Source organism: Serinus canaria, chromosome 2 (assembly GCF_022539315.1).
Source record: "Serinus canaria isolate serCan28SL12 chromosome 2, serCan2020, whole genome shotgun sequence".
NCBI lineage: Eukaryota > Metazoa > Chordata > Aves > Passeriformes > Fringillidae > Serinus > Serinus canaria.
In genome coordinates, this window is record NC_066315.1 from 27026464 (window position 1) to 27289882 (window position 263419).

Genomic DNA, 263419 nt, shown 5'->3' on the forward strand with positions numbered 1-263419 from the left:
CAGGAAATACCCAGGTAATTTTCTTTCCCTTAACAGCTTTTAATGTGAAACTTTTCTTGGTACTGCCTGATAAAAATTTACCTAATTGCATGCATGCATGCATTGGTCTGTGTTTTGATGGGAACTTATGATTTCAGGAAGCTAGAATCAGTTTGGAGACTTATCTGTCATAGTATCCCCTCATCCAGTAGAGAATGGAAGAAAGACTTGTCCTCCTTTTACATTGGATGCCTCCTGCAGTTCAGCCTCTTAATGGACAACTCTAGAGCCTTGAAATGCAGATTCACTGCACTGGACTGTGCTTTCATCAGCTGCACCTGTAACTGTTTAACGTGTCAAAATAATTTTGTACATGTTGAATTTTAAGTTTATCTATCATTGGCGCTAAACACAGATAAGACAATTCAGTGAAGACTTGAATAAAGTAGGTCTAAACATGCAAGGGACTTTTATTGGGTTTTTTTAATTTGGATTTGGTTGTTCAGCATTCAAATGAAAGTTTGAATTTCTTATCCTCTGCTTGGTACAATGCATCTTTCTGTCTCAGGGAAGTTTGGATTAACTTAATTAGACAAAAAAAAAAAAAAACCTGTATTCTCATGAACCTCAAAGTAATGTTGTCACATAGTTCCATATAAAGAAAAAGTCTGCCTAATATTGCAGGTTTTACCAGGTATAGTATTAGTACAGTCAGATAAATGCAGTTATGACTCTAGAACAAGGGATGACCATACAGCTTAACCAAAATCTAGCTTTTTTGCCCTAAAAAATGACTAAAATAACTGTATCCAGTCCTTTATGAGTTGTTTTCACTTCCATTTTCCCAATGTAGGATTATCACCTTTTGTGTGTGAGCAGAAGAGACATGCTCCATGAGTGTCTGCACACACAGACACACAGACACATGGACACACAGACAGACACACAGACAGGCACAAGCACACACATGTGCACACACCCCTCACATCAACAAGAATGTGGAAGCAGAGAGACACCATGGGACTCCACGGTCATTCCCCAGCTCCTCTCCCTGGCTGGAGCTGAAGCCCTCTTGAAGCACTTTTTGTCCTCTCATCTTCCTTCTTTCTCACTTACAAGTTTATCTATCTGTTTATCTATTTGAGGTTGATTGCTTATAAGACATTTTAGGAAATTAATTTTATTTTCTCTTTCAAAAACCTCCTGTGGGATGTTCCTCTGCTCCAACATGGTAAAAAAAAGTAGATATTGTTTCCCACCTGGTTTTAACCCTGTGACTCTCTTTTAGGGGCCCAGATGTTTCTCTGCATGAAAATAGTCTGGGAAAGACATTGATTTCCTAATTACTCTGTGCATTTTGTTTCAAACTTCTGAACTGGACATGACAATACTAAAGAATCAGCATGGAGCTGAATTCATTAGAGATATGCTGATATATACTGACTAGGACTACAAGTTGCTACATTAGAACTGAGCAGACATTTTAGCCAAAAATCTACTGAGAAGGTGCTTTAAAGACCTTTTTTTTTTTTTTAATATTTTCTTTATTAACAGAACGGATTGTGCTTTAGTAGCAAAAGGAAGATAATTCTAAGGTTCTTAGATATGAGTTTTAAGGTATGGTTAGGAGGGGAGAAAACACAAAGGACTAATTCAAGGTGAAAAAACCCAGGCATATGGAGCCATATAGAGGATGGCCTAGATAAGAATAAGAGGAAAAATTCAAAGCAATTAGTTGTGAAGCTCTGAGAGAACAGCATGGGTATGAATTTCTGAATGTTGCTTGTCTCAATCTCAATTTGAATTCAATTTATCCTTTATCCCCTTCTCTTCCTACTTGCTTCAGTAGTGCAGAATAATAAAAAGAAGTAAATCTTCCTCCTCTTTTTCTATTTTGAATAGGAATTAATCAAATTGACCGGTTGTTCTGCATAATACATTTTGTTGTGACTACTTTTGCCAACACATGCAGATTTGATGCATTGTGTGATTACTGTTTCTGCAAATCTCAGACACCTAATCATTTCTTTCCTTATATATAGTGAGAAGAGATAAGATTCAACTAGTGTCCTAAGAAAAGTATGTGAACTTGAGCATGTTTGGTGCAATCCTTCAATATTATGCATACACATCCGATAGATATGTGACATGCTTCACTGGAAAGGGGGCCTGAATCTTCTTCTACTGTTAAATTGATGTCAGGGAAAGCTTTTGTTGAGCTGAATTTGAAAGAAGTTCCAAAATTTGCTTACAAGTTATCAAAATATTGTAGTTAAATTATTTGTATCCTAAGATTGAAATTTTCATATTGGCTTAACAAATTCGATTTTGTTTAAAAAAAACCTGAGAAAGTCTATACAGAAATGCATTAAAACAATTAAATCAGTTTAAATTCACGATCTTTGCAATTTCCATCATGAGTTTGACAGGCTCTAAATGTAAACACTACAAAAGCTCAGATAAAGGAAGTGGAATACTGCCAGGAAGTGTACAAGTTCATTTTCCAGTTATCTTAAAAACTAACTGTGTGCTCTCAAAAATATGCATAACTATATGGAACTTTCTCAGTCAGCCCTCTGTTACCCCAGGCAATTGTGTAATTTGGTGCCTATGACAGACTAGGTGATCAATTTTGCCTCTAATTTTATCTACATATAAACCTAAATAACTCTGTCTACAAACATGTCAAAAGGTTTAAATAATATGTGAAAATGTTTTGAGCTCTAAGATTACGTGTACTAAGGAAGTCCAGAACATTTAGGAGTTGTAATAGTGTTGTATTTATCAGTGTTTTTCTCTTGTACTTTGATCTTCATAGTCACTTTCCATTTCAAAGCAAAAAAATATACTGAACAATTGCCTCAGAGGGAGGTTTCTGCATAAGAATTCTCAGTTCTTTCTGAGACATCCTGCATTGACAAGCCAGCCAGCACTGGGATAAGAAATGGCAGATGGCTGAATCGTGAACAATCAGAATTGTATAAATGAAATTAAAAATATGACAACTGATTTCCATATTTGCTCTGTGTAAAGTCACAGTTAAGAAAATAGCTTGCATTTCTCTTTACCCAAAATGGGATTTGACCAGGGGTATAAAGCTAAAGAGCTTCTTAATTGCTTGGCTAAGCAAGACATTAGGTATATAGCACAATAAATGACAAGAAAGCTGTGCAACAACATGCTTACATTTCCCTTTGTATTTACCAGCCTCTATATAAACTTGCAGTTTACCAAAGACCTCTTGTTTTTGATTCCCAGACAATGGTTGTGAGGAATTCACTAAAAGAGCAAATGTCACTCATTGTTATTACCTGCATGGCTCCATTAATTTAAATGGACATGCTTACATATATAAGGTAAGAAGCATTTGGCCCATAAACTGCTTACATTCAGTACTATAAATCTTTAATTTTCCAGGAATGGCTCTACACAGATAAAAGAGAGTTGTATTCAGATCTAATATTTGCATTCTATGTAATATATTTGTGTATGTTCATTTTTAGCTGCACAGATAGCGAAAATGAAGATGCATGTTGCCATAACAGTGGCAATATTGGAATATTTCTCCAGCTCACTCCAATGTCTATATTAAAATGCAGAGGAGAAATATCATAAATACACTTCTTGAAATAGAATGGCACATCAGTAACAATGTTTAAAGAGCCTCTGTTCCAAAAATGAAATGTTCATTTCATTTACACTAAACCTGAGGTGGTTTTTTGGTTTTGTTTTGTTAGGAGGGAGGGGGAGAGAAGAGGGAATGTTGCCAAGTGAGGGAAGATGGGGATGGTTGCAAAGAAACATTTAGTCAGTAAAACACCATGCATTCTCATAATGTCATGCATCTCACTCACAATAATTCTTTCTTATTAACTGCTTGGGAACAATTTATTTTCCTCTCAGGCTATGAAGGCAAGTGCAAGTGTAGCAGACTCTGGTTGGAGCTGATAAGCCACCCTATAGAAGCAACACTGCTGGCATGATGAGATTTGTTAAGAGGACAATATCCCATTGGCTCAGACAAACCATGCTGTATATCAAACCTATCAACAATAATATCTGCAGAATAATGCCTTTATGTGTCTGCCAATTGCCACAGAAAGCTCTCCAGCATTCCTTTGGAAACGTGGTTTGATTTTTTAATTTTTGTTCTATTTGTGCCACTGACGTATACAACAGCTGAAGGCTCACCTAGTCTCACCTAAATTTTACAGTATTTTAAAACCCATCCTCTAAAGACACTAAGCAGAAAACTGCACTAAGTAAACCAGAAAGTGATCAGTCACTGATGCAAAAAATAATCAGTCTTTATGATAAAATCAAAAACAAAAAAACCCAACACATTTGCATTGTTAAATTATTGCTATGTCACTGTTTAGAATGTTCTAACTGAACTGCATGATCTTAAAAGAGCATAAATAAAACAAATAACTTTTAACCTCGTGATTAAAACTTTATCTCCTTTATCATCATCATTGGTTTTGAAATATTAATTTTTTCTTTTCAAGTGATTCTGTTGGCTATTCATAAAACTGTTTCAGATGTCATATATTCAAACACTGTCCTTCTTAGATTTTTTCTGTATTAAAAGAGCATCCTCAACGGTTTCTAATGAAAATTTGTGTTGGTCAAGGTCAGTGGGGAAATGTAGTTTTATTTTGGGAAAACTACTATCAAAAACAGTAGAGGTTTGATCATAGGAAGTAAATTTGCATCTCAAAGAGTTATAAAAGACAAAAAAAATAAAACTTAAAGTTATCTAAAACTACAGGCGGAAGATTACTTTTATGTACTCAGTATTCACATTCTGGCAGGAAGAATAAAGATCTCATAAAATTTCTGGGAGATTTTTTCCTGTTAAATCTGTTGGTAAGTCTCAAACTGAACAGTTCAATAATTGTTTGAGTGGCAATGTCATGAGCAATGCAGACAGAAATTCTATTTCTCTCCCCACTCATTTCATAACAAATATTTCTGGGAGATCAGTACTTTGCTGAGTGGACTGCTCAGCTTAGATCATAAATGCTGGACTCCCTGTAGAGATTAAATTGTGCAAAAATAAAATCCTTACTGCAAATTTTGCTTTCCAGTGTGAAGGGCAGCTTTCATATCTATGAAAGGGGAATAGGAGTATTTTTGCACAGGAGAATAGAGAGGGTGGATAGAGAGAATTCAAGTATTGGATATGCAAAGAATTTGTCTCGCTGTTCACCAGGACAGTGTAAGAGCAACCTGCAGGTAGGTGGACAAGCAGACAGGTACCTCCTCTTGCAATGAAAATTATTCTTTCATTCTTCTTCAGACACAGGTTTCCTGGGGTGGGCTGAAGGTGCCTCTCATGACAATACCTGAATTCTTATTACAGTATTGCAGCCTCTCTCCAATTCCCAGATTTGTCCCCTGACAAAACTCATCAATCAGAGTGAAGCTGCAACTACTTGGATCTATGTAAACAGGAGATGAGGAATCAAGTATTACTGAAGAAGTAGGACTAAACCCATTCCTCAGCTGAAATCCTACACTGCTGGCACAGCTATATCATGTCACTATTTACATATGGAACTATCTGTGCTCCTGTTCTTCAGTGATCACTGTGGAAGTCAGCCACACTGACAAGGGCTCAACTAAACAAGGGCTCAGAGACTGTGTATGCAAGCTGCTCTTGCACCAAGTATGGAGAATACATGAATGCATACATGCACAGGAGAGGAAGATGGATTAGTTCCAATAGACAGTCACTGCAGCAATTTTCCTAAAAGAGAAATACTTCTTTTTTTCTTTTTAAATTTAAAAACTGGTAGGTAGCTCCATGGTTACAGTTCACTGCCAGTCATCTACATTAAACCTTTTGATGCAAATCCATTTAAACGCTGGAAGCTCCTGTCTTTTATTGCTCCTCCAGTTCCAGTTCCAACAGTATGCAAGGCTGTTTTATGCATGGAAGAGCATGCATACCATAGTCTCAGCCTTGCAGAACATGCTGATAGCTGCTTCCATGGAGCTTACATGCCCACAGACCCAAGCAAAATAAAGTCTGCTCTTTCCAGTGGTCCCACACAACAGGTTTTGACCATCGGCTCAAATGGATATGATCCATTTAATCATGATGCACAAGGACTGGGGCACTCAGCTCATAGTGTTTCACACAAGCCCACAGTGTGAAAAAGAAAAAAAAAAAAAAGAAGAAACAGTGCTCTGTGAAGTTCAACATTTATGCTGCTGGTTCAAAAGCTGGTTTTTCCCTGCTACTCCCCAGTTCCAACACTCAACACATAATGGAGCATTAGGCAGCTCCATCTCTTCCTAGTGAGATCTACTTGTTGGAAACAATTATTAAGAAGCTTTTAGCTCCCCTCAGTATTTGGGCTGTGACCTGCAACCCTCTTTACATGGGCCACTGAGAGGGAAGAGGTTTTTTATTTCACTTAATAAATAAAGGCAGTCTTTTCCAAAAATGAAGCTTAGCTACTAATTAGCACTTTTTGATTAATGCAAGCAATTTATGAAGATTGTACTCACTGCCGTCAGTTCAACAAAACACTTAAACTCATGCCAAACTTCAAATTCATCTCCAGTAAAACATCTTAGGAATGTTTCCTTCCTGTAGCAGAGCTGATACCAAGAAGCAAAAGCAAAACTCCCTCTTTTAAAGGACACTCCACACCACAGGAATACTATTGATAGCAAGCAGTTATGAGCAAATTGAAATGTATCTGTATAAAGAAATTTTAAAAAGTTAACTGGCAAAATATTTTTTTAACAATTACAGCTTGATATGACTCAATGCACTGCAGCCAAATTCTCAGCTGCCCAAAATAGCATTAGGAGATGGTGTGGAATACATGTAGCTGAAATCATGTATTGAATTCCTTTCATAAAAGTACAGCCTGTGCAATTAGCTGCTGAAGAAAACATTATGAATATTCCCAGACCCCAAAGCTTGTGTTTTGCATTTCTTGTAAAATGTTTCACACTGTCCACATCACACAAACTGTCCTTCCTACTGCTCCTAAAATCTTTTTTAGTTTTGACTACTTGTCTATAACATCTTTGGCATTTATGTCAGTAAGTAAAAATCCCAAGAGGCAGGATTGACATCTTCATGACATCATCCAAGCAATGACCCCTGCAGAAGAGAATGCATTTTGGTGTCATGCTCAAGCTGCCCACCTAAATGTATCTCCCGTTTATCCCAAGACCCAAAGAATTGGCATACAGCACTGCTAACAGGCATACTGCCATACTGACAGATGTGTATGAGCTTAAGCAGCCAAAAGATGGGGTATGATCTCTAATGTTCATTTCAATTGCTGCTTTCCCAGCCAGGAATATCATATCTGCAGCTTGTTCACAGGGTTTATGCCTATGGCTAAGGGCATAAACCAGCACCAGCTCAGCTCAGAGGTATATTCATTCAGAAAACTAATGTCTGTTGTCCCTGGCATGAGACACAGTTTCAGAGATATAGAATTGGCTTTGTCTTTGAGTCTCTATCAATGGGTTCCATTGAATTGCCTGGTAAAACCCATAGTACGTCTGCCCAGAAGGTGAAGAAAGGTGTCCAGAAATATTAACATCAAATTGAGTTTTGAAGCAAATGTTGTTATTGGTCCAAAGCTCTGAATGAATGGTGTGATACAATATCCTTATGCCATCAAATCACAAGGAATCACAGTGAGCCTGTTAGGATTGGATGGACCTCTGGAGATCATTTAGTTCAACCCTCCTGGTTAAGCAGAGTTAAGTAAAGAAGGTAGGCCAGAACCATGTCCAGACAGCTTCTGACTGTCTCCACATTGTGTCTGGGCAAACTGCTTCAGTGTTTGACCAGCCTCACTCATTTCTTGTGTTCAAATTTCTTCTTAGTTTTGTCCATTGCTTCTCATCCTGTTACTGAGAAGAGCCTGGATTTCTCTTCTAAATTGTCTTATATCAGTTATTTTGCACATTGATAATATCCTTGAGCCTTCTTTTCTCTAGGCTAAACAGTTCCAGCTTCCTCAGCTTTTTCTTACAGTAGAGATGCTCCAGTCCTGTCATCATCTCTGTGGCACTTTGCTGGATTCTCTCCAGCATATCCATGTCTCTCTTATACCAAGGAGGCCAGAACAGGAGCCAGAGCTTGGCATGTTTCCTCACAGGGCTGAGTAGCAGGGAAGGATCACCTCCATTGACCAGCTGACAACATTCCTACTGATGCAACCCAGGATGCTGCTGTTTTTCTTTGCCATGACTATGCAGTGCTGGCTCACAGACAGCTTGTCATCCACCATGATCCCAAATTTCTTCTCTGCAGAGCTGCTCTCGAGCTGGTGGCCCCAGCACCCAATGGCACACATTCTTCTGCAGATGCAGAAGTTTGGAGTTCTCTCTGTTGAACTTCAAAAGGTTCCTGTCAGCCCAGCTCTCCAGCCTGCTGAGGCTCCTCCAGATCACAGCACAACTCTCTGCTGTATCACCAACCTGTGGCAGCAGCTCTCTGGCCACAGAGAGCAATGCACAACTTTTCCAGGTGTTGTCCTTGGGAATGCTGTGAGAAGATCAGAGAAAAGAATGAGAAACTGTTATGAGTAGAAAAGTTGTCCATTTTTTTAAAAGGTTGCAGAGTTCACAAGTTACACCAATTGCTGCCAGGGTGGAGTTCTAACTGTTTGCTGTTGATGGTTTCATGTTGTAATCACCTGTTGTTAACAGTTTTTCGTTAACTACCTGATGGTTGGAAATCCCCTTTGTCAAGTACCACCCTGCTGTTTCCTGGAGGATGGCAGTCCCCAGGACGGTGAGGAGAAGGGGGCAACAGGGTTGGCATGCAAATGAGGAAACCCCTCACCAAACCTAGCAAAACCCCCTAAAAACAACAAGCCAACATGGAATTAAGAGATCAAAGTGATGTCTAGACGTGAGGAACAGAATCCAGTGTCCGCTGAAACCCTTTTAACCTTTACCATAACCTAAAAGACATCGGCTAGAAAGAGGAGCCCGAATGTCAAAGCAAAAAAGCAGGAATCTCCTGGTGCTCTCGTGAGGACAGAAGCCCCAGCTCTGACTGCAGACCTGCAGACAAAGCTGCACTTTTCCTGTTCCTCCGAGCCACTTCTGGAAGCAGCGGCGGCGTGAGTGCAGACCCGTCGATTCTTCCAACCTGAGCTGATATTTAATAAAGGCATAAAAAAGGAGAAAGGTCTCCTGCCCTATTTATTTCAGAAACAATTCTTATCTTCACTTGCTGCACCCGTTGTTGTGCACATGTGGAATGTGTAACAGAGATTTGTTTACCAAAGGGTGGTTTCTTCATTGGCCAATGGTGACGGTGTTTAGATTGAAGGACCAATTGGGTCCACCTGTGTTGTGACTATCTGTAAGGGCAATGGGTTTCTTAACAAGTGTAATATAATAAGGGGATTGATCAGCCTTCTGAGAATCATGGAGTCAATCCTAATTAATACCCACCTGGGGGCCTGTAGTGACATCCACCCATCCCAGATTTGTTTATATACTAACTTGCTGAGGGTTCATGCTGTTCCATCCTCCACATCACTGATGATGATGGATGAAGATATCATACAGCACTGGTCCCAGTCCTGAACCCTGTGGTACACCACTGGTACCTGGCCTCCCTAGGCCTGACCTTGTTCAGCCAGGTTTCATATCTAACATCTGCATGTTTCCAGTGAAGGCTTTTAGAAGCAGGGTCCTACACTCTACACAGAAATGTGTAGAGTTGGGGGTTTTTCTGGCTGCAGTATATGCATCTTCAGAATTTAAGCCTTACTGAGTCCAAGCAATGCATAATAACATGATTGTGCCAAGATGTATCTTTATAAAAATAATTCATTTAATTCCTAGTTTGTAGTTATTCTAATTCTGTTTTTTTCTTCTTATAAAATTGTGCCAAAGTAGGTGGAACTGGGTGTGATTTGACTTTCCACCCATACATGAGAGTAAATTAGAGCAAACAGTTTCATCCCAGAGAATTTGGATTCAGCTGCCAAACACAAGTGGAAAATTGTGAAATGTGATTTGCTAAAAACAATTTCAGTAGAAAAAGTTTAATTATTGCAAAATGAAATTTCTGATGGCTCCTATTAATTAAGTCTCAACCAAAGGATTATTGTAGGTCCAATGAAATTATCTGTCTCTTTCAAATTTAAACTGAAGTACATAATTTAGGTGAAATTTAAGAAAATAAAATTTTTTCACCAAATGAATAACAGTAGAATTACAAGGATACTATGCACTCAGTGATGCTGCCATACATATTACTAATTTTTAACTTACCCATCAAAACCTTAAATTTAATACTGCTCTTCTATGCTTTGGCCATGGGTTGGTTTTGGGGTATTTTTTTCCTGAAGTTGAATTCATGAATGCTTTCTGAAACAGCACTGTTTGTTTTCAACTGTCTGCAGCTCTGGATCACTAGTTTAATACTCTGCACTGCTTTAATAGGAATCCACATCAAAGTGGTGAGCTTCCTTCTGCTGCACCAGACAATAGAGTTGCTAAACGTTAACAATGCCCCCTGGGAAGGAAGGGAAAACACATTCCTAAACTCTTGTAAGTCAGACCAAAATTGTAACATTCTCTGTAGTTGAAGGCAGAATAACATCAAGAAAAACTGTTGGAAAGGGACTTGTCAGATACCAAACAAAAAATTCAAGGTATCAGGATAAGAAAAAGTTTTATTTCTATTTGTTACAATTTCAAAGCAAAAGCTCACAGGGTTAAGAAAAACAGTAACTTTTAAATGGGAGAAGAAAACCCTGTATCTGGTGAGTGAGTGTATTTCTTTTTTACATTATACTTGGTAACCCATTTGAATACACAGTGGTATAAACAGATCAATTTGTCAAATTGTGTATATCAAAGTCGAAATAGTCCTCCACAAAGGTTTTTAAAATGATAGCACATTGTATAGTATAGTATTTCTTAAATGTAGCAAAAGCGACTTTCCAGTATTTTTTTCTGCTATACTGAATCAACAGCTCTTAATTCTTGAGGAAAACCTTACAAAAGACAAAGCTGCAAGAGAAGACATAGATTCCCATAACCCTTTGTCCATCTTTAAGCTTTCAACCTTCTATTTCTTTTTTATTTTTCTCAGATGAAGTGAAATGTGTCAAATCCAGTTCACTTTCTGCCTTTCAAAATACCAAAGGTGAAAAACAGGGAATCTGTGGATAACGTGGTAGGCAAAAAAAAAAACTCTCAGTGAGAAGGGAATCTTTGTTCTGTATCAGCCATTGCCAGAATAGAGAAGAAGCTGCTCAAAAAGAGAAATGAGAGGCTACATTTTCCTTTTAAATATAAGGGACAATAAGGTCTACAAAGATTTATGTGTGATGTGTACATCTGCAGTGAAAAAGGTATTGTAACAGAGGCAGAGAACCGGGATGGGGTGGTGTCGTGGTTTGAAAGGAAATGAAGTTTTTTGTGATGGTGTGGGCAATCCAATCAGTGTTCAGATTTAATATTGGCACCTGGTTTGTCCACTGAGGGCAGGATACGCCTCTGAGAACACAGGGGTTAAAAGCTGTGATCTCCCAGGGGAACTTCCTCTTTGAGTTCCGCTTGAGAGTGAGCAGACCCCCCCCACCCAGATCTGGCTGGGCAGGGGGGGAGGGGAGCCATGTGGCCGGAGAGAGAGGTAGGCCAGGCCTGGGCCCAAGGGTGGAGGAGAACATTGCAAGGGCTTCGGGCAGCCATCCTCCATTCCCCCCCCCCCCCGCCCGGAGAGGGAGAGAGAGAGACAGAGCCGGTGCCTGTGGTGTCTGTGATAATGGCCCGGCGTGAAGGAGAAGGGGGGGGGTGCCCAGCAGGGCAGACAGGCGTGGGAGTTGACGAAGTAAACCGGCAGAGAGAGAGAGCTCGGGACTTTTAACCCCTCTGAGGAAGATGAGAACCTTGCAAAAGCTGAGTCCTCCTGAAGTTGATGAGATTGAGAAGCTGTTGAAATTGAGAAGATGTTAAGAAAATTCTAGGTGGGAGGAGATGATGGAGTGGCTTTGGGCTGGACTTTTCTTGTGTAGCCACGGCAGAACCACTGGTGTTTCTGTGCCACAGAGACTGCGTTCTAGGGGGAGGCGATGGCTCAGAGCCAAGAGAGTGCAGTGATGTGGAGGAGTGAACAGAGACGACGGGTGAGGAGGGTGTGGTGGTGCCCTCCACTTCGAAGAAGAGAAGAAGAAGAAGACGATCTCTGTTCAAGAGACCCCTCGGCCCCAGGGGGTGAAATTTGGGGGGGACAAGTGTCCCAGAAGGAGAAGGACTGTGCTCCCTTTGGAACTGGTCAAAGTATCCTTAAAATGAAAAACCCCAGAAGCAGCTCTGATCCATGTGCAGTGGTGAGAGCACTGGACATGGAAGGCGTGTGGCGCAAGAGGGACTTCTCTCTCCTCGAGAGACTGAGAATCGATTGTCTGAAGGGTGGCAATGAAATTGGAAATTTGGTGGGGGGAGGAGGAAGAATTTTGGAAGGTTTTCATCTTATGTTCTATTGTGTTTTGTGTGTCTTCCTTTGTAGTTGTAGGTTAATAAATGCTTTTTTTTTCCTTTTAACCTTAAGTTGGAGCCTGCTTTGCTCTGTCTCTGATCATATCTCACAGTAGGTGCCAGGGAAGTAGGTGTTCTCGTGGGGGCACTGGTATTGTGCCAGGCTTAAACCATGACATTTTTGGTTCCCTGACCGGGAAATCGATTTTTGGATGAGTGATAAGGTGAACTGTGAGATGTGATCAAGAAGAATAAGAGCAAAGCATGTAATGTATTAGGTTAAGATGATAGATTAATAGAGGTTTTATTGTTTAAGTAGAGTTTGTCTATTGTGATTTGGATGATAATTTTAGAAAATGTGTTCTCAGAGGCGAAGGGTGGAATGTCGTGGTTTGAAAGGAAATGAAGTTTTTTGTGATGGTGTGGGCAATCCAATCAGTGTTCAGATTTAATATTGGCACCTGGTTTGTCCACTGAGGGCAGGATACACCTCTGAGAACACAGGGGTTAAAAGCTGTGATCTCCCAGGGGAACTTCCTCTTGGAGTCCCGCTTGAGAGTGAGCAGACCCCCCTGCCCAGATCTGGCTGGGCAGGGGGGGAGGGGAGCCATGTGGCCGGAGAGAGAGGTAGGCCAGGCTGGGCCCAAGGGTGGAGGAGAACATTGCAAGGGCTTCGGGCAGCCATCCTCCATTCCCCCCCCCCGCCCGGAGAGGGAGAGAGAGAGACAGAGCCGGTGCCTGTGGTGCCTGTGATAGTGGCCCGGCGTGAAGGAGAAGGGGGGGGGTGCCCAGCAGGGCAGCCAGGCGTGGGAGTTGACGAAGTAAACCGGCAGAGAGAGAGAGCTCGGGACTTTTAACCCCTCTGAGGAAGATGAGAACCTTGCAAAAGCTGAGTCCTCCTGAAGTTGATGAGATTGAGAAGCTGTTGAAATTGAGAAGATGTTAAGAAAATTCTAGGTGGGAGGAGATGATGGAGTGGCTTTGGGCTGGACTTTTCTTGTGTAGCCACGGCAGAACCACTGGTGTTTCTGTGCCACAGAGACTGCGTTCTAGGGGGAGGCGATGGCTCAGAGCCAAGAGAGTGCAGTGATGTGGAGGAGTGAACAGAGACGACGGGTGAGGAGGGTGTGGTGGTGCCCTCCACTTCGAAGAAGAGAAGAAGAAGAAGACGATCTCTGTTCAAGAGACCCCTCGGCCCCAGGGGGTGAAATTTGGGGGGGACAAGTGTCCCAGAAGGAGAAGGACTGTGCTCCCTTTGGAACTGGTCAAAGTATCCTTAAAATGAAAAACCCCAGAAGCAGCTCTGATCCATGTGCAGTGGTGAGAGCACTGGACATGGAAGGCGTGTGGCGCAAGAGGGACTTCTCTCTCCTCGAGAGACTGAGAATCGATTGTCTGAAGGGTGGCAATGAAATTGGAAATTTGGTGGGGGGAGGAGGAAGAATTTTGGAAGGTTTTCATCTTATGTTCTATTGTGTTTTGTGTGTCTTCCTTTGTAGTTGTAGGTTAATAAATGCTTTTTTTTTCCTTTTAACCTTAAGTTGGAGCCTGCTTTGCTCTGTCTCTGATCATATCTCACAGTAGGTGCCAGGGAAGTAGGTGTTCTCGTGGGGGCACTGGTATTGTGCCAGGCTTAAACCATGACAGGTGGTTATGGTGATAGAACAAAGGCGGAATATTACTCACAGATACACACATCAGTGTTGGTTGATTAGACAGCACCAAAAAAAAATACTTAGAAATTACATCTGAGGATAAAACATCATGGATATTTTGCTAACCAGTTAGCAATAATTAAGGCATTTAGTGGCTAAATTCTTGCTAAGATCAACACTTCTGTGTTTGGCTCTACACCCACATTTATTTCCAGTCTCAAGGAAGGTCCCTTACTAGAGAAGACTCCCCATATGAATCTGAGCATTTGCTGCAGCCCTCTCCCTCATCAGCCTGACCTTTCTTGTTAGTCATTCACATTCACTGCTTTTAGATATTGTCCTGTTCTCCATCCTGCTCTTTAATAAACAATCAGTTCAATTAGTTCAATTACCATCAGAAAACCCTATCTAATGGCACTTATCTTAACTCTCTTCAATATTCCAGCTAAGCTGGGTTCTGGTTTTTTTGTCTATGTGTGGATTTGCACAGATTTCCTATCACTTCTTATAAGAACTGTGTCTTCCCATATTGACTAACAAAAAAATCAAGTCCCTTTGATTTTCACGTACTTGCCTGTATTTCTTTTCCTTTGTAAAATGACTAAGTCCTGTTCATATGAAATACCTAGGCCAGCATAATTGAAACAGTGCCCTTTTTAGTATTTAAATAGAGGTATAATTCTCCATTAGCAGAAGAATTCTATGCCTTTATCCTTAAACTTCCTTTCTCACTAATTTTTAGAAGTAATTAAAAGTAATTGGTAACAAACTATCTCAGTTTGGGGGGTATGATCGCGTATTTAGGCTTGTCCATAATTTGAAAACCAGACATCAAAAAAAAGAGAAATGTTTTTCTTTGCTTTTGCGGCCTTTTTTTTGAGCCAAAAATATACAATTCTGGCAATTTAATCACTTTATTACTAAATTTTGTATAATGCTTTTAATTTTTTTTTGTATGTCACAAGTTACTGCGCAGAACCTCACTACCTGTTCCTGAAAATGACATAATACTATGTGCATATTCTGGTTATAATTACTGTTTTCAAGTAGCTACTGAATTTGAACATCTTCTGCTGGATTTCAGATTAATTTTACAGTGATATGACGTTTTCTAGGATGATCCACTCCTTGCAAAAGAACCTCAGTGAATGGCTGCTATTGAGCATCAACAGGAATGGAATACCTTCCCACTTCTTTACTTTTATCTCCCCTTTTTCAATACTAAGCACTTCTTTTTGAAGGGTACTCATGTTTCTTTTCAAACCTCCAAAAGGCATAAAATCAATGTGTAGAGATTTTGTTTGAATTCTCCCTTTGTGTGTTTAATACTTTAGTGGAATTCAGTGGATTGATACCAGAAGCTTTTTTGTTTGAACATCCCTGATGCCTCTTGGAATTTGTCAAAATTCGGTTCCTCAACACAGAGCTCACCCAATGGTTGTTCACCCTTGCTGAGCTCTTCATTGCAGCACTTGTCAAAATGCCACACCACCCATCCACTCTGTGTAAACGTGTGTTCTATTCATGTGATAATTATTTTTCTGCCCTTTATCAAGCTTTTTAATTTTAGATAGTCTTGCCTCCATTCAGTGACTTCCTTGTAGAATGACCTTACCTAATTGGGGTTTCTGCTCCACCTGCTTCACCGAGCTGGGCAAGTGCTGCCGTTTGCATTGTTCTATCAGTCTCCTGGCATTTGTTTTATCTTGATCATATTCCTCAGCAGGAGTCTGACTCCTGTCATGAGCACATGCTGTTCTTACACTGTTGGCAGACTGTGTACATAATTAACCTTTTTGCCATTCAGTTTTGCCCACAAAAGCGGCTTCAGAAAGCATTTACTCTCCTTCCATTGACACTTGCCCAGAGCACAGAAATCACAGCCTGGATCTCTCTGCTAACCTTCTCACAACAGGATACTAGTCACACTGGAATAAACCAAAGTTTCATCCATCAGGCTGATCACAGAGCAAAGGTTACATGGGCTTCATGAGGCACCCAGAATCCAGGCAATGCAAAATGTGAGTTTTATCTCTCTTTCTATTTTCAATTTTTAAGCAGAGAAGCAGCTGAGTAATTTTTGACCAACTGTACCTTACACAGGTATTTTTCTGTTTAACTACAGTACAGTTTAGAGCAGACAATAAACCCTTCATCTGCTCAGACACAGACCTATTAGGTAACATGCTTTTCTGCTCTTCCCCCATATTTCTACCTAAATAGATTCTGGAACTAAGGATGCAATGTGCCTTTCCCTAAATAGAGTGTGATCATCACATGGGATATTAAAGCAACACAGTTCTGCTGATACCACTTGTGTCAGCTGAGAATCTGGCCTTTGATTCTTTATTGAGACATGAGTGTAATCAGTGCCATTAATATCTTGCCAGAAGGCATTAAACCTTCTTTTACAGTTTATTGTTCTTGTAATTTTTTTTCAATTGTCTTTGCTGCTGATTGGAGGAGGATGTTTGCATTACTGATTTCAATAAGGCTTGAAGGAATAAGGATGCAATAAAACAGGCTCACATGTGGACATGCTTCTGAATTTATAGTATATTTGTTGGTTCATCTCAACTACATTTGGGAGGGTGAATTGGTCTGTAATTTGGGGTAATTCTGTGAGCCATTTGTGCCATGCATAATTTTACCATCAGATAGAATAGTTCTTTACAAAGTTAGACAGCCTCACACTCTTCTCCACTCATTTAACAGGCAAAGGTAAGCAAATGGAGAAAAAAGCCAATTGAAATAAGTTTTTTTAAAAAAACAGGTGATTATTCAACAAAGAAGTTAACAGATAAACATTATCTAAGCACAAGTATTGAAGAGAAACAGAAAGATGCTGCTGGGTAAAAAATAGTTGGTTTATGGATAGGGCTGTATTCTGTGTTGTTCTGCAGCACCCTGACCTTAATTCTTCCCTTATGTCTTTCTGCCTCTAATCTGACTTTCCCTCTGTAAAGAGTGGATAAACCCCATGCTGCTATTTTTGTTTTTTCCCCTACTGTTCCTTTTCTTCCATCAATGCTGAGTATATAGCTCGATTTATCTGTATTACATGAGCAGTTTTCAGGTGTAAGCACTTTTTTAATGCCTGCTTTGTATCTGTATAGTGGCATTTTTACTTGAACAAATGAGGCTGCACTTGCACTACCTGGTTATAGTGTGAAGAAGGAAACTGAAGATGACAAGTCCTGAGAGGAAGACAGGAAATCCTGCAGGCTTTCACAGGATCTGTTGCCCTCAGAAGAGGTTAAATAGCTGAATTTACTCAGCTGGTATGAAAACAAGGTCCTGAGCATGCAAATTTCCCTCCTCAAAACCTACAGCACCTATGTTAAGAGAATGTGGGACACATTTGTCATGGAGAAATGCATAATGTTCCTACTAAAAAGGTCACCAGTTTCAATCAGTTTGAGCTCTGGATCTCCCAGATTTCATCCATGACATGCAGAATCAGAAAACATTTTTTGCTACTGTGGACTATATCCAGTAATATCCAGCACAAAGCACTGGGTCACTGGGTACCTTGTTAAAGTACTAGGGAAAGCACCATGTTACCTGGTCCACATTTTTTAGGAATGCTGTGAATTCCTCTGGAAGCCCGTGAGGACTTTCACTGGTATTTAATTAATTTCTCATTTTGGTGAAATGGGGCAAAAGTTCAACAACTCAGCTGTAATTCAGCTGTTTAAAATACAAAATTGTGAAGGATTTTTCTAAAAATCACATGCACAAATATATACAACACAGTAAATGACACCTGCCTAATTCATGTTCTATGTTCTCTGCTAGGAGCACTGTGCCTTTCCCCTTTGATTTAATGGAAATTAGTTTCAGTGACGTACAGTGAAGTGGAGACACCAGGTTCTTTCTTAAATTGGGGAAAATATGAGCCCTGTTACCTTTACATTTTATGAGCTGGTTGCTCTTTAGGGTTTGGCAAGACAAATAGAGTTACATACTGTGAGTGACTCGGAACAGAACTTCACTATCAATCACCTGCCTGACTCTGCACAAATTCTGTAGGGCATTCAGGACATTTTGCTGCCTATGAATATTTCAGACAAGATGAATCCCTAACAGGTTCCTTGATGGATTAATACAGGAAAGCAGGACTTTTTCTTGTTTTATAGCAGTTTGTCAAAATACTATTGCCACTAAAGCTCTGCAGCAGCATGTCTCTTTAAACGAATAAACTAACCCAGAGCAGGGAGTATCACTGACTGCCTTTATCACAAGTCATTTGAGGAAATTATATTTAATATATTAAAATTGTATGAACTGCAACAGCAGAAAATGGAGAGTTATGGAGTTTGTTTTAGCTTCTAACTCTTTAATTTGGCACTAATGAAAGAGAATTAGAGTGGATGCTTTAATAAAGCCAGCTCCTAGGCAGAGTCATCCAAAGGTGCAGGCTATGGGGCTGGATCTCTTGTAAACCTCCAAAGGTTCCCCAGTGCTATAGGGGAGGGCCTCTAACACTGAGAAAATTGTGAAAGCTCACATTTTGCATTTTTCACAGTCTTTTCATAATGACAAGCCATCTTTCACTGCCAGAAACTCTGGAAAGGGACTATTCTAAATAGAGAGATGATTCTGATAGCTCCTACACACATGCTCATTCCAAATTGCACATTATGGAGAATTGTTCTGTGAACACATTTACCTGCCCAAAGACCTCCAGTCACTACTTCAAACAAAGCCTCCAAAATGTTTAAGATATCCCTATCAATAGTGATCTTATCATGGGAAATTACCTTATCTTCTTTATTGACATCTTCTTTTTTGAGCACTAAAATGACAGCTTTATTTTAAATACATATTTATTCTGCTCCTCCACGCATCCTTAAGAGACTTTTTGCAAAACTAATGGAACAGATTTCTTCTGATTTGTGATTCTTTTCTCACATTAGGGAAATCAGAAATACTTGTTAAGTGCACAATTTTTATAAAAATAAAATTTTATTTGCATTTGATTAATTTAATTATATGTCCATCTAAGTAGTTAGAAGGCATCTATTAGTTGTCTGTTTTTCTAATCAATCTACAACAAAATAGAGTTATTATAAGCCATACATATGAAATCATGACACAGTCAAGAGAGGATTCGACCTAATGTCCACCTTCAACTAACGTTCAAGTCTATACTTTTATTACAGAAATTTCCTCTTGATTTTAGCTCATCTTCAGCCTTAATCTGTGCTTCCACCTCCTGTTAAGCAGCTGCTACATGCCAGTCCAAGGACATATGAATTTCAATTCATGTGAAAAAATCCTTTTATCTCCCATGACTACTTCTCCAGGTTGTTGTATTAATTAAATTTTGCAGAGGACTTTGAGGTATTTGGATGCCTGCACAGTGTCATTAATTACAACCTCATGCTATAGGCAAGTATCTTCAGACTTACACAAGTCCCAGGTAAAGCCATATGTGCCTAAGCATTCTTTAACTTTGCAGTATTCACAAAAATATATGAAATTTGGAGGTCAGGCTTACCTTCAGTCAGAATCTGAGCCTTTGCAGAACAGAAAGAAAATGCACCAACTTTTCTCATTTCAGACTTTGTCAAATGACAGAATATTTTTCTTTATTAGCACAAATATTAAACATGATCTGACTAATATCACTGCAGTACATCTGTTGTTGTAATGGCTATGAGTTTGCCAAGCTATTCTCTCATTTTGTTGTAGCAAGAATAAAAAGCCCAGCCCATTAACAAGAATGGGGTAAATGATCTCACTTCATCATTTTCAGAGGGACTGATGGAATATGAAATGAGTTTCATGGTAGTAAAGCATCACAGTATTACAGGATTGTTTGAAATTATATAGATAAATGGACAGATAGCTGCAAATCACTCTCTTGAATATTTGTATGTGTACATATTTATATATGTCTGCATGTCTATACAAATGCACATTTATATTTACATTTTGATAGAGAAATAGAAGAGTATTGTTTAACTTTTATTATTTATACTCATGACCCTGTTTATGTCCTTATCAGACACATACTCATCCTGTGACAAATCAGGTTGGTACAACTGCTGTTTTCATCTGCCAAGGATCTGGCACTGGCACTGCATGTGTGCATATATGTATGTCTATAGATATCTATATGACATAGACATCTATAGATGTCTATATCTATTTAATCTATAGATTAAATAGATATAGGTGCATCTACTGCTACATGTATGGAAACATATAAGGAAACTTGGAGCAAGAGCACCTTTGGTTGTCTTTTTCCATTATAAAATATTCTATGGCTTTTTTATATCTTCTACCTCCTTTGATGCAACATGAAAATACCAAGAAAGCAAAGAGAAAATCCTTGGGAAAAAAAAAAAAAAAAAAGGAGATTGCTTTGAAATAAGAATCTTAGCTGGATTTATTTATTTATTTATTGAACATGGTTAAAATCGGGATTTGTCTTGCAATGGATGGATTCCTCATAAAACTTTAGGTTATCTTCCCAGAAAATGTTCCAGAACTGGTCTCCTCATGATATGTCATACCAGAGATGCCATGAACTGATGGAAGTTCTACAGCAATTCTGGACACAAACCCAGGCTTGTTATCCCTTCAGAAAAATTCAGGTTTCTTAGATTTAAAGTGATAAAAAGTGCCAATTAATGTTCTGGGCATCCTAACATATTTCCTGCAAAAATACAGTGAAATACTGTAGATTTCCCTTGGCACATGGTTGAAACACTGAAACTCAGCCCAAATGGGTCACAGCTTTCAAGCTCACAGCCAGATGAGGAAAAATAGGATTTTGTAGTGGTTTGAAGTCTTTCTTTTTAAAGAAACTAAAAAAATAATGCTTTAAGTTCTGCTGTAAACAATGGTGGGTTAGTTTTGAAAATCACTGTTCCGTGTTTAAAAAGTGCTGAATGTGCATTTTCTGCTTCTTTATGTAAAAATCTAATGATGGCTTAATCAATTTTACATTATTTTTACATAACACTTTATCTTTCTTCCATGCCCAACTTGTTCACACAGGCAAGGGGAATGAGGCTCACAGAGGCAGCTAAAGTATCTTAGTGCACCCCAATTTCCATGAATGGGATTTTGCAACCTAACTAATTTAAAATAGTTTTCCCCACAGTCTTACATGTTCCACAGCATAAATGCCTCTCACATCATGACTTGCTGCTGGCTCCCTGTACCTCAGGGAGCAGCTGGCCCTTGCTGTGCCCTGGCAAAAGGTATTGATAGCTGCGAAACTGGGATGGATGCCTCTGGCAAAAAACCATGCTGGGCTTTAAAGGTCACCAAAGAAGAATTACATTGAGATTCTCTCTTTTGATAATCAAGCAAAATTACTTGTATTTGAGTAATAAAAGTATTTTTCAGTTAAATCTGTTACTTTTGTTCAACTCGGATTCCCATGGAACTCAATGAAAAATATAGAGACTTTCAGGAAATATGGCCAAAAAAAGGAAAGAAAAAAATTGTTATTAATAACAAATTATAATCAACACTTTAATGTTAAGATAAGAGAGTAAACACCTTCAAGCTAATAGAAAATAATGTCAATATTTTAGACAGGTATGCATCAATTTTCCAGATGCAGACTAAAATCTACCAGGTGTAAATATCCCCTATTTCCTAAAAATTATAGCTATTCATTGCAGCATACTTCATGCCAAATAATTTATTTTCTAATATTTTACAAAGTAAATGTATGAATACACATCCTTAGTGGTAGTGTTGAAGGTGTGAAATTATTCCTCTATTTGCACGTGGTTTTGATTGTTGAGGATTTAGAATATCCTAAAATTTGCTGGCAAAAAATTGCTACAGTTGAATATATTACTGTTGAAGTAATTATTCAACTGAAGTTGAAGTAATCCACACAAAACAAGAATAAAATTAAATAGATTTTTTACAAAATTTACTATGCAAAAATAAACAATGATTTTTTTAAAAAAGATGTTCTGTTTTGGGAATTCAGTGGATTTTTCAGAAACCTTTGTTTCAGACACTAAACATGGTAGTGTGTTTCAGTTCTCATAGCGTCTGAGCCTCCTTCACATTGCAAATTCTCCATAATAACAAGATTATTTTGTTTACAAAACCACAGTATTGCAAAACATTTGCATCACTAATGTAATTAAGTACTTGTGCACATGCTAATGTGTTCTACCTAATCTTAGGTTTGCAAATTTTCAATTCCGTGTAAGAGATAGAATTACAATTTTTTTCCTTTCAGTAAAAGCTTCAGGGTTTAATGACAAAAATTAACTGGATAGCATTAGTATATTCCAAGAGACAAAGAAAACTATGCTGCAGGAAATTACCCTGCCACAAACAAACAAAAAATTTTCCCATGTAAATTTTATGACTAATGTTAAGCATGTATTGTGCTTTTAAGCAATTAAAATGTTGTGCTATGTTCAACCATCATTTTATGCCCTAAACACAGACAAAGAGAATAACTGCTGATCCAATAGTCCTAATCCAAAGCTGATTGGTGTCACTGGAAACATTGTAGTTATCTGCCATCCTATGAAAGTGTAAGGAGCTCTCTAAATGCATAGGCTAAAATGTAATTCCATTTGAAATGTTTTTATTGAGACTAGGTGCTGTCTGTTAAAGCAAATTAATTTTAGTCATCTGTGCTACACCCTAAGGTGGAATACCTACTCATTGTTTTATTAAAAGCTCATGAGTCCTAAATAGATCTTTCATTAATTACTGCCTAAGAAAACAATTGGCCTGAGCCAGAGAAAATGCAGATTAATTATCACTGCTCAGTCACTCGTAGGACTGGAGCCTCAATCTCAGTGTGGCTAAATAATACACTGCTAATGAGGCTTCATTAGACAACACCCTGTCCCAGTCTAAATAATTTCTTTTATCACATTTATTATAAAATAAACTCTGTTTCTTTAGTTTTCAGACTAAGTTCTTCCCATATTTTTACCTATGAAAATCCTAAGCCTCCCATTTATTTCTGCACATTTATGTACATGTAACACTTAAAATAGCTGTCATTTACCACACAGGGTCATTAAGAAGAAATTGATTACTTGTCCATATCTTCTTTTTCTTATAATAAAGAATTTCCAGAGTAGGGATAGCAGTTATATAACTAAAACATGATAAATGTAGTAGCAGAAAGAAAAAGTCTCAACTCTTCCATTATTGCCAAGCTCTAATCCATGCAAGAAGTGAAGGAACAGGATTTAAAGAATAAGCACAACTACAGGCCACCTCCAGCATTTCTTGTTTAACAAACCAATCACAAATATGTCCCTTGTAGAGTCCTTCCCCAGTGCTTAGCCTGCCTGGGCTGAAGATCACATAACTGGATTTACATCTTTTCAAGATGTTCACAGTATCTGAGTAGCCAGAAGACAACCTAGAAATTCTATTTTGTCATGGACTTACAGACTTTTATTAATGAAGTTGCAGTGACAATTATTGCCACACTAACTGTTCCTGAAGAATTTTAGTGCCAGGTCCTGGCGAGGGAGCTCCTAATGATTTAATGCTTCTGGAGATGAAAAGGTTATCTAATGGTTAAATTTAGAGACTAAATATTAAAAATCCATACTCATAAGAATTTTTGAACACTCTCAATGTCCTGAGCATAACATTGATCTTTCATTAGCTGCTAGAAGTGAACACTTTGTGAACAGTTTTTTTCCTTGGGTGTTTGCTTGCTCTTGGTACAAAGCCCCAAATCCACATTCAGATGTCAACCACGAACCAGGATAGTCTCCTGATTACTGAATACTCCTTAACTGAATCTATTTTCTTTCTTGTGGTTAAAATGGTACCTAATTCAGGTGCAAAACCACTGTCACAAAACCACTTTAGTTGAACAATTAACTAAATTTCTAGAATTAATCTTAGCAGTGTACATGACTGAACTGCGTTCCATTTATTACTAATTATTTTAATTTCCAGAGACTGCTAAAGCAGCATATCATAACATCACTAATGACTGTTAGAAAAGGTGACTACTCAATTGCTTAATAAGTGACTAACAGCTGAAAGGGGATAAATCCCACTGCACACTGGAGTGTCTACTTGCAAACACTTGGTTGCTTTATAATCTCAGCATTGTTGTCTTAGCATCTTTTATTCTTCTGTAGAGTTTTATAATAAAGATTCTTATTGAATATTTAGAGCTTGTCATATCCACTTAGAGCATACTTAGGTATACTTCAGGCCACAGCTATATTCATCACCCTCTAGAAGTGGAAGACAAGTACTTAAGGTTCAGTAAAGGCAAAGCATTATAAAACTGGCACTTTTAAGAAGCCCATAGGAAAGAAAAAAATTTCAATATAATTTATCTATTAGTTAAAGCTGCTCTCATAAGATATATACCTGTTCTCATGAGCTTAATTTAAATAAAAATAAATTATATACTAAATTTATTTATTACTGAAGTAGAAAAATAACCCTCCAGTAAGACACCAAAAATATACATCAACATCAGCATTTCACTGTTCTACTTCACCATGCAGTGATGTTAATAAAGAGTAGATTTTTGTTCATGAAATGAAGTTCAATATTTCTTTAGTTTCTCTGGTGCATGCAGTTAACAATCAGTGCCAAATTAAGATAAGCTTCCAGACTGTTTTTTCTCCATTGATTTCTGGAAACCAAGTCCCACCGTCTCCTTTCACTGCTTTGCACTATTCACCACAGCAGCAATTTTCCTATTTGTATCTTCACAAAAGACATATTAAAAAAAAAGTCATGAAAATTTATGATGCTTCCAAAGTGAAACTCCAGTGCCCAGTTCATATTTGCTGTCCTCCCTCCTGTTGTTCTCCCTTGCAGTCTTCTCCATCACCCATGACTTTGGCAATCTGGTGAATGGGCTCACCCCTCTTCAGGTTTCTGCCATGGCCCTTGGAGAGGAAAAGACCTGTATCTACAGCAGAGAGAGAAAACCAGCATGTTCACACTGGATCTTGGGCAAGGAGAGAGGAAAACAGAGGAAATGAAAGGCAATGCAGGAAGGCACTTGCACAAGTTTAGAGCAGGAGACGTGCACACACACCAAGCACAGCAGCTGTGGGCCAACCCTACACCGAGCTGGGCTTCTACATGAGCACCAACACCATGGTGTTAAAAAGGAAAATCTTCCTAATTCATGTTGTTTGCTTTGTAGTGCTTGAGAACAGAAAAATGTTAAGGAAACTTAGAGCACTTGCTTTATGCCTCATCTGTTATATATGGTTTTCATTATTTACTGCAGCTTGAAATTCCTGTGTCAGACTCTTCAGGATTGTCTCTGCTTTTTAGAGCAAAGAAAAAGCAATGCGACTTGTAAAAAACTTTGGTTATTCAGACATCCATGCAGAAGTTGATTTATTTTTAATAGAACTGCTGTACTTTAGGTTTAAATCATATTAATGTAAAAGCATGTTTCCTAGCCCATTAAAGCTTAAATTGTGCAGATTAATATACTACATCTACTGCTGCTCTATTTTGGAAAGCAGCTAAATTGAAAATGCTTCTCAGTCTGAAGCAAACATATTTTTATTATTATCTTTGATATAACTGCCCTTGCTACAAACAGTATATATTGCCAGTGTAATTTGAGGCAATTGAAACAAATGAGGGTATAGTAATGCCAGATAAAATACAAGACCATTTCATTTCCTCTGTGAAATGTCAAAGTTTATGATTCTGATGTCTAGAATAGAATGGAATTGAGATAACCACAACCCACACACCAGTTTCATTTGTGGATTGCAGACACTTCTTGATCTGTGCCAACAGATTACAGTAGTATGTTTTTAAAGAGCTCATCATTTATATAAGAAGACAAGAGTTGAAATGAAAATGTGTAGATGAAAACAGCCTTCATAAAGTGAAAGAAGTCCAAGATAGCTGTAAGGTGACATAACATCTATCAGTGAAATGGAACAGCTGTCTCAGGCAAGACAGATAAAAGTAAATGGCTTCAAAGCAGAGGAGGAAAGCCAGGACCAGCCCTGGATTCCTCAATCCAAAGAGATATCCATAATGGAGAAGAAGGTTTGAGTATTAAACATAGAATTTTAAAACCACTCCACTTCTGGAATTGCAGGACATGTATTGAATTGGATTGTGTATTACAGGGATTCAATATGGTAATTTTTGTCATTCTTTATGGGTTTGGTATCCATATGACAAATCAGATTTATTAGAGAGAATTTTCAAATTTTTAAAAGTATCACTTAATCACAACAAATGCTTCAAAAATTTCAAACATTTCTGAAAGTATGTTTTCACCTAAAAAGCCCCTCTGTTAAAGAAAGTACAATATGAAAAAATATTCTATATCTGCCTTAAACAACATAAGTCATTATGAAAATTTGAAAATTACTGCTAAATTTGAAATATTTAAATAGTACAGAGTTGTAAATTTGGCATTCCAATTAAATGAAAATTAGTACCTGTTTCCTTAGAGTTTCCCTTAAAATTCAGCTAGTGAACAAGAACCAATGCAGTCTATCATAGCAGGAAATATAATTTTTAATACCCTGTAGCTGATCAAGGAAAATATTCTTATTTCAAACATAATGTCATTAGAGTTGATTGGGATGATTATTTTTGATTGGGCAAAAAATTGCCTAACACCAAAGTTAATTATCTGTTCAGAAGGAATAATGGAACAAGGTTTAAAACTGTTATAGGGTGTTGGGTACTATTTTTATGTAAAGTGAAAACTGCACTTACAGCCATGTTTTACATTTCTCACTGTGTGAAGTCTTGATTCCCTACATTTGCATGTGAACTTAAATTTCTAACTAAGTTCTGAACACCCACAGATGAACAAGTTCATCATAGCTTTTATAAATAAAAATGAAGGTGCTTGAACTCCCCATAATGGTCAGAGAGATACAATTAGACCTGGAGTGTAATGCCCCAGGAAGAGTCTGATTGACTGTGAGGTAATAGCACAAGTATTTTTCCTGTAAACAGGCCACCAGATCACTGGAAACAGTAGTTAAAGGTGAAAGACTTTGTTTGCTTTATTCTATTCTTGAATTTGTGCTGGAGGTGCATTTTGCCAATTAATTTGCTCATCAGCTATTCATCAATACAAATGTAATCTGCAATGTTCATGCAGTGTGATATATTCATAAAAAGGAAATTTAATAAAATAACTCCAAGAAAAAATACTTTAAAGGCAAGCTGCTGCAGTAGCATAGCCCATTTTTCTAAATACTGTCTTGCATATGAAGAAATTATTATTTAAGACAAGACAACTGACATAGGAGTAGAAAATTTGGTCTCCAAACCAAAGGCCCTGTGCTTATGGACATGCTAGTGCTGTGCCATTGCCAGGGAGGTTCAAAGGGATTCATCTGTGAGACTGGCACCAGAAAATTACTGATTTTTTTCAAACCTCCACCCTTGGCTGACTTGATTGGACCTTTACTCTTCTGAGGAAGATAGTGAGGATGATGATTATCATTAAAACACAACTGTTCAAAAAAAGGCAGCAAGAGAGCTCACTGTGAAAGGCTTTCTTCAGGCAGTATGTTTCATAGACCGAGCAGCTGCTCTGCCTCCATGCAGCCAGATTCCAAAAATCCTGCTGGTGCTCCTCCAGCCTCAGCATCTTCTGAGAGCAATACTGTCTCCATCAGATAAAAGACAGCATATTTGCCATCATGTTGTTTGCTAATGTCTTTGATATCCTGAAGGACAATTCATTGTTTTAATGCATGATGTAGTGCAATTCATCATGCAGCAAGAACAATGCTAATCCCCTTTCCTGTTTGCATCAGCCATCACTCTCCAGCCCCTATTGTATCTGAATCAATCTGAGCTCATTTATATTAATCATGAGTTGTTTGTGTAGAAATAAGCCAGTTGTGAATTGTATGCATAGGTACCATATAAATGAGAAATAGAGAGAGAGTATTACAGAAGACAAAAAGAGGAAATGAAAAGTGTGTTTTATTTTTTTATGTTTATAAAGCAAATAAAAAGGTTAAGCAAACAGCATATAAACAGATATTACAGAGAAATAATATTCAGGAAATAGAATGTGAAAATGCAGATAAGCTCATTTAAAGGAGACTAAAGAAGAACTTTTAAACTGCCAGAACACTTAAAATTCCCTTACAATTTGCACTCTTGAGGAACAGCAACACCAGCATTGTGATGTTGCAGACACCTTCTCAAAGGTATAGTCTCTCTGGTACAGTACCAAGTTGAATGCTTTTGCACTGAGATTTCTCAATCTCCTCTCCTAATTATGCAAGCTGATATTTATTGTCATTTCCATTATTAAGGGTTTATTGTCATTTCCATTATTAAGGGTTTCTTAGGTTGTGCATCAGCTGCTAGGATGAATGCAGCATGCTACTGCTTGTAAAAAAAGATTGGTTTTCACTCTTCAGTTTAGAATTAAGCCTAAATAGAAATTATTCTTGCATTTATTTGTTATGAAATGCATGTGTTTGTTACAAAACAGTGCCTTTTTAAAAGTAATTTTTATAAAATAATTTTACATCCAAAATAGTGACATTGAAGCTAGGTGTACCATCATAATCAATCTATATTCTTAAGTAATTCTCTGATTTATAGAGATCATACTTTTCCATGGACATAATATGTGTAACAAACCATTCTATTTTAAAATTGACAATACAAAATAACCCTATCTAATATGTCACATTAGTACTTCTCAAGCCACAGGACAAAACACGGGTGTAAAGATGTTATGCCATTTTAGAATTTATTATATCAGAATTGTTATTTTTTTATTTAGCTGTAATATTTATTAACCTGTCAACTTGGATGCAAGTCAAAGGTGATTTCCATATTTTTACTAATAACTAAAGAATTTTCTTTTCTAGTCTTAAATCTTAGAATTCAATAGCTCATACAAAGCAGTTTCAGACAAATACAGGAGTATTTGTCCAAAAGTACAGTTAAACTACAACCATACTTTTTACTTCATCAGTCCTGCTCCAAAGGATCAGTTCCCCCAGAGTATTCATTAAATTCCATGTAAGGTTGATGTCCATTAGATAATAGGAAACTGAAGGGAGTATACAAGCAATCTTGATATCCAGGCAATATTTATCCAAAATCTAGACTAATTTATAGCAGAATATTAGCGTTAAAATCATTTCAAGGAACAAAAGAAGGAAAATGCTCTATTTAAGTTCATTGGCTGACATTTTGGTAACCAGGTCTGCTCATGGTGTCACTTTGAGTGCTGTGAAGATACCTTGATTATTTTGGGTGATTTCTTTTTTACTAAATGGTCACAAGACACAGCTACTTCAAAGATATTCAAATCTTAATTTTTTTACCTACAAGTGCTCAAATATGTGATGCAAGTAAGCTAAGGACTCAGACTAGGTAAACAACCAGAACCCATCCATACTGAAAAAGTCCTGGTACTGCAAGGATTGTGTTTTTGTGTAAACTACTTCATGAATTTTTCATTATTTGTTTGTTTGCTTCTGGTGGTTTTCAATGCAGAAAGAAAAGAAGAGGTTGTTTCATTACTGTGGTATGTGTGAGGCTGAAGAAATAACATTGGCAACTGCCCTCAAAATGAGGTAAATGAGAGTGATATCTCCAACAGTGTGGTTACACTGGACTTCATCTTAGGCTGAAAATGTCAAGAAAACAGTAATAAAGGCATTTAAGATGCAGCTATGGTCTCATAGGTTTTCTGGCATGACTAATGGTAGGTAGCAGACAGTTAAGACATGCCCTGGACTTTTTCATAAAAACAAAATATCATAAATGTTCAGGCAAAAAAGACCTGGTCTGAGTGGTGAGTATTGATAGGAATTATTGAACATGCCGGCAAACCATTAGATTATTACAAGATATGAGAAAGTCTTTAAAGGATTCATCCATCTGAAACAGGATCAGAAAAATATTGCTGAAGACATACTTTTTGAGCTGGATATATGTTCTGCAGTATGATTTATGGAATAGGAATTCCATCATCCTCTTTATTGTTCTGCTAGCTAAAAAAATACTTTGAAATGGCAGTTTTCTTCTAAAATTAAGATTTATTGAAGAGATAATCAGAAAGATTAGACTTGTCAATGTCTGCTGGATATATGGTCTAAGCAACTCATTTTTCATTTTGCTAAACAATGCTTTAAGCTTATAAAAAGTTTTCTAAAAAACACCCTTCCTAGCATGAAGCCTTATTTCAGCAACTTTTTCTTAAGAGAATAATGAGGCAACCACCAGCTTTCTAAGCCATCAGAAGCAATCCAAGACTCCTAAGTGTTCTTATGTTGCTTCCAGAATTATAACATGAAACATAACATTGCCCTTATTCACTTTTACTTCTAGTAATTCCTTTATTCAATTGCATTATGTAAATATATATATATATATATATATATATATATATATATAAAAGAAGCCTTGATAAAATTACATGTTGTATTTCTCAAGTAGGACAAAATTCTACTGGTATCCCCACTGTTTGATGCATTGTATTAATTAATAAGTCTTGTCACACAGTAGCAGCCCTGAAACACGACAGGAAAGTAAATTCCTCATTTTAATTAGTGGCAGGGTATTTACATATTTATCCAATATCTTTTCCTCTCTTCTATAAATATATTAGCGCTTTACATGATCTTTTTTGTTTATAACTTGCACATAGTGCTTCTGCCTGAATATCAGATAAAAGCTGAAAGGAAGGCTTGGTCTTTTAAAGAAAATCTCTTTTCTCACTTAGCAACCATTCATCATCTAAGCCTAGGGCCTCCTGAAAGCTGCTGCAAAGAAAAGGGTGGATGTTCTGTTTTTTACTTGCTTTTTGGCTGTCATGTTTTTATTAGCAACACTACAGGGGACCAATTATACTGAGAATAAACAAGATATCTACTTGGGTTTTTCATTATTTGAATGCTGAAGCTCCTTTTCCTCCATTAGAGATTTTCAGCAGAAAACACCACATGGTTTTGCCTATAAACAGGATTTTGGGAGCATATTTAGAGTATTCACTTGTGCAGAATAAACACAATCATAATGTTAAAATTATAGAAATTTCTCTGGGTTTGTGTCTGCACAACTGCAAGCTTCAGCTTGAATTTCAGTCTGGCTGCACCTTACACTACCCTTAAAAGAATAACAGCAATGCTGCCTCATTTCAAACACTCTGCCAGAAAAGAACAGCTTTATCCAGTGTTCCCCTGCAGAGCATTCAGGAGATGTACTTGAGTTAAATAATAGCTGTGCCCATTTGTGTAGGTCAATGCTGTCAAATTTACAACCTCTGACAAAGCAAGGCCAAGTCTTGGCTTTCTTGGCCCATATGACTTATGACTTACCTTGGATATCCTTATGGCTTTTCAGTATTTGTCCTACTATCACAACCTTGGCAAAGAGGAAAATCACACAATGCACTCAGACAAAGAAAGGAGTTTATACCTCATTAAGTCACAGGCTAGTGATTGGACATGAATGTTTGGAGAATGGACCACAAAAATGAATTAACTTGCTCCTTTGACACTCAAAACACACACTGGATGCAATCCCAAGGTCTGCGCTTGCCAGATATATTTTTGATGATAGTGATTTCAAACCCAATTTTCTGTTAAAGCTCAAATATGTGATACCACATGGACAAGAACTGAAAATAAGGGCAACTACTCACACATCTATTCACACTAATTAACACTTAGAAGATATGTGAGAGCTTTTGAGTTAAACTCTTCATTCTTACTTTCATCTTTATTTTTTTTTCTATTAAGTTTTCCTGCTTTTAATGCTTATAGGCTTGCTGAGTTAGTTTGTCTCAGAGCCGCCCTATGTTTCTCTAAGTCTGTTTCTTATGTTTCTCTAAGTCTGTGAAATACCTTCCTTGCCTGTATATGTAGAATTATTTCTTCTAGAAGACCAAAAAACACTAGCCTACTTATCATCTGAGTATTAAAAAACAATGACAACATTCATATTAAACGTCAATAATAATGTGAGCAGTAGGATAAATGACTGTCCTTGTTAAATGTAATTTCTTATCCCTCACATGTATTTTATATAGATTATAAATCTTCTGGGCACGAACCCTTCCTCTGTCTGAAAAAGAGTGAAGAGTTGTAGCTGCATATTTGGATAAATGTAGGGCAAAGATAACAGTGAGAATGGTCCTGTGGATGTGGTCTGCTCATCACAGTTTTTGAGTATAACTTGAGAGCTGATGGTTTTGTTATGGTGTGTGTGTCAGACTGGACATGCACACACAGTGTAGGATGCCAGAATCTGAGCTAAAAATTGTGCAGGGAATGATGAAGGCCTTGAGGAATTTCAGCATATTTAGCTGCTATTGAGCTCTGCACTTGCTTGAAAATACCTGTTTCTTTCCAACTTATTATGGACTATTAAAATAATATTTTTATAGAAGTTTAAATACAAATAAGCATTTCTATATTATTTATTTTTTGTCAAGTAGACTTCACATTTATATTGCACAATCTCTACAAGCTCTATGCTTGATGAAAACCACGAAAGAGTACAATGATTCTGTTTCAGATCCATTTGAAATTCAATCCAGCATTGAATTTCACCCAATAGCATGTACTAAGTTTATGAGAGAGCTTAGGGAGTTAAAAACCACCTGATCATGGTATTACCACACATGTTTGTTAAGTCCTCTCTCTGACTACTTGAAAGGAGGTTGTACCAAGGTGGGTGTCTAATTCCAGATCTAAATTGCAGTTTTCCCTGATGTTTCTCACTATTTCTATAAAGAAGAAGGAGTTTAGAAGGATCAAAATCTCTGAGCTGCTTTGAGAATGACCTTCTGGAGTCCTTCATGCTGAAAGATGGGTATTTTATATTGTACTTAGAGATCAGACTATTTTACAAAAAATTAATCAGTAAATTCCCTGACCGATGACAACAAAAAATGTCTGTTTCTAGTTAGGGCACAGACTAAACATTGATATTTTGCTAAAGGAATCAAAATAATCAAAAGATCAACTATTTCAGTACTATTTTGACATGAAATAGAACACTTGGTAGCAATGATCCATCAGAATACGATAAAGAACATTTTGCTGATGTAGGAACTCTTTTTCTCTGACAAAACACTTCAAATTATATTGGTCTGATGCCTCATGGATGGCATCATGATTCAATTAGAACCAGGGGTCTCCAGGACAACAGCTAAGAGATTATGAGCAGTGTGATGCTGCACCAGTTCCTGAAAGCTGAATGAATGACAAATGACTCCAGGTAAAGGTCCATTGGGACAGAAACTCTGTGAAAAATCCAGCTATCCTCCAGTGCAGCAAATTTCACACAGCAATATGTTCTTATTACCATTCCTACTTTGAAATCCAAATCGATTAGACTCTCCCCACTGCTGAGAAGCATTATTTTATTCTTCCAGTGCTTAAGAAGAACTATCCTGCTTGATTCAGCTTGAACTGTGCCTAAATAAATAAAATCTGTCTAGTAATCAATTGTGCTTTTTTTTTCTAATCAACTTCTGAAATAAAATTAAAGTTTCTCATACAAGAAAAATTAAGACTTTGTTTCTATATCTGCCCATCTCTTCTTCTCTACTAACATGTAGATCTGTTGATCCACTTTCACAAGACTGAAAACTGGTTTAAGTTTCTACAATTATTAGATTACTACAAACTTCATGAAACGTCTGCTAGAAGGAGGAGACCCAGCCAACACCTCTGATGTGAGGGAGACAGGAATTCAGGCAGAAGGAGACAGTTCTTGACTGTGGCTGGAATCTGACAGATGGCTGCACAAACACACATCTAGGACCCTGGCTAGCCACAGCATGTGCTCCTGGTGCATGTCATGAGATGATGGAAAACTTAGGCTCATTTTTCTTGGAAGAGTTAGGGGATAGCATTAAAATCTTTACAAAATTACTTATTAATAATTCCACAATCCACAAAATAACTTGCTTTTATTGTGTTTATTCATGCACTTGAAAGTTCAAAAATGTTAGGGAGTTTTTTTTATTTAAATGTGAATATTTGCTACAAGTGTAGAGCAAATAAATAAAATGTTCCTTGAATAAGTGGATTTCAATGGGGTACTTTCAGATTCACAGGAAAAGTAATTTCTAACAGCAAGTAGAGGATTTTATTAGAGAAAAGAAGATGTTATTTTCCCAAAAAGAGAATTCTCCATCTCCTTTCCTCACTGCAGAGCTTCTGACTGTAACCTTTCCCACACCTCCTTCTCCCTAGTTCATTACAACAATCTTAACAGAGGCAGGCTGATCCTTTTATTTGACTTGAAAATCTTGAGATAAATACTGACTTAAAGAAAAAAAGGAGAAAACTTTTGAGTGACAAGATTGCTTGACTATTACTAATATTACTATTACTATTACTATTACTACTCTTATAGCTGTTTCATGCTTTCTAAGAGCCAAAAAGATAGTAAAGCAATTTCTGGGAAGAAAGCCCTATTAAACAGGATTTTTTTTTAAATCATTACACCATTTTTTATGTGTAATATAAGAAAGGTTTTAATTTCACTATATATGGAACATTTATCTACTCATATAGGACTAAGAAATTAATCTATATGCTGCAGCTCTGACTTATTTCCTTTCTCCCTTCCAAATGCTGAGATTGGTGATGAAGCTACCACTGTCTCCCTAATGTGTTCCAGTATGATCATTCTCATGATGAGGCTATCTAGCATAATTCCTAAACTTCCAAGGAATAGCTTGGGATTTAGGAACACTGCTCTCATTGCTTTTAACAAGATTACTGAGACTACCGCATGCAAAGCTTTGAAAACCTAATTAATGACATTAATGACTACAATGGTTAGACTCAAATATACCAAAACAATTGAAATAATATTATCATAGAGTGTCACCAGAATTCTATGGCAGATTTCAAAAAATAAAAAATAATTCCTCACGGAATTTAACTTTGTAACTTTGTCTTTCCTTCAAATATTGTTTTTTGTTATCACCTGTCAGCCATGACAAATATTTCCCACAGTAGTATTGTTTACTCCATTGGTGCTGTAGAAATGGGTGTTATTTTGTTTCATGTTCTTCATAGAGAATTGCAAGTATTTTAGAGCTCTAATAAGCTATTGCTTAAGTGTTTGTTACTGTGGTATTACAGTTAGTGGTCAGTTCTAAAATATACACACACACACACATACATGTATATGTGTATATATATATTTATATATATATATACATACATGTCTATGTATATATATATATATATACACATATATCTTGAACTTTGAAGAAATAGAAAAATAATGAAAAAAATGAAAATTGCTGAATTAGTTCTAAGAATATTTGTCTCCATGTTACAATGGATTATAAGGATGGGATTGGGAAAAATGGTGGGGAAAGAGTACTAATTTTTTTGATAAAAGGAATTAATGATAGAAAGAACAAACTGAGGTGAAGAGCCACAGTGTAAAAATCTTGAAAAATAAATGACAGCCTTTACTGTGATAACTGAGAGGAGACAGAACCATGACCACCAGGAAATCTGAAATCTGAGATGTTGTATGCAGGGCAATGGGAATTCTGCAGCAAGATGCACACATCTGACTGCAACGTGGAATGAAGTAATGCTGATCCCAGTACAGAGCTAGAAAGGGAAGCATAAAAACAGCCTGAGTGTCCATCTTCTGTTCTGCTCATCTTTGCCTGCTGTTGTCCCTAACACCTCTCTCTAATAGCCCATCTGTGGATACTTCCTGAGAAATCTGTAGCTATCAGCTGGAAATCTCCAGAAGCAGAGAACAGGAAGCCTGTTGTGATTCCTCAGTGGAAGAGGGGTATGTATGGCCCTGAGGAAAATGCAAACACAGAAAAGACAATGGCTGCTATGCTGTTGTTTGCTCAGATGCTCTGCTCTCTGATGAAAGCATCATGAGCTCCAATGCTCCTATGACAACTTGCACAGAAGAGGACTGACTTTTCTGGGATAACAAAGCAATCCAAGCCAGCAGAGTTTCCTGTGCCACTAAATGACTGCACTGCAAATTTCACATGTAAAATATTTGGAAGAGATTGCAGTCAGACTAAATTCTCTTGTTTGACTGCTCAGACATGTGGAAGCAGAAAAAACCCCAAACATTACATTATTACCCAAATATATCCTTCACCCTTCATTTTCTGTGCTTTCCTAGGAAGACATTTTATTAACACCAGTTTTTAAAATTGCTGTAATGTGTGACACAGATAAAGTGCTAAAAGTCTCTTGTGGAGGGTGCAATGATAGGCAGTTAGACAAGACAGTTTTGGGTGAACAGCACGAATGAGTTTCAACCATTTCAATGTTTCCATACTCAATAACCCTGTTCCCTAATCTGTAATTCACCACAAACCTCTACAAATACTTGGGGCACTGCTGATTTGCTGCTGGGATTCATGTACTGAATGATGGGCCTCACAAACTACATTCTGCTTCGTGGCAAAAGACATTCTTTGTCAAACAGTTACATGAAATTTGTAGCTGGAGCTAGCTCAACAGTAGCTGCACTTCAAGGGTTTGATCCTGTGGAAACATACCCCAATTGTCTATTGATTTAAGGGTGCATGTGTTGGTTACAGAGAGGCTAGTCACATAAGCAAAGCCGTGCATGTTGTTTTGCATATATTAACTTGGATCTCGTGTCTCAGTCATTTCTCTCCTCATGCAATATACTTAATATTCTTGAACAGTGTTACTGGTTATACAAACCAAAGAAAAAGCCACCTTACAAATTAAAGTTCCCCACATATATTTCTATAACTCAGCTAAATTTCAAGTAGCTGGCTTCCCTTCCCCACTTCTGTATTTGTCATTTAAATAAGGAAACAAACTAACAAACAGAAAGCATTGCTTCTCGACTTCAGTTTTCTGCAATTTTTCATCTTCTAACAAGGGTGCTTATGTAGTTTGGTAAAAGCTTTGGTAAAAAGATGCTTTAATTGGTGCAGATGGATAGCCACAAAACCATCAGTTTATCTCCACAGCCGTCACTAAACAAAGAGTTTATCATATAAACTCAGAGTCAGTTTCATTCTGACATTTATTTCCATTTTTACTTATTTTGCTTCTCACTGACTAACTTATTTCCCAAATCACCTTATTTTTTTCCTCATTACTCTTTATAGTTAAGCACTTCTACAAAACTGGTTTGGCTCAATTTACATACTAAATGCAGTAAAATGTGTTACCCCAGAAGTACATGGCTCAGAATGTGACAACCTGAAAACATGTAATTTTCTATGGTAACGTGGGTTCAAAAACTATGAAGTGTTTATTTTTTTTTATTTTTGCTAGGCAGATAAATTTGTTCTATTTCTATTCCACCATAGTCAGTTCTTAAAGTAATTTTGAAGCATTTATCTCACAGCAAGAGAAAGGTTTCATTTTGTATACGTCAGACTTTTAAGCTAAAAGTTGTCCATCTTGGCCTAATTATGTGGTTATTCAAAATATTCTCAGAACAAGTCAAAGTGGTGAAATTGCACTGAAAAAAAGCAACTATGCTTTAGCTTGGTCAAAAAATTAAGTGAACTAAGTGAAAACTGACTTCACAATTGATTTTAATACAGTCTGCTCAGTAAAATTCCCAATGTTTCAGTGCAAGTCATCTGAGTCAAGGAAATCCATTTAGAATATATCATTATTAAATTTCTTCTGATAATGTGAATACATCTAAGATGCTGGTGATCATTGGGCTCATCCCCCCATTTTTAGGCTACTCATTCTCAGTCTACTTCATGTCAGAAGGATGTGCCTGCTCCTATTTGGTTTTAAACTACAAGACAGAAGCCATTTAGGGCTTTAAAGCACCTCCAAACCTTTAATGCTGACCCTTCAGAGCATTCTTATTCCTTTAGATTGGTGTTAGGCTTATCAACAGAAAGCTCTGAGTGTACCTGGGCATTTGGTGTGGTTGGCAGGGAAAGGAAATTGTGCTGAGACAAAATCAAGATGCAGTAGGATGGAAAGTTTTGTTATCCCAAGTATGAAAGATAAAAAAGAAAAAAAGATATTTCTTATAAAGGAGTTAGCAACTTGTTTTATTTAATGTCATCCTATTCCTTCAGACAGAATTCTACTTGCTCTATCCATTTCTAGAAGCAAGGCTCACCTGGACCTGAGCTACCAGCACACATCCAGGGCCCCAAATGTTGTATACACAATGTATTCATTGATGGCAATATGTGTGTATATATTTTTAGTGCTCTAAAGAGACCATTAACAAAATCCATTTGCCATTTTCACAAATGCAATTCCTAATACCAGACATTAAATTAATCAAGTGAATTCCTTTCACTGATTGGACTGACCTTGTAGGTATTTAGTAGATCCACAAGTTTCAAAATTTTAAGCTGTGTAATGTTTTATTGAGCCACATTAAACTGTGTAAACATAAAGTGAACTCAATGGTGCTAAGGCATACACCCAAAAACTGACCCAGACAGATACAGCTCACAGGATACTCATATAAACAAGTAATAAATATCAATAAGTTCTGGAAACAAAAAAGCCCCAAAATTAGTGAGTTACTTAATAAATTGACTTCCATTAATTGGTTACATTTTAGTGCGACTACTATTAAAAAAGAGCACTCTTATTTTTATTATCTAAGTATTTTGGTTTGAATCACAGCTAAAACAACACATTTCTAACAATTTTGTAAGTTTGTGCACTAATACTACCTTATTTCCTGTTTTGCCTTTTGCATGGTATATAGTGGAGTGCTTTAAAACACTTCAATAAATAATCAGAAGTTGAAGTTTTAAATTGCCTAAAGGTTACCAGGAAGAAGTATACCTAAAATCACTGCTTAATTAGAATTCAATAGATGATTCCTTGGGATTTCATTTAAAGGAGCAAAAGCTCATTTTGAAGCTTTCAGATTTTCCATTTCTCTCACAAAGAGAAAGAGTCATTGAACAGAAATTTATTGCACTTTTCCCCACCTTGACAGCCCCTGGAAATGGAAAGCAAGCCCTTGAGCCTGGCCAGGTGTCCAACAGCTCTGCTTATTGTGCAGTTTTCTCCTCAGCCCCCCCTTCCAACAGTGGATAAGGGCAAAGACTATCTGCATGCAATTACAATTTTTGAGATGTCTTACAGTGACTTTGGTTTTATGTACCTTGTTTAAAGTGCATAAGGCTGGTGGAAAAATAGTCAACTTCCTATGTCTGTTGGACCCTTGACAAATAATTCTCAGCTTTACCCACAGTTTATTAGCTTCTCCAGTTTATACTTTGTAAATGGTGCAGAAGAAATGTTTTGAACATTTTCTTAAACAGCAGACTTTTTTCAACTTCATATTCAAGGTCTAGGAGTTTTTTCTGTTTCTGCAATAGTAACTGTAACATAACAATGCAGCTCTGGTTATTGCCTGAACATTTTGTACTCAATTAGATATAATACCTTAGTTTTTCCTCACAGAATGAGTTGCTTGAGATAAATAATGCAGCACTAGAAAAGGAAATCTATATGAGCTTTGTACAGGACTCAGCACTGTGTAGGAATGGTGCTGAGCATAACCTTCATGCAAAAGGGCTCTTCACAGTCCCAGTTTCTTAAATAGAATCTTTTTTTATTCCTCTGCAGGTCTAGAAACCCTTTTCAACACCTATGCTGTCAGCTGGATTTTTGCTGTCTGGTAATTAAGAAATTGCTTAAAATCAAGTACAAAGTAATAAAATACTCATTTCTTCCTTCCCCCCCCAACCCCTTCCCCTCAGTACACTTGCCTCTGTATATAATCTATTTCATTTGCTTTTCCAATTCTTTTTATTCACACTTTGTCCACAAAACTGAGTTTAGGGTTGAGGTAATTTTACAATGTTTATCAGTTCTGATGTTAAAATGAATTGGACCAACTTGGTGTTTTCAGCTGTCAGAGTTCAAAAGTGAGAATTATAACCATCCATGCTGGGAACCAGAGATTTGGTGAATTCTAAGCTTTTCTTCAGGCAGAGGAAGCTGCACTCGTGCTTGTCAAGGAGATTAAGGAGAAATCTGATTGAGTCTGGAAGACTATTGCTGCAGTGGATTACAAGTTTGATCTTCTCTTTTTTCAGGGATAAACAACCTCAAGGGCTAGGACACTGGCACAGAAAAGCAGATTGTATCACTGGCTGTGAAGAAAAAGTGTGGCCATATGGCAGGCCCAATAAATGAAAGCAAATGAAAGTGAAGCAATCAATTCAATAAAAGAATGGTTGTGTGCTGTTGTACAAAATTGACACTTTTATTTTTGTATTTGTAGATTAACGTGCGCTCTTTCTCCAGCTCCTTTCTATCTTATTTATTCAGACTGTATACTCTTTTGGAAAGGTCAATCTAGTATTAGGACTATGCATTGGATCCTGGAGCTGCCATAGTGCAAATGTTTAACATTGAGTCTTTGAACAATAAATTGAATAAACAGAGGGATAAAGATTTATAGCTGCTGGTGGAGTGTGGAATTTCTAAAACTGCATAGAGCACTACATAAAAAGGAGGGAAATTGAGGAGAATTTAGCAGCTGACCAAAACCACATGTCCTCTAACTCTTTGATCTCAAGGACCACAAGCGTACTCAAACAACAATTAACAACTAAAAAAAATCCAACAAAAATTGAGATTGAGATTATCAGAACTGGACATTTCCCTCTAGACTACATGTGTTATTTTTCCTTAAACAAGTCTTATTTGTGAATATAAAAACAAACAAAATCCCCACCAAGCAGGCAACAACAACAAAAAGATAATGACAAAAAAGCATTATTTCAAAATTTTCCTTTGTAATATTTATTTGTAATATTCAAAAGCTATTGCAAGATAAAACATCACATATACATGGATATATACTATATAGATACTTATTTGCAAAAAAATAGGGCTATCCTAGAGCAACCAGTAAGTAAAGTGAACCACAGTAACACCCAACAGCATTAATTTCAGTGATAGCACATCTGCACTAAAAGCAGCTTTCTCCCTTCTCAGTGTTTGCTTTCTGAGTAAGATCAAGGAAGGATTCTGATGGTTTTAACTCTATCCTAAAGCAAGATGATCACTAAATCAGATAAACTATTAATCTGTTTAAAGCTTGTTACTCCTGTTTTGCCAAGGCTGAGATGCTTTGCAGAAAAAAAAAAAAACAGCCAGGACTCTTCCTGCCAAGAATCAAAAATCTCATGCATGTTTCATAAATGTTTCGCCACTGAAAACTCAACGATTAAGCAAACACTAGTTCAGTTTGCAAAAGCTTCCACTAATGATTTTCAAATAACTCAGAAAGGAATCTTGGCCCCATTTAAAGCAGCAGTAAATTTTACCTCTATCCTTTAGTCACAATACAAACCCTTTCAAGTTTATGTCATCCCAGTGCACTGAACATGCTGATAACTATCTTTTCTACTGTTATACTCCTAAATAACTAGATATATGGTTTTTTACTATTAAGTAAAATCTCCTTAAAGTTTGTATAGATTAATCCATGCTTATGCCTGCATTGACTGTTCATAGAAAATATTCACTTCAAGAAACTAAGGTTTCACAATAAAGCTTTGAATTTATAACATCACCACACCCTAAAATTTTGTGTGAAATAGATCAGCTCTCAAGTAAGCACCTTTTATAGCAAGATGAAAAACACTTCCACAGAATAGCAAAATTGTGTCTAAAAGAATGTTGATAAAGAGTCCTCCTTTACTTAGAAAATCATGAACTTCATGCAAGAATGGAGAAAGATTAATAAACACCACCAAGATTTACTCTTCAAGTATGCTGGAATCCCAGCATGGAATATTAAAACACGCTAAGAAATAGGCTCATCACCTGTAATGCATTATGAGCATAATCACTGTCATTGCACCTCACACACCTCACACAACTGGGAGCTCAGTGGAGAGAGGATAAAGAGAAATTTTCCTTTCCAGGCCATAAAATGGCAAGAGAGCTGCTCACAAACAGCCACTGGGTGAGTGCAGTAGCCTCTGCTGCTGTAATGATGCACAGATGTAGGTGCAGCTGGAAGGGCTTGAAGGGCTGGCGCAGCACAGCGCTCGGTGGACCACTTCCAGCCCCGGCAACACAGGGCTCAGCTGAGAAATCCTGCCTTCTGCTTCCCCAACATGAGAGACTCTCCTTTAAGGACTGATGACCCTGTAGAGATTCAGCTGCAAAAGGACACACCATGCTTATGAAGTAGAGAAGACCATATGCCATTTAATTATCACAGGGTATGTAAGTTCTGTAGTAGCTGCGTGAATGTCATTATATTAATTAATGTGGAGCATATCACCTGAAGGGCAAATATTAAAAAATATTTCATGTGTGTGTACTATAGCTATATATAAAGCATGCACTGTGTGCCTATATGTGCACACTTTGATAGAAAGTATTTCTATTCACAGCTGTACCAAAAAAAAAATCACTTGTTATGAATGTTCTTTGTCCTGTTGGCATTTTGTAGTTTGCAAGCATAAAAGCACAGAATTCCCATGGTCCTTTTTTTATGAAATAGTCAAAATCCCTCAGTCTTGCCCTTTAAAATCATAAAGTGTATTCCAGACCACATAAATTCCCAAGACAGAGGGCAGTGCTGCACTGCAGTAATTGAGATGGCTCTCAGAAAGTCTGGACACCAGCAGCCGTGGCCTTACGGCAGTGCGAGGTACCTCTGCTGGCTTGAACAGGTGCTGTGTGCTGTGGTCATGGCTGGACTGCTACTAGTATGAAAAAGAGGCTTGTTTGCCCAAAGTCACACTGCTGTGGGGCACAGGACTTTGCTGAACAAGTTTCCTTAAGGCTTAGGGTGTACTTGAAAGCAAGCTGTGTGGTCCTTTAATTGACAGCATTAGCCAGAACATCCAAGTACACCTCTCACTAGAAATCCCAAGTTAATTTTTCTTCTCTGTTGGAAGTTGCATGCATTAATTAGTCTAAGAAAATTAATATAGTCAGGATTGCTTAAAAAATGCAAGGTTTATTTGGCTTAGGAAACAGAGATAAAATGCAAAATAGTATGCATTCTACAGATTTAAAATCACTGAATCAAAAAATTCTGTGATAACTGAACTTGCTAACGTTAAATGTATTTGTGTGCATGTACAAAATAGTAAATATATGAAGTAGCTCTAAGAATCCTCTCTGACACCTTGGATTTGTAAAGCAGCTTTTATAAATAATCTCTACCTTTCATGGGTTTAACCTCAGCTGGCAACCAAGTCCCACACATCTCTCATTTTCCCTTGGAGGAATGGGAGAGAGAATCAGAAGAGTAAAAACAAAAAAACTCATGGGTTGGGATACAGACAGCTTAATAGGTAGAACGGAAGTCACAAAGAAGGAATTCATTCACTGCTTCCTTGGGCAGGAAGATATTCAACCATGCCATGAGAGCAGGGTTCCAGCACACCTAACCATTACTTGGGAAGATAAGCACTATCACTCCAAACATTCCACTCTTTCTGCTTCTTCCCAAGCTTTGCATGCTGGGTATAATGCCACACAGTGTGGAATCCCCCTCTGGTCAGTTCAGATCAGCTGTCCCAGCTCCGTCCCCTCCCAGTTCCCTGTGCACCCCCAGCTCGCTGGTGGGATCAGGAGCAGGAAAACTTGATTGAGCAAGCCCTGCTGAGCCACAGCTAAAACATCCTTATCAACATTGTTTTCAGCACAGATACAACACACAGATTTATACTAGCTACTATGAAGAAAACTGACTGCATCACCACCAAATTGTACCAAAAACCCAGTCCTAAAGGGAAATACTGATCTCATTGTACTACAGTGACATATAAAAATGTCATCATGGACATTCTTTCCTTCCTCACAGAACCTAAAATAGTCAACAAGCTCTTAATACAAAGTCTCCTGTAGCTGATGGGGAACTCTCTTTTAATTTCAATAGGCACCTCAAACAATAATACAAAATCTGGTTTGAGACAAATAACACCGTGTGTGTTCCTTCTGGATCTACAAAGATTTTTACTTGGTATTAACAGTCTTTCTGTAGAAAACAAAACAATACAGAATGCAGATACCTTTGTGTCCTTTACCCTTACATTTTTATGTTGAATATTTACTATATTCTTTCTGTATATGGCACTAAATTTATTTGGTTTTATGCTACCAAATAGTACACTCGTACAATCTTGAAAGAGGTGACAATGTTTTATCTGCTTATCAATGTAAGTGATACTGTTTTGCCCATAATATGAGATCTTTTCTTTTTCACAGAGATTGGGCTTCCATCACATCATCCATTTGTTGGTAAATATTTTGGTGAGGTTTCAATTGCAAATTCTAAAAAGTTTTGCTTGAATCACTTAACTTTTCTGCTTACTCAGAAATCCGTGACACAGCTGTAATGAGATGTTGATGGGGAAATGTGCTATTTCTTTTTAACACAAAAGTAGCCAGTGATTCCAGCATGTCAGGAAGTAGCATAGCTTCACAGAAGGAAAGCTCCTGACAAGAGGAAGATATATGAGTGAAGTGGATTTCTCAGGGTAGTAAGCAGAAATCCGGGCTATCTAGCTGAGGAGAAGATGAGAGAATAAAGACTGAAGACAAGAAAAATGGAGACCTTAAGCAATATACCTATACGCATTCATATACTGCTGTCGCTGAGCTTTTCTCATTTTCAATAAATGCAACATACAAACAAAAAAATCCATCCAATTTTCTATGTCAGAATTCATGTACAAAAACATTTCCCTGTGACAATAATTTGTAATGGAGAAATTCATTATGCTTCCACTGCACATTTTACATCCTCTGCTTTCCTATGCCTGAGTGAGTAGGCTGCTTGTTTCTGTCTCTCCATTCTCCTTGCTTTGGATGTAACAAATCTCTCTTTCTAGGGTCTCCAAAAGCTCATTCTTTTTTCACATAAAAGCTCTCTGTAATGACTGAGAAACAGTAAAACACATCCAAATAGAATTTCAGATACACTACTGGACTGTTTATTTTGTATTTGATGGGCACACAGGTAGATAATGGAATGTTAAGCTTCATTCAGAAGAGCTCCACTGTTCCTGAAGCAGACTGTTGAAGCTCCATGAGGCAGTAAATGCAGCTACATGACTCATTCGACTGCTGGGGCAAGCACCTACACCTCAGGATTAGGAGGTCTGCTGCCAGGTACAATATAAATCATGTCTATTGCCTGACCACTGCATACTGTGCTCTGTGGTCAAAATGGTTATTTGGCAAAATGCTCTAAATTTGAGGATCTCATTGTATATTTGTCCATGGTTCTCTATGCATTATCAGCCCAACTCAGGTTAATAAATTGCAGAATTTGTAAAAATTCAACTCTTTTCTCCAGCTACCAGGCCAGCTGTGAAAGATTTGCTTTGATATGGGAAACAGGAATGGTTTGAGTCACCTTTTTTATCCTCACTCTGTAAACACTGCTTGTCAGTCTAGATCACTTTTAAGTACCCAGCTGTTGTAGTCTGTGCCATTAGTCAACTCCTGACCTTATCCCCCTCTGCCAGGGATTGACAAAAGCAAACAATTGCCAGGGACCTGGATAAAAAGGAGGTCAGGTAGTTGTTCTTCAGAATCCATCCATCCATCCGTGAAAAAAAGAGTACTTTCATATTTAGGTGTTGTGCCACCAGCATAAAACAGCTCCTGGAAATTTCATCTCTCCTTATTTTGGGGAGAGTCATACCCCACTGCCTACTTTGCTACACTTCATTACAGAAAATGTGAGAGGGTACCTGCTCCAATGCTTTGAGTAACAATCTGCTGAAAAACTCTTTCTGGTGATGCAGGATTTCATTTTCATACATAAAAATAAAATTAGATTTAAGATGAAAGATCTTCTGAAATCTTTTTCCATTTGAAAGCGTAAGACAAGTTTTGTTCAGAAACAATAACATAGGTTGAGACATAAAATACTATGAGCTTAAACTAATATAAATTGTTACTGAGAATTAAGTCATTATGAGAAAGCAAAAACTAAAATACCTACAGTTCAGACAGTTCACATATTTATTTTACATTGTTGGTACATTTTAGAAACTGTGCTTCTATGAGGCAATGCAGAAAGAAAGACTGCTACTTTCAAAATTACCCATAAAATTGGTTTTTATTTTTATTTCACACTATGGCACTAATACAAACTTGCCATTAGTAATCTAAATTCAGAAGACAGTGCACCAGACCTTCTTCTGCAGTTATTCTGCTACTGCTTTATTATTTTGTGCAGTAATTTAAACCCATTGGAATATCATGCTTTTGTCTTTACTCTCAGCCTAATTCTCACTGCATCCTAATAGGCCAAGCAGTCATGGCTGGTGTAATAAACAACTTCTGCATTGCCAAATGTATGCAGAAATTGAAGGACATAAACTAAGAAAACTCCTGCACTAAATCCAAGAACTTATTGTAATTGATGTAAAACTTGATGCAGCTCCATCTGTGCATTCCATCACACGTCTGTTGCATTTTTTTTCCTCCTGGAATACTTCCTGAACTTACCTGGGCTTTTATAAAGGGGTAGGAGAGAGATGATTTTCACATGAAAATTTAAAAATAAAAGCTTCAATGATCCTTGGTCATTTTAAGCACATTATCTTTATTGATGGGCTGGAATTTTCTCCCTTAATCTTCAAAAAAATGCTAGGAAGTTAAATATGTTTGACCTAACGTGAAGAACATCTGAAATAAATCATCATGGAACTAGACCAGTAAGTTTGAAACTGGGATGAAATTCCACTTTCTTTGTGTTAATAACGAGTTCTATCTCCCTGCTCTCAGTGTAGGGAGAAAAAAAAAGCTATCAGTACGGAGGAAATCTTATTAGATTCAACCCTATTTTTAAACAGCTGGGATCAAAATCTTCATTCTGACACACTGGTGCCACTCCATTAAATTCCAGCAGTGGCACCACTGGTAGAAAAGAATGGCACTCAAATTTTTCACCATTAAGTAATCTGTTTTCATTACCTTCTCAGCAGTTTGTTTCATTTGCCTGCAGTAGAGAAACTAAAATTAGAAAACATTTCATGTTCATAGTTAGTTTGCTTCCAATGTGAAAAAAACAAGTCTATAAATTTGTCTATTGGATTATGGCTTGTGCAGTTCTCTTGTAAAGTTGTCTTTACATTATAGTGATGAACTGTAAATGGTGTAGCGAATTATTTTGTCCAAAGTAATTCAAATTAATGACCCTAGAAATATTATTTTAGGTGACTGTTATAAAGCATTGACAATACCCATGAATATTACCAGCAGAATTTCTTTTCTTCTTTGTAATGTATGCATTGCCATGTGTTAATAAACTATTTTCTGATCATCTTCGGAACTTGCTGTCTCTTGCAGGAGTTCCACTTGCCAGTCTTGTGTCAATTCTAGTAGCAAATGAATGTCAGGTAAATGCTGATGGTAAACTATCAAAAGTTTCAATACATTTTTCTTGCCTTTACTTGCATTCTCATGTTCACATTTCACATTATATAAAGCATCACTGATTCTTGCTGAAAATAGAAAATTGAAGTGTGGTGATCTCCTAGCTTCTTCACCTTGTAACTGATAGAATTTTTAGCTTAGAAAGTCTAAACATTACTTTAGTTTTTCATTTAAATGAAAGTTTCAAAAAGGAGAAAAACAAAAAAAAAAAGCAAATTATTTTTCTGGTTCAGACAAACATTATTCTGGATGCTAAAAATGGATTTGCTTCTCAAGAATGGAAGAGGTTTCTTTCTTGTATTGTACTGGTTCATGTCATCCTTACTTAGAAAGTGTTAAGCCTTACCAATCACAGATAGTAGCACTTTGAAATTATTAAAAAAAAAAAAAAACGAAAACAAAACCCAACAATTTTCTTCCAAACTGCACAGCACCAGAATCAACACACATTTGGGAAATATGCCATCATAGCAGTGTTCAGAGACTCTCTTAGGAAGCTTAAAGATCAGAGAAGGATATGAAATGATTTGAGCTTCACAGAAAATGAAATTATTCAGAGGAGGATATGAAATGATTTGAGCTTCTCATGGCTAAATACTGATGTCAAGACCACTTCTAAGTGGTCTTGACAAAGTCCAAAAGTGAATGGATCACAAGAGCAGCAAGTCAACCAACTTCTGGATTTCCAAAGAGAGGACTGAAGAGTAAGTTTTCTATTAAGTAATAGTAAAAAAACCCTTCTGTGGCACTGATGCTAATGAACACTTGTTTTCTGTAGTTGTCACAGACCTGTTGGGCTTCGCTTTGTACTGAAGAAATGGTTCTACAGCTCATGCAGCTGCATCCATAGCAAGGCTGGCCAGCCAGTAGAAACAATAACTTTGTCTGCACTTGCACATCTCTATTTTTAAAATTAGCTCATTCAAAATACATTTCTAAAATTCCTGTAATAACTTCTCAATCTTTCTTCCTGACAAAGAAAGATTTCTTCTTACAAGCGAATCAGCATTAAACATACATTTCTTTATTTTAAAGGTCATTTAATAGTCATGCTCCAAACTAACTTTAAAGGTAAAGCAGAGGTTGAAAACAGATCAGAAATGTATTCCTCAGATGACATTTGCCTATAAATCCCACAAAAAATTAAATTTTTCTTTTAATATCAGGCACACCCTTCTAATTTCTTAGAGGCAGCTAGATATTTTATACTTACAAGGAGCTTTCCTTACTGCAGGGAAATAAAAAAAATTTGAAGATGCTGTATAAAATATGTGTTCATAAAATATGTGTACAGAAACCTGTAAATCTCTCTATCCTAGATGGGCAGAATTAATTTCAGATTTAATCACCCTGCTGCATAATCAGGATCACTGATAAGGAGGCACAGAATAACTCTGTTAACAGAAATCTGATGCAAGTGCAATGCTGTAGCATGCACAATGCTTTAATGCAAAAATAAGAGATGACTCTCCTGTATGTGGCTCATGAAAAGGACACAAAGACCAGGTCTACACTCACCATTCCAAAAAAATGTGCCACAAACGAAATCAAGTGGCTATCCATCTGGTATCCATCTCAGTTGAAATCTAAGACAGCACAACATCAGCCTCTTTCAGATAACACAACATCTGCTCAAACAAAATTACAAGCCATGGCATTAATGAAGGATTTCACTTTTTCTACTGCTGATGGGAATTTCATTGTTTCATAAAATAGCCAAAGGTAAATATAAGATGTAAGCCTAAGAATCCAAACTTCAGTCACTTCTTCATGCTGTCTTCAGGGAATTCCATCTTTGGCTTCATGAAGAAAGAGGTAGGTGATGGTTTTAAAGAAGCAGCTCTAAAGATCCTTGAATATTTTAATACAGATAAAATATTGCCAAGTTGGCTCTCTTTCAACAGTACCCTACAAAGGAAAGTAGGGAGGGAAGGGAAGGGAAGGGAAGGGAAGGGAAGGGAAGGGAAGGGAAGGGAAGGGAAGGGAAGGGAAGGGAAGGGAAGGGAAGGGAAGGGAAGGGAAGGGAAGGGAAGGGAAGGGAAGGGAAGGGAAGGGAAGGGAAGGGAAGGGAAGGGAAGGGAAGGGAAGGGAAGGGAAGGGAAGGGAAGGGAAGGAAGGGAAGGGAAGGGAAGGGAAGGGAAGGGAAGGGAAGGGAAGGGAAGGGAAGGAAGGGAAGGGAAGGGAAGGGAAGGGAAGGGAAGGGAAGGGAAGGGAAGGGAAGGGAAGGGAAGGGAAGGGAAGGGAAGGGAAGGGAAGGGAAGGGAAGGGAAGGGAAGGGAAGGGAAGGGAAGGGAAGGGAAGGGAAGGGAAGGGAAGGGAAGGGAAGTTCTTATGATATTTATTACTTCTAAATTTGGCCAATAATGGCAACTACTGTCCACTATATTTAACATAGGACAGAAGCATATCCCTAAAATAAAAAGGAGGAAGTATCTCCTCAGGATAAAAACTTCTGGAATAATTAAACTTAGAAGACATTAAGTTTTGTGTATTTTTAGGAGCAAGTATGCTGCAATGGGCAATGACAATTAACATTGAATTAATTGCCTTTTGTTTTCTAGTCTATCTGTATTTAAATATTTAAATAGCTTAAGCACTTGTTAAAATATATTTGAAATATGCATTGAAGTGCCTTTATTAAGAAGGACACAAGCCTATGCTTTCATCAGCTGTGCACAAAAGGAATAACCTTGTCTCACCTAAGAATCAGGTTTACTGCCTGATTAGTCTTTCTTTATGTCCAGAGAATCTGTATTTGAAGAGATAAAATTCAAATGAACTGCCAGCTATCAAGTTATAAAACACATTTCCTGTTTTTACAGAACATACTTTTAAAATTGAACAAAAGTGTTGCAAGTTTTATTTGGATTCAGAGAGGAACCATTACCCAAAGACACCTACAGGCTTTGCCCACCACTGTAATCATGCCTCGTGTCTTAACACATTTTCTTATTCAGACTTCATGAGAGCCTTTCAAGCAAATAAAAACTGTGAGTGAATCCAGCGGTTCAGTTTGTAATAAAAGGATAATCTGAACCTCTACCAAATAAACATCATTTTACCTACTAGGTTGTTCCATACAAAATACGAAGTCTTTGCAAATATCTGATATTTTGCAATTACCACAGAATAATCTTGCTTCCCCAAGTTCTTGCTTCTTGATTTGACTTTATTACTTGCAATAGTTGCTACAGCTATCTACATTCTTGGAGCCAACTTTAAGCTGAGTATCAAGAACAGCTGTACTCTGTCAGATAGTCCAGAATTAATACCCCTCATCCAAGGAAGTGCCAGATGTTCACAGTAAAGCACAAAGAAACTACCATAAGTTACAGACTTGCAAAGATATTTTTCTTTTAATCTTTCCATAGCAAGACTTGGCCAAGTACTAAAGTGTAAGATTTTGCCCTTTCTAAAAGGTTTTTTTGTTCTTACAAAAATAGCTAATCATTTCCCAAAACCTGCACCCTCTTCTGCTACATGCTTCCCTTCCTCAAATCTGTGATCCACAGGAAATCTTGAGAATGTTAATAGAATTTTACTTTTCAAATATTGAAAGTTGTCTTTCTGTTTATAAAAAAAACCTGCTTAACTTGAAGAGAAAAAAGAAAGAAAAGAAACAAAACTTTTTGGAGAGCTCAGTCTGTTTTTTTCCTTCCTTCCAGCAACATATGGCAACATCTGTTCCCTCCCTGATGGATAATGACTTGCTGGCATTGGCTTTTCTGCAATCAAAACTTCTTAAAGTGGCAAGCAGATAAATTCAGGTGTACTAGAAATATATATATGCATATATATAAATACATGCTTTCAAATTCTTGAAGTGCAGTATAACTGCATGAGCATGCAGTTTTTTTTCTGAGATCAACACACTGAGCATAAGGCCCATCACAACAACAACTTTGCTTTCTTATCGAGGAAACATGAATTGGCTTTTGCTTATTGACAAACCATACAGCAGAAACTGTAAACAGGAGGATAGTGTCATTTTACAAAATGAAAGAGCAGACATTTCAAGTTTTAAACATTTATTAAGCCTCGTCAAAACAGTTTCAAACACATAACCTGGTGCTGTGTGAGGCAAATTTAATTATTTCCTGGATGATGAAGCATGACACTTGTGCGAACAGCTTCCGGAAGACCTTTCTGTGCAGCTCATGGACGTTGTTGTGTTTTTAGAAGTCAGGACGGTCCTTTTTGAGTCTACTGTAGTCCATATTAACCGAGAACAACTAGAAAAGAGAAGGGAAAGAATGTTAATTAAGAAGCTTAACTACACTTTTTCCCTGGTATTTACTAAAAATATGTATCATTGAACTTACGCCAGGAAACCGAAATCATATTTTGAGTCTGTGAACTGGGCACTAATAAATAAATGACAACCTCTGATAAACAGTAACTTTATAATATTAATTCTACACCCACTATTAGAAGCTCTGCATTTAAAATGAGTAGTCATGTCTTCCACTAGAGAAAACAGTGTCTCCTCTTAACCCCCAGAATTAGAAGTCCATTCAGAGGAATTTTTTACAGTACTGATAAGTTTATCCATTTTGCTCAAAATCTATGGCTCCTGTATACTGAAGGCAAAAGCTAGCTTGCCATGTGGCACAAAGCACAGTGTCTGTGAACAGACAGTAGCACAAAGGAACATTCAGAGCAGCGCTACAAAAGCCAAGTCTGGTTTAGGTAGCTGCATCTAGAACTGCGAAGGATGACAAGGAGGAATTTAAGTCCGAACAGATCCTCTCACATGCTATTACAGTTTATACTATTACAATTGGATCCTGTTACAAGCAATCCAGAACAATCCAAAAAGTGATGGAGGACAATGAGTTTACTAACTCATATGCATGAGAGACCAACTGCCGACTAACTGCATATTTTGGCATCCCAGCCTGACTTGACAGCAAGCATGTGATAGTACACTTTTTCTTAAAGAACAAAAAATATGAAAAGCATGTAACTTTGATTATTTTTAGTTACACGAAATTTTAATTTTTTAAATATTTTCTTAAAAAAAACACAACAGCCTACAGTTCGTTCAAATTACATCTTTCTCTGCAACTCCTACAGTAACGCTCAGGTCATTAAACCTTTTCTTTGGAAAAAAAGTGAGGAGGTTAATATGACAAAGAGAAGTTTACAACAGAAAAAAAAAACCATCAAAAGCTAAGACTTGTACAACAAGAACTTTTTACTAAAGAGTCATCCTCAAATTAGAATATATGTTGTTTTCATTTCCCACAAGGCAAATTTGGAAAAAATGTCCCCAATGATTCTCACACCCAAATATGGCAAACACTGAGGCTGTGTTTGCATGTTAAGGCAGAAGGGGAATGCTACCCAAGTCATGCACTCTTTATAAGAATTTGTGCTGTGCGCTATACAGGATTTGCCAAGTTTAGATATTTACAAACCAGCAACATTCCAGAACTGGCAATGAAAACAAAGAATGAAATTTTATTTTTGGACTTTTAAGGGAACTGCAATCTGTTTTATTTTGGAAGTGTGGGATTTTTTTACTTATTTCAATGATTGGCATAGTAGTATATGGTACCAAACAAGACACTAGCTAGAAAACAAAGTAGATTTGCTTTTTTGAAGCTTGAAAATAATCTTAAAATATTCTTAACAGCAATATACTAACATAGCATTTCTGTAAAGCATGATTAAAACATAATTCATGTCCAGAGGCCAATGAAGCTGGTGAAGGGTATGGAGAGTAAGTTATATGAGGAGTATCTGAGAGTGCTGTTGTTGTTCCTGGAGAACAGGAAGCTCGGGGGAAGCTGTCACTCTCTACAACTCCCTGAAAAGAGCATGTAGCCAGGTAGGGGTTGGCCTCTACTCCCAGGCAACCAGCAACAGGACAAGAGGACACAACCTCAAGCTGCACAACCTCCTGCATCAGAGGAGGTTCACATTGGACCTCAGGAAGAATTTCTTCACTGGAAGGCTTGTCATACATTGAAACAGATTGCCCTGGGTGAGGGTAGAGTAACCGTCTCTGGAAGTGTGGAAGAAATGACTGGACATGGCACTCAGTGCTATGCTCTAGTTGACAATGTGGTGTTCAGTCAAAGGTTGAACTCAATAATCTTGGAGCTCTTTTCCAACAAAAATGAGTCAATGTTTTCAGGACACCTGTAAACTACCAAATGTTTTAGACATCTTTGTATGCTTCCTCCTTAGTTCAATTAAATTAGCTGAATATCAGCTAAGGAACATTTCTATTGCATCCAGTTACTTACTGGATATTAATTTTGTTAATATTGTTTTGTTTTCAAAAAATAAGACCTGCAGACCTGAACTCATGGTTACGTTAAACACTGACATTTTCCTGCAGTGCTTCTCATGAGTAATGGCCAAGAGCTTAGAGCTTAGAAAACTCTAGTTCAGTTCTTCTGGGGTTTTGTCCTTCTGCCTGTAGTTTATTTCTGAGTATTATGAGCCAGTAAATTCTTCCTCTCACTTATAGTTGCTCTTTTTCTTACAGTGCAATAAATATGACTGCTTTCATACAGACTCCTTTCACCCCATTATCAACCACCATCAGGAGAGTTTTAAACCTCAAACTCAGCCATCTCTGCTCAGAATTCTAGAGACAAACAAATGCTGCACAAAAGGAATACATCACACATCCAACTACTTTCTCATATAATCAAACATCCTATAGCAGTAGGCTACACCTCTAATATGATGCTTCCTGAAAATCTGTACTTCTCATTTTACCTTGTACTGGTCATTGGGAGCCATTTTGTTCCAAGGTTCTGGGTTATTTTTCTTGTCCCAGCTATTGAGAGAAATGCAAGATAAGAGAGAATATTAACACAAAATTGGAAAAAAAAAACCGAAATATGTGCTGTGGTTATTAGGTCATCGAATCACCCATCCAAGCAAGTTTCCACAGAAAAAGGCACTGTCCTTTGTTAGCAGACTCTAAGTATCACGGTAAACAAAGAGATCTCCAAATCAAGGAAAGCTCCACACACCTAATGTCAGGTGATACTGGACCAAGACATTAAAGCATCCAGAATCATAAAAACCAAGGCAGTGCAGTGTAACATAGGCAGCAAGAGGACTGGCACAGGGGATTACTGTATACATACCTAACATCAGGGTTGAACATCGCCAAACGCATGAGATACAGGCTTGCGCCAACACCTCCAGATCCAATGATCACAAACAGAGGGATCAACTGGAATAACAACACAAAAAAAATGAAATATCATCCCACAATATCGCAAAATAGTCTTGATACACAGCACTCCTGACATCAGCTATGGTAGGCCAAAATACAATCTTATGGACTTTACAAACGCCTGGCCCTCTAAACCCCTGGCATAAGTTCCCTGTTCGCAGGGTATCCCTGGGGTCACGGAGGAACTAGCAGCTAAGAAGAGGCAGGTATGAGAAAAACAGTCCTACACCAGAAAGACCAAAACCAAACCAAAAATTCCGTTACGTCGCGTTTCTGCGACAGACAACCGTCCCTTCACCGCCAAAACAGCCCCTACCGTCTGTTCTCGGATAACAAAGCCAGAAACATGGGAGGGCTAGACTGGGGGCAAATTGGGAGGCAAGAAGAACGGAAGGGCCACCTCAAGCCTTGCAGTACGAGCAAGGCCGCAGAACCGTGGAAAAAAAGGGACCTGGCCGTGTCTGCTCGACCAGCTCCGGGCGGCCCAGGGGGTCGGCATGCACAGGAATGCCAGGAGACGGATGGGCGAGGAGGAGGCGGCGACCGGCGCCGCCGGGGACACCGAGCGATGGCAGAGAAGGGCGGGCGCGGGGCCGGGTACGCGGGGCCGGGTACGCGGGCTCAGGTACTCACGGCCGGGTGCTTCTTCGCGTGGGTGAGGATGGTGCTGAGCACCATGGCGGCGGTGCCGGGGTGGTGGTGGTTCGGTAGGTGCGGGCGAAGATCTCGCTCTCTGCAGGCTCCGCAGCACTGCCTCCCCCTTCAGCCGCCGAGCCCCAATGTCACCGAGGCCCCCGCCGCGGCAGGTGCCGCCAACGCAGCCCGGATGTAGCAGCTCTGGCGTTCGCCTGCTCGCCCTCCGCCAATTCGCGCCGACTGCCGCCCGCAGCGCCGCCCCGCACCGGCTCCGGCACGTTTCCCGGCCTGCGTGACCCCCGCGTTAGCGCGGCCCCGTCTCTACGGCAGCGCGGGCACGGCGGGCGGCGGCAGGCACCGGCCTGGGCACCCCTGGGCAACCGGGCAGCACCGCCCCACGCCGGCCTCTGCCGCACGGGCAGCGCCTGCGCCCGGGCAGCGCCTGCGCCCGGGCTGCCCGCGGCGGGCAGGGCCCGGGAGCCTGGGCCGCCCGGCATGGAGGGTCGCCCGCCTGCGGCCACTCTCACAGAACGGGCCCGGTTGGAGACCCGGGTCAGTGGGTCATCTGGTCCTCCCAGCCCGGGCAGGGTCATCCTAGAGCACATGGCACAAGAGTGCATCTCGACGGTTCTGCAATATCTCTCGTGAAAGAGACTCCGCAACTGCTCTGGATCGTCTGTTCCAGTGTGTGGTCAATTGCACAGTAAAGAAGTTTTTCCTCGTATTCAGGTGTAACTTCCTGTGCATCAGTTTCTTCCCGTTGCTTTACACTACCAAGGAGAGCCTGGCTACATCCTCTTAATATCTCTTATAGATATAAATTAAGTTCCCTTTCACTCATTCCATTTTGAGGCTAAACAGGCCCAGCTCTCCCAACCTTTCCTCTTAAGAGAGATGCTCCCCTAATTGTCCTCAATAACCTTCCACAGGACTCGTTCCAGGAGTGACCTATCTTCTAGTGAGGAGCCCAGAACTGGACACAGCATTCCAAGTTCAGCCCTCACCAGGGCTGAATAGAGGGGCAGGATCATCTTCCTCAACCTGCTGGCAATGCTTTTCCTAATGCACCCCAGGATACCGCAGGTCTCCTTGGCCGCATGGCCACGCTACTGCCTCATGGACAGCTCGTTGTCCACCAAGACTTTCTTGGCTCTGCCCTCACACCGCCCAAGAGCCGCTGCCTCAGGGACGTGGGGCAGAGCCCCGCCACGGCCTGTGCGGCGCCTCTGCCTGCTGCCTGTGGCATCGGGACGCGCGTGGAAGGCGATTGTGGCAGCCGTGGGTTGGTACCCCTCCTCAGCTGGGCTCCCCTCACAGGCAAAGGCAGGCCCTGAGCACTTACCACTCGCAAGGGCGGGTGGTTTTTAAAGGTTGAGGCAAAAATCAGTGAGTTTTATTGTCCCTGAAACGGATTACAGAGGGTAGGAAGAAATTCCTTACTTAGAGGGTGGTGAGGCACTGGAACAGGTTGTCCAGAGAAGCTGTAGATGCCCCATCCCTGCAAGTGTTCAAGGCCAGATTGGAGGGGCTTTGAGCAACCTGGTCCAGTGGAAGAGCTTGGATCTTAATGACTTTTGAGGTCCCTTCCATCCTGATCCATTCTATGATTCCATTATATTTTGGCTAAGGTTGCTTTAATTATTTTAATGTGGCTTGAATTTAATTACTTTTTCTTGCTGTATAATTTTAAATGAGCAACATAGCTATTTTTTTAAATTTATTTTTGTATAGTACTGTGTCCAAGTGCTGTCCTATTTTTTTCTCCATTACTATGTATCTTATACAAAACAGGGAATCTAAAGCATATCTTTGGATAGTATCACCAGCCATTCTGGGGTATGATTTCTTTCACAAAAGGTAGCCCAAAAGGTAAATTTGTGCCCAGGCAATAAAAAAGTCATTATTAGTTAAAGAGAATATCATCATGCTACTAACCTAAGACAGAAATCGTAATTTTTGTAGGTTAGAAGCCAAAGAACTTTGCAGGAATGCTCTTAGTTTCTGTGGCTGTGTAACAAAGTAAAATTCTGAAGTAAAAGATAACAAAGTTGCAGAGAAAAAATGTATTGAAGCAAATGGATGTCTTCTGTTTCACTCCCTAGTTCCACAGACTGGCTTCTGCTTATTTTCAAACATTATCTCAAATTGTCTCTGTTACAATAAATTCTACCAAAAAAAAAAAATCATATTCCTTGCATATCATTCAAAAATCCTTTTTTTTTTTTATTCAGATTGCCAGAGCCAGTTTAACCTGGATAACAGCTAAGTTCAGGAACTTGTAAAGATGGATTTGATGAGTCATTGGGTGACACAAGAAAAAATAGTTATAGTAATGTTATCTTTGGAGCAATGCAATTCTTTGGCTTGTCTCCTTCATTTGTTTCAGAGTTGATAAACAGAAAAAATACATAGTATGCTCCAGGAGTCTGTTAACTGTTCCAATATTCATTATGTCATGTCAACAGTACTTTCCATTTTTTTTTAAATGGAAAGAACAATTTGCCTATGTTAAAACTATGGAAATAATACTATTGCTGCCATTCTTCTATAAATGAAAGTACAGGAAACCTCTAAGGGTAACTTGGAAGGTTACAGTGCTCCACTTCTAGCAGAGTAGTTGAACTTTTCACCATCTAGCTGGATTGCAGGAGATGAGAGTTGGTGCAGGAAAACCAGGGAGCAACCAAAGGGTAGATGGATAGCCAGAAACTGTGGAACTGCTCAGACTGAAAGAGTTTGCTTCCTTAACACAGCCAACATATGGCTAAGTGAGAAAATTTGAAGACTACAAGTACCCTGTTTCTACACTACTAAGGGAAGAGCATCAGAGGTACATTATTTCCACTAGGCTATGTCTTGGGCACATATTTTTAGGGAAGACATCATGATTTTTATATGCTTTTCAGTATGATTTTTTTCACAGTGATTTATAGTTCTTGCTGTCTTACGCTTTTATGAATTTAAGTGGCATAGTACCTGATCAATTTGCAACATTTGTCACTCATTTCATGGGCTTTCATAAATTTTTGTAATTTTGTATGTCAACTTTTATTGCCTAGACCTGTATGGCTCAGCTGTTTTGTTGTTTCATATACATGCCTTATTATTTATAACACTGTATGGGAATGAATTTTGCAGACATAAAAAAATTAAAGTTTGAAAACAATCAGAAATTAGAAATTTTCATTCTAATTTTGAAAATTGCAAGTTAATATTTTTAAATTTCACACAATGCAGCATTGCTAAAAATGCAACCCCTCACATGCATCACTTGGCAAAATACAGAGTATAAACTCAAAGTACCTCGTGTCATCTTGATAATGGATCCATGGTTCTGAGAAATACCTACTCAGCTGCCAAGTTTGAGTGCTTATACTATGCTATAGTTGTATAAATTGTATGGGTTAATTTATAGTAATGCTGTCAATAGATTAGCCATACTTGAAGACTAGCAATTTTCTGTAACTTATCAACCCATTCCCAAAAAGACAGTCATAATAAAATCAGGTTATTTGAAGAATTGCACTCTTAAGGTTTGACAAAGTCAGTTCATTAAAAAAAAAAAAAACAACCAAAATTATAGTCAATTTGAAGTTACTTATTTTACTTGGAGGAAAATAGGAAAGAAAGATTAATAGATTTGGAGATGTTCCAGCTGGTTACTGCTCTAAGAAACTAAATTCATTGTGAATTGTCCTATAGCATCAGGACATTTCTCTGTTAATCTGGACAATGTATAAACTGAGGTTTTCTATGGGTGTCACCAGATTTTGTAAAAAGGCAAGGACTTTTAATTTTCTTAGCAGAGAAAAGGAATTATAGGAGAACAAAATATATTAAAAAACCTCAAAAAATATGTAAAAATGTAAAGTGTAGCTTACTTGTGACAAATATACAGCGATTTTTGTGATTTTATTTTATTTTACTGTTTCTATTTTGTTTTTACTGTCTGTTCCCTCTGTTGTAAGTCCTTGTATTCCTTTCTCTGCACTTAGCAGGGGGCAGCAGCAGAACAGTATCTATGTGTGCAGACCTCTGCCAAGCCCATTGGGGTAGTTCACTTAGATCTTCCTAGCATCTGATTTATATTTGGTTCTAACTCTGTAAAATTGAGTGACTGCTTGTTCTATTATGTTAGTGCCCTTATTCTATTAATGTTAGTGCCCTTATCCATGTCCATGGGGGACATGGATAAGGGCACTAACATTTCAGTATAGCAGCTTGTGATAAAATCTTCCAATAAGTGTAAGCACTGCAATTGTTCTGAAAAAAAAAAACAACCCAAAAAAACAACCCCACCACCTTAATAATTTCATAATGTTAGTTAAGTGAAATGCTATGGTTAAAGAGAAAAAAAAGAAGAAAGAAAAAAAATTAAGATTAGAGACAAGATTTTTTTTTTAACTGCAACAAAAAATATATCTAGCATTTATGAAACTATGGTAGAAGGAAGTAAGCTACTGGAAATTTGAAAAGTAACAGCACAAGGGATATAACAAAGAAGAAATTAAAAATTAATGGTACTGAGACGTATAGTATGGAAATATTCTTTATGACTGTCAAAAATATGTTTTGATAAAGGTTCCATATAACCATTAAAAGTACACAATGAAGGACAGGGCAAACACATAACAGCCAAGAATCAAATACTTAAAATGAAATTAATTGTGGTCCCTGTTCCTGCTTACTTTCTAGGTTCAAAACAGCAAATGAAACCAGCTGGTGTTTATATTTAAAATATAGTTTGTTTTAAGTTATATAATCTGCCAAAACTTAGGATGCAGAAATACAGGCCCCACACATCTTTCACCCAAGTGGATGGCTTGAATGTGACCAGAAGACAGCAAGAAATTACTGGAATGGTCCCCCTAAAAACTACATTGATCCAGTGCCCTTTTACAGATATTCTCTTTAATGGAATTGCATTCATAAATGGTACTTCCCTGTAAGCTGCTCTTGTGTTTGATTTAAAAAACTATCTGGACTGCATAAATAAAATATGAGTTTAATGGATCAATAGAATCTCAAAATCTTCACTAAAAATGTTAGCAGGTCTGGTATCTGAAACTGTTTTTAACTAGATGCTGCTTCAACTATTCAGCAACAAATTACTAGAGATAAGTTAAATGTGCTTCTGTTTCTAATTCCTGTAATAGTCTCAAGGCTTTTGATCTTTCATCTTAATACAGGACGTTTAAGTATGCTTTTTAGTTTCTGCTATGGAGTAAGGAGAAATACGCCTGAATAATAGTTCAGGACCATTCTGGGTAATTTCTTTTACATATAATGGAAAAGTAATAGACAGTTGTTATGAGTCCTCTGCTCTGATGTTCAAAACTTAAGCTAGCCTTTGGTTCACCTTTTGTTTGCACATAGTTTTAGCAAAATGTACTCACATCTCAGCTGGTGGATTTTGTGGTTTTTTGGGGGTTTTTCAGTGGTTTTTTTGGTTTTGTTTTGTTAAATGCTGGGAATCTATACCAACTGAGACAAGTCATGGATTTCCAGGTCTGGCGTGACAATTAGAATGACACTAATAAAAACTCATATTTCATCAGCTATTGGCTAATGATTTATAAAAATTTGATCAGGGTTTGCTCTTTGATTAATGCTCTTCTCCTTTGCCAGAAAATAATAATAGTTTGGTCTTAACAGCCCTTTGAAGGATGTTTTGCTGCTTAGGAGAAACTGCTGCAGCTGCCACAGGATTGACTCAAGCAGACAATCTGGGAACAGAGCAAACTGCTTACAGGCAGCTTCTGAAATGTAGAAATACACACACACACACACACACACACACACAAAGTATAACTGACTGTGCAACAGGAATGATACATGAGGTCACACCTTCACTATACATTCCAAATATTAAAAAGAATGATATAGTAATAACAAAGAAACATGAAAACTGTGCATGTTTGTAAAGTATAGTCTTATTGATGTGGGACTATCTGAAAAAGCTGTGCCAACAAAGGATTATGCAGTTAGAAAATAATAAATAGATTTTGTATTCTGATTTATTTTTCTGTATTTTTTAATGCCATGAAGAAAGCCAGTATTTTAATGGAACCACCATTGGTAGAAAGAATAGGCTTCCAAATCTAACGGTTTCAAGAAGCTAAAACTTGTTCTCATTTACGACAGTGATAGAGCCTTTAGAGGACAGGATGAGACATAATTCTGATCAAGCTATTTTCCACAAACCTAGGCTGGAGAAAAATCTCATCTGTCTTCCACTAACAAGAGCTGCATGCTTTTGTTTTCTCTCTGGACAGGGTAACAAAGGACTCTTGCAATTTATGAACAGGACAGATACTGCTATTTTGGAAGTAAGGATGTTATTCATGTACATTATTCGCCACTCTTTTCTGCTGTAGTGTTTTGAAGAAGGTTAGTATTTGCAAACTAGAAAGGATTACTGTACAGAACATGGAAAAGAATATTTTTCAGGTAGTTGAGAAATCCAGTATGTTTTATACAGTGCAGCAAAAAGAGATACATCATTCCAGCTGTTAATACCAGAATTATTATTGATTACTTTAGGAGTCTTTGGTTCATGTTGCAGATCCTGGCACTGTTGGGTAGCACAGAGCCATCTGAAAAGGATGGGTGTGGAGTGTGTTTTGCATGTGTTTCAGTGAATGACGAAGCACTGGGGGTAATACATTCCATCAGAAATGCAAAATAGTTTAAGCAAATCTTGCTTCTGAAATCAGTAAAAAGATATGGGTGGTTCCCAGAGGCAATCTAAGGTAGAATTAGGATAAATCACTCTTTCAGGAAGTCACATTTGGCCTTTGCCAAAATCACTGGAGATAAAAGCTGATGCATAGGGATAGACTTCAGTTGCATTTGAGAAGATGTTTCTGGGTAAATATCATGCTTACATTACCCTTCAGAGCAAACCCAAGACATCTGCAGTATTCTGATATGAACCTGGGGAGACTTGGAGTGCTTGTGCAGAATATCTAATAATATCTGTTTCTTGCTATTTTCACATGGTTCATGCTGTGCAAAAATATTGGTTTTGGGGTTCCTCCTATGAGGGCTATGACATCAGACACTGCAACAGCTGATGAGTTTTGTAAGTGGCCTGATTTTACAGACATGGCATATAACTGGGGATAAGCAATTGGTATGTTAGCAATGGTTTAAACCTTTTTATGGCTTTGCCACATGAAATATAATTCGGACATAAACAAAATTAGCATAGGAGGGCAGTGACAAGTTTTTGTAAAGAAACTCTAAGCCATTGTCCTTTTTCAAGATCTCAAATTATCACATTTGTTTGAATGATTAGTACTTTATGCATATAATTTCTTGCAAAGTGGAATATGAAATCCAACTTGTCTCCTTTCTGGGTAAATAACAAATAAATATGCTGTACTCTCTCTGGGAGAAGAGAGATAGACCATGTTTCAGCCTGGACGCAAACTAAAGTGCTGCATCCACACATTTTGAAAAATGACATTTTTTGTCTTTGCTTTTGTCTAGATTAGTATAAAACTCAATGTTCTGATCTTAAGAATACAAAGTATCCCAATATCTCTCCTTAATAAATCACAAAAGCTTTATCAAAAAGTGCATGAAAGTAATTGTTCTAGTTATTCTTGAGTTTTATTTACTCTTTTTTGAAACTCCTATTTGATTAAAAATTGTGTACCACTTATAGAGAAGTAGTATTCCCATGCTATCCTTTCTTTAAATACAGCTTCATTTCAATGTAGGAAATTGTGTTATTATATTTATGGGGAAAGGATAATAATGTGCTTTGATGTTGGACTGAGCTCATCCTTCTCCTTTGAATAATGTATACAGCATATCTGTAAGATTCACATTGTGTGATTGCATGAAATATATAACTGTAATCAGACTTCTGAGCAGGAATTTATTTTATTTGAACAGCAGACTGCTGACTGAAATGAAAATTATGTGAAGGGGAAAACTACAGCATGTCTTGATATTTCTTATATGTACTAAGCCTTCAAAATTTTTCTTTGGGAACTGGCAGAACATAAGAGTTAGCATATTTAACTAAAAAGGAGTTTCATAGCATGCTTTCTTTTTTTTTTTTTTCCTGTAAAAGGCTGTTTTCTCCTTACATTACACAAGAAATCAGATTAAAGACAACAGAATATTTTGTTTACTTGTTTGATTCAGAACATATGTGGTCCAAAACACTTGACTCCTCTCTTTCACTAACCTATTTAATTGTAACCTGACAAACTTACAAGCTTGTATACTTTGAGATGTTACTCCATTGATGATGTCTTTGCCCATCTGTTTTTCCACTTTGGGACTTGCCCTGAAGAAACACCTCTTTCAGGCTGCCATTCTATTTAAGGGGACATAAGCAGAACAGCAGCATTTATGTGAAAGAGCTGTCTTAACAAACACATGTAGTACTCCTGAAGTATTCAGGCACCCAATACTCTTGTCTTTTCTCTGTGGAATGCAGAACAGATGCAGATGAAATGAATAAATTTTAAAACTGATATCTTCTGCAAGCATAATTTAAAATGCTGGAGCTCTAAAAAGTAATAACCTTGTCAAAAATATAGGGATATATTTACACAACCTCTTCACAGCAGAATCATTAACTAATTAAAAAAAAAAAAAAAGCCTGCAAGAGGCCAGTCTGGAGATGAACAATTTTTTTTTTAACTAAAATAAATAAGTCCTTACAAGAATAATTTGTCTAATCAAACTTGAATTCAGTATATTTGTTTGTTGTGCAAAACAAGCTTTCATTAAAAGTTGGCCAAATTGAAATAACTTGTGATTTTAAAATCAGGACATTCCAGTGCAACGAGTCTTAAAAGAAGTAATCCACACTGCATTTTTAAAGAAACAAATCAGTACATGAGGAATTTTTGTTCCATGTTTCCTGTCTGTTCTCCTATTTGATTTGGAAGGGGGGGGTAGAATGATTTTCAAGGTTGTATTTTTTCAGATTGATTTGCTGGTATACAGTTTCATGATTGCAGAATCTGGAAGAGAAAGAAGAGTCATTTGAGGAGCAGCAGAAAAGACTCTGCATTGTGCACTCCACAAATCATTTTTCTTTAGAGCCACCTTGAGTCACAGAATACAAATAAATAATAGTGAGAACATGGACAGGTATGCTTTTATTAAATGGAACAGTAAAGGATGTAATGAATTGTTTAGGCCAAAGTAACACAGTTATTTTAATTCACAGTAAGCTGAAAGTGCTACTTGGAGATAGTTTTATCAATCCTTTGACCTTGGATGCTCATGTTTCAGCACCAGCTCACATAAGGCTGTGCAAAAGAGATGAACAAAAAGGTTTTATCTGGACCAATTCCAGGTCAGTGCTAATTGCAAGTGTAAAGGATGTAATTGCAGGAAACATGCAGGAGAAGTGAATGCGGGGGTGATGGGGGTGTGTTGTCTCACTGCAGGCTCGACTGGTCTGTCCATGGAGCTGCCAGCAGCTGTGTCACCTGATCTGACATGGGCTGCTCTCGAGCTGGGCACTCATGGCTGCTTCCCTCTCTCCCTCATGTTCCTGAACCTGTATCCCTGCCCCTGGCTTGCACTGGATCCCTTGGTTTTAGAACCACAGGGCTCCTTGGTAGGGTCAGATCTGAAAGTGGCTCAGTATATGGTTTGATAATTGCAAAATTTGGTACAAGTGAATGGGAGGGGGCCGTGGGGTCGTGTTGTGAGAATGGCAGACTTCATATGAAACTGCACCCTGCCATCATTGGGACTAAGAAGACATCTTTGTGGCTGGACATTCTCATTTAAAAAAAAAAAAAAGTATTAATCATGCCTGTGTAATTGAAAAGAACCTTTCTATTTTTAATTTTTACAGCATTTCTCAAGTCTGAAAAATAATTAAAGCAATCTGGAGATCAATTCCGTTCCCTATAATTGTCATGGTTACTAAATCTGTATAAGCATAAAAATTATCTTTGCTATAGGATGATATTTAGCAGAAAAGTATCTTCATGGAAGAATGGAGTAGATTCTTACTGCTTAAAGTCTTGTCCAAGTTTGGGACTGGAGATGTTCAAGTCTCTTCAGGATTTCTGCTAAATAAACATCACAATTACAGTAGATTCCCTGTCCATTCAATACCACTAAACCCTTCAAAACTGCTTATTACCAAGCTAATTTCAAATAAGAAAAAAATAAGTATATTTTTTACATCAAATGGATCATCACTCTTAATGTCTGGTTCAAGCAATATGACAGTATGAAAGAAAATTAGGAGTTCTTTTCAGAAGTTCTGTAGCTTCAGGATTTCATCACAGTTCTCAATAAAAACTTGAGAGCAACCTGTAAAAATATTATTATAATATTATTTATAATAAAATTGTTGCTATTATAATTATTAGAGTATTATTTCTTAAACATTTTTATGCATTTAAATGCTATTATTTCTTAAAGATTTACACCTTGAGAGTTTTATTTTACAGTAGTACATAAACCAGAATTACATCAAGACCTCTGAAGGTCCTGCTCTGGCATGGACTGTTCTGGAGGCTTGGCCATCACTTAGGAGGGTAAAATCTCTTTCTCTTTCACCTTCCCAGATCTGTTTTCAGGAACTTGTGCTTCTTGCCAAGCAACTGATGGTCACAGGCTGTAAGAGTGGCCTTCACGGTAATCTGTTTTCTCCCCAGCCCCAGAATGAGATCAGATCTATCAGTTCTTGCTGCGTTTTCCAGGCAAGGTGCCAGTAACTTTGCCATATGCCGCCAGCAGGGAACCTTAACAAAGACATGTCTTGGCGATTGCTTTTCCTTTTTAAAAGACAAAGGAAACTGTGTATTTGTCTAGATGAAGGGGAGCTCTAGCATAACTGATTGTCTTTTCTTCTGCAATAAATTGGATCTTAAATCAGCTCAAATTCTTAAAATAACAAATTTTCAAGAAAAAAACCTACACAATTTGGCAAAACCAGATTAAAAAGAGATTAGATGCTATAAAATGTTATAGTAAAGGACATCTTCTGTGTTTGCTAAGCATTGTGCTAATGAGTGATATAATGAATATTAGAAAAAGCAGCAAATTGATTCCTAAATGTCACAATTACATTTTAACAGAGGACATTAAAAGCAGTTATTTCCTTTCTTGATTGCTTAGAGGTTTTATTATTTCATTATAATTTATCATACAAATCCAAGCCAATCAGCTTCTTTGTTTACAGATAATAAGTGAATAGAATTTAAAAGGAAGCTATAGAAACCCCTTCAGTAGAGTTTATTTTACAGCTATTCACAAAGATTTTTGTCAGAACAACTGAACCTTTTTTTTGTCCTCAGCAAGACCAAAACAAGATTATATTGGAAAAGCTTTATGTGAGAAGGGCCATTGGCACTCACATTCAAAGTAATTATTCTTGTAAAATTAATTAACTTTTTTTTTTAATCCAAGCCCTTAGAATACTTCCCATTAGTAACAGCAGGTCTGTGCTTTTTATGTTCATTATGGCAGATGTTCTTTACATCCCAGATTTCCTCAGAACAACAGAATGGTTTGATGGATGAAAGACTACATCTGGAAAAAGTGTATCCGTCAGCGTCATTAAAAGCCTGAGCCAGAGCCCACTGAAATCAGTGGGAATCGCTGGCTTATGTTCACATTTTTCATATCTTGTTAAGAGGGAGTAAGTCTTGATTATTAAAAAATAATGGAATGACATTCTTTACTTGTATTGCATGTAAGTTCTTTCTCCAACAGTGAGGAAGAGAAAGGTTGTATTGACAGAAGAATCTGTCATGGCACTTATGGATAGCTAGGCTTGGGATCCCATGAGACTTTCAAGTTTGCACAGTGACTACTAGCTGGCAAATACCCATGGGGAATCTGCAAAGGCTGCTAAGACCTGATGGGAAGGTGTACCAGTACTACTGACAAAAGGGAAGAATATTTAAGCAAACAAGGAAGCTAAAGACTCAGGTTTCTATGACAGCATTTTGGCCAGGCCAGGGTTAGTTTTGGAAGTAGCCAGGAGGAGGTACGGCTAGCACTCTCACATCGTTTTCTGGAGACTGAGGGTCTCACAGGTTGGGAGAGTAGGGTGTGGTCAGCTTGGGCTCCATGGTGAATGTTTTGCATGTGAATCACTAATCTCTCTCTTGTGCATTTTTTGATTAATATTGTTGCTGTTACTGTTTATTTTCTTGTTTCACTGTTTCCAGTAAATTGTTCTTATATCAACCCATGATCTCTACTTCTTGTGCCTCCAATTCCCTTTTCCAAGATTAGTCCAAGGAATAAAATTCTCATGGGCATGTAAGCTACTGGATGACACTATACTGGAATCACAGCATTAGTGTTTACCACCTATGGAAATGAAAGAGGAAATATAAAAGGAAGCTGAAATCAATTTTCAGCAAAGTTAGGGAGACTACTGTGAACAGGAAGTAATCTTTCAAGTTGTATTTAAAACAAGAAAATTAAAAGAATCATAAGCTTAAATTTATTAAATGCCAAAATATGATTAATTTGCCAGAATGGAAAAAGAATTTGAGACTCAACAAGATAAAAGCATCAAAATTAGTCATAAGATATATTTGAAACAGAAAAGAAAAAAAGCCAGCATTCATTGCCCCAGTAGATAGTTTGTATGAAATGTACTCAGAGAGATTAATTTTCTCCATGAGTATTTTTTATGAAAAAGGAATGAAGATGTTCCCATGCTAAAGTGCAGTCCTCTGGGTGGAGAGGGCTCAGTGGACAATCTGTCTGAATTTGAAGTTTTTGTGGAAGCAGCTATAGATAAAATATTTAAAAAAAAAAAAAAAAAAGATAAAATACATAGAAACCAGCACTATCACAAAAACTCGAAAAGAGTCCAGGTATAAAGTGGTTCATCTACTAGTGGTGTGAATTCTTACTTGACTGGACAGTAAATAAAATAGCAGATGAAATTCAATAGAGAGAAAGGAAATAAAGCGCAACATAGATAAAGAAACCTATGCTTCTGAAGACAAGAAATCCTAGCTTTGCACATAAAATGATGATCTCTAAATTGACTGCTTTGACTTAGGAACAACAAGACCTTGGGATCATGACAGTTTTATGGAAGTGTCATTTCCATGCAGTCAAAGTTCCTTCATGCCCCAAGAAAAAAGAATCTTAAAAATCACATGGAAGAAAACAAAAAAAAAAACAGAGAACAAAAGAGAAAACATTATTATTAAACTGAATAAATGCACTATTAGCCTGCATTCCAGTGCTCTTCTCTCACTAATAAAAGGCTATCTATATAGATGGGAAAAGTTCATTGAAGGAACTTCAAGGCATTGGAGGAACTGAAGTCTATCTCAGACACAGAACTAACTGTGGGATTCTTTAGCTTGGGAAAAGGATGACTTGAGAAGTATAGCAGAACATAATCCAGGTTCAAAGCAAACAAAAAAAAAGTTTTCATACAGAAACTAGCAGATTCTGTGTAATAATACTGAGGCATTAAAGAACTCTACATGGGTTGCAAGGGAGAATGGAAAAGCTCTTAGAAGAAAGACCCATTACAGGCCACTAAATGGAGAAACTACAAAAGAATCAAGAAACAACATAGAAAATAACTAGAAGTTGAGGAGTGTACAATATCATATATTCTTGCTCTGTTCCTACTTCCCTCTGGCTGTCCACTTAGGATAAATATACCTTAATCTGAAAAGAAAAACACCGGGATAATTTAAAATTTTCATAATACTTTGTTGTTGTTATTCAGTATTCTAGGTTTTTTATACACTGTCCCAAATTAGAAGAGCATGGCTTACTGGATGAGCTCTTTGTCTGAAAGTCACATGATAAAATTATTAATATTCCTCTTGCAGCTTTTCTGTTTGGGAACTTTAATCATGACTCAAAATTCTGCCACATCTGATATAAATCATAGACAGAAAAACTATACATTAATTGAAGTATGAAGTCTGTCCTGTAGGGGGATACAATATAAGAAATTCAAGGTAGTATAGCAAATAATCTTACCCCTAAAGAGTTGCAGCTGAGCCAATTATTAGAGATTAGGAACAGGCCTGACTTTAACAGGCCTCAGCTGTAGCCAATAAGAAGAAGAGTGCTATAAAAGAGTGGATTGGTGGCTTAAAGAGGAACTGGAGTTAGCTGGCTACTGCAAGGAGAAGGAAGAGTCGGTGCTTAGAGCAGCTGCCTACAAGAAACATCTAGAAGGAACAAAACTCTAGCACTACGGAACCTTTGCAATGTAATAACAGCACTGCCCCAGATGGTTTGGTAATACAACATAGAACAAGAACCAGAAACTGAGACAGCTATAGCAGCATATACTTGCTATATTGCTACACTTGCATAACAGCTGTACAAATAAACTTTGGGACAACTTGAGACACAATACTCATTTGGTTGTACAAAATTCTTAGGGAGCATGGTGGTAGAAGGGTATTTGTGAGGAAAAATGAAGCCAGATTGCAGGTATTTACACACTGAATACATTTTAAGTAGGAAGAATGACTGAAAAAAGCCCACAAATTTCAACAGTGAAGTAGAGACCAATATATTGTGTTAAACAAATTTGTATGGCAAATTTCATCTGCTGTAAAGAAATGGCAGATGAAAGAAGGAGTAATCTGTGAAATGTAGTGAAATCAAACTCAAAAAATTTGACTGTTGTAGCAAAGGCAAATTCACCAGAAATATAAAAATGGAAAAAGAACATGGTAGAAGCTGAGGAGAATCATTACAATAGATATGGCAACATCAGAGCTGCATTTTTGAAAACCAGAGAAAGAGAAGATTGATGGAAACAAGAAGGGAGATGAGCCTAGACCAGAATTTTAGCTAAATGGGCAGTTGGGAAAGCTGCATGTGAGGTATGTTTTATATTGAATGTTTCAGGCATGACTTCAGTGGCAGAATCTGTAGTGAGGTTTAAGTTAAGGATGATGTCCTCTGTATGGGTATAAGTGACAGGGTGGTCTCATAGTGGCTGAATAGGAAGGCACATACATCCAGGGTAATGGCAGGAATATGTATGCAAATTATCTATATAGTTCAGACAGCTCTCCTACTGAAGATACATACTGTTGGTTTTTACTGGGTTTTTTTTCACTTTTCCTGGACTCTTTTACAACATGTGTACCATGTAATCAAAACCCCCTCCATAATTAATTGACAGAGGCTGAGCATTTCTTAGCAATGCGAGAAATCTCTCAGTGTCTGCTGGGAACTTTACCTGGTCGTGTTTGACTGAAGTAGACCTTGTCTGCACTTTATTTCAAAGTCTTATTGTTCAGAGACTGTTCATGCTGAATTTTCTCCCCTTTGTAATTTAAAAAGCAAGAACATCTGATTCAGTCTTTTTCTCTTTATATTTTACCATATAATACTAGACAAAAGAGATCACTGAAAGAGTTTGTAATGACACAGTTAAACTGTAAAAGCTGTAAGATTTCTCTTTGGAAAGATATTTGAAGAGGTCAGTCTCCATACTAAGCATGGTGATGTTTGGATAGACAAGAAAAAGAGTCTGCCATTTGGATTCAGACAGGTAGGTCATGGCTTTAACTGTCCGCTCACAAAAAGGAAAAAAAGTAGATACAGGATTTCATACTATTATTCTCCATTTACAGTTGGTGGATAAGTTAAAAACAGACTTACTCTTGAGCTTATCCCCTACTTGAGGAAATATTTCACTTTTTCTTTTGAAAACTCACCAATTTCATTAAACTAAGAATAATTTATTCAAGTGTGACTGTATTTTCTGCTGGCTTGCAATTTTGTAAGTCCTTCTAAAATGGTCTTTATTGAGTCACAACAAAGATTCCTTTTTTCTTAAGGCAAAAGTACATGCAGAAGATGTTTTCTCTCCTTTTCCAGCAGCTGAACAGCAGCACTGAAATGAAGAGTCAGACACCTACTCTTGCAACAAGCTGCACACTGAAGGCTCAGCCTGAAGAAAACCACTGGAATGCTGAGATAATTCAAAGATGTGATGTGTTTGACATGACCTGAAATACTGAAATATTCCTAGGCATTTTTTAGGTATTATGTTAGTGAAGGAGCTCCCATGACATTTTCATACTAGATATACTATTTCAGCTCTTTACAATTTTCCACTAAAAGTTATCTTTTGAGATGAATTTTTGTATGTGCATGAAGGCAGTACTTGAAGGTGCTAAACTGACAACACTTAAAATCTATTTAATGGATATAGCAACATTACTAAAATGCCCAGCTCCCAGCAGTGTGCCAGTAATGCCACATTTCTTCTACCAAAAAGGCAACTGAACATTTCAACATCTGTGGTTTTCTGCTGAGGCTGGCAAAGGCCTTGCAGAAATAAGAACAGACATTCTGAATGTTTCTTTCATTTGGAGCATGAATTCTCCCTTCTTTTTAACTTATTTGGAATAATCTGACTCTACTAGCATCTACAAAGGGGGAATTACCTTTTAGTAGTTGTTTTAATAGCCAGAAACTTCCAAAGAATGATGAACAAAATATAAACTTAATTTCTGTGCTGTATGTTTTATTTACTTCTAATTACTACATTTGGATGATTTGTTGGTAAGCCCTATCTTTGCAGTGCCCAGAAGGTTAGAGAAACAGTGAGTAAATTTTAGGCACTTGACAGTTCTTTTCATTTTATTGATGTGGGGTTTTTTATGTTGAGGAATGAGGGCAAGTGTGCAAGCTGACTACAGAAGATGTTATTTTCAGAAATGAAAGTGTGAATATGCCTTTGGAGAGGGAAAAAAGGAGGGGGAAAAATATTTGGGACAAGAAAAAGTAAGACAGAAAGGCTAAGAGGGCTTGAGTCATGGGACAGAGTACAAAAGAGAAAAGGAGGAAGGAGCAGTTGAGGAATGTGAGGTGCTAATGAGGAGTAGGGGCAGGCAGCTATTAATTAACTTCTGTTTGATCACCTATTCCAGCCAGAACTCTATCTGTAGAGACTGCAATAATCCTAGCATTGCAGCCTGTCCCAGAGGGCTGAACTGAAAGTCCATACATCTGCTTTGACATTCTTATTTAAAGGATTCATAAATTCCTTCACTGTTCTACAGGGTGCTCCTCTCCCACTGTCTGTGCTGAAAGCTCTCATTCGTTGAAGCTGTCTGCACTGCTCAGCCTGAGCTTCTCTCTGGGACAAATCGGGAGGCAGTTCTTTTTACTGTTCCTTCCTGTTATATGTGATTTGGGCTGTCCTGCCAGTCACTGTGTATGGGACAAAAGCAGAGGCTTGTCCATTGGCAGGGAGGAGGTTCAGCAGAACGTGCTGCTGCACAGTATGTTTCATTATCATGGATCTGAAGAGTCTCAAAGGAAGGATCTGAGCCCTGCTACTTGTCTTTTAAGACTGAAATAGTGTGGGAAGGGAAATAGTAGGACAGGGATTGCCAGTCAAAAGGCAAAAAAAAATACCCAAGGACTGAAAAGCTGACAACTCCTTATTGAACAGGAAGCTGATCAGAGTTTGGAAGAAAATAGTAGAGTTCATGGGCCAATAGCATATTTGGGTAGGGCTGGCAAAACCAGATTAAGGAAAAAAATTCACTTTGCAGCCACACCTCCTATGTAGCCAAAGAATTGATGGAGGAAACAGGAGCAGTGTGAACACATCAGCTATGGATGTTGTAAGATGCTACAAAACCCCCAAGAAATTCAAACACAGAATTAAAACAGAATTCACACTTACCTTTGGAATTTTCTGTCCTTCCAAAATACTCAAAATCAGAAACACAGAAAATTGTTGTTAAAAGCATTTCAGCTGCATAATTATATCATATACTGATCAGCCATCTCTATGCTATATTTAAAAACTAATATGCCACCAACAAGCTACCATCTTTGCAATGCCAGGAGGAGTTTTGGCTCTGGTACATGCAGCAAGCACTATGCTAAATGTAGCCCAGGCTCTGGCCACAGAACATATACTTGCTAAACATCATGTCCTTTCCACTTTTCACCATGATAGGGAAGATGCATGCTAATGTCTTTGCAAACAATTCTGTGGGTGAAAGTATAGGTGTTAACATCTTTGAAATAGGTCTTAATGTCTCTACTAACTTCAAGCACAGGTTTGTTACAGAGCCCAGCCAGCTTGGCTTCTGGAATAAGTGGGAGTTTCTGAATTTTGGGCAGCAGGTCTGTTACAGAGGCCAGTTTGACTCCTAAAACAGAGAAGTGGGTCTGCACAAACCTGAACTTCTGAACTTTGGGGTAACCCAAATGACAGGTTCAAGAGGGGAATATGTGGTAGGCAGTTGTACCTCCCTAGTACCTCAGCCAACGGGGAAAGCAACACGGCAGCACATGGCCAGGAGTTTAGGATAAAAGGAGGCTGTGCCCTCTGAAACCACGAGAGAGAAAATCCTGTGGGCTTGTGTGCCCCCGTGGACTCTCTCCCTTTATTTGAATAAAGTTACAGGACTCCTGTGTCTCCTTCATGGACACTGGCTTTTCATAGTGTGATTTTCTGTACAACCACAGGATGAGTTTGGCCCTACATTTATCCATCATTAAACATGTTATAGATGAGTAATGAGGTAGGTGGCTCTCACAATTAAGGGGTGAACATTTTATGTATGTTAAGAGAAGTTCTGTAGATGTATATGTTAAAGTAATATGTCTTTCCCCCATTGCATTGTTATCACGGGATGGCTTTGGTAGAAGGGCATTTTGGGAGGGTCGGCTTGTTACTATAGTACTATAATATTACTATATATATCTGACCTCCAATCAAGATGTAAGAAAGTGATATCCACAACTAGACAGCAAGGAAGGAGTCAACTGACAAGACTTTAGGAGGGGCTAGAGGTATAGAAGGCGGAACATCCATTTTCAAGCGCATGTGTGTGAGTCACAGGACACCCCCCCCCCAGGGCTGTAATTTTTCCTTAGTCTTTTTGTTGTATTTTTCGTTGAGGTTTAATGAACCTTTAAAATTTTAAAAAGTGAGCAGTTGTTTCTGACACACATTTTCCAATTTCTAAGCCCTTACAATCCTGTTGGAAGGTTTTCTGTTTAGTATTATTCTCGATCCTCAAGCTCTTAAAATATCTGTGAGCCAGAGCATCAGTTCTTTTAAAACTTTTGTACAGGTGGCTCATTTTGGTGGTGTGGTGGGGAGAGGCGAAGGGAACTCTGCAAAGCCTGTACACAGGGCGCAGGGACAGCCCTGGCAACCAAGGCAAAGCTGGGAGTCCTGCAAAGGCAATGGCCCAGCATTGCTGTCTTTGCTGTCCATCTCTCACCATGAGAGTTTTGTGCTTTTGAGCTCCCAGACTCATGTGATGTGGTCAAACAATAATCCCTGTATTGTCATAGAATCACAGAATGGTTTGGGGTTAAAGGTACATTGAAGGTCACCTAGCTCCAACCGTGGGCTAGGACACCTTCAAAAAGACCAGGTTGCTCAGTGCCCCATCCAACCCGGCCTTGAACATCTCTTCCCATTTTTTTTTTATTCCCAATGCAATGGATTGCTGTTCTTCAAAAGTTCAGGAATGAGCCTGATAATGCAACAGAGCCCATGAGAAACTCAGCTCTTCGAGCAGGGGATAAATGAGAACATCTTTGTACCGCTTTCTCGTTTCCACACGGGAAAATAGAAAAGCGCCGGAGTGCTTTTTAGAGCTGTTTTCTACAGGCAGTACCCTGAGAATGAGCGGTTCTGCGCTGAGCGTGTGCGACCAGCGCCGGTCCCGGCGGCCCCGCCGCAGCCTCCCCGCGAGGCCGCGCAGGGCCGCGGCCAGCGCCGCTCCCCGGCTTCCCTTCGCCGTGCGCACGCGCCCGGGCGGCGCCTGCGCGGCGGGGCGGGCGGCGGGGCGGGCGCGGGTCTGCATCCGGGTCGCCGCCGTGCCCATTGTCTGGGGAAGGGGCCCGGGGCTCGGCGGCGCTGCACCCGAGGGCCCCTGCCCGCCCGTCGTCCACCCGCGCAGGCTTTAGTAAGTGATCCGCAGCGGTTCTGCCGGCCGTGCCCCGCGGTGGTGCCGCTATGCCCGCGGAGCGCCCCCGCCCCCGGGGGAGCGGGCGCATCGCCGTCCCTTGGGCGTCCCACGGTCCCGGCTGCGCGTCCCCCTGCGTCTGGTCCCCGGCGGATCACGCCGAGGCTTGTCCTCGGGGGATGTTGCCTGCTCCGGGGGCGTGTGGCGGCCCCAGCGCCCGCGCAGCCCTGCCGGTGCTGCGGGCAGCCCGCGGTGCGCGGTGCCGGGCGGTCCGGGGCGCCTGCAGGGAGCACCAGCGCTCCGCCGGGAGGGCGGACCCTGCCCGGCCTCACCTGTGGCAGCTGGTGTCCCCGGGACCCCGGCGCGGCTGCATCTGCCGGCTGCTCTCGGGACTGCCCCTGCCTGTCACGCCCGTGCTGCCTTTAATTTAAATGCCCTTAGCGATGCTGAGTGCTCTTTTTGCCCGCCAGTAACAACACTGTTTTTTTCCCCTGCAGTGGACCGCAGTTCGAAGAGGAGACAGGTGAAGCCTTTGGCAGCTTCACTGCTGGAAGCTTTAGATTATGATAGCTCTGATGACAGTGATTTTAAAGTTGGAGATGCTTCAGGTAAATATGCTTTCTCATCTCCTCTCTTCAAAATTATATCATTTTTGGTTTATGGTTGCTCATTTAATATCATATAGGAGGCAGATTGCTTGTAGTTAGTCTGCTGGGACTTGGAACCCCTTGAAGGGAGTGACTTAATTGCATAACTGGGAATCGATACTTCAGTTGTGATTATTTTTTTACAACAGAAGCCTCATGATTGTCAAGCAAGTTTTGGTAGAAACATTTGAGTAGCTTTTGTGCAGACTGCCTTAACTGTATTTGTTGCTTTTGAGTTCTTCAGTGTAGGGATAATTTTTGGAATAGTCACTGCATTTAGTATTGAAATAAGAATCTAAAGCCATTTTGTTCTGAACAAGTCTGGATAATAGTTTGTTTTGGACTTACGAACTTGACTTTTTCTCAAGGTTAATTCTGCTCGGTGAGTAAGAACCTAAAGCAAAAAGATAATCTGTTCTGGCTTTTATTATTTTTTACAATAGACAAACTTATGGTGTCTCTTCAGAAAGAAATATGCAGAAAAGAGCACACATTTTATACTAGAAGGAAGTCCTTACTACAGAGAGTTATTGCTTTGCAGTCTTTTCTATATGTGCAGATTCCTATATCTGCAGTGAACAGTCACAGAAACTGAAAATAGACAACATGGCCAAAATGAAATTAGTAAACTCAAGTATATTGGAGGAAAGGGAAGAAGGGATAGGACCACGGCACATTAGATCTTCTGTGGTGTATGCTGAGGGAAATTAACAAGAAGATGCAGGATGTATAAGATGTGAGGGAAGCGTTATGACAGCTTATCAAATAACTTGACTTTGTTATTTCTCCCCTGGGCATGCTGGTGTATGTTTTGTGTGAATGTATAGTGCAAAAATATTCCCATTTAAAGGCTTATTCTTTAGCATTTGGCAAGTTCCTCTGCTTTGATGAACTCTAAAAATTCTTGATAATAATTCACCCAATGTCAGGTTTAAAGTATGCCCTAGGGCTCCTTGTTTGTTTTGGTTTGGGTGGTTGGTTTTGTTCTTCTCAGCACATCTTCCCCTAGACTTAGACATATTTCCCTTGGTTGTTCTGGTAGAGCAGGCTGCAGTGGCTTAAGAGAGTAAAACTGATGTCATCATACCAATTTCATTTTAAGACTTTTGGGGGCTTGTTTCGTCTCCTCTTTTAATTCTGTTCTGAGACTTTTTGATCCTTTCTTTTGAATAAGGATATAATTTGCCATAAAAGAAAATTATTCTTAATTGCTAAAGAAAATCTCTGTGTCTTGGAACAATAATGTAGGCAGGATTTAAGGGAAGATGAGGCTTGGAAAGGGAGTATGGGTGATGAACACATGATTCAGAGCAGTATATTAGTTGGTCAAAACACAGTAATCTATTAAAAGTAATGAATACAGCTTTCTGACTCAACATTTTGTGAGTGCAGAAGATTCATTTGTAATTGCTATCCTTTTTGACTTTAGGACATTGTATATATACAAGAGGGGGCTGGTCAGTATCTAGCCTTGAGTGTATTTCAAAATCAGTTTCATTTTGAGGAAGTAGAATGGATTTGCCTTTAAATATGCAACACCGAATTGCAACAAGCATATGAAGAAAAAACCAAGTTCTACTAAAAATGTTTTTTTCTAATTGCTGTTTTATGTTGCTATATCTCATGCAGTGTTGTTTTAGCATTTCAAACTTATATCTGTTATTTGTAGGAGAAATTAATGTTCTGTTTAATAACACTTTGAAACAGCAAGATCATTTGACATCTTATACTTTATATGAAGATTATCAGTGTGGAAAAAGAAACTTGTGAGAGTTTGGAGAAGTTGGGGGATAGAAAGTTACTACAAATAAGAGTTTCTTGCATGTAATAAGTTTAAATGAATAGTTGCAGGAAATCTGAATCAGAGCATCTGTACTGGTTTAAAATGAAGCTGGTATAACATACTTTTAAATTTGTTTACACTTAGTCCATTTCAATTTGGCTGTAAGAAGTGGTTAAATAAAGGGATTTTCTTACACACACACACATACATATATACACACACATATACATATGTAGTGCTCCCCATGAGCAGTCTGTTGCAAATCAGTATTTAGTAATTGCTTGAATTCAAAATGACATTGTATAGTTTGCTTGCAAAAGGAAGTAAGTGTGTCAGAAGTAAGAACAAGTCTGCATTGAGTATGAGCATAAATTATACTATGGTAATTCCATGGGTCCATGACATACATTTAGGTTTGTTTTATACACAAATGCACATATAGGTGCTTAAAATAACATAAAAAATTTGAAAATTAGGTTAAAGGATTATTTAAATATGGAGTTAAAAGAATTCTGAAGTTGTTTTCTCCCTGATGACTCCATTGTGTCCATATGTGTGAGCTTTAGGCTCTCCAGTGATATGTACTAGTGGATGAAACTATGCAAATAAATGGGGACTGAACCCAAAACGCCTAAACTTCTACACACCTTCATTGTTCTGCCAGATTTCTGGGAATATGCAATGCAGTAAGGATTTGAGAAATTGCTATTAAGTGCTTTTAGGAAGCAGCTGGCATTTCTGATTTTTTGTTTTCAGAGTCTTGGCACCTTGGTACATTTTTTCATTATAAAAATATTTCAAATCACCTAACCTGTATTTCCACCAAAAAACCTACAGGCAGCATGGACTCTTATTTTCAGTGTAATTAATTTCTTTTCTTTTGGATTTAAGTCATACTAGCAATCAGTTGGTCTTTTCTGCTTAAAATATCTCAACATTTTAACATCTCTTTAGAAAAATTGATTTTAGAACTGTTAAATTCTTGTAAATTTTCCTAATGTAAATAGTTTTCAAGCCTCTGGGATTTTTATTATGTTTATATTGAGCAAAGTAACTTTTAATGGCTTCTCTGTTTCCATTAGTGATGCCATATTCTAAAGTACTGTATTCTTCTTGTTTCTGTAAACATCTTGAAAAAATTGTTCCATGAGAAAAAGTGTCATGTGTAATCTTAATGTGGGATCAATCAAAAGAACTGTCCATTTGGAGTCAATGTACAAACATGTGACTTGAAATGATGGTGCTGAAATATACTCAACTTAAAGCTTTTAATATTATCTTTTACAATACGTGTCAGTTATTTGAAGTTTTTCTTGAAAGTTAACTAAAGCATGCTTTGGGGAGTCCTTTTTTCTTTTTTTTTTTCCTGCATTGGGAGCAGCTGGAGATACACTGATGTCAGAAATCAGAGTACCGGTTTAGAGTAATTCCCAGCAGGATTCCAAAGCAAGAATTTACCACTTTTCTTTTCTCTCATCGGTGAATTGAGTCAGTTTTGTCAGCACATATACTGAAATTGAAATCATACAGAGGAATGTAGTGGTCCCTGAGCATCAATCATGTGTGAATTCAAGGACTGGTTCCTATTGCAGTGTAGCTGAGAAGAAAATAACTGAATGTTGCCTGTGAAGAACTCAATCCTGTCACTACTTCTGCTACTAGTCTTGTTCACTCAAAATTTTACATACTTTTTTTTTTTTTTTTTGGTGTTGAGTGTGAAGTCTGACATGCATATTTATTATGTACTTTTCTTGCAGTTTAAGTCAGTAGAAGATCTGTTTTTAAAAGAAGAAATGATCTACATAAATGCATATGTTATCTATTTTAAAAAACCTGTGCCTCAACGTAGAAATAAAAAGTTGGAAATATCATTAACTTTATGTAACTTGTTGACTCTTAGCACAATGGAGATTACATTTTTGCTTTCCTATACAGAATATTGTAATATAAAGAAATGACTGTGAAGGATTGAAATACTGTAGTGTTTAACAGTACTGAAATCTTGATGAAGAAACAAATATATTTGGTTTTTTAGACTAAATTTAAATGTTAGGCAAGAGTAAAGTTGCAAGGTGTTTCAGTAGACAGGGAAGGTAAAAGAAAATATTGGCTAGTTAATCACTAGTAAATGATGATGTATTTCTATATTAATGTGTAGTTCCTGAGACTGGAATTCACAAGAGTTTTTTCTAATTGAGAAAATGGACAATATCAGCAGTATGTTCTTTTGGAGTATCTTCATCCCAAGTAAAACTTTTGTCTGTACCGATGTCTGCCACTCTAAGTAAAACTTTGGAGTCGCTGGCAAGATTTTCAGCTTCCATTTTCATTGTAAACACTGGGATTTCTATTATTCCTATTCTTGCTTGCTGGCAAGCAATTAGTAGAACACCCAGTTTCATCAGTGTTCTAACCTTGTAAATGAGGCGCTTCCTAATGACTTAAGTGAAAATCGGCAATCTTTAGTTTTGAGTGGTTTTGCAACTTGCATAGACATCTTCTGACATGCCATATGACATAATTATTGGTACTGTAAAAGTGAGGAAGCTGCTTACTAAATCACTTTCCTTTGTTCCCTTTCCATCATGTTTTCTATAAAACTAAGCACTTGTTTTCTGAGATGTGTTATTGTGGATTAGTGGTCAGTTTCATCTCCTGCTCTGCCCAGTCTCCATCTGCAGTTAATACATATTAGATACTTCTTTTCAAAACATTATTTGAGTAGAAAGTTTCTCTCTGTAACATCTTAATCTATATTGGTTTGGTTTTGTGTGTTTTCAATCATGTTATTTTGGACAGTTCAATTTTTTTAACTGCCAGCACCGATGATGTTGTATTGCTGGTAGTCTAGCAGTGTTTAATCATCACATGCAGCAAAATAGCATAGAAAGCCAGGGGTATATATCTAACTGGTGTGTTAGATTCTCTTTCTTGGAATTATGTTGCAAGTGAGGTGTTAAGCCTTTAGTTCTTGTTTATAGTTTTATTGATTGTAGCATAATGAACCTCTGTGTTTAATAGTCAAATGTAGTCACAATTTTACCAGTTTATACAACTCTGCCTTTGGCAATTTAAAAATTCTTATTTTCCATACATGACCTAGTTTTTCCTGCCTCTTTTTTTACATTCAGTTATTAATATTGTAGCTTTCTAGTTAGTTTAAGCATTTTCTTAAGGTATTATGGAGTCTTTATTTGTGATATCTAGATCAGATATGTAGGAAGTACAGCTGCTTTTGCATGGTTGGTATAGCACCTGTGCCAAGGATATTTTGTGGTACTGGAGCTGTTTTTCTGTAAGGAAATTTATGGCCAGAGGCTGTTGACAAACACTTTCAGTAGTGCTCTCCACATTTCCTGTCCATCAGGATGCAGGTATCCTGGGTGAGGGATTGTACCTCGTGCTTGACATGGTGTTTTAGCAGAGACCACTAGGTAATTTCACATAATCTTGTGAAAGGGTAGTAGTTGCCTTGTGGTGGGGGGTAAAGGACCAGTAGATAGGATGGTGGTGTGACATTAACCTCACCTGCATCTTGGTTTTTGTTATTGCTCTCAGAAAGAGGGTATAAGGCCACTATAGGCTATTTGTCACATGATAGCTAGATTATTATTGAATAATATTATTTAGCAGTGATAACTTGATAGTTGCTTTCTGTGTTGCATGCTCAGCTTTTCAGTGTTCCAGGATCCTTGATTATATTTGTTGTAGGTAGCTTTGAGCACTTCGGAAAGACTCAACCAGATAGGATTTGGTGCCACTAAAGGAACTTTCTAAAGTGATTTCAAATGCCTCTTGTCTACTATTTGGAATTTGTTAAGCTTTGTTAGTGGAAGAGCCAAGTCCAGAATTGAGTCCATGGTTGCCTTTAACCAGCTTATTCTTTAGAGTTCACTTAAAACAATCAATAAAGCTGTTTTTCAAAGAGCTGCTTGTTAAGCTGAATACTGCATTGAAGAACCAGACTGTCTCCTGTGAGTACCAGGTACTTTTGGAATGCAGCATTTGCTCTCTCTGTATACATTAATTTTCTCAGAATGTTGAAAAAATGCCTGGAAATTGTGGGGTGTCATATTTAAAATTGTAAAAAGGTCCTGCAAAAAAACCCTGGGAGGATTTTTTTGTTGTTGTTGATTCATGTAATGATTTCAATAGGTTTACCCTGAAGTCCAGTGCCTCATTCATCTTATATACAAGACTCCACAGCTGAGTGGAGTGTTTCTTTATTTCACTTTTTTTTTTGTATGTTAATTCTGTAGCATAATGTTCTGTTCTTTTCAGAATTATCCTCTTTAGATTTGAGTGCCACCTGCTGTTGTGCTTAGTAGAGCCAAAGATGCAAGGTATAGAGGAATAAATGATGTCTTTCTCCCAACTGTTATCTCTCCTATTTGTCCTCAGTGGAACTCTGTATTCTTCACTATTTGATGGTATATCTAGCCCCATCTTTCACTTAGAGTAGCTTTACTTCTCTCCTATAGGGAATGACATGATATGGTTGCCAATTTGAAAGAGCAATTCTTTAAGCATTTCTTTCAAGGAGAAAATTGTATACTGCAGCCTCTTCCTCAGTAAAAGTGCAGCTGACAGAAGAAGACCTGCAAAAATTGCTGTTATCACAGAATAGCTCTTTCTAGAAAAGCACCTATCACAGTGGATGCATTCAGATCAAGGAGAGATATCTCTTACTATAGATATCTCTGGTGTGTATATGAATGTATAAAGGAGAGGAGAAAGCAAAATGTGCAGGCAGAAGGCAAGAGAAATTGAAGGAGAGAAGTGAGTGAAAATAGTGCTTATTTGCTCTCTGCTTTAAATTTTTGCATTGTGTATTGTTGATGTACATGAATCAAGGTTAGTAAATTAGAGGTCAAAATATACAAAGACTATTCCCTCCAAAACAAAATGAAAGCTTAAATTGGCAAGAAGTCTAAGACTATTTAGAAATGCATCAGCACAGTTAAAACATCAAAAAAAATGTCTGTCATAGATTTACAATGGGGAAATAATGAAAACTAAGTTAAAAATTTCAGTTAATTTTAACGTGAAAAAACCTTGTATTACCTTATTTACAGTAAGACAGTGCACGTAGGCACTTGGCACCTGTGAAATGAGATACAAACATGAAATTGTTTGCTTTGAGCATACAAACTGTGATATGTCCAGTATGAGAGTATAGCTTTAGGAGTTACTTGTAAAATGTGTATGGGGACTGGCGAGTATCATAGAATTTTAGAAATGTGTACTCTGGAAAAGACCTTTTAAGGTAGAGTCCAATCATTATCCTAGCACTGCCAAGCCCAGAACTAAATCATGTCCCTAAATGCCATATCTACACATCTTCTAAATATTTCCAGGGTAGTGACTCAGCTGCTTAACTGAGGAGCAGCCTTTTCTGTGAAGTTTTTCCTAATACCCAACCTAATCCATCCCGTTGCAACTTGAAGCTGTTTCATCTTGTTCCATCATTTGTTTGGACAACATGGGAGGAGAGACTGACCCACGCCTTGCTATGCCCTCCATTCAGGTGGTTGTAGAGCATGATAAGGTCTTTCAAAAAGCCTCCTTTTTGCCAGACTTCTGCTCTAGACCTTTCACCAGCTCCACTGTCCTTCTCTGGACACACTCCAGCATGTCAGTGTCTTTCTTGAAGTGAGGAGCTCAGAACTGGACACAGGATTTGAGGTGTGGCCTCGCCAGTCTGAGTAAAATGGGACAGCAGCTGCCCTGGTCCAACTGGCTTCACTATTCCTGCTACAGACTTGGTTGCCACTGGCCTTCTTGGCCACTTGGGCATGTGCTGGGTCTTGTTCAGCCAAATGTCAGCCAGCACCACCCTCCCCCCCACCCTTTCCCACTGAGCAGCTTTCCAGCCCCTCTGCCCCAGTCTGTTGTGCTCTATCATTTTGATGGCATTCAAAATGATCTGCTTCTATGACCTTCCAGAGTCAGGCTGGCAGGACTGGCAGGAGTTCCCTGGATACTCCTGACCCTCCTTGCAGATGGGTATCTCTTTTTTCTTTTTTTAAACTTCCAGTCATGTGGCACCTCCCTGGTTAGCCAGGATTGCTGGTAAATGATTGAATGTTGCTCTTTTGAGCCCACAGATGTGTGTGCATCTGAGAGATGTAGCAGATCACTTACCATTTCCCCTTGGATTATGTGCTTCATTGTGCTCCCTGTGTCTGTCTTCTAGTTTAGGGGGATGGATATGCAGAGAACAATGCGTATTGCTGTTAAAGACTGAGGCAAAGAAGGCATTAAGTACCTCAGCCTTTTCCTCATCCTTTGGCATTGTTTCCTTCCTTTCTTCCTTCCTTCCTCATTCAGTAAAGGGTAGAGATTGTCTTCAGCCTTCATTTTGTTGATTATGTATTTATTATCTTTTATGGCAGTAGTCAGATTAAGTTCTAATTGGTCTTTGGCCCTTCTAATTTTTTCCCTGAAAAAAATTGTCTCTCTCGCATCATTCCTGTAGTCCTATTGAGTTGCCTGCCCCTTCTTCCAAAGGAGCCAAACTCTTGTTCTTCTGAGTTCCAGTCAAAGCTTTCAGCTCTGTGTTCAGACACATCAGTCTTCCTCACTGCTGGCTTGGCTTTCAGCGCATAGGGATGGCTTGCTCCTGTGCTTTTAAGATGTCCTTGAAGAATGTCCAGCCTTCCTGGACTGCCTCCCAAGAGACTTTGCTGACCAAGCCTCTCAACAGGGCATCATTTCTCTGAAAGTCCAGGATAGAAATTCTGCTTTTCTGAGAATTGAAAATTATCATCTCAAGTTTGCTCTGCCCAGAACACCCTCCAGTCATCACATCCCCCACAAGGCCTTCTCTGATCACAAGAAACAGGTCCAGTAGGCTCCTTCATTGTCTGTGTCAGGCATTACCTTCCACATGCTCCAGGAACATTCTGGACCAGTTCCTGTCTGCTGTATTGTGTTTTCAGCAGACATCTGGTGAAGTCCACTGTGAGAATGAGGGCTAGTGGTTGTAAGACTATGGACTGTTTATAGACTATTTCACTTTCCTCTTCATCCTGGTTGGGTGGTCTTTAACAGACTCCCACCAGTGTTGCCTTGTCGGACTCTTCTGAGTCTTACCCTTAAACAACCATATTGTCCTTACACCCTAGACAATCAAAACACTCCCTAGCAGATGGGGCTACCACCTCTTCTTCCTTGCCTGTTCCTTCTGAAGGGTTTCTAGCCATCCAGTGCAGCACTCTGGCTGTCCATGTTATCTCATGTCTACATGCATGGCAGCTATGTCATAGTTTTACTGCTGCTCAGTGGCTTCCTGCTCCTCCTGTTTGTTGCTTGTGCTGAGTATGTTGGTGTAGAGGCAGTTCAGCTGGGCTATTGATCTCTCCAGCTTTTTGGGGGAACAAGCCCTAAGTCTTACCGTGACCATTTTCAGTCACATCTATGTTTTCTAAAACATCATAACCCTTGAGTCTTTACTGCTGGAGAGATCTCCATTCCCTACCTCCACTGAGGTGACAGACCATGCTAGACTTTTATAGCATGTTGTCCCCCAAACAGTGTTGTGCTGTCCCCAGTCATAGCTTGAGGGAACTTGGGTTTATTCCTTTCCCCCTTCAAATCTAATGTAGTCTTTCAGTGAGCCCTGCTAACTTCTATGCAAGGATCCTTTTCCCCCTGTTTGTATCTGGTGTGCCCTGTCTGTTGCCAACAGGCCTGGTGTCCTATAAACTAACCCATGATCAAAAAAACATTAAAGATGATCTGTGTCAACCCCCTGCCTTGATCAGAAACTTATTTCACTGACCAGATTGTTTAAAGCCCCATCCCACCTGGCCTTGAATCTTTTCAATGATGGGGCACCTACAGCTTCCCTGGACAACCTGTTCCAGTGTCTCACCATGCTCATTGAAAAGTTTCTTGTGTCCAATCTAAACCCTACCCTCTATCAGTTTAAAACTGGTTCCCCTTTTACTGTTACCACAGGCCTTAGTAAAAAATCTCTCTTATAAGCTCTGTTCTCCCTGGAGCCTTCTCTTCTCCAAGCTGACCCACCCCAACTCTTTGAGCCGGTCTTCATGGAGTGTTGTAGTCTTCTCAACATTTTTGAGGTCTTTCTGTGGAGGTACTCCCTCTTAACGAGGAAAGGCTGAGAGAACTAGGCCGGTTCATCCTTGAGAAGAGATGACTGAGAGAGGACCTCATCCATGTCTATCAGTGTCTGAAAGGAGGGTGTTGAGGGTTGACCAGGCTCTTTTCAGTGCCAAGCAATAGGACAAGAGGCAATGGGCAGAAACTGATCCACAGCAAGTTTCACTTGAATCTGAAGAAAAACTTCTTTAGTGGGCAGGTGGCTGAGCACTGGGCAGATGGTCCAGAGATGTGCAGTCTTCCTCAGTGGAGATACTCAGGAACTGTCTGGATGCAATTCTGGGCAGTGTGCTCTGGGATGACCCACTGTGGTCCCTTCCAGCCTTACTCATCCTCTGATTCTGTAGCCAAACAAATTATTGTAACTTGAAAGCAATTATTTTGGATTGCCTGTTAGTTAATACTGGTTTTATTTCTTGTGTATGCCTGATTCATGTTCTACTCTTTCAAAACTTCAGTTAATTATCTTGTACTTTGATTACTACAATTAAGGCTAATAGGTATGGAGAAATGACTGAACTATGTTTTTCTCAAAGACTGTAAAAAAACCTTGTGTTTAAGAGTGAACTTAGCTTCGTTTCTGGATCTCTAAATGTTAAAACATATGTTGGAAACTTCAAGTTTTTATTAGCTTGTAAGGTGATGGCTTGTAGTTTTGATGTTCTAATCAGTAATAGTAGCACTCAGGGCTTTTTTTTTTTTTGTCAATAGTTATATAATGTCCTCACTGAACACTTCCACGTGCTGGTATATGCAGAAGAAGGCAAAACTGACCATTATATTGAAGTAACAACTGGCTAATCAAACATTGACAATGTTCTTTGGGGTGGAAAAAAATGCCATAGGAAATGGCACACTGTGCATACCTACCTCAGTGTCTGTTTATTTGGTTTTATACAGAGCTGAGTGTACAGAGAAATTCTCTGTGTAAGGTGATACTGAGTGGTGGAGATTTTTGGGTTGTAACTAAAGAAATTAAGTTGTTTTTTTTCTTTTTGAATTTGTGATCATCAACGTTTTCCATCTATGCCTCTGTATGACAGTGGATCAAGAACTTGGTGCTGGCTTTGAGCAAACTGAAAACTGTAGCCACTCCCTAATTGATCTCTGCATTGGATCAAGAAACTATATTTTCTTTTTAAAATTAAAAAAAATATTTTCTGAGTTTTCCTTCATTAAAACAATACTATGAATAAAAAGCAGTAGATTCATATAAGATGAGAGCTAGCAAGGTGGATGCTGTTTATAAAGTTCAGCAAGTTCACTTGTAATTTTTCAATATTTTGTACATGTGCTTTATAGTAAACATATCTCTTTTTTATATAAAAGTTTTTCTCTATTGTTTTCTGTTGTTCATGTTGGCATGTGTTAGTTAATGAAATGGTGAGTACATGCAGAATAGTACTGTATGAGTAGTGTAAGGTTAATGCATTGTAGTGCAGCTGCAATCCTGAGTGAGGCATAGTTTATGTGGGATTAATAAGTGAACTAACCTTAAAAATTAAAAGAGCCCTCAAACCCAGAAAAACAAAGATGAATTAAAAATGAAGGTGTGGGATTATCCATATTATTATTAGAACTAGCTATGTAAATGCTTCATTTTGTAATTTCAAACCTCTTCTGTTGGATAGCTATTTTATTTTGAAGATGTAGAAAACATCTCCAGAAGTTAAAAACTGGAATGCTCTTTCTTTAAGATGTGACTTCACATGGAAATTACTGTGCTACTGCTTTTTGTTAATATGAGCTACAGTTCAAAGGAACATACAATGCTCATTTAATAAGTTCTACCATCTTTTTTTTTTTGGCATCTTAAAATGCACACATGTTTAACAGATTCTCAACATAGCACTCGAAATAGCAATATTTGGACATCAGCTGAAAAAATAGGTGGAATACCTTATGAGGGAGGAACATGCATCATTCTTTTGTTTAACAACTTGCTTCAAGAGATTTTATTTTTGGGGGTTCATTTGTGTCGGAACTTTTTTTAAATTTTCATATGCTCAACAGATTCTGAAGGAAGTGGTCATGGGAGTGAAGATGCATCTAAGGACAGTGGTGAAGGTTCCTGTACTGAATCAGAAGAAAATATCTTGGAGGAGGAACCGGCAGAACAGAAAGTAGAAGAGCAACAGCCGAAAGCCTCCACTGAAGAAGTGCCAACAACAGACAAAGAGGTAATTAAAACTGAAAAGAAAGAGCAGGAAGATGAAGAAGAAAAGCCAAAAAAGAAGAAAGAGAAGGAGAAAGCAGCTGAACCTGATGCTGTGGCTGATGAGCAAACAAATGAACCAAAAAAATGGAATTTGCGCAGGAACCGACCCCTGCTGGATTTTGTATCGATGGAAGAGCTGAATGACATGGATGACTACGACAGTGAAGATGACAATGACTGGCGGCCTACTGCTGAGAAAAGGAAAGGAAAGAATGCACTGAAAAAAGAGGGGAGTGATGGAGATAATGAAGATGATGAAGATGACGGGAGTGGAAGTGATGAGGATGACAATGATGAGGAAGCTAATGAGGAAGATAATAGCAGCACGGCTAGCGATGGAGGATCCAAGAAGAAGAAGAGTAAAGTTCTTAACAGGAATAATGCAGATGATGAGGAATTGACAAATGATAGCCTGGCTCTTTCACAAAGCAAGAGTAATGAGGTAGTGCAACCAACTTTCTCTAATATATCTGTTGACAAATGGAAACTACTCCCCAGTAGCTATTCTGTTAATATTAAAAGTTTAACTGATTAGCTGGACTTGTGTTCACACAATAATAAGTGACTAATAAGTGAAGCAGGAAAGATTATGCTAAATAGGCACTTCATATTAAATAACCTTGCTTGGACCATTTGACCAATCTAATGCCACTAAAGTCAATAGTGGGACTTCTCTTGGCTTTACAGAGATTGGATTAGTACTAAAACAAATGGGAGGTCCAGTATGCAAACCAACATATGTTAGCAAGAATTCTAGTTCTGTTTTAGTATAAATGTTGTATATGAAAGTTAAAAGCATCTGTGACATAATCATAAAATAGATGAATGAGGCATTATTCTTTGAGACAAACATCAAAGTCTGAACAAAGTTCACTTATGGAAGAATGCACACTAGGTTTAAAATCAAATAGAATAATTATGATAATTTATGTTGGATTTGCTTATAATAGTCACAAATAAACTAATTTCTTACCAAAAGCATTTGGATACTAAGATTATTATATTAAATGTCTTCTGATTGCAGAATATGAATATTATATATATAAGTGTTTAGTAAAGTAACCTTTTTTCCCCTATGCACAATTACAGTTGCCTTGAGGATTGTGCCTGTGGAAAAATTAAGATACCAGGTTGCCACTGTGGCTGACTTCATGTTCTGCAATAGCAAAATTCTGAACAAAATAAAAAGAATTGCTGTAAAATCTATATTCTTTTTTTGGGATATAATCACAATGTCAACATAACATTTTAGAAATGGTAGTGATATGATATCATTATAAGTTCTGCTGTTCCCTTTAAACTTTGTTTTAATGTGTAAAATGACAGGGAACTAAACAGTATTTGGATTTGGTCCATTTTAGATAATTTGATAGGTATTATATATATATTTATATTTATATATTATTGCAAGTGAGCTGTGCTGTTTTAGCTACTAGTAATAATTGGGATTGAAAAAAAAAAGCATGATTTGTTTGATTTTTTTTTTTTTCTTTTTTAAACTTTTTGTATAGGCATCTTCTTTCCTTACCAGGCTCTGTGATTCTAGTACTATTACCTGCATTTTCTTGGCTCAGGAGCTGAAAGTACTCTACCAATACTAATGATCAGAACTTGTAACAGAGAGAGGCAGTTTTCTTTCAGAGTTGCTTCCCATATCAAAATGGAGATGTGCAGCTGCATTCTTAGTGATATATTCTTCAGTTTTATTTCCATTGGCTTGGAAAAACAGACCTGTTGCAGAAACCAGAGCTTTGTCTGATGTATCTTCTTTGAAGCTTCTTATTATGCATGAATATCATATTCTGTTCATGCCTTAGATTTAGAACAGTGATCAGAACGTAAAATCAAAATTGAAAATTTGAAGTTCAGATTATAATTTTGTAACCGATAATTTATCTTTTATGCATGTAAAGTGCTGTACTGTGTATGACAAGGTCTTTATCAAGAAGTTTTGCAAAGGTATCTGTAGACTGAATTATAGACTGTAAGGTTCAGATTTCTGATACTCAATATACTGTATTGTAACAGTATGCTCTCCACTGCTACAGTATTTTAAATTAGTAAAAAACGGAAAAAGAGTAAAAAAAAATCTTGTTTAGCAGATACATCTGTCAAAATCTCCTCACACTGCAGAAGTTGAGTTCTTAGAAAACTGAGTACTTAGATGTTCAAATCCATAATTTAGGAAAGAATGTCCTGAGGTAATTAGTTCTGAACATATTGTAGTGTCCTTTATATGCATTCTTCCTTTCTTTGCTTATTTTTGGAGGATGGAAACTGGGGAGGGTATTGGGGAGGGGTTTTTCAGTTCTTGTTTTCCTGATGTTTTTATTTGTTTATATATTACAAAAGTATTTTGAGATCTGCATATGCATTATTTTAACGTGTGCTGTAATTAAATACTACACACTTTTCTATTGTATTATGCACAGAATACAAACTTAGCTTTCTTTCCTGAGGTCAAGCATCATTAGTAGGTAAATGGTGCTTTTCTGTTTTTATAATTATTACCACTTCATAGGACTCTTCTATTCTCAATGAGGTGGTGCTTGTGTTTTTCATTTTTTCCCTTTAAAGTTAAAAGTCTGTGGGCATATAGCTTGAAATGCTTACTTTCTTCATTAATACCACAGAAATGGGAGTTACATAGTGATCCAGCTGAAATAATTTCTCCCACTTCAGTAGGGAACAGGAGTTGCTCTGAAGTTGCAGCAGTTACTGTTATATCTAAAAGTTTCCATGTTTTGGATGAGTCTCTCAGGTGTTTACATATGTAGACTAAAAGCAGTGGAGAGCAGCACTCTTTCCAGATCACTCCCTCCCCGTGCCTGCATAAAAATATAAGTTGCTCAGCTGCTTTGTTTGACCTGGTAGCTGTCTTCACATGAGGTGAAGCTTAATGGTTGGGGATCCTAACATTAGAACAAAAATTTGATGCCCTTTCATCATTGCTTGTTTGTTTGGGTTTTTTGGTCCATGTTTGCATATGTTCTCACTGCCTATACAGCTAGTGTTATTTCAGTATTTATACAATGCATTACTGTTTCTTAATTTAAAGTAATACTTTGGTTTTCTTTTTTTTTTTTCTAATTACCAGACCTTGGGCTTCTATAGTGGTAGAGATTATCAGTGTCTCTTTAACTTCTCTCAGTGAAGCCAAATAACTGTTTAAATCAAATGTACTGTCAGAAAAAGCTGATCTGAGTTGTGACACACATCTGAGAAATCTGTGCCATAGCACAGTTAATCTGCCAAAGTTAGGGAGCATCCATTGCCATTTTCCCATCTGTAATGTGAATGGTAAGCTAAGCATGGGTATTTTGAGTAATGATGGGCTGCAGTAATGTCCAGGTTTATGGACCTTTATTTCTTTTCTCAAAATGCTTTGTCCTACAAGGAGGATATTGGAAGAGATGCTCAGTCAGTCTGAGCTCAATGTCAGAGAATCTTCTGTTTTTCACAATTAGTTGCCTTTCTGCAACATGGCTGCAACTAAGCAATGTGACTCTGTGAATGTTCTTTTCTACTTATACATGAGCTCCTGTTTCCTTAGGCATAGTATTGGTGCTGTATTTTATAAATTAAGAGTTGGAAATAGAAAAAAATGTTTGAGAGGGCATTTTCACCCTGGTTTTTTTTTTTGTTTGGTTTTTTTTTGTTTTTTTTTTTTTTTTTGGGTTTTTTTTTTTTTTTTTTTTGGATTTTTTTTTTGTTTTGTTTTTTTTTTTGGTTTTTTTTTTTTGGATGCCATAGCAGTTTTGGAATATTTTTATTTTCACACATTTTGAATGGTACTATTAAACTCTCAGCCTCTGCTTTGAAACTATTGCTGTTTCGTTGTACCTCAGTGGTTATTTTTTTACTATTGTGCTTATTTTCATACTTCCTCATATGTCATCATATTAACAATAAAGGTAGTTCAAGCTCAAGTATAAAAATAAATGAATATATATGGAGGCCATGAAACTGCAGAAGAGACAATGTCCCTGTCTCACTATGGTAATAGTAAGAAGAAAATACTTATTAAAAAAACTAAATTTACATGTAACTTTGGTTTATGAAGCACTTCTCTGTGTTTTCTTAGAAAAATTCCCCATGAAAACCCACAATCTGTGTAAGAACTGTGGTTCATATTGTAGGTTGCTAGAACAGGGCAAATCCTTACTCCTGTATATAATTGGAAGAACATATAGTTTTAATGAATTGTATGGTTTTGCACAGATGTGCATAAATTTGCATTAGAACAAAACCATACAGAGTTAATAATTTCTTCTATTTTTGTAAGTGAAAACTTGGCAGGCTTGCATTAGCTGTGTATTCTTGGATTTTTCAGAGCCATGTTTTTTTTTTAATTTTAAAAAGATGAAGCAAGTTTTTTGAATGTTGGAACATTTGAAAGTCATCTTTGGCCTTTTTTTAAATTTTGATTTTAAATGGCTTCTTAGGTATTCCATTTTGTAGACTATAAATGGTTCAAAGACATACATTTCTGTCTTGAGGATTCTGTCTTGATGATTCTGTATTAAGGTTTCTGTCTTGACTCTTCTCTGACCTCTGGATCTTAACAGGTCTATAGGTTGATTGACATCCATACATCCTAGCTCTTGTATTCATGGAGGCAGTGTTTGAACATTTTGACAACAAAGAAGCTTCTAGCCTTTTAAAAATAATGTTCTGTGGTTTTTTGATTGTTGTTCAAAAATTGAGCAAATAACAGATCTTCTGCTTGCTTTAAATAAAATTGAAATTCCTGGCATAACCCATGTGTCTCCATTTTTCAATATCAGGACTCATTGATCCTTGAGAAGTCTCAAAATTGGAGTTCCCAGAAAATGGACCATATTTTGATTTGTTGCGTTTGTCTTGGAGATAACAGTGAAGATGCTGATGAAATAATCCAGTGTGACAACTGTGGAATAACAGTGCATGAAGGTAATCCACCCCTTCATTCTTGTTGCAGGAGGAAAGTATATGCTTTGCTTTTAATAAAATTTTGACTTACTTTTTTCAGACAACATCTTTCAATGCTGAGGGGTATTTTTTTGAAATATTGCTTTGATTTTTTTAGTGGTATAACACCTGTCTTCTACTTGGCAGTGCAAATATAAGAACCTGTGGGATGTGACGAAGTCTACAGATACTGGCACAATGAATGACAGTGTGCAAATATTGGAGCTATACACTGTATTTTCACTTTAGGATTTTCTATGGATGTGTTTTGTCTTATCTATTTCAGTGTATGAATTTGATTGCATAATTGGGATATATGGTAATGAGAATAGAAGGGCTCCTAAAAAGAATGGTTATTTCAACTGTATTTTTGCTGTACCAAAATGGCAGAGAGAAGGGAAAGAGGAAAGGTATTCTCCATGGCATTTATTTATTAGTGAAAACAGCTAGTCTTGAACTTCCCCTCATAATTTTCACTAAGATTATAAACAGGAGAATTTTGAAGTTAGAACACATCATGTTGTTTCACTAATTCCTTCAAAATCTGGACTATGTGTGTGTAATAAAGGTAGGTGATCTGGGTTGACAGAGGTGATCTGGTTTTATTCCAGAATAATAATTTAGGTGAATGTACAGAATTTTAACAGCTTTTTGTGGAAGATCAGACTGTATTGTGTGTTTTTGCTCTTTCTCTTGAGGTTGGAAGGTAGGGGAGATATTAACACAGAGAGGCACACCTCTTTTGTTAAAAAACAAAACCTTTTTTTCTCCATTAATCAGGTTGGGGCTTTTTTCCTCATATCCTGTACATTTTAGGCCTCTTATTTTAAGTTTTCTCAGGAAAATGAGATTAAACCAGTTCTTGAAATAAAAAGAAAACAGGCTTTTATTTTTCAGAAGTATACAAGGCATTTATTTAAAGTGACTCCCTTAATTTATTTTTTTTTTAAAAACTGTTTAGAATATCTTTTTAGGTAGGAAGTGGTTTTATAAATCCCATACTCACACTTCAGTTTTCTCATACAAGATAGAAAACTGTTTCAGAACAGTAGTTTTCATGCATTGGGATGTAGTTCAGTTCTTTGCTTGATGTCACTTAGGAAACCAAGGCTGGAATTTCTGTCCTGTTGTTCGCATGCCCTACATTGTATGTCCATGTGTGCTTCTAACTCTTGAACCTCTTGTGGTCTTTTGAAGAGCTAATCCATACTGTCAGTGTTACGTAGGGAGCAGTTGGCCTAATTTATGATGAGATGGATCACACTCCAAGTGCCTTTGAGGGCGTTAGTCAGGCCTTATTGCCTTCTAGAAGTGTTAGGCTCCTAAATTTATTTGTCTTGCAGAATTCCTTCTTCTGTATCCATGTAGATTTTTGGAAAGTAATGTGTAGAATATATTTGATTTGAGATACAGTAACTATCTAAAAGTTAGTTTTACAGAATCTTGGTAGATTTTCTTCTTCCCCTAGCACAGTCTAATATTAACTCACAAGGAACAAAAAAAGTATCTTTTGCTGATAGTTATAAATGCATGCTTGAGAATTCCCCAAACATTGCATCCAGTCAATACATCCAAACTCTAAAGCTGTGGAGCTCCCTGAAAATTTTTCCATAAGATTTATTTAATGATTGTAATGATTACTAAAGTAAAGAATAATTGTGATAGAAAAATGATCCTTTGCCACTTTAGAATGAAATGATGGCAATTTTTTTTTTATTCAAGAGGAGTACTTCAAAAATCTGCAAAAGATCATGTCCTAATTTTACTTAGTTTACTAAACTTCAGTTCTTACAAAAGTAAGATTATAGCTGGCTTTCCTCTAGAGTAAAGTAGTTCCATAGTTCAAAAGTCACGCAAATTTTAGTAGTTCAAAATCTGTTTAAAAGTAATTACTGCTATTCTTTTTACAGTGTTCCAGGCAAAGATTGCCTGTAGTCCCACTGATACAAAGAGTGCAATGTGAGTGTTTCTTTTGTTGTCATTGCAACAAAGTAAAATCCATTAATTAAAAATGTTTAAGTTTAGTTTGTTCTGATAAGTTCTACAGTGTGTACCAGGTAATTGACTATACATGTTGGTTAATTTTTCACATTTGTGTTTGAATGTTTAGTTAGCTCTTTGCAATTCATTTTAATAATGAATACTTGAAAGTGTATATGAAGCAGTTGTGAAGTTCTGTTTGAATAGGTGAAGTCTTAGAGAAGAATAAGCAAGCTGTCTATGTGAAAGTAATCTGACTGTGATATAAATGTAAATTTCCACAGCAACAATTTGAAGCTGAACAGTTTGGAGTTTTACTTGACACTTTATGTGTATGTTTTATTGCTAGATATGTATGAATATAGTTTCAATAGAAATGGACAGTTATTTTGCTGTGTTTTTCTGTACTTGAATATTTTATAATGATAAGTAAGTGCTATTTTAAATCTGAGCTTTTTTCAGTAATTTTTTAAATAATTGCTTGCAGCAAATGAAAATATTGCTGTTGTGTTTAAACCCCTGTTGACCTCCAAGCCCAACACAGCCACTCTCTCACTTCCCAGCTGGCAGGATCAGAAGAGAATGTGAAGGGTAAAAGCTGGAAAATTTGTGAGTTGAGTTAAAGACAGTTTAATAGTGAAAGCAAAAACCATGCACATGAACAAAGCAAAACAAGGAATTAATTCACTGTATCCCATGGGCAGGCAGGTGTTCAGCCATCTCCAGGAGAGCAGGGCTCCATCACATGTAACGATTACTTGGGAAGACGAACTCCATCACCCTAAACATCCCCCCTTTCCTCCTTTTTCCCCTCACTTTGTATACTGAGCATGATGTCACATGGTCTGGAGTATCTCTGTGATCATTTGGGGTCACCTGTCTTGGCTGTGTTTCCTCCTAACCTGCCATGCACCCCCAACTTGTTTGCTGGTGTGGCAGTAGGGGAAATAGAAGAAGCTCTGTGGACATCCTGCTCAGCAATAACAAAAACTTCTCTGTATTATTATCACTGTATTCAGTGCAAATCCAAAACATAGCCACATGTTTGCTGCTGTGAAGAATATTAATTCCACCCCAGCCAAAAACAGAACAGTTATTAAAAAAAATGGAACTTTTGAGGTTTTAGTTTGATCCAGTGATCTTGTATATACACATACGTTCAATGACTTGGAGATTTCTGCACTCCTGCCCAGTGGTCACTGACTGACTATTTACTTCTGAATGCACAAGTAATACATGCAGACAGCCTATCATTAAGATGTTGCAGTCAAAAGCAAAATGTAATGCAACAGTTACTTTTTGGTTCTATTTGCCTATAATTCAATTCAGCTGATTTCCAAAATAAATTGAAAAGTAGTTGGAAAGGTAATTACTATCTAATCGTATAAACAAGGCTTGCAACTTTGAGAATTATTTTTTTTAATGTTAATAGAAGCAAGATTTACTCTTAATAGCATTGGCTTTGATCTCTACTTTGGAAATGTATACCCAGATCACAGACATAGACTGTATTTATAGTCCTTTGTATTCTCATATACAGCTACTTGGTAATTTGAATAATAAGTGTTTTGTAAACACATTGAAATCCAAGAATTTGGTTTTATTTTTTCAGTTTTCCTTTAGTAGATATATTTCTGTGGCTGCAGGTATCATGCTGTGTTCAGAAATTTGTTAAAATATTTGAGCTTTTGAGTTTTTCAGAGCACAGTACTGAAGGAAGAGTCTCCTATTTATGAGTTGGATAGAAATCAATGCAGTGGTGTTTTACCTGTATGTAGGAAGAGAAATACGGCCATTTCCTGCAATCTGATTTATTCCAAAATGCCCAAAGCAAGCTGGTGGAATACCACGGGGTTTTTCTTCATAGTTTTTATGTGCAATTTGAAGTGGTATTATGAATGAGCCCGTTTTCTCTTCTTCTCTATAGCATGGTAAATAATTATGTGCACTCTTTTCACACCCTACTGGAATCCTACCCAGGGTCCCACATAGTGATGATATTGACAATTTGATTGTTCTTCCCCTGAAGACCTTATTTTCTCCTTCTCCTTGTTGACCGCTGTTTTTTTCACTGGGAAAGGGTCCTACATGCTTGACTTAGGCCTTGGTACTCTATTCAAGTGGAAGTTTTATTTACAGAACCTTTCTGGTGACTGAGAGACGTTCTTCTATGACAGCCACTTCAGTTTTAATGTGAAGTTATTCTTTAGCTGAGAAAATACTCCTCTGAGTCAAACCTACTTCTTCTGGACACCAGGGCTCCTTCCTGGATATTTGATGCTACCACCTTTTCCTTTTGAGGACGTGGTGCGGCAGCTGCCTGTTCAGTTGTGACTTGTATTCCCGTTGGATTGCTTGCTTGAATTAATGAGCTGTTAAGGAAAAAGAGGGATGATAACTCATCTGGGAACAACTGTGTCAGAGCTCACATGGAGGAAGCAAGATGGCCAAGAGTTAGAGGGGAGTTTTCATTCAGAAATAAAGTCATGGACCTTTAATAAATACCTTTACTTGACTTGCTGATGCATTCTGAGATTGTGAGATATTCAGTTTACTTTCTAATACAACTGTTTACTGTGTGAGGTTCATATCACTTGCATGGTCTCCCTTACTTGTCCAAAAGCTGTCTTTGCACTGCAGACATGTGTCCAAAAAATCTATGGTTAGTGAAGTAAATAACTGGTTTGAATTGTAACTGCCTTTAAAACTGCATAAATAGCATACGTGTAATGCTAATTTCACACTCACTCTTACACAATGCATTCATCTTTTAGTTTGAAAAGCCTGTAATTAATTAATAAGTCCATCAATTAAAAATGTGTTCTCATTTCACATATCAGCCTATCCCTGTCACATCCTCTCTCTCCCCCTACAAAAAAGAGGGGGAAAAAAAAAAAATCTTTCTTACTGAATTTGTACAGTTGCTTTTCTGAATTTTTACTTCTGCATGAAGATAATTGTCATTTCTTTTTATAAAAGTCTTCTTTAGACACCAATCTGTCATTTTGGATAAACGCATTTGTGCTAAGATCTTGTAATAACAGGACACCTCCAACTGTGTTGTCAGTTTTTTGACATCTTGATTGCAGTGTGTCTGAAGATGTCTGGCACACATGGTAGCATGTGCTGCAAATGTAGGTAGCATGCTTGCCAGTTGTTGTCCTTGGGTTAGTTGCTGTGAGTTAAGTGAGAAAAGTTCTACATTTTTTGAGCAGTTTCTTTTCCATCTCCTATCTTTGTTTCTTACTGTACTTTGATGTGTAAGTCAGAGAGTAAAAATTCTCTTGCTAAAAGTGATAGTGTAGTTGCCATATGCTCTACAGTGTAGTAAAACATTTTTGCATTTTCATTTTGCCCCTTACTGTGGTCTGCTGCTGTCTGGTATAAAAATCCATTTTTCAAAATCACATACTTTAGTTCTCTCCATTTATTAAATAAAAATATTCTTCTGAATTTATGGTGCATGAGATTATTAATGTATTTATTTTATATTGTTGGTCCAATTAAAATGGAACAAAATATGTTTTGAATACTGTGATCTATTTTGCAAACATAGGGTTTACCATATAGTTTGTGTTTCAGAGTATATCTAGTTGGTGTATGCAGATACCCTCTTTGGCAAAAAATTACCTTCCCAGAGAAACAGAGGACCAGCTGCAGCCACAAAAAGAATTAGGTCTCTATTTCTGTTTCTCTCAGTGGTATAAATTTTAGAACAATTGTCTTAATGATATTATTTTAAAGTGTGTGCAGTTTCTTTTTATTGACAATCACTTGAAAATATAAGCTATTGGCGGAGTAAAATGACATCAAAATCAGGGAATAAAAAGGTCTGTTTTCTGTATCTAATGACATGCATTCAACAGACAACTTGACTGTAATTGTAATATGTAGATGGGATTTACGGAACAGTAAGTGGTGTGAAAATTTTACCTTCTTGAATTTCATGTGTTTAAATTCATAGGATAATATTACACTAAAGTGGTTTTATTGTTTTGTGTTAATGGTGTTCAAAGCGGTGTCAGAGATGGATTTATGATACAGAAGTCCAGGAGTATACAAACATGAATATTTATTGAAGTTAAGTTCAAAAGGAGCTCTTAGGGATGTTCTGAAGTCCCAGACTTCAGAATTTTTGTGAATGTTAAGGAAAAGCAGTATGCATTTTAAGCAAAGTGTTTACAAGGTACTTGATTTTCTTCAGCATATTTTCCAGTCAGAGGGGCAGCTGGGTGACTTAATGCCAAATAGGTCATGGGTGCAGTGATAGTACTTGGACCTAAAAATGTCCTTTACAGGTTCTGTATCCCTCTTCCTGTTGTCCTTTCAGGCCTGTAGTAGTCATACTGTCTGTACAATTGGGGTACTTTTAGAGGGAACCTAAAGATTACCTTCCGATTCTTTTACTAAGTGAGCCCATAGGTTGCTTTCTGTTCCAACACCAGCAATTGCCAATAATTCATTCAGAATCGTTGGATTGATCAACTTTAAATTGATCTTCAGTATAGGATGGAATGATTTACCAAGTAGCAGCTTTGTATTTTGCGTATCTATGCATTCTGAAGTCATGAAAATAATACTTTTTAAAATTTTTGTCAATTGGAACAAAATAATTTTTTCAGCATAGCAAAATAAGGCAGGCAGTAGTAAGTTGAACCTTTATTGTACTCAGCATTTTTAAGGGTTCTAAAATGATATATTTAATTTGTATTTATATTCATGATTTATTTAGACTTTGGAGTATACTAAAATTAACTCTTACCAGAAGTCACTCAAGAACAATTACAAAGTATCTTCTGTGAAACCTAGCTTCAGAGCCAACAAGGTTTTGTATTGCAGCTTTGTTTCAGCAGTTTTATTTGGCAATCTACACCAAGTCAGCAACAGTCTTAAGGGGAGATTTCCTTTTCTTCAGGTTTGTGGTGGACCAGATTGTTTTTATCAGCAGTGATTAATGGGAATCTAGTCTGTTTTCTCCAGCTAAAGACCACCCCTTTTAGTTGTAGCAGTGTGGTGTTTAGCTTTTACTAACTGCCAGGTAGGTAAAAAAGTAAATGTCTCCTTATCTGTCAGAGATCTTAAACTCTTTAAAGCTGTCACTAAGATTTATATACAAACTGGGGCAAAAAAATTGGGTTAAAAAGATGGACTTTTCTTCCCCCCCCCGACTTTGGAAAATGACATATATTTGTATTGTTCTAGAAATAATGTATAATGGCAACACATGTGATAAGGATCTAAATAATTGCAGCACATTTGTGTCATTTTTTAGGAGGAAGGATAAAAAACGATCAGGTATAAATGACTGATAAGTACTGTAAAGCAGCTATTTCAGAATGAAGGTAAGACAGTTTGGGGAGGTCATCATTCTAATTTTAGTAGACTGATGGCACTTAGACTAGAAAAGCAAATCTAATTACTTTCAATTGGTGAAGAAGCATCAGTGTTTGAAAGAAACTGATTTTATTTTGCTGTGTGGATTGTAGAATTATTGAGGAACAGTATTACTGCATCTGTAATGTTAAGAAATTTTTAGTAAGTACTTTTAAGAAGATGTTAATATGTTTTGAATTCTAAAGGAATCACTGAAAGGTTAATCAGCTCTATGGTATCAATGGGCCATGTGTTTGTACATCAGTGTTATTGCTGAAAAGGGGATTTGCTGGCATCTATTCAAAATTGTGTTATTAGAATTGAAAAAATTACTTTGTGGAATGTTGCTTTAAGCTGATACCACATTATAAGGAAGATGGAGTGACTCTATGCATGAGCTATAATTTGTCTGTGAATGCACTTCTGCACATGACTTTTCCTTTCATTCTAGGACACTTTTTATTATGAAAAGAAACATTCTGTCATCTTATTTTAATTCTTATTGATGAGTCTCTTCCTGTGATGGAAGACGAGGTTTCTTAAGAGGTTCCTGCAGTGTTGCTTATGTCCTGAGTGTAGTTTCAGTATGTTATGCAGACCTCCGTTTCTGTTGCAAGGGGAGTTGGAGCACTGTTGCTATTTTACTATTTTATTACAGCCAGTGGATAATGAAACAAAGTAAAAAATCATGTTGCTATTTATTTGCAGAATTGAGTGATTTTACTGCTTTGAAAGCACGAATTTTGACTCGGTTGCTGCATTTGATAAATAGCTGAATTTAATTTTTTAGTAGAATCTTTGCTGTGTTTTAAGTGTTGACAAGTAGATATTTTTTCTCTTATTGAATAGCAGCTAAATGTTCAAAATGTGGTATATGAAAAAAACTGTTTTGTGGTGATTAGTATTTTTCTTTTTGTCATTTGTAGTAGTACTAATATAACTCTTGCTCTTGTGCAAAATTTAAATAACAAATCACTTTAAAGACACTGATTTCCTTAATTTGTGGTAACTAAACATGCATAGGTGCCTTAGCAATCATAAAGAATGCCCTAGTTGTACTGAGGAATGGAGAAACTGAATGATTGAGCCTAGCTATAATTTAAAACCAGGTACAAATGAGAGTGCTTAAAAAAAATATATATATTTCATCAATCACCAATATGTGTTTCAGAATTGTCAGTTTGTACTCCATAAACTATACTGTGGTTTTGAAGTTGTACAAGGGTTCTTAAGGTCAGTTCTACAACTCATAAAGTAGGTAAATAGTTTTTTTTATTCCATGTATATATTCCTCTGTAGTTGATTTGCGTGCTGAATGCAAAATGGAAAAGTGGAGTGCATATTTGTTGACTGGATTCTACTGACATAATGAACCTCTTGAAGAAAATCCAAACACTCTTTCCTTCTCTCCAAAAAATGTTCATTTTCAGGGAGAAGAGCTTCTTGTTTTTATCTTGAAATAGATTTCTTTACTCAAAAAAAAATGCCTTGAGTTTTTTTTAATGTTTGATTGCTTCAAGTCTTGTTTTCTTACTTTTCTTCCTAATGGATAGTCTGTAAGAACACCAAGTGTAGCTAGAAGAATAAAGTGAAATAGTCTTCTTGTTCTTTAGTTGTCATCTAATACAATCACATAAAATGGGTGACTTTTTAGAATTAAACTCACTTTAAAATGTAAATTTTGCGCTAACCATAATAATTTCAAAAGTAATTGTAAACTTTCTTGAGTATCTCAGTATTTCTCTTGAACTGTTCCCCCAAATCTGTATATATGTATGTTTCCTTGTGAAGTCAGAACTGTCAAGTGGCTGCTTCTACAGTTGTCTCTTGTATTGATCTTCCATTTGTCCTGTGTGTAGGTTGCTATGGTGTTGATGGAGAGAGTGACTCTATCATGAGTTCAGCTTCAGAAAATTCCACAGAGCCATGGTTTTGTGATGCATGCAAATGTGGTGTCACACCTAGCTGTGAATTGTGTCCCAACCAAGATGGGATCTTCAAGGAGACTGATGCAGGCAGGTAAGACTGAATTAGTGATGTTTTGAATTTGGTGTCATCTTACCTTTAAAAGATTGGGGTTTTTCCTGTACCTTGTAGAGACTCTGCTCAGGTCTATTGACTTTCAAGTAGGATGAAAGTGGGAGGAAAACTGCACATTTTTATTTTAGTAGAGCAAAGGACTGGATCAATATGCCAGGTAATGGGAAAAGTAGCATAACAAAATTATACTGAAGATGTGCTAAAGGTATGCAGACAGACCTTGTATATTATTATTATTTAGAATTATGAAGATTATATTCTTGATTTTTGAGAATATTCTTTACTTCTTTTTAGGATTGAATTAATCTCTAATTTGAGAATAAGCAGATTAATTCTCATGATGTCTTCAATTCCTGTCACAATTGAAAATAAATTAAGATATACATATTAATGATAACTATTATCTGTACTAAAGCCAAAAGTTGCAGTTAGCAGTGCTGGCTGATTTATTCTTAGTGTTGCTGGATTTTGCTGCATGGTTTCATGGGTTTTTTTGTTTTTTTTTTAAATACACCATGAAAATTAAGGTTTTTTCCATACACTTTATGGTTGTATAAATTGTGTGTGTGGTAAAAAGCAAAGTTTTCCGGTGCTGGGCTTTTCATAAGCTTTAAAAAAAAAGTTACACAAATTAGAGTTTGTAGTAAATAATTTTGAACCTTGGTAGTAATTAGTGCTTTTTTAATACTTTTAGGGTTCAGATCCTTGTTTCTGGTCTGTAGTAGGTTTAAGAGTGTATGTGCATCTTCCTTATAAAGCCTTTACACAACTAAGCAAATTGTGCTTTTCCAGTTGTTTTCTGTTTTGATAATCATGCTTCTATTGGCAAGAAAATAACTCTGAAAGACTGTAAGTCAATTGTGTAATGGGAAATGTGAGACTTGATATTACCTGGCAAATTTTATTTCTACCTTTTTATTCCTGTGTTTTGCAAACAATTTAAGCCCTATAAATATAACTTTCCATGCTATCCTAGTAGAAATTATAAGTCAGCATTTTAATAATTGCTTAATTTTTTTCTTGTGAAGGGGTGTTGTGCTTTTAGTTAACCTGGAAGTTATTTTCTTTGTTACATTGGTTGTCTGTGCAGAAACATACACCTGCCTTGGTGACAGTGGGCATTATCACCATATTTTATTATTGTATCTTAATTTGCTGGATAATATGATATTTCTATCCTGGAAGTTTATTCTTCCAGATGAAGAGGTTAAATGCTAGAAAAAAACACATACCAATTGCAATTTACTAGTTGACATTATTAATATGTGAAAATTCATGTGCTCTCTTTTTATTGTTTATTTATAAATTTGAGTTCTCAAGGGTAGGGGGGCACTATAGACTAGGAGTGGGGTCTTGTGGCAGTGTCTGTTAGGTTTCCATTGTAATCAGTTAACTGTAATCCAATTCTGTGCTTTTCTTGATGTATTAGCTGGAAGGGACTACTGAGTAACAGATTTCTTTTCCTCACCATTGCTCTTCATCCCCTTACCACCTTTTAAAAATAAATTCTCCATATGCATCAATGCTCAAAATTACATAAACCAAACCTGGTCAATTTCTCTTCATAATCAAATCGGAATAATTTCTCTCTTTTTACATGAAAGGTGAATCATTAGAATAATGAGGTGGTTAATTTCTCAGCAGAAGCCTTTTCACATTAATCTCTCATTTTCTCAAGTATAAATGTGAATTTATGAAATTTTACTCCTCGGAATGCTATTATCCAAAAATATAAATTCTGTTCTTGTTTCAGTATGGAGTTTTTCTTCCTTCCTAATCAACATCTGTCATCATTGCTCCAAGCTAAAGTAACAAGGAAGATTATTCTTGTTTGATTACCCAATTTGTCTTAATTACAAGCTTCTAAAACATGTGCAGCTAAATAAATGAGCAGGAAAATATTTAGAACTGGTATTAAAAGCAGCTGAAGCTGCTTCAGCTGTGAACTTGACTGACTTGTGTATGTTTTTTAATAAAGATTCAGGTCTGAGTTCTGAGTTCTTGTGTGATTGGCACACAGCTGCCTCATTTCTTTAACCACATATAGGTGGTTAAAGAAATGAGGCAGTTGTGTGCCAATCACACAGAAATGGCAGTTTGAATCTGTAGTACTGCAATACTTGGGTGACATGTACTAAAACATTTTGAGAAGGTCAGTATGAAGCAAGCAGCCAGCTGTTGGGTTTATCATAGATAAACTCCTACAGAGTGCAGCAGCATTAAATACACCAGTGGAGCATGAAAAAACTGTGCAAATTAAATTGAGAAAGCAGCTGCTTGTAGATGTGTATCTTTATATTGAACTTTGGAGAGTATGTTTAGTAGGCTGTATTAAAACTTACTATCAAAAATCCCCAACCAGAACCTTGGATTTTTGTTAAGAATAATAATTGTGGAGATATGTAACTTCTGTGTATAAAGATTTGTTCTGTGTTACACATCTTAATTTAAAGGAAGAGTATAGAAAAGAAGCCGTACAGAATTCAGATGTTTTTGTTTACAACCAAGAAGTCTGTTTATCTCAAGGTTACAGGTCTCATTCTGTGTGTTGTATTTTGCCTTTTTTTTTTAATTTCCTTTTAAAAACAAGTACAATATGCTTATATCAATGAGGTATTTATTTTAGTTAATCATAATGTTTACCAAAATGCACATTTAAGCACGTACATGTGCTTTTTTTAGTAGAGGATCATTTCATGAAAGTATAGTAGGGATTTAGGCCAAGCTATTGCCACTCCTGGATACAGCATGGAAGGGCAGAGGTGGTACCTGGTGCTCCACTGCTCCCCTACAGGGATAGGTTTTGCCTCCACTGGTTTTCTGCAGAGTCAGACAGAAGATGTACTTTTCATATACTAATGAGAAGAATCTGATTTTTTGCATGCAACATCCTATTAAGTTAGAGATTTTTGGTGGCATGCTGGAGTGTTTCTGCTGTAATAAAACCACTGATGAGGTTTTCTCCCTTTCTAAGCAGCAAGAAGTTTGGCAGAACACTTGAGTGTCTCAGCTTGTTCTCTGGCAGCTAGCAGGCTCCCATATTTGTACTACATTGTTTAAACACAAGGTTGTGTGTCATGTTTAAATTTTCTTTGCTTCTTCCTATAGTAACAGTGCTGTGACCAAATAATTTTGTGGATGTAAAGAACACTAGTAATATTTGTGGAGGCAAAACAATGCAGTTCTTGCGTATAAATGTGTATTTGGGTTATACATCATGCTAATTGTTTTAAGTTTTTATGTTTTAAAAGGAATTTACTACTTAGCATCCCAAATCTGAGTGATTTAACTACAGGATAAGTACTTGTATTTAAATACACAAGTGAAAAGAATGTTGTCAGATATGGCACAATGGATCAGTCAATGTTGTGGCTTGTTAGATTTACTGGGAAATTTCTTACAGAGTGAAGCAATTTAATAGCTTTTAAGTAGTTTCTTCCTGTTACTGGGATTTTTCTGTTATCCAGTTAATATCTTGGACTGTTTTGGGGAAAATGGTAAGTAAGTAGTCTGTTCACCAGTTTTGTGCATTGAAGGATCATTGTTTTCTTTTGTAAAGACTGAAATATAGATGTATTTCTGAGCTTGCTACTGAACCTTTCATATTTTGCGCTTTTTTTTCAATTTATGTTGAGATATATGATTCAAAAATAACATGAAATGTAATAAATCTGAGTGTGATAAATTCCAGCATTGTAGGTCTTAAGGACAATTGATGAGAAGTGTGTTCCTGTGTTCCTTTGGGAAACCAGGGCTACATGGAGCTCCTGAATAGTGTAAAAACTTCAGTATTTCTTTCATCTGTAAGCAGCTAGTTAATAACAGTAGCTGGTTTAAGTGCACTTGAACCCAGGATGTTATTGCTCTGGTATGACTGAATTTTTTAAATTGACATACAGAGGAAAGAGGAGGGAGAAGAGATAGGCTAAACAGTGGTAGAAGATTCAGAAAAAAGAGCACAGCAGCATGGGTGCAGATTTTAGCAAGTGGTAACAGGTCTGTACTGAATCCCTGTAAGGGAGACAAGGGAAGAAGTGTTTCTCACATCATGAGTCTTCTTGAATACAGGGAGTAGATTCTATTATTTGATTAGAAAAGAAGAGAGTTTTAGTCTTCACTAGTGTTACATTTACTGTTAAACAGTAATGACTGGGAAGATTGTAAAGTGCTGAATTAACACACTTGCTGAGGCTCAAACAGGCTATTTCAGCTCAGTTATGTCTGAAGTCTCTAGTTGTATTATATATCATGTGGGATCTTATTGGTAGTGTTAGCTACAATCTCTGCAATTGAAAGGCCATTTTCTTGAATATCTTAAAATAAAAAAATAGCAATCTTGACCCTCTGTCTATCACAGTTTTTTCCCACCTGATGCAAGGAGTAGCAAACACTTCCTGAATTTTGATAAAACAGTAAGATTATTTGCAGTAGTTTGTCTCAGTTAATTTGAGTCATGCATGCTGTGCAGAACAGATTTTGAGTTTGTCTCTAACTGATGGTTTGTGACAGTGGGAGCTGGATCTTTTAGAAAGTGTTCATTACGAGAACAATGGAAAAAGAAGACTAAGAGGAAAATCTGTCTTCTGCTGCAAGGCTATTTTTGGGTAGCTGAGAGCTTCAGGAGGTTAAGAAGATGCCTGTCAAGAGCAGTCTGGAGGCTGAAGTCTTTACCATTGTGTGGCATTTGATTACTATACTCTGAGGTCCAGATTCATTTTCTGCCCCTCAGGGCTGAAGATTTAGACCTCCTACTATCTAGTTTTTTTATGGCCAGTGCAGAAGGGAACAACTAAGTAAACTAAGTCTGTTTGTCTGAGTTTCAGATAGGACTTTCTGTTATACTATTCAGATGTGTTTATTCCTGAATGCAAGTCCTCTCAATGTTGCTTAAAACTAGTTAGTTTTGGTGATACTAACAAGTGCAACTGTGACTGATGCTGGGTTGTAAGTGCTTCATAGCTATATGCTCAGAGCTCAGTGTTGCTGTGACACCTGTATAATTTTGTTTGTTCCCTTCCTACCCCTGCCACATTGTGAAAATACCTGTCTGCCTTAGCTTTATAAGTAATATCAAAATCCTCATACACCTTTCATGTTCCTTGAAAAGTGTATGGAGCCCTTGGGAGAACCATTAGAACATAAAGGTGGTGGTAGCCCAGCCCAGGCAGATCCAGACAGGCAGAGCAATCCCAGTGCCTTTGAAAGGCCTTCCTCTATGGTTCAGTGTCTGAGCTCCTGAATTCCAAATAGACACTCCATCCCTGCTTTTAATGTACTTTCCTTCAAGTGTTTCAGCTAGCATCTGCAACATTTACAAGGCACTTTGAAATCTGAAAATGGTGAGTATAATATAGGATCAAAATGTTGGTAACAGTAACCTAATTTTGTCCATTGTTTTAGGTGGGTCCACATTGTTTGTGCCCTCTATGTTCCAGGAGTGGCATTTGGAGATATTGACAAGCTACGGCCAGTAACACTAACAGAAATGAATTATTCCAAGTATGGTGCAAAGGTAAGTTTAGAAGACATTAGCTGTATTTTATGTTTTTACATGTAATAGAATAAAATACATCTTCCCAACTTTAATTTTATTTTTATAGCAATTTTGTAGTGAGGTGAAGACTAAAAATGAGATAAAGTTTATTAAATGGTTGTTATATCTACAGCCTACCTTCTCTTCCCTCCGTCTTTCTATCTGTTCCCTTAGAACCATTCTCCATAATTTCTGTCACTGTTTTTGCCCAGTTTCCCTGATTTTTTACAGAGGTGTTAATATCTTTTGAAGTCAGTGGCAGATTGACAAAATGTGAATGGAAAGCGAGAAGGATTCATAAGATGAGAAATGGGAGGTAAAGTTGATTAAGAAGGGCAGATGTAGTAAGTAAGAATGACTTCAGAGTTTATGTGTAAGCTAGTATGCATACAACAGGCTGTTCCAAAGCAGTGTTTACCAAAATCCACAGCAACACAGGACCCTCATCTTGAACTGATGCATAATTCTAAAGTTCAAATTGTTTTACATATAAATGTTTTCAGTCCAGATCAAAAGTAATCATGAACAAACCATACAGAAAACTATTGTAGTAGGCTGAGGACAGCAGTCATTAGTTTGCTAAATACTATTTGTTTGGCTAATGGAGGCAGTGTGGAGAAGCCATGTCTGTCAGACCAGTGTGAGGGAATGTAGTTGGTTTTAAGTCTGCAGCTCTAAAGCTTCATTTATGCCAAGTCACTTTTTTCTTGAATTTTTTCTGTTTGTTAAATAGAATACTAAATGAAAATGTGTAGGGCAGTTTTAAAAATGCATGCAATATATAAAACAGACTAAAACACTCTTGATTGCCCATGTACAACATGGTTGTATCAGGAGCCTGGGCCTTCTGAGGCATTTAGCTTTGTTTAGAAATGTTTGTAAAAGGTTGGGGCAAGCACCCCAGAGCCTGCAAACTGTTGTTGAAATGAATCATACTCTTTTTTTTTGAATAACATGAGTGATGTGTAGGATCAAGGCATCAGGGCAAAGAATTTGGACATCTTGTGCTGCTGTGAGTAAGGTGAAAGTGACCTGTACAGGTGAAGACTCATTACTGAAAAACTGTAAATGTTGTTTGCTATATTAAGTATGGAAGTTACAGCTTCTTTTGCTACATTCCCCCTTTAAAAACCAGCTTAATATAATAGGTTTTTTTAATTAATTTCTTACACAGCTAAAGGGTGCCCTTCAAGTGTAGCACATGTGATGTTTTGAGATTCTTCAGTCACTGAGTGTTCCTTACCATTCTGTTGTTTAACTTTCTGCATGGAGATATTTTCTCTAGGTGATAGAGAGCTTTGCTCTCTATTCAGCAAGTAGGAGTCTAGGAAATGCATGTCTGTGTAATTATAGATCATCTTTATGCGCTGGATAGCAGCACTGCTCAAGCAGGGCGTGTTCCCATTTCCTGCTTATCTGCTCATTTCTCTAGATTGCTGGCACAGAGATTTGGTCTGAAATTGTGGAGAAAGAGACTGAATTGATCTGACTGAAAAATAAGTTAATTGTTTTTTTCCAGATCATATTTGGGGATGTCAGTTGGTTGTTTTTCAGGAGACTGTGTCTAGAATGCACCTATCTGAAGCCACAGTTACCTAATTAAGTGAATCACAACCTTCCTTACAGATATTTATGATTTTTGAGTATTTGTTTCTGCACTGTCACATGTTTACTCCTCAGTCATTGCTTATCAAAGGACATGTACATAATTATGTATGGTTTCCATTCAGAGCACTGAATGGAAACCATAGATAATTTATTTATTATTATTATTGCTCTTTTATTGTTGTTTGTCCACTGAACTCGTTGAACATTTGCTGAGGAGTGGTGGTTTTTTATACCGTGGTTATACAACTAATTGTGCTTGAATTGCTCTGATGGGATTTAGTTGTTTTGTTGAAGGGGAATGTAATGCATGGAGGTTCATGTGAAAATTCATCCAATATGCTGTTTAGATTATTTAAGCACTTTACCAGTGTTGAAATTGAAATTAGTAGTGGGAGTTGAGAAAGCAGGAAGCTTTAAGTAGTGTCAGCTGTTGGGAGCATACTTGGTTTCTGTACCACATAGGAGTCACCTACCAGTTTGGTTTTTATATATGTGACATAAATTATCAAATATTAGGCAAAATGCACCTGAAATATTTACTGTGGCCTTTTCCATTCTTCTTTATGAAGGAGTGCAGCTTTTGTGAAGATCCTCGTTTTGCCAGAACTGGTGTATGCATTAGTTGTGATGCTGGGATGTGCAGAGCTTATTTCCATGTGACCTGTGCTCAGAAGGAAGGTCTCCTCTCAGAAGCAGCAGCAGAAGAGGTAGGTATGGAAAGGTTAGAATAAAAGACCTCTATGGAAAGCTTTCAGGAGATGACCTGAAATGGTAGCTGTTTTGTTCACAGGGCCTGGACAGAGTTTTTAAGTAGGTAATAAGTAAGGGAGTAAGGGAACTGTGCAGGGAGAGCCTTCACCAAATCGTCCAACTCTGAGCATCTTTTGAAACTGACTGGAAAAAAGGATAGAGAAAATTAATGCAGAGGTTGGCTTAACACTGTCAGTCAGTACAGACAGGAATTCTATTTCCTGAACTTCACATAGGGTGATATACTTACCTAGCTGTTTGTGTAGTATAGTAATCTCTGTTTCATACCAAATAGGAAACTTGAAAAATTAAAAACATTTCTGATGCCACTTTTTCATGCAGGTTTTCCAGTATTTACTTCAAATTGTAGTACATAGATATGACTTTCCTCATCATAACATTAATCTTTGGAATCAGAATAAAAAGCAAGTATTTATAACCTCCTGATAACTTCCTAATGTCTTTTCTTAACAGTTTTTTCCCTGTAATATGATCTAAAGCAATTCAGATTTGAAGTTCCTACTTCCTGATTCATTTTTATGGTATAAGTACTTTTAGGTTGTCCAATTTCATCCTGATACGCATCATTTGGATTAAGCCTGTCATGTTCATAGCTTCACAGTTTAGGTTTTTGCCTTAGAAAGTGGCACAGGTAACACAAAAACAAGCATTACATTCACTGTTGAAACTGACACTTTTGTTTCTGAAAACAGTGGACCACTAAGGGATTCATGAAGAAATCACAAAATATTTTCTTCTGCTGGACCGATAAATAGGAAGATAAGAGATTGCCTCGTTGTTGTTGCCCTTAATAGATTATGTGCAAGGTTGAGCCTTTAAATGCCCTCTGTGAATTCCCTCTGGATATATGTATCTGCTTGCCTTTCCACCTTAAAATTGTGTTACATGTTGTCTGCAGTCAAATTTTTAATCAAGGTCTCACACAATCTCTTTTTAGGGCACAGCTAATTTTTGAAGTAAGCTGTCTTATGCTGTGAAAATCTAAATTAAAATAAAATGTGCTTGTAAGGAAAGTCAGAGTAAATTTTATTAGTCTATGTTTTATAAGTGGAATAAAGGAAAATTTGATGGGCAGGTAATTTATTAATATTTGTATTACTTTATGAAGGAAGACTGCTTTAAGTCTTTCTTAGTCTGTAGATTTATGATGTTGTTTGTACACTTTTGAAAGTACAAAGGCAATTAAATGTGTTTCTCAAACCATGTCTCTTCATGGCTCAGATATTTGTAGTCTGCTTGCAGGGTTTGCAGATGCTGAAAGTTGCTATACACCAAGCCATGATAGTATGCAGATATGATGGACTGAAAAATGGGGAAAAAAAATCATCTGAGAGATGATAAATCATGTGAGGGTATAGCCACCAGAATGGTTGGAAAAACATTAGAGAAACCAAATATATTGCCTTTGACAGTATTCAGAATTATTAAGCACTTGTAGGATTTAATTTAAAAGGCACAATGAATGAACAGGAAGTTAATACGTGTTATATGTTAAAGGTATTTGTATTTAGGAATTTATTTTGCTGGGATTTTTTTCCTGGGAATGCAAATATAGTACAGAGATTGACTAGGAGAGAGTGAAATCATTAATGCATTTAGAGACGTTTAGGATCATGCAATAAAAGTAGTGGAAAAACACCTTATGTTATAAATTACATCAACATGACAAAATTGATTTAGAAACATACTTTTTAGTTGTTTTAAAAACATGCCCATTTGAACATGTGAACTGATTGCCAGAATGTTTGTGCTGTTCAGAGCCCTTTGGCCTTACTTTGTCTCACTCTATTTTCATTCCTTCCCCTTTGTTTTTTCTGAAACAGGATATAGCTGACCCTTTTTTTGCTTATTGTAAACAGCATGCGGACAGGTTAGACAGAAAATGGAAGCGGAAGAACTACTTGGCTTTACAATCTTACTGTAAAATGTCCTTGCAGGAAAGAGAAAAGCAGCTTTCACCAGAAGCTCAGGTATTGTATTGGTGTATTAATAATCCATGTTAAACAAGACAGAAATTAAGAGAAGGTAAAAGTGTTATTACAGTAGAAAATTAAATGTGGAATATATTGGTAGTGTGTAGTCATTTAACAGCACACTGAACTGTTTGTTGGGTTTGGTTTCTAAGAACAATTATCTCTATATATGGCATAGTTATACCTCATATATATGATATATCTATTTCAATAAGTATCAAATATCTGTGCTTGTCTGAATTGAAAAATATTACTTTGCTTTTGAGGTAAAAAGTTGGTAGTTACTTTTTCATTGTAATTCATAGATTTTCTTTAATATTTTCTTCGAGACTCTGAAGAAAAAAGGCCAGGAAAAATTAGGCATTTCTATTTCTATCTAAATTTCCAATTTTGTAGGTCTGAGTGGAATTCTCTGTGCCAGGTGTTTTCATAGTAGACTTCCTAGGAAAAGAAATAATGTATGCAAAGAAGTGAGTCTGTGCTACTGCGTGGGAGTTGTCTGAAAGCCTTAGGCAAGTCTATATCCCTGTCTAGTGACAGATCCATTTAAAACTGTTTAGTTACTGCAGAAGCTCAACTGATAAAAGTCATGTTGATCCAAAGGTTTCAATTCCTCTGAGGGAATCTGCATGCTTTCATGTTTCAATGTGTGTCTTATATTTATTTTTTCTGATTCTGAGGAATTTCTAGCATAGTTTGCTTCACTGCTTAGACTGAACTGCATTCCATGGAAAAATCACACCTGTGTAGAAAAGCAGCTTGTTACCTAAACAAAACCTGCCTGATTTATTTGTGGAAAGTAGCAGATGCTGTAAATAATGGAAATAATTAATTGGAGAGGACTATCTGCTCTTTTTCTGAAGTGAGAATTATAGTGTAATGAAAAGAAAATATTGTTTCATAATATCAAACTTTTTATTTTAAAAAATCTTGCCTTTCCAGTTCTTCAGAGATTTTTGAATAGGAGAATATTAGTTTAAAATTACCTATGCTGTTGAGAATGAGCATGAGCAAATTTGTACTGTAGAAGAATTGTGAATAAAATATTTTTTGGGGTACTGAACTTCATGTAGCTTGATTTAAAACTGGTTTCATAGTGCTTGCTGAATATATTTGGCTCTCAGTTATATGAAATGCACCTGTGTAGTGGAGACATTACAATAATATCAACACTGCCCAATATGATGTTAAGTGCTGGTTGTACAATACTGGTTTGGATCCAGCAGGGCACATTAGCTCTGTTTTCAGGCATGTATTAAGTAGTGCTGATAATGCTGATAAGTTCCCAGCATTTCCCTTTCTCTCTCCTCTTTTGCCCAAAACAAGACTGTGCAATTTTTGAATCTAAATTATTTAGATTAAATTTTTTGAAACTGAAGAATGACTGCTGAAAACTGCAGGTACAGTTACTTTACATGGTGGCACCTTGATCCAAGTATGACGACTTGCATATGTTTTGTACAACCACATGTTTTCACTCTTGGTGGCTTTGGTATTGTCCAGCAGTGGCTGTAGGTGGACCTGTTGTCTGCTGCTGTGGGTCCAAGAAAGAAGCCAGTGGGGTCAGAGCTGGCCTGTAAGCTGGTTTTGCTTTGTTTCTTGGTCATTAATATTCAAGACTTAGTAAGGTAATGTGTTAAACTGTCTGCAGTACTACCTTCAGTGATTCTGTTTGGAATCAGAGATGTTCCTTAACCATAGTGTGTATGTATATGCACACCTTTTGCTTTTGTCTCAGGAGTATCTTACACCATATGGTGGGGCAGTCACATTAGTTTAGTTTCTTCTTTGTGCAGGCAAGTAAACAGCTTCTAACTGATAGTCAGCTGGAGTTTTGCCTCTGAAGGTTTGTATGTTGATGTGAGTTTTTGCCAGAATTGCCACTTCATAGAGTTCCCTCAAGACAGCATTTTCCAACTGTCAGTAACAGCTTGATCTTCTGGGATAGATCTCCCAGATGGTCACAAATATACAGATGTCATCAACAATATCTATTGTCAGCTTCTCTTGTCCGCTTCACTTCTGTTTGGGTTGTGTTCTTGACAAATTATAATCAGCATGTTTAACATTTATAAAGAGAAGTGGCATTGAGAAAGGAATTCCTACAAAAGTATGTCAAATATGGTACAAATGCTCTTCATCAACTTTTGTTGCTCACATAAATATCAATTTAATGTGTATCTAAATGCATATGTGGTAGGTCAACCAAAGCTTCTACCAGTAGTGAGTTTTCACAATCCCATCAAATTATCATTATTAGAAGGGGTTGTCTCAAAGCCAGCAGACATCTGTTGCTTTCATCAATGGGGAAATCTCATCAAGAAATGTGTACATAGCTCCAAAACCTAGTGAAAGGATGATGTCATTTGTGTGTGCACTTTGAAGTAAAATGGGATGTCTGTATCAGCATCTGTTTCTTGAGTTGTAGAGCTCCGGAGTGAAAATGGCATTGATTAGATTGTGCAGCTTTTAGAATGAAAATATAATGGGGATGTGTTCCAAATGATAACTCAAAACTAATTTTGAATCGTTCCTTGATGTTTTTAATTGGTGGAATTCTTGATTGCAGGCTCGAATCAATGCCAGGCTCCAGCAGTATCGTGCTAAGGCGGAGCTGGCGCGCACCACCCGGCCCCAGGCCTGGGTTCCCAGGGAGAAGCTGCCGCGGCCGCTCACCAGCAGCGCTTCGGCCATACGGAAGCTCATGCGCAAAGCTGAGCTGATGGGAATTAGCACAGACATTTTCCCAGTGGATACTTCAGATACAAGTTCCAGTGTTGATGGAAGAAGAAAACATAAACAACCAGCTCTCACTGCTGACTTTGTGAATTATTACCTTGGTAAGGGTGAAAATAGCTTATTTTTCTCAATGAAAAGGCGCCACTTTGCTGCGTTGTGCTATGCTATTCCATTGGCTTTTTTATTTTCATTGTATTTACTTGTTTATAGTAGATAAATAGGGATTATGACTTCATTTTAGGTCAGGTATGTTATTGCTTGGAGTCTGTGTTTACACAGAAAGTTTTTTTTTTAAGACACTTCAGAAAAGAATAAAATCTTTCAAATATGAACAGAAGACTAAACTGTCTTTAAGAAGGGTGTAGGTAACTTTTGGTATAATATTTTTTTCCTTAAATTCTCCTCCATTTCTATGTGGAATAGCATGACTTTTTGACTGTTTGCTAGATGCTGATCAAAGTTCATCATTTAAACAACTACAATATTTATGCAGGAAAATACAAATATTAGGATTGTTCATTCTACTCAGTCTGTGTATTAAACCTCTAGGCCATAGCTTTGTGTCTTAGTATTGTTATAGTTTTTTACTTTAGATTGCACCACTCTTTTTTAGTGCATAAAACTTGAAAATGTATATTCAAGAGCAGGACATAATGCTGTTTTCTTTTAAATAGAGAGAAATATGCGCATGATTCAAATCCAGGAGAATATGGCTGAACAGAAGAACATCAAAGATAAGTTAGAAAATGAGCAAGAAAAGCTTCATGTGGAGTATAATAAGGTAAAGAAAAAGGGATGATAAACCCTTGTACCATTTTAGTATTGCTGCTATTGATAGAAATGTTCTTTCCATGGAAAAAAAATCAGAGAAAAATGTAAGATGCAAAATATTGATCTTTTAAAAGTAATATTTAAAAACTTTTCTTTTAAAAATATTTAGATGTCTGTCTTCTCCCATACAAATAATATCAATTTCTAAAATGTGATATGTTGACTGGACACAAGTTCTTTAACTGACCCTACTGAGAGCTCCAGTAACAAATTGCACATGGACCTGTTTGAACCTGCACGATTCTCTGCTTGTAGCCCCGCTTGATAAGTGGCAATCTGTGATACACAAGAGTGCTATTTATTTATTTATTTATTTATTTAATTATTTGTGTCAACTACAACTCCAGTTGGGCTTAGGTTTAATGACTTAGCTAATTTTTCAGACAGAAATAATCAATATTCACACCTCCACAGTGTCCTCTGCATGCTTTTTAGGGTATAACAAATTTGATGCCCATAAATTAGGCTTTGCTCCCCCAAAATGTTGCTAATGTGTTTTTTTAATTAACTCATCATTATGATTAAAAAAAGAACTTTTTGCATTTTTACCAAATAATTATTTATTTTAATATTAAGTTATTTTGAAACTTAGATATACTGTAGCTTTTGTGACAGATGACATGCTGCAGTTCTTGCTGAATTCAGCCAATTAAGTGATAGTTAATGATGTTACTATGGTGTTACTATTAATTCCTGAACTGTTTGGTGTATGTTTTAAGTGAGAACATATGGAAAATGTGATGGCAGATCCTTGTGAACTGCCCAGAGGTGATAAAGGGAAAGGAAATTGTGCCTGGGGTTTTTAACCAAATTAACAGTTACCTCCCAAAATACACAACAGTTACTGCCAGAAGAAAAAGAAACCCTTTCTTTTGCTTACAGCCTTCACTTTTAAATTTTCTCTTTCTGTAAGTATGAGTGTGGCAAAAGAGAGCTTTGATTCATTTATATGTTCACTTGTTACAATCTTGCTGTCTTAAGTAGGGTGGACGTCACATATAAGATGTTCCTGTATTTTAGTTTTGCTTTCCATTTGACTTTATGAAACCTTATTTCCATGCTGAAATACTTCAGGTCTTTACAAAACAAGTAAATATTGCTCTGGATTCTTGTTTTACTTCTGTTAAATTAATGAATGGTTCTACTGATCTCAGCTATATTGATATGAGTTTCATTGTTTTTATAATCCCACAATAAATTAATGCACCCTTGGTAAGTAAGAGGCTGAGTAAATTTTATTTAATAACTCTTAATGGATTTTCATTCCTGTTGCCTATTGTTTTTTATCCTTTAATTTTTCAGCTGTGTGAGTCCTTGGAAGAGCTACAAAATATGAATGGAAAACTGCGAAATGAAGGGCAAGGAATTTGGGCTCTGCTGGGTAGAATCATCGGACAGGTTGGTCGGTTCTTTGCCTCCCTTTACAGAAAAAAACAGCAGAACAGGTTTTCCAAGAAAAGGCCTTCTAGTTTCTGCCACTTCTATGGCTGAATAAATTTATTTGATTTGATCAGCCCCAGGCTTTACTCAGGGGATAATGCTTCCTGATTGAAGTACCTAGATTCTGCAAACCACCTACTGGGAACATGCAGCTTAATTTTGTTGATGTAATAGTGTGCTTGTTTGCAAAATTCTTTCATTTGGTATCAGTGATTGACCTGTCATTTGTGATGAACCTTAGCATGAAGCATGAGTTAATGCTGTTTTTGTCTCCAGTTTTCTTTAGTTACTGTAGGCTTCAAATGATAAGTTAACTCTTTGTGGCTTTTATGAGATAAAAATCCTTGTAAGTGCAGTATGTATGTAATGGTGTGTAACTAGGCAGAGGAGAATATTTTGATCAAATGAATATAAATATCTAGGACAACAGAAGATTTGGGTTGCTTCCTGTTGACAGCAATTATCTTTGTTCCCATTGATACGGGAACAAGAGAAGATTTTTGCAGTGTTTTCATATATGTTTGTCAGAGATATTAAATGTCAATGGACATTTTGGATGTGAGAGGAAGATTGCAATGATTTCCAGTTATGATTTAAGATTGAAGAAGCTGTTCACTGTGGAAGTGCAGACATATAATTATTCACAATTTTCGTATGCCCTTTGTTGCTGTTGAGTTTGTGCTGCTGCTCTGGAAACGAGCCTTACACTTTCTTTATGCAGTAGTAGTTCCTAAGATATGCAACCTTTTACTAGTTCCATTTGTCTGCCTACCTCTCCTACTTGCAAAGACGAATTCTTGCATAACATATCTTTTAAACCAAGATTATTTTTCCTTCCTTTGAGTAAGTATTCACAAATATATTTCCTGATGCAAATGTTACTCAATTTGAAAAAAAAAAAAAAGAAAGAAAAGCTGAGCAGAATTCATTTACACAGCTTGCATGACATTTTTTTCCAGTTGGTTGAACAGATGCAGACCCATGGGGCTGCTGAGAAATGACTTTGATAGATGGTTGCTGTCTGAGAAGCCAGCACACTGCAGATAGTAGAAACCCAACGAGAGTCTCATCTGCTTTGTGAAGGGCTTGGTCCAATAAGATAATTTTTCTAATTAACCTGTCGAGCACCAGTGTAGCTGCAATGCTGGGAAAAATAAACTGCCTCAGTATTCTGCCACTTTCATGAATCTTCCATTGCTTGTTTCAGCTTCCTAGAGAAATGCATCCTTGTCCATTCCTATATTGGAAGCTTGAAGAAAAATTCTAAAAGCTAGTCTTTCTGTATAATTCTTACTGACTTGAAAAAATTACTGTAAGACTACTTTATATTACAGAAACATAGTGGGATAAATGTGTAGTCTGTAAAACAGTTAACTAAGCAATCTCCCACTCGTTACGTGTCTTGTTTTTCATGCATTGAGATGAGAGGAATATTCTTTAAAAGTGTCCAGACTCATGTGTATTGCATTTCTTCAAATCCAATAGAAATTGAACATACCAGCAATTTTACGGGCCCCGAAGGAGAGGAAACCAAGTAAAAAGGAAGGAGGAGCACAAAAGGCATCTACACTTCCGGCAGTACTTTATAGGCAAGTAATTAAATTTTGACAGCATAGATACAGTATCTAGTAATTTATAGTTTCAGAAAAGTGTTCTGAAGAAATTGTTTACTTCAGTTTTTAATTTAAAAATGCCTTCAAGTTCTCTATACATTTTTACTTATTTTTGAAGGCTAAGTTGAATAGTGGTCAATTCTTCTCCCTACCACACATGAGTAAAATTTGGGTGTTTTCGTTAATTTGACAGTAGTGCTTTAAGGAAAAAAACCTGCCTCCTTGCATCTGAAGTAGAAGAGTGTTTTGTTTTTTGATGTGAAACCTACCTGCACTTTGTTCTTTAAATGCAGTCATCTGAGTGGATGATTTTGGGAACAGTGATGATGCTGTTCAGTCACGATTCCTGGATGCACAAAACACTTGTCATATAAGAATTCTCACTTTTTGCTCGTGCTAAATTTCCCTACTTCTATTTTTTTATTAATTCCTAAGGTTATAGAATGTATTTGCTTTGTTATAGCTTTCACTTACTCTGTTGTAGCTTTTCTTCTCTTCCATAAGCTGTGAAGCTACTGACTGGGTTTTTATTAAATGTAATAGTGGGATGCAAACTAGGATCCCAGACTATGACATGCATGTCATCTAGGATCTTCTTTTCTCACCACAGCTGAGGAGCGACATGCTCTTTTACTTATCCAGAGAGCAGCAGCCAAACATCCAGCCACAGCAAGTAGTGTCTTACCCAGCTAGAAGGCTAAGGGAAGAGGATGATTTTTACACAAGCAGAAGTTAATTTTAGTGCTGCAAGAGGTAGAAATCTTGAAAACGTGGCAGTGGGCTGATGATTTGGCAATTTCGATGTACACAAATAATTGAAATCATGCTTCACCAATTCTGTTTCATTCAGATGCACTCAGTTCCTCCCATGTTATAGTGCAATCAGTGAACACCTATCTTTTCAAAAAAACTAAAATTTCAATTACACTAAAATAAAAATAAAAAGGAAGTCTAATTTCTAATGAGTAACATTGCCCAGCATAGCAGCAGCATAGACCTGTTTCAAGGTGGTTACCTGCATAAGTGTGTGATTGATGATCAAGATTGGTACTAGCAGCATAATTTTCTGTTTAAGCATTTATTGGTTTTTTTTTTTTTTTCACTTGCCACTGGTATATTTTGCTGAAGTATTGAGTGATTAGTAACTTATTGGAAGTCCTCAAAATTTAATTGAAAGCCATTTTTTACTAACTCTGTCTAGTAGCCTTTTATGCTTTTACTGTGCATTGGTAGAAGCTCCTTAAGAAAAAAAAACTCCTCCAAAATTAGTCCAAAAAGTAATTATTTACTTAAATTATACATTCAAGTTGAAGGTGGCACTTGTTTGTATTGAAACTGGGCAATGTGCTAGGGTGTATAATTTGTTCTTTATGAGTGTGTAATTATAATGTTTTTCTGCTGCGTGCATGAAAAGTTGTGGAATTTGCAAGAAGAACCATGATCAACACCTACTGCTACTATGTGACACTTGCAAACTTCATTATCATCTTGGTTGCCTGGATCCACCTCTTACAAGGATGCCAAGGAAGACCAAGAACAGTTACTGGTAAGAACACAGTCAATGTGCTGTCCTGTGCTTTCTCTCTACTTAAAATTGGATGTAAATGTGAACACACTTTAAAATTCTGAGTGGATTAAACATTGCTTTAATGGAGTTTGAGCAGTCTTTTTTTATTTTCAGTTTATTATCAGTGATGTTTCAAAGTTAAAAAAAAAGAAATTACAAAGATTTTCTCATTATTAGCCACTGTGTTAAAATAGGTTATAGCTGTAATTTTCTTGGGTTTTGAATTCATCTGTGATTGCTATTACTGCGGTATAATAGCAGTAGGAAATTATAGGCTAATACTTTTGGGAAATGAAAGACTTGTTTTTCTGTTTATGGTAGGACTCAGGCAACTCTTTGTTCAGATCTTCAGGCAAATACTTGTAATATTTTTAAATAAACTTGTAGCTCTGTTTATTGCACTATGGGAAGTATTGGGTTTACTGCTGTCTTAGGACTCAAATGTACAATGACAGATGTTCATAACTGCACTTACTGCAGTTACAGTTCCATGAATTAAAGTTCTTTCATGCTTGTGGAGCAGAACAGAAGCTAAGTTGTGCAGTGGAGAAATTATAAGGTGGCAGAGATTCTGATTTCCAAACTGTCATAAAATTAGCTTGCTCTGCTCTGTATTGTTAGTAGTCTGCATGTTTAAACAGCTCTGAAATGTGTTACAGCAAACTCAAACAGTTTGTAGCTGGGAAGAAGTTAGAGTACAGCATCTCAAGGAGTCATTCACCACCTTCTCTGAATGTTAAGGTACAAAGAATAGTACAAGAATTTCTTCTAAAACAGTAAAACTATTTTAACAGAAAAAGATTAGTTTCTGGGTTTCTTCATATATCTCTAATTTTCCTTTTAAAGAACTTGCATAAAATATTTACTTCAGCCATCTTTTTGTCTAGTTTTGAAGATTCTGTGCCGAACAAGATGGCCAGTACATGAAATGGGAGGCCTCTCTTTTTTGTATCTTATTGTTACAAAACCTGGATTTACCTCAGTAAATTTGCTTAGCAAATTAATAGAGATTTTATTTAAAAGATGAAAATCTCGGAAACGTTTTCACCATCACTAATACTTTCCTGAACCTAATTTTCTTTTAATTATTTAATGTAGTGTTGTTAGACTTTTGATCTCTTTAGTCAAATTTGCCAAGTAGTTATTTTATGTGGAAGCTTTTTTTTTTTTTTAATTTTTAGATAGCTTCTTCATTTACACAGGAGATTTGAGTTTTATTCTGCTTTTTAACAAAGTTGAAAAAGCTCACTAAGAGCTATCAGTCCAAAAGATGTAAGACTAATTCTCAGTAGGTGTTAAAGGAAGGATAGGTCAGGTTAGGTAGTAAAGCTCTTTCATTTCAAAGCTGTAACTTAGCTTTGTTGTAAATTTCATGCTTCAGTTATATCTCAGATCACAAACTTGGCTTTTACTCCTAATTAGCTCAGGCATATTCTGGAGTGTGAGATGATAGCAGATGAATTGAGCTGTATTGATTACATTCTTTTCATCACTGAACATTCCTTTATGTATTCTTTTCAGGATCAGTAGAGAGCATATAGAACAGACCCTTAATCCAAGTTTGAGTTCAGCAGGTTTTTCCTCCCCTGCTGTTTTGAATGCAATTTTTATCTTTTGATTAAGATATGAAGAAAAGTACATATTTTTTTTTAGATGGGGGCCATGTACTTTTCAGATATTTGTATAGGATATAATAGGAACATACCAGAAAAATAAAATTGGTGTAGTGGGAAATTCCATTAAACACTAGGCAGGTTGAAAGACTTTATTTAAGAGTGGTTAAAAACATTGAGTTTAGTTCTTTTTTAAAATAGTAATCAAGAAACAATTGTTTCTTTGTTTTTTTCTTTCTGTTCCATTATCACTGTTAGTAATTACTCAGAATAGCTAACTTGAGCCCTTGCAAAAGTTTTTATGATTACACTCATGTACTTTACCAATTTATGTTTATTTAAACAGTGAGTACTTTAACATGAGTTTATTCCATCAGCTTCATCTTTTATATTGTGTTTGAGTATGTCAGGTGATACAGGTTATGTGTGTGATGTTACATAGACTAATTTGTAGTTGTACTTTCTATCCATTTCATGCTCAGTATTTAATCGTTGAAATTACAGTTTACCAAAAAGGGTTTTGAAATTGTTAAATTAAATCCAATGCTAGGTGTTTATAGTAAGAGAAAAAACTTAAACATTTTATGTATTTAAAAGCTTATTTGTTGAAGAAAGCACAAATTATATTTTGTTATCTCAGTGTAAAATTTAAAATGAGTTAACAGTTTTAGTCTTAGTAAAATCATAGTAAGGATTTAGACCTGGTGAGCACCAGTGTTTCATGGCTTACTAGTTTAACTGACTTAAAACACTTAACACTAAGAATTTCCCATGTTTGGAGGTGTAACAGTTTTCTTCAAGGTAACAGTTATAACATCCTTCACATGGTTTCTACCATAGTAAGTGCAAAGCCTGTCCTCATTTCAGATGGATTTGAGATGAAGAACATAGAAACTATTTTATATAATAATACATTAAAGCATTAATTTATGCCTGTTTTGATGCTGTGCTTTCAAAGTAGAGTCATATAATATCCTGAGTTGGAAGGATCAAGTCCAACTCCCAGATCAGAAGTTTTAACCATACAATGAAAGGCTGTGGTTTACTTCCATTTAAAAATTTGTGATTTTCAGTTTCTTAGAGATTCTATTCCTTAAACAATTGAATATTTTTTTTTTATTAGCATGTTATCATAATGCTAAGTCTTATCATTCCTGCTCACAACTTGTGTGTTTTTATACTCCTGGCCATTCTGGATGTATTTTCCTGGTAGAGAATGATCTTAACTGGTACTAAAGCAATGCACAAGTGTTGGCAGACAATATAATGAATCAAAATCTAATTGTAAAATATTGGCATTTTCATTAAGAAAATACTTAACAGCTACCATCAAGATTAGCTTCTTCTATTGGAATGATATTGCTGAAAAACAGTGATAACTTCTGATAGCATACGAAATACTGGGGACTGAGATGGACAAAACAAGGACTAATGGTTGTATTAAGTTTGTTTGGTTTTATTTTTGCTCTAGAAGGCCAAGTTATTTTAGTGGTGACTGCTGTGGGAGATATTGGCCACAGGACAGAATGAGCTGTACTGTCCTGATGAGTAGTTCCATGAACCTTCATGCAGTATCTGGGCATTCATTCATATTCCTGACCTCGTTCATTCAGTACTGATCCAGCACCTCTGTATCCTGAGTCACTGGATAATGATATAAAATTATTAACTTGTATAAACATGAGTGGAATATGACATTTTTATATGTATTTAATATAATATGCATTTTTATGTTTTGTCACTTGTCCTAATTGAAGGATGTCTGGATTGTTGCAAGTGGCAAGTTTTTTCTTTTTTTTTTTTTTTTTTAACTCTGTGACTTAACACTCTGTAAGTTGCTCTTTGAAGCTTTTTTAAGAACTGTATTAGGTTCATATATACTGTCTTTTATCTCCAGAATAAAAGCAGCCCTGTTTTTTTTCCACCTCCATGACATCATTTGCATGTGTAGTTTATAGAGCCTAGGTGTCATCTTGAAGCTGTGGTCCATATTTTTCAAGTTCAAAGTGGCTTAATTCTTTGTAAACATTGTGAGAGATGATTTGTCAGAGAGTGTGTCTGTGAGACCTGTGTCTTCCTTTTGAAAACAATCCCTGCTTGTTTTCCTTTTTAAACACCAAGGACAGAACTGTTTTCTGGAAGGACTGTAGTGGTATTTGCTAAGCAATCTGAATACACTTTTTCCCAACTCACTGCTGCTGAGTTAACTTCCCACTTCACAAACATCTTGTTATCTCTGATTCTTGTACCAAGTTAAATTGAAAACACAACAAAATCACACAATTTCTTTTTTCTTCTGTAGGTTGTTAGTGCTTAATTAAAGACCTTCTGTATGATTAAGAGATTTCAAATCAGTACTGAGAGTTCTTGATGGAGCAAACTTTCAGTAATTTTAGTGGTTGGCACATTTTAGCAGTAGGCATATTATTGCCTGCTACTGATTTTCCCTGTGGGTCTAGATTAGGCAAGTCTAGACTAAATGCAAAACAAAACCTGTGTACTGAAAGTTGAATCTTTGGCACCATTTCTCCTGCTGTTTTGTTTATGCTGCATAGCAATGCTTGCTAATTGGGAGGTAGTCAAAGATTGTTGCAGTAGTTCTAAAGGTGACCTGCTGTGACAGGTTCTCTGTTCACTGCTTGTCCTTGAAGAGCTGAAATTAAGTGAGCATGACTGTGGCACAGCCAAAAAGAAGTCGTGTCTGTTTTCTATGACTATATTGGGATTAAACAGCAGAATGGGAAGAGTACTTTAAATTCAAGAACCGTGTTGAAATAAACTATAAGAAGAGCTGAAAAGAGATTGTTTCCAAGTCAGAGGAGTGTGTATCTGTAATAGTTTTTCTGTGGCTCTATGGGAGCTAACAGACAAATGGCTTTGTAGTTGAAGCTTGTCTGTTTTGTGATAGGGATGATGAGACATGGTTGACTATAACAGTAGAGCTTGTTCTGATAAATCAAGAGGTTGCTTGTAAGTTTGTGTTTATAACTCCTTTCCCCTTTTACCCTTGCTATATTTGTGAGTATATTTTTTAATGTGATTCACACAACACCCTCACCCCCATCATAGTATGATTTTGCTTTTCTTTTCTAGATCTAGGCTTTTTGTAATTTTGGTTGCTTTTCATTTTTGACCACTTTCACACTTGTACAACCTGTTTCAGAGCAAGCTTGTTCATAAAACCAGAATTTAAGTAACTTGAATGCAGTACTTCATCTTTTGGTCAAGATGTTTCATGTCTTCCTCAGTAACATAAAAGTTACAATGCTTCACATATATATTTAAATTGGGTAATTGTGAAACTTCAGAACTTTTAGTGATCTGCATGGGTATTTTCTATAGAACTGTCTGGACCTAGATAGCAGGAAAATGGTGCCTTTTCCTTGTAATAACAGAGATAAAGAAGAGGAATTATTTAAATCATAACAGGCAGAGTGGTAGATCCAAGAAACTGGATTCCCCACTCCAAATACTGTTGTAAAACCCTATGACTATTTGTTTCTCTTACAACATTGTCATTTTTAGTGCAGCTCTTAAGTTATGGAGGCTTTTTCTATAATTTATATATGGCACATATTTTTATCACAATAATGGGGAAAATAAATGCTTTTTAAGAACAGCTCATAGAATTTTTGAACATTTTCGTAGATATTGCTTACATCTGTATAAGCAGATCATAGTAATTACTTTCAATTGTGCTTTCCAGTACATAAATTATTGACATGACTGATGCTGCAGTGTTATGGAGGGCCATGCTCTCTGATGCTTACTAAATAGAAATTCACCTTAAAGCTGTGGTTGGACAGCTTTAAGAAAAATGCATCTTATGAAAATAAAGAAATTCAAAGTAACTTATAGCTAAGCAGACATGAAAGATTTGGAGAGAATATTGTTACTTAAAGCTTCTCTCTCCTTCTCTCTCTTGGAGTGCCTTTCTCCATAAAATCTTAAAATAATAGGAGTTTGGTCTATGTCCCTTATTTACTTAAGTGCATGTGGGTACATATTTGTGTGTGTGTATATTCCCACAAATTTATGTAAACATATAATTTATGTAAACATATAACTGCAAAAAGTGGCATTGTGAAAGCTATTGTACCTTATATTTTTCTATATTCTAGTGTCTTAAGGCCTAGAGGTGTTCACAAGTACTGTGTGTGTAGCAAGCTGAGCCTCGTAAAGAGAAGTGTGCTCATTTTATCAAGCACAGAGAACAAAGCTCCAAGTAAGCTACTCTGTTTTCCCCCACCCCTTCTGATAATGGAGGAGCAATGGGGAGTGATTTACTAAGGAAATAATAACCATAGGAGTATAAAATACAAAAGGTATATGAGAGAGAGAGGTTTTTGCACAAAAGGGTATTCACCTCTGGGAGCAAAAATAATGTTTCCCTAAAACAGTGCTGCTGGACAAAGGCCGAGGAGAGCCCTTGCAGCTTAGCCTTCCCCTGCCCCAGTGTGAAGAAAGCAGCAAAGAGCTAGGCTGAAACTCAGAAGCCAGATCCCTGGCATTGTGCTTCCTGCTGGTTTTCCCAGAACACTGTGCTGGGCTGTGTTGGGCAGTGTTTGCCCAGCTTGACTCGGTCCCACGTGCCCGGCACTGGCACCACACCGCTGGCTCTGGACGGGGTTTTGGACTCTGTCCAGCTGCTTCTGCAGCACCTGCTCAGGTGGGGGTTTGGAATGGAAAAGGGGACCAGCAATGGCAGAGAGGGGGCTGGGGCCAGCTCAGCCTAGCTCCTTCTCTCTGGAAAGATCCAAGCAAGATGGCAAATTTTCAGTTTTTGGTGCTCTGCTCTTCCTGCCGAACCCACACCCCCATTGATGATGTGCATGATATGGAATTAAACAGTGCTGGAAACTCCATCACCCTTTTCTCTGTAACCAGAGCAAGGAGGAAGACTAAGGGCTATATTCTCATATGCTGGCCCCAAACTGTTTGAAAAGTATATAAACTGTTTTCCTTGTGCTTTGGCTTTTCATAAAGACTCCATACTTACATGAGAGAGGGGAGAAACTGTTATCTTTCCTGCAATCTATGCTGTTCTGCTTTTTTAGATCAGCAAATATTCCAGGTACTTTCATGTGTCTTATTCACCCTGTCTTAAATTCTTTTGAGATAAGAGGTGATGAATGTTTTTAACATTACAATGTAGCCACAATTATCTAAAATTTACATATGGAAAAGTTAAAGGAGAAAGGTCTTGAGTTAGTCGGGTTGCACTGATCTGTTACCCAGACTAGATTCTGACTTAGTAGCCATTGGTCTGTGTAGCAAACCATGATGACTCCTGGTGTCTTTTGGTATCGCTAGGAGAGATCTGAGATTATACTGCTTGGATTACTTTGAAAGAACTAAAAGACATTTCAGAAAAGTTGGACATGATACTGTGTTAGCCCTCACTGAAGTTCACAGAACTATTCCTGTTGAATGTGTAAATTGCAACAAATAGGCTCAAACACAACATGTATATGTGACTTTGTGCTTTTGTTTATACAGGATGGATATGCCTTCTTGTTGCAAATGTGTATTAAAATTTAACTTCAAATAATTAAATATATGGAGTTTTGTTTTGTGTCCTTCCAAAGCAAATTTGCTCTGTCATTTAGGTAATTTTAATGTGCTAATCCCTGTTAATGCCAATTAATAGCACAACATTGTGTTGATTTTTTTTTTTTTGTTTGTATTATTAAAAAAAAAATTTACTAGAACAGTGGTGAATTGGACTTTATTTGAATGGACTTGTAGTTTTTTGAATTGGAAGTGTAGTGTGAGAAGTAATTAAAACTGACTCTTCCAGTGAGTATAATGTCTATGTTTTCATTACCTACTTTACAGAACATCCACATTTATGATTTTGCATAAGATGATTTTTTGCAAATAAAAATGAGTCCTGAAGAATTCCGATATTGTTAATTCTGTCATGGAGCTTATTAATAGCAATACTTTAGGATCTCTTTATTTTTGAAGTTTTGATGGTGATTTTGTATTTTTTTCAGTTTAGTATTCCAAGTTTGTTAATATATGTCTCTAGCTTCTGTATTTGTAATTTTCTAATTTTCTCCTAACTGTTTTTTTCAGATTAAAAACCCACTCCCTTAGGAAATACATATTAAATTTTATTTTCGTAACAAACATGTCCTCCAAATCCCTGCCACTAAAGCATGCTCTCATTGGAATGAATTCAGCAGCATGTCATTAGAAAGATTAACAACCTGGTCTAGTGGAGGATGCCCCTGCCTGTGGCAAGGGGGTGGGAACTAGATGATCTTTAAGATCTCTTCCAATCCAAACCACTGTATAATTCTATAATTAAACTGCAGCAGCAGCTACAGTAATTAATAGATTAGAGATCAGTGGGCAGCTTTAAAAATGAAGATGTGTTAGAATGAAAATGATGGTGTAGGGGGCATTTTTCTTGAATATTAATTCCTACTTTCGGAATCTTGGTTTTCAAAGTTAAATACTGTCAGGAAAAAAAAAGAACATCTTACTTGTGTTTTGCTTGGTTGCTTAAAATGTACGTTTTAGATGTCCATTTGATCTCTTGACTTTTGACTTTTGAATTTATCTTAAACACAAACACTTCAATATGTTTCTTTTTCTGCTCTTGTGACTGCAGTCTTAAAAAGAAAATCTTCCTCTTTGCAGGCAGTGCTCAGAGTGTGACCAGGCAGGTAGCAGCGATATGGAGGCTGATATTGCCATGGAAACCTTACCAGATGGGACCAAAAGATCAAGGAGGCAAATCAAGGAACCGGTGAAATTTGTTCCTCAGGATGTGCCAACAGAACCGAAGAAAATTCCAATCAGAAACACGGTAAATGATGGTGGAGTTGATGTGTTGAGGCTCATATTCATAATAATATTGTTTCAGGTGACCTACATTGTGGACATTTTGAATTGAGGAATTTCAATTAGATTGATGTTCTGTTTTTGTTATATATTCCATTTTCTCATTTTAGTGCTTTTTTAGTTGATGTAAATACTGTTTTGCTAAAATAGAAAGCTGGGAAACATGATACTTAACTGAAGAGCTGTACGAGCTTAAGACAACAATCAGTTTGCACTTAAACTTAGCTTTGATAGCTGTTTTTCACTGTAGTAGTAAGGACACTTGTTAGGGTAGATTTAAATGTTTTGAATTATAGCTGTAAAATAATTGGTAATTTCCTTATCTACAGGCAGCCTGCTGACTGACTGCACATTTTATGACTGTAACAAGACCATGTTATTTCAGTTTGTTTGTCTTCCTAGTCTCACTAGTCAGTGTATATTTTCTTAAACTTTCATGGTGGATAGAATTTTGGGAAGACAAGCAAAACCTCTTGCTTCCTGCATTGATGAAATATTTAGCACCTTTCCTTTGAAAGCAATACTTTATTATTAATCACTCTGCACTTTTCCTTAAGTTTTGCTCTCCTACTTGTTCAGAAAACAAGGCTTTTCATGTGTGAGGTGTCATACCACCTATAAAAAGAACATAAAAATATTAAAGGGCATTTAGGTCCAGTTTATGGGATGAGTAGTGTTCCCATATCCCTTCAGACATAAGTGGTTCATCTTCCAGTATATTTCTTAATATCAGGAAATACTGCAGCCTCTCATATTAGAGTTAGATAAACTTCATCTCTCATGCAGCACAACTTTATTTTCTTCATAAAGCTTTCTAGGCATTTTATGATTATACTAGCAGATACCATACTTAACCTACACTGATAGGATTAAGCAAGTATTTTCCTGATCCAATCTTAAATGTTTGTTTTAATTTTGGGCCACAGCTTTGATTTACCTAATGGTTTCCCTTTCCTTGTCTGTGAGTCAGAACTTTAAGAATGACTCAAGCCAAGCTGATTAATTTAGCTCAAACTATTAGGAGTGTGAGTAATCCAAAATTAAATTTTGGAGAACTTCTTTATTTTCCTCATTGAGGGAACGTACCCTTCCTCCTTATGCATAAGAGCTCATAGACTCTTACAGATGCCTGGGTAGGTTGAACTTACTGTTGTTATGCTTGTGTTCACACAGAAAGAAGACTCACCTGCTGTTCTGCTTACTGAACCCTTTGTATCTCATCTCCCATTCTTCTTCTTCCTTTCTCTTCTCTCTTTTTCTACCTAATGTAGTGCTCTTAGGGTGTGGAGAATCACGATTCTGGGACTAAAGAGAACTAAAATTATTGCAGGAAAGACATTCACAGTTGTAATAAAAAAAGGAGTAATATAAGGCACTGTTCAGAAATCCATAGGAATACAAGATTGATTTGTTCTAAAGCCCATGTAATAACTGCAAAAGTTTTTCTGTGCAAAATGGAAACAGGTCGGATTGCTCTGAAGTGTTCCCCTCATGTTGTGGTGATTTGGTGCTTCATGTGTTATATAATATATCTACACACATTGTTCTACTATATAATACAGAGATTAATTGACTTTCAGTGGCATACTGTATTGTCACTGTATGGTGTTGCACTGTGGAAAAATCCTGCTATCAGTCTAAGAAAGATGTTGTTCCTCTGCTTGAATTTTCTGTTTTTGTTTGAGTTCTCTCCAGTTCTCTGCTTTTCTTCAACACACGGATTTTTTCAAGACAACATCTTTGCTGCCCTGTGAGCAAGGCTTCTCTGAAAAAGAGAAGCATTGACCACTGATTGACCCCTTTCTGGGTAACTCTCCCAATTTCTATATTGAGCATGATGTTCTGTGGTGTAGTATATCCCTTTGGTCAGTTTAGTCAGGCTGTCATGTGCTCCCTTCCAGCTTTTTGTACATCTCCTCCCTGGCAGAGCATGAGACACTGAAAAGTCCTTGATTTGAGGTATACATAAATTAGCAACAGCCAGAACATTCATGTGTTATCAGCATTATTCTGTCAGCATTGCTGATACCAGGTTAGCTCAGCTGGTCAGAGCTTGTTACTAATAATGCCAAGGTTGTGGGTTTGATCCCTGTATGGGCCATTCTCTTAACAGCTGGACTTTGATGATCCTTATGGATCCCTTCCAACATAAAATATTCTGTGATTCTCATACTAAATCCATACCCCAGAGTGCTATACCAGCTACTAATAAGAAAATTAACTCTATCCCAGCCAAAACCAGACCATCTGGCCAGAGACCTGTGACAATTGGAGCACACTAGTGTTCACAGCTTCTACATGTCATTGGAGACTCAGTTTCCTTCTGTAATTTGGAAGTGTGGGAGGACTAAGACTGAAGCAGGTCATTCAGAATCAGGGCAGTGTTTCTCCCTTGTACAGTTCTCTATATTAATTGTGTGCCAGAACAGTATTTTGTATCCTAATGCTATATAAGCTTTTTAAAGAACACTGGGAGTGCTCTGTAGTATTTCTATCTCTTATCTTTCAAATATTTCACAGTATATTTATATAGACTCATACATTCACTGAATGTTCTGACTTGGAAGGATCTCACAAGGATCACTGAAGTCCAGCTCCTGGCCCTGCATGGGTCAGCTCCAAGAACCATATCATGTGTCTGAGAGCGTTGTCCCAACACTTCCTGAACTCTGCCAGGCTTGGTGCTGTGACCACTTCCCTGGGGAGCTGTGCCAGAGCCCAACCACCCTCTGGGTGAAAAACATTTTTCTAATATCCAGCCTGAACTTCCCCTGACCCAGTTTTAGGCCATTCCCTTGAATCTCATCACTGGTCACCAGAGAGAAGAGATCACTGCCTACCTCTCCTCTTCCCCATGTGAGGAAGCTGGAGACTTCAATGAGGTCTCGCCTCAGTCTCCTCTTCTCCAGGCTGAACTTGCCACTCCTTTCATGTCTTCCCCTCTAGGTATTTTGCCATCTTTGTAGACCTCCTTTGAACTTTTTCTGATAGCTGTAATAGCTTTATCTTTTTTATATTACAGTGCCCAAAACTTCACACAGCACTTGAGGTGAGGCTGCCCCAGCTCAGAGCAGAGCAGGACAATCCCCTCCCTTGGCTGGCTGGCCATGCTGTGTCTGATGCCCTCCAGGACACAGGTGGCCCTCCTGGCTGCCAGGGCACTGCTGAATCATGTTCAACTTGCCATTGACCAGGACCCCCAGGTCCCTTTCTGTGGCACTGCTCTCCAGCCTCTCATGCCCCAGTCTGTCTGTACATTGAGAGTGGCCTTGTCCCAGGTGTGGATTCTGGCTCTTTCCCTTGTTAAGCTTGGTACAGTTGGCAATTGCCCAGTTCTCTCATTTAGGACCCTCTGCAGGGTGTCTCTGATTTTGAGGGAATCAGCAGCTCCTCCTAATTTCATATAATTGGCAAGCCTACGTGCTATATCTTCAAGTCCTGTGTCCAAGTGGTTTTTGAAGATGCAGAGAAGAATTGGGCCTAATATGGAGTGCTGCAGAACCCCACTAGTGACAGGTCACCAGTCTGATGTCACCCCATTCACTATAAGCTAAGGAAATCAAGTTTGACAAGATGAACTTCCCCCTCATGAAGCTATGATGGTTCTGACTGATAACTTTGTTGTCCTTTTAGAGTTTTTCAGTATCTCCCAGGAAAATCTTCTCCAAAATTTTCCCAGTCATTGAAGTGAGACTGACAGGCCTGTAGTGTCCAGGGTCCTCTTTGCCCTTGAAGACTGGGATATATGCCAGCTTCCAGTCAGCTGGGACCCCTTGGATTCCCAAGACCCTTAAAAATCTTCAAAAGAGCTTTTGTAATGACATCAGACAGTTCAGTATTCTCTAATAAGGCCCCATCAGGCCCCACAGATGTGCAGGGATACAGCTGGAGCAGTGAATCCCACACAAATTCTGGGTTGACTGAGAATTTAGCATTCTCACAACCATGGTCTTCAGCTGAGGGCACTGGGACTCCCTTAGCCTGTTGAAGACAGAGGCAAAGAAAGCATTAAACATCTCTGCCTTGTCTGTGTTTCTGTTTGTGGGAAGACAGAGAGAGAAAACCCAGCTATTTGCACTCCATTGTTTTGGAGACAGCAGCTATCATATTGTGCATTAAAATGTAACTTAAGTTTACAATTCCTGATTTTCCTGATTTTGATCTTTCCTAGACCATGGAAGTGAATATACAAAGGGAAATTTAAACATACCATACTTTTACTCTGTACAAAGGACAAATGAATGTAAATAAACAAGACTTTAGGCTTTATACTTAATTCTTTTGTATAACAGCTGCATTTGCAGACAGAATTTAATAAATTGTTTATGCTTTATATGTTTCAAGCCATACGTAGAGACCTTTCAAAGATTTTTTGCATTTCAGTGCATAGCTTTTTAAACTAGGTTTATTGAAAATCTTTATAATTTTATCTTTATAATTCCAATTTCACACTTTTATAAGCATCCCAAATCATTATTTCTGCTGCTAAATAATTTCACAGAAATGAATAGCTAATGATTAGCAAATAGCTAATAGAAATCAATAGCTAATTGCATAAACCAGGTGATCTTTTAACACCTTCCTTATATTTCTTTTAAATCTGAATATGTTTTTTAACCTTTGCTTTTCTAAGCTGTACCATTTCTTTCACTTTTTTTCCCTATAAAGATTATAGAATAGATTGTTTCTTTGGAAAATACTTTAAAGATATGCAAATAGCATTTCTCTGGAATAAATTGAGAGATTAATGGTTTTACTCTACTCAGCTATGTATGTAGAGGTTTTCAAAGTCTATTTGAGGTGATATATATTAGAAAATCACAGCTTTTAAAAGTCTTTCAACTTCATTTGCTACCCTAGAATATCCCACAGATTACTTTTTTTATCAAACATGTCATTGCTAAAATAGTTTTGTTAGTCTGGGGTCTTAACATAGCAAAATAAGGAGTTTCCCTCTGTCCTTTTGAAAAAATGAACTTAAGTATATTTTTAAAGATTTCATAACCTGTGCTTTCCCTACAATGTATGCTGTTGTCTGGAAGTATGATGCAGTTCCTGTATTTCACATACATACAACAACATAAGGCAATTTTGTGCTGCTGGGGCTGGCTGTGTGCTCTAAGAGTGGAAGGAATGGTTGGTGTATCCTTTGAAGTTAAGTAGTGTTTGTGTTGTTGGATATTCCATCTTCCAATAAATGCTGTCAGATCCTGGTACTCTTAATGAGCATATTAGAGGGGTTTTTTTGTGTGGCTTGTTTTTGTGGAAGTTCCATTTTTTTATTGCTTTTTATTGAGAAGCAGCTATCTACCCAGTGTTATAAAAGAGAAGTAAAAGAATCTTGGGAACTTAAATGTTGAAGCCCATAAATGAAGTATTCTGATGCTCTTATTTTTGCTATTTGAAACCTGAAAATCTTTTTTCTGTAATTGGATTGTATATAATCCAGAGAAACACACAGTAATTTTTCTGTTTAACACTCAGAAGTCTGTGTTAGTTATGGTTTTGACATATAGAATTTAAAGATTATTTGCTGTCAACTGAACATAAATGCTCTAGAAAAAAAAATCAGTAGTCAGCTTTCTGAAACTTAAAGTTTTCATGACAATGGACATTAAAAATAACTTTGTTTTCTTTATCAATTAATATAAAAGCTCAACTGAGTCTATGACACAAATGCATAAACTAATTATTTCAGCTTGCCAAATACATGGATACATGATAATATAGGACTCTGTTTTGGCTTCAGGTCAAATTTAGAATAGAGTGAAGTAAGATCTAGCTCTTCCACAGTGCTTGAAGCAAATGGAGTGTATCAGTTTTACTTTTTTTTTCCCCTTCTTTGTTTTGTTTTGAGTTATTTGGAGTTTCGGGAATGTTTTAGTTGGTTGGTTTGATTTTTAAGAAACCAAGAAGAAAAAAAAGACCTGCAGATAAAGGATCACTTGTTTTTCATGCAGCAAAAGCATGGAGAAATGAATGTATTCCAAAAGGTATTCCAATGGTGTCAATACTGGTATCTCTGCAGGTAAAGATAATGTGTGTATCTATCACTTCTGCAAATAAGTACAGATAAGTTGAGTTTTCCAGGAAAGAATCACTTGTTTTAGCAACACCTGAAAACAACCTTTGTGGCCTCCTTGTCTTTCTGCTTCTGCTTCAGTTCTCTAAATATGTGCTTTGGAGAAAATTAGTGTTAAAAAGGATACAATACTTTTTTAAGCCTGAGAAACAGTAGTTACAAATTAATTGATAGACTCAGTGATAGTTTTGCTTGACAGCAGGAATGTTCCAAATTTTTGATTTTCTAGGAAAAAAGTTCTCAAGACAATGGAAACTAAAAAAAAAAAAAAATAGAGAAAAATTGTAATTCTATGTAATTAAGCTTCATGGCTGACTTGTTTCTTTTATAATCATATTTTGATTAACTGCTGTTTCTTTTTGTCTGACAGTTCCCTTTTTATTACTGTCATTTTCCTGGAAAATTTAATAATTACTTCAGAGATATTTTTTGAATAGTAGTGATATATTCCATTTAAGATACTCACTTTGATCTGTACTGAACAAGTGTGCCATCTGGTGTCTACATGGCAGTCCTTACCTTTATTTGAAATTATTTTATGTCTATGGGGTGCCATCAGTTGAACATTTCTTCTGCCTTTTAACAAAGCAAAGGTAGTCAAAAGGAATTTTTTCTGCAACTGGATTCATCATAACCTTTTCATTGGCAAAGGAAGTTTTTAATTTCTAATTTTTCATAAGGAATGGATGACATCATGAATTAAAAATTGCTATCTTGGCAAAATGGTCATGATTAATGTGTAACACGACAGAGAACATATTATCTGTGCAGTTTCTACCTGTGTGGCTTTTTTGACAGGCTTTTGTGGTTTGTTTTATGCACACTATTGATAGTTAGTGCACTAATTTCATTAAGTCACTTTTTTGGTATAGTGAAAGTTTCCCCATTTCCGTTTTCTGAGAGTGTTCTGTTTTGCTTGTGTTTCATATCAGGGTTATCCTCTGTTCTTTAGTAATGTAATTCCCCTGCATTGACCTCTTTGGTGGGAGTGGTTATATAGCATGTTTGCTGATAATGTTTACTGATTTTTTTTTATTTTTTTTTTTTAGATTATCTTTAGCAGTATTTGATAAAGGCTGCAGAAGTGAGATAGTTGAGGTTTGGAGGTTTTTGATATGTGTGATATCTGTCTATGAACCATAGTTTGATAAAAGGTAAAAAAAAATTGTGGGAGTATATCATTAATGTTAGTGTGTCAGATACAGCTTGGCATAAGATAGAAATGAAAATGTCTGAAGAATTTGGATAGGATCCAGAATTAAACCATGGGTTTAATCTTGTACTGATCCTCTTCGCTGTGCTTGTCAGCCTGTGTAAAAGACAGCTGTGTGTCTTTTTCAAGTAGTCACTGTAGCCACAGGTCAGGCAGGGAAATATAAGTCAGTATGTGCTGTTGTCTCTGACAAGAGATGTGAAGTTTATAGATCTCCAAAAATCAAAGCACCTAAAGCTCTTCACAATTTGCCCTCTTTAAATTATGGCGCACACAAACAACTCCTGCAGACTTTCTGCAGAGTAAAGAAATTACTATAGTAGCAATAGTTTTGGAAGTCAGATGTATCTTAAATATCATTGTAGTCCAATGCCTGCTACATTTATATTTTCTTTCTCAAGGAATGTTTTGAAAAATCTCAGAAATCACCACTGATCTTCTGAAAAACTGTGACACAGGAGATCAAATCCAGAACCATGCTAGTTCAATTTATGTGGAGTGAACTTGAACCCTTGCCACTGACTACAGTTGCTTTCAGTATTTCATATTCTTTTCCATGTATTGTTAACACTGTTAACTCCTTTATATCTTCTTGTGAAAATCAAGAAAATAAATAGGTGACAGTATGCACTTTTATCCTCTAGGATCACTTCAGAAAAAAGCTCATGAGGAGCATATACTTCTGACTTTGAGGAATCACCTCTCCTGTTTTGGTTGTTTTACAAGTTCTGGATCAATTGTGTTGGGCTTTTTCTTCCAAATGGCAAAACTAAAGTTCTCCAAGGGAACATTCTGCCTTCTATGGCTGTCTTTGGATTAACTGGTTTAAAGCTTAAACAGTGAAACATAACAATGAGGTTTGGTGACAGCCCTGGTGGTTTTGAGTCATGTGGGCACCTATTCTGTCCTATTGACCATTGTGCTTTCCCACCTGGAAGCCAACATGTCAGCTTGTGGCATCTGTTAGTGATGGCAAACAGACTGTTTCCTTTGCAGCTTTGCTTTGCTGCTTTGTTTCCTTTTGCAAACATTCTGTTTCCTTTCAATGACTATAGAGTTCATCCTAGGCTGAATTTGTTCTTTACAGATGTCTTTCATTTGTCTCATGTATAGAATTTATTTTTCTGAGAATATTCAAAATCTTTTAGTCAATGCATTGTCTAATCTTCTTCATTTTATATGTTTCATATTGTTGTTCAGTTGCCCATAAACAAAAACAAAATGTAAGCATTCACTTCCAGCTTTTCCAGGTTCAAAATGGAAACTGCCACTTCATTCTTTCTTCTTCTACTTTTAGGTTTGAACCCATTGTTGATCACATTTTCCCTCAGCATATTTTCATTCCATTTCGGACAGTGTTCTTTAATGTTGTTTTTTTTAAAAGTGTCTTGAGTTCACCATTTCCTCCCATGCATTACCGTGTATCTGTCATTCATTTGATCTGTGGCACATTGTATCATTTATGACTTCATCATTCATTATTAATTCATTGTGTTGGTATTCTGGTTTTTAGACATTTAAGTCACGATTCTTTTAATTCCCTATGCCAGCATGCAGATTTCTACCCTGTAACAGCAGAATGCTGCACAGCATTTATGGATACTTTTGTGATACAAAACATGATGGCTGAAAGAAACCAATTTTTTATTTAGCTTTCCCTTGGCTATGGAATTGTATGCTCTAGTTCTCCTATATTTTCATTGTTTTTCCAAGGCTTTCTCTAACCTTCTTTCTTAATTGTGTTTTATTTCTTGCATTCTATATTGTAAAATGATACATATTTTATGGGGTGTTGTAGAAACTGCCAACTTAGATCATTACAAATTAGATTAGACAGAAGGATCCAATGTTGGGTGTTTTCCTACTGCTCTTTCTTTCCACATTTGATAGCTGTTTGCATGTGATGGCCACCACTGCTTCTCTCTAGGGACTCTTGTAATGTTTTGGGTGAATTTTTAAAACAATAAGCAAGAGAGGTAGGATTTTATCTTTTCCAACTATTAAATGAAAAATCAGAAATAACTGAAATAAGTGAGATATGGCGTATGCCTTAATACTGTGGGATGGTTCTCTAACCTCCACAGATAGAAAGCCTTGAACTAAAAGACAAAAAAGGACATTGCCAATCTTTAGGTTTCATTTATTCAGAACATTGGTCTTTTCAGAGGACAGGCATTAAAATTGCTATGAAGGTAAACCTTTGGTAAGATATTCTTGGAAAAGATGGCTTGCTTTCATCTTGATGATGTCATTCAGTCAAACAGCTCCATTTCTTTACCCAAGGAAAATAATCTTACAGGAATTTAAAGAGTTTAATTAGCAGTTTATTCAATCAGGTGTGCCTTTCCCCTTAAAATGTTATGCTAAAAAAGACTAATAAGAAAAATTTAATCTATTTTATCTTTTGCAATTTTTAATATCTTTATCAAAGTGTTTCTTTTGTTCTTGTTTAAAAATAACTCTGTTTTGTGCTGGCATCCTAATTTTAATTCCTTGACCTTTCTTGGTCTGCTCAGTTTACTTTGGGTTGTATTGCTAATGACATAAGGTACTATTTTTCTCTTTCACTTCACTGTAAGGTATGTTCTTTCTGGTGCAGCAGCTAAATCTGTTTATTTCAAATAATTACAAGTTTTAACTTGATTTCCTCATGAAAATGAGTTAGTCACTTGCCTACTACTATAGTAGCATTGCCTTTAGTAATTGGTAGTAATTGCATTATTGCAATATTTGATTGAGAGCTATGTATGCCTAAGGAAATTAAGTGTTGGAATATTTTTTAGAGCAGCTGAATGAGAAGGATGAGGTCTGAGTATGGAAAAGGTTCTCGCTTTAGTTAGGGAACATACAGAGAACTTTGGGAGACGTTGGGAGATACGGTTGGGATGCAATAGAGAAGTTAAGTAACTAGGGAAGGGGAGGAATAGAAATATTTGGTACAGGGGTACTGTTTCAGGAGGTCAAATTTTATTAATTCAACTGGTTTTAGTGTCAATTCATTCCTTTATTTGAATTATTTCACTATCCATAATTGTGAAAGAAATGAAATGAAAAACTGAGTCTGCACTTGTCATGACCTTGGCATGTTTTTCTGAGTTTTTGGGGCAGTTAAGATTATATAGAATCAACCCTTAGCTATAGGCATCTAATTTTAAATCCTCAGTTGCCTGTGTAGTAAGCAGAACTGCATGGTGATTCCATTCTGATGCTGTGGGCTCCAGAGCTCAGTGGCTGGAGTCTCACTGTTGCTAGTAAGGGAAGTGTCTGAGCACATTGCACCCTGCCTTTACTGGAGTGCCCACTGAATGAATTCCAAAGCTGTGTAAGTACAGAATTTTGGATGAGGCACAACCAAGACTTGCCAGTCAGCAGTCATTAAATGTCAACATTTGAAATAATTTTTCACAGAAATCTTTTTTTTTTTTTTTTTACATTAAGAAAATTTTATAGGTACATATTTTGAGTCACTTTGCATAGTTCAGTTTTCTTTTTTGAAATCAGCACTCTCGTTTTGAAGTGTCATCTTGAAAGAGTTGCCTTGTGTGGGTTGTATCTCTCTAATCCACACCTTGCTCTGTTTTGATCTGGACTGAGTTGTCTGTCCCAGATGGTAGAAGTTTTACAGCATTTCTCCCTTCTGCAGTAAAATAAAAAAGCTGCTGGGATAGCACTGGCATTAACTGGGATTTTGCTTGAGTGCTGGTAACATGACTTTGCTTTCCCAACTTACTGTTTGAACACTTTGAAAATGCCAGGACAAATTTCAGAAAACTGTCTTGCTCCATTTTATGGTATAGGGAAATCCTTAATTGAAGGTATCTCTGTAGTATTGAATTGCCAGGTATTTTGATTTAAAAAAAATCACTGTCTTTATGGACATCTTTTGCTGTATTAACGACACAAGTTTTGAATATGAACAAGTTTCTCTCAGTTGTAATATATGCCATTTAATAGCAAAGTTCCTTTAGCTGCTTTTAAGTAATAAATCTTACATTGTTTATGGCAAGTACATGCAGTGCTAATATTTTATATTTATAATCTCTGATGATTTCATTCTGAGCCTGCTAATGACAGAAGTTATTAAAAACAATTTAAAACACAGTACTTTGAGGCAAACAGCAGTGAATAATACTGAATAAAGTAATTCAGATTTACATGGTTCTTTCCTGCTGACCTGTAACTTAACTTTACTGACAACATATGTAAAATTACAAATGTCAAATTACTGGAGGACTGTTGCTGAAAATCAAAGAATAATCAATTTTCAGTTGTTAATTTGATCCTATTTTTCATGTCAAATGCTGACAATAGTAAAATGATCTGAGCAGAAGCATTGAAAATATGTTTAACTGTGGAGGTTCATTTGGGAAAAAAAGTATAAAATTGCTATTTTAAAAGCACAGAAAATATTCTACAAAAATGTGTACTAAGATGTTGATTTTATTGTTTGTTTCCTAGTGATTGTTGAACAAACTCAAGTATGTTTGAAGGTTTAGAAAACTAATGAAAGCATAATGAAAATATAATGTAATTTGACATTCCTTCTCATATGTATCATGCATTATATAGCAAACAGGTGAAAACCAACATTTTCTTGGCAAAAGTGGCTAAATTAATTATAAACCTTATGTCTTCATTTTGCTGAAGTTTACATATGTTTCATTATACCTTAAAATTGAGTTATTAACTTGTAATACTTTCTATTTAGAGTCAAAAGTAATGTGATTATTACCTAGATTTCCAAATTACGTATAAGTTTTCAAGATAGCATTACTCTGATGGTGCATGGCATGCACTCTGTCTGTTGCTGCTTAAACATGAAGAGCAAGGACCCTAATACTGCCTTCATTGGCATGCACCATTATACCTACTTCTTTATAATCTTTACACAGCTGCAGTCAGGAGGGCCTCCATGGCTTAAAATTGTCCAAGTTTGTAAATGTTCTTAGGACTAATTCCAGAGGCTGGAAGTAGTAAAATTGGCAGTTAGTGTGCTGGTGTCAGATCAAACTCCTTTTTTGTCCAGTTTTAGTTTGCAGTGAGTGACCTTGAATTGTGTAACATAGTTGACACATAGCCCACGTTACATTAATAACTCTAATATTACATTGATAAATTCAGTTTTATGTAGGAGATAATTTTTTCCAAATTTTGGCACTACTGTGTGGCTTGTGGAATGTAGAACAACTCAGTAAATGTATAGTAAATATTGATAGGTATTAAATAGATAAGGTTTTATTTTTTTTTATAAATTACCCTTAGGGAAATGTGAAAGAGAATCCTCATGATAATTCAAGTATTCTAAAGAGCCATGAAATAGACTAGCATTTTCTATTCCACTACATTCATTGCTACTACAGTGTTAAATCTTGCCTAAAAATCTTCCCAAATAGAACACTCTATTTCTATTCTAATGTTCTACAATACAGAGATCAAAATCTGCAGAATTATAAAGGTATGGATGTGTTGAAATGGCAGGTTTATTTGTTTAAAATAGAGGACTGTCTTTAATTTGAAGCTAGTATAAATCACCTTCAAAGTGGACCCAAACTGGAGAAGCATTATACTGTTAGTTTCTTTGGAATTGAATTTATGATTACTTGTGCTTCTAAACTGGTCTAAGATTCTTTTGGAGAGCTGTTTTTTACTTTTTCTGAAGTGAACACCAGCTGCTTCAGAAAAAGTTTTAAGAAGCCATAAAGTAGGCAGCACTTTTCTTTATCAAATGATGAATTGCTTCCTAATGTGGTGATTTTTTTTCCCATAAAAACAAGAATTTTCATGGTTTTTTTAAGTATTTATGTTATTTGTGCCTGTGTGTCAGACATTTTGGGTTACTGGAATAGTCTGATATTTCTTATTTCCTTCCATATCCCTTCTAGTATAGTTTCCTTTTTATACAAGAAGGAAAGAGTGATATTTTCAGCTTGTAGCAATTACATAACACGGGCAGGTTAATAATTCTGTTGTTTCAAAGATAAAATGTAGTGACTGAACCTGAACTCATGCAAGTTGGGTGTAGTAACAGTAAAAGGTTGTAAACCTTGTAAACCTTTGGTGCTCACTGGTACAGTCCATGGATACCCCTAGTTCTCCACATTGTTGGTATTTATACCTTTTTTGGCCCACTGCAATACTGAAAAAAATTTCTAGTTCTTGTGTAGAATCATCAGAAACAGTGTACCAGTCATATGTTGGTATATGCTACAGCTTTATGAGCATTTGCCATATACCCATTATACTAAGCTTCAGTTTGAAAGTGTTAATTCTTGTTACTCCTCAAAATCTGTAAGGTATTTTGCATTCCTGTTTTGGTATAGTTTTTTAATTTGTTTTTTTTTAATCTTATCACCTGGCTTATAAGTAGAGCACATTTTAGTGTTCAATGAGTGATTTTAATACATTGTTCATATCAATTTTCAAATTACTAGTTTTGGGAAGTTTGTGCAGAATCTGTAAGAGATTTGGAATTCTAGTGACAGTCTTTTTAAAAGTAAGACTTAACATACTGAGGTGTTTATATTTATTTTTTGGGTTGTTCTATAGATATATACTCAAAATGTGAAGCTGTTGTCCTAAAACTGATCAGTGTAGTTGTCTGGCAGTGGTTCTGTAGCTAATGCTTTAAATTATTTCCTGTGATATGTTTTTTGTTGTTAGGAATAATAGATAAATAGCAAAAACATTCTGTTACCTAACACTGAATTTTAAAAATATTCTCTTCTAGAGAACTAGAGGACGAAAACGAAGCTTTGTGCCTGAAGAAGAAAAACCTGAGGTTGGAATATAGTGCTTTGTTTGTTTGTTTTTTTAACTGTTTCACAAAAAAATTAAACTTTGGGCTGAAGTGTTACTTTCCATGCCATAATTGAAAATATTTGCTTTCCTTCCTTCCTTTCCCCCCCATTCCTTTCTTTTTGCCTTCTGCTGTGACAGGAACGTATTCCCAGAGAAAGAAGGCAACGACAGTCTGTGCTGCAAAAGAAGCCCAAGTCAGAGGATTTAAGGACTGAGTGTGCTACCTGCAAAGGCACTGGAGACAATGAAAATCTAGTCAGGTAGGTTTGACTCTGACCTTATGAGGAGTTAAAGTCCCATCTTTAGCACTTTGTCGTGATTAAAATGAAGAAAATGTACCTTTTAAAAACACAATAAATTTCCTTCCCTTATTTAGGAGTAACATTACATCAGAAATACTGATTTGATTCACTTATTGATCTGCCAAAAACATTTATATTTTAAATAACTAAGATAATTTGGTTTTCTAACACAGGAGAATTAATTTGCTTTCATCAGGGTGAATTGTCAATGTTTTAGAGCAGGTCAGAAAGATAAACCAACATTTTAATGATATTAAAGCTGCATGAGCATCCTAAAAGTAATTAAATTAAAATAATCAAAAATTTTATAAGCTGAAATGTGGATTGTGAAGAATTTGTTTCTAAAAAGGTATTAATGCTACCTCCATTAATGCAGATCATGAAAGGGTTTGATAATCATGTTTCTTATCTGAAACCGAAATGAAAAAAGACCATTGAATGATGTTTTAGTAGGTGCAGAAATCTAATTAAAGTATAGAATAGCTGCTATTAAATAGCTACCACTGACCACAACTTCTGCAGATTTTTTATAGCTCACATTGTAGTATCTTTGCAAAGCTGTAAAAGCTGTTCACAATTCTTGAAAGAAGAATCATGGACCTTATCAATTAAAAAGTGGGTTTTAAGTGCATTTACAGAGATTTCATTAAGATGATCTTATAAGTTCAGATTTTAGAACGTGTGTTGTACTTAGGTATGTATGCTTCAATGAGATTTTTCTAGACAGGTTCTTCTCTTTAGGTCAGATATAATTGTTGCTTTTAACTGGAAGGAGTTCTTCAAAATAAGTATTTTAGTTTATTTATGGGAGTCAGAATTATGAGAAAGGTCAGAGTCACTGATGACATCGGCAAGCAACACATAGCTGTATAATCAGGTTGTGTCACAGGTACAGATGCCTTGTACATACTCAGAATAGCTGGTTTTAGTATCAACCACAGCATATGATTTACCATAGCAGTTGATAAAATTCCAAGGTTGTGTGCCAGAGTGTATTTGTATTTCCAAATTGGAGGCAGAGTGCCTGTGTACAAGCTCATCAGTAACTGTGACTCTCATATATAGACAAGCCACTACTGCTGGGTAATCTTAGATCCTGCTCAGAACCAGACTGTGAAACAGAGGGGGGTGTTACAGGGATTGCTCATGCAGTTCCACTGATGAGGATTGGTGGCAGCAGGTTTTTATCTGCCCACAACAAGATAAAGGGCTTTCTTAAGCCCTTAGTTTACAAGAAATAAAAGATACAGGAAGGCTATTTTGTTGTGGGAAGGAATCCTGGTAAAACACGTGCTGTGTTTTACTGTGAAAAAGGCAGTGAATTAGTTTATTTCTTCAGGCTTTTTTTAAGAAATGTTAAAAACACCACACTGGAAGACATAAATGATAAGATGAGAAAATGGCATGAGGAGCTGTATGTTTAAGTTGAGATTAAAAAATAATGGTAGAAAGTTCTGTTATGTTTTGTTTACTACAGGAAGAGATTTTAGGAGTAATTTAGATGGGCCAGAAATAAACATATTACATACCAAAACCCAACAGGTTCTCTTAAAAATCACCCTCATAATTAGGCCAAGAAATGGCCTAATTACTAAGTACTGAGCAGTACTTCTGCATAGGAGAAGGGTTTGTTATGTTCTAATCCTTTGTTCATAATTCTCTGAAAAATATTTCCTTAAATCTTCTTATTTTCTCTATTAATTTTTTAAGATTTAAATTTAAAACTTACTTTTCTTCAGATAATTCTTATCAATAGCTTCAGCTTTGTCTGGTTTAGGCTACCACTGCTTCTAAAGAGCTGTGGAGGCTTACTTTTGATAATTACTTAATTATCTTAACTCTGCAGTCTAAGATGTAGGGGAATGACCCACAGAGTGTTGCTATGTCAGAGAAAGTTTTCAGAAGCTTCTTTTCTATTGCATTGTCACAAAATGATGCAAGTGACTCTCTGCCTGCACTGGGGCTTTTTCCTCCCTGTTCCATCATGCAGGATTCCTTCATGGTGGTAAAAATGGTGTTTTAAATGCAAGGTTATAGGACTCCTTGCAAGCAAGAAATGTTAAGGAGGGAAAACAAAGTATTTTTTCACTATCTGTTTGTTTGTCACTATCTGTTAGTAAAGCCCAAAATTTCTCAGATCTTTATTATTATCTTTGGTCTAAACTAAAATGACTGGATTTAATTTTCCCTCTTTCTAACCCATCTGTAGCTAAGGAAAGGGGGTTTGTGGTTATGTTATACAAGAGATTTTTCTGAATATAAAAGTTCATCACTAAGTTAAGCAGAAGTATGCAACTGGTGAAACTGCAGATTTAGGGAATAGTCTTGAAGAGCCTTCTGTCTTTTTCTGCTGTCTGTTACCACAAACAGGGCTGGTTATTTGATACTTGGACAATCTGCTTTTAAAAATTTTAGGTTCTTCTAAAGTTTATTTGGCCCTCACTCCAGAGCTACTATCTGAGTAAGGACTAGAGGAAGATAAGGGATTTTTTCATATTTCAAATAATGCAGCAGAAATTTATAATTTATAAGAATAATTTATTTAGCAATGAATCTGGGGCAAAAAATATAAACTAACTAGTTCTTTCTGTATGACTATGGGAATTTTTTGTAGTCACAATTTCAGGCGCTTCTGGGTAGCATTGGATGGTTAAGGGATTATTTGCTATATGTTCTGTGGCTTGACTTAACCTGTTGTTCATATGGTTTAAAACCAATAAATAACTATGGAAAGGTTTATCCTTAAAAAGTGCATTTCATTCTGATGAATAGTAATGGTTTACTAACTGACTGAATTATGCCTTAGTGACTATAATGATAAAAATTAGGGTATCTTTAATTATAAGCTTTTATTTAAAACTTACTGACCTGTTGCTTTTATTTATGTTAATAGTTTAGCATATGTATGTATTATAGACAAGATAGTGCTTATTTAATCAGGGATGTCAGATAGGGTCTTTCAGTACAATAGCATGCACTAGAACTGAAAGGTTAGATTTTGTGATTTTGTCAACTAGAAAGGATCAATCTTGTGATCCTTATGTGATGGTTTTTTGGTTTTTTTTAAGAACCTACAGTGAATTTAATTTATAAATTCTTCTATACATGTCTGTGTAAATTCCATTGAACTAAGTAAACCTGCAATTTTTATCTTTTACAAGAATAATTAGTGTCAAGATTTACAGATCTAACAGTGAAAACTTAATTGAAACCACATAGTCAAATGAGGCAAAGTTGAATCTGTAACTGTCATTTTAAATAAGTGAGAAAGCTATAGCTGTAATTAGAGGAAAGCGTGGATTTCGAGTATCTTTTTACTCAAATGACCTGTCATTGAGTTTTGAGAGAAAGAGTAGTGAAAGGTGGAGGTTTTAAAATACTTTCTATTTGACACAGGTAGGTTTGATATGGGGCAAGCAGGAAGGCACAACACTTTTTAAAAAGAGAGAAGAGGTAAATTTTCTGAGAAATTCAGAAAATAATTTTAAAGGTTTTGTTTGTTTTTAGAGCGGGCCTCTGCTGTTTATTTTAGAAAGCATTTAGATGTGATGCTTCTATTTTCATTTTGTGACTCTTTTGAAGTCATGTATAGTTTAGACATTTAAAAGGTTTCCTGAGTGCTTCATTTCAGTCTTGCATGAATTGCTTAGAATGAGAGATCTTGCAGAGGAATTGCTTTATTCATAAGTACCTCCTGGGTTTTTTGGTTTTTTTTTTTTTTTTGTTTTGTTTTGTTTTGTTTGTTTTTTTTAAATGAGGCTGTAATTCACAGATGCAAATCTTTAAAAATAGTTCCCCAGTAGTTCTCTTTAGAATGTCACCATATTTAGTAGAAACATGGATAAAGAAGTGTCTTTCAGGTGACTCAATACGTGCTAGGGAAAACCTGCCCTCCATATTGTAGCATTGTACAAATGAAGTGCTTCTAGCACAGTATTATTTTATAATCTGCTTTAGTAAAATGAAAAATTAAGATGAACTTCAGTAATTTTAATATTTAGAACAGTTTTTTTAAAGAAGAATCTACAAGCTAATCCAGTTTAAAAAATTTCAAGGGAAGACTTCTAAATTATTTCACTTCTAAAGAAGTGACCTCTTCTCAAAAAATAGTCCAGTTTTCAACTGCTCCTATTGAAAAAAATTAAATACAGTATTTGTTGTTTGCTTTAAGATATGCTTGAGTGATATTTTGGAATGTAGTGCATTAGATAAAATTGACATCTCAATAGTAGATTTGAGAGAAGCAGAATCATTCTTGTAGGGGCCAAAATCAGGTTAAAGAAATCTCTGAAAAACATTTGATTTCTTCATCCAACAATTTAGAGCAAGAATATTGTACAACATTCTTTTGTGGTTTTCTGTATTGAGTTTTTCTGCTGTGTTGTCAGTTAAGTTAGAATTTTCTATTTTGTTTGATTTGCAGTAACTGAGGCAGAATTATGACTTCAGCATTAAAAAGAGAGTATAAAAGATGAAGGTCATGTATTTGAAAGAATAGAAAATAGAATTTGTTGAAAACATAGATTTGAATGCTGGTTATAAAGTATTCAAAAAACATGAATCTGCAAAGCAAATTATCAAGAATGCATGTAGTATTTATTTTTAATGCCTATATTTACTAGGATATACGCTAAATGTAAAAGTACTTATTTTTTCCAGTATACTCTTACTTTTCAAGCAGTCTAATGTGCTGCACATACAGTCACTGTATCAAGGCAGACAGGGAAGGTGAGGAGAAGGAAAGGAAAAAAGAAAGAAAACATATGCACTGTCATATTTACTAAATAAAAAAAAACTATGGAGGAATATTAACTATAAGGTTGACTACAGTTTGAGTTATCCAATCATACTGCAACAGAAAAATCTTTTAAAGGTGTGTGACATCTGTAATTCTGGTGCTGTAAATGTATGTATCAAGTTCAGGATGATAATTTATGCTGTATAAAGGGTTGCATGCTTAGCTGCACACAGTGGTCAGCTTTAATTCTGCTTTTGACAGAAAGTGTGTTCTAGACAGTCTGTTTTGAATCCTCTGGAGATCTTCTGTCCAAAAATGTCTCTCGCCAGATTTCCTTAATTGAATTTGTCTTGTATAGGTTTATCTTCACATTTTTATTTCTTACATTTCCATGCAAAGGGGCATGCCAAACTTCAAGTTAAGGATTTCTTCCTTATTTGTTCAGCTGTTAGTTTTGAATCTCTTCATGAGCCAAAGTTTATTCCAGAACAAGTACATTAATTATTTATGACTTTAAATGCACTGCAACAAAATTCACAGTCCATCATAGTGATTGAAAGCCTATTATTTACAGCAGAAGTTCAAGACCACTAATGTAGGGATTAATCACAAGGAAAAGGTTAGTTAAGCCACAATTTGCAGCAATCTTATGTGTTCCAGAGGATTACAACTGCATTATCTTATTGGAATGAACTAAGGGAATGAAAGAAAATGTAACGTTCAGTTGTATAGTTTATTTCTGCTATATAATTTACTGGGATTAATTCTGTGAGTTAACTTTTCTACTTGCTTGAGTTACCTGTTAGATAATTTTTTGCATAATTTGTCATTGGATTGCCTTCTGAAAAGTGTTTCTTTTTTATTCTAGATAGCATCATAGTAGATACAATGACAAATGTGCGTTTTCTTCACAGAGGACTTTATTCAAACTGAATTTGCATTGCATTGTACTTTCCATAAATTCTTATGCTAGGGCAGACATTAAAAAAAACCCTGTAGACATTGTGAAGCTCTCTTGCCAAGTGCCTACAAGTCAGGCATAGGTCTGGTAATAAAACTTGTACTGCTGTCATTCAGAGCTTCTCTAAAAGCAGACTGCTGGGTGCATTTGAATTTGGGCTGTTCAGCTGCCTGAAGCTGCTCATGCCTGGAACATTTGCAAAAAGTGCATGGCAGACCCTTGGGTTTTCTGTTGATTAGGCATCAGTCTATTTACCTGGTACCTGCTGGATTTCTTTAGTATGCTTGTCTGATATTTTTCTGAAATGAGACAGCAAAATCTGAATTGAAGCCCAGGTTACTATTTTCCCTTGATTGCTTTGCTGCTTAACTCTTAGGGAAATTTAAACCATCTAAAGAATAGAAGCTTGGGTATTAGGTTATTGATTATCTTTTGGTTTTTGATTTATATTCCATCTCTGGTTTGTTGCTTGATGCTGGCCTGCCATGCTTTCTGATCAAATGCAGGTACAGCAAAGGCTGTAAAATTAGAAAGTGAATTCCCCCTGCACACTCCACAAAACGTTTAGGGTTTTGGTTTTTTTTGTTGTTTTTTTTTTTTTTTTTTTTTTTTTGGTTATTTAATGACATTTCCTGTTAATACACTGGGAAGAATAGAGGAATAATGGATATTTGTCTCTCTTCAGTGTTAGGAAAGTTCTAAAACCCTGTTGGAGCATCATTGTGATATATGATGAGGTTTGTTGGTGTTCCTCTTAGAAGTGAATAGGAGAGAGCAGTGTGAGCATTCCCCAATGGTTTTTCTTCCCATTTTTTTCTGGGCTGTTTACTGATCTGGCAGCAAACCTTCTGCCAGTTCATACTGGGCTTTAGTTTGTAGAAACTTAGTGAACAGTAGAAGTTTGTACTCTTCATGTATGAGTGTAATTGTCCAAAATTCTTAGTATTGATATTGGAAATATGTTGATCCAGACAGCTTCTGTACCAGTGTCATGAGCTTCAGAAATATGCAACAAGATAACCACTTGTAAAAAAGAGACTCTTTCTACAGGTTTACTTTGTTTTCCACTAACAAAGAGTATTTTACTATTTTTTCATTACTGAACTTTTAATATATGGTTATCCTTTTTTTCTCTTCAGTTACAGCTACTTGATCGAGTCTTTATTGCAATCATGGGTTTGTAAATTACAGCTTGAAACTATATTTTGCAGTTGTAATCTGTTCCCCAGACAGTTATATATCTCAAGATTAAATTTATTATTTTTCTGCTTGCCCTAGGAAATTTATGTAGCAGAGACCTTTGCTCCTTTTTTGTATACTAGGATTTATAATAATTTATACAATGAAAAAATACAATATAGAGGTTCTTAGCTATAAGTAATGAGTGACCTCTTTAGATGAAGCAGTCAATGAATGAGGTGTTTTTTTGGAAGATTAAAATTATTTCATTAAACAAGATGCAGATTTTGAAATTGCAGTTTTTGAATTGCAGTTTGTGGAAGAGGGGAGATTCATGACGTATCAAATTATTCCCCAGTCTGGTTACCAGTAATAGGTTATGACTGCAAAAATATCTACCTGGATGGGGTCAGCAGCTTCTTATTTTTGTGAGCATTCTTATGATTTTTTTTGTTACCTCTAACTGCATCAAATATTTCAATTTGTTGGCATTTGAATGTGTCACTTACTCTTTCATTCTGGCCAACCTGTTTCAGTCACTTTCAGTGCAGTGAGCTTATCACATCAGAATATTTCATAGTGCAGCATACTCAGAAAGCAAATGTCAAATTCATTACCAATTCAGTTGTTTTGCATTGTTAAACCGAGCCATTGCTACAGAAGCCACAAGACTGAAATTTATAGTTAGGGAATTTATGACATGAGAATTTTCATGTCCAGGTAATAAACTGATGTGGTAGAAGACCATGGCAGGAGACAATAACCATTTATATGCTGTGTTGCAGCATCAGTTTTGTGTTGTCACAATTAGTATCAAGTGAGCATCTGTGCAGTCAGTTTTCTGAATTAAATATCTCTTCACAGGATGGTTGTGTAAATTATGGGCTATTTGAGAAGGAAATATTAATATGCAAAAGAATAATGTTTATTGTTCCACATGTTTTTTTACCATTTTTGTTACTGCTGCCCAATGCTTCTACAAGTCTTGTATCTGTAGTTAGTTACTCTGTGGGGGGGTTTGATAGTAGGTGACCTGCAGTTTGTGTGCAACACTTCATCTACACTATTCAAAATTAATTTTGTCTTGGAACGGTGTGAGGGTGGGGGGTTACTGTGTTTTGGGATTTTTTGCTTTACTGAAGAAGCCCTTATGTGAGAAGCATCTAGAGGTACAATGAGCTTAAGGATATTGAGTCACTTTTTTTAGCATTGACCAGAGCTATTCTTTACATTATTAATATGGCATATAATACCATTATATGATAGTAATTGCATTAATGGTAATAATTTCACTAATAAATAAATGCAGCACAGTTGCATACAATTTTTGGCTAATTTGGGTGTAAATCAAGAAATTTACATATAGTAGTATTTCCTGAGAGGCTGTAGATAAGCTACACGTATTTGGGATATTATTGGTGGTTTTAGCTTAAGTGTGCTATAGGCTGAGGTATTGTGAAGCTTCTTACTGGAGAACATCCTTTTAAACAGTTAAAAAACCTAAAAAGAACAATAAAAAACCCCATTTAGCTGTAAAGCTTCTTCAATGTTAGAATATATTTGGTAAACATTGGTTTTTTTGGCAGTGTAAATAACAAGAGAAATCTGGTTTAAATATTGAACTTTATTTTGAAATAGCTGAAATAATTTGCATGTAATACCATCTAAATGGATAATTTGAGAAATGTGACATTAATATCAATCTTCTTATGAAATGTCTGTTTTTTGGGAAAAGGAATAGAATTGTAGGGTTTATTTCCTGTACTTCAGCATGATTTTGATGTCCACTAGATTTGGTTCGCTTGTCCTACCATAGTTCCCTGCTACTGTGGTCATTGAAGTTACAGATTGAATAATCTAGACTAATGTCTATTACTAAAGTAATACTTTCTCTGTATGCAAAATTTAGGATTTGGTAAAATAGAGTTAGATATTTTTCATTTCTTTTTCTGCCTTGTTATTAGTTTTGTTCTTTTCTTTTGCATAATTTTTAATTTTTTGTGGGTTTTTTTCAATTAATTTTTGTTTCTTTCATCTGTGCCATATACTAGGTTAGATTCAGATTTTGCTTTGCTTTCAATTAGTAAATCTGAATGTCCTTTACAACAGCTGAGACTATTACTGTTGCTTACACTTTGTGTCATTCTTGTCTCAATGAAATTAAAATTTTGCATCTGATTTGCTTCAAACCAGTTAAAATGTCAAAGACAAGATTCTTTATTGAGATAGGAATTCAGTATCACTGAATACTCCAGGTATTCAGTGATACTGAATTCCTTCATTACCTTGTAACAATCTCATTCTTCTTGAGATTTTTTCCTAAACATTTACCCTTGAATAGATTTTTTAAATTATTGCCATTTGAAGAAATGTTTTTTGAATATTGTCTTGTGGAAAAGAGAAACAAACAGTTTAAGAATTTTGCCATGCTTTCTTATCTACAGTTTTAAAGTTACAGATAAATATTTAAGCCTATCACAGATTTCATCTTGAAAAAGGCCTAAAAATTCACTTAGGTCTGAGAACAAAGGATGTGGAAAGGATATGCAAGAAAAAAAAGTAAAGCTTATGTTTTCTTCAAGAATATGAAAAAGCTCTTAGTGAAGACTAATATGTTTCTCTTTTTCATATCACTGGTTGTAACAATGCAAAGGTCAAGCATAAATTAATGTGCAGTGCTTTGATTAACTAGCTGAGTTTATCCCATTCCCTCCTGCTCCTTTCCTTACCCAATTGCCAGTTAAAGTACATCAGTGTTACTGTACTGCACGTGCACTTACTGCTGAGGAACAGGAGCACTAAATCCCTCTAATTCTGACTTGGACAGATCCCTTGGACATCTGATATGATGTTGGATTAGGGAAATAGTCAGTAAAGTGTGAGCTGACATTGGAATCTGGTGTAGTAACTGACTTTTACCATTGCACATAAACAGAGTAATTATTCTAAATCATAGCATCACTTTCAGATGGATAACCACTAAAATCACTGCACTGTGGTTTCCTGAAAATGCCACAATCCTTCAACTGCCAAATTAAGCCCAGGGAGAACAACCATCGGTAGTGCCTGCACTGTTATGTAGAAGGATGAGCCCTGAACCAAATGAAAAGATGTTCTGGAAGAACAGTAACCTTTCCCATGATGTGCACATTTTCCATTACATTTCTGACACAAAATGCTGTGAAATGATTTAATGTTGACATTTTGTTTTGCTGACTTTTTCTTTTCTTATTAAAAAGAAACAAAAGTTAGGTTAGGAAAGTAGTGGGAGGGTGGCCAAGCATTTGAATTCTTATACAGAAATCTCTGCTTTAAAATCAAAACCAAAAGTCCTCTAAATATACGTTGTTTCTGACGTTGGATTGTACATATTTTGGGGGAAAAGAAATACACTTATCTCCAGCATCAATACTGAACATCTTGATCTGTAAGGTTAATTTATGTTGCTGCTTTACAGTAATTACATAGCAAGTATGCTAATTCAGTAAAGTATCCTTTCTAATTAACAGTCACAGAAATCTTACACATCAGCCATATAACACAGCACATGCAGTACACTTATTTCTGCTTGTCATTTTTGATGTATATTGCTAGAAAAGATTGTAGAAGGGAGCAGACCATGAGCAGACATGATACAAAGAAGGGTCAACACTTGTCACTTGGAAAAGGATAAAATTTTATTGATTGAGGAAACAGAAAGCTGCTCTCCATTCATGCTGTGCAGGAGCTTGTCTGCATCTAAAGTAATACATGTAAGAATACTTGGACAGAAGAATTACTTGTCTAAAGTGTGGTTCATGCATCCTTTGTCAGCTTTCTGTTTCATGTTTCAGAGCTGATGAAAAGCCTTGCTTGTTTCTAGCACAGTATACAATTTTATCTTTGAAAAACACAGCTTTTGCTTTTGTTTTCTTAAGGATGTGTGAAGTTTTCTTGGCACCTCATTTATTTTATCCTTCTCCCATCCAGTTTCAATGTGTTGGATGATGGGTTCTTGTCATTGAAAGTTAATCAGTTTCCATGAGGGGGCGTCTGTGTTTGTTTTCAGTTACTTTGCAGTCACTGAAAATAAACATAGAATTTTGTATATACATTAACTTACTTGAAAGAAAATGTGTATGTTGGAATATATTTGTCACATTATTTCATCACTGACCAAAAAGGCATGCTGGCTTTGACAAATTCAAAATAGTCTTAACTTCTGGGAAGAGAACCTCAGTTTATTGTAATTTAAATATTTCTAACTAAAAGTGAAACACTAGCAACTAGCTCTCTCCTTTTCCTGAAAACTAGTGTGTACATTTGGGTTTTAAAAGTAGGGCGTGTCTTGGGGAAACTGCCTAGCATCTAGTAGCACTTCAGGACTTTATAAAAGCTTCAGCATCCTACATATGCTAAACCAGTTTTGAGGAGTTTGTTTTTGTTTTGGAGAGGAAGCTGAAATAGTAGTGATAGCCAAAGGTGAAAATGGTGCCAATACTTAAAAGTTGAAAAATCACTCAGTTTTAGTGTGAGAAGTAAAAAAAAATATAATTCAGTGATAGTAGTGGACTGATAGTTAAATTATTAAATTCTAAAAAATATTGTTGTAATAAAGACTAAAATAATTGCAGAAATCTTAATGGCAGTAAGCTAAACAATAGAATTTGTTGGCATTTATTTGACCATAATATGTAAACAATAATTTCAGAGCTGTTTCGTGCAAAGGACTATTAAAAATGAAATAGATGTTATGAAATTGTTCTGGCAGCCTCTAGCTGTTTGCTAACAATTTAATACAGCAATAAAAGCTAGCAGTAGCAGCACCAAAATTGCATAGCAGAAACTTGATTATAATTTGGTAAGAAAATATTGTATGGATTAAAGTGCTCACTTCAGTGTAAACTGCGGCCAGAGTTTATCCTTGGATTTAAAAATCTCATAAATTTGAATAGCTTTTTAAAGTGTTCTTGTTAGTAAAAGTCAGAGACAAATTATGCCTTGTTCTGATGTTGCTGCCTAGGGAAATAGAGGAGAGGAGTTAAATCTTTTATTCTATAAGTATGCCTGTATTAAGCCTTCCCAGGACTCAAAATGGAAGTCTCTTTGGACCTTGCAATGTAGACTTCTTAGTTAGGCATTCCCATCTCTGTTCAGTGTTCCATGTGAATAAAACATAACAGCTCATGGGTGAGACTCATGCCTGCATTTTTGCATCTAACTAAAAGCATGCTCATTACCAAAACCAAGTGTGAGACTTGGCTCAGACTTGACCCAGACTTGTGGTTTATGCCTGGAGAAAGGCAAATTAAAGAAACAAAAAAATTCCATCTCTAAACTCTGTCTTTATGAAATTGTGAAGTTCATTGTAATTGTGAATTTGATTCTCATTTCCTTTGCAGGGCTGTTTTTGAGGGAGCAGAATCTATATGCATTTCTGAATTGTCTGTCCTTTAACTTGTATAGAAACTGTGACTACACAAGGAGATTTGTGAAAGAATTTTCTGGAAGTGGAATATATTTTATAAGTGCTCATTGAATTTGACACTAAGTAGATGGAATAGAATATTCCCTCTGCTGGTTTAATTGGCAGGACACTGTGCAAGTCCATGGAAATTTTTACTTGAGAACCTCAACTGGTTTTGAGACATTTAGGATATTTAAATTATATTTCTATTTAAATTATTTGTATTTCTTAAAATATTTTGAGAAAAAGGGGGAAATATAGAAATGCTGCCCAAGACAGAGCTTCTGGGAAACGGAGAAAAGAAAATGAGGCAAAAGAAGGGCAGAGAATAAATGAGTAATGAATGGAGGAGAAACAAGTTTTCAAATTCTGTAAACCTTGAAGTTGTGAACAGAGATCTGAAAATGCAAAAATTTCACATGAAAGCTAGAAGAGATCCAGTCTAGACCCTGCTGGGGGCAGCTTCCCGGCAGTGCATCTTCTGTGTTAACATTTCATGATGCAGGAATTGAGAAAAGGAAAAGTGAAGTTACTTGAGAATGATACAAAATGGGACAAAAAGGATAAGGCTTGAAAAAGAACATTTGGTTTTTGTGCGTGTTCAGAAGGAAAAACAAACAACATTCAGTAGCAGCATAAGAAATAGTGACAAGGATGACCCTATTTGGTGAGCTGTTTACTTCAGGATTCAAGACCATTTCTTAATAAATCCCAGGAGGAGAAAGGAAGTTCTAGATTTTTTTCCCTTGATGAATCTTGTAATTGCCACAGTGTATGTGAGTTTGTGGAGGGATGTTTAAAAAAATCACTAAGGAAAAAGTACTTAAAATGTCCACTTTTGAAAGAAAATGTAATATCTGTTAAGAAATTAAGGTTGCTTAAATAAAATCAGTAATGCTAGCTTTAGTAGTTTTGAGTGATGAGAACAGTATTTATATTTATAATATTTATTTGAAGTTTCTCTACATTTCGGAGAGAATGTGCAACTATGGGTATGTAAAAACTGCAAAAGCAGCAGTTTAATGTCTGAAATGCAGAGCAGATGAAAAAAGGAAAAATAAAAGTGCTACTTTGTCATAGTAAAAATTGTTTAAATTTACATAAAAACAGCGTGTCTGCTAGTATCTACTGACAGTTCTTTTAAAAACACTTGCTGTGAGAAAGAGATAAGAAAACCAGTGGGCTTTTAAAACTCTAGTGGTAATCTTAGTTTTTCACATTAAAGAACAATAAGTAAACTGCAGGACTTTAAGTTTTTTTAAAATTTGAAAGGTTTTCTAAACAATTTCTGCTTTTATTAAAAACAGAGTTACAGAATGCTTGAGATTGGAAAAGACCTCTGGAACTGGTCTAGTCCGAGCCCCCTGAATCAGAACAAGTCAGATAGCAGGTTACTCAGGGCAGTGTCTAAGTTGGGTTTTGAATATCTCCAAGGATAGAGTCTGTGCAGCCTCTCTGGACAGCTTGTTCTGTTGCTTGTTCCTCCTCAGAGTGGAAAAAAAAATGAATTATATTTAGCAGTCTCCTTTATTTCAGTTTTTGCCTCTTGGCTTTTGTCCTTTCACTGGGCACCACTGAGAAGTCTGGCTCTCTTTCCTCCCCCTAAAAGGTATTTACACACTGAGAAGATTCTTGCTGAGCCTTCTCTTCTCCAGACTAAATCATTTCCAGCCTTAGCCTGTTCTTGTGTGACAGTTACTCCAGCCAGTCATCTTCACAGTCTTTTTGGACTTAGTCCAGTAAGTCCATTATGGTTTTTGTACTGGGGACCCCAAAATTGAATTCAGTGTTCTTAGTGCGATTCCACCAGTGCTGAGTCAAAAGAAAAAGTATATTTATTGTTCTTAAAAGTTAACCATTAAAAAAATTTCTATTGTATATAACAGGTGAAATTTAGTTTGTTATAAAAGAAACATCTTCCTGTAGTCAACATAGCAAGTCATTAAGAGCACTACTGAAGAATGAGAAAGTAATTTTGCTTATTAAATTCATGTCTTGGGAAAGTGATGTCTTAGCTGTAGTTACTAGTTGTAGTTTAAAAGGTGAGGTTTTTTTCCTTCTCCTAGTTCCTTGGAGACCTGATCTGGACTTTGTGCCATTGATTCCTAAACTACACCAAAACTATTGTGGCCTCTTTTTCACGCTGTAGGTAGAAGCTTATATCTTTGTATAGGCTTTTTAATGCAGTATATAATAAATATTAGTTAAGCTGTTGGTCTACTTACTGTAAAAAACTCAGAAGGTTTTAGCTTAAAATACTTTTATAATGAAAACTTTAAAATGCTTTTATTTTATTTTATTCATGTGATATTATATGTACTTAATTCTATTTAACTTGAATAAGAACTATGAAGTTCTTATTGTCTCATTCCCATTATAAAAATACCTTAATATTTCATTCAAAACTAGTTTCACTGTCTGACAAGATGCCTCAAAAATTGTCATGCTTCCTTCATTTTTGTATTTAAATTTGTATAAAGCATATCTATGGGTGGATAATTTTTTTTTGTTATGAAGATTGATAAAACTCTGAAATTAAGTAGCACAGTATTTTCAGTATAGTTTAATCCATATTACAAATTTTTGAAGTAGGTTTCCTCTTACAGATACATGTAGAAAAGTTCATGTGAAGCCTGGTGGGTTTTATAAGTTAAATTGCTAAGGTTCAAAACATAATTTTAGTTGCCATAAACAAAATTTATAAGTTGACAATAAGCTTAATACATATTTTTAATGAGTAAGTTAAAGAAAGGGAAAATGTTTAGTATTACTGCAGTTGTCTTTTTCAGTACCTTGGAGTGTATTTATGTTTTCTGCCAGCCCCTGGCAGAAATTGTGAATTGTGAATATTATTAGAGTCTTATGTGTTATTTTTAATTTTGCTGTTTTGTGAGACATATGCACCATTGTCATTGCTTATACAAATGGCAAAACAGGCAAAAGAATTCTTTTTGTCTTGGCCACCAGACCTTTGGGAAAAGCAGTGCTTCAGCTTCTGTTGGTCTTTGTATTTGAGACTTTCTGTGTCTTGGTCAACAAGGGAAAAAAATCTGGAATTAATTAGAGAAGTCCCTGGTGAATGAGCTAAAAAATGTTTGGGTTTTTTTCCAGGAGCACTTTTTAATGAAAGTTTGGTTCTTCTTTTAGAATTTAAGCTTCAATTCATTTATTTCAAATTCATACTATGATTTCTGTTTCTGTATTAGGAAAATCTAGCCACTCAATTTCATCAAGAAGAATGGATTATGTGTATTCTATACAATGACTGTGTTAAGAAATACTAACTCACAGATAGCAAAGGTAGAAATGGGGAAATGATCAAGCAAAATGTCCATGACTGGAACTTAGCAAAGGTTCCACTCTCTGAAATTTTTTAACTAGCATTGATACAGATGAAAGTTAGCTACACTAACTCTCAGTGTAATAATTGTGGTACCAGACCACATTTTTAGTTTCTTATTTTACAACTTGGAAAAACTTTAATCACTTGGACTCTGAATTAATTCTTCATGTCTCTTCGTGTATCTTTTAGGCTGGTTGTTTTCAGGAAAAATTTTCAAGGTGGGATGTGAGTAAATGTCCTGTCTGCCCAGATGTCCCTCTCCCCATACCTTTAAGAAGAAAAGTGAATTGAAGTCTTTGATCAGTAAATTGTATTTTGGCAAAGACCTCCCTTTCTTTCCCAAGGACAGAGGAGAAATTTATTCATGTCAGTTTGATGAAATCTGAGAAAAGGGAAGCTTTGAAGGAAATTGTGAGAGAAAGTTTCCTCACAACCATCAGAGTCATGGTATGGCAAGTTTTAGATCATTGTTGTTGTGCTTAGAGTGTGCTGTGGGCTGTTTGAGTGTACTTATCCCTGCAGTTGGAGTTGCTACAGGCTTGCAGGGAGCAGAAGTGTGGATTGAGAAGATGTTAAGGACTATCAATGACTGGTAATGCTGCACTAGGTGATAAGAGTAACATGGGGCAGTGAGTGTGGAGAGGTGTGTGACTCCCCTTCTTCTGGGTCATCTTTTGTCATTGATGGAGAGATGTGAGCAGGATGTGCAGCACTCAAGAATCCACAGCAGTCACTTGTGAGGAGTGGCATTTTGCTAGGCTAAGCTTCAGTATGAATATCTCACCCAGTGCTGATGTCTGATGTATCTTTGCTGGGCGGGCAGTCTTTGGTAAGATAAAGATATTTCAGTCTCTGCTGCTCCTTGGACCAGGCTGATCCTTATCTAGCTGAACTGCCATCCTCAGATTCTCCATTGTATTCTCACAGGGTTTAATGTTCATGGGGGTTTTTGTGTTTTTTTTTTCCTCTTGAGTCACTACTCTGTACCATTTCATATCAACAGGCATGTTAAAATTTTTACTCATCTACCAGAGTTTAGCATTTGCACTGTACACTTGTTTCTTCAGTAAAGCTAAGCCAAAATCTTGCAGATGTGCTGTATGAAACAGGGCCTTGGGTTACAGACAGACAAACCTTGGAGCTGTGTTTGTGTGGTACAGCCCAGTATGGAGATCTTGATGGGACTAGGACTAGAGAAGGACCTGAATTTGGATGGTAAATGAAGAAAAAAATAGAATTTAAATAGTGTGCAGAGGCAGCAAAATCCAGACTATTCAAGCTTCAGAACTTGTGCAAAGTTGGACTGATTAGAGAAAGACACTGAAACACAAGAGAACCACATGGATAATAGAGGAGGGAGGATACTGAAATAGTTTAAAGAACCATGGAGGGGTAGTTGTGGATAAAAATCCTATGTGAAAATGAGAAGTTTGCTATGGTCAGGACAAGTCAGTGATGCTGAAATGGGGGGTGGGTGACTGGAAAATGGCATCTTAGTAAATTTTCACTGTTTCATTGTTATAGGCAGCAGAAGATATTTATTATGATTGCAAAGTTATAATCAAAACATTTACAAAAGTAGCAAAGAAGTATTTATTAAAAAAGAAGTAAGAATAGCAAACATTAATGAAACAAACAATGCTAAAGCATAATTAGCATTACTTATGTAGTTACATTTCCAATGTATTTATTTTGTATACTTTAAAACTCTATATTCTGAATGCAGAAAAATGTTGGTATGCCACTTAATTAATTAGTTAATTAATCTGCAATCCTTCATTAAAAAGGTTTTTTTTCTGAAGTTCCATGTTTGTTAGATAATTTCCTTGATGTTACATGGTGTTGTTCATCTATCTAGACCTATTAATTAAAAAACAAAATAGCTGAGTAGTTTGGAATATTTTCATTTTTTATTGTTTTCCTCTGTTCTCCAAAAATGAGCACGAAAGGAGAGATTTCAGAAATTAGTAAAGTCTAGTCACAGATTTAAGCACTTTGTAGTATACTGAAATTGAGTTCTTCAACTTCTTTGTTGCCATCATTTTTACCTTTTGTCTGCCTGTCATTCTAATGGGTTGATAGAGTCACATTCTGTGTTATTTTCTTCTAGAGAGGAAAAAATAGTGAAAAGGAATATAGTAGAACAAAGGCATTTCAGAATGACTATGATCACTAATAAGACAAAATGCTAAATCTACTCTGTAGTTCCAAAGTCATGCAGGATGATAAATAATATTCTTTTATTTCATATTTTTCTCACAAATTAAAGTTTTAAAGATAGAAATTGATATAGATGCATTGTTTGAAATGCATTTAAGCCTCCTTTTGATTGCTTTTAAAAGTTAATTTCTGGCTAGACTAAAGATCTGACATTTTTTAGAGGGAACCAGTGTTACTGATATGATGGAAAGTGCCCAACAACAGCAGTAACAAAACTTTAGGAAAATGGTAAAATTAAATCTCAAATGGAATAATTTGATTGACCTTATGCCCAGCGTATTACAGGGTGAGACATTCCTTCTTCCTACTGGTATCATTTGGTTTAGGTTTGTTACATATAGATTTTACTGCCAAGACATAATATAATAAGAATATGTATTTCCAAACAAATTATTATTTTCCTATCTACAGAGGTAGTTTTATCTCTTGATTCAGTTGAAACAAACTTCATGCTTTATCTAGACTAGGTTATTGGTGGACATGCTGAAAGTAATATTCAAGAATACAGTTGTGTATGTGGTAATGACATTGCAAAAAATCTGCATAATGTTTTACTTAACTTTCATTTTTTTGTCATGATGAAATAGTTTTCTTAAGGGTCCTTTTTTGTATTATTTGAGAAAAATCTTAAGTAAGCATGTTACAAGGGACATCATGGTATTTGATTTCACTGATCTTTTTTAGTTCTTTTGAGAGTGAATTATTTAATACTTAGCACTGAGTTTCACAAACAGAACATCTTATTGGTACACTGTTCCCAAACTTCTGGCATGGTGTTAAATGCTATTAATTAATAGATTTTTATACATAATACAATTTATCTTTGTTGTTGCTTTTAATATGTATGTATTACATCTGAATTTTATTTGCATGCATTCAGCCACGGTATAGACAAACTGTATTATAACAAATGTTATTCTAAATATATTGTCAAAATAGTCCTTTTCAGGAGTGCTGTACAGTGCTTTTTAATCAAGCTTTTAGCTTGATTATGATATTATGCAAATGCATCCATTGTTTATACCTATTGGTTAACTTCTGGCTTCTTTTGAAAAAAAAGCTATTACTAAATTTTGCATGCTTAAGGACTAGTGTGAAAGAAAATCATAATTAATTTTTTTGTGCATTTCAGAAATAGTCCACTTCCACTTAGAGACCTGTTATCTTTCTAGAAAGTTTCAATACTGAAGACTGAAAATTAACTGAAATTATAATGGAATATATGAAATGTTTGCTTTTTAAGTTAAGCTTTTCTACATCTGTCAATCAACTTGAGAAATTTTATGGCCATTAAAAAAAGGTCCAGTGTTAAGGTGCTTATTTTAAAATACAGGTATTTGTATGAACTTTTCAAGTGAATGCACTAAATTTTCCCTGCTTTTGTTTTCTTACTCTCTATTTTGTTTGTAAACACATCTGTGAAATTTTTCCTTAGGCCACTTTATGTGTAAAGGTTTTACTGTGGAGTTGTAAATATAAATAAATAATAGTAGTTTTCTGTGGGGTTTTGGGCTTTTTGTTTGGTTGGTTTTTTTGCTTTGTTTTTGTTTTGGTCGGTTGTTTGTTTTTTTGGATGGCTATCAAAATGCTTTAGATATGCTTCCACTTAGAAAACTTATGTGTATAACCTCTTCTGGCTTTTATTTGGTGAAATGTTTATAGTGTCTAGGTTTCAGTAGAATATGAAATCACCTGTCAGTCTTAAGAAAAGGCCCTTTAATATGACTAATGCCATTGAATTTTAAGATGGCATCAAGGACACAATATTTTACTATTTGTGCACTACAAGATTGATTATAAATCAGTTTCCAATGCCTCTTATAGTGCACTATTGTCTTACATAGAGCCAGATACTATCTGTAAGAGGGCTGTAAAGGAAATTTCTTATCCCTTATAACTGACAGAAATCCACTACTTACCCATGCACTGGGCATCACAGGATTTTATGCAGCATTGTGGCTTCCCATCCTGACCACAGAATTGGCAATGTTTTCTAATACTGGAAAGGAAATCTTTTAGAATAACAAGAACAAATTATCGTAGCTTCTTATTTGTTTGTTCCCACAGAGCTGAGACATAAGTACCCCTGAGCTCACTGCATAATTCTTTGTACTGAAAAGGCACCTGCTGGTGTCCTCTCTAAACTTCCTGAGCTGCAGGTTGTGGCTGTGAGCCCTTGTGGTGAGAGCCCTCCCTCTCTCAACTAAGGAGAGTTTGGTAGCACTGTGAGCCACAAAATCACGGAATCGCAGAATCTGCTGAGTTGGAAGGGACTCTTAAGGATGGTCAAGTCCAATCCCAGCCCTGCAGAGGACCAAGAATCACACCAGGGGCCCGAGAGTATTGTCCACACTTCTTGAATCCTGCCAGGTCCCTGTGCCCAACCACCCTCTGGGTGAAGAATGTTTTTCTGATATGTAACTTAAACCTCCCTTGACAGAACTCCAGGCCATTCCCTTGGGTTTTGTCACTGGTCACCAGGGAGAAGATCAGTGCCTGCCCCTCGTCTTCCCCTCAAGAGGAAGTTGTAACTGCAGTGAGGTCACCCCTCAGTCTCCTCTTCTCCAGGCTGAACAGACCAAGTGACCTCAGACCCTCTGCTTACAGCTTCCCCTGAAGGCTCTTCACCATCTTCCTTGACTTCCTTTGGACACTCTCTAATAGCTTAATGTCTTTCTTATGAATTGTGGCACCCAAAAGTGCCCCCAGCACTCAAGGTGAGTGCAGAGCAGAGTGGGACAATTCCCTCCTTGCCTGGCTGGCAATGCTGTGCCTAATGCAGCAGTTCTCTCCCCCCTGGCTCCTTGGGGTACTTTGTTGCTGGACAGTATCTGGAGCTCAAGCTGTTGCCTTCTGTCGTTTGACTCCAGCTGGCTTTCAACCTATTCAGCCTGCTTTGTTTTCTGATACAGGAATCTGCTGTACCAGACTGATAGAAAAGCCTTATACTGGACACCTTTTGGTGTGTTGCAACCATTGCTCTTCCCTCTTTCACAGAGCATGTCATTGTCATTTCAAATATGAGCAACCCCTCTGCCCTTATTAAATCTTGGCTGAGTGCTCTCAGTTACTTTCATGTATTTGGCAATGGATCCCTTGATCTTTCCCAGTACAAGGGACAAGGCTCACCAACCCATGATTTAAATCTAGGTCCTGCTTAGTATAATTTTTTATTGTGCATGTCTCACCTCTAAGATGGGCTCATCTTTGCATTTTTCAGTTTTCAGAGTCCTGCCTTGGCTGTAATGGTGTTCTTTAGCTCTTACACTGGAGTTGACAGAGATAACAAACATCCATTTCAGAAACCTTGAATAATCCCTGTGGACTGGGATATATCCAAATGGACTAGACCCTTACTTGCTGCTTTCCTGCTGTGGGCTGTCCTTCTCTGTCTCATTACATGGAGATCTGAGGCCAAGTTTTCACTGTGCTTGTTGATGCATTGAGCTCAAAGGCATCACATACATACTCCTTCTGCCTTATTTCTCTGAGCTCTGAGTATATTTTATTTTAAAAATGCCCCTTTCACTGGGCAGCCTTCCCTTTCTGCAAGATTCAACTTCCTGCAAGGTTCAGTCTAGCAGTGCCTTTGACGAGCCAATACTTCCTCTTCCAAAACCATGATACAGCTTTTGGTGGTCTTCCTTATGGGGAAGTGGTAAATTTTTCTGTGATTTTAAATCATAGCAGTGGTAAGAGATTGTACTTACACCTCACTTCGTTTCTAGACTCAATGTTCCAATAAGCCATAAAGTATCACTAGTGCCATTACTGTTTTCAGTCTAATTTATAAATAAAAAAATAAAACTGGATTGTGATTTCTTAATCACAGGAGCAAGTGCAACACAGGTTTTGACCTGGACTGTGATATACAGCATACTGTGATGAAGAGGTTCCCTGAGATCTTGTAGAGACTTTTGAATGTCTCACAGTAGAACTCTTACAGTTTTAAAGTTTCTGGGAGTGGGAGTTTTGAGAGGAAAAAACCCTTTATAAATATCTTGAAAACAAATTTACTTCGAAAAGAAGAAAAAAATGCCCATCTCCTAGCTCTGAATCTGTGTTTTATATTTGTGCTTGGTAGAGCAGCAGAGCAAGAAACCAAAATTCCTACTTTAGCTTGTTTTGTAGCATTGGTGATAGTCATGCTTAGATTTTAACATACTGAAGTCACACAGAAGGTTCTAAATGCTTCACAGATCCCAATAAGCTATTGATAACTGATGGCTAACTTAAAGGCATAGGGCTGTATTTTCACTGAAAACAGTATGAAAACTGTGCAGTCCAGTGACTTTGGTGTTAGCTGTCCAGTGTTGAAACTGAAATAGTGAAGTGAAATTTAGATTTTTCTGACGGAATTCATCCATACCCACTGATAAAGAGGCAGCCCAACAAATTACTTAATCTACTTTTCTGTAAAAATAAACAAAACAAATGTAATAGTATTATATAATAATAACAATTTAAGACTTTCATTTATATACTGAAATGGGAAAAATATCCTTTACACCATTTCTTTTATTTTAAAAGACTCTATTCAGTTTTTTTTTTTTCAAATTAATATTATAATCTAATTTATTTATATGGCTCTGCTAGTTAAAATATTTCTCAAAGTACGGTCTATAAATAGTAAGCAAGTTCTGCATTTGCAGGAAGTTTAGATTTTTATTTTCAATAAAATATTTGATTTGTAAGATTAATGGGATGCTGGTATATTTATACAGTACCTAATGAGGGGTGCACAGTTCTCACATTAACAGAAACAGTTACAGTGAGTGACAGTACTCATAATACAAAGCTGTGCAATATATAAAATATACATATTTTTATTGAGTTTATGCTTTTGAGTTTACTTATAGATGAAGTCATAATTACTTACTGTTTTTGGAACACATAATTTTCCAGAGAAGATACTCTGTATCAATTACTGTCAATGGAACTGAAGCCCTGGGGTCAGGCAAGCAAAGTGAGTGGTGTTGAGGGTCAGTTGTGTTTTCTCTGTAAGTGTTTCTGTAGGCATGTCTGGTGTGCAGTCTATTGCTGCTGCTATAGACACCTGAAAGCTCTTAACTCTGGAACTATATAGATTAGACATAAAAAGTGAAACTGAGCAGAACTATCATCTCCTGTGAGACAAGAAGTTGGGAAGGCAGTGAAGGACTGGCAGCTGATCTTTAACTCCATTTTTGTTGCTCATTAAATTATCAGAGGAAAGCTCACATTTATGTCTAATTCAGCAAATCATATTTTATTAGTCAAGGATGTTTTGTGTGCACAGACAGCATAAGACTAAAGCTGGGTGAATAAAAGGCAACTTAGTTGACCTGTCAGCTACACACTGCTGGCAACATCTAGTGCCACATCCCGATTCAGTTTCATTAGCATATAATGATGATTACAATATTTATCAATACTCAAAGCTTTGTAACTCCCTATATATGGCTTTCCCCCCCCACGTTTTATGCAGTTTAAAATTAACTCAGATTTTGAGGTTCCTAATGATACACTTATTTTCTGTTAAAACTGTGGCAAACTGTACTTGATTTCATATATAACGCAACCAATTATTAATTATTATGCTTATTGCATACCAAGCAGGTGTTTTTTCTTTTGAATGTAAGTACTTGACTGAAAATAAGTGCGGTCTAATACAGTGTAGATTACATGATATTGTGCCGTTGGGATTGTGTTATACAAACCCTAACTCAATATTTTCAGTTCACAATAATAATGATGATAAACATAATGCTATAGGATCTGTTTTTCTACTTACATAACACATATGCTGGCAGTCACAAGACTCAGTTGAATTAATGGGTTGGCATTCAGTTGAATATATTTTTTTTTGCAGTGAGTACAGAGATTAAACTCGAAAATGGGCTCCTCATGCTCATTCAAAATAATAGCAGGAGGAAGGAAGAGTTTCGCTTTAAGTGGAAAGGGATAGTCGCTCCTTGCAGTTTAAGCACTGAATCAGATAGAGACAGCTGCAGAGGCAAGATATGCATTGCAAAAACAGATCAATTGGAATCTGTCCCATCCAAATGAAATTACATCACTCAATAACCTTCCTTTCAAGCCATTGAAGTCTTCTGGCCCAGATTTCTTTTGTCAAGTCACTGAGTTTTGCCAATGATTAAAGTATCTTGAAATTGCTTCGATAACATCAGGGACCTTGTTGTGACAAGGTCTGTAAATGCAGTCATTTAAAAGAGAAAGCTGGGTTTCATGTAGAGTATTGAGCGTATTGACTGTGTATTTTTCATGGGCTCTCAGAAGCTTGTATTCATAAAGACAGTACAGAATGAAGGAAAATGACATATCCTATACAAAAGATTAAATAAAATATTGGTATCATATATGTGAAATGGTTTCAGTTTTACTCTGAAGTAGTTTGAAAATGTGTTCTTGTTTTGAAGTGGGGGTAGAAGTACTTGGAGAACAGAATTCTGTCAGTCAAGACAGTTAACATGTATATACAGTGACCAGCACTAAATGTTGTTATTTATGTTACCATAAATACTAAGTTACTAAGGCAAAGCAGGGCTGTTCTGTTCCATTGGTACCTCAGATGCTGTGGTCTTTTGTCCAGCAGATAACTTTTTTACAGGTAATCAGTGTGTGTATATTAGCAGATAAAGATCTGTAACTGTTCAGGAAGCTTTTATTAATACTTATAACTTGATCAATACTTAGAAAATTGAAGTAATTAGTAATGTCTAGAGTTATTGCTCATCATTGTTTTCGGGGTCTGATTTGGGGTATTTTTCCCCTCTAAAGAGCTCAGTCATCCACCTAATAGAGTTGCTGGGTACAGATTAATTTCTGAGATTAGATAGCCTGAATTTTAAAAATGCATATTACTCATCATCTTTGCCTTGTGAAAGTTATTCTCAAATACCCCGAATTCCTCTTCAGTCTTAGCAGACTTAACCTGGTGGGAGAGTCGTAATTTTTCAGAGTTGCTACAGTACACTATAGCAGCTTCTTGCCTTCAGACCCTTGAAGATAAACTGATTTTACATTGTAGTTGAAAATGTATTTGTATGTGTGCCCAGTTAGCAGCCAGAAACATTGCCCTTACAGTAACCATTTAACCTGATGAAGGCAAATATTAAAATGGCTAAAAAAGAACCAGGATCAAAACTGCTGACATGAGCATTAAGTTTGTCTGCAATTTGCAATTTTCTTTGTCTATTACATAACTGCAGAGTACAAAGTGTTGAAATAACTTGTGGGGTTTCTTGTCCTATAGTCTTTTGAAAAGGAAGTCTGCACATAGATCTTAGACACCTTCCCGTTACTTAACATTTACTTAAGCGACAAAACAGATGGCATATGTGGTTAGGGAGGAGGGAGATTGGTGTGTTTCTTCTCTTTGTACCAAAATTTGAAGGAAAGTGCTTTTATAATTACTTTTTGTCCTGGATTGAAGGAGAGCTGGGAGAGAACAACTCTTCTAAAGGACCAAATATGCAATTGAAAAACCTTCCTGTTCAAAGCATCTATTATGGCATTATGTGTGATGCTTTTTTTTTCTTAATATTTGTTGCATCCACTGGTAAGAGAGGAAGGCTGTTCAGTTTTGCTCACCATCCTTATTTCAGATTTTTGTGCTCACTAAATCCTTTTTCTAAGTTAGGCTGTAAATACAAGTTCAGCTAGTGCAGACAGCTCTGGGTACTTCAGTCAGTAGAAATTTGAATGGATGTACAGGAATGGGAGCAGTTCTTTGTTGAGGAAGGGCAGGCAGATGGTGTGTAGGCACGGAAGAAAAGCAGAAGGAGAGACTAGAGCAGGAGAAATGTCATCAGTGTGAGTGGTCTCAGGGCAATATTCAGTTATCAGATGAGTTTGCTGTTGTATTACAATAATACAATTAGCTACAATAATTACAAGCTATTGTATTTATACATTCATATTCTTTTGTCTTTTACCAATATTTCACTTACTAGAACAAAAAAAAAATCTTTCACTTGTTTAAATAAAGCAAGTAATGATTCCTTAATAATACTTCAAACATGAGAGGGGTTAAGAGAAACCTAGAAAGTGTAAAATAAATGATGTCAACTTAAATTTTTAATAGAGTAGAAATGGAAAAATTATCCAACTTTTTAAAAATTAATTTCCCTTTAATATATGAGTAATTATTCTAATATCCTTTTAAATTTCTTGATATGTTGTTACCAATAAAAATGTAATAGGAATAACTAGTGCAGGTGTAGGTTACTTACACTTCATACTTGATGTCTGTGTTTTTACAGTCTTACCTGAAGTGCTACAAAATATTAGGACCTTTTTTCAGTAGTTACAGGTTTCCTCTGAGATTCTTGTTTGTACTTAATTACTTTTATTTGTGAGCTTATTAAAAAGTAACTGATTCTTTTATTGGTTCAGCTTGAAGCTGGTTTTTCATGTAGAAACATGTTTACGTGGATAAAAATTTTATATAAAAATAATTTATAAATAGAAATTTATATGTAAGTACAGTCATATGTAGACATACATACATGCATATATGTGTGTATACACGTACTCACATACACATTTACTCATTTTGGAAACCAAAATAAAACCCCTAGAATTTGAAGTGTGGATTGCTGTATTCCTGCCTAAACCTTACTAGCCCAGATGGGACAGCCTGTCACATGCAGATGACCTGACTGAAATGGTGCAGTTGCAGCTACTGACATTGCTGTGAGAGGGTAGAGGTGGCACAGAGACCTTCAGCTTAACTTGATTTTTTCTGATGCTACCCTTTAAGCTTCTGCATTTCAGTGTGCGCCCATGTCAGCCTCACCCACTGCGGCTGTCAGAACAAAACTAGTTGCACTCAGTAAGGGAAGGAGATTGTTATGAGATGACTGTGAAGAGTATTTCTGTCTTGCAGCTAAGCTTTTCTTCAGTTTTCTTTCAAGTTCAAAATTGCACTGTAGATTGCAGTTCAAGACACTCAATTTAAAATTTCAGTTATGTCTCAAGTAAGAGATGAAGTGAGAATTGGGAGTGGATTTTCATATGGTACTTCTTGCTGTCCCTCTAATTCTTAGACTCAAAATCTTTATACTCAAAACTTAAATTCAGTTGCAAAGATTTTTTGTTTGAACATGTGGCAACAAGATGGCTCCTGTTATCAGACTGTTATATTTTATCAAAGTATGATAGCAGTTTCTTTTTTAGTTATAATTCTACCTAAATACGTTTCAAATCAAAAAAACCACCAAAACCAGCCAACAAACCACCAAATGTAGTGATGGAGACTTATCAGTCTTTCATTCAAAATGTATCTGCTCAGCTTAAAGACAACATAGATGTTTTCCTAATTAAAATCTCACAGTGCTCTAAGATACATTCATTTGCTGTATGACAAGTACTTTAAAGAGTTTAAATTTATAGATTCAGTGCTTTAAAATTGTATTGATTTTTTTAAAAAGTGATCTTGAAAAGTATGTATGTCATGAGTGTCAAAAGACAGGAGGTATGAGTAGGAAAAGAAAAAGTTGTGAAGGCTTTGGAATTACTGGCTCAAAGACATTTTTTAAGAAGTGACTAAAGCCTTTTATGCACTGAATTATTACAATGCATTTTGAAAGAAACCCTCCCTTACTTCGTCCTTCTGAAATCCTAAGACTTGTTTTCTTTCAAATGCTATTCTGTAAAACAAGCATTTTTAAACATTATTACATAGTACCCATGTTTGTGCTTGTAGTCAGTCTCATAGCTGCATTTCTGTGGGTTGCAAATCTGAGTAAAATGCTAGCTTCACATTCTAGCCTACTTGTATTAAATTGTTGCTTTCATGATTAAAAAAAAAGAAAATTATCTTCTCTGTCTTGTGGTGGACTGCCTTTGTTCTTTGAGCTGTATTGAGAAAAAGTTTATAAAGAGTTATAAGGATGCTATACTAAACTCAGTTTAATCTTTTGACACTTAGAGACTCTTGAAAATTTGGTGTGGGTGTCTAAGTATTTGGATCTGAGCATACACATTGCTTAAATTTAGTGTGATGTTAAAATGTTTCATAAGACAGAGGAGAGCTGCTATGATCTTTCAATGTTAATATTTTTTTCTTATCACTTTACTGTGTAGATACCCTTCATGAGACACAACTCTGCCACAACTCATCCTCGGAGGCAATCGTGGAAACCTTTTATAATAGGATTTTTAAATGTGGATAAAGCTCTCAATAGAATACCTAAAGTAAAGGAGAACAGCTACCTTGTCTCAACTATAAGCTTATTATGACAAAACATTGAGTTTGCTTGTCAGGCTTGGATAGAATGTAATTGATTGGTTTGTTATTTGGACTGACAAGGTAGTTAATTTGCCTGCATTTTTTTGCACTATTCAGGAACATTCTGTACGTGCATCGTTGAAAAATCCCGGATAAATGTCTTGTCAGGATTGTCCTATTAAGTAATGTCTCTTTCCCCTGTGCTTCGTTGGCAAATGATGTTATACAATGCTTGGATTCATTGAAGAGTGACAGAAGCCTGTGGGACTTAAATACTGTGTGTTCCTCTATGGTGATACTGAAAGAAATAAGCAACGGTTTGCCATCTGCCTGCCACTCTACTTATATACAGTTTAATAAGGACATTTCTATATAGAACACTGTGTTGTACATAGACCTTACTGTAAAAAGGATTGTTTCCTAAAAAAAAAAATAAATGTTCAGTGATAATAAGACCTGTAAAACACTTGAGACTTACTATTCTGAAGGAATAGATTTGCCATGGAAAAATTGATTTTATGCTTATTAGTATGAACTAATTGTTTCTGACTCCAGACACTTGAGAGAAGAGAACTATACCTATACTTCTTTCTGAAAAAAAAAATTAAGATTAAGAAAAAATTGAGTATGTGCAGGCATTTTTTCCTTTTGGCCTACTTCTCTGGCAGTGTTCAGGACAAGCTTATCTCCTCCCAATACAAACATGAAATTGTTTTGTAAGTTGGGGAAGGAATGAAGAATTGATCACACAGCGTGACAGCTAAGATCTTCGTCTCCGTCCGTATTTATCCTGGTAGATGCACACATAGTATTTTGATCTTCAAATGGTGCAGATCCAGTTCTTAAATCTACAGTATCAGAGTGTTGACATCTTCATCGTTTTCATCTTGAACTTGCTCGGAAAAATTCTGCTCAAATGCAATCACACTTGTAACTTTATGACCTATAATCTTTGAATTTCTTGAGATATGGTGGGTTTTGTCATCTATCAAGGCACGTTTCCATTTGAAAGTATTTTTTAAACTTAAAAAAAAATTAAATGCTGTAATAAGTAATAGGAGAATATCCAAATTTATGTGTACTTATCTACGAGTCTTATCTTACCAGGGCATTTCATGTTTGAATATTATATTAAATAAAGGTACCCTGATGTCTAACACGTCGTTTCATTTTAAAAAGGGGGTGGGAGAATCTCAGAGTAAAGATTTTTGTTGGAACTATCAGAAATGTTTATTCTGTTTTGGCAAACACATACAAAGACACCTTTAAAATAAAGAGATTTGCACTAGTAAGTAGATGCTAATGCAGGAATTTGATCTTTGAGGATTCGTGAATCCTTTCTAGGAAGAAAAGACCCAAATTTATTGACCACTTGTGCAGTATTCTGAAAGTAAAAGGTTGTGTCCAAGTGCTGTGTAAGTAGGGGAGAAAAAAATATTTGTCCATATATCATGCTGAGTTTATGAAAAGAAAAAGTAATGGTTACTGTGATTTATGATTGTTTATAAAACAAAAACAGTCTAGGTATTGTGGATAGGAGAGAGTGATAAATGTGGCTTATCTTGGCTTTATTTAGTAGGACTTTCAAAATACTTCTGTGTGTGACATTCCGTTAAATAAGTTAGAGATTCTTTTAATTAAAATATGTAGCTGATTAGGAAAGAAAACCAGCTACCATGGACTCACTGTCAAATGATACTCGGCTCACTGGGCTCCAGTCAAGTTCTCCTGGATTCAGTATTACAATATTTTTTAAGTTTTGCTTTAGCATATTGGGTACTGCAATAAAGGGCTTGGTTACATTTGCAGGTGATGACAGTAAGAAGTGAGGAAGTACAGTGTTCGAATTTAAAAGAAAATTTTAAGGAAGTATTCAGAAAAGCATGCAGTGCAGAAAGGAAAAGGCAGATCACTGTTGACTGGGTGATTATGATATCAGGAGTGACTTCAGAAAAAAAATATCGTGGGGGATTCTGGATCACAGATCACAGAACATTGATCAAACTGATTAAACCTGATACATACAGAGAGGGGTGTTGCATTTAGCACATTGAGGTACTCCTGAATATTCAGAAGACCAATATCTCACCCTTTGAAAAGTCTCAGCTAGCATCCTGTCCACTTTGATAAAAAACAGAGAAGGTCCAAAGCAAACTGAACTGGATGATAAAAAGACCACAGGAGACATGAACAAAAATAGCTTAAAATAGTAATATTTCTTTAATTTAGTGAAGGTGGGAAATCTGTTAAAAAAGCCTAAATTAATATGAAAATTATAAAGAAGGAAGTTGCTACAAAGAAGGGAAGAAAATGCTCTTCAAAGTTGATCAGACCACAAATAAGCTACATTGTATTAAGATGATTTAGCCAATAGAAAGGTTTTTTCTAATAAGAAGAATACTTGTACTAGAGGTGCTTGTTAGGTAACTTCTGTAATCTCTGCTATTGGAGGATTTTAAGGACGGACTAATGCGTGTTAAATACTGTTTCAAGTATTGTTGATATTTTCCTGGGCATGCTTGAAAACCTAATTTGAATTCTTGCTGTATTTTTTATGTTTTCCCCAGTACAGCTTCCTTGTAGAATTTTGTTCTGTCTCTCTCTCCCCCTTTCCCTCTCTCTCTCTCTGTTCTCCATATCATTAGGTTGAAAGCCAAATGTTAACACTTTATGTTTCACCTTTTGAAAGATGTTTGATGGCAATAATCAAAACTATAATGGACTTTTCTAGTAGTTCATAAACAGTACCCCATTCAGTAGAGTTAATAGTCTGAACACCTGAGAGTGGCAGTGTAGATGCAATCATGTGTTACTAGGATATAACAAATGCAGCATTTGGTAATAGCTTCTTAAATTTTATACTTTTTATTTTGTCAAAGGACTTTTTCAATATCTGTAATTGGTGTAGCACTCCTTTAATGGGTTGTCTATTACTGAATAATTGTCTTCACAGAAATTCTTACTTTATACCTTAAAATGCTGTAAATAGAAGTTCTGTACAGTAACTGTATATTAACAAAAGCAAACACATCTGAAGGAGTGTTCATAACATTCTATTCCACTTGTATATGTGGGCCATTAATGAATTTTGCAAACTAATTCCACAAAGCCATGTGTTCTGTGGTTTTGCAGTACTGAGAGAAAGTTAATTTCTTGCTGAAAGAAAGCTGTTCACATACAGGTATAGTAAATAAAGTTTCTTTTCAGCATATTTAGAATTCATTTTGTATATGGAAACTTAAGTTTCATAAACCAAATTATTTGTAGACCGTTCAGAAAAAATCTTGGTTACATAAGAATGACTTACAATGATAGCCCTTTCTGATTCTTCCTTACCCATGAATAATCAGTGCTAGGTTTTTTTGGATATAAGGGGGGTTTAATTTAGTATTAAAATAATAATTTTAATCAGTTAGGTGGCAATTTTGGGTTTAGCATAATAAATTTAGCTGCACAGATGTCTGCCTAGATTAATGCTTACTTTTTTTTGCTGTTTTGTGGTATAATTGATTAATGCTATTTGTTTTTATTAATGTCTTTGGGAATGGACAGGAATTTAAGTAAACAGGAGATCAGACCACTTCCCATATCCTAAAGCACTTTGATACCTTATCATGAAACTACTCCTAGTTGAAGATCAGTAAGCTCATCATGCTCTGTCAGGCTGTTTGTCCATGGTCTTCATCAGCAGTAGGTAGATTAAAAAAACCATTCCTCCTCTGGTATAATCTCTCACCTTTCAGCAATAGACATGGCCTCTCTCTTCCAGCATAATAGAAGAGTGATAGTCTACTCTGTCATCTCCCATTATAAACTATGTAAATAAGAGATCTCCTTTTGTGTACTTGCATTGTACCTGGCATAATGAAAATTAGAAAGTGACTTTATTACTTAATGTAACACTATAGCATTATCCTTCCCAGAGAAGAGTATTTAATTTATCTAAATCAAAATTGTGAAAATTGTGAAAATATTAGAATCCAGAAAGGTGTAGGTTGCAGAAGTCTCTGAAGGACATCTGTTACAGCCACCCACTCAATGCATGCCTGACTGCAAAGTTAGATCTAACTTTGAAATTGGGTGAAGTTCCTTACAGTTTAATGTGGGTGAACTTTTAGCATCTGTGGAGATAGAGAGCCTTTCAGGATAACAAGTACCTGTGTACCTGTATGAAGTGATATACTTGGGCTACATCCTGGTCTTCTAATCAACCATTTATGCAAATACAGTCACATAAGAATTTTAGGGCAGAAATGTGTCACAATTCTGGTGGTAAAGTCACCTAAAGCTTGACTGGCCTTTGTGAGAAGACTTCTTAAAACTGTTCTGTGGAACAGAAACTGCAAGATGACCACTGACTTTTACTTGTTAGGCCATTTATAGGCAAGGGGAAAAGTGTAGCAATCTGGAAGAGGAGAAACAACTTTTTCTGTTTTATACCTATAGAGTATTATTATTTGGTCAGTTTTTTGTCTAAAAACAAAGGAATAGATACAAATCTAGGTCTTATATTTCAGAGTCTAAATATAGTACTGTATCACTTCTGGTTTGTGTTTGACTGTGACGTATCACAGCAAAATGAAAGTAATTTGTTTTGCAATTAATTGGGCAGAACTGAAGAGTTTTGGTGTAGAATGTTAGAGTAAGATACAAAGTCATACCTTTGCTTATTTTTACTTTACCTCAAGAAATGTCAGAAGCAAAAGATGTGTTGTCCTTATATTCTATAATGAAAACAGTTTTGGGCTCCTCCCTCAGTAACTAGAATAAATGTACTTTTTGGACAGCATTAATAACAGTGCACTCAACAGAGGACTATACGTTTATTTCACCATTAGATCTTGAATTTTACTGTTTAAATAAGGGCACAGGAAAGTGACTTTGTTAATGTGACATGTGACATGCTGCTGCAACCCACCACACAGTGTTCATTCCTACCATCCAGAATTTATCACTCCTGTGGTCTGGTTGCAGTAAGGTGTCACAGGAGCACTCCTCAGCTGCTCCAGGCTGAATTAATTAGTTTTGTTTCTAGAATTTAAATTCACTTGAGCTACATTGATTTACTCTGGGTTTTTGGGAATGCTTATGTGCTCCTTTCTATTGCATATCATACAGCTGCTAATATGAAATCAAGTGTTGACAGTGACTTACACTGTCGTGCCTGGTTTTAAGTTGCTCATCTGAAATCAAGAATGTGCTGCAATTTAAAATGAACCCCAAATCACGTCTGCATCTGTTTGCGGTTCCGGAGTGACTCAGCACTTGGACACTGAGGGATTAAAGGGGAGAGAGATCAGTGTCTGAGAAGAAACCTCTGTTAGATGTCTCTTCCTAAGGTGCTAAGAGCCTTTAGTCAGAAATGGAGTCCAAAATAAGCCAGCAAATGATGATGCTTATCAGTAGTTAAATCTACACAGGTGCTGGAGTAGCCATTATATGATATGCCTTCAGCAAGTGCATTGCACTGCAATTCCCTTTGAGTTTAAAATTCTGGATTAGCTTCCTTCTAATTTTTTTCTGACTAATTCTGAGTTTGTCAGAGTAAGGCTTATATGACAAATTCTCTACTTTTAATGGTGAGATATGTATCAATGTTTTATATCTTTTTTTTCTATTAAAGTAAATCTTTCCAAGCTGTTGTGACAAACTGGGAGCAGTATATATGTCTTGCAATTTTGTATTTTGTTCACCATGGTACCTCTTGGCACGACACTGCAGGCGGTGTGCAATGATGCGTACATAAGTGAGATTTTTCTGTAGTCTCTGAAGCATATTTGCAAAGTTGTATTTAAAGATTAGCTTATTAATGTTGTGTTTCAGGGACATGTAGGTAATTACTTTTACAGCTATAGATGGGTGATGCTGTCTCGTGAATGCAAAATAGGTTTCCTGGCTCTGGCTGAATCAGCTCTTTGTGGTTTTCGATGCTATTAACCAGTGACTTACAAATGTGCTGGTGACGGGCGGGGTTTGCATTCACTACTCTTCTGTAAAAGCACAGCTCTTTTCCCCCAGTGCTTGCAGGGAGACTTCTGCAGGCCAACTGATAAGACTCCCTCCTGTGCAGGTAGATGCAATGTAATGAAATTGGGTGTGTGTGCTGAGCTTTGTAAATAAAATGAGATTGACCCCAGCCATTATCTCATTTATCTCATTTACATTGTAAAATCAGTATCTGCACTATTGATTAGAGCATAATTAGTTAATTATGAACACGATAGGGCTTGAGCACAGCCAGCTGTACTGCTAAAAAAAATAATAAAAACAATCCAAGGGCAAGAGCAGATGGAGATCACTCTATTAAAGAACAAAGCAAAAGTATTTCAGGTATGGAAATGCCTAATCAAGCTTTCTTGCTGTGAAGATGCAGCTGACCATTCTGTACCTCTATAAGTAAAAAATGTTTGTTTGGGGTTTTTTTAACTTTTTTTTATCATAACTACTTCAGAATTCACCTTTCTTCTTCACACTCCATTTTCTCCATATTTAGTGGGCATGTATCTATCCTCATTAATTGCTGGAATGAGGAACACAGCGAGTTTTAATTTTGATGCATAAAGTAATTTCAGGCTTGTTGTAACAGTGATAGTAAGCAATTACCTGTCAGCTAGAGGTAATTTAGGAGGTTAGGTTAGCTTGTCTTTGTGTGGAGCTCTGCTTTTATTTCCACAAAATTTTCAGTACAGGCCACTGAAGATGGCCCACCAATTAGTGGCTTTTGTAAATCATGTGCTTCACCATACAAATAGTTATCCACAAATAGCAGCAAGATAAAATATTTGCTAGTTTAAGTTTGAATATGTGACCTTGAATGCACAAGGATAAAAATTTCAACAACCTGTAATATGGAGGAAGTGGCTTCTTTCCCTTTCCCCCCTGCTCATCCCAGCAGTTTTGTTTGTCCTGTTAAGCCATCTTCAGGATGGGAGGATGATTCTTGTAAATGATGGTGCCACGTGACTCCTTTGGTCTGTAAGTGCCCGGAATGTGATGGGTCTGTGAGTGCATTTACTGACAGGCTGTGAGACTGGCAGCATGACATCTTTTGTGACCCAGAAATTTCATTCTCTATAACTAAGTCAAAAATACACTGTGTTTTGTGTCAATTTCTCATTTTCTGAATGTGACAGTGGGATTTCTGTCATTTTTCTGTTGCTAGACAAAAGAACACAGCTAATAGAATACACTTGAGGGATTAAATCTTGTTTTATTAGTGCCATCTTAACTTAGGTGCAACGTTTGCTTTTGGAATTAGGAATTAAGAATGCCAATTTTTTTTTTCACTGTGGTGTGTGAGCTTCAGATTTTGTCCCCAGTCAGTCTCAGCAGACATTGATTGCCAGACAGCCACAGCATCATCTTTCACCAAGGTACAGTGGTATTCATCCATTTTCCCAGCATCACGCTCTGCAAACTTGAAATCAGTGAACTTCTGTTTTCCAGTATAGAATTCATATTCCAGTAAAAAGCAGTAGGAAGCAAGCATTTCAAAATATTTGGTATATTTACACTTTTATCACCATGCAGCTTTTTATGTTTTGATATCTACTCATTTGCATTTCCTCAGCTGTGCAGATGAGGATAGAACTTATTAGTATCTGAAAACTTTCATGTGGATATTTTTAACTCCTTCTAAGAAAATGCAAATTTTCTTCTACCAAACTAAACACTCTGAAGTGATAAAAATTGATGACAATGAATATTAAAAACATTGTGCTTTAGAATGGTGCCACAAGATCCATATTTAATTTCACAATGTCGTGGTTATTTCAACCCCACTTTGCAAACTCCCTCAGCATACTCTGAGGAAACGTGGCTGAAAGTGCAGTCAGGAAGTACCACATTCTAGATAAAAAATGGTAAAAATATAAGAGATGCCAAAGAGTAATTTTAAAGAGGAAATGTTTTCTTTTGAACATAGAAACATATAAAGCAGTTACTTCATTAAAAAAAAAACCAAAAAAAACCCCGAAAAATCGAAATTGATGCTGTTTAAATCATATTAGATTTTAGAATTAAACTCTGAAAATACTCGAATTCAGTTCAGAAATAGTATGTTTCTTTATTTTCATTTACTTAAGAGGATCCTTAAGTTTACATGAAGGGACTTCTCATAAGCACTGCTCAAGTGCAAGCTCTTACATGCATAAGATTCCAGATATAGAAATAGGTTAGTAAAAATGTGCTGCTTTACAGATGAGGCTCAGAGGAGGCTTAATCTTTTGCTGAAGGTCACATACACTGTTGGGATTTAGGAGTGTGACTTAGTCCATCTCCCATTCTCAACCTTTTTATTATTTTAATACATCTTTCATAGGAAATAAAACTACAATTATTCCTGATTTTAAGTAATATATTTCAACATTAAAACTCTTCTGTCTTTAAAAACTGAGGGTGGTTTTCTATTTTAAGTGTTTGCTTTGTGTGGAATTAAATTGAGTCACTGCTAAGCAATCCTAAGGACATATATTGCAACATGGTATATCTCATTTTCAAAAAATTATCAAAACCATCTCAGTCCAGTGTTGAATCGTGTGGATAGTCAGATTATTGGTTTTAATTTCTATTTAGCAGGAAACAGTACATGCCACACCCTTACCAGTGCTCATGTGTTACCTGTGACTGCCAGCAAGCCCAGCCTTGGCAGCAAGGACAGAGTATTCACTGAAGTTAAACAATTGAAAACAGTTCCTTGTTTTTATTGGGAGGCTGATCCTGGGAGCAGCCACATGAACATTTTGTTCTATTAATGCAGCAGGATGTGCTGTTAGTTGAATCCTCTTCCTGCCATGCACAGTCTGTTCTGCTGAGAAACAGAATGTTATGTCCCCCTGTCTTTGATCTGATGATGCCTGTGCCATGCTGTTACTGCAATTTTTGGACATTTTTGTGTTTGCACACACCATAGAGGAAAAATTGAGTGGCCAGGAAAGCAGAGAAAGAGAGTGGAGGGGGATTTCTTTTAAAATTTTGATTTTTAAACATATACTCTTTCCTATTTTTCCATCATTTATATTGGCTTTAATTCAGAGTTTAAGACTGTGTAATGATGAGACTGTTGCAAAGTAAATTTGAAAAAAGCTTTCCTTTTCATACAAAGGAATACAGGGAGATATGCAAATAAAGAGAAATTCAGTAGGGTATGTGTAAACCTCTGTAATTTGCTTTGAAAAAAAATCTCTTTCTCATTTTGAGCCTATTATTATTCTGATTAAAAAGTCCCATCAAAAAACACTTGTTCAACTGTAGCATTTTTTCTATTAGTGGTACATTAAAAGTAGCTTAGTAGTAGCTATGTTGTATGTTTTGAGATTTTGTGTGGACTATGCATAGTGCAAAACACTAAAGAAAGGTTTATTTAAGAAGAACATAAATTTGTTGTGTGTACACAAAGCACTTTTATAAGTGAAAGATCCCAGTGAAATCCTATTAAATTAATGCCCTTTCCAAAAAATTCAGTGTGAATAAGAAAATATTTTGTACATTTGTTTATCAATCACATAGTCTTGGTGTAAAAAATGTAATTCATCGCTGTAAATTATACTTGAGTTATTTAATATGTGGGTGAATTTTTCACAAAATTTTCTTGAAAAACAACGTGCAAAACAGTGTCTTAAAACTATGAAAAATAAATATTGTAATTGTCTAAAAAAGTTAAAATTTCTGGGAAAAAAGGGCAGTGAATGACATTGAATTATCTAAAAATGTAAGCAATTTTTTTCATTAATTTGCAAGTCTTTGAAATGTTGTCATTTATATAAGATGATGACAAAGGTGATATATGAGTGTCTGCATCAGGATATTCCAGATTAAGCAGAACCTACTTGAAGTGGCTGTTTAAAATTACCCCTGATAGAAAATAGATTTTCTTTATTATGATAATGGGTCAGGAAATCTTCTGCTGAGAATTGCAGGGAAGCTCAATCTAAAATAGTACAGAAGCACCATTTAATATAAATACGTATTTTGTTTTTCTCTTGCAGGTGTGATGAATGCAGGCTTTGCTACCATTTTGGCTGTCTAGACCCTCCCTTGAAAAAGTCTCCTAAACAGACTGGCTATGGATGGATTTGTCAGGAATGTGACTCTACATCCTCCAAAGTAAGTTAATGCACCCTAAAAATAGTTGAAGCATTCTGGTTTTCAGAGTTTTACTTAGTGTATGGAGTTTTTTATGAAATGCTGTGCATAGGCTTGTTCTGGTAGAAGGTGATAAAATAAATATTTCTGATCTCTTCAAAATAAGTATTAAAAAACCCAAATCGTGTGCAAAATGGAAATCTTCTTCATCAGTAAAGAAAATTTTATTGTGCTAGTTAAATGCTTGTTTTTGATGTGCTCTCTGTGAGAAAGGTGTGAGTACAGATACTGTATCAGCATTGGTAATATTGACAAGAAAAAGTATTTCAGGAGTACTAAAGAGTATGAACCTCTAAGGAAAGAGAAAATGCATGTGTTCTCTAAACAAAGGAAGGTGATTTGAATTACTAAATCTTTTTCTTTCACTGAAATTCATATGAAGGTTATCAATACCTTACATTGATTGGCATGCCTTGTTCAAATATAACATTGTAAAACTAGATTTTTGACATGGATTAGCTCTTTAATAATACTGAAAGTAATAGTATTCTTTTATGGTACTGACTTTTCAAAAAATAAAGATTTTGATTCTTTGTTTTTCTGCACAGAAGCTTCTTTAGCACTGGCATTCTTTTCTGTCATCACTATAATCTCTGAAGAGACACTTTCCAATTTATTTTATAAGTGTATTTATACATCTGATAAGTGTATAAATGCATCTGATACCTCAGTGTAAAAACCAAGAGTATTCCAAAAGTCTTCAAGATTTTTTATGTTGCTGCCCCTTTGTATTTCACAGAATCTTTTACTTAGTAAGTGCCTCAGTATTTGGATACATAGGGACACAGCTGTGATGAGATGTTCTCATATGTTACTTGTCAGCATAGCTGGATTCTTAAACTCTGTCATGCATTTACTTTTAAGATTGGCAAGTATAGACTGTTCAGGGAGTGGTATCATTTTTTGGCTTGCTAGTGTCCCTTTCCAATTGCAAAAATATTTTACTCAGTTTCCTCCTGGGGGATTAATCAAATTGTTCTTTTGTAAGGAGGTAGGGAGACAGACACAGGAAATTAGCTGTCCACTACAGTTTGGACATCAAGCAATCTTTCTTGAATACCACTTACATGCAAGAGACATTCCAAGAGTGAATTAAAACTGTTATTGAATTTCTGTCACCTGCTTTAACTAAAATGGGCTCCTGATAACATGACTTAAAATCTTGTGTCTCTTGTATTCTTGACTTGCAAGTAAACAGAAAAATCCAAGGGTTTGTAATTTCTAGTTTGCTTTTCTGGCGATCAGTACATCGTGTATCCAGGTACAATTTTCTAGCTACTTCATGAGTTAAATTAATTATGATGGACTTCACTTCTTGCAAGGTGGGTGTTAATTTTAAGGAGTATTGAAAAATAGAATGTTTTAAAGGGTAAACAAAACTTTTCAGTAGAATGATTATACATTTTGTGTTAATCAGTGATTATTACAAATTTTAAAAATGTTCTTGTGTCTGATTTTCATTCATAAAGATTTTTAATGAGTAAATCTAAATAAAGTCTCTTGCACTTTCAAGTACAGGGAAGTGGAATTGGATTTGAGTGAATATGTGATGAATATGAAAGATACTGAAAAAATTGTCTTATGGGGACTCCTTGTGGTTTTGTTTAGTCACTTTCATGTAGCTTTTCTAGAAAGCTGTGCAGGAAAATTACTCTGATAAAGCTGTATTGCCCTATATGTTCCCCAAAGCCTTTTCTGGTAGCTTTTTTCTGTTTTATACTATGCAGTGTAATAAATTCAAAAAATATGATATCAAATTAAACTCCTTTCAGCCATAATGTGAACCTATTTTTTAAAGGATTAGGACTTTGTCATGTACTTCATAATTTTCAAATTCTTTGTTCTACGTGGCTTTAGGATTGTGTATTGTATATCTGTGATTTTTCACAGCCAGGAGCAGCTGATATGGTAAGGCTTTTTCTACCCCTCCTCAGAGGGGGTGTTCTCTCAAATGTGTGTTTGGAGCTCAGGAATGAAGAAGTGTAGAGAGAGTGGGGTCATTTCCTGCACTCTGCCTGACCTGTGGATGAATTGCAAGCCTGAGCTACTGAGGATTTCAGTCTCTCAGTCACTCACTGCATCCAATTTTTGATGTGTCACAGGGAAGTTACTAGTATAGATTATAGCAGCAAAATGGGATTGAATTTTCTGCTTTGGCCAAGGAGACTATTGTTTAGTTCTCATTCTTTTGACTTAGTTCATCTGTTTTGGTCCAGTTTAAATCACTTATAATACACGTTTTAAAATTCCCCAACAATATATCTTCATAGCACTGTAGGGCCTTGAAAAGGATTTGTAGGTAAATGACACTGTTTCAATAACAAAGAGGTCATAGTGCTGAGCTTATAATGGCTGTTAGTTTTTACTTCTAATTATGAAATTCCATTTTAGATGTTCAGCAAAAGTTGCATTCTGCTGACAGCAAATAATGCTATTTTATTGCCAGATTTTACCAAGCACTTGCAGGTGTCAGCAGTACAAGGCATGTAATTTAGCAGTAATAAACATGTGATTTAAATTGTTATCTAGCACAGACATTGGACATGCTACTTCCATTTTGCTCATCCTCATTGCAGGACTCTCCAGCAATTGTGTCAGTTTTTCCACCAGAGTAGAATATTCCCATATTACCCTGCCTGTCAGATAACAGACAGACAGTGACTTTGCTGAAGGGCATGAGGGCAACAGCTTCTCTGCTGGTAGTACTTGCTGTCACTTCTTTGGAATGGGTGATGCTCACTACTAAGGTCTGACAAGCTCTCTCATCTCAAAAACATTGTAGATTTTGTTACATCACATGAAAGCTGAAATAAACTCATAGGGTCTCCATTTTTATAACACTGTCCAGTCACCCTGGGAAGGGATTGCAGTGCACTTTCATGACGGCCAAACAGCACTATAAATCATTATTTTCCTGATATTCTTTATTAGTGGTATTCAGGCTTAATATAGACACTTGTTTCAACTTGTTCTAGTTGAATTTAAGAAACATAAATAGAAAATAAACCAAATAATGCAATATCATGACACGCTGATATTTGGTAGGAATAAATGTGGCCTGACCATTTTTTCAGTTATGTACAACAAGATCTTACCATGAAGTCTCCTTATTATTAGATATGGGCCTCTTTCTGTTGCCTTCCAGTGAAAAAATACTGTTTGAAATATCTCCTCCAATTTTAAACTTTAGCAAGGACCAAGGCAGTAAGGAGTTTAAACATATTATCATGGTGGTTACACTGACTATGCTAGTTAAGTTTCTATCTGCTCATCTTTGCATGTAATCTGTTTTGCAAAACACTGCAGAGTGTGTGTCAGGTCATTATTTGACTGCTGCAGGATCAGCTGCCTCATCTCTAGATTTCTGTTTAGTTTCCTTTTATTTCATTTCTTTACTGTACTGCATTTTTTCGATGGAAATAAATTGTCAGTATACATGTCAGTATCATGAGTTCTCATCTAAACTCTTCAGGAAATATTTTCTGGAAGTGCAAATACACAACACACCAACCCTGGCAAGTAATATATTTTTGTACACATTTTGTGTTCTAAAGAAATCATGGATGATTTTGCTTATTAGCCAGATAGAAGCATTTCTTTGGGTGTATTTTGCTTCCACACAGTGAATATGCAAATGTATTCGAACACTGTAATATTACATTATTAAATGTTTGAAATAATATTCTAAATTTAAAACAATTTTTAATGTGTAAAATGTATTTCAGACCTTTAAATTTGATCAGATTAAAAACTGCACAATTCAATTCCTGTAGTCCATGGAATTTTATTCTAATCAAAAACAAAGTTGGTGATTAAGAACATCTGTGAGGAGTGCAGAAGTGTCTGATCTACTCCTGCATTGTGCAGGTGACAATCACATTGTGGTTTATGGAATTTTATCTTTTTCACTGACTTTTCTCCAATCGTGGGAAGCATTTTCTCACGCATGTAGTTTCACACAAGTGTGTTGAAAACTAAACAATGAACCCAAAGACCTAATGGTAACCTTCCAAAATTTAGGAAATACCACAACTGAGGTGGCATGCAGTGCTTTAAGTGGATTTTTGGCTATGTGTGACTTTGCAGCCTTTAATCACTTCATGCTATGATTTTTAAATTTTCTTTCATAAGACCCCTCCCTTTTCTGATTTAGCTGTGGGGGTCATTAAAAGGGATTAATATGGGTTGAGAATTAGGAGAAAGTCTGTCTTTAAGGTTTGCAAGGCATGAGAACTTAAGTAATAATTAAGAACTGGGGAAAAAAAGGTATTTGACCTTATGTTTGAAGTAGTTGAGTTGTTACCAACAAATTGAATTTTATCTTTGTCTCACCTCAGAGCTGCTTTGAATGCTAGGCAAAATTAACATTTTCAAATATTTGATAATTTTTTTCTCCTCATTTACTCTTGCCCAAGTTGGATCCTTGGCCCAACGTGTAAAAATGCTGAATTCTTTGAGCTGAAGTGGGAGATAGTGTGTATGTATACTCAAGAAAACCCTATTTGAATGTAACAGATGAGGTTGGCATGCAGTAGTAATGTAGTGCTTAATCCTGCCCTAAATATGTTTTACATGTGCCTATTTTATCATTCAATACAACACAATTTTACATAGTTATATCTAAATTGCATTTTAAAAAATATGAAAAAAAATCTAAACAGGTCTTTTGAATTAATTCAGACTTGCTCCAGTTACATATTCAGGCAGAGGATGGCCCTTGTTTTGTCACCTTAAATCACAGAGATTGTTGCACCTTCTTTTGAGGACAGAACATGGAAGCAAATGTACTGCCATCATGGAACCTTTTGCAGCTGAAAAATGATAAAAGAATACTCCTAATAAATCTGCTTGCTGCTTCAAGCAGAACAGAATATAATGGGAAAAAAATGTTCAGTTTCTATGCAACATTTTTCAGCCAGAACTTAGGAGTATTTTAAGGTAGTTTACAGAAAAATTACATAGTGGAATTTACTAACTGTATTTTTCTTCCACAGGTGTGAATATTAAGATCTGTGTTTTGATGTGGTCATAAAGAATGATAGAGTTAGACATTTTTGTGTTTATTTATATATTTTAAAATTTCTTGAGGAGAGTTTAACTAGCACTTTGGTTTCTTTTTCGACGTAGAAAAATGTTTTGTAATATAGCAACTGGATAATATTTGGTTATTTTGAAGTCATTGTTATCTTCCTAGGTTTGTGAGGAGCACTAAAACATTGTCACTGGAATGATTTCCTTAAAATTGAGCAAGAGGAAATAAACAACATCTGTAAGGCCATATGAAAATTTAGCAAGTCCTTACACCATTTATGCCCTGTTTTAAGAACTTAGCACAGAAATGGGTTTCACTACCAAGATGGTAAAAAAAAAAGTGAAATTTTAGTGTATTGCAGTGTATTCACCTGGCTGAAGTATTGCCAAATGTGTTTTAATATTTGCTTCCCAGATATTATATTTTAAAAAAATGAGTTGGCACAGCCTCTCTGTTATTTTCTGGCAAATAGGTACAATACATCCATGTAATGAATAATTTATACCATAAAATGTTCCAAAAATAATCAGCCTTGAAATTAACTTAAGTTGGGACTTGATTTATGAATAGTGAATAAGTTGGTAGTAAATCCCCAGATTAATCCAAAAACTCAGATGCACTTAGTTGGCAGAAGATTCCTGTAGTCTAGGTGGGAGGCTTAGGTTTTAATAAAAAAAAAGAAAAAAAGAAAAAAAAGGTTAAGCACTGGAAAGTATTCATGGAACAGATGCTTACTTTTAGTATTTTAATTCTTCTCTGGATCAAAATCAATTTTACCAGTTCAAATATTTCCTGGTGCTGGCTGCCAGATCCTCATCATGGGCTTCTAGTGCTTGTACTTTTTGGGTGCAGCTTAACTGTATTAAAAAAAAGGTACCAGAAAATGAATAATACAATATAGCATTTTCTTTCATATTAAAAAACATTGTCTGAAAAAGTCTCTCTTTGAAAGATGATAGTTCAACTAATACCAGCCAGATGTTTAAAGAATGAATAAATTGGATTATAGGGCTATTTTTTTAAATGTTTTATTGTTGTTTCAAATGCAAAACCAAATTTCTGATTCTGAAAGATAACACTGGGATAGATCAAAAAAGTAATGTAAAAATAAATTGCCAAATAGGAGTGCAAAGTGAATTTTTTTTTTTTTGCATTAAACTTTGACCAAAAAAAATGGCAGTTAAAATAAACCTGCTAAGAGTCTCTTTTCCATGTGGCATGTTCTTAGAAAAGTGAGATTTAAACATGCACTGCATTCTTAAATTACACTTTTTTTGTAAAAAAAAAAAAAAAAAAAAAAAAAGAGCTTTTTTAATAGCACTTGGTCCAAAAATTTTTTGATTTACAAGTTCATTTTCTTCCCCCTATTTTTTTTTTTATGCAGAACAAGGAAGAAATCCCTTGCTCCTTAACTTCATTTGCTCTTTTTCCTAAACAACCCAGCAAGATGGAGTTTTCTTCAAAGCTGAAACTTTGCACAATGTTCTTTGTCTTAGTATGAGAGCAGTAGTTCTTCACAAGCTGCTCCATCCAGCTTGTGTCCCTCTCCACAGGGTGCTTCAGGCTCAGGCTGCTCCAGTGGGTTCCCAAGTCCTGCCAGCACTCCTGCTCCAGAGTGGGCTCCTCTCTCCATGGGGACACAGCTCCTGAGAATTTTTGAATTCTGAGCAGCATGCCACAACAGGAGGATTTTATGCATCCTCTTTGGTGTGCACCTATGCATGTTCTCAAAGAATGTGAGAAGGTTGAAAGAGGAGTAGTGTATAGGAAGGACAAAAGAAACAAGGTTGCTTGCACCTTACAGAACTGTAGGCTTTCTCTTCCTTGCTTTTGAAATTTGATTTCTAGATATGTACAATATTGGGAAGCATTGTGACAATGAATTTTGCATCTTGAAGATGCTCTATTGAAATGTAAAAGACAGAAAATACTGGTTTAAATGCAAATTTTCTCCATTTTACATACCTTTTCAAGTGAAGTCACAAAAGGAAGATACATATGTGTCACAGTTGCTTCATGTTAGCTTCCAAAGAATCATAGCTTACAGCACTGATGTACATTCAGATTTACTTTGTCAGTCCACTTTTCATCCTACTTCTATAGTTCCTAAAATAAGGAGCTCTTTGGGTATTGATAATTAGGGACTTCATGCTGACAGTGGAGCCATAAACAAATTTAGCAATAAATTGTAATTGATCATCACTACTTTCAGTTAATAATCAGTCTGGAAATTTAGTTTGTTATACTTAGTAGAATGTGTTTAATTTGGTAATGTCTGGGAGAAAAAAGTATGAATAAAAAGTTTGTAACTGACTTGAATTTTTAAACCTTTTGGGTCTTGATTAAATTCTTGAGTTAGATGAGATAGGCTCCCCGGAGAGCAGTATTAAAAAAACCCCCACATTTCCATTGTGTGTAATCTTGTTTGATTTGAATATTCATCAAGAGTTAAATAGTCAGCAGGAGATTGCAAGGTGTGTGCTTTGCAATGACTTAAACAGGGACTCCTGATGTGCAAAGGTATGTCTGGAGGCTGGTGGCATCCAGGGTCCTGTTGCACCCTAATGCTGCAAAGTGCTGTTCTGTTTCTTACACATTTCTGAGATAAATTTCTAAACCTAGAAATATATTTCTTGTCCTGTGTTTTACATAGAACTAGAAGGTATGTAATTAAAGAAGAATTATATATTTTAATTCCTCATTAGTCCAGCTTTATTACCCTGCAAATTATTTTTGCACATCACCTGTAATCATATTCTATATGACAGAAGAAGAATTAGATCTTAAATTGTTAGTCTTTGTATAAGATTTGAACACATTATCATAGTTACCTGATTAAGTGCTCATGTTTACTCTCAAGGTTGATTTTATTTTCAGGTCTTTCAAAGCCATATATGTCACTTTAAGTAATGTGTCACTTATCAGTATAAATTACTAATGCTGCCTGGGCAAAATCCAATCATATTGAACAAGGAGAGAAAAAAGTGGGGAGGAAAAACCAAAAAAAGTGCCATTTCATGAAGTGCTAGGCAAGTAATGGATTTTAGTACAGTCAAGATTTGCTTTTCGGTGTCATGTTAGATAGTGGAAGTGAGGTTCAGGTGCCATTCTCAAACAGAAATTCTCTTAGTGGTAGCCACATTTAATCACATTTCCCAGAAGACAGCTGGATATTGCCAATTCGTGCTGTGTCAGCCACTTTCTCTGCAAAGGAGTGTCTCATCACTTGGTTTTTAGCATTCTGTGGCAGAAAAGTTCCATCCTCTTAAAACTGGCTCAGCAGATAGCTTGTGTGGGAATATAACTGCAAGAGCATTACAATCAGTTCTACCAAGAAAATGCACTACTATTACGTGGAATTTTAAGATGGCTTTTGAAAAGATTTTCATAAAACCTTTAAAATGTATAGTGCATTGTTAAATTCTAGTAGCAGTTAAGTTTATCTTAAATTTTTTAGTAAATGTGGCTCTGGTAACTGTTGAAAATTATTATCTGGTTCAGTGGTTTGAAACATCTTTGTGCGTGTTTGAGAAGTCTTAAGTATATTTCAGCTGTGACAAACATTACCAAAAGATTTTATATGTGGAAAACATTGGAATCTGTAGATATCAAAATTTTTTCTAGCTGCTAATCTCATGAAGATGGAAGGGCAGACGGTATCCTTTCAGATGTGATATAAATAGCCAAAGAAAAGTGTCAAAAAGAAGATAAAATAGCAAGATAACTCCATATTTATGGAAGGTTCCCACAAGTGTTCTTCGAGTGAGTTAATCACATCACATACTTATTTTTGGAAATAGAAGGGTGTCAGCAGAGTGATACAGTCACTGACATAATGAATATTAAATCTGTAACCAGTCCAATGCAATAAATAAGGATACATATGAGGTACTAATATTTACAAGCACATTTTGTATACATGAATATGCATTTGCCCTACCACATTCTCCTCCTGCATAATATTTCCACTGCTTGTTTAATTAAATGTATTGCACAAGACAGGAACTTCTTGAAGGTCTTTAAAATGTTTGTTTTCATGTAATGATAACTTTGAAAATCTTAACATGTAAAGGTAATTATGAGAAAATACAAAAAGATTGAGATTTGGGAGCTGTAGTCTATTAATCTGTTAATAATTCTCTCACTGAATGAGCTATTGACCTGTTATTGTTCATGTGCTTTCTGGGTATAGCATAGACAGGGACTGAAAAGCTCCTTTAAATAAAAATAGTCAAATAGTCAGAAGACAGTAGATATGCTGGCTAATAGACAGTGAATCATTTTACCCACTGACTCGTCCCTCCATGCAGAACAGCCTGCCTCAGCTAAAGAACAGTGAAATGGTTTAGGCATTCCCTTGGGGATATTATTTTGAACCCTCTTAAGAAGAGGAGTGAAGTGAGGTGAGATACTCCCTATGATATGGAATGTGTTCACCAGTTAATTCAGGGCAGCAGTCAAACCATTGTCTGAAAATAAGGCATAAAATGTGTCTGTCTCTCTTACGTTTTCTCTTTTAATTTGGGAAAAATTAAAATGGAAAAAAGTGAGGACAGTTCTTAAACCCCAGAGAGCTTCCAGTGAATCTCAGGAGGAGGAAGAGGGACTGTTGATGATCCAGGGTTACACTGCTGTACTCTGAATAAAGCTGGTACTTAAAATGCCCTGTTATTTTGGAAAATCCTATTACTAGCTTAAATGGTCCTACCTTCTGGTATGCTGATTTTGATGGATTTTATTTTGGTTAAGGTCAGAAATGCATTTCTGAAAAGAACTATGCAGTTGCCACCAGTGGCTCTGCTTTGTTTCATGTTATGGAGTGGTTTTAGGAGTGTGCAAAGTGAATTTCTGTCAAGGGGCATAAAGCCTAGGATGTATTCTGACTGCTAATGGGCATGCTGTCTTCATGACCAAACTAGCTGTATCTTTGAAATATGTGTTCTGCATCTGGCTGGTCCTCACCACCAACTGCTTTGCTTTAAAGAGCTGCTCCTGTCACACCACAGTTTCCTGGTATTGAAGGTATATTTGTGTTTCAGTTTCATCTATTAAAAGAGTTGTTTTATTCCTATTTTGATGAAATAATTTGTGGAAATCTTGTATTTGTAGTCTCAAGATCAAAAGCTTAAAATTAATACACAGATGTATATTGCTAGAGTATCAAATTTCATCATTTGTCCATTTGTATAAGCACTGTATGCTTTTAACTGAAAGCATCTGATCTACAGTGATAAGGAGTAAGGGACTTGCTGTATGTTTTCTAGAACAGATGAGAGGAAAAAAAAGGATTTTTGTCTGGTAAGAGTAATCTCTAGGAAAAACCACAGGGAAATTTAAATATGCTTCTAGGAATGAGGCAGTAAAGTTGACATTTTGTGTGAATTTAGCCTCATCATTCCATGTATCATTTCCAGTGTTCTTAATTAGGGAAGAATGAGGAATTTCCAGGCTGTATTTTAAAGCTGCAGCAGTAGTTGTAACCTTTCAATTCCTATGAGCTCAGCAAAAGATGGCTGATTAATGTCACATCCTAAACTGTGTCAACTGGGCTCTTCATTCCCTTTCTTAGTAAACATCCCATTGTCAGTGCAGCTCAGTGTGCCAGCATAAATTATCCTAGTGTTTTAGCTGGCTACTTTAATTAATAAGAGTATTAAACATGTGTCCATGTTTACTAGTATAAAATTAAATGGAAATTTTCTTTCATTATTCTAGTGACTGGAATGAATGAAAAAATCAAGGGCACCCACAAAATAGTGTTGCTGACATTTGTTTGAAGCTTCTCAAAGGATGTAAAGGATGCTTTTTTAATTTGGCACATTCAGATATTAGAGAGATCTTGGAGTGTGTAGGAAACATTTTTAGAGAAAGCTTTTTATAGAAAGCTACTGTTAATTCATTCTTTAAAAAATGTTTTTATAACTTTGACTTAATGTTTTGCTTTTCTGCTTTATCAGTTGAAAATAAATCATGGTAGTTTTTAAGAAGAGAAAGGGACAGACAGGAAGAAGAGGAGTGAGAAAAGCATGATGGCAAAAACAATGGGACTGCAAGAAGTGCCCTTGGCATAAAAGGAGAGCTATAAGCACACACACATTCATAAAAATGAGAAAATTCCACTTGGTAAATACACAGGAACCCTTACAGGGGAGAATGGGGTGAATTAAGAAATACAATTGCAGCAAAGTGGAAAGGAGAATTTGGAGGACACACTGAGAGCTTTCCCCTGGAGGAGTGTAGAGTGCTTATAGAAAACCCCTGAAAAGACAGGAGGGTCCCATGTAAAGTTAATTTAGAGAGCTATAAAACTTGTGTAATAAACTGCAAAAAAGGGTGTACTGCACAATCCCTTTCTTTTCTATTTGTTTTTATTCTGTTCCCTTTATTTTTCTATTTTGTCTTGCTATTGGAAGAAAATTCTGGAAGTGGGGAGAGATGAAAACAAGTCTTGATTTAAAAAGTAGCCTTTGACAATTTTGTGATTCTTTTGGTGATGACACATTTAACTACAACCCTGTTTTGCATTATGTTGGGAAAATCTGGACTTCAAGGAGTTGAAAACCAAGAATCAGTGCTGAAGAAGATGTAAAGAGCTAAATAAATATTACTTAAAGGACTTCTCAGAGATGAAACCCCCCCCCACAACCCTATGAATGTGCTGACCCTGTCTTGAGAATTAAGTTAGATGGTACAATTTAAAGCTTTGTTCCAACATCTGACAGACACACTCTGCATGCTGATGCATAATATCTGAAGATTGTGTGCTTGAAAGAAAGCCTTTTTTGAGCTACATTCTATTTTTGTTAGAATAAAGCAGCTGCTTTTTGGAGCAGAGATCTTCTCAAGTGTTCAATCTTCTCATTCAAGTTAAGAATTAGCCAAATATTGTGAGCAAATTTTGTGTATGCTTTCTTCCAAGCTGCTGAAGTAGACTAAAGCATTAATTATTCTGACCATAAATAGTGCAAATGTGCAGCTTGACCCTAAGAGATGAAAGTAAGTTTTCTTCTGTACCTTACTCCCAAGTTGTCACTGCCTCAGTAATCCAAAAGCACAGAAAGTTTGGAGCATTTTAAGCATGGCTTGAGAAAAAATACAGCTGGGTAAAACTTTCTTCTAGAGAGACCATGTGAATGGATGCTGTGATCTGCCCCTGATCATTTCTGAAGCAATAAAACTTTGCTTAAGGAAGGAGACAACTGCCACCCCAAATGTAGCCTTACTCATGGAGTTACTACTGTAGCTGCAGCACTGCTCTCCAGGAGTGATACCAGATGACCTTGTACATCTGTTGTTTAGAAAGTCTTGTTTTAAATGTTGGGTGTAAAATGCCTGTGTAATTTTGTAAATATGTGGAAGTCAGTAATTGCAATACTATCTAACATCTAACATACAGCTACCCAGTAAACATGTACCCAGAGTAATACCCCAGTAAACATGTACCAGATGAATGTTACATACACCTATTGCATACACCTATAGTGTGTGAACTGCACATCACCTCTGTGAGAGGCAACAGCAGCAAAATCAGAGTCCATGTGTACTGTGGCTCTAGATGCTTGGGCTGTGCTTGAGAATTTATAATGCAGCTACTGAGGTTTGGGTTTTTGGGAGGGTTTTTTTTTCTTGGGGTTTTTTTTTTTTTTTTTTTTTTTTTTTTTTTTTTTTTTTTTTTTTTTTGATGGTGGAAAAAAAAGATTGGAGAGATCAGAGCTGTACCAAAGAGGCACAGGGAAAATGAAATATCTTGATCCAGCTGTAATAAATTATGTGTGTACTGTCACAAAAAGCTTTTTGAACTAAATAAAATAACATCTATAAACTCTGTCAAGTAGACAATGAGGAGAAAAATAACTTTTTAGGCTATAATATCTGCCTGTAACCTAATTCACAATAAAAAAAAAATATAGCAGAACAATACATAGGAAGGGTGTGGACAAAGAAAGGGAGAAAGTACTGAATTCCTCTTAAATGCCCTGATAATAGCATAGTAGAGCAGTCTTGCCAGTATATTAATATCCTGCAAAAAGATATTCATATAAAATCTGTTGCTCTGGTGCACCAGATAATTATCAAATTATGCAAGATATAGGACATTTAACACACATACACACAGAGAGACAGACATTGGGTTTTTCCCTTTAGTGAAGAAATTCTAAAAATTCCTGGTGATGGCATACATGTTCATGCAGAAATTTTTGGCAATAGTTTAAGCTGTACTATATCTGTGGTCAGTAGTTTTAATCCATGACAATAACAGAGAAGTTGCATTCCTTCTTTTATACACACAGGATGAGTTTAGTGTTTTCAGTGGCTATAATTAGAAGTTTAATTCCCTTTTTGGTATTCTAATGTGGTTTTATTAATTACAGCATTTTAAGAGATAATTTTTAATACAGTTCAAAGACTTCTGGGATCAGAAAAGGCAGCTATTGAAAGGGTAGCTAAAAGAATAACTTCTGAATGTGGGGAAATAGTGAATGGTGAGAAAGTAAAAAGGAAATACAATAATCCAGGAGGCTTTGATTGAGAAGGTGGAGAATTCAGTCCCTTGAGAGGTAGGATTAGTACACTGAGTAATGGAAATGTAGAAAATATGTGAGCTAAAAAGGGGAAACTAATTCAGGTTCCAGAGGTCAGTGAATGATAATACCTTCAAACAGTAAAATGTTCTTCTGTTTTCTGTTTCTATTTGCATGTGATAAAGTTAGAAGAATAGATTTAAAAAAAAACATTTTGAGAGTGTTCTTTCTAGCTTTAAATATATGTAATTTTTTTTTCTATTTGAAGAAGGCATCCAGAGAAAACAGAAGACCCTGTTTCCTTTGATAGTTTAATCAAACACTTCTAGTAAAATACTAACAATAGTAGCATGATTATTTTAAAACGAAAGCTAAAGTGGGAATTCACCTTTTGCACTTGGAAAGCTGGGTAGATTTCAAAGATGCAAGTATACTTTGTCAGTGCTGTAGTTTATTGGAAGATAAAGGGATAATAAATTGGAACAGGTGGGTATTTATTGGAAACTTTTACCCTTATTAAGTCCTTCATATTGCAAAAGGAGTTTGAAGAAAAAAAAGCAAAACTAGTGTGAGGCTAAAGAATGTAATTTAATTTAATTTGGAAAACAGATAATTGTAAAAGGTTTTTCTTTTGTTTCTGTTTCTAAAAGAAGGCAGAGGTTTTAGAGACAGCTTAAGGTTTATTGCTTGAACTGAGGTGGTTTCACAGTGAGCTGAGAAAGAGACCTTGTTGTGTTAACAGTGTATAAACACAGAAGTCATCATCCCCTTCTCCAGAGAGAGAAAATAGCCAAGGTCATAACAACAGTGTTGCCACTGTGACTGGCAGCATAGGAGGTTAGCACATGAATGTTAGAGGTTGCATTTGTAATTTCCTATCTTTGGAGAGGGCAGAAGAAAAGAGGATCTTGTCAGATGTTGAATAAAAGCAGCATGAAGAGAATGACAAAGGCATAATAAAAGACAAAGAGAAATTTTACAACTGTGGAGCATGACTTCAAAGTTTAAAGCCCATTTTCTTGCTTCATTAACTAACACAGGGTAAAATCTGAGGAATAGAAAGTGATTGATCTTGTGAGTCGATGGGGATAAACTCTGTGTTTCTCCCTGGGGATTTGCTTTGACCACCTGTGAACTGTGCAGAGCTACAGATATCTTGTCTGCTGCAGATCTTGTGAAATTCTGGCTAAGATGTTGCAAATATGCCCCTGGGGTGTGAGAATAAGAGCAGTAGGAGTGGTTGCTCAGCTGCTGGAGTGATGTTCCATGGTCTGGGCTGGAGAGGCACTGCGTGTCTGACCCAGGAAGGCTTTTTCTCTGCAGCGCTGGAAATGACGCTCTGTGAGCGCTTTAGCACTTCAATAAAAATGTGCTAATTTCATCCCATAGTGCTTCAACTGTAAGAAGCTTTCTTCATGTTGCAGAAAGGCCTTTTTTTCCCCCTCTCTTCTGTAAGTCTAAAGGGGGACAAGTATTTCTACTTTGTTACTGTTAGAAGTCTTTGTTAGTAACTTTGGCGTCCAATTCATTACTGCAGTCATGTTTTCACAGCCTGGTGTGAGAGATAAACCCTTTGCAAATGAAGACAGCATCCATTTTCTTTCTACCTCAGGCCACACAGAATTGATTGGGGTAATAAAATGACAGTAGGATGTAATATACTGACGGCTCTTTAATTTGAAAACTAGTTCCAGGCTGATTCAAAACTTGTTTAAAGCTAATTTATGGCTTGTGTAATTCTCAACTGGACCAAGGTAAAGGATGATATATGAAAAGCGATGCAGAGTTAACATAATATATTCAAACCTGTCAGCTTGAAATCATCTATAAAGGATTTGTTTCAATCCTATTTCAGTTTTGTTCTAAAGAAGCAATAGCAGAAAAGGTAGTGACTGTTAGGCTGGTGTGAACACTGTTTAAGACACTATTTTTCCATTATCATGTTTCAATTGGAAATTCTTGAGCTTTTTAGGAAAGCATTTTACGTATAGTTTAAAATAGAAAAATAGACATTGGTTTTTCATTTTCTTTAAAATAAGAAGCAAGTTGGCTTTCTGTTTTGTTGTGTCAGTATCTGTGCTGACAGTAACATGGATTGGTAAATACAGCATTTTGCTACCATGATGTTCACTGTGTGCTTTGCCTGTATATGTATATATAGACTACACATGTCTGTATATACATATCTGTATCCTATTTACATATACCATGCATACCTGTATATGTGTCTCAATCTGGAATTAAAGGTCTGAATTAAAGGTTTTTGAAAAGCAAAATGTGAAAATAGTGAAATTCTTAAATTAAGCCACAACATCAGCATAGCATAAAACATAAACATCTCCCTTTGAAATCTATCACTTTCATGTGGCTTGCAGATGAAATCCACATCTGTTCTGTATGCATTATTGATTTTTCAGCATACTGTGTCAGTGTTCCTTCTGCACAGAAAAGCACAAAACTGAAAGCAAAATCTGTGCTCCTGTATGGTAGATGCAAAGAGTAAATACACCAATTGGAGTGAAGGGAAGAAGAGAACTGAGTACTGCAAAAGCTAGTAAGCAGATTCCATCACAGGACTAGAATACCTGATTTGTTATGTACTTGTGTCAACATATAACTAAAATATGAGTTTTTGCAGAAAAGAGATTGATCAAGCCTATGCAGTTGTGTTATCTTAGACTGCATGAGCATTTAGGACACAGAAAAAGAGCCTTTGTTAAAAACAGGGCTATCTTTCTTGCATAAACATAGCAAAATGTCTACACATTTCATTTCCTCTTCAAGGTTTTGTAAGTCCAAGAAGGTTCATATTCTGAGGAGCTTTGATCAAAATCTGCATTTTTCAGGAAAAAATTTATTACTGAGAATTTGGAATTTATTTTTTTATAATGAGCTTATATTTTCACAAAGTATTTCTACATTTTAAGGAAGCTGGAAGTACCATTAATAATGGTACTTATTATTAAATAAGTACCATTATTAATGGTACTTATTTAATAATAATAATTATTATTATTAAATAAGTACCATTAATAATGGTACTTATTAATAAAGTAATTATTAATAAGTTAATAATTACTTATTAATTAAATACTTATAAGTATTTAATTAATAAGTAATTTAATAAGTATTTAATTAATAATTACTTATTAATTAAATACTTATTAAATAAGTACCATTATTAATGGTACTTATTTAATAATATTATTATAAATCCCATGATTTATTAATTAATATAACTAAATACTGTGATCCATTATAAAACTATGTATTGATCTGTCTGACTTGAAAGTGCAGATTTGTGATTTTTCTTGTGTAGTTTAGAAAATGTAATAATGAGTTAATGAAGTGGGAAGGGCTTAAGAACCAGAAAAGTACCAAAATAGTTACTGTAATTAGATGTCCATAAACCACCAGGTCCATCACTACTACAGCTGAAGCTGACAGATCAATGATAATGCCATTGTCATTGTTTTCATCATGCAGGACCTTGAAAAAATAATAAAGTGACTTTAGGACAGTAAATTTTAATTATTTTTGAAGTATCTTTTTCCTTTTAACACCTCCTTGGTAAAAATATTGATTCAGGTCAGTGGTAGTGGTTTTTTGTCTTTCCAAGTGTAAATGCTGCTAATACTCTTTCAGGTTGTTTTACTTGACAGAATACAAGTACCAGGATTTCTAACCCAAAATGTTGCTCTCTTGGCCACATATTCACAACACATCTGGGAGCAGCTCTGAAAGTTCTCATTTGCACCTTGCAGCATTTTTATTGTGGGACCATCCATGCAAGGATCTCATTCCACTTACTGAATATGTCTCTTTCTGAAAGCTGTATTTCACATGCTGTCAAACCAGTTCAGAACAACATAGATTGCCTGTGTTACATATTTAGATTGCAGAATAGTCTGGATTGGAAGGGACCCAAGGATCCTCAAGTTCAGCTCTTTAAGTGAGTGGCTCATACTAGGGTCAAACCCAGGACTTTGGCATTATTAGCACCATGCTCTGACCAACTAACAATGTGAAAAGAGATAATAAAACCAGAGCAATTGGAAAGGGAGGCATATTTGCTTGGATGGGTTTCTGAATAATAAAGTAAATTAGGTTTCCATCCATCTCTCTAAAAATAGAAGTATTAAATTAGCCAGCTGGTTCTTAGGAAAAGGATGGCCAAGCTGCGGGAGAAGAAGATGCTCAAGATTTGATATAAAAAAGAATCCATGGCCCTGTTGAGACAAAGGAATGTGGCAGGAGTGTAAGCTTACCAAATTGCAGTTGCTCAGGTAATTTTTGAAAAGCGCTGTTTATTACTTTAAAATAGCAAGTAAATGAAAGTGGTTGCCACCATTGTCTGGCCGCAGGTAATAGCAGCATAACAAAAGCTTGTTCAGGTACAAGATACAAGCAGAATTCAAGGAGAAAAATCACTGAACCAACAGATTCAGACAAGTGTATAATTTTCTTCCAGTAGATATGTTTGTTACTTTTGTTTTTATAAGAAACGCAGAAGAGCTTCTGGAAACATATTGAGCTGATAAATGGCATTGATTTAACTTTCTCAAGGAGAAAACAGTACTGCTCTATACTCAGAGTGAGCTCATGGCTAACTGAGTAAACAAGAAAAAATATCCTCAGCATCATAGTTCACTGGGACCTAACTGAGGTGGCCTTTGAGAGAGAAGATGTTTGCCTGTACAAGTCCAGGGAAACCAGTGAGCTGTCAGGATGAACATGATGTAAATTTCCTTTGATGGCATATGTAGCATGGGGAAAATCAGATTTTTATTATCAGAATGCCAAAGATGTTTGTCCTCACAGCTCATTCTGTTTGGCTGATATTCTTCCAAGATATCTCATTTTTTCTTCATTCCATAGATCCAGCATTATGCCCATAAAACAATTCAGTGCAATGGTAGTTGGAGTTCACTGTTAACATTTTAATTGATGTTATTCTTTAGTTTTCACTAAAAGGTTTTTTTTTTTCTGAAAGCCTTTTTTTTTTCCCTTAAAATATCTTCCCTATACCAATCCTGAATTTTAAAGTGTCATGTCGCAAAATGGTCCAGAGCATCCTTTTCTTAGTCTGAGAGAGGTGATGCAATGAGAAAGGTGTAAAAATTTTTTATTAGAAATATTTAAGCACAGAAGTATTTTTTCCACTTTGTACTCTTTGGGAACTCCCTCCATGTGTTCTTTTACAGTATCTGGTCTCACCAGATGTGATTCTCTGTGTGATTCAGTAATGGTTGTTTTACCAGTGCTCACTTTTTCCCTTTCCATGCAATGGGCCAAATTGCAATTGCTGAATATTATCATTATGAAATTTTAATTTACTTCTTACAGGTTGTTATGTTTGAAAACTTAATAATGAGCTCTGCAGCTTGCAGTTTCCAAAAGTGTGATCTTGATTTCCTTGCAATTAGTGAATGTAGAAAGAAAGTGATATATCAAAAGCACACACTCTGCTTGCTAAGCAATGACATCTAAAATACCTTCTGTAATGAGCATTATGACAAGTACAGTAGAGATTGTACCAACTAATGGATTTTTTCTCTGCATTAAAATGTCTTAATCTATGCTGTTATCAAAACCTCTGTGTGAGGCAGTGAAGGTATTAAAGTGGTTTTTATTTTGAGTGATTTGGTCATGTTGCATGACAAAATCAAGGCAATTTGAAAAATAGAATGTAAATTACTTAAGAATTTTTATTTATTTTACTGTAATGTTAAATTTACTAAAAGACAGCGAACTCTACTAACTTCTTTAACTTTATCAGGTTGTGTGCTATATTGGTTTGCAGTGACTGGTAAAATACATTCATTGGGGGCATTTCTAGCATGGCTCCAGCTGTTTTGCAGAAGCATCCATCTGCCATAAATGGACAAAATATAAAATTCCCTTCCTTGCAGTTCAGGAGCAGGGGTAGGTATGGGTCAAAAACCATGCTTATTCAGAACTTTGCAATTCTGAACTACTGTAACTACTTAATAAGTCTTAAAATGCTCAAATGAAGAAAATATTATTTCAAAAGTAAATATATGACAGATGCTTTTGACTTGGGCAAAAGAAATTGCCCAGAATAACAAGAGTAGAGTTTCAGACCTCAAGTATTTTTTATTTCTCTCACTGTGCTTAAAGCACAGTTCCTCTGGAAAGTCTCATTTTTTTGGCGTGCCACATCAACACGCTGCTGAGGGGTCTGTTTGTGTCTGTTGCCCTCAGGACTCCGAGCCGTCAAATGAGGTGGTCTCAGAGGCCCCAGGTAACGTGGTACCCTCTACCTCAAGAAGTAGCTCTGAAGAGCTGATATCGGTGGCACAGAAACGTCCAGAAGAGGTAGGACATTCTGTGTCTGTTTTTTTCCAAGATTAACTGTTGGGGAATACACATTTGCCTTTGTTTTTCATGCCTAGTGTTGTACTACTAATAACAGAGACTTTTTAAAGCTACAGCTCAGTCTTATACTCCCATATAAGCAGCATGCAAGACCAAGGTAAAACTCAGGACTATTATTAATGGTACCTACAAGTATATCCCATAATATATGCTACTTTTTAAATACTGTTTCTTACTGTCAGTAATTAGGATTTTTTTTTTATTGTTCCTATCTGTCACACCATGACAGTAAGAGGAGCCCTATTAGATTCTAGCTAAATAAACTTCATTACACTGAAGAGTCAGAAATAGAATCTGGACATTGGTATATAGGTAGATACAAACTTCTGTCATCCTTCACAGAATTTAAATATGTTTAACTTCAGGCTTGTGTGAAGGAAAGACTCTTCCTGAGATTGGGCCTTTCTTTGTTCTCTTGGTTTCAAAAAGTGATGTAGTAGTAGTAGTAAGGATGTAGTCATAGTGTAGTCATAGGTTCATACTTCCTGGGTTTTGCATATTTCCTGGTTTTTGCTGTTAAGCAAAGGTGCTTGTAAGGTAGCTCCATAGGGCAGCCAATGACTTAGGGCATTTTCTGTCACTGCTGTTCATCCCTGTCATAGTACACTATATCTGGAGGAGAGGTTGTCTGTGGAATTCAGACTCATAACTTCATGTCATGGTAGCAATCATCTTCCCAGAGAACTGTTATTATCCTTAAATTAACCTTTCCTGTGAGATCTAAGTCCTTCCTTTGCAGTAGCCTTAACACTTAATCTTGGCTTATTCAAAGAGTTTAGTCGGTATTATTACTATTCAAAATACATCAAGTACCAGGTATATAAAGACTAGTCTTTGCTGGGTTTTTTCTGGGATTTCTTTTGACTGTAATTTTCACAGGGAAGGAGAGTATGAAGTGCTAGTCATAGACAATACAATGCTATTTATTAGTTTAGTGCAGCCTTTAGATAAATATCTTCATTTCTCTGATAGTCTCGTCACTTTGTCTGAAGAAGAGGGAAGGTCCAGAGTGTGAAGCCAGGAGAATTCTTAAAGAGTGTCTTCTGGAATAAGACTGAGTAGATTCACTTATTTTGGGTTATCACTGCATATTTCAAGATAGAAAGTCAGGTTATCACATCTAAGCAGTCCTAAGGACAGAGTAGTACAAGCTTTTAGTAATACTTTTTTCTGTATTCCTGAGTAGCAAAGGGACCTCTAGTCTGTGGAGAGATGTGGAATCTGCCTCTTAATTCTCTGCTTTGTCAACTTACCTCACTCCACTGGAGAAATTAAAATTGAGAGAACAGATGATGTTTAAAAATAAAAAGAGAGGAAAAGTCCTGCAGAAAGAGGAATGAGACATGGTTAGTTAATAAAAGGTGACTAAGAGGGAGATGGGTATACAGTTTTTGCTTTTGTGGAATAAAAGCAGCTCAGCTGTGGGGGAGAGGAAGCTTCAGGAAATCAAAAGATGGAAATACACCTTTCAAATCTTACAAACAGGTCAGTTATAGTTCATGTTGAAGCTGTTTTACTGAATGTGGGGTCATGTGGTTTATAAGGGAATGAGACTTTCTCCGATCACATTTACTGCAGTTTGTACAAAAGAGAGAGAGGTGAGTTAGAAAGAGTTTTGTGGTTGGATTTGCAGGGAACCTTGAGAGGGGAGCACCAGTATGCTGAATTTCCAAATTCAGAACCCACCATGAAACAAACCATCTAAGTTACTGATGGGTAAGTCAGCATGATAAACAAATATTTGTGAATTACACACTAAAAAAGAGGTCCAAAAAGTGTTTGCAGAGCTTGAATTAAGCTAATGCCTTTTCCTTTTAATTTTGTTTGAAGTCTTCTGGTACATCTTTCAATATCTGCTTAATGAGTTAATATGTGGAATTGACTACTGACTGGTGTATTATTTTGTAATTTATGACTCATCTGAATTCAAACCATCAGCAGTGGTGAGAGTTGTTAAAGAAAAGCTCAAATGCAGCTGTGGAATAGAGAAATATGAGAAAAGAGTAAAGAAGGCAAGGTGGCTGACAGCAAAGGGTTTCAGGAAGGTGGAGAAAATTTGAGGAGGTTGTGGAAAGTGGTGTTCACAAAGAGTCTTGGACTTCCAAATGTGAGGACACACAACTGCTAGTAGGAGAGAGTATGGAAAATCCCACGAGCTGCCACATTAATTTGAATAGAGCACTTTTTTTTCCTGCTTGCAATCTGATTTTCTCTCAGATAGGACAGTGAATCTAACACTCAGTTACTTGTGTCATCAGTAGGATGATATTTGTGGGATGTAATTTGATCACTCAAATGAGGTTTTCTTTTGTTGTCTAGTCTTTCCTCCTAATAGAGATGATGGTCAAATACAGAGTTCTCCTCAACAGGAAGGCAGAATTGCATCCACTCCTCTTACTGCTGCCCTTCTTCCCAGCCACTTTTGATGCTCTAAAGTTAGATTTAATTCTGTGTTGGATCAGGATCTAGACAACTGTGAATTTTCTGTGAATTGCACAGGTGTCCTGAATCATCATTCAGGAAAGTGTGTGTATTCATCAGTGTATTTCACATGCAGAAACCTTTTGAGTTATAAAGTAACTGAACTGACTTTTAAAGTTGGAAAGATACTTTATTGTCTCTTTCCAAAAGCTCTGCAAGCCTCTATAAAATTTAAGTTGTATAGATTTTAATGCTTGAATAATTTTAATTAGTGTCCATCCTAAAATAAGGATGTGATTGATAACTTAATATTGTATATATTTCTTGGGGGATTTTAAGAATAGGGTTTGCAAAGTGTCATTGAAAGAAGAATTCAATGCATTTGGAAGGAGATAGATGTGTCTCATCCTGATTTCAGTGTAATTTTGTTAGACCTTCCAAGCAGTTTATATACTTTCAGCAGTTTTCTTGAAATAATAATGCTTAAGATAGGATTTTTGTTCCCACAAGACTTTCAAAATTCACAACTACATCACTTACATTAGTATGCCCTTTTTTCTCTCATGCTGCACATTCTTTACTATGAAAGGATGAAAGGAAATTCTGTGGATGTTGTGATTATTTAAGATGCAGAGCTTTTAAAATGTTTTAAATGCACGAATAGACTTGCTTGAATAACACTGCAATTGTTCAATAAAGTTGAATGGCTGCTGTATCAGCTTCCACGACCCTTATTCTGTTTTCTGTGGTCACCTTCACTTTGCATCTGGCCGTTGCATTGGTACATATATTTACATTGGTTTCTGATGGATATACAGAGATGCTGAAGAATGGAGATTTGTTGCTGAAGTAGTTTTACTCTGGCTTTTTTATGTGTCTAAATAGCATGAGGGGTGGGCTTTGTCTTCTTGATACCATTTCTCAAAAGCAGCCCTTTAATCCTTGGGGAATGATAGTGTCAGTGGTTTGTTATCTAAGTAAGAAAATACTAGTTTTGACAGTTCCCTTAAATGTGAGTCTCATAAGAGGCATATTCTCTTGTTTAATTAAAAAATAAAATAGAAGTACATGAGTTATGTGTATTAATTTCCTTTGCCAATCCTGTGGCAAATTAATTAATCATGTTTTAATAGTGTAAGCCTAGAGGCTAACAGCTGATCTTTCTGAATGTCTGCATTGCCAGAACAGCACAGATACAGAGGAAAAGCTGTCCTATCCTTTCTCTTGGATAGAAAAATGAATACAACAACCAACAAAACCCTACCAAAAAAAAAAAAAAAAAAAAAAAAAAAAAAAAAAAAAGCACATATAAAGCATGGAGCACTTCAGGGTAAAATAGCATATGAACCTGAATAGCTTATGTGTCTGTGGTGCTTTTTGGGTGCTGGATTCAGACTATAAAAGCTCTGCAAACCGTTGTGGTTCTCTGCTAAGGAAGGATTAAGACAACCCTCTAACCTGTCTCTGACCTATTAGACATTGAGTGCTTCCAGTTTATCTGGATAGAGCACAGACATTTTTCCATAAGTAATGTACAGCTAAGGTGTAGTGATTTGTTCAATAGAAAAAGATGTGTCACACACTTAAGTCATCTGCCATTAATTGTAAGTATGGTACAAGCATCCTAATAGGATTGTGTAATTCAGTTTTAACTGCATTATTTCCTATACAAGGGGAGGAAATGTTACTTGATTTCTGTTAATACAATTGGCAGCTGATACTGTCTTTTGTTTCTTGATTTATCCTTTCTTCATCTTGGGCTAAAACCTTTCCCAACAAGTCCCTTTTGCATTTCAAGTTCGTACAAAAAGAAATTTTTTTTTTAACCCAAAGCTTTAAATTTCATCAGCAGTATGGCCATTCCATCCATACAGTATTTTATTACACTGAGGTTTTTACTTTTTAAGCAAGGTATTATCTAACATGTTCTGAAATTATTGAATTGCTCCATGGGAAAGTTTGTAATAATGCTCATGTGATAATTTTTTCCATCTGCTCTTATTAGACCAATAAATAACTGAATTTCCATCACTGACATAGTTCATTTCAGAAAATAATCATCATGAAGAATAAGCACCATCAAGAAGTAGAGACATGATTTGCACTCTTAAAGAACACAAGAATGTATTAGATAGAATATATTTGTGTATCTATCTCTATGTATAAATGCACAGCTGTTATGCTTGCACTTGTGAAAAGCCTGTGCATTCTTTTCTAAATTTCATAGGCCTAACCATATATTACCTCTATTCTGTGTAGCTGCTGGCTTGAATGCATTTAATAGAAAATTTGTGTCAGGCAGTTGTTGCTATAAATACATTCTTTCTGACCCATTGCTAATTTAAAAAAAATAAAAATCTAGTGACTTGACATAGGGCTAGTTAGACTCATATTTAGTCTTGACCACTAATTTTTTTTTGTTTGACTTCTGAGGAACTTCCCCAGTCAGAAAAATAATTGTAAATGTCCATGCTGTATGGACCTAACAGTCTGTTTCCTGATGAAAAATCATAAGTGATAACTTACTAGTTATCATCTGTATCATATAATATCAAATAATTCCCCTTTATATCAGTAGTGATACTGGAATGTGATTTTGTACTCTGAACCTGCTGCTATACTGAGATCTGCAAACAGACAAAACACCACAAAAATATCCCCAAAAATATGGCATACTTTACCAAAAAGAAGAAAACATATTGGATCATCTGTGTCATCCATATCCTGGTAGACATAGGATGGATCCCTCCAGTGCATTTCTTAGTATTTCTTTCTGGTTTTAAAGCTTCTGAGCAGTGGTGGTTTTCATACTTCTGGGGTCTTTTCCTTTATGCTCCTTCACAGTAAGCATTTTGAAGGTGTTTATTACATAATCTTTATTGCACTCCTCCTCTTGGTTTTCTCTGGGTGACAGCAGCAGATTACAGATCTGGGATTGAAATGCATTTCAGATATTTTCTTGATCTAAGTCAGATTCGTTGTAGAAAAGACTGATATTTGGTTCCTTGTGGAATTACTTATGGGTGATTTGGCCCATAATCCAACACTTCTTGTCAGAGTGTGTCTTCCAGTCATCAGACTCATTTATCAAAACAAGGGAGTTGAGTCACCTTTTCAGATCATTTGGCACTCAAGAGATTTGTTTGATTTTACTTTTCTTGCTTAACAAGTAATTATTATTGTTACTGTAGTTCCCATTAATATTTCAGAACAAAAGTGGTAAGCCACTTGCTTAAAGAGCCTTAGAGTCTAACTCTGTTAAAAGTGAATTAACAATGAGCTGAGAAAAGGAACAATAATACCTTTGATTATTGAAGTGTTTCTTCCATAAAATAAACTGGGAAATACAGTTAAGCATGTAAATGCTCTGGAGTTAGGAATTCATATTTTCCTGCTAATCTCTTCACATGGCTGTTTTATGTAATCTTCTTAATAACTAAATATAAAGGTCTCAAGATGGCTGGAAAATGCTGTCATGCAGTTCTGCTTTTGAAGTCAAAATTTATTTATGTATATTTAAGCTGTAAATGGCCTTATGAAATGAGGGTTCTTCTTAGAAGAACATTATTAATTTAAAAAATGAATTAGATCTGTTCAAAATTTCCACAAATCCAAGGCATTTTTTTATTTAACCTTTTCACAGTCTCTGCCCTTCTTTATAGTACATTCAGTTCTATATCATCTGTTACTCAGGAAGGTATTTAATACATGAGTGGGCATCATTTGCATTATACAAGAAGATTAACTTTACAAGCTCTGCTATTAATCTGAGTAGCTCTACATATTGACCTATGAAAGAACATAATTAAGTTAGCTTAATTAAGTTAGTTAATTGTTACACTCTGATGAATTTACTATTGAGAGGAAATTAAAGGCAAATAGAAAATGGCATTCATTGGTTTGAAATCATGTTTTAAAGGGTTTCTCAAAGATACTTTATATATAGATGACTAAAATATCTATTGTGTAATAAGCAAAGCAGATGCCATTAAAATCCCTGCAGTTTTCTCCTTTATTGCCTGACATTAATCCATATTTCTAAAAGAGATTTTCAAAGCATGCTAAAAATTTAGAAAATAACTGTTGTTATGAGGTTTTTTCCCTCAATATCCAAAAAATTGGATTCAGAAATCCTGTCTACACATGGACTACAGAGAAAAGCACACCATCAAAGTTCATTAAGTGTTATGATCTGATACTGAAGCCTCCTTTGGGGTAGAGAAAAGAATTTAAAGACCCCTCAGGGCAGCAAGCAATACCCCAACATGTGTACATTTTCACACATCAGCATAAAAATGTCTTTCTCATGCAGTGATAGAGGGGAAAGGAGAGACACTCCTGGAATTTACTCTGTCAGCTGCAGTTTCTGTTGTCAGGGGTGCCTGCAAGTTCACTGCAGGAAAACATTCAGGGTTTCAGCACAGATCTGTGCATGGATAGACCCTCCACATGACTCCAACATCTGGGATGCATTCATCAGTCTTGATAAGCACTGATAAGTACCCTGGAGATCATCAATTCCAAGTAGATGCAATTATTAAACAGTAAGAAAAAATGGCCAAACATGCAAAAATGTGCTACAGTGAATGCTGCCAAATGAGCAGTTTATTAATCTGTGAGATTCATTAATATTACAGTGGCTTTATTTTGAAATTGTTTTCTGTGAACAATTACTCTATTCGTTCTCTTTTTTTAATTTGCCAGGTCTGTACATTTTCTGGATGGCATTCTCAAAGATTTTAGGATTTCTGCTTTCTTTCTGTTGTAAAAATTAATATTTAACTCAAGTGAAAACAGTATTTTCCCTGAGGTATTATTCTTTGGCATTTCCAGATCACATGAAAGGGTCATTGATCTGTGGATATATTCTCTGGAAAAATAGCAGCATTGAAAGCAGGAAGGCAGTGGCATTTAGAATCACTTGTGTACAAATTTGTATTCATATTCTGAAGACAGATAAGTTTGAATTGCATTCTTACCAAGAGAAATGAATCTTTCCTTAAATAATGCTTAATTCTTTTTCATTTAAAAAAATCTGAAACAATTTTTAAAATTGATAGGATAGGAAGAAGCAATTAAATTATAGCTACTGTATATTTTATGAGACACTCTGTGTTTTTCTTGAATAGCTTCTACAAAATATTTAATTTTTTAAATCCAGTTTGAAATTAGCATGTTGTTACATTTGCCCCCTTTAAAATGTTATTGGAGCTTATATTCTAAGAGGAAAGAACAGCTTTTTTTTCAGTTTCAATGACATGCTTTAAATAATTTTTTTTTTTTTTAATAGAGGAAAAGAGTGGAAAATAGATTAGAAAATTAGAATTAAGCAAGCTTTAGGTGGGAAAATAGGAAGAAGTTCAAGTTTAGGGCAGTTTCCCACTTGCTGAGGATTTTGATGGTTGTACTGATGTTGGTGAGCTTCAGTGGAACTGTGTGCACTATCTGGTCAGCTCTGACTGTTGCTTTGAGATATCCATGATGTGGCATGGTGCAATGTCATGTAAGCCACTGTTGTAATTTCCTGTGTGGCCCATGTGACACACAATGGAAGTTCTTTCCTGGAGGAAAGTAAGTGTAGCTTCTCTCTTCAATAAATTATGGGCACATTCTTCATGTTCTATTTTTTGTTTCTTTCCTGAGGGATTTGTTGTGTTCTCTCTTACCTGTAATATTTAAGTGAAAGATTATTCTTTGGTCATTGCATGCAGCGTAAATATTAGGGCTCACACTGCAGTACATGAACAAAGCAGTGATCCTTTTTGTAGATGACAAATAATATCAGAAATTTTCTATTTTAATATGATAGGTTGAAAATATCATTAGAACCCTTTTAAGTTGTTACAGGCTAGATTTGAGATAATGAAGCTTGGACAGAATCAAAGATTCCAATGTCATCCTTAAGGTAGTGGAGATAAGCAGAGGTCAGTCACTAGTCATTAATAACGTAGGTTATATAGATTTTTCTCTATCCAGTTGCTTTGGGGTTATCTCTAAACTGCAGCGCAATCCCAATAGTGTCCCAGTGCTGCTTTGCCAGACTATTGTTACTTTACAGCTCTCTCACTGTTAAATGGAATATTTACACACTGAAGAGTTCATATTCCCTAAATATTTCAGCGCAGTAGGATCGGGGATTCAGTATTTGTTAGAGTACCTCTTTTTTCTATTAGTGTGTATTTTTGTGATAGACTTATATACATTAATCTACCTGAATTTACATTATTTTAAAACTAAATTTGTATTAACTTCAAGCATTTTCTAAAGACTATCAAGTAGGTTAACACATACTATTATCTTTAATAGCTGTCATTGACCTGCTAAATCCTTTTTAAGTTAACAGTTTTCCTATATTTAATTTTCAAATATGGCTATCATAGTCTCCCAAAATATCTAGATGACCTGGAATACCCAGAACTACATATTCTATATTCTATGCTGTAGCTATGGTTTTGTTTTACTTAGAAACTGAAGGTGTTCCTGAAAATATAGTTAAATTCAGAGAGACTTATGTGATGAGGAGTAGTATCTTTGGAAAGCTAGTTTCCCATTAAGGTGTTTTAGTCTGGTAAGATTCCTATTTAAGTGATTGGAACCATCCCAGGAAAATAGCACACACCTCCTGTCAATTAAGACACCTCTGTGTCCTCTCATAATGACTGCTTTGTATTATTCTGTAGTTCTGCACATGCACAATAAAGATGGAGATATGCCCACTGCATGACTTAGCTGGCTAAAGCTATTTGCCTAAAACTCCATGGATTCTGCCAGTGCATACCAAGGCAGATACTTGCAGAGGACTTCCCAGGGCACCTGGAAGAGGCTTTAACCTGGAGGGATGGCTGAGATGGGCTCTGCAATTCAGTGGCCACCAGACTGAGCCCACGCTGCTGCTGAAAGGGCAGTGTGTGTTCCCAGACTGCCTGCTGTTCTTGTTGGACCAACAGATGAGTGAGCTGAGTCAGTGGGCTGCTCTGGCAGTCCATGGAGTGATATCCATGGGGTGAAGGGCATGCATAGCTGTGGACCATGAGCTCCCTCTTCAGTGTCAGCATATGGAGCTCAAGGGTCCAGGGCTGACACTGAGATTGTATTGTCATTTGGTGCTCTGGAAAAAATAAATTAGAATAATCTTCAAAATGCTCACTAGTGTTTCTGGATTTACTGTATTAGCCAGTTCTCCTGTACTTATCCCTTCAAAAGGACACTTTTTTCCCCATTTAACAGCTGCATTCCAGTTTACCCCTCAAGAATAGGCTTGTCATATTTGGGTTGTTCAGGAGATTGACTGAAATTAAGAACTCATGTTGTAACTAATGAAAATCCTGATTTTTTTCTGCAAATTAGGATCAATTTTTGTCTGTAAGATGATTAGTTACACCAAATTTACATTCCTATTTGGTATCAAGAGCCACAAGGACAGGAATTCACATGAAGTGGTGGTGTGTCTGCTTGCCTTCTTGTGAAGTTTTTTTGGGATAGTTATCAAGGGAAATCTTGTCAGACTATTAATGGGCAGAGGCATATCCACATTTTGCTTGTTTGCAGTGTTGATTTGGATTCATCAAGGTGCAGGGAACCATGTGTGTCCTGCCCTTGGTCACAACAACCCAATGCAATGGTACAGGCTGGGTGCAGAGAGGCTGGAAAACTGCCCAGCGAAAAAGAGTCTCAGGGTGCTGGTGACAGCAGTTGAATATGAGCCAACAGAGTGCCCAGGTGGCCAAGAAGGCCAGTGACATCCTGGATTTTAACAGGGTTACTGTGGTCAGCAGGACCAGGAGAGTGACTGTCCCCCTGTACTTGACACTGGTGAGGCCACACCTTGGGTCCTGTGTCCAGTTTTGGCCCTTTCACTGCAAGAAAGACCCTGAGGTGCTGGAGAGTGTCCAGAGAAGGCAATGGAATTGGGAAGGGTCTGGAGCACAAGTCTTGGGAGGAGCAGCAAAGGATTTGGGGGTGTTCAGTCTGGAGAAAAGGAAGCTTGGGGAGACCCTAACACTCTCTACAACCACCTGAAAGGAGGCTGCCCTGAGCTGGGGGTTGGTCTCTTCTCCCAGGTAAGAAGGGACACAACCAGAAGTGGCCTCAGGTTGTGCCAGGGGAGGTTTAGTAGGATGTTAGGAAAAAATGTCCTGAAAGAAAGGTTCCTCAGGGAAATAACTGAGTAACCATCCCTGGAGATATTTAAAAGTCTTTTAGTTCTTGAATTTAGGAACACGGTTTACTGGTGAACTTGGCATTGGCAGGGCAGTGGTTGGGCTTAGGCATGTTAAAGATTTTTTCCACTTAAATAATTCCATAATTTCATGATTCAGAGTTCAAATCTAGGATTGTAACCTGAAAATTTTATCTGAAAGCAGAAAAAAATTCAAGTACTAGCTTCTAATCTTTGGGAGACTTATAATCAAAATTCCAAAATTTTCCACTGGAACTGCCAGTGGAGAAAGTTGCCTTAAATCTGTACAGCTGACAATAGAACCATTCCCCATATATTTTCCAGTCCTTTGATTGTACTTTCCTACAGTTTCTCCCAATTTTTCAGTAGACTTTTTGTCCACTGCCTATAGGCACCAGCTCTAGCTAAATTCTGTTAATCCAATATTGGTCACATGTGTATTGTGAAAATAAATGTCCAGAGTTTAGGAGCATAAAGACAGGCCTTTAGAAAATCCCCATTACAGAAGTGTAAAAAATCAGTTAAAATAAAGGTGTAGTTGTTCTAATATATCTCTGAATCTGGGAGATATAAAGCTCAAAATAGGAGACAAGATACTAAGTGCATGAAGAAAGACAACTTAAGGGAAGGAGAAGAGATTTTTAAGGCATTTTAGATGCTTATTTTCACTCTCATTTTCTGACAGTCCTTATTTATATATTTAGCTCTGGGACAAAAATCTCAGTAAGTCAGCATTTAAAAGCAGATTCACCCACAGACTATAATTTGTGTGCATGCTGTGCAAACTTTTAGATGTTTTTTTCTGCAAAATGTTGCTTGTTTTAACAGTCTCTTTGTGGTTTCAAGGGTGATATTTGAATTGGGAATTGGGGCAAAGATGATAGTTTTGTTCAGTGTGTAGATAATCTTAAAGTCACCATTTTTCATATTGTGGCCTGATAAGCAGCAGAGTAAAAATAACCCATTTTTGAAGTCATGGTATTACATGAGAAAGCTTTTAGTGTCTGCAGAGGCATCAAGATATTCAAAAAGGGGAAGCACATTAAAACCTTAGCAAAAAATAAATCCAATTACCCTGTTACTGTAGGAAAGATGAAGTAGAGGAAACTTCCTCTTCACCACAAGCATGACTACAAGATCTCTCTTATGCCATGGAGTGAAATACATTTGATCCCCCCCATCCCTGCCTCAAATTCTCATGCAAAAGCACTAAGAACTCAGAGAAAATTTGAAATCAACATTTATTTCAATTATTTTATCCAAAATCAAAAGGTGAAAGAGCTTGGTGTGTTCTTTAAAATACTATTCCTAAAGCCTATGTTTTCTGAATTCTTCATATGATACTATGAATTTCTTTATCTCTAAAGTACTTGTATATAATAATATTTAATTTTGGTAACAAATATGGGTAAATTTGATTTGTTCATCCCTTCATGCAGTCTTCTGTGGGGCCAATGTATGTGGCAATAAACTGGAGTAGAGAAATATTTGCTGCTATCCATTGTAGCTCCTTATTTCTTTATGTCAGAAGTTAACCTGCCAATGCTCATGTGTAGTGATGAAGCCAAGAAATAGTGCCAAAAATTAAAACTTTTCAGATGCAGTATTGCAGATGTGCTGTGCTGATTCCAGGCTGGATTTTTTTCAGCTAAGTTAGCATGTATGAATTGTGGTTTCTAGTTCACTGTTTAATTCAAGCATAGCACTTTAAGAAAATGTCTTGGCCAATTTTCCAGAGTATTATAACTTTAGAACTTCCTTATTTTTTATTTACTGAATTAATGTTACTTTCTTTTCATTTAGATCAATATGTATTGAATTTAATAAGCACAGGGTTTCAGCATTGTGGTCTGTGAAGCTCCCATAACACAGATTAGCAAATAATTCTGTGCAGTTAAATATTACACTTTCCTTGTGGCAATCTTACCCCAATAACTTGTAATTTTGGGTATTTGTTTTTGGCTCCATAATTTGTATCATGAACGCATTTCAGTGTTGCAGTCAGGGCTATATGGTTAAAATCACTGAATCAAAAAGAAAAAAAAAGGAAAATAGTTACCTTAAGGGAACTTTCATTTCTAGTATCAAACCAGACATTATTGGTCCAAATAATAAATAATGTTGTTTTAGTTATTTTACTGCATTTTGGCTAGAGTTTGGGCTTAATAGGAGAAATCTATTTTTTTAAAGGAAAGACTGATCATAAGGTTGATAATATTTTTTTTTAACATTTGAAAATTTCACATTCTTTTCCTACAGTGTTTGTTATTGAGCAAGTTATAATAGCCTCTACTTCTCTATATAATGTAGTAACTTAGGTTAGTAATAGAATCAAGATTAAAGACAGTGATCACAGAATGGAACAAATTAATTCACAGTCTTATTAATTGGTAAACTTAAGCTAGAGAGGTATTGCACAGATCAACCAGTAAAATGGAAGGTTGTTTGTATAAATATTTTTCCACTGTTAAAGCACATCATTAATAGGCTTTATCAAATCAGACCAAGGATCTGTATCAAGCAGCTTCATCATCCATAGAGTCATGAAGTGAATGTCATCAAAAATCACTGGGCCTAAACACTTATCACTTCACTATGATGAGATGACTGCATTTTTATTTGCACAGTAACCTCAAATCCTCATATTAAAAAGTGGCAAATTTTTTTGCCCTTTACTGTTCTAAGTGTGACACATGTAACAATTATTCATCACTCCATAATGGATCATTTTTATCAGAGTCTTGTGTCTTTTCTGTATACACAGAATAAATATTTATGTTTTCTCATTTTTCTGAACTAGAAGATACTGATAGAATAGGTTTGAAGTGTCAACTATAATTCATTGCATGCAAAGAAAAGCTTTATACTGATACTGTGCAAAGGAAAAGAATATCTAAATCATTTCAGCAGCAAGCTTATAACCAAGATAATATCAGCATTTTCCTTCTTGAAAATATATATGCCATAAATTAAAGGAGGTCTTCAGTGTTTTATTAAAATGCTTCAGACAAGTTTAACCCTGTCTTCAACAGGCATATATGTATGAATACGAAAACCTTTTTTAAAAAAAAAATGAAGGTCAAGTTAAAGTTAAGACAAGCTTGCAGTAAACTTCCTACTAATCCTGCAAATGTTTTGTTTAGAAGACATTAGAAAACTATGACACACGTTTAGTGTCAATTTAAAGGTGCCCATTTTATTCTTATAGAAAACTTAAAATATATCTAGCACTTTACTGTTTTGTAAAATAGTAATGTAGTCTGGGGAAAAAATACAAAATATGTGTATACTGAGTGTATTTGAATGAACTCTTAATTTAGTTGAAATTAGCCTTAGCAGTAAATGTAGTAAGTGGAGAGGTACATATCACAGTATATAATTGTGTTTAAATATATACATAGAAAAGTAATTGGGTTAATAAGAATATAATTTAATAATTAGAATAAAAAATATACTTGTAATGAAGCATTTTATATACAAATACTAGAGTTCTTATAAGTACTATGGTATCTCATCACATTTTCAGTTCTGCTTCCAGCTTCTTAGGCAAGAAAATGCAGAGAAGTGTTGGTACTATTGGTAAGGAAGTAACTACAGAAGAGTTGTATGTGATGAAGCCCTGTATCTGTTTTGCAGAATTTGCAGCTGTTGTTATTGTTTTAAACCCATTTGATTTGTAGTACTTTAAAATGGCTTATCCCATGTTTCTCTAATCTATTGAAGGGTGAGTGGTGAGGTTTTGTGCTTTGGTTGTGAATACTCTTTTCCCAAGTCCTGCAGCAGCAACTCCCACAGTTATGGCTACTACCTCCCTAATTCCAGCTGCAGCTTTGTAGTCTCCTGAGAGAGGCACTCTCCAAGGTACCTGGTCAGAAGTGACATTGCTTTTTTTTAGAGCCAGTCCCATCACAAAAGACCCAAGGCATCCTTCACAGCTTTTTTGCAAACAAGCAGAAAGCTGAAATGAAGTCTTATTGTTCCTGATGTATGTGAGAATTTTACTTTGAACTCCAAGTGTTTTCTTCCAGCAATAAATTTAATCACTAATTAGTATCACATCACATTGATGATGAAATAAGCTGGGAGATTTAGTAAGGTCATGTATTTAATAAGAAGCATCAAAATATAATTTTGTATGGTATACCCAGTGTTTTGGTTTAGAACTGCTGCCTGGAAATGTGATAATTGTTTTCTTCAGAAATCAGATATTAAAGGACAATGTGAGAATGAATCTTTCTCTGACAGGATCACAGAAGCAGTCCATTTTAGAAGCAGGTTAGTACGTTTGAAAGGTCATTAATGTAAAGCTGTGAATTTGTCCCCACAAGTGACATGGATGAGTGATCTTATGGTATTTGCTGTTGTCAAATTGCATTAATATCTTAGGCATGATAAGAATGTCATTAATGTGAAACAAAAATTAATTGCTATGCTAAGGCAGTAAAGTTTGTTTAATACTTCATGATCAGTAGCTTGAAAGCAACTTTGAATTTCAATTTTAATTCTTTCTGTAAACATTTCCAATTCCTACAGACTCTCAATCTTTACCTTTTGTGATTATTTGCAGACAGAGTGCAATTTACTCTTGGATGGGTACTCTGTAGAACAGCTTGCCAACTGTTCTTGCCAGAATGTTTGTAGCATATGTATTAGGGATTTTTTGCATTGTTGCATCCTAAAATCAATATGGAACACAAGGATGATGAGTTAAGTTCTAGCCATTCCTTCTACTGTCCAAATGCATCTTGTGAAATTTCCAAATTTCCAAATTTTCAGAGAGCTCAAAGCAAAGAAGAATCTGAGTCACAGTCACTGAAATTAACAGTGGTTCTATATCCAAGTGCATTGAAATGTATTGATTACCTTTGGTTATGCTTTGTTCAGGTCTTAGGATGCTTTTTTAGCATTATACTTTTTATGTGCACTGAACTCTGGTCAGCCATGTCAGAGGGCTTGAAATCACACAGTACTTCAATCCAAGCAGCTGCCTACATACAGGATAAGAACTTGCTTTAATTGGTAGGTTCCACTGCTTTCTGGTTCAGAATAAAGGAGATGCTGTATGAGGGTATGGCTGCATCAAAGTGTGGGATCCTACTCTTGGAAATCAGGCACTTATTTAGGCCAGCACATCCATCTGACTTTTGGCTATGAAGAACCATGCTGGCAAATGTACATTCACAGTGCATCTTTCAAAATACTGCCTTCTAGATAGTGTAGGAAGAGTTCCTCAGACAAAAACTGCATTAGGCTACCAATATGTATAGCTGCATATGGCAGAGGCTTTTCTCATTGTGGTAAACTCAGTACCTTCAGACATCAGATGAATGAATTGATTTCATTACTAGTCAGCTTTTTGTGCTTTGAAATGAAAGTCCTGGAAGTCCTTGGTTGTCTTCATCCCTTCCAGAGCCATGGGATCCTGTCTGCTTTGCAAAACAAATGTGATGTCTTCCTGGCAGATGGAGCAGGCATGCTGACTCCTGGTACCTCACTCTGTTCAGACATACATCAATCCTTCTGAGGCAATCAAACTCCAGAATCATAAAATCTGTTAAACTTTGATTGACTGGTGATGGCTTCTGTATTCCAGCATCTTCAGAATGTTTTCAGAGGAGCTCACTTCACATCTTCTGGCACAAATAGCTTCATTAAGGAAGGCTGTCACGTGTCAGAAGTGAGGTCATGTTGATCCTTTCATGACCAGCATTCCAGTTACCTGTAAGTGCATGGCTTAGAAATTTCAGCGAGTCAGCCAGCCTTGCATTTGAAAATGGTATTTCCTGAAAGTGACACTTTCAGCAGAGATACACCTACAGCTTTCTGAAAGTTTCTTAAGTAACATATCCCTGACAGTGCCTCTCAGAGAGTATAAAAAAATGGTTAACTGCAGAGTATGTACTGCTTGATTTTGAGGGGCTTGATAGATCACTGGTTCACAAACATTAATGTAGAAAGCACAAGGCAAGCTTTTGAGGAGGTCTGGCCTTTCATTTGTTTGGACAGGCATTTTGTTGTTAATTGACTCTTCTCATCCTTTCCTGCCATGGGTTATGAAATCATATGCCCTAAGGAAATGAAATTCAGTTATGCATTTAATATTTTTTGGATTAGTGGGGCGCATGCATCTGGCATGGTGAAAGCAAGACAATTTTATGTATAGAAATTAGTTAGAAAAATTATCTCAGTTGATATAAATATGATCACAACCTGCTGCACTCCTGAGAAAATGTGTAACACTTGAGACAAAAGCTGCTGTTATTACTGTTAGAATCTGTTGCATTAAGAGTATAGAAATTTGGCAGCAAATAAACACTCTTGCTTTACAGCTAGTCCTCAGTGATCCGGGGGGCTGGGTGTGGCACATCTCATGAAATCCCTTTGCTACCTATCTCATGACATGTGTCATGGCTTAGGCCTCATTCCTATGGAATCTAAGAAACTTTTCTGAGTGATGAAACATTAATATGATGAGAGTTCTAAAATATTTTAATATTTGTCTTCTGAAAGTGATAACAAAAATATGTCACTGTGTTCACATGGGTGGTGGTTGTCTGGTTGGAACACAGTCCCAGGATACATTTCAGTTCTTTAGAGAGAGGGAGGGAGACTGGTGCCTGTTTCAGTTTCTTCACTTTAATACTCTTAAATGTAAGATTAGAGGAAAAATTATTACTCTGAACCTTAAAAAAGCAAAACAACTGCCAGAAATTTCCTTTCTAGGGAAATCTACTTAGTCCTCTACCTTGAACATACCTATAAGTGGAAAGCTGTTGTGTCTCACTTATTCTTGTACCCAGAGAAAATGTTTTTTCAAGGAAGTAGATGAAGAACAGCAAGAAAGAAAGAAGAAGAAGAAAGAAAGAAGAAAGAAAGAAGAAAGAAAGAGAAAAGAAAGAAAGAAAGAAAGAAAGAAAGAAAGAGAAGAAAGAAAGAAAGAAGAAAGAAAGAAAGAAGAAAGAAAGAAAGAAAGAAAGAAAAGAAAGAAAGAAGAAAGAAAGAAAGAAGAAAGAGAGAAAGAAAGAAGAAAGAAAGAAAGAAAAAGAAAGAAAGAAAGAAAGAAGAAAGAAGAAAGAAAGAAAGAAAGAAAGAAGAAAGAAAGAAAGAAGAAAGAAAGAAAGAAAGAAAGAAGAAAGAAAGAAGAAAGAAAGAAAGAAAGAGAAAGAAAGAAAGAACGAAAGAAAGAAAAAAAAAGAAAAATGTGCTTGTATCTAAAGGAAATGATACTAAGATTTTAAGTGTCATCCTAAGGACCTCCAGGAACTTTCCTGGTTATAAGATGATAGTTCTGTGGAGTAGGCTGTGAAAGCTAGAAGGAAACAAGCCTGAAGGTGGTGAAAGTAACCTAAGTGTGAAGTTCTGCACATACTAAGAAAGCAGTTTGTGAGTTTGTGGTCAGAAAGTGGAGCAATATTGAGACGTTATTTTCATCAGCTTTTGTCTAGTTATCCACTTAAAGCAACCAATTGGGCTTGGAGAAAATTCCCTTTTGTTCTCTGTATCAGTGTATAAGACCTTGGAAATGAAAAAATATGTTTGGGACTCGACCCAGGGAGTAGAGAAGAGCTGTGTTGCATTTAGTGAACTATTCAGACAAAATAAAAATCTTAGCTGTCACCTCAGTTACTCAGAGAAACAAGAGGAAAAGGAGAATCACAGATCCAGCCTGTATTTTTACATAGGCCAGGGATGCAAATCCTTTTCATTAAGCAATAAGGCTGGTTATTACTGAGACACGGGGCAGGACAAATGCAGTTCAAATCATGTTGGAAAGAATATTGCCAGGGAATGGTGGGGTTTTTTTTGTTTTTGGGTATTCTTCCTACTTCCTGCACATTTTTTTCCTTCTACCAGCCTAACTTTGAAATGTCCTTTATAGACAAAACCTTATACTTTGTGAAAAATTACAGAAATTATTAAGGAACAAATTTACCTTTCTGTGAAGAAGAGTGTAACACTGACAAATTTGAAAGAAACTACATTAAGAAAATGTTTGCTTCACAAATTATAGAAGTTTTTAATATGGGTATACACCATTTTTTTCCCTTCTTCTGCCCAAGACATGTTAAAGACAAACACCTCTATGAATAGATACTTGTTTGGCTATGATAAAAAGGTATGTGGCACTGTTGTGATGGGAATATCTTAGGGGCATGCTTCCATCATGTTCAAGTTTCTTAAAGACTGTTGGGTTTCTGTTTTTTTATTGAAATCCCTGGTTAATCAAAGTCTGACATCATATTCAGAAACAATAAGCAGCAGTCTTGTGCTGCCTTTGAGACACGAATGGACCCAGGCTTTCTACAGGGAGAACATGGGAATGCTGGTTTTCTGGCCAGGACACATACATGACAAGCTGCTGGCATCTGCAAGCATCTGTCATTATCAGGAAAGAATCAGTTCAAGAAATAAAAGACAAAAATAGCAATGTTCATATTCTAGGAAATTACTGTTTTCTGTGATGGTAAACTATTAATAAGTTTTTTCTGAATGGTCTCCTGCCTGCTGTGGGGTGGCTGTTTAAGCTACTTGTGGTGCTTTCACCTGAGAGGAGACAGTACCTAATGACAAAGCTATGGCTGAATAGGGGGGTTTGTACTCTCATGGGCTGCACCAGCAAAGTACCTAATGCTGTAATAACCTGCAAATCTGAGCTATTCAACTTGGGATGAGTGTTGCAATCAATTATTGTAGCTTTCAGTAGAGTGACTGTTCCTTTTCTTGTCAGACTTAGCCTCTTACCTGCCTTGTTGAGTCGTGTCTTGATGTGTGAGAATTATTTCCAGTCATAGCTGGTGCAGAATGCTGGTTTGTATAAAGCCATCTGTGGGTCAGACGTCTCAGTTAATGAGAAATGTGCTGTGTGGGATTGGATTACCACCTGGATTAGATGTCTAATGCAATAAATTTCCAGGCATCCTCTTCTAGTATTTTCACAACACTTCAGTCTATATTATGGTGGAAATTGGATTAAAAGGACAAAGCATGAAGTCATTTGCTGAAGCAAACAGGGTGTTAGTGCCAAATTTTGTATAAAAGGATGCTGCTGAAAGGACTGCGTGTCTCTCTTCTAATCCACAGAGAATCCTCTGCCTCTGAGTTTAAGGACTTCATTTCCAAATACAATGCACAAGGGGGTACATAAACCTCTGTTAAACAGTTCATTTTGTGCATTCATCTCTTGTTTGCTTATGGTATTAAAAATGTTTTTGGCCTGGAACAATCCCATTCATGTGGAAATCGCTTTGTAAATTTAAATACTGTAGTAGTGACAGTTATGTTCAGAGAAAGTACTTTAATGTGTTGGGCAGTATCAGTAGCAATCCTCCTGTAATTAAAGTTTTAAATATATGAAAGAAAATTCTGCCTTTTATTTCTCTCAGCAAAATAAAGATTTTCAAGAGAAAAAATGCAACAATGCTCACCATGTCTGAAAATGTGATGTTGTTAGGTCAAATGAATGATTGCTGTTCTTGGATGAAAGGAATATTGTGTGTGAAACTTCCCTTGTCCATTTAGTAAAGTTTGAATTCTAGGTGCAGGACAGGACAGAAATGATACTTTTTAAAAATCAAAAATCAGAAGATGCAGATCCAAAAGTTTTTATTCCCAAGGATGTAATTCTTGATCAGTCTTATCAATTTTTAGGCCAGTTTGCATCAAATGATGCAAGATGGCCTAAAAATGAAAGTACATTCCTGTAAAAAAACCTACCCAACTTCAGATGGCCAGTTTTCACAGAGAGATGACAGACCACCAGTTAAATTCCATTTGAATGTGGTCTTCCTTGGAGAGCAGGTGGTTCTCCTTCTGAGAAGGACCAAGAGACACATCAATTTCATTTGATCCTAATGGCTGATGTACTAGCACAGACTTGATAGTTGCTTCCTTATTATATTATTTTTTTAAAAATTGATTTCATTCTCTTTGCATTGTTCCAAACCAGACACCTTTTTTATATATTGCTCTCTGATTGCTCTCAAAGCATCTTTCCAATCACATAATTTCCTGGCAGAAAACAAGTTACTATGAAGTAAAACTGGTTTTCATATAGTTTAAATGCTGCTGCATATTATAAAATGGCATGTATCATAAAATTCCTGCTGTTGATGGTTGTTTACTTTTTCTAGACACAAAAAATAAGCATCAGAACTTAAAAACAGACAATTTTTTGCAATAACTACACATTTTATGTGTTCTTTTTTGGCTTCAGGAAGAATGGGTGATGTTCTGTGCTAGAAAAGTTAATGCTTTTAAAGTCTTCTGTACTCACTGAATGTAATAACAATGACAGCACTTAGCACTTATATAAATCTTTTCATGCACAGAACTCCATCCTGACGTTGAAAGTATCATTACTCACATTTTATGGATAAGTTCTTTAACATTCTGGTAGTGAATTTCATTCAATTTCCACACCCTCCAGGCCAAGCAAGTGTTATAGTAGGGGTACAAATGTCAGAGATTTCAGCTGAGAAATTCCTCATTTGAGTTTCATACCATGCTTTACTATCTACACATGCTTTAGCTTTATGTTGGTTTCTGCTAGTGACCCTCCTTTAGATTAGAAGACCTGTTAAGTACTACTTCTCCATTTCTTCTTCTTCTTCATTGACATTTTTCAGAAATCCAGGGGTTTCCTCAGCTTTTCTTATACAGGGTGTTTCCCCCATGACTTCATCTCAGGACACCTCTACTGACTCAAGCTTCAGTATTATTTTGATAAAATATCTGCAATAACTGTTTGATTTTTTTTGGTCTGTCCTGTACAATCAATTTGTTTTATAAAGAATATAAAATATTTCTATTTTAAATAGCTATATATTCATTTTGATGCTAGCCACTTTTTAATCTTTCTTCATTTATTAGCCATACTTGGAACAAAAATGTGATTAATGTACATGGCCATTACCCTAACCTACTTAGCTTCCCTGATATTTTACTTTTTGTTCTTTCGTTTTCTTTTCATAACTGATTTTAGACTCTACATGGTCAAACTCCCCAGATGTGTTTATATAGTATGTGGTATGATATGACTTCACCAGTCATTTATTATGGCTAAATAAATATTATATCTATGTATTATCATTTATCATTTTGAATAGCAAAATATTCAAAGGAGACCTAGAGACTTTTCTATATCTAGGTCTTAAAAAGCATCATTTGGTGGAATTTTCAGTGGACAGGGGAAGCACAGCTAACAAAATTTTTCATTATTTGCTCTTTTGAGAACTTACCTCCTGAAAGGTTTCCTTGAGTGCAAGTGAATTGAAAATACATAAGTCCAATTCAAGTAACAAGTAATTAATGCTACTAACTTTCACTGAGCTTAAGGAAAGTACTGACAGACAAAGAGAAACATCAGTTAATGTAGGAAAAATAAGATCCTTGATTTGTTGTCTGCCAAAATAGATGGCATTTACTGTATTTTCTTCACAGTCCTGTATATAGTTAATAATCATTTAAAAGTTACATTGGCAGAATAAGTAGTAAAGTTATCTTTTTTTTCTAAATTTAAATGCTGAATTAAATGGCAGTGCTACAGGCTTCTGTGGTTCTTGATTTGTTGGTCATCTAAGTTACGTGTAGAGGAGAGGAAGCAGTAAAATGGGTTGTCTTGAATACCAAGTGATATTTGCCAAAGAAGACCATGAGCCTGTTTTTCTACATAACCTTTTTTTTAATATACTGCATGTTAAGTTTTGTGAGCAAAATAGACATGGTAAGTTTATCTTAAATCATCAGTAAACAGAAAATAAGGAAATAGCCACTGCTATAATGATATCCAATTCCTGGAGCTCCTGTGCATGCAAAAAGAGAAAAACCAGTGAAGGAAACCAAATAGATTGCAACCAAGTAAAATGAATGCAGATGGAAGCTTTTGCTTGACGTTGTTAGGTAACACTGACAGGTAGAGGAGCAGCTGTTGAGAAAGAGCAGAGAGCATCAAGTACCAACATCACCATGGGGCTGTAGCTGACCCTCCGTAAGGTGACAGGCAGAAACTCTGTAGAGACAGTTAAGTAGCAGCACTAGGATTTCAGGAAAACATAAGACATCTGAAAATAGCTCAACTTCCTCTTAAATGCCCATAATTAAAATATCCTGCTTAATTCAGGGGCTCTTTAAATTTGGTACCCACTCCAGAGAAGTGTCGTTCTACAGTGTAGCTCATACGTAGCACCAGTCAATGGTAGTGTTCAGCTCAGCAATCAGATGGGTTAAATGCAACAATGCATGTATGACTGCAAGCTGTGCCCCTTAATGGTAAAGAATATATGGTGAAGAATATTATGTCTTGGCAGCACTGTGATATCATGTAATGGGAGACAAAAAGCCTTCTGAGGCATAGAGTTTAGTGAGCTTCAAAAGGAGTTTCAGTGAATGATATTAAGTGACTTAGACTGTCAAGGAAAAAGTACATAAACAACAATTTATAATGTAAGCTCTGTAATGAGCTCTTCTCTCATAAATATGCAAAACACTAATTAGTTATAGCCAAATTCCCCTAGCTTTGGGAATCTTTTGGAATATAGCTTTTCAGTAATTGAATCACATCAAAGTGTTTTTTTCTCCCACTCTTCTAAGAGTTATGTGTGATTTGTTGGAGGGTAGGCAGAGATGGGAAGCAAGCTGTTGACAAACCAAAAGATGACTTTGATGTAGTTTAGTGAAACAGTGATTTACAAATTTATCAGAAAGCAATGCACAATGAACATATGAGAAGCCCTGTTTGCAGTGACTACCAGCACCACGATGGGGTCTGTCAATTAATTTGATTCTAATTTTCTGAAAGGCAACTAATTTTTTTTTTCCATGAAGTGTATGAATATTGCTAGATATTAAGTTATAACCTTATGTTGTAAGGTTTTGGAAGGATTTCGGAGTATGTTTGAAGGCAGATGTTGCTTTTACAGGGCACTTTTTTTGTAAAGTTCTTTTTGATGATATTTGAAACATTAAATGGTTGGGCATCACATTATTTATAGTTGAAAAAATTTCATTTGATTCTGACTTCAGAAAATTACAGTGAAGCAACTTCACTATCATGACAAATTACCAAAACATTCCTCAGTATACCCACTGAATTAAATAACATGTGCCTTTCAGTCCTCACTTGGTAATGCAAAGAGGAATGGAGTTTGAGGAGATCTACTGTTAAATCTGATACATTCTTTTTTTCTTTCTTTTCTTTTTTTTTTCTTTTTTTTTTAATTATTTGGAAGCTGATCAGTCTGAAACTGTTAAAACCTTGGTATATGAAATGTTACAACCTTGTTTCCAAATTGACTCTGTGTTCTCTTACCAACCCATCCTTGATGTTTCTAAGGCAACTGATCTGAACTATTGTATGGAACAGGACTGTTTAGGCATGATTACGGGCTCAGAACAGGATCCTTCAAATAGAGCAATAAAGTCTAAACATAAAAACAAACCTACAACACTTCCTTTGTCATCAAACCAACTGAAGCCCAGCCTTTAAAGCCATAGATTTCTTGTCTTGTTAGGTTTCAAGTCAGTGGCCAAATGGGTGAAAGGATTCATTCTATGATTCTATATAGTCAAATTAAAAGTGTGTTTGGACATCTTGGAAACCAATGATTTTGCCTTCTGGGTAGGACTGCAATGCTTGTGTTGGTTCAGATTAAATAAATGAGGACAGTAGGAAAAGAGTAGATCTTCCATGAGAGATGGAAGGCACTGCTAATATGATGCTACAGATCTGGTCCTAAAATGCTCTTTTGGGGATTTTATTTAATTGAAGTTATTGAAGTAATTGAAACATTTGTTTAGTTATGGTTGTTGGATTCCAAATTTAAATAGTAGTATGTGTTTGTGGGACCTGCTGAAAGGAATTTTGAGGGTTTTTGGTTTTGTTTTTGTTTTAAGCAAAAGTCTTTTTAGTCTTTAATTGCTTCAGCAGTAGCACAGATTCTGTTTGCTCTCACAGTCTAGCCTTCATCTACTTCTTCATTCATTTCTATCTGTTTTGTTGACAATGTCATGAATTGTGACTAAATATAGGAGTTCTGTATTACAGCAAATATAAAGTCATTTCTGCAACATTTACTTATATCACATTTTAGAAAATAAATGACAAAATGAAGGCAATGTCATCATATTAACTCCATTGAAAGTTCCTGCTTTTATGCATTGAACCTGAACAGAATTTCATGGCTGTACTCAGGTGAAATGTTCCGATGAAATAAGAAAAAAGCTTTCTGAATTCTCATCTGTCACATTATAGCAATATTTTCACAAATTCCCAAGTTATTAAATTAATATTACTGCAGTAGGTTTTTCCAATTAAATATGCATTTTCTTTTGTCATAAAGAAGGAAAAAACTTTAGTTATGCATTTTACAGTAATTTAATTAAGCATTTCCTGTAAGTTCATTTCAATATCTATCATGGCTCACTAAAGTTGGAATTCAGTATAGAATGGTAGATTAATTGCCCTTTGACTTCGATGAAATAAGAATCCTAAATATGCAGAGTCATGAAATTTAATTGTGTTCCTCAATTGCTTATTCAATGCTTTGGAAACCTGAATCAAGAAATACAGAAGAGGGCCAAAGGTTGTTAAATGTAGCGAGTAACACAGATTTTGAACTTTACTTAATGAACCGAATGTTTATTACTATGAAATAAATGCACCATTTAAAGAATTATGGTGGCAATGTAAAACATTAAAATCCTAATTAATTTTGGTCAGAAGCATGCAATGTACTCATTTTTCCTAAAACATTTTCATTAGGGTCTATGTTTTCTCTGTTATTGGGATAAATTTATTCCTTTCATATGGTAGTGCTGTCTTTTTCTGTTATAAATGTGTCCTTCAGTGATGTTTACAGTGATGTCTTTCAGCTGCCTTCAACTTTGGGCAGCCTGTCTTGAGAGTAGCTTCCAAAAGCATTTTTGTATAACTCAAACTCAGTTTTTATATTAAAGTATGTTAATACTTTTCCATTTTATGTTGTTAATAATTGTTGAAGCAAAGAATGTTCAGACCTCTTGATAAAGGGCTGTAGTTATATATATATAGATTATTTGCAGATTATATTTCCCAAACTTATTTGAGAAAGCAATTAAAGCATGAAAAAATCTTCAGCTGTCATTTAGTACATACCAGGATACATGTATAGCCTAACAACTGAGCTCCTAAAAATTAGGCCTGTGCTTCTTAGGTTTTCTTTCATTAAATAGTACTAAGAAATAGAGCTATTAATTCCTTATTGTTGGCCAGACCAAAACACCTTTTGTTCTCATGTAACTATTGTAAGAGAAGCCATTTTATTTCCTAGTATAAAGGATACAAACATGAATTAGGTTTTTTTCCTATAATTTAGTAAATGTATAGTGTAAATATGGTGAGTGTATAACCATAAATATTTAAAATTTTCTTCAATATAATATGCATTTCTAGGCTATGAAATATTATTCTGTAGTAGTATTGAAGAATATAGTATATACAGTATATATATACTATATATAAATTATATTTAATATATATATTATACTACTACTATATACATATATAGTATATATGTAGTAGTATATATAAAGTAGAACTTATTCTTTTAAATTTACAATTCATAAATTATTATGTTGCAACATAAGTAGTGCTATTTTGGTGTCCATGTATGTGTTTATATTTTATATATATATATATATATATATAAACACAATAGATGTCAATGCATAGATGTCATTATTATAATTGAAGGACAAATTTGCCTTAGAAATTATCTTATTCTTGATGGTGTCATTGTGAAAACTAGAGTGCCCTCTCACTCTGGAGTGGAAATTAAGACCTGTCCTATATGGGCACAGAACAGTCCTGTTAAAGCTGCTTTTCATCTCTTTCTTAGTTGATGTTGCAGGTTTGTGATATCTAAGCATTTATAGGTGCAGTCAAATGTTCATAAACCTGAACCTTCAGAGACTCAGATTCTTAAAGAGGAAACATTTTCCTCTACTTTCTTCAAGGAGAACCAGCTGAACTTGTGAAACAATGGTTGGGTTTCAAGCACCACCTGCCCTGAAGAGGATCCCAACTGTAGTGGCAGTCAGCCAAAGGGACCACTCAGTGGAATGGTTGCCTCCTAAAAAGGAGAGGAACAGATGGAAGATTTGAAATCTGGCATGAAATTCCACTTCTGTACTAAGCGTTAAATGAAATTTGACTGTAAGGGCTCTTGCAATGGTACATTTATCTGTATAATCAGAATTAGCAACAAGGAAGTAGAAAATACAGAACACTGACAAACATTTCAAAAAGACTTTAAAGTTCTTGTAGCAGTGTGAGTTAAAGGAGAGAGTTTGTGATAAACATGCAGCTGCTTGTAGTTTCTTGAAGAGGAGCTTTAGTGTAAAAGTAGTTCTGCTGGTCTTGCATTGCCACCTAGAGCTCAGCAGTTGGTACTGCTTGGTAAGGAAACACTGCAGCATTGCTCTTTTTGTGGAACAAAGTGGGGTGGAGAGCTGCTTCGAGTTAATTGATGTCATGTTTGCTTACATTGTAATGGCTAGTCCCTTCATAGCCTCCACTTTATAGTGTACCAGATCAGCAGAGATTGTGCTGTAGGACTTTGGTGGGCTTTGACAGTAAGAATTAATGGCAATGTGCATTAAAAGGTACAACTGTCAGATATCCAGTGGTCCCAAAGGGGGCATTTTCTTGATGGTTGCTTTAGAATTCTTCATGAAGCAAATGTCAAACTTGTCAAGGCTGTCACTATGAAAATGATCCATGTAGCAAGGGTCTCCTTTTCTTGGGAAGCAAACAGCTGCCTTATCACTGCGGAGCTGTGGTTACAGAAAACTGTCATCTATCACAAGAAATGTATATTTGCTTCTAATATGCATTGGTAAAGAACTGTTCCATTTGTACTGTATTTTTGTGCCACTGTTCATTACAAGGGTTGTCAATAACACTATTGAAGAAGATAACATAGGCTTTGGCATTAAATTAACTTTTGAATTTTACTGCTAGATGCTTTCCTTTTGGGGATTTAACAGAGACACTATCTTAGCTCCCAGTTTTTCCCTGACACTCATTTTCGTCCAAATTTGGCCTGAGACTTTGGAATCTAGACTTTCACATACACAAACAAAAGCTCTAATATTTAATAAATTAATTTTTTTTCCTGATCTATTTTTTAAGAGTATAAAATTATTTTTACTGACTTCCAAGTGGTGTTTTCCTAGCTAGATTCTGTGAGACAAGAGATGAAATGCCAGCTGGGCATCCTTAATAATTTAGTCTGTTAGTCATATTACAGGTTTTTTGGGTTAAGACACTCTAGAAAGTACTGGCATCAGAATTTGGTTCTGAGTGCTTTAGAGATGCTAGTTCTAGATTATGTACTAGCAGAGACAACCCTTTAGTCATTCCTCCTTATAGCAAGGCATTTTTTGTGTTTTGAAAACTTTCTTATTATTCAGATAATTCTTTATATAATCCCATAATGTATAGCTGCTTATTAAGTTTAGAATATTGATTAAAAATAGTCAAATAATTTGCAAAATAGTCAACACTGTAATGCAACTCCAGATATTACAGGTGTGGTGCAATGAACAGAACTGGGAATTGATGCATGTCCTAGCACAGTTAATTAATGTGTGATATGTTCTATTTGCAGAAGAGTGTCAGATTTCCTGTAGGGTTAAGAATTGTCTAATTCACTGTCATTTTCCAGATTTCATTTCATTAACTAATGGAGAAAAAATAAATTCTCAGACATTTTGAAGGAAATTGGTTGGAGGGACTAAAAAGCAAAAGGGATACTCAAACCCCTGTTTCTAGGCTTTTTTTTTTTTTTCTTTCTTTCTTTTTTCATTCCAGAATTTGTCTACAGGGGAATATTCTGGAATAATTACTTTTCTGTCTCAGACCCATTATTCTTTGGTCAAAGAATAATGTGGTTGACCTTAAACATGCTTTCAAAGAGATGAAATCATATCACAGTCTTTTTCAACTGTCAGCTCAAAACTTTAGAAATAGAATTTAAAAGTCAGTTTCTTACCTTTAGTTTTTGTGACCTAAAGATATCTAAATATTGAAGTGCTCTCCTTAAATTCAGCAAAGCTATTGAGTGATTAATACTTCAATAAATCAAATATTTAATTATGTGGCAGATTCGAGGGTCTCGTTTCTAAATTCCTGGCCCCATACTGTTGCTGTGACTCTTAAATGCTCAGCTACCAAGTATAGACTAAAAAAGAAGAGATGTTTGTAGGACATTTGAAAACACCTGCAGAGCATCCAAAGGACCCTTTAATCCAGTACCTTGTTTCCATCAGAGAAAAGGTGGGATTTAGGAAAACTAATGTGGAAGGTCCATCTCTCCATCAGTGTCATCAGGATGCAGATGAGGTGTCCAATGGCTTGAGGAGCTCCTGAGCTGGCATTTCAGTTCAGAGTGTTGAGCTTAGCAACACTTTGTAATGCTCTTTGTACTTTTCCTTTTCCCTGTTAGTTTTATAAGTCTGTAATAACATCAATTCCAGACTAGTAAACTTCATTCATTTCAATATTCAAATAAGCTTTGGGCTGCTTGGGTGCCCTTTTTCAGTAGGAGTAGTAGTATGGTCTTGAGGGAATCACATCCCTTGGCTATTCCAAGTCACCAGATCTGTGCAGAGGTATCTTTTTGGTGAGTGTATTTACTATTATGATATTTGAGTCTATGGTTTTCTGTAGTTACAAAAGATACGGAGACAAGTTTGATTTTTGGCATCCGATGGCAAGAACTACTTTAAAAGTTTGACTTGTGACATCTGCTAGGAAAATCTACTTTGATTTTAGGATTTTTAGAGCAGAAAGCACTAGATGTAAGAGTCATAGGTGTCTGGAAAAAAATAAATAATAATATAAAAAGAGATGTGAGGTATTAATAAAAATAATGTGAACTGAATTTCTGTGGGCAGAAACCAGAATTCAGTTTTGTCTGCTGTGTAGCTGCTGGTAATAGAAGCTTTGCATACTGCCATCATGGACTGCTTTTTAACAGATAACATGAAAATAAAAGATTTTCCTTTGCTATTCATCAGAATTAAAAGCATTATAATGATAATGGTAGGTGGTAATTACTAAAACAAATATATTAAATATATTTAATCTGCAGTCTCTTTTGTATAATTTCCAGATAATTAGGCTATATAGGCTATGTAGATGAAAATTCAAACATTATTAATGACATTGGAAACTCCAACCATTTCACTATTCTGTGTTCAATCACTGGGCTGCCTCTTGGGCCACTAAAAAATAAAGCATTTCATAGAAATCTTGCATTGTCATCAAACTGAAATAATAGTGGGTTTTCACATGTGGGTAAATAGTGGGTAAATATTGGGGTTTTTGTGATATGGTTAATGTGTGCTCTAAATTGCCAGTTCAGATCTTCCCCAAGCATACTGGCAGTAATAGAACACTTCTTATAATTTGTAAAGTTTTGTGTCCCAAATTATCCTGACATAGTCATTCTGAGGCCTCTGCTGTCAGTTCTTTTCTGGTAGGAAGCTGCATGAATGCCAAAACTGGTGGTTCTTACCTTCCAGTGTTCCCCAGAAGATCTTTCTGCCATCCTGTTTGTGCTGCCACTGTTGTTCATGTGGCAGTGCACAGCCTGGGAACTTATCTGGCTCAGGGCATGTCTAATAAAGAACAAGTTTTCTCCTTTAGCTGTGAGAAAGATCAGACATCACTACTCTGAGCTTTGCACAGTAATCACCTGTGTTCAGAGATACCAAACTTTTGCCTCCAAATTAGGTGTGCTTCTGTTCTTGGAAAACAAGATGGAGTGAAAACCTTTGTACAAAATTATGATGTTTTATGTGGAGCCTGGTTCAGTGCAATGCTAGTGAGACAGTTTTTGGGCATAAAAATGAAAAAAAACCAAAAAAATTTTAAAAATCAGCCAATCTGGATGACTTGTGCTTTGGAATCTGCCCACATAAGTCAAGTTTGTGTTCTGCTGGTAGATTTTACCTGTTTGAATATGTTTCACTTGGTTGAAGCAACAGGAAATCAACAAAGGAAAAGTATTAGTTCTGCAAAATATCCCAAAGTTGATGCTTCCATCTGGAGTATTCAACCCAAGCAAATCCTGGTGCTGCCATCACCAACAGCCATTATTTCTGCATCTCAGAATACACTGATCACTGCAGCTGCTGTGGTAATCTAGGAATTCTGCCAGAGTGCAAGCATGACCTTTTGAGCACAGAATTAAACATTTCAAATTTACACAAAGGTAGAAGATTCTCTAAAAAAACCTCATTCATTGGATAAAAACTTTTTTGCCATCAAAAACGTCAGGAAGCCAATATTCAGTATTTAGCCTAGTGTGCCTTAACCCTCTTGTAGTCCTCAGTGAAAGTATGGCCCTGTCTCTGAAATTTCTGCATGCTCCATCTCTTAGGAGAGGAAGTCCTAAGCAATATGTGAAGAGTTCTGGGAAAGAATGATATTGTAGGGTTTATATTCCTGTATGAAGAAGGACAAGTGAGGACATCAGGATAATGTCAAGTTGAGTGCTAGGAAGGGGGATTTGTTGGCTCTGAGGTCAGGTGGAATACAACTGCTGTGGGTGGGGACCTGCAGAAACACACAGAGTGGCTGTTCTTTTAGTAACATATTCTTCATTAAATAACCTGGCTGCTTTTCCATAGCAGGCAAAAGTTTCTGTGAGTATTTTTTTATTCCACAATAGTCTTTTGTCACCTGTAAGAGCAGTAAGCTTGGTAACACCGTACTCCTTTGTTGTTTCTGATTCTGCCCTGTGTGTTTTCATTTGAAGTTTGACCTCTGTATGTATACTATACATTTCTGTCTCTTTAATATATTCTACTCATCTAATTTCAACAAATCTTCAGTGTTTGGTTTCACACACATGCACAGTCTTGTTTTCCCAGCTAAATGAAAAGAGCCACAGGGAGCACTACATGTTTTAAAGGTAACTGAAAAGATGACAGTCCAGAAAGAGCTTTTAGCAGTCAGTCATTAAATATTTCTCAGTGCCTAGGCTGTCCCCAGAAGGGGGAGGATTCAGAGGCATGATGGCTTGAAGTATCTGCTACTTTTATAGAACAACTAGCTTTCCCATTTTATTACAGTTGGGCATAACATATTACGAGATCACATTTTTAAATGAGATTTTCTACTGCTATTCTATTTTGTGCTTCCCATGTAATCTTCCTATATATTTTCTACTTCTAAATATTATAGTTGTCATTACAAAACATGCTTTGATAGTGAAAGAAAGGCTAGGATACAAAAAGGTAAAGTTATTTTCCTACAAGAATGAAAATGTTCTTTTAAATCAGAAAAATACACCTCAGGTTACTGGATCCCTCCTAAATGTCCCTGGTGTTTCCTTTGTCTCAGCTGTTGGCTTGTGATGGCTACTGTTACAGCAGCCAGGATGCTTCTTCATTCCAAAATGTCTGTTCATTTCTTTTTTGTGTTATTGGAATGTGGAAGATTCTCTGTAAATTGAATTAAAATGCGGACTAGAAAACTGGTCATACTCTGAAATTGTGATAAGGACTGTTCATGATGTGATGAGTTGCAAGCTGCCTTGTAAAACAGTTTTCTCCCTCTTCCATAATTTATACTTTGGAGGTCGTGATTTTGTACTGGACACAAAATAGGATCCATTCCTATGGAAACCGGCATTGTGATGTCACTTCATTTTTTCAGTGAGATCCAGAGGAAGCCATAGTGAATTATGAGCCTTACTCTTGGAGCTGAAGCTGTAGAATATTGTAAGCATGCTGCTGCCTGACATGCTCATGTTTCCTATTTTAGACCTGACTGATCTTCAGATAACATATGGTGGTACAAGTAATTGGAAAATTGGCAGACCTGTCAAGAAAATATGCTAGATGGGACAAAAATACGATGCTGCAGCACATAAAGTGTCTCTGAAGTTAAATTTATTGTCTTTTATCAAATGGTGAAGTAAACATATCTGGTCGCAAAAAAATGAAACATTTTTCAATGGCAGATGCTTTTCAGAAGTAATTTTTAGTACAATGATGAAAGTTCTTGCATTCAAAACTTATTTAGTGGGAACCTCTGGTCAAGAACAAAGGAAAGGTGTGTAATATTTTCTGCTGTAGGTCTTTTGAATATATTGTCATCCGTGTGTGATTCAATAATTTCTTTAATATCCAGTAAAATGGTCAGTAAAATATTTACTCATTAAATTTTTCTTCTGCTATAAATGTAGGCAATTGGATTTGTTTAAATTTTGTATAATTTTTATTTCAACACTTGAGCAAAACCAATCACTTGAATAAAGGACTTTTTGCTTATTTTTATGCTCATTAGGCAAAAGATGGCAAAAGACTGTACCGAATTCCATACATCTGCATAAGCAGAAAAAGTATACTTTTTCAATAAATTGATTAATGTTCAGGTTTTCATTTTCTTTTACAGGAAGATGAAAATGAAGCTGAAGCAGAAAATCCATCTCAGGAGCTGAATTTGGAACAGAAAAAATCAAAAAAATAGGAGATTGATGTCTTGTTTGAAATATTTGCAAGTTGTGTAACAGTGGTTATAGTTTCTCATTGTAAAATTAAGAAAAAAAGTTCTCAATAAAGTCATTGAAAATTAAATTCATGGTGCACTGGGGAATTAATTAAGTAGCTCCTGGTGATATTCTTGATTACATTAAAAGCTGAATTATCAGAACTGAGTACATTACCAATAAAATTCTGAAAGCTTTTGAAACACGTTCTAGAAAGCTGATGGGTTTTTCATCACATGTAGCATTTACTAAGCAAATAGGGCAATTTTATGTTTTACTCTGCAAAACAGTGTTATCCTTAAAGGATAGTTATAACTCAGACGTATTTTGGTATTTCTGAGCAAGAGCTTTGATTCTTAAAAGTTAGATAAATATGTTCTACTAAAGGAGTTCTGAAGTTTCTTCTGATCAGTGATTAAAGTAAATGTTTCTGAGGAGTAGGTAGAAGCAAGAATTTTTTGATATGTATGGTACATTTTCAAAAGTAATTACTTTTACATTTGTATTGTGATTTTTAATCGGTTTCTGGCTGCATTATACTTTTCCTTATGTAAACCTTTTCCATCTTCATGTGATCATTGTCTTTTAATGAATGTCAATCTTTTGTCTTGATTAGGCCATCTTACCCAGGTCTAATTCTCTCATGCCATTCTTTTCATTCCAACAAAATAAAATAACTTCTTTCTGTGTCATTAGACCTTCAAGTGAGTAATAAACATCTAAAATAACTTTTCTTCCTATAGTCCTAATTTTGTTTTCCAATTTACCTTTGCTTTTTAGCCTGTGCAGGTCACTAAATGGGAAAGTACAAGAAACTCAGAGGTATATTTATAGCCTGATAGTTTCCCAGATTGCAATAAAAAAACAAAAAATCTCACTGATTCTTTTTTGGGTTTAAAACAACACTCACTGAAGTTGAAGTTTATCATAATCTGGAGAAATAAATTATCTTCAGCTGAAAAAATTCACTTCTTTTCCCACTCTGCTATACTTCCATTTTTTGCATTGAGTGTTAAATCCGATTGTAAAAATAGTATCCATCCCCAGTTTTATCCTCTCTATGTAAATTATATTTTCAGATATTTTAAAAACAACATGCCTGTGCTTAAGCAATATCTTTTATGAATTCTTTCCTGGTTTATGAGGTTCAAATGTGTGTAGCTCATGGACAGATTTCAATCACAATTACTCTACAAGAGTTTAATAACACTAGATCTCATTTTAACGGATGCAGCTATTGTGTAAATAAACCTATGAAATAAATTCAGCATTGGTCCATTTGTGCAGATCAAGCACTGTAGCCATCTCAGAGAGGAGGGGGCATATGATTGTCTCTTCCCTACAGTGGAAGAGACAGATTTAGTAAAGACAGAAGCAGAGTTTTACCATGCAGGACCTCTGTGCAGCAACGTGAAGGATCACAGGGTAGGTGAAAACAAAGGGAACGCTTCTCATTTCTTCAGGCTACCCCAGAAAACCATAGTTCTCAGAGCTTTGTTCTCATCAGGATCTGAAGAAGGGGCAGGGTGTCCAGTGGAACAGGCTGAAAGGCCTCTGAACTTTGAAGGACCAAACTAGTAACTTACAAAAAAAGGTAAGAGAAGGAAATTTTACATAGGGGTTAAACAAAGGAAGGTAATGACAGGGGGAGTTACTGACTGAGATGAATTGGACATGCCTTGGCCTTTCAGCCTGCACTTGATGCACTTAATGTTTGGGTTTATCCTGCCTGAAATTTACAGATAGGGCCTCAGTTGTGCAAAATATTTGAATCTTTATATAATCTTATTTCCTTTCAGTCCATGGTAGCACATTTGCCATTTGCTGTGTGTCTAAGCTGTGTGACAGCCCAGGACTGTGCAGGTGTGGGAGAGGACAAGGGTGGTTATTTGCTGTTCAGGTTTTGCAGGTAAATGCATTACTTGGCTCTCAAACATCCAAGTGAGAAAAACAGTTCAGACATTGAAAGATACCATTTGCTTCCATTTGATGCATAACTCTGATGAGCTTTAAAGGGCTATTTCCATATCTTTACTAAGTTCTTCAAAAATTTATTGTGAAAGTATAATTACATCAGCCATAGTTTTAGCTAGCTCCAAAGTACATCACCAAAAGTCTACAGTCAGTGTTTATAATCTGCCTCTTGGTTATTTACTTCAAAATTGAAACATGGGATTTAGACATTTTCACTGAAAATTAATAACCAGTATTTTACCATAAGTAAAAGCTGGGGTGTAAATTGAGAAAAATTGGCTGAATTGAAATGCAGTCCTACCTTCATCCCTGCCAGAAAAATGCCGGAAACTGATTTTAACAACTTCTTTGTAGATATGTTTATTTAACAAAGGGGGAGAGGTGTTTAACGGATAAAGATCAAATGGATCAGATAAAATATATCAAATGTATATATATATATCACATAGGTAGCTTTGTTTATTTTGATTCTGTTCTAGTTAAAATTTGCAGCTGAATTGATTCTTTTGTGTATTGAGTTTTCAAACTACCAGTATGAATTACATTTTTATTATATATTTTTTCTCCTCAGTGTCCAGAGAATTTTTTGATACAATGCACTGGGTAAAGCAGATGGCTGCAGCACTTCTACATGGCTCTGACATGATGCTTCTGAGTGTTACTCTTCAGCAGAACTAAGGTGTAAACCTGATGCAGAATGTTGTGTCTGCTATTAAAGGTGTGTACATGCTGCAAACACAAGCCAGCTTTGATACTGAAAACACCCTAGCTCCTGCAGAAGGAAGTTCAAAGCATCTGAAAAAGCTTAGATGAAAAAGCTCTCAACTTAGAGATAGGAAGAGGAAAACTTGAGACAGCTTTAATTCAGCTGACTGCAGTCACTTTTGTGGAGCAGTATATTCTTTGTATGCAAATACACACAGACACCCCTCTGTACATGTGCCCAAGCAGACAGTTATAATGTCCTTTTTATTTCTCTTCGCCTCTATTCTGTTATTTAATACTAAGAGTTACATGCTGTTCTGAAAGTCTAGATGGGGAACTACTTATTTCCCACTGCATCCCTGTCATGCATGACAGTAATGATGCTCCCCAGTTGGGAATTGCAGTTTTCTGGATTGCATTAGTGATAGCTATTTTAGGGTGGCTTAGGGGATAATTATGTTTTCTGTGCTTGAGGAAAAACTGTCATTTTCCTCATATTAAAGCAAATTCACTGCTTTTGTGCAGTTAATGATGGATTGCTGTTGGTTTTTGTTCAATCCTCCATGTTTGCTCTTTTCTCTCCTGCGGAACAGTGGGCTGTGGAGAATTTTTTGGACTCCAACACTGTTTTCTATTACAGACAATCACTTCATCCCCAAAGAAGAGCAAATTTCTCTTTTACTATAATTTTTGTTCTTAAAAAAATAATGTCTAAGCTTTCCACTCCCTCGTGGGAGAATCAAAAATTCGCAGTGTGGAAGTTCTTCACTTAGGGTAATATTTCTGATTTATGAAAGTGTGGGTTATGTTGTATTATAGATATATGTGCAATAGTCTGTTACTAAATTAACCCCATTAGTACATTACCTAATTGTTGTTGTCATGCAAGGATTCTTACTCTGAATGCTGTATTCCTACATTAAACATAGGGCTCCAAATGATTGGCATGAGCTAAAAATCAAAGCTACTTTTGAAGCAGATGCTTTTACTTTCCTGTTTGTTGCTTCACTGGGATTGAAATACTTGGATCTACAATGTTGTGCCATCATAAGGATTCTGAAAAAAGCAAATATGTCTTGGTATTTTAATCCCAGTGTATGTGTAACTTCTTATGACTTAATGAGAATCTACAATATTTTGGAAATATATTGCTACACTGAACATTTGGTGCTCATTTAGGATCTTTCTCCTGAACAGCACAAATTGTGGTGCTTCATGTGCATAAAGTGTCACATACAGCAGCTAACTCTAATACAATATTCATTTTCTGCTCATTAGAAAGCATTTCTATACCTGTAAATTAAGAAAACTTTTTAACATGATTAGTCCCTCTCAGAAGCTTCAATGTTTACGCAGTAGGAATTTTTGAAGGGAGAAAACCATGCTGACAGGAAGTATCTCACTTCAGTGCTTCTTATTGCAGTCCCATAAGCAGGCTACCTCTTGGTTGGTTGCTCTGCATCACACTACAGAAACTAACTCTCCCTGACATTAGGCTGGATAGGTTTTACCCTGGTTTTACTCTGAAAAGTGAAGATTGATTAGAAACTGACTCTGTTTCACATGACCTAATGAAAACAATTTTTACAATGAGCAAACGACTTCTATCGCCTATCTAAGGCTATAGAGTGAAATCATAGCAGGTAATAAATGTTTCCCCATGGTGAATTCAGTGTGGATTCAGTGTGCAGTGATGTTATCTGGGGAAGGAAGTGAAATGCTGAAGGCAACAGCATGAAAATGCACACAGCTATGGCATAATTCTGATTTGTTTGGAAGAACTATTAATTTCCTAGTTACAAAGCCAAGTAAGAGCAACCCTTTAAAACTGTTGAACCATGAAAGCCATTTCCTTAAGGGTTTTAAATTTGGGAACAGAGTCATGAAATTTATAGCTTTGATGAGATATTCTTTGCCTGCAGTCAGAATGAGAGCTAGATCATTGGTTTCCCAGCATGACACCTATGTATTCTTGTGTGCAGCAGATATCATTAGGCTCATAATAACACAGCTATCATCACATTAACGTCTGAAAGGTTCAGTTTGGATGCTTGGTTTAAGTCTCATTTATACCTACAGCATACAAAGCAGCTGAATAAAAGCAAAAGCTGTATCTTACCTATATTGTGCTACTGTTATGCACTTTAACCAAAAATACAGTCGTTTTATGCCTGATCAAATTTTTATTATTTTATTTTTCTTGGCAAGTCATGTTGTTTTGAAAGGGCTGCAGCGATGAACTAATAGCATGCCATGAATGCAGTAGCAGATAATGGTACAGTGAGACCACTTTTTTCTGGTTCATGCCAGTAAGGACAGTAGGGAGCATCATATACATATTGGCCTAATAATTGTAATTTTCAGTATATTAGTGAAAATTTATGTACTATGTCTGCCATCTTATGGTAGAAGAGAAGTGTGTCAGAACAAGCTGATAGCACCTCATTTCTTGTATTCTTTCAGGTAAAGCAGGGCAGACTGTCATATTCTAGCAAGGCATCAGCAGTTGGAAGTTACACAAAAAAGGAAATACAACTGAAAAAAAATTGGGCTTTCACTGCCCTGCTACATATTCTGTGAGGTTCTCTTGGAAAAATATAGTATATCTCTTTACAGCATAAAGTAGTGCAGGTTTTACAGTGAATATCATACAATTTGTATCAAATGAAATTTGCAGAGAGAGATACCAAGAGAAATCATCTTTTGTTCACCCTGTGACTGAACAATTGGAAAGAGTTTGGGAGAAACATCTTTATTCTCATAATGGAGAAAAGGAGTCTGGAGAAGCACCAATGTAGCAAGTCTAATAACTTGTGGTAAATTACTTACTACTTTGATCTGAAAAGTTTTCCCCAGATCAGTGTCAGAGCTTTCAGTTCTGTACATGGGAGGGATACCTGCGGGAGTTCTGGCAAGAGAGAGTCTGCAGACTGGGGCTGTAACGTTGAGTTAAAAGCAGCCAGTTCCAAGCAGTGGCTTGGAAAGAGTAAAATAAAAAGAAAACTTGAATCATCAGGAGTTGGGAGGGCTACATGAGACAATATTCTGCAAGAGCTTAAAACCCTTGTGCAATAAGAAACACTAATTAGCAGCTAAGGAGATGGAATTTGTAAAAGATAGAGTGTAGCAATAATGTTACCCAGAAGAAAGACTTCAGGATGTTTTCATTTTAGTTGTTAAAATATGATTTTTTAGTATTTATTTTAAGGATCACTTTTTCAGTCACCAATATCTGAATATTTTTGACTCAAACTCCAAACTTTTGTTTTAACATCTTGCTGTGAAAGATGTATTATGAAATAACCTTTTTTTCTTAAATATTTTAGGGACCGGTTGAATTTTTAAAGTCTTTATATCTCCATACATCAAACTCTTTCAAATATTGAATCAGTTGCAGTATCATGAAATGTTTTGTCCCTGAAAAGGAATACAATATTCATTTCTAGTTACTAACTTAATGCCAAGTGGTTCAGTGAAAAATGCCTTTTTCAGCCCACATTTGCTCCATAAAAGTACCTTGACTCTTTTTTGAATCCAAGCATAGTGTAGATAATACATGGCATTGCTGAACCCACCCTTTAAGCTGCATTGCTCATGTGATGGAATTGTCTTTAGTTGCTAAGTAGCTTGCCTATGTAAATCTGTGTGAAATCACACCATTGATTCCCACTTTTAGGATTTGGAGTCAACACAAAGCTGTTTGTTTGTACCTTTTCTTCCTTGTAGATAAAACCTTTTTTAGACCAGCCAAGGGAATTGTCACCTTTCAGAGAGGGTGAGGAAGCTGCCAGCAGTATGGGACAGCAGCACAGAGAAAAGACTCCTGTTCCCCAAAGCTTTGTTTTCATTACAGGAGACAGCAGCCTGAAAAGCCAGGCTGAAGAAGTGATATAGCTTGGACCATGTTCTTTTTGCACATCCCTACATATTCAACTGTATTTTTTTGGCCTTTGTTGAGAGAGAAAGGAATACAGACTGCATTGCTGAATGCTTAAGTTATTTAGTAGGCCACTGTATTGGCTTTGCATGGCCAAGCTTTGGTGGTGGTGGGGCTACAGGGGGGGGCTTCTGTGAGAAACTGCCAGAAGCTTCTTCCATGTAAGAGCCAATCCCTGGCAACTGCAAAGATGGGTGTGCTGCTGGTCAAGGCTGGACCAATTAGAAATGGTGGTAAAGCCTCTGTGAGAAGAGATTTAAGAAGGAAAAAAAAAATAGCATAGTTGTAATTGCAGACAGAGAAGAGCAGGGTGAGAATATGTGAGAACAACTATGCTGACATAAAGATCAGTGGAGAAGGAGGGGCAGGAGATGCTCCAGGCATCTGGGAGCATCTCTGCAGCTGGGATTTCTCTGCAGCCCATGGTGCAGACAGCTGTGCCCCTGCAGCCCATGGAGGTCCACAGGGATGCAGAGATCCACCCACAGCCCATGGAGGAGACCCCTACCAGAGCAGGTGGAGGCTTGACAGGAGGCTGGGACCTTGTGGGAGACCTGTGGAGAGAGGAGTCCATGCTGGAGGAGGCTGACCTTGAAGGACTGCATGCCATGGAAGAGTAACCCATGCTACAGCAGGTCACAGGCAGCTGTTGCTTGTGAGATGAACTCACGTTGGAGAGGTTCATGGAGAACTGTCTTCCATGGGAGGGATGACAGTGCAGCAGGGGAATGACTCTTCTCCCTGAGCATCAGGACAAAGCCACGAGTGATGAACTGACCATAACCCCCATTCCCTGTCTCCTTGTGCCACTGGGATAGGAGGTAGAGCTGGGAAGGAGGAAGGGGAAGATGTTTTAATGTTTTATTTTACTTCTCATTATCCAGTTCTGATTTTGTTAGTAATAGATTAAGTATAATTCTAGCCAATGATGCTGTTTGGTAAGTGATCTCTCCCAGTCCTTATCTAAGCTCATGAACCCTCTGTTCTATTTTCTCTCCCCTGTCCAGCTGTGGAGGGCAGTGATAGAGAGGCCTGGTGGGTACCTGGCATCCAGCCAGAGTCAACCTGCTGCAGCCAGCTGGAGCACAAATGGCAGACCTCCTCTCAGTCAATAGTGGCCTTCCAAGCATTACAAAATTTCTTCTGAGCAGCTCATTTCCCAGGAAGGAGCTTGCTCCTTGGACCAGGGAGTGTATGGGATGTAGGGCAGCCTGAACCAGGGAGTGTATGAGATGTAAGGCAGCCTGAATCAGGGAGTGTATGGGATGTAAGGTAGCATGGACCAGGGAGTGTATGGGATGTAAGGCAGCATGGACCAGGGAGTGTATGGGATGTAAGGCAGCATGGAGCAGGGATTGTATGGGATGTAGGGCAGCCTGAGCAGGGAGTGTATGGGATGTAAGGCAGCCTGCTGACCTGTCTGGTAACTCAGTGCCTCAGCCAGAGTCCAGTGGTAGTTGGAGCATCAATAACTGTGAATTACCTATAGTGGGGAAGAACTGATTTCATGGTGAATGTCTGGCATCATCAGCAGAGAATTTGGCAGAAGTAATAGTAGTCCTTTAAACTGAGCTATCAGTTTTTCCATTAATAACTGGCACCTATGTCTTTACACCCACATTGGTCATCTCATCATTCCATTCTCAATCTGGTCAGACTTTGCTGTCCACACCTGATTAGGAGGTTATGTTTTGTTGATGTGGACATCAGACCTGTTATCTTTCCACTTTTCTTCAGGGATAGAATTCTGTGTAACATTAGACCCCACAACTGGTTGAAGCTCAAGTGAAGGTAGAGTCTCACTAAAGAAGGAAAAACACATGAAGCTTTCATTCTTGTTGGTGTCTGGTATCAATTTAAATACAGTTTTTGAACAGCTACAGTGCTTCTGCCCTGTAGACTGAGACTGTCCTTTTGCAAAGATTTCCTTGTCTGGCCATTCTGCCATTGCTGAAGTCATTCAGGCTCACTTGATTTAGGTTTCCTTACTGCAAAAGATGACACTTCCATGTGTTTTCTCAGAGGACACTGAGGCTGAAATAATTTCCTACCCTCTTGCTGTCCAGTGCTTGCTAACCATCAGAGATTAACAGAGTTTTGCAGAAGGGCAAAACTCTCCTTCTTTCAGGCCTGAGAGAAGGCTGAAGATATAACCATTTTAACAAGAAAAACAATTGCAGCTTTGCTATTTTGAAATCTCACAGGAGAAAATCAGAAGGAACAACCTTCAAACATACCATAGAAATACAACTGCAGCTCATGATCATGGCCCCTAAAAATGGAACAGTCAATTTGCTGTTTGCCCAAGGTGTCAGTGAAGAGCTAGAGAGTTGCAGCAATTAAGCAACAGTTTTGGTATCAGTGCCTTTGAACTTCTACTACTGCATTTTAAAGATCTTGATTTTTTAAGTAAAGGTATTTTCTTAGTAGGAGCAAAGTGCCATTAGAAGTCAAGTTATAAAATTTGAGAATTATATATCACTTGGAAATTGTTTTGCTTTGATTTTAGGAGCACTGTTTCATCTATGGCACAAGAAGACAAACATCACTTTTGTTTGCCTCTTTTATTATGAGTTCTAATTTTGCATCACAGACCTGTTTAGCATATGTATCCCCTAACACCTGATATTCAGGCCTTTTCTGAAAATGATCAGCTGCTTTTCTAACTCTAGGTATCAATTAAATATAGTATTATTTATTTATACACATATATAAAAATCCGTATTTGTTTCCTTCAGTTTTATAGTTTGTGTAGTCTCCAACCTTAGAAGGAGAAAATTAGAAAATTCCCTAAACACTCTGATCTGATCTCAAGCTGACCCATCTTTGAGCAGGAGGTCCAGCTATGGACCTCCTGAGCTGCTTTCCCATCTGAATTATCCTGTGATAAGTACTTCATGTTTATATACTTAGCAGCTTGAATGCGCAAATAGAGAAGGTAATAAAACTCTTCCATTTTAAAGTCCAAGAGTATCTGTTTTCCCTCTGGGAATGTGAGAGAAGATGTCACTTTCCAGTGCAAGACCCTGAGCTTCACAGTGCATTCAGCTGCCCAGCTTTGAGCAGAATCCAGGCACTGCCCTGGGCTCTGTGTCCAGGTGAGCTCTTGGGGCTCAGACAGGTACTGCCTTCTAAAACATGACTTAGAGTGCAACTTTCCTGCTTCTAAAAATTAATAGCAGATTTTGTTACTCTGTTTAAGAGTGTGCCAGCAATTTGAGTATTTGAGTTTATTGATTCATTTTTTATGCCTTCAGAAATACAATGGTGATGGATTTGAGGGTTTGCATTAAGATGTTTTTTAACTTTTTTTGCCCTCTCCTTTAATTTTCAACTCAAACATATACAGACTTAAGTGGAGCTTGTGGAGCTCAAGCTGGCACAGTTAAATGTAACTAAGCTCTGACAGTGATAAGGACTTCAAGAACTTTTTCCAATGCTTTTGTCCTTGAGTCCTGCTCTACTGACCACCAGTTCTGTATTTTTGAAAAGTCACTGACCTCTGTACTTTATCTCAAACCATACCAGCTTAAACTTGCAGTAGGTTACACATACATGGCAGTCTCCAAGATAAACCTTGGAAGGAATTAATATTTCTGAGTTTATGACTAGTTGGCAAGAGAACAGTATTAAAGGTTTATTTTTCTTCTATTGTTCTTTTCTTGTTTTACTTCCATCAAGATAATTATTCTTGCATCTCTTCATTTTATCTCTCACCATAGATGAAACAGCTGATTAATCCCAAGTAAAACAAACAAACAAAACCAGATAAATTTATAGTAAAAATATAATAGTTCACCTTTAGAAGATCATTTATTAGAGAGTTCATCCATGATGTATATAGCATGTTAATAAAGACTAAGGTGTAGTATTTATGCAAGGAAAGTGTGGCATAAGGTGGTAATCCTCCAGTGAAGCAGTAACTTCAGGAGCTCCGATTCATCAGAAGCTTTTTGACATCTCTCCCTTGGGCCAGGTCAGTTGGAACTAAAAGCATTGCAAATGTCACATACTGAGGGCTGTTGAAGACAGAAGTGACATGCATTTTCAAGTCTTTGCTGGCTGGCTTATCTTTGAAGCACTATTGATTACCTCATGAGGAAGAGGCTGTATATTCTTTCCCTTCTGCCAGAGGGAGGTAAGTTATGTGAGCACAGGTAATAGAAGCAGTGAATTTGGGGAAAAAGAATCTGTGGTGAAGTAAAGTACAATGGACATGCTGATGTCAAGAAGGTTGCTGTGATAAAAAAAAGAGGGGAATGATCAAACCAAGAACTCCAGTGAGTTAACCTATGTTGGTATGGCAAGCAACAAAGGCATTCATATGACAAATTATTATACCAGCTGTCCTGTTTTGTCTTTCTCAATTGTTCTATTCCCATGCCCTTTGCAAAAAGCTGATTTCCTATGTCTTTGTAAGTACATCACCATGGCAGAAGGGTGTGGGTCATATGTCTTCTCATAGGCTTTACCTGGAAAGTTCTTAGTTTATTAATACAATTGTCTTTTTGGGTACATAGAACTAGGGAAAAGTTTTAGTGTTCTGCTCCTGCAGAGATGTAATGTAGTCTTCTAAAAAAAAAACAAACTAGATATTTCCTGACAACATATCCAACCTATATAAAATTCCCATTTAAAATAGTTTAGACATTTATGTCATAAAATGAAGTTGTGCTATGACAGAACTCTAATCAGATTTAAATTATTTACAGTTGGCATAAAAAGACATTACAAATTCCAGCTGTTTATCAACTTAACTTTGCTAATTGAAGGAAATGGTTTGTATGTCCTTTAGAGAATATGCAAAGCACATTTGTATGGCCAAGTCAGCCTTTTCAAGATTGCTGCATAGTAGTAGCTGTTCAATGGCTACTGAATAATTCTTCTATATTTAAAAACTGCTGCTTCCATTTCTTTTCTTGTCTAAAACCTAATTTAACCTGTTGATCCAACTTATATTTATAGCAAAGCAATAAGATAAACCTGACAACATTTTTTTCTGCTAATTATACACAGTAAGCAAAGAGGTGCATAATGGTTAAAGGCAGAGCACACTCTCTTTGGTATGTAAATAGTAAATTTACATATTTTTACTATGCCTGTCTATAGTCACTCTATACAATAATAGGACTGCTGTAATGAGAAATGAACATCAAGTTGTTTGTTGGATATAGCAAAAGTCCATTTAAATTCCACATAAATTTCACAAAGATATGACAACTTTGCTTGCTTGCAATGTTGGTGAAACATTTGCAATGTCTGTTTCTTGGTGTGCTTCTGATTTTTTTTTAAGTTTTACTCTATAAAATTACTTCAGGCTTCTATTTTGACATTAGATGCTTCTTAATTTTGCGAGTCACTACACACAAAAGAATTTTCATTCCCATGTGAGGGAATTCAGCAGAGACTGATTTTAATAGCTCAAGTATTATAACAAAACATTTTGATTTCAATACTGCCTCTATTTATCCCAGCAGGAAAGCTCTTATTTCTGAATTCCCCATGGAACTAGCTCTTGTGCTTGCTAATTGCTGTGCCACTTCCCTGAAGCTTATCATCACTGAGGTCTAAGTTTCTCACAGAGAATTTGACTGGAAACAAACTCTCAAATAAAGGATATTTTCCATTAAAAACTAGTAAATTATAGTCCACCTTCTCATAATGCCTGTTATCCTGTAAATAGGTACACATGTACACAGAATGCAATTACACCTGGAGCTGCAATAGGAATGCCAGTCCAGTGGTGCCTTCTGGCTTTCCACTTGGGTGTTTGTTAAGGAGCACAGCATGAAGAGCCACCTTAGTCATATACAAAGTCTGCAGCCAAGTTTTGATTATTAAGTGGTGAAAATGTATGCTTGTATTTGAACCCATTCTAGGGCAATATTTTTAAATGAATAACATATAAAAAATCCAAGCAGTTTTCCCACATTGATTAATGATTAATTTCTGAGGGCTTTTACATAGGGTCATGCATTTAGTACAAAATAAAAAACTATTTGCATAATGGAGGCATTGTATTAAATTAGATCATATTCAGACTGTGACTGTGCCTTATAGCCCGAGTCCTTTTATACTGAATAGCATCAAAATCACATAATGTTGAAATTTTTGTTTCCTATGGTAAGTATACCAGGACATTATGTGATGCAAGAAGAAACCAGAAATGTCAAACAAATACTGTGTATGCAAATGAAGGATAGCAGTGTGTTCTGGTTTCAGACTGGAGGCAGTCTTTAAGTCAGCATATCTGGAGTTAATACAATATGTAATTGCTTTAATTCTGAAGTAAAAGAAGGCTTTGATAGAGAAGATAATTTTTTACAAAGACAAGAGGGTGCAGGTTTCTATTACAGCAAAGAAATGTTGGATTCCATGTCAAAAAGTCTGGTAAATCAATAGATAAAATGAAAGGACTTAGTGAACTTTCTTTCATAATCCCTCCATCATCTAAAGACTCTCTTTTCAATACAGAAATATTGAATCCAAGTAGTTGCAACTGCTGGAGAGTTCTCTTGACATGGCAAGTAACTACACACTGTCACACAGGCTATTTATGTAACCCAGTGGTACATTTACTAGATGGTACAAAGTGTTACTAAATCAGATCTCAAACTCATTCCCAAAATGTTCTCTACATTATCATGAATATTTTATGCATAATGATAAATATTTGGGTTTTTTTTCCTGTATTTTCTCAAAGGTTGGAAAGAGCAATTGATCTGCCTTAATGATTGATAACAGAAGAAATCTGACAAGCCTTATATCTGGAATAATACCACATTAAATAACAATATATCATGTTTGAAAGAGTATAAGAATTGTACTGGTAGGTAAAAAATATATTTTCTGTTCATTTTTCAATCTTAGCAATAAATTATTCCTTATTGAAAAATAAATAGAATCTTACTACCTAATTCCTGTTATAGGTAGAACATTGCCATCACCTTTTTCATGTTTCACTGATCTTTAAATGACACACACAATATTTATAAGTTTAAGGGTTATTTTCAAAGAGACTTTTGGTATGTACTGCCTATCTTTTGTTTAACAAGGAAGCATTTTCTGCTTTGAAGGTTGGACTTACTCTACCTCTTTTCTTTCAGCTCTTTTGCTATTAAAGAGATCATAAAATTGTCAATGTGCAATTTCAAGGAACAGCTGTAGAAATCTTTTTAAGCAGGTCTCGTTCTTTAGCTCTGGCCATTTTGATAAAAAATGCTGAATTGTGAAGTTCTTTGATGTGTGTTGAGCATGTGTATCATTCAGCACAGGCATATCAAATCCTTCCTCTTCTTCTGACATTGCACTGACCCCTGGGGATTTTTTTCATCCAGCCCTTGTAATTTTGAATGGGTTTGTCTAGTCCTGTTTAAGGTTGCTTACATCTTGGTTGTAGCAGTGATTCAGACTGGCTTTGTAGAACTGATGCTTATGTAGCAAATAGATAAATGCTTTAATAAATGCCTAGAATGGGCTATGCTTTATCCTCAGTTATTTCCAGGACTCCCCAGAGTTTCTGGTTTTGCTCTTAATTTACTTTATTCTTTTGAGTCTTATTGGTCAGCATCTAATTAATCATGTAAAACACTGTACCATGTGCTGATGGTTTTATATAGATATGGATTGGTTCCTTTTCTTCCCTCAGGGAATAAGCTGCAAGACATTAACCCATTGATATTTTGAGGGATGCTGTTAACACAATTTGTTTCATTTGACATCTTTTTTTATCCAGCTTCTGGACACGATTATAGATGCAGATAAATTGTATCTCTCCCCTCATATATGCAACAAATTGCTCTGTTATTCTACAGTCACACCAAACAGGTGTTTAAGCATGTGGCTCATCTTTCTTACATGTATCTAACATATTGGCTTTTCTTTGACAGCTGAACCCTCAAAGAGGTTCCTGGCACCTTAGGAGATGGCTAACACCCAGAGGAAACATATTTAGGTGATGCTTGAAGTGCTTGACCCTTTTCAGGCTCCAAAGCCTTGATGGATTTAAATGCTAGGGTTAAATAGGCAGGTAGTTAACTTAATTGCATTTTAAAAAATTATATTCGTTTTTACAGGGCATTGATTTTGCACATCATCCAAATTGTCTGAGGATTCCCAGCTTAACTGATCATTTGCACAGCCTTCCTAGGCTGCCGTCTTTTGAGATAACACACCTAGAAGCATTTGCAAAGAGCCGTGGCACCAAGGGGTGAGGGATTACTGTGAGCAGCCCTGCCAAGGTCATCCCAGCAGCATGAAAACTGCTGATAAACACTGTGGAGCAAACCTGAAGTCCCCAGTTCACGGAAGCCTGCTCGACCAGATAGGCTTGAATGGCAGCCAGGGTGTGAATCAGATGTCACTTGGGTTTGTGCTAGAGCAGCCAATCTGTTTCAGCAGCACCAGAGCCTGACAGGAGGGAATGAATCAATGGGAAGAGGCTCCTTGCACAATGTCCTTTTCATGTTACCCGGAAAACCAGTTCTGTGCCAAATTACTCTGGGATCAGGCTGGTGCCATTTACCTTATTGGAAAGCAATAGCTCCCCTTTATCAGTCAGTACAGTACTCATTTTCATTCCCATCTTTGCATTAAAGAAAGGGATAAGGTTTCTTTGAGAATAGCATTGAATTAGGTTTCATTCTGTGAAGCAATGCAACTGTTGATAAATAATTCAATTTGCCAACATTTAAATCACTTGTTTTCACGATAAGGAGAATTTAAATTTTCTTTTTGTATTAGTTGAAATTTTATTGGTTGCAGGTTCTGTTCTACTACTGGGACTCTCTCTGCCCCCCCTTGGAGAAAATGCCAAATAAGAGAACAAAGTAATTTTTTTATTATTTCAAGCTGTATTCCTCCCCCAGAAACAAACATGCATGTGCACAGATACACACACTCCATCATTTTGAATGCTGGTTTTGGTCATTGCAAATGGCTTGAATTATTTAAAACATAGAAGGGAAGGACCAGTAACTTTTTTATATTTAGCAGTGGAGCTTACCTGTGTTCTTGCTATGGCTCTAGCAGGCCATCTTTTCTGTTCAGGTTTGGTTTAGATGGTTTTCAGATCTCTTAACTAGTTTCATTAATTTTCTACTTACCTGACCTTTAAACAACTACCATTTTCTCTCAAGAATTTGAAAAAAGTTTACATTGGATGCAGACACAAAAGAAGAACTTTGAGTGATGTGTCCAGCCTGTCAGTAAAAAGCCATTCCCAGGTTTAAGTTTCTGAGGGTACAGATTATTACTGAGTGACATATTTGTACTTGATATTAAGCAAGTAATGCATGTTGGAAGCAGCCAGGATGACAAACAGTGGTTCCTTAATAGGGAGACATAACAAAATTATAATTTTTTGTCTCATTGCAGGACTGTTATCCTTCCCCATTGCCCATCTTTCTAAATAAACTTGTTGTTTTGCATACCCTGTTTACTAATCAGGAAAGTAGGAGAGTTGCTATCAGGGCAGAAATGAATGATGTGTAGAAGAAAGGAAGGCTTAATTTGGATTTAGAATTAATTCTTTTGGCTCTTTTGCAAAATATATTTTTTTCTTCACAGAGTGTGATAATGTTTGTGGTGTCTTCATATCTTGCCACTCTTTTAATAATTGTACCTCTTTCCATGAAGCCCTTCTCAAATGATCACCAGTGTCCCTGGTGCTATATTATTCCATGCATATTTTGTGTCTGTTGCTGATTTAAGCCATAAATATTTCAAAAGCCCAAAGTTAAAAAAAAAAAAATCAATGATAACATATATGCAGCATCCATAATATATAAAGACAGTGGTCTGAAAAGGCCCTTTGAAAGTTCTGGAAAATTAATCATCATAATATTTATTGCAGAACTGTCTCCTTTATCAACATAATTATTATTGTTATTGATATTACTACAGGCCTCCTATTATTGTAGCCTTGTGCTTATTAGATGGGAGGCTGTTTCACAGGCAAAGGCAAAATTTCTACAGCTTTTTTTTTGCCAGGTAATAGTGAGATGTCTTTGGACTTAGCTGCTCAGAGATATTCCTGCTGCCCTACACATGAAGGGTAGGATTTCAGCACCAAATAGCTGAGCACAGTGACCCCACTGCTCTCTAGCCCATAAGGCACTGTTACCTCGTTCACAGGGGTCTCAGGATGAGAGAAGACAAAGTTGACTCCATGTTTCAGAAGGCTTGATTTATTATTATATGATATATAAGATATAAAAACTATACTAAAAAAATAGAGAGAGAGATTTCACTACCAAGCTAAGCTAAGAATAGAATAGAATGTGTAAACAAGGTCTTCTCCCAAACTGAGACCAGCTAGACAAGTGAACTGTCATTGGCTCTTAATTGCAAACAGCCTGACGGGGCCAATCACAGACCTCCCTGTTGCATTCCACAGCAGCAGATAAGAATTGTTTACAGTTTGTTCCTGAGGCCTCTCAGCTCTCAGGAAGGGAAAAATCCTAAGTAAAGGATTTTTCATAAAATATGTCGGTGACAGGCACAAGTGTGTGAAGCAATAGGAAGCATATGCTCCTTGTGGCCTCCAGCCCTGAAGTCTCTGAAACACACGGGCCATGTCCAGGAGATGGTGTCAAAACAGAGCTGGAGCTGTAATTGTACACTGTCTCTGATTGCAGGCCTTTGGTGTCATGCTCCTGACTCCAAATGCTACCATGAATAATTGAATCCCACCTGGGGTTGCAACTCCCCCTCTGTGAGTGTTTTTAAACAATTATGCATTTGGAGCCTCTGGGTGAAGACATATTATGGGCATTTTAAACCCCCATATTCATTTATCGCTTCAGCTTTCTCTTTGTCAATTTGTTTTTCAATCTTGTAAAAATAAACTGCTGAGGACTATACAGGAGTTCAGAATTAAATGGCTGTGGGCTGTGTGCCTCCAAATAGGCTTCACAGTTCTGATGGGATTTCACTTTGCTGACACTCTGCTAAGCAGAAATGGCCAATGCCCAGGCTGAAAGGGCAACTCTGCCCCAACCAGCACAGCAGGTTCTGTGAGCTCTGCCCTGCCACCCCAGTGCTCCACACTGCACTGGAGTATCTAACTCTACACAGCTGGATAACCACAGTAACAATGAGAACCACAGTAATGTGAATTTTATTGTTCTGTTGGGGAGAAACCAGACTGGATGCCAACCCTGCAAGTTTCATCTGGATTTCCTCCAGCATGCTCCTCAGTGCCAGTGGCAAAGACTGTGCAGCTCTGATTGTGCCTGGTCCTGTTGCCTGCAGGTTTTGTCAGAGAGATGTTTGTATGCAGCTAATGGGGCTGTCATGAGAACTGTGGCCCTGAGGGTCAGAGACAGTTTAAGTCTCAGGAGTGCCAGTAAAGTTTCTGAGCTTGCTGCTTACGGAAAGTTAACAATGTATTTAGACTTGCTGGCTAGAAATATTTATAATTGTAATTAAATAATTATTTGGGATATAGAGCCTTGCGAACTTTTTGCAGGGAAGTTTTGGAAGTTTGTATAAAGACAATTATGCAGTAACAAAATTCCAACCCACAGAAAGGTAAGTCCTGACATGCTTGTGACATTTTATATATGTCAATACATTAAACAGTTTGGAGAGGTGACCAAACAAGATTTTCTTTTCATAAAACAGTAAGATTGGGTAATCTGTTGTACTTTCTCAATTAGTTGTAATGAGAGACATTTGACTACATTATTGGAAAACTAATATAATTATCAGATGCTGTATAGGAAAATTCATAATGATTTGGAGCTGCTGGAAACATTTAATGAGATTTCTTTTTATGCTTTCATTCATTCAAGTATGTCCTTAAGCAGTTAGATTGGTAAAAGTTGATATATTTTGGCATAAAAGAGTTTCTTAAAGGCAGAATTTTTGTACAGTGGGGTCTGTTCATGTCCCAGACCTTGTCTAGGCCTGATCAAATGGAGAACATTTCTTTGGGATTTTTTAATATTTTTTTTCCATGATGAAGATTTTGTCATAAATTAAGAGAAAAATAGATTTTTCCTAATATCAGATTGCTGCTTAACCTGAAAATTGAATACAGAAAAAAAAAAGCTTTATTGGAAGTTTTAAATACTCAGAATATTCTTGAGTTAGAAAAAAGGGCAAAATGAAAAAAAAAAAGAAGACACAACAACAATTGTTGTGGGCACTTCTATTTCTAAATTCTAAATACAGCTTGCAGCTTGTGGCTACTCAATGCTGTAAGGCAGACTTCATGACTACATTTAAATGTAATGGTAACCCAACAAAAATTCATTTATCCCTCTGTATTAGAAAAATTACTCCTGAAGAACAAAAGTTGTCTGCAGTTTTAAGTAAGCTGTATCTTTGAGCATAACTTTGAAGTAATTGTTTTTATGTTGTATAATATGACCCAAATATTGTGGTTTTGTCAGCATGTCTAATAGGTTGCTCAATACCCTTGTTTTGCACAGGTCACTGAGCCCATTCATGTTCAATGATATACACTATGAATGCTCATGGGTAGTTGGATACATCTTTAATAGAAGGTGAAGGAAATGGCACAAGTTTCTTTTTTGACCTTCTGGAAGTGCATTTCCAGATGAAGTGAATTGCACATTTAGCTTCATCAATAAAATGTGAAATTCTGGGGTAGAAAATGTTTAATTACCGCAGATAAACTTCTGAGAGCTGGCCAGTCATTTCCTGTGATTGCCATTATAATGCAAATTAAGGGAACATTTGTTTTAGATAAATTATTGTACAAAGTGAAAGGTCATCACAAGCATTTTCATCTCACTTCTGAGTTCTTGGATTGGTTTATGCTACTTGAACAACTTTGTCTATGCCCTCAGTGCAAAATGCTCTGAATAAGTATCTCTGCTCGGGGCTTTTAGCTTGAGACTACATGAAAGAACTCTGAATGCTTGATCATAAGTAATATATACTAAAAGTTGATGTCAGTGGACATGAAAAAATTAAAAGTGGACTACTTACTTCTTAGAAAGTGATTATTGGATATAAAAATCATTATGATTATTATGTCAAAAATTCTCTAGTGTCAATAATTGAACAGATAAATATGAAAAGAACCCTGAAAGCCTTGTCCTAGATGACCACTAACTTTATTAATGTCGAATTAATATGGTTTGAGGTAATTCTAGGCCATTTACCAACTTGCACAAAGCTAAATTCATGAGACACAAGACAGGCAGTTCAGGCATGATCCTGGATAATTTTGGTGGAGTTGTGACAAAGAGGTGGTAGAGGCTAGTGGTGGCAGTCTGGAATATGGAAATGCTTGTACTCTCTGACATGCCACAGAACTGATGGGTGTGAGGAATAATTGCAGTGCTGTGGTGGAGTGTGACTGTGACTTGAACAAGCTGGGGTAACCATTCACCTCGTGGTGGTGGTCCTGGGAGAGGAGTCTGACCCTGGGCAATGAAGAGATGCAGGTGCTCCTCCAATGTGCCTCTTCTCTGGCAGATCACCAGGCTGCATCTTCTTGCTCTGAAAACTGCTGGCAGAGGAGTGGGGCAAGTGCTCAATGACACATTGATAAGACATTTTAGCATTTTGTATTAGAGTATACACAGATAAAGGAGTTTTAAAACTTAGTGGAGGTACAATGTCACATATTCTGAAAGTCGGCATGGAGGGCTGATGTGGTGAAGTCTGGTAAAATAATATGATGGGAAGAAGTATAAAGCAAGTCAGTATTTAAGTGTCTTTTAACAAGATGTGTCTAAGATCTGTGGTAGAGAAGTATCTTTCCTACTTGATGGCCAGTCTTCCTGTCTGTCCACAGTTGATGGATGGCAGATGACAGCAGTGCTTACAGCTTGCACACAGTGTAAGGACATACAGACCACAGTGGCCTGTCTCAAACACTATTAAGGTGCCAGAAGGACTTTGCCATGAGATAAGCATAGAATAGAGCCACAGGCTGGCACTAACTCCAGACCTGGTGGAGGTAAAGTTCTGGTTAGCAAAATCCTGGGTAGTGCATCCAGACAAGAATTCCCCCAGTGACAAAGAGTGTAAAGAAGTAACTGCTCACACACACATATCACCAGTCCAACAAAGATCACCCCAAGCTATGGGACAGATGGCATCAGCAAGCACTAAAGACCACCACAGCTCTCTCTGAATATGCCTCCCTGGATACCTGGAACTTGGACTGTAAGATAAGCCCCTGAGACAAGATAAAGGTGGTACTATGGTCTGGGTGTCACCTCAGACCTAAAGGGAGGTTAACAAATCTGGGGGAGAATGAATCACTGATAATGGACACAAGGAATGCAGAATTTAAAAGGAAAGCTTGGTGGTAGGTTTAAAGCACTGATACCACAACTACTCTCTATGAGTAGTGACCCCAGTTTCCTTACTTCATCTAGAACATTCTTGGAATGGCACACTCCCTCATGCTTCTGGGTTTAGGTTCCTTACTTTGATGGAAAAAAAATCAAAGGAACCTAGTGACATTGTTGAGTTTCTCTCCCAGCTTCTGCTCTTAAGAGTCTTCAGGAAACAGAAGTGGGGCTGCTGTTAGTTACAGGACTGACTTACTCCTGGGTGGCATTCAGTAAGGCATAACATTGCCATGTTTTTGGAAGTGTTTTACCATTGAGGAAAATGGCTAATGGGCAGCTCTGTGACACTGCTGGCAAATCATCAGTAGTCAGTTTCCTTTTTACGGAAAAAGGAGTGTTGTGAAAGGGGAATGCACTAGGAGAAAGTGACCCCAAAAAGCTATGCTAAAATGCAAATCAGCACTTAAGAGACAGAATGAAAACATTTAGAACATGGTTTGTCTAATTAGAATTTCACTGAGGTATAGAGACCAAATACAGTGTGAAGTTTCTCCTCACTTTGTCATATTTGTGCTTGGAGATGTACCCTGCAATTTCCAGCATATTACACAGCTTATTTCCAACCTAATTGGGAGGGAGTGGCCCTTCTTTATATTTTGCTATTTACCCCAGGCATACTTTATTAATTATGCCACAGCAGGCATTGTAAATCTCACTGTACTTATGCCAGTGTCCTGTAAATTGATCCAATGGGCATTTATGTTGATCTTTTGCCAACTCATTGGTCCAGTTTCAATTTCCAGAGTGTTTTTTAATCTAGTCTCAGTTCTACCCCTGGCCTTATTGTTCCTTGTTTTAAGACTGATCTAAAAGTCTACTGATCATTGTACTGTTGTGTTTGATAGAGAAATCTGGCTGCTTGAAGGTAAATGCATGACAAATTATCAACACTTCAAGGGCAACTTTCAGAATGAAGACAACTCTTTGTGCTCACTGTAAGACCAGGATTTTGCCTTAGATGAGAAGATGCAGTAATGCCAAAACCTTTGCCATAAGAAGGGGTAAAAGAAGGGACTAATTGCTTTGATACACAGTTTTGGAGAGTGAACAGATTGCCAAAGTGTGCTACAAGAGAAGTGCAAATCCAGCTGTGAGAGACAGAGAGCTGCAGGGTGCTCTGCCACCAGGCAGCATGTACCTTGTGCAAGAGAGGAGAGTTCAGAGATGAAGCTCACTGACCCCACCAGAAAAGCTAGAAATGAAACATAAAAGGAGTGCAGTGAGTTTTAGGAGACAAGGCTTTCCACCCCTGGTTTTATAGTCAGCCGAAGGTCACAGGGATCCTCTCTGACACTGAGAGCACAGCTGGGGCTGTATCCTACCTTTCCTACCCTTGCCCAGGCCCTAGCAGCCATGCATGCTGGCAGTGAGCACACAGGATGAAACATCTTTCTGGGCTCATGGTTCACAGGCCTGCTCTCATCTGGTGTTTGTGGTGGGGACACCACCAGACTGATATTAATCCCTTTGTCTTGGCTTTACCAGACCGGGTATTCATTTGAATCAAGACCTTTTCTTGGCCCTGGGGATTTTACATTTATATAATTCCATGATCATTAAACAGATATAAAAAATGCTTTCTCTCCCTTATTCTCTTGATTTTTTTTTTTCTTATTTTCTTTTCTGAAGCAGTTTTGGTTGGCTACATGCTGAGTCTCTCACTCATTGCAGAATTTAGCAAGAATAGTCTGGCAGACAGACTTGGCTTATGAATCCATTTTCATAATGTTCCAACATCCACATCATGGCTTTTTCCCTGGCAAGTGGGGGATTTAAAATAATAATAATAAAAAATAAGCACATTATAACCCAGCAGGAATGATTTTTGCAAAGTTACATCTTAATGCAAGAACTACATAGTAGGAGGCTTTTTAGGTCAGCATAATCAAGCTCTAGAGTAGGTCTGGGTTTTGTTTTCCTGCATGTTTGTTTTTTAACTGCCTACTATGGTTTGATGAACTATGCCATGTGTGCTGTTTCAGAGACATCACAAAGAATCAGCAGTCGCAGAAGGGGCACAACACTGTCAAACTGGAGCAACAGGAATTTGTGTATGCATCTTATGTTTCAGTGCAATGACCCTCCAGGAAAAGTGTCAGATTTCAAAGAAATCCCTTTAGAAGATCAGTTTTGTGTACACACATTTAAAAAAGCTTACTGCTGATACATGGGGGAGATCATATTAGAAAGACCTGCAGTGCCCAGGCTGAAGAGATATTGCAAATTTGCATGATGCCCAGGAGAAAAAAGACCCTGTTATCCCCAGAGGCAGTCTTCTAACATCTGTGGCCCTAATTTTTCTGTTAGGGAATTAAACTTTTTCCGTTTTTAAAGAGATTTGAAAAGGATTTTACTGATTTATAGGCTCATCTTCCTGCTCAGCAAGTCACCAGTGACTTCCCCTCAAGCCCACAAAATGTGATCCTACCAGGCACAGCCATGCCCCAGCCCAGGTGCTGCCGAGCCGTGTTTGTGCCAGCCAGTCCTCACTTCTCAGCAAAATAACTAAAAGCTGATGGAAGAAACAGAAAACCTTTCTCCCCTTTAGCCTTGCTGGCGAGATAAGCAGCACAGGAACATTTTTGCCAGGGAGATCATCATGCTGTCAGAAGGCATTAAAAGATCCTAAGCAGCTTCAGAGCCTGATGTGCATGGCAAGATGTGCACACAAAGTCCGTGCTTGAGTCCTGGTGAGCTCACACTGTAAGACACATTTTAGATGGAGCTGCTTGCATAGGATCTTCTTGGTCTGCTAAAATCTCCTCCTCTTCAACTTGGTCTGTACAAAACATACACTGCTGAGCCTGAACATGTATTTTTAATTTAGTCAGTGTTTTATTGAAATCAAATACTGCAATATGTCATGTACCATCAGAGAGTGTCAGGGGTTTTGAGAAGGTATTTTTTCTGTGTTTGTGGACTGCCTCACACAAGTGGCCATAACTAATGAGCTATAACCTCTACATTCACAGCATGTTCTGGGGCTGCTTTGATGAAAACAGTAAGCAATGCATTTTAAGAGACAGATTGTTTTAAATTTTTTATGAAACAAGTATTTTCATGTTTGTTTTAATTGAGGTCAAGGGGTCTTACATACAAGACACTCTAAAATGTTCACTTAGTGGAATGGAAGTTTCTCTAGCTTATTATCAGGATAAATCCTGTTCTTCAGAATATGGAAAAATTCCATAATTGTTGACAGAATAAAAAATGTAGTGTATTTCTGCAAATTGTTGGGAGATATAAGGGCCTGTAGATTGCCTTTACTATACTTACAGTAATTATTTGCTTAATTTTTCTTAAATCGATAATTTAAAATTTTTAGAAGTGTTTTAATTTCCTCCTTGCTCATTCTCTAAAATATCTGAAACGTAATTAAAAATGGTCAAGACAGTTTTCTCTTAGCTGGTTCCAACAAACAGGCTTGTTCAGCCAGAGATTTGAAAGGCTTTCCGCCCATCTGTTTTCTTTTTTGGTCTTTGGCATTTTACCCACTGAGATTAAGTGATAGAAGAGGTAACATCTGTACTCTTTCCAAACCTGGATTTCACTCTATGGGAAATAAACATAGGGAATTTGGTGGAATTAAACTTTTATAAAAGGTCTGTAACAGAGGAAACTCTGTCAGTGTGTGTACACAGTAAGTACAGGGAAGTCATCGCTTGTCCTCGGGGCTTCATGCTGGCATGGAGTGAAAGGCTCAACAGAAAAAAGAGAGAGGGTGCTCTTGTTTGTTCAGGATTATGCATTTTACTGACAAAGAGCTGTTTCAGATGACCTGTAATGCTGGCTTTCTGCTTTGTGGGCTAAAAACAACAAAAAGAAATTGGAGACAATAAGGGAAATTCCATTTTATAAGAAAAAACTGGAAGGAGTGTCACTTTTCCTTTTGTAGCAACAAAGATGGCACTTCTAAATAGCAGAATCTTAAGGCAGAGCTTTTATACACCCAGGGCTTCATTGATGGCATTCCAGCTTCTGCTGAAATTAGTGACTCAGAAATAAGGCATGTAGCCTGCCTTTGAAACAAATTCCTATTGCATGAATATTTCATGAAACTTTCTAGACAGATGGAAGTAGAAAACAAAAACTTGCCTTAGCCACACAAAATATATCTCAGAATGAGAGTCACTGGGCTGTTTGCTAGAAATATGACAAAGTTCTGGTCCATGTTGCTGGAGAAAATGACAGAAAGCCCAAGCATTGGGTTTACTGCTCCAGTGGCAAATAGGAAATTGCCAATAGTATTAGCAATTATTGCTTGGAACAACCTGAAAACAGGGGTTCAGTGGTTCCTGCTATGGGCTTCAGTGTTTGATTCTATCCCTCAGTAGTGTGAAACTGTACTTGTCTTTTCAGGTGGTGGTGGAAAAAAGTCGCTCACTGGCCAGGAGAGTTAATGACAAAGGTGAATAATCTAAATAACTTCAATAAAACTCTGAATTGTGAATAATTTACATCCATTCTCTGACAATCCAGTGAAAGGAAAAAAAAAATGAAAATAAATCTTTAAACAACCCAGACCTGCTTACTATAGTTTCTTACTTTGAGAGCATTCCCCACATAGTCTTGGTAAAACCAGTATATTTCTATTGAAACTTTTGTCCAGGTTATTTGACCATTTCCTATCAGATGAAGAAATTCCAAATCAAAAACCTCCAAGAAAATTATGTTTATCTCCAAGAAATATCACTACAACATAGGGGCAAAAAAAGAAATATGTGGTGGCACAAATCCTACTTGAATAACTCATGTGCTGCTCTGATGAGATATGTGTTTTACTGGAAGTGGAGAAATAGTTGTATAAAAAAAGGTCAGATATTATAGGGGAAGCAGATGCAAAGGAGAAGTTGTTTAAAAGATTGAATTATTGAAATTATTTAAATTGTTGAAATAGTTCTCTCAGCATCTTGGAAGATTTAGAAATGTTCTCCTTAAGATTAATTAGTCACATCAAATTGTGCTTTGTGCTCACCCTCATCCAACTGGAAAACATCTGGCTTTGAGCTATCAGAGATCATAACTGTGTTAATAGAAGATTCTGAGAGCAGTGAGAATTATTTAACATTTGTCTTTTTGAAGTACTTAAATTGTCTTTTCTTAATGATGTTTCAGCTTCAAAAATTTGAAGAAAAGAGAAAGTTCAAATATATAAGAGGAAAGAAAGTTCAGCACACACATAGAAGGATATTCTTTGAAGTCTTCAGCTACCAAGGACCATTTTTGCCATTAAGCCATGAACAAAAAGAAACTTTTCACGGCTAAAACTAAAAAGCTCCTAAATGTTGTAAACTGCTGAGGCCATCTCAGAGCAATAATGAAGATTTTGCATCGTGTAGATCCAAGCTAGGACATAGTGAAATTGATCTCTGCAAGTCTGTACACACTTCAAGGATTCAGAAATACTTTTCTACTAATACTTTGCCTGTGGTCTTTACAGACATTTTTTATCCATGCTTCAGCACAGTTCCTCTGTTATGATACATTTTAGGACTAATACAAATTTACCTTTTAGTGCAAATGTTCTTTATGTAATTTATGGAATGAAGAGCAGAGAAGTTTTATATCCTTTTATTGTATAATGCTTCATAATATGGAACAAAGATTTTACAATGCATTTCAGTGATGCTGATATAAAGAGGAGGATAGGAAGGCAAATAAATGCATCTTTATACTATGTTAATTTACAAAAGGACAAAGGATATCAGTGTTTGTTTCACTGACTTTCACAAACTATCAAGTCTGTGAAAATATTTAAAATTTTCTGTCAAGCACACTATCATCATCTTTTCTCCTATGTTGATAGTGCATATTCTGTGTTGTAGTAATTCTTTAGGTAAAAACTCATTATTTTATCATAATTTCAAAATATTTTATAATCTTCCATAATTTCAAATACTTTTGCAGTCATTTTCTAAACTTTAATCCTTGTTGTCCTCGAACCATTCTGCAATTATAGAATAAAACATGAGAAATTTGTGGGTTAACATTCATCAAAGATTGCTTGAGTAATATGTTTCAACATACTCCCCCTGCTTATTGCAACAGCAATTAACAACAGCAGTGTTACCAAAATGAAATTATCGATATTTCAGGTTTTGAATTTTAAAAATTACTAACCAGATGAAGAGAAGTTACATTTGCAAACATGCCTGAACTGGCTTTGTCTGTTTCAATGATAAAATGTGATGCCAATTTTGTGGTGTGATGCAAATATGTATTTACATATTGGTAAATCCACTCTTATAATATTTTTTAATTAGTTCCAAAGAGTTGTTGCTAATAATAGCTATCACTCAGTAGTGTACACAATTTGAAAAAAAGATACTTGTGGTTTATTTTACAGGTTTTCTGCTAAGACTGGGTGTTTCCAGACAGGAATTATACCACTTTCTTGTATGGAAATGATTCACCAGTAGACCTGATGTTGGATCCTGCCTCAAGTCACTACACCAGCCATGAGACAAAGGAAAAGAGTATCAGTTTCTGGCAAAAATTCAAATGCTTCAGAGTAGAGATACAGAGCCTGCTTACATTTTAGAATGTGGAAGTCTGGGTGGTGCAGGGTGAAATATCTTCTCAGGAAGGGCAACTGCTGGTCTAAACATGGTCAGAATTTGAAGAATTAGAATTTCAAACAGGAAGAAAATTTGAAGCTCCTTATAAACAAATCCCCTCCCAAACCAAGCAATAGCTCTTTATGTTAGAACCTCCAATTTTGAAACAGAAAATGTGATCTGAAGTGGAAGACAACCACAGACTGGAAAAGAGTGTGGAAAGAAAAGCAGGAATGTTGAAAATAGAAGAAAGGCTGCAAAAGGAAAAAAAAAATTACCTTTCTGTGCTCCTTCCTGTTGTTGAATGCGTTGATTCTTGGATTCAGCCTCCTTAGCAATGTTCAAACTGCTAATCATGTCTGCAGTGTTTTTATATTCTGCTTCACCATTTAGTCACTCTAAAATAACTATTGTATTATTATTATTTTTTTTATTATTATTATCATAATGTTGCACTGGATTGAAACTGTTTGTTTGCTTCTTGTGACGCGTGGTCTAGGGCTAAGGGAGTACTTCAAAATTGGGTGCCTTCACTAAATTAATAGAACTGGCATTTGTTCAATTCCAGAGAGTTTGGTACCTAATCCCAATTCAGGACGGCCTTCTCAGGGTCAGTGGTGGGATTGAGATTAGAATTGAGGAGAGGAGTCCTTAATGTTTAGTGCAAAGGAGGATGAAGACAAAATGGTGACTGCAAGCAGTGTCTGACGGGACTGCTGTTCTGGCTGAAGGTGCTTTTGGAAGCTGCTCTCTGCTAGCTGGGCTCTTAGTACACTGAGAGAGATTTAATCTTGTTGTGGGCCAGTCTGTGTGCCTTAGGAGCAGCCTCAGAAAAAGCCTGAATCAAAAGTGCAGCACCCCTGGAGTCTCTAGAGGACAGCCCGGAGGATGCACAGGCAAGAGTTTAATGAGGATGTTAAAAGATGGTGGTATGGTGTGCTTTATCTTTTGTATTTCTCACCCTTTGTATGTCAGTAATGAATTAGCACATTTACACTGATATTTGTTTTGTTATTCCTCCTGAACAGCCAGTTACAATATCTCTGGTTGTTGTTAGCACTCTGTTGTAGACATATTAGCAAGATGGGGACTCAAACCCCTCATCCTTCTTCCCTTGAAGCATGTGGATTCCAAAAATCTCTCTAAAAATTAAGGTTTATTGTATCCATTTGAAGCTTCCACTCAGGGGAATTTTCTATCAGACATCTTAAAGAAGTTCTATTTGTTCTGCCTACTTTAGCTTTTTTTCCACTTTGTGGGTAAA

At 36.5% G+C, this 263419-nt stretch overlaps 2 protein-coding genes across 5 annotated transcripts; one reads left to right on the plus strand and one right to left on the minus strand.

The window, feature by feature from the left end:
- Positions 1-51493: 51493 nt before the first annotated feature.
- NDUFA4 (NDUFA4 mitochondrial complex associated) lies at positions 51494-55537 on the minus strand. Its single transcript, XM_030235706.2, has 4 exons — positions 55320-55537; positions 54595-54683; positions 54218-54278; positions 51494-51714 (listed from the first exon to the last, which is right to left on the minus strand). Exons 1-4 carry the CDS (start codon positions 55362-55364, stop codon positions 51658-51660), a joined length of 252 nt encoding a protein of 83 aa, XP_030091566.1. The 5' UTR covers positions 55365-55537; the 3' UTR covers positions 51494-51657.
- Positions 55538-75094: 19557 nt separating this feature from the next.
- On the plus strand, positions 75095-235380 carry PHF14 (PHD finger protein 14). Of its 4 annotated transcripts, XM_050970816.1 has the most exons (20): positions 75095-75232; positions 75730-75840; positions 87803-88449; positions 92795-92939; positions 102170-102329; positions 107751-107862; positions 110061-110198; positions 112086-112232; positions 114805-115075; positions 115649-115755; positions 117108-117203; positions 118731-118834; positions 120273-120404; positions 128690-128858; positions 142916-142966; positions 143125-143246; positions 181396-181513; positions 201332-201445; positions 203139-203221; positions 234550-235380. In XM_050970816.1, coding segments are annotated over exons 1-19 (2817 nt in total). In that variant the 5' UTR covers positions 75095-75231; the 3' UTR covers positions 203211-203221; positions 234550-235380. The 4 variants fall into 4 exon arrangements, with proteins under 4 accessions (XP_050826773.1, XP_050826772.1, XP_050826774.1 ...); XM_050970815.1 differs by lacking the exon at positions 203139-203221; XM_050970817.1 differs by lacking the exons at positions 201332-201445; positions 203139-203221.
- The last annotated feature ends 28039 nt before the right edge of the window (positions 235381-263419 follow it).

Coding starts and splice junctions, on each gene's coding strand:
- NDUFA4 (XM_030235706.2), bottom strand. CDS start 55,364: ATGGTGCTCAGCACCATCCTCACCCACGCGAAGAAGCACCCGGCC. Junction 54,684..55,319: donor ACGCGAAGAAGCACCCGGCC/GTGAGTACCTGA, acceptor TTGTTATTCCAG/TTGATCCCTCTGTTTGTGAT. Junction 51,715..54,217: donor CTCCCAATGACCAGTACAAG/GTAAAATGAGAA, acceptor TCTCTTTTCTAG/TTGTTCTCGGTTAATATGGA.
- PHF14 (XM_050970815.1), top strand. Junction 75,841..87,802: donor TAAAGTTGGAGATGCTTCAG/GTAAATATGCTT, acceptor TATGCTCAACAG/ATTCTGAAGGAAGTGGTCAT. Junction 110,199..112,085: donor CAGAAGCAGCAGCAGAAGAG/GTAGGTATGGAA, acceptor TTTCTGAAACAG/GATATAGCTGACCCTTTTTT.